The sequence below is a fragment of the Trichosurus vulpecula genome, chromosome 3 (genome assembly GCF_011100635.1).
Source record: "Trichosurus vulpecula isolate mTriVul1 chromosome 3, mTriVul1.pri, whole genome shotgun sequence".
NCBI lineage: Eukaryota > Metazoa > Chordata > Mammalia > Diprotodontia > Phalangeridae > Trichosurus > Trichosurus vulpecula.
Window position 1 is genome coordinate 167,825,804 of NC_050575.1, and position 261,067 is coordinate 168,086,870.

Consider the following 261,067-nt stretch of genomic DNA (forward strand, 5'->3'; position numbering starts at 1 on the left):
TGAGCTGCCAGGGAGCTGGGAGGCCTGGGAGAGAGCTAGCTGGAGACAAAGTGCTCAGTGTTCCAGCCAAACCAGGAGGAGGTTGGGGGGGGGCGGTGGGGGGAGAGAAGGGAGGGCTGAGAGGGGGTGGAAGGTGTGGGGGTCGGACAGCCTTAGGACATGTTCTCACCTACCTGCAGTCTCCTCCTGGTTTCATTGCCCTCAGCCCACCCCTAGGGTCTGTCCTTCTTCTTACAGCTCAGGAAATCTACCTGTCCTTGGAAATACCATCCATCCATCCCAGTAACATTTCTGCCTCAGGGCATGTGTGAGCTATCTCAGTTGCTTTTGTATGCCTCTGTGACTTTTGCCTCCCATTCCAGATTCTAAGGTTCTGGAGGGCTGGGAGGTTATTTTATGAGGATCATAGAAACAGAGACTTAGAGCTGGAGGGGATTTCAGAGGTCATGTAGTCCAACCTCCTTATTCTACAGAAGAGGAAACTGAGGCTCAGAGAACTTAAGTGATTGCTTAAGGTCACACAGGGCATAAGACCTGGGATTCATAACCTGGTCTTCTGACTCCTCTGGGATCACATAACTCTCTGGGACTCAGTTTCCTTATCTGTAAAATGAGCCAGTTGGACTAGATGGTCTCTAAGGTCTCTTCTAGCTCTAGGACAATGACTCCACATCCATAGTTCTTCCCAATACTCCTTGCGTTTAGTCTCTTTCCTGCCCTGAAAGCCCACCTTCAGGAGATATCACAAAATGGTCACTAATCCCAGGACAATCCTCTCCCAAGAAGTCTTCTTCTTGTTCTGAATCTCGAGTATTTTCTTGGCCTGGGGGTCAGAGGTTGTTACTACCTACAGAAATTCCAGGCTGAAGGACAGCTTTGGAAACCTCCCACCCAACGTCCCCATTCCCTCCCCTGAGGAGTCAGGGAATGCTGATTCTTGGTCCCCTTAAGAAACAGGGTAAGTTCTAGAATTTGCATTTTTTCCCCCTCTACCAGCATTTTTATTTGCTAGGTAATTGTCTTTATTTTTCCTTAACCTGGAGGCTGTGAGAGATAAACCCAGATGGCCCATAAGTCCTCTGTAATGTCTTCTGCCATACATCTGGGATGGGGCTGTTGGGTAAAGGTTGGAGAGAGAGTGATCAAGGTAGATGTGTGTGTGTGTGTGTGTGTAAGCCAAACATATATATGGAGCTCTTAATAGGCTCCTCCTTACCTTGTAAAGGATAGGACCCAGGAATATAAGAAGGGTTTGGGATGGTCAATGAAAAGGACAAGGGAGTGGAGATGAGGTGTGAAACGAGTCTGAGCTAAGTCGAAGCCTTCTAGGGCTGGAAAGATGGAGACTGAATGCAGAGGTGGTAGCTGTCTATAAACTTGGGAAGGGCTGGGAGAGGGAGGACATTGACAATCATTAGTTCCTAGTCCTACTGCCTTAAGAGAGATGAGCTGAAGACCAGAACACAGGCTGTCCTGGGGGGAGGAAATAGTTTCTCAGGAGAGGCAATAGGCTTCAAAAATTTTAAAAGAAGGTTTCAAAAGGGTTAGATTAGGCAAATTCTTGTAGAACAGAGTCCTAGGGGCAGGAGAGGGTTTGGAAATGTCTCCAAGCCTGGGAGGATTATGACAGGGAGAGATGTGATAGCTTTTCCAAATTACCTATGGTAGGATCCTGGGATCTTGGGACTGTGGAGTTGGGAAGAGGGGGAATGCTACTAAGCTGATGCTGCTGTTATGCAGAAGGAGCCATTCAGATTTGGAGCTATGCTTGCTAAATAGAGGTAAGGGGGAGCCTGACTGTGCAGTGCCCAGTTATTTCCAAGGGAGAGAATTATTTGGAAGAACTCAGAGACTTTTCAGTACTCACTCCCCATCCATTAGAGAGCTATGGGAAAAGATCTGGGCATGGGCAAAGGGAACAAGGGCTGTAGCTTCCAAATGAGTTGGACCCCAGGAGGGTGCCCTTGGTGCCCAGACACTTTCGTCATTAAACCACCCACCTCAGTGGATCTGGGAAAGGGATACTTGTCAACCCTAGGCTGGACACTAGGTATGGTGAGTTGGCATTGGGCTCCTGCAATCTTGGGAAAGAGCCTATGGCCTCCAACAGAGTTAGAGTGAAATAAATAAAATCATTTTGCTCCTACATCAATTCAGTCTGGAATTTCTCTCCTAGAAGCAGGGAACTCAGAGCTCATGGAACTCAGATGGAGGAAAGTACAGGGGCCAAGGGGCAGGGTTTGGGGTCAGGAGGTGGCTGCTGGAATTGACCAACCTGGTATTCCAACAGTGGCATTCTCTATTTGACTGTCCCCCCTTCCCTCCAAAGGGCTCATTCAGAGACCATGGGTACAGAAATAGATATCTTGCCAGGACCCATGGGAAAAGAGATATCTAAATAGGAGAGACTGCAGTTGACTTCAAAAAGGGAAAGGATTGCAACACAGGATAGTTGGTAGACTCTTCTTTGATGGGAAAAGTCTTGTCTGTCTAGGATGATTTGGGTACAGTCCTTCACAGAGGCAGAGGGCTTTGATTGGCTCTGGAGAGCCAATTCTTGGCTACTATGATTTTTAAAGATGAAGGCCTTGGAAGGAAAGGGGAAAAGCAACAGTTCTTCCACATGGTGCCTACGGCAGTACTAGGCTTACATTGACATCTTAAATACTTGTTGGCTTGACTGAGAGAAGAAAAGAGTATCTCTGTAGCTGAATGTGGTCACCTAGAGGTCTGGGGACAGTGGGGGGAAGTGCACAGTCAGAAGGGAATGGTCAGATGCAAGCACAGCAGAGAGTAGAACAGTCCAATTTGGCAGGAGTCCCAGCATTCCCAGCTTTCTTGTTCACCTTGGGCAGCAGCAAGACAAAGGACATAGCTAATGAACAGTGGTAGAAGCTGTGAACATAGGTGTGGTCCCACTCCTTCGAAGATCGGGAAAGAGAGAGGGAGGGAAAGAGGGAAAGAGAGTCAGTTAGCTGCCTCAGCCTGGCATTTAAAGAATTTCTTAATTTGTCCCTATTTTTCCCATCTTTTACCATTTATAATTTCCCACCTCCACACTTTTGCTCCTGCATTTATGCTGCTTGGAACACTCTTCTTCATAGCCATCTCTTCCTGTGTTACAACTTCCCCTATATGATAACTTCACATTCTTCCCTCTGTGTACTCTCTCTGTGACCTCTACCGTTCTAGGATTTAGTTTCTTGTCTTATAAAATATGGGCAACTAGATGGCACTGTGGGTAGAGTGTCAGGCCTAGAGTCAGGAAGACTCCTCTTCCTGAGTTGAAATCCATCTTCAGACACTTACTAGCTGTGTGACCCCGGGCAAGTCACATAACCTTGTTTGCCTCAGTTCCTCATATGTAAAATGAGCAAACCACTCCAGTATCTTTGCCAAGAAAACCCCAAATGGGGTCACGAGGAGTCAGACATGACTGAACAACAATCTGTAAAATGAAGGAATTGCCTGAATGGCCTGGTAATTCCCTTCCGGTTCTAAATCTATGCTCTACTGATATTAAGATAATCTCCTTATCCTTCTACGAAAATTTTATTATTCCAGTCGACAGTGATCTCCTCTTTGCTGAGTCCCACGGCATTAATCATACTAACTGTCTACATACTGAGCATTAATCACCCAGTGCCTTTGTGACATTATGAGTATTGCCTTTATGTACCATTGAATATCATATGTAACAACTCACTTGCTATTAATTACCAATGATGATTAATTGCTATGATCATTAATCTTTTACATCAAATGAAGCATAAAACAGAGCAGTGTAGGCTTGTCAAAAGTGTTGGCCACAGTCATGGAGGAGATCCAGTGCATGGTCTGAGTCAGAGGGGGTTCCTTAGAGATGAAGATCTTCCAGGTGACAACGTGCTTATTGCCTCAAGTCCTGTAACATTACAGAGTCTTCTGAAAGAGGTCCATAACCACTCAGAAGAGTTTGGCCTAACTATCCTCATAGGAAAAACCAAATAGATGAACAATATTTATTGTCCAGACTAAGTATCTTGGACAGACGCTGCCAATGGAGAATGAACTGGTCCCAAAATTGAACAGGAGAGCAGATTGAGTTGTCTTTGAGAAATTACAAAGTACTTTTGGTGACTCCAAGCTTTTCCTTGAAACTAGTGCCCGTGTTACATTAGTAAGTCATGGAACATTTGAGTCTTTGAAGAACTGAAATTGGGGATCAACCAAAGAGTGTCAGAGAGGCACATGGCAGGTGTGAACAGGCTGGGATACAGTAGAGATAAGGAATTATGTAAGAGAAGTGGTGAAAAAAAGATGTCATAGCAAAACAAATGTGTGATTGAAAAGGAGGATGAGGGGCAGCTAGGTGGTTCAATGAGTAGAACACTGGCCCTGGAGTCAGGAGGACCTGAGCTCAAATCTGGCCTAAGACACTCGACACATTTACTAGCTGTGTGACCTTGGGCAAGTCACTTAACCCCAAATGCCCTGCCAAAAAACAAAAACAAAAAAAAGAAGAAAAGGAGGATGAGTTGGTGAGGGGATAACTGATGGACGAGCTGCACATTCTGCTTGTATGCTCGGGCAGGAGACCTTGAGAAGGGCAACCAGTGTGTTGGTTGGCCTTTTGGTTAGGACGTGCACAAGATGAGTGACCACAGACACGATGTGACCAGCACCATTGGAGCATTGGAAGGAATGCTTATATTAGGGGATAATGACCTGTTTGTGTAGAGAGCTTAACCTGAAGGGTTAGGGAGGCAATGAAGGTGATTTTAATCCCCATTTTACGGATGTGGAAGCTGAAGATCAGAGAAGTCCATTTTAACATCCACACCCACACCCACACACATGCATGCACACAGTATACCTATATTTGTCTATCATGGATAAGCTGGGGAGATAGATGAACAATGAGTCGAGGTCAGAACCATGTAGAAGGTGAGGACATAAGGTTGGATCATATTTGAAAAACTTTCCAGCACTTATGATGTTCCCTGCTGCAGAAGCCTGTTCCTTGAACCCCAATATTCTCTCCATGATGTGAAGGGGCTGCAAAACTGTAAACCATTGCGATCTTAGAAGTGTTCAAACTATGGATCACTCCAAAAGCAATGGAATGATGGATGCTGGGTGTAAGTGCTTGCATCCCATTACTAACATTTTAAAGTGTTAGTAGCTTAAAACAGCACTAAGACTTTGGGGAGAGCTTGAATTAAAAGAAGCAGAGCATGATCGGATGATAAGCGGATCCAGAACTATAAGAGATCTTGGGAGTCTAGTCCCATCCTTCATTTTACAGAAGAGGAAACTGAGTCCCAGAATGGTTGAAGGGGCTTGTCCAAAATCACACAGGTAGTAAGAGGGCAGAGTGAGGAATCCAATGAAGATGGCCTCCATTGAAGTCAGTGGACCCTCTATGGAGGAGTTATGGAAAGCTATGGACCAAAACCCCACTGGATGAGAAGGCTTGGATGGGTTTGGAATCTCCACTACTAGAGGAAATATTCACCCCAGTGAAATCTCAGATCCATCCAACTGTATTAGACTTAGCCTCCTGAAGTGAAGAGCCTGGAAGAGTACTTGGAGACAAGTCCAGAGAAGGTAAATGACTTTCCCAAGTCACACAGGGGCTAGTTGGCAGCATAGTTTGGACTAGGACCCAAGGCTTGTGACTCTCAGGCTAATGCTCTTTCAGTCACGCTGTGATATCTTGTCTCCCCAGGATTACAGGTTTCCGGAGGACAGCAGCTGTGACTCTCCCCTATCTATATTCCCCCCATGGAACCTTGCACAGAGGGGCCTTACCTCAAAAAAGAAACGCAGCATCAGGGCTAATGCTCCAAAACAGAAACCAGGGCCTATCTGTTGGGTGTACACACTCTTGTCCGGGTACAGACCCTTCTTCTCCTTCATCTTTTGCAGCTGGAGAGAAAACACAGAAATCAGTGAAGAAGCGCTGGGTGGCCTGACTCAAAACCCATCCCTTCTGGGAAGCCTGTGGAATAAAGAGAGTCACTTTGCCAGACTCAACAAATACCACCTTGATGTGCCCCAAGGGGACAGCAGCCATCAGTTAAATAATAAACAAACCATTAGGTGAAAGAACAGACTTCTTTCAACTCTCTGACTCCAATCTTCTCACTCCTTTGTTCTGTGTCCCCATCCTATATTTAGATTAGGTAATGATAAATCACGTTTATATAATGGGTTTTTTTTTTTGTAATTTGCAAAGTGCTTTCTCCACAATTATCCTGTGAGGTAGGTAGTGCATGGATTATTATCCCCACTTTACAGATGAGCAAACCAAGGCCCAGAAAGGCTAAAGGACTTGCCCCCAAGTGACACAGATACTAAGTTTTGAGCTGAGATTCAAGCCCAGGTCTCCTGACTCCCAGTCCAATGCTTTTATTTCTAATCTATGTTTCTATGTTGTTAATTTCTTTTCTTTTCTTTTTTTCTTTTGGAGGGGGGAAGGCAGGGCAATTGGGGTTAAGTGACTTGCCCAAGGTCACATAGCTGGTAAGTGCGTCTGAGGCCGGATTTGAACTCTGGTCCTCCTGACTCCAGGGCCAGGGCTCTACTCACTGCACCACCTAGCTGCCCCTGTTAAGTTAATTTCTATGGCACATTGAGGTTTCCAGTGCTCTTTTCTTCCTGAGGGAGATAGAGCAGCTTACTGTCTCTATTTAACAGATGAGGAAACTATGTCTCAGAGAAGTGCTGTGGCTTGCCCAGCCTCACTCAGTTACTGTGTTTGTTCTTCCTCCCTGATACACTAACATTAGTGTTAACTCTTCCTGTCCTCCAGCTTCCAGGTTCCCGAAGGACATGGACAGAGTTCTTATTTGCTTTGCATTCTCTCACTGCATCTAAGGACGGGAGCTGCATACAGTGGAGGCAACTCTTTCCTTAGACAGAAATTTGTGTGTGGGCCAGGTGCGGGCAGGGAACTAGCTGCTTGTTTATAAATTTGGCCCCTGGAGAGATGGAGGCAAGTGGAATACTTCCTTATCTGCCTAAGTCAGGAAAACTTCCATTAAAAAAAACATCCAACATAGACAACACAACAAGTTTTGTCTTTTTCTGAGGAAGTGAGGCGTAGTGGTGCTCGAATGGACTCGGGTTTGAATTTTACTTCAGATTTACTAGTAGTTTGATCCTGGGCAGAGAGCCTTTCTGGGCCTTACATTCCTTACCTGTAAAATGAGGATAAGAAGAGTCCCTAGCTCACAGGGTTGTTGTGAGGATTAATAATAATAATAATAATAATTAACATTTATATAGAGCTTACTGTGTGCCAGGCACTGTGCTAAGAGCTTTACAATCATCATCTCATTTGATTTTCACAACAGCTCTGGGAGGTAGGTGCTATTATCATCCCCATTTTACAGATGAGAAAACTGAGGCAAATAGGTGTTAAGTGACTTTCCCAGGGTCACACAGCTAGTATGTGGCCAAGGCCGTATTTGAACTCAGGTTAGAAAGGATTAAAATTCAGGAGTAAAAGGAGATAGCATACATCATACTTTGCAAACCTTAAAGTGCTATATGAATGTTAGCCATTATTTTTATCTTCATCCTCATCGTCGTAGTCATCATCATCGTCATCACCAAGAGGTATGGGATAAAGTATGTAAAGTGTCAGGCAAGTCTTGAATCACCACATAAATACGAGAACTATTTTAGTATTCTGTAAATGTGAGCACTAAGCCTTTTCCATTTGGCAACCCCAAAGACAAGAGACAGGAGAAGCTGACCTCCCGACAGCCTCGTAGGAGGCAGCCTTCTCCTCTATAAGGCAATAGGTGAGAAGTCAATTTGGAATCACCCAATGAAAGAATTGCGAAGTCACAATCACGGAAATCTAAAATCCTAGCCACACAATTTTGCAACACTGGAACTCTAGAATCCTGGGACACAAAAGAAACTTCAAGAACCAGCAGTTTTAGGTTCCTGCCTTCAGACAGGTGACTGTCAAAACCTCTAGGGTAGTTCCGGTCCCAGAGAGGGAGGAGAGTCACTGTCTTCTTCCAGCACTTGGAGAGTCACTACTTGGAAAAGGGATTAGGCTGGTTCAGATCCGCTTCAGAGGGCAGGACTGGAGGAGCAGGGGGTGGAAGCAGAGACACAAGCTTTGACTCCATCTAAGGAAAAGCTTCCTAACAATTAAAGCTGTCCAAAAGTGGGCTGTCTGGGCTGATAGGGAGTTCCTTGTCACTGGAGGACTTCAGGCTGGGGCTGGATCACTATTTGTCTGAGATATATTGGAGTTCTGAAACACTGTTGGCTAGACGGCTTCTGGAGTCCCTTCCAAGCTGGAGATTTTGTGATCCTTTGGTTCATCTGAATGCTTCTATCTAGTGACTGGGACCCCATAATTTCCCTTGGTTACTCACGGCAATGCTTTTTTTCTTTACGATCAGACACCGGTTTGGAGAGCATAGAATATTCTTACCAGAATATTCTTTCCATTTTTCCCATGGCCTTAAAGGCAAGTAGAAGAGCTTCACTGAAAACTCACCAGTCTCAGTTTATGCCTTCCTTTCCATCTAATCTAAGTTCGCCCCCCCCCCCTTTTTGAAGCAATGGGGTTAAGTGACTTGCCCATGGTCACTCAGCTAGTAAGTGTCTGAGGTTCGATTTGAGTTCAGGTCCTCCTGACTTCACGGCAGTTTCTCTATCCACTGTGCCACCAAGTTTTATGTGAACCAAGTTCTAAGATTCTACACAATGTATATCCTTTTTGTTCTTCCATAATAACCTACTTCAAAGTTCTATTTAATGTAATCGATGACATAGGCTGTCTCTTATGCTTGGAGTATACTTCCTTCTCAACCTTGCCTCTTCAGAAACTTTCTCTCCTTTCAAGGCCCCTCTCAGGGGGTATCTTTTTCATGAATCTATTCTCTGGCCTTTACTGCATCCCATCCTCTCAACCTCCCAGTAGACTGTAAGTTCTTCAAAGTCAGGCATTTCATTTTCATCCTTACATCTCTAATGTCTAGCCCAGTGTCTTTGCATATAGTAAGCATTTAATAAATGCTAGTTAAATTGTGTATGCTGGTAATACCTCCCCCCCCAACAAGAGCCTCCCCAAAATCTTGTATAATTGAATTGAACAAAGGGATTGGTTTGTGTACTGCCTCCTCTCCCCATCCCTGCCCATCCTCCAATAGATAGATGAATGAGAATTGAGGTGCATTAAAGATGGACAGCTCAAATCTCACCTCTTCTGGGAAGCCCTCTCCAATCACTCCAGCCCACACTAACTGCAGGTGGAATTCTTGGAGCATTTGCTGTCTATCTCCCTCATTTAGTACTCTCTCTAGTTCTTCAGCCCTGACCTGGGGGATCAGGAGACATGAGTTTTAGTCTCGGTTTTATAAATGCTATTCAGAGTAATCTTGTAACAAGCCACTTGCCCTCTGTGGGCCTTAGTTTCCTCATCTGTAAAATGAAAAAATTGGACCAGATGACCTCTAAGTTCCCTTCCACCTCAGACATTCCGAGAGCTAGCTGACTTTTCTATGTGTGACAATAACCTTTAGATAAATGCTTTAAAGTTTGCAAAGCACTTTACATGCATTTCCTCATTTGAGCCTCACAACAACTCTGTGAGGTAGTATTGTTAATTCCATTTTACAGATGAGAAAGCCAAGGTTTGAAAAAGTTAAGTGATTTGCCCAGGGTCACACAGTTAAGTGTTACAGACAGGACTGGAACCTAAGCCTTCCTGCCATTGAGTCTATCATACACCTCTCTTCATGCCCATCAAAGGTGCTCTGGAGATATCTGTTGATAAATTGAAAGATGGAAAGATAGGTGGAAAGGTAAGAGAATCAAGGAGCTTGGGAGCTACCAGATTCATTCATTTACTTGCCCACTTAAGAAACATTTCCTAAGCACTCAATGGAGAGCAATGTCATAGATTCTAGTGGAGAGACAAAATTTAGCTAAGTTGATCCCCTCCTTCATGGTTTAGTAAGCATAACCCACATAACAATATTGTACAACAGTACAAGTTAAGTATACAAGAAGTATAGAACCAAGGGTAATCATTATATGAGGTCTGAAGGGAAAAGCCATGACCCAGAGGGGGATTAGGGAAGGTTTCATGCAGGTGCTGACTTTGAAGAAGGACTTTAAAGGACATGTAGGGACTCAAAAGGGAAAAAAATGGGAGGGAAGGCATCCCAGGCAGAGGTCACAATGTGAGCAAAGACACAGAGACAGAAAAATACAAGGGTGAGAGGTGCAGAAATTAATCTAGTTTGATTGAAGCATAGAGTACATGGACTAGAATGAGATGAAAGAAGATTCCAAAGGCTGGGACCTGGTATCAGGTTGTGGAGGGTCTTGAATGTCAGAAAAGGAATTTGAATTTTACTTGGGAGGCACTGAAGAATCCTGAGTAGAATAAGAAAGATTATTTTGGCAATGGTAATGTTGGTGCATTGGAGAAGGAAGAAGGCTTAGGAGGAGGTTAGAAGGCAGTAGGCCAGGTGGATGGCACAGGCTGGGGCCTATACTAGGAAGGTGGCAATGAGAACAGAGGAGAGGAGACAGATGTGACAGATGTCCCAGAGAGGCCTGGGAATGGACAGACCTTGGTAATACTGGATATGGGAAATGAGGGACAGAGAAGGGTCAACAATAACCCCAAGGTTAAAACAAATGTGGGACACTGGGCCTACCAATGGAAATCATGAACTTAGAAGGACAAGTAGGTTGAAGGGGACAGATAATTAGCTGTGTCCAACATGTGGATTTGGAAATGCAGGCAGGGCCAGAGGGCGGCATGGTGAGGTAGAGGTGAAACAAATAAATAAAATAAAAGAAATAAAGCATGGTGAAATAAACATTGGTGAAATAAAGAATGAGCTAACTGAGAAAGAGATCTAGGGTATGGCTAGGACATGGTCCAGCGGTGAGAGTATCAGACTACCCATATGAATGGAGGCAAGCCATTAGGCCCTCTTGGGCATCCATTTCCTCATCTGTAAGATAAGGGTGTTTACTTGACCTCTAAGGCCCTGTGCATCTCTAGATCTATGATCCTATGAATTCCTGGGCTCAATGTAACTCTCCAGTTACCTCTTATATTCTTAGTCTCAATTCCCCTAGGTGGTGTCGCTTCACCCTCTGAGATGGGGAGAAAGGGAAGCAGAAAAACTTTTACTTGCAATGGGCCTTAGAATTAATAGTAATAGGGGCAGCTAGGTGGCACAGAGGACCTGAGTTCAAATCCGGCCTCAGACACTTGACACTTACTAGCTGTGTGACCTTGGGCAAGTCATTTAACCCCAATTGCCTTGCCTTCCCCTCTCCAAAAAAACAAACAACAAAAAAAGAACTAATAATAATATTAGATATTTATACAGGATTTTAAGGTTTGTAAAATATTTAAGGTACATTATCTCATTTGATTTTCAAAATAACCTTTTGAAATAAGTGATGTTGGAGGTAGAGCCAAGATGGTGGCAGGAAAGCAGGGACTTGCTTAAGCTCCCCACCAGATCCCTCCAAACACCTGTAAAAATGGCTCTGAATGAATTCTAGAGCTGTGGAACCCACAAAATGGCAGAGGGAAACAGATCTCCAGCCCAGGAGAGCCTGGGTGGTCACCGGGAAGGGTCTATCACATGGTGCTGAGAGCAGAGGGCAGCCCAGCATGAGCCATGCTGGGACAGACCAGACCTGGAATCAGCCAGCTGGAACAGGCCTTGGGGCCATGAAACAGTGAGCTGTGGCAGTTACCAGACTTCTCAACCCACAAATGCCAAAAAGCAGGTTGGGGGAAACTGCGGGATCGAGTTCAGAGCGGTCCAGCTGCCAGCTCTGGAGGTCATGCAGCAGTGGCAGTAGCAGGAAGCTCCTGAGATTGCCTCCGGAGCGCCAGTGTCAGTGGCTTCCCAAGTCCCTGGCTCACACAGTGGGAGGAATCTGGCAGCAGATCAGAGCAAGAATGCAAGGAGCGCTTTGTGGGCACAAGGACAGATGCTCTTGCTATGCCTTGCTTGGATCTGAATTGTGGTCCTGGTTGGTGGTTCTTGGGGGAGGAGGAGTGCTGCTGTGACAGAGCCTGGGGTGATGGTGGAGTAGAAGTAGCTCTGAAAACAGCAGTGCTTGGACCCTAAAGCTTGGGACAAAGTACTCTCTATTCTATAAGCAGTCATATCCTGACAAAAAGCTCAAGGGTCAAATAGCTGGCTGGGAACATGAACAGGCAGCCAAAATGAACTCAGACTCAAACTCAAACTCTGGATTCTTTTTTTGGTGATAAAGAAGATCAAATCATACAGCCAGAAGAAGTCAACACAAAGAGCCTACATCAAAAGCCTCCAAGAAAGATATGAATTGGGCTCAGGCCCTGGAAGAGCTCAAAAAGCATTTGGAAAAGCAAGTAAGAGAAGTAGAGGAAAAATTGGGAAGAGAAATGAGGGTGATGCAAGAAAACCATGAAAAACAAGTCAATGACTTGCTAAAGGAGACCCAAAAAATACTGAAGAAAATAACACCTTAAAGAATAGACTAACCCAAATGCAAAAGAGCTCCAAAAAGCCAATGAGGAGAAGAATGCCTTGAAAGGCAGAATCAGCCAAATGGAAAAAGAGGTCCAAAAGACCACTGAAGAAAATACTACCTTAAAAATTAGATTGGAGCAAGTGGAAACTAGTGGCTTTATGAGAAACCAAGATATTATAAAACAGAACCAAAGGAATGAAAAAATGGAAGACAATGTGAAATATCTCATTGGAAAAACCACTGACCTGGAGAATAGATCCAGGAGAGATAATTTAAAAATTATTGGACTACCTGAAAGCCATGATCAAAAAAAGAGCCTAGACATCATCTTTCAAGAAATTATCAAGGAGAACTGCCCTGATATTCTAGAGCCAGAGGGTAAAATAGAAATTGAAAAAATCCACCGATCACCTCCTGAAAAAGATCCCCAAAAGTAAACTCCTAGGAATATTGTCGCCAAATTCCAGAGTTTCCAGGTCAAGGAGAAAATACTGCAAGTAGCCAGATAAAACAATTTGAATATTTTGAATATTGTGGAAACATAATCAGAATAATCCAAGATCTAGCAGCTTCTACATTAAGGGATCGAAGGGCTTGAAATATGATATTTCGGAGATCAAAAGAGTTAGGATTAAAACCAAGAATCACCTACCCAGCAAAACTGAGTATAGTGCTCCAAGGCAAAATATGGATTTTCAATAAAATAGAGGACTTTCAAGCTTTCTCAATGAAAAGACCAGAGCTGAATAGAAAATTTGACTTTCAAACACAAGAATCAAGAGAAACATGAAAAAGTAAACAAGAAAGAGAAATCATAAGGTACTTTCTAAAGTTGAACTGTTATGTTTACATTCATACATGGAAAGATGATGCAGGTAATTCAGGAGACCTCTCTCAGTATCAGGGGAGTTGAAGGGAATATAGACAGAGTGCACAGGATGAGCTGAATATGAAAGAATGATACCTAAAAAAATGAAATAAATTTAAGGGGTGAGAGAGGAATATATTGAGAGAGGGAGAAAAGGAGGGATAGAATGGGGTAAATTATCTCACATAAAAGTGGCAAGAAAAAGCAGTTCTGTTGGAAGGGAAGAGGGGACAGGTGAGGGGGAATGAGAGAATCTTACTCTCATCAGATTCAGCTTGAGGAGGGAATAACATACACACTCAATTGGGTATCTTACTCCACAGGAAAGTAAAGGGAAGGGGATAAAAAAAGGGAGGATGATAGAAGGGAGGGCAGATAGAGGGAGGAGGTAATCAAAAGCAAACACCTTTGAAAAGGGACAGGGTCAAGGGAGAAAATTGAATAAAGGGGGACAGGATAGGAAGGAGCAAAATATAGTTAGCCTTTCACAACATGAACATTGTGGAAGTGTTTTACATAATGATACACATGTGGCCTATGTTGAATTGCTTGCCTTCCTAGGGAGGGTGGGTGGGAAGGGAAGAGGGGAGAGAATTTGGAACTCAAAGTTTTAAAAGCAGATGCTTAAAAAAATTAAAAAAAATTTTTTTGCATGCAGCTGGGAAACAAGATATATAGAGAATGGGGCATAGAAATCTATACTGCCCTACAAGAAAGTAAGGGGAAAGAGGATGAGGGAGGGGAGTGGGTGAAAGAAAGGAGGGCTGACTGGGGAATGAGGCAATCACAATATATGCCATCTTGGAACGGGGGGGAGGGTAGAAATGGGGAGAAAATTTGTAACTCAAAATCTTGTGGAAATCAGTGATGAAAACTGAAATATTAAATAAAATACATACAGAAAAAAAGAAATAAGTGATGTTGTTATCATTCCCATTTTACAGATGAAGCAACTTAGGCTGAGAAAGAATGTGAGTTTCTCAGTTCACTAGTTATTAAGTATCAGGGGCAAGATTTAAACCCAGGCTCTCCTTAGTTGAAATCCAGTCCCCTTTCCATTACTCCATGTTGTCCCTCAGTAATTGCCATCTAACCTATCCCTGTGGTGCTTGCTGGTCCCAAGCCTCTAGTAACTGGGGGAATGGCCTTTAGAGAACAGTTAAGCCCTGGGGTCTGGTGTACTTACTCTAGAAACCAGCTCGCCTCCCAGCCAGCCCTAGATTGAATTCCCTCCTAAATGGGCTAGAAGGTGCTATTTAAACTAGGAGTGTGGCCAACTTGCTTTGGCCTTCCCCGAATGGGAACAGCTAGGTGGCACAGTGGATAGAGCACTGGGTCTGGAGCTGAAGTCGGGAAGAGTTCACTAGCCTGACACTTACTAGCTGTGTGACCTTGGCCATGCTTCAGTTTCCTCAATAATGAAATGGGGCTAAAAGCATCTACCTTGCAAGATTCTTACGATGATCAAATGAGATAGTATTTTAAAAGCACTTAGCACAGTGCCTGGCACATAGGCACTTAATGAATGCTTCTTCCTTTCTCTCCCTCCCTGCCCCCCTTCATTGCTATTGCTTAGTCCCCTTGCCCAGGGAGAGGAAAGTCTGTGTGGTATTCCACTCAGGCTATAATGAGTAAATACTGTTCTACCTAATTATAATTCAGAAGCAGATTCATACCAAGCCTCTCTGAGGATAATTACCCAATGTCTAGTTGGGGGAGTGAGGAGGGAAATCCACCCGGACTGAATCAGGAGAGAATTATCCCATTTCCGGCTTGGGGTGAACTGTTTTTATCATAAACAGAGACTTGGAATTCAGTGATTATCTCTGGAAGCCAGCATTGTTTATGCATTCCAGAATGTTAATTAATAAGGCATGCTATTGCATCACCCCAACAAGTCTCTCCTCCCCAAGGCAGGAAATTTAGAGGCACTGCCTTGGGTCACCCCGAGTAACATCAATTCAAATTGCTAAACTAGATCAAGAAAGAATAACCTCTTCCCCAGCCCTCCTCCTCTGGAAGAGCGTTTGAAAAAGTCAAGATGTTTGAATTCGACGTCTGGCTTTGCCACTATATTGCTGTGTGATTTTCTGCAAGTAGCTTCATTTCTCTGTGCCTCATCGGCCAAATAAGGAAAAGAAATCCTGACCCCTTTTACTGCATTGTCCATCGAGATAAAGTAGACTAATGTATTTTTAAACACCCACCACCCACATGTCATTCCTCTACCCCAGACCCTTGATTTGAGCAGTCTCTTGGGTTCCTGGCCCTCCTCTCAACACCCAAGCTCAAACTTCCCCTCTTCCAGAAAGCCTTCTAAGACGAACTCATTCCTCAAGATACTGCCATACCTCTGAGTCAGGGACTAAGGTGGGAAGTGGCCTCAGAAATAGCAATGAAATCACTGGACTTAGATAGAAGTTGTAACTACAATACCACACACAGCCATAGCCAGTGTCAGTCAGGAAAAAAAGTTAGAATCAGCATTGAAAGCCAGAGCCACAGGTCAAAGGAATCTTAGGACATTGTTTCTGAAAGGGACCTTGGAAGGAACATAGAAAGTCAGAGTTGGAAGGGACCTTAGAGCACTCAATATCAGAGCTGGAAGGGACTTTGCAACACAGAATGTCAGAGTTGGAAGAGACCTTGGAACACAGGATGTCAGAGCTGGAAGAGATTTTAGAACACAGAATGTCAGAGTTGGAAGGAACCTTAGATACTTTCAATTCCCATTTCAGAAAGGAGGAAACTGAGGGCCTGAGATTAAGAGACTCCCCAAAGTCAGACTGCTATTGAGTAATACAGTCCAGACTATATAATAGCCCAGGGTTTATTCCACAGCTACCTCTCAGGAAGACCCAGTTATTAGGACTTTTCAGAACAAGAAGGCAACTCAGAAAAACTGAGATAAAACTAGTTGGAATCTCAATTCTTCTCTGTCTGGTAAGGAAACAGGTGAGAGCCTAGATTGGCCTCCAAAGCCTGACACTTTCCCAATTAGCTTCTCTCTCTGTCAGTACTTCAAGGTGTCTTGTGTGTTGAAAAAAACGGACTCAAGTACACAAAATATCAGAATGGGAGGGAACCTTGGAAATCATCTACACCAACCCCCTGATTTTATAGGTAGGGAAACTGAAGTCGTGAGAAGGGCAGGCTCGAGGTCACAGAACTAGACAAGTATAGTTGTAATGACAATAGGTAGCATTTAACGTAGCACTTTAAGGTAGGAATGATCTCATTTTATCAGTTCTGATCACTCACCCACTTTGCTGTAATGATGAGGACAGCTGTGCCAATAGGCCCCGAGTACACCCCATAGCCCCACCGGTCTTGGTAGATCCTCACGGCAATGGTCAACACACCAAACATCACAAAGGTCGACCTTTTTGGTTCATCAAATTCTGCCAGTGCTGGAAAGGGAGGGAAGGGGACAGAAATCAAAGTTTATAGTTCGCCTGGACTCAAAGGAGATTTCTAATTTCATTATTGTCATCTTCAAAAAGCATTTCTTTGAGGAATCAGAATGTCAGAGCTGGAAGGGACCTTAGAACACAGAAAGTTGGAACTGGAATGGACCTTAGAAAATGGTATGTTATACCTAGAAGGGATCTTAGGACATGAAATATCAGAGCTAGAGGAGATTTTAGAACATAGAAGGTCAGAGCTAGAAAAGACCTTGGAACATATGATATTAGAGATGAAAAGAATCTTAGAATATAGAAGATTAGAGCTAGAAGAGACCTTAGGACACAACATGTCAGGAGCTAGAAGGGACCTTAGAACATGGAATGTCAGAGCTGGAAGGGACCTTATATTAGATGCAGAGGTGGAGAGGATCTTGAAATATAGAATATTAGAGCTGGAAGGACCTTTAGACATTTATTTATTTATTATCTATCTACCTATCTGTCTCTATCTATCTGTCTATCTGTCTGTGTCTATCTATCTGTCTATCATCTGTTCATTTGTTTATTATATAAAACCCACTTATTTTACGGAGCTGCTGAGGCCTATGAAGAAGAGACTTGACCAGAGTTAGCGGCAGTAAAGCCAGAACTATAGTGTTTTGCACTTATCTCTTCTTTGTATCATAGTTATTTGCTTACTTGTCCTTCCTCCCTTTGTGTTTCTTGATGGTAGAATCTGTGTGGTATCTTTGCATCCCCAGTGCCCGGACAGAGTTTTGCATATAGTAGATATTTATTTAAATAAGTGTTTATTGAATTGCTGACCTGAACTTCAATCTCCTAACTCCCAGTTTAGCTGTCTTTCTTCCATGGTTAGTAACCGGACTGAGGCTTAATTACTGAAGTGATATACACGCCAAGGAGGTGCTTTCTGATTGCTTGTTCTGAATTGCCACCTCATCAAGCACTTCGTTATGACTTCCTTAATTGTCTGATTTTTAGCGTACATACACACAGATATATCTATATGTCTAAATATATATTCATATATATACGATATATTCATACATGTATGCCCCTACATAATCAATTAGCACAATGCCTGGCCATAGTAAGTTTCTAATAAATGCTCTATCATATATGTAGATATAGACATATATACATACACACATACACAAATAAATGAGGGATGATCTACTATAGTGAACTGGCTTCATGCTGAAGTTAGGAAGACCCGAGTTCAAGTCTAGCCTCTGACATATACTAGCTGTGTGACTCTGGGAGATTTGCTTAATCTGTCACTGTCCCAGGCAACTCTTTAAAACTCTAAAGTGGAACAGTTGCAGATCTGCGTTAGTGGAAGGACTGTCCTCACTGGGAATTCCCTATAATAATGAAATCACAAATCGACACCAATGTATAGAAGTATATCGTTGTATCTGTATATCTTCGAAGAAAATCCATCCATTATGAATCAGTTCACATATCAACTTGAATTGGGTTAACAAAAATTTTTAGGGACTTGCTTTAATGAATTGGCATGAATAGATCTTTTTTTTAAATAATATTTTATCTTTTCCCAATTACGTGTAAAGACAATTTTTAACATTTTTTTTAAAGTAAGTTTTGAGTTCCAATGAATAGATATTTCTAAAGAGCTTGAAAACATTGTTAGCTAGGCTGTTAGGTGGTACGGTGGGTACAGAACTATACCTAAGGAAGTAAGGAAGGCCTGACTTCAGACCTAGCCTCAGAAGCTTAACTAGCTTTGTTCCTTTGGGCAAGTCACCTAACCTCTGGCTGCCTCGGTTTCTTTATCAACAAAATGGGGATAATAACAGGGCTTACCTCCCAGGATTGTTGTGTGGCTCAAATGTGAAATTTGATCTATAGCTATTATTAAATTATTATACTATATATATGTATATAACAAGAGCTAGCATTTAATAGTATAATAATAACTTTATTTTTATACTATTAAATGCCAGCTATTGTTATTATTATTTTAAAGAATGAATTAAACAGTATCTTTGCAATGAGGATGAAGATGCTCAAAGATGGGGAAAGAGGATGGAGTACATATATAACCTTTTCCTCTTCCTCTGTCAGGGAGATGGATTTTTCTAAAGTGCTTTAAAACTAATTTTCTAGTATGGATTAAGCTTTGCCTTTGTAATGGGAAGTGGGAATGGAAGGCAAGGAAGGCATGCATCAAGTTGAGAAAAGAGGATATCGTGTGGCCTTCCGTGCTCCCAGTAAGTCAGTAGGCTGACTCGCTCAGGAGTGGGTAGGCGGCCTTATGAACAGGGTCCTTGTTGACAGGGGTGGGATAAAGGAGGTTGGCACTCACCCATTAATGACACCCACATGCTCAATGCTGTCCCATAGATGCTGAAATACTCCAGTATGTCATAGCGCATGAAACATAGCACTGATAAGCCTGGCCCGTTACACGCATGGTATATCTAGCAGAAAACACAGCAAAAACATATTAAACAAAGGACTGACAGTGACTTGGGATGAGACAGCCTTTCCAGAATTGGCTTAGTCCGTTCTTAGGAGGCCAGTGAGCAGACGGAAGGAGTGTATTTTTGGTCAGGGTTTGCCTAAAATAATAATAAATAATCCTTTACTCATTCACAACACTTGACAGTTTCCAAAGAGCCTTCCCATCTATCAGATTCTTACAACAGCCCTGCAAGGAATGCCAGGCAGGGATTGTTCTCTCTATTTTACAGGTGAGAAAGATGAGGCAAAGAAGGAAGAGAAGGAAGATAGGGATAGAGCAGGGGTGGGGAACCTGCAGCTTTGAGGCCACATGGGACCTTCTAGGTCCTTGGGTGCAGCCTTTGGACTGAGTCCAAGTTTTACAGAATAAATCCTCTTATTAAGGGGGTTGGTTCTGTGAAGTTTGGATTCAGGCAAAGGACTGCACTTGAGGACTTAGAGGGCTACCTGTGGTCTTGAGGCCAAAAGTTGCCCGTCCCTGGGATAGAGAACTGTGTTTCCATTGATGTATTCCCAAGTATTCCCGTGCAGGTTGGCACCTCTTTTGCAGCCTACAGTCTTAGTTGCCTAGAGCACTGGGAAGTTAAGTTACTTGGCCAGGATCGTGTAGCCATTAAGTATCAGGGGAAAGACAAAGAAGGAAAGAAAGCAAGAGAAAGAAGGAAAAGAAGAAAGGAGGAAGGGAAGAAAAACAAAGAAAAACAAGTAAACCAATCTATTGAGCAAATCTACTGGTAATGGAGGCTAGGAGTTTTGGGAAAAAAGTGAGATGGGTGTGTCCTTTAACGCCAAAACACTCTTGTTCAAGGAGGACAGTTGCTTCTTTTACTCTGCAAATTGGGGTGGCAGAGATAAGAAGACTTGATACAGACCATGGCAGCAGCTGCTGGGGCCAGACCCCATCCCCTCCCCTCCCCCTCAGTGGCTTTGAGCCCAGGCTCTGAAAAGGAGCAGGGTGGGGAATCAGCTGTCCCCGGACTGCCGTCACCTTCACTAGGCTGTGCTTTAGCTCCTGGGGGTGACTGTGGGCAGGAGGGAGCCGGCAGTTCAATGGCATGAGTCCTCACTTAGTAATCAGGAGATCTAGATTTGGGTCCCAGTTTTGACCCTGCCATTTTGCTTCCAAGCAAAATGAGGCCCAGGACTGAATTTTTTTCAATCTGTCAAAGACAGGCATAAGAATCACTTGCTTTATCAACCTCCTGGGAAGTTTGTAAAGAGCTAATAGATGTGTTGGTCACAACACCATCAATGCAAATGTAAGGGATGAGGGTCATTGCTCCCTGTTTAAAACACTCTCTGAAACAGAGATTTTTAACCTAGGGTCTGTAGGATTGATGCTAAAAAAATTTAATAAATGCATGTCCCTGTAGCCTTTCTAATCCTATATATTTTATTTTATACGTTTAAAAAAATTCTGAGAATTGTTCCACAGCTCTCTCCAGCCTATCAAAGGGGCTGATAACACACCAAAAAGTTAAGAAATCCTGCTAAAAGCACTCAGGCCCAGACCCAGATGATTGAAATGAAGATTAGAGGACCACCCCTAAATCCTTCAGTCTAAGGAAGAGGAACAAAAGGTTAAGGGTCAGAAATTCCAGGAGAATTTGGCCCTCAAAAGAATTGGCGTATGCAAGGCAGTGACCCATAAAGTAAAATTGTATACATAGATACATTCACACATGGATTCATTGGCATCTGGTTTCAGGCACATATATGCAACACTCATATATGAGTGTCAGTGGGAATATAGACACATGTATATGTATGTAGGCATGTACACACATATAGACATATATATGTGTGTATATACATAGACACAATATACATATATACGCATGTGTGTATGTGTCCCTGCTGGTTGAATCTGAGTGTAACCTTTCCCTCTCCAAGACCAATGTCTCATGGAGAGTTTGCTTGTCACTGAAGGACAAGTTTGATGGTAGATGAGTACGGAAAAAAGTAGATGATTCAAAGACCTTTTACAAATCATGGGAAGCCCGTCGCAGAAGGAGAAATGGAAAGACTGACAAAGAGGTAGATGGGCCTAAATATACAAGAGAAAAAGAGCTTTGGACAGAAGTAAAGAAACTGAAAGACAACCTTAGATGGAGAAAGAGAAAGCCACACACACGCAGCGTGCACGCGCACGCGCGCGCTCACACACACACACACACACACACACACCCCTGAGGAAATCAGGCTCACAGAATATCAGAGATGAAAGGAATTGAAGAATTACTTAAGCTAACCACCTCATTTGACAGAGGGGAAGTATAAGGCTTTGAGAAGGGGAGTGGTTTGCTCAAGGTCACACAGTGAGTAAGTGGCCGAGCTGGGACCAGAGCTCAGATCTTCTAATTCCCAGGCTCAGGGCTCTTTCTATTCAACCACATACTGCCTCCAAATGATATATCCTTATTGCCTGCCAACCAGGTACTGCAAGGTAGGGAAAATAATACGAAAGAGGATTCCCTTCCCAATCCAACCTTACCGCTATGAAGAACATGGTAAAGAGGTAGACCATGGCTTCCATGTGGAACCTCCTCTTGGCAGCGATGCTGACGGTGGGAAGGAAGGCAAGGCTGCTGATCGTGGGGAGAAGCAGTTTGGTAACAAGGGTCCCCATGGTCCTGTGTTAGTGGGTGATGTTCAATTCAGTCAAAACCCTCTCTTCTACTTCCCAAAAAAAATTCAGGAAAGAGAGCAAGCAAGAAAGAAAGAGGCCAGAAGGGACAGCCGAAGGCTCTCAATTAGCTTGGTCCCTGAGAGAGCTGGGCTCACAGCTGTGATCAAAGACAATACATTCCCAAGTTTAAATGCCCAGGGAGGAGCCATGTCAATTCAGATGGCAGGCAACACATGGAGGGGGTTAACAGCTGATGGGTGGTGTGATTGGGGCGGGGGGGGGGCGGTATTTCCTTTTGCTTTTCTGGGAGAGGCCAGAGCTGAGGTTCAGAGACAGTCATCCTTCTGTTTCTCCCCAGTCTTGGTGCTCACTCATTTTCCGTCTTTTATCACTGTTCTTTCCTTTCCTTTTTCATTGTGGTCTATAGTTGGAAATCTATTTCCCTGCTTCATCCCAGAGATTTATAGCTTGGACCATTCACCCTTTGAGATCCCTTTTTACCTCCTAGATTCTCTGATTCTGTGTTTCTCTGGTCTCACCTCTATGTGGGTACCATGGGTACTATCCGATGTCAGTTCAGATGCTGCCTCTTTATGAAGTCTTCCCTCGTCTCTTAGGCAGAAGTTCCCTGTCCCTCCTCTGCATTCTGCTTATTTGTTGCTATTTTATTCTTCTTTTATGACCTTTACCACATTCTTCTTTGTATTATGGATATTAATGTCCGTATGATCTGTCCTCTACTAGCCTATATGTTTTTGAGTGTAGGGATAATGATATTCATTTTTATGTGCATAGACCCCTTTGTTCTTTGATACGATCATGTTACTCTTTAGTCTAAAACTTTCCACAGACTCTCTATTTAGCCTACTAAGCAAAGCTTCTCTTCCTGACATTCAGGACCCTCCACAATCTGGTGTCACCCTTTTCTACTTATATTTCATATTATCCTCTTCCATGTTCTCTATGTTCCAGCCAAACTGGATACTCTGAACTCATTGGAACATGGTTGGTCTTGCCCATCTCTGATTTTTTGTTCTTTATGCCCAGAATACCCTCCTCTCCTTCACTTGTTGAGTTCCTGCGATCCTTCAAAGTTCAATTCAAATGCCACCTTCTTTATTCAGCCTTCATTGACCTACCCTACCGCTGGTCAGTTAACGGCCTTCCCCCTCAGACTCCATAATCCACTTTGCTATATAAGTTTCTTTTAAAAAAATTAATCTTCTTTTTATTAGTACATTTTATTTTTATTCCACCTTAATTTCCAAATATATCTCTTCTTGTAGGCAGTGAGCTATCCTTCGTAGTAAAGATTTTTTAAAAGATGTGTGTGTGAGGAGTTCAGCCAAGTTGACATATCGACTGTATCTGACAGTACTTGTCGTATTCCACACCTATAACCCTCCATCTCTGCAAAGGAGAGAGGGAATTGTACTTTCTCAGCTGTTCTCCAGTGTCGGGCATGGTCATCATAATTACATAACATTCAGTTTTATTTTATTTTATTTTTTGTCCTTTACATTATTACAGTCATCATGTATATTGTTTTTTCTAGTTCTGCTTATTTCATTCCTAATCAGTTCGCATAAATATTCCCATGTTTTTCTGAGTTCTTCATATTCATAATTTTTTACTGTATGGAAATATTCCATTACTTTCATGTATCACAATTTATTTAGCCATTCTGTAATTGATGGGCATCTACTTTGTTTCCATTTCTTTGCTACTACAAAGACAAATGTTACTCTGAATGTTTTGGTGTATGTGAGATCTTGCTTTGTGTTTTATTTATTTGTTTGTTTACTTTTGTTTGTTTTTCTTTTTTATTTCTGCAGGATATATATCTAGTATTGAGATCCTTAGGTCAAAAGTGATGAACAATTTGAATATTTTTTGTTTACTGTAATTCCAAATTGTTTTACAATTGGTTCAACCATTTCACAACTCCACCAACATTGTATTAGTGGGCCTATCTTCCCATAGCCCTTTCCATACAGACCATTTCCATCTTTGGAATTTGATGAGTGTGAGGTGAAACCATGGTATTGTTTTGATGGGCATTTCTCTCATTATTTCTTATTTGTAGTAATTTTTCATATACTTATTAATAGTCTGGATTTTTCACAAGTTTTATCATTGACCAACTTTACAACTTTCTAATGCGCTTACTGTGTAATATAGTTTCCCGTGGTTATCTGAGTTATGGCTTCATTCCCCTCCTAGACAGCAAGCTCCCTGAGGCCAAGGAATGTGTCTTTTTTTAACCTTTCCATTTCCCTCAGAGCCCAGTATAGTGTTCTACATACAGGAGTTGCACACAGCGGGTAAATGTTTGTTCTATTGCTATATTATATTTCCCATAGCACTTAGCACAGGGCCCAGAAATGGTAGATGCTTAATAGATGTTTGTTTAGACGGATTAATGAATGGGAGTGGGGAATAGTCTAAAAACTCAGCTTCCTTCTTCCTTTTCTGCCTTTCTATCCCCAGGATCCAGTAGAGGCCATGAGGTCCAGTTTATGATTTCCTGTACTGTGGCTTCAAGGTTTAATTAGGGATTCATTCATTTGCATAATTATTGGATACCAACAGCAAGTCTAACACTGTGATTGGTATCATGGATGATACAAAAAAGATGAAATGAGAAAATGCACATGAAGTACTTTGCAAACTTTCAAGTGCTATATAAATCTCAGCTAGTATTATTATTATTAATGATCACATGATCCTTGCCCTCAGGGAGCTTACAATCGAAATGAAACATAAATACCAGAAAGAGAGAATAATACCAGACAATGTGTTAAGTTGATTTTAACCAAGTGCCAGAGTAAGGGACAAACACTAAATTCTATGGATGGTCAGGAAAGGTAGAGATTAGTTTCACTGGCTAGAAGGTTTCGTGCTACTGGACACTGAAGGGTAGGAGTTGGATAGATAGAGAGGAAGTGGTGGGGAGGGTGATCCAAGTGGGGGAAATAGTGTGGACAATACTATGGAGGTGTGAATAAAATTGTAGGTGCAAGGAATGGTGAAGAGGTCTGCTAGCCTGGGGCAGACGATAGGGGTAATAGGAAATTAGGAGAGGTGTACCTTTATTATCAGCATAAAGAGACAGTAGCAGGGTATTCATGGTTGCCTCTCTACCACCCCCTTCTTCAATCCTATGTAAGTAGTGGTGTGCTGCTCAAAGTTTAACAATTGTCTTTCTGGAAAGAAAGTGCCCATAATACACTATTCTCAAAAAAGTTCCCATAGTACACTTTGAACTTTAATCTGCATTATTAATGTTTTCTCCACCACTTTCTTAAGTCAGCTAATCAACAAAACGATAGACCAAACTGTGATTTGTGGTGTTTGCCAAATTCTAAAACAGATGTTCATAATGAATATTTAACAGTAGACTGCGGCATACTCCTGTATGTAAGCCAGTAACATTAAGGGCTCCCTATTAAAACCCTTCAAAATTTGGCTCTAACCTATCCCTTCCAGATCTATTATATATTACTAACTATCATGCAATCTAGATTTCACCAAACAGATATTCCCATCATAGGACATTCTATCTCCTATCTTCATGCCTTTACATTGTCTGTCTGCCATGTCTAGAACACCAAACCTCCTCATTTCTACCATTTCTTGGAACAACCAGTTCCCTTAAGGCTCAGCTCAGATGCTTTCTTCTGCAGGAAGCCTTTCTTGATTGCTTCTTTCTTGTTAAGTTGTTAGTTCTCCCTGCCCCTCTCAAATTACTTTGTTTTTATCTTGTATTTACTTGTGTAGAGAGCCCCACGTGTAGTGAGAGTCCACATATAGGTTTTCCCCCTATATGTAGGATGGGGGTTTTGTGTGACTCTAAGGGAGGCAGAATAGATACTTCTAGCCTCTTTTCTCTCCACTCTTCTCCAATGGAGACTTTAAGTCCTGCCAGAAGGGGAAACAGCAATTTGGGGCCAGAGGCCACTCTGCTCTCCTCAGTGTGAGGGTGTACCAGGCTAGAAGCATATCCATTTGCTCCCTTAAATATTGTTAGTCTAGGGGATATGATCTGGTTCAGTCTAAATGCTGATTGTTCTTTTTCATTATTGGAGGAAAAGGGACCCTACGCTCTGTATCCAAGGTTTGACCCCTTACCTACCTAATACCAATTCCACAAAGAATACACAAGAAATCCATTTATTCAAACCACAGCAAAACAGAAATCATAGAAGGTATATATAGGATAATATATACCAGAAAATATAGAGGGAAGGAGCTCTCCCATTGGGAAGGGGTGGGGGGAGGAAAAGAGAGAGAGAGAGAGAGAGAGAGAGAGAGAGAGAGAGAGAGAGAGAGAGAGAGAATCCTAGCTTTCACCCAAGGGGAAACTCCCCAAATCTCTAGCATAGCAAGTAAACTGGGATTAGGGTTATGGTGGAGACTGCTAGTTCCTCAAATGCCTTTCTAGTCTTTTCCTTCAGCAACTAGAAGTGTTGGGCTCTTCCATCTTCCCTCTTGAAGCTGGAAGCCAGAAGCACCTGAAGTGACTTCAGGGCCCCAGGTAACTGGAAATTTGAAGAATTCTGCAGAAGACTGAAGAAGCTGGAGCTCTTATGAAGGGCAGGGCATTCATCTCCACCAAAGAGTCCCATATCAATGGGCTCTGGGACTCATGTTACATTTATCTTCAACATCACTGGTTCTTTTTTTTAATATCACTTGTTCTTAAACTTTTTTTTGCTCATGGTGCAATATTCTTTGCTTTGAGGAATTGTAGTATATTGAATATTTAAGTTGGCAACACTACAGGACAATAGGGAGACTCACACATGTGCAGTTTTCTTATGTAAGAGCAGCTATTTTTGCTTGACTTCTTTTCAAGTTCAAGATCTAAGATGTTTTGATGTTAATGTATACATGTAAAAGGCACATTTTGTTTATTTTGCCAATATTATGCCTCCCATACTCTGTATGCTGGGTGAGTTACATTTATAATACATGAAATTATTTATACATTTCTTTTATTTACAATAACATAACGTCCAAAATTTCCTGGTACGCCTAGTGAAACTTTCCTTGGTACACTCTTTGAGAACCCTTGGTCTACATGTTATATCCCCTAGTAGAATGTAAGCCCCTTGAGGGCTGAGATTGTTTTATTTTTAATTTTATATTCTCGGTGCCTGGCACTCAGTAGGTGCTTAATAAATGCTTGTTGGATTGAATTAAATTGAATTAAAGGAAAAGCCTGGAGCAAAGACTGCTCTTGCCACATTCGCAGCAGAACTGTAACACTGCTGAACCACAACCTAACAGATGTTACCTCAGGTGACCCTAGGCCTGAAATGGTAATCTGTGTTGGGAGGGCTCCAAGTTAGAACTGACTTTGCCACAGATGGGCACAGTCAGGTTGATTGCTTATTATCTCTCAGGTCTGACACCTATTTCAAATGTACCAGGATGGGAGGAGAAGGAGATCGTGGAAATTCTAACAATTAAAGGCACTTCGTGGATAAGCAGACACAGCCTATCAGCATACCTGCCTTTCTTGGTCACCTGCTTCCTCCCAGAATTAGTCTTGCTAATCACATTGGCAAAAATGATACTTTTTCCTCCTTAGCTGCATTGTTTCAGTATTCTTTGCTACTTGGTTACATAGCTCTGGGCTTGGCAGATGCAGACAAGTGACAATTTCCAAATCTGCATTAAAGCCCAAAGGAAGCTGAAAGAGTAGCATACTTAGCACCAATTCTTAGCAGCACTAGCTTTGTCTGGAAAGCAAAGCAAAGCAAAGCAAAACAGAACAAAAAACCCCCAACCCAGAAAGCCAATGCCTGCATATCTTATTAAAAAGCTTGTGCCACTGGACGGGAGAAACCCTCGTGGCCTCATCAAGTTCAAGGCCAGCAGTTACTGCCCTGCCCCCTTTGTACCCCACCCCCTACCTCCAGGCTGTGCCCAGGGCCCAGCCACCCCCTTTAGCTTCCTGCAGGAGTGAGAATTGTGCTGTGAGGAAACTGGATTGGCCAACAGGCATTAGGACTGGCCAGCGGTGGAGAAATTTCTCTGGAGCTATAAAACACACTTGGGGCTCAGGAGCAAGAAAACATTCCATAGTTGGTTCTCTCTCTCTCTCTCTCTCTCTCTCTCTCTCTCTCTCTCTCTCTCTCTCTCTCTCTCTGTCTATACTCCATGTGTTTCTTCACAGCTGTAAACCCCAGGGCCTGGTGTGAGGTGGGAGCCAGCGCTGTAGGCTCAGGAAGGGAAAAAAGGGAGGAAAAAAATTCCAGATGCACATATGTTACAACGATTAGGAAGAACAGGGGTGGTGGAGAGCTAGGCCTAAGAAGGGGGGAGACAGGTGGCTAGCAACAGTGGTCTTAGCTTAGCTTCCAGATCTCCCATTTAAAGGTTCACAGGCAAACTGAGCCCAAGTGCTTGGAGACAATGCAGGGGAGTACAGAATGGGAGTGGAGAGAGGTAGGTGGGTGAGAACAGTTCAGTAGGGAGAAGCTGGGAAGGCTCTCTGAGGGCCAGCTGACTTGAGGGGTTTCTAGCTAGGATCTAGCCTCCTGGGGATGATCCCGGTAAGCTGTAGTAAAGGGTATAAGACAGTTATCTTTTCAATGAGAGAAAAATTTTGTCCTTCCTAATGTTATCAGAGTGGCCTGTACTATCTGGAAGCAAAGAACCATAGGATTTAGAGCTGAAAGGGGCCTTGGAGGATCAGATGTTTGAGCACAGAATAACAGTGCATGGGGAGGGCATATTAGTGATTATTTAGTCCAACTCCCTAATTTTGCATATGGAAAAATTGAAGCCCACGAAAGGGAAATGACTTGACCAGGGTCATGCAGGAGGTAAAAATAGATTATCTGGAACTTGAATGCAGGTTCCTTGACTACAGAGTCTATGATCTTTCCACTGTAGCAGAAGACTAGCTGGGGGTGGGGAGTGGATGATTGGAAGCAAAACTGATTAGAATTAGGCAGACAAGAGGACAGAAATCAGATTTGGGGGGGTACCAGTGGCCAATGGGACATACTAGCTCACAACATAGGAGGCTGAATGCCAGAGTCCAGCTGCGAAAACAAAGCCAGGACACAGCCTGCTGCCTTTGCTGTTGGGAACATCTTTCTTTAGATTCAATCACATCAGACCCCAGGGGAAGACCTATAAATCACTCTCCTATTCTGACCACCAGATGGCGCCTGGCCCAATGGGAATTTGCTTTGAGGAGAGCCCTTTAGTGCCTGGAAGTGGGGCAGGGCCGGGGAGGATGGTGAAGACTAATTGAACCTGCACCAGCAATCAGGAAGGATTCAGGAATGGCCCGCTCCAATTATGTATGCTGTTCCGCATTGAACTCTTTTGCTTCTTGGCTCCATCACTTGGTCTTTCCCTTCCAGTTTTTCCTTCTTCTTCCCCCTCTATATTTCCTCTTTTCCCTCCCTTCTTTTCTCACCCCATGTCCACCAATGGGTCCGGGGATGTGTTTTATGGAGGTATAGAAATGCTTGGAATTTCTCAAGCCTCGCTCCTGACTTTCAGGGCAGTTGTCTGTCTGCCTTTCCCATTTTTAGCCTGCACCAGCTGTTCCATCTGTTTTCTTGGAATTCGGAGCTTTAGTGTTCTAGTCCCCTCTGCTCTGGCCTTCACTGCCGTGTCTACATTGGGTGCATGGGGACCTGGAGAGTCCCAGTGGGATGCAGGTTTCCAGATGAGCTTCTGGATACCTTGACTGCCCATCAAGGGCTGCCTGGGTGGTGGTGAGCATGTATGCCTTGCTGTACTTTGGTCCCAAAGATAAATTAGAAGGAATTAGGGTAAGAGGGTTCATTTGCTGACATCTTAGGACTAGGATGAGAAGCACAGACTTATGGGATATCAGAGCCGGTGGAGATCTTGGGGTCTATCTAATGAGGGGTTCTAAACCCTTTTTTTGTGCCATGGACTTTCTTGGCGGTCTGGTGAAACCTGTGAACCCCTTTTCAGAATGTTGTTTTAAATGAATCAAATAAAATAGATAGGATTACAAAGGAAATGAAAGATTAGTGAAACTAAAGATGTATTTTTTTTTCTCATCCAAATTCAGAGACTTCCTGAAATCTATCCATAGATGCCCCAGAGGGATTGTTAAGAACCCTTGAGAATGCAATCCCCTCATCTGATAGATGAGAAAACTGAGGGCTGTCTGGAGACAAAGTTTCACAGCTAAGCTAATTAGTAGCAGTGAAGTTAATGATTATTACTGATAGTTACTAAAGATGACCTATTTCCTACTTTCTCTGCACAAATCACTTCCCATTTCTGGCCGTCAGTTTCTCCATCTGTAAAAGGAGGCAGCTGATTTCCTTAAGAAGATAGCATGATCAGAAAGACCTGGGTTCAGATCTTGTCTTTAACCTGAGTGAGTGAATGTAAATCTAGCTTTGGTTTCCTCTGTAGTAAATTGGGTAATAATAATTATAATGCCTACTTCTCAGGGTTTTGAGGCTCAGATTAGGTAATTTATGTAAGTACTTTATTAATGCTAGTTACTATTATTCAAAATCTAATTCTGATTTTTTTGTCTTTAAGTGAGGGACCAGGTATCTGAGGTACCAGGAGAGCTAGGCAAACCATTTGTAACTTCTTACACTTCACTGACAGACAGGTGGTACTTACTGCACAGGGCCTCTATCCAATTTCCTAGGAGAAAGATGCTAACTAGGAAGAGGAATCCTTTGGAACAGTAGAGAAAGGAGGGGAAGGGAGCCGCAGATATTTTCAAAAGTACCTGGGAGATGGTTTTTGCAAGCCCTCTGGGAAATCATTAACCTTTGCTTTTGTTATTGCAAGTGCCCGCCTGCCTCCCAGACAGCCTTGGGCCCTGCCAAACCACCTGCGGACCTTATAAAATCTCAATGATTGGCTGGGGAAAACAATCTCAGCCACAGTTGCTGCTGTGGAAAGCATGATCTTAGTGGCCTGTTGGCCTCCTGGGTAAGCACCTGCCAACCTAGGCTTTCTCTTCTGGACTTGGAGACCTCTGTTACTGTAGGAGTTCCAGAAGTTTTTTGGCTTTGGCTTTGACCCCATCCTATGCTTACTCCCATGGTGGAAGCTATGATGGAGAGAAAACTTTCTCCTGATTCAGACAGAGAATAGACCATCACCTATGTGTCATTTCAATAGATGCCCTTTTTCTAATTATCTCCATCTACTGAAAGGGCTTGACATTTTACTGTTAGGGCTTCATGCCTTTAGTGAAGGGTTTTTCCCTGTTAAAAATGTAATATCCCTGATAAGAGAGATACTCTAGCTGTTTTTAGTTATTTATTATCTCAAAGTAAATGAGTTGAAAACTCTGTGCTCATCTTGGAAGAATGTGTTAAGCCACCTTCTTCATCCTCACCCAAATAACGGGCACTTTGGAAGGACATTGGTTAAATGGAATGCATCAGGAGACGTTGATCAGAACTAGGAGCAACAGGTGTGAATTTCAGAGAGACCAATTTAGGCCTAATGTGAAGGAAACTTCAAAACAAATAGAATTATCTAAAAATTGGACCCGTTGTCTTGGTACGTCATGGTTCCCTGTCATTGGTGGTCTTCAAGTAGTTGCTAGATGATCAGTTGTGGGGAATGTCATAGATAGAATTCCTGATGGAGTATGGATTGGACTAGAGGACCCCCAAGATCCCTTCCAGCTTAGAGATTGGGTGAGGAGATTTCATTTAAAATGAATTAAAAACTCATAATAGTTTCAGAGCAGGAGGAGAAGATATTGGTGATTACTTGCACAAACTTTCTCATTTATGCTATGGGCACTAGAGAAGTGATGTGATCTGCTTAAGTCTTCACATCAAACTACTGGCAATTAATTCTAGGATACCCCAGGGGTTCCAGGGCTGGTCCTCCTGGGAATGACTTCACTCCTTGCTCATGTTCTCATGAGGACTGCATATCTGGCAGTATCTAGTCCACAGCCCAGAGGAAAATCAATGGCGGAAAGTTGGCTTGGGCAGAGGCTGGAAATTGTGAGTGTGAGCCAAACCGGATTTACAACCCATTTCTGTAAATACTCTGTTCGGGTGCCTGCTCCCGGATTTGGGCTGGCTGGTTTTTGGAGGCCTAGTCCCATGTCTCTTCATTGGGTTCTTTTGGCTTGTTTCTGCCCAAACTGGTAGAACACTCTCCCATATCTAGCTGGGCTTCTCTCTTAATGGCTAGGCCATGGGGATGATGTTCTCAGGACCCTTTTTACTTCCTCTCTCTGGTTTTCTCCTCCCTCACCCCACCCCAGGCATATACACAGCTCCTAGGCCACTGACTCTTGTTATATTTGGACAGTGATGTCACCCAGGACTCCAGCAAAACTTTCAGATCTCTTGGAGGGAAGTCCTCACTCTGGTCTCAGCCTAGGTCATTCATATACATTAATCAATCCCTTAGATTGTGTTCTCTATCCTCATGGTCTTACTTTTAAAGTCATAGAATTCTAGAGTTGGAAAGGATCTCAGATATGAAAAAAAAGATTTGGGAGTCTGATTGAATATAAAGTGCATGAGAGCAAGCAATGTTATTGAATGGCTAAAAATCTGATTCCTTCCTCTTTAATAGTAGAAGTCTTGAAATACCTTAGAAATACCTTAGGACTAGAACCTAGGTCTCTTATGCACACTCCTTCCTCTAGACTCCGTTGATTGTTCTGAGGTTTAAGCAATTAGAGAACAAGTCAGCACTAAACTGTGTAGTCTTGACCCTCAGCACTGAGAGGTCAGAGAGCAGGGCCAGGTTATTGTGGGCTTGCTGGGGGAAGTCTTCCTATTACTGCACCCAGCTTCAAAGGGCTACTTGGTCCATTGTCTCCATCTTGCTCCTTTTGGACCTGGCTATCCTAAGAGAGATGGGGGAATTCTGAGATCCACCTTTAGTGCTACCTGAATGGCCCAGCTCCCAGAGCACTCTGCCTGGAGCTTTCCTTCGCTTCTATCACATGCTATCCTGTATACTAAGCTTATTCCCCTTTTCAGACTGTAGACTTCTCAAGAAAAGACATCATATTCCTCCCCTTCTTTGTGTGACCCATGGCCCAGGCCAGTTTCCCCAGACTCGGTATAATCTTGGGGGGGTTTGACCAAAGAGAGTTAGTTTTTCTCTTTGGCTCATTGCCCCAACCTGGCATACTCCAGGAAAAAATTGTCTATAAATATATTCATGATATATCTCTGTCTAGATTTCCTCAACAGTGAGTAACAAGATCCCCAACTTTCACATAGCCACTCAAGGTATTAAAGACTGAGTTTATTCCACCAACTCCAGAAATGCATGATGGAAAAGATTTATAGGAGTCCATGATGAGATAGAGAAGCACCTAAGGCCTTTGCATATAACCCATAACACTCACCTTGGAGAACAAATATATACTCTCATTCATCTGGGGACTGGTGATCAAGTGGTCCCTTCCCATTAGACCTGCACTGGTCATGTCAGCTCATGTAAAAAAAGTGATAGATAGCAAGATCCAGATATTTTGGCCCCCTCATGATATGATGCTAGTCTTCCAGCTACAAGAGCCATGTTGGCAATCTCCCTTTTCCTTAACAGATACTCTGTTAGGGAAATCTCCCTTGAGAAGGCTAGCGTTAAGGTGCTTCCCTTGGCTCCCACTGCTTAAATGTGGGGCTGGCTACATTTCACCTCTTTTCAAGGCTCTCTGGAACCTTGAATAGGATTTAAGGGTCAAGCCTCTGCCATTGGCTCAAGCCCCCACTGATTGTGTTCCTACAATTTTAGGGATCCCCTGCACCCCAATTCCATTTACTCATTTAACAATCAGATTAGTTTTAGCAAAGGCTTAAGGTATAATAAGCTTTCAAGGTATAATAAGAACACATATACAAATATTCCTCTCCCTCCAACATGTGAGTACATAATCCCCTCTTACAAAACCTCAGTCTCTGCACAAGAGACAGGGATTATATTCACTTAGGTCCCAAACTCCCCTGGGCTTGTGTCCCCACACCCTAGCTTTTCAGGGCTTCACTGCTGGGCTGGCAGGAACATGTGGCCTGGAATCCTGCCTCCAATGTTGCCATAGCTTGGGGTCTTGGGTCCAGTGGCTCTAATGCTTGTGTCCAATCCCCAAGTCCATTTCTTGGGGCCCCTGGGCCTAAAAGAGCGAGGGCAAAGGTAGCCTTTCCCCTCTACTCAGCTCAGTGGAGGATGCTCTTGTTAAGAGTGAATAGCATCTTCACCTTGGCCCCTATTTCACCTCCTGAACGCTATTGGGAAGAAAGTGAGACTCTCCTAGTCTGGTAGTTTTAAGGATTCAGAGTCTTCCAGGCTACTCAGCCAATGCCTACCCACATGGTAGGGGAATACAGAATGTCCTCTCCCAGAAGCAGATCTCTGCTATCTTCCACATGAGGACCTCCATCTTATTTGATCTGGGCATGTGCAAGGCCCCATTACACTAGAATTTAGATTTATGCACCAGGTAATCCCTGAGGTTAGGGAAGTCTCCTCTTGGGGTCTTTCCCCTTAGGCTGCATGTAAGCATATGACTTCCTCTACCATGTGCTTCTTCAGTGACCTAGCTGCTACCATTTTATGGGGCAGGGAAAGTTGATTCTCAGACATTCTAATTTCTTAATTGTATCCATAAAAGGAACAAAAAATCAGAAAGCAGCCAGAAATTTGAGATCTCTGAGCTCCCCTCCTAGACCCCTTGGCAGTCAATCACATGTAATTCACTACATTTCTCCTGAAAGTCACCATTAACTGCTCATGGGGCAAGGAAGAGGAAAGGGAGATATTCTATCTTAGTCGCCCATTTTGTCTCATTCTGCAAGAAAGTGTAAGGAAAAAGCTCAAGGGGAAGTACTGAAAGGAGAGAGAGACCCCATTACTTTGTTTTATATAGACCACGAAGGATGGGGAGGCTCCTCTAACAAGTTCATTTCCTTTTCTCTCAATCACCTCAATTTAGAGGAAGCACCAATCACTGGGGACCAATCAATAAACATTTATTAAACACCTACTGTGTGCCAGGCACTGTGCTAAGTGATGGGGATACAAAAAGAGGCAAAAGACAGTCCCTGCCCTCAAGGAGATTACAAACTAATGGGGGAGACGACAAGCACACAAATAGATACAAAGCAAGTTATGTATGGGATGAATAAGAAAGAAATAACCAGGAAAGGAAAACCGTGGAATGAAGAGAGGAGTTTCCAGGGTCCTCTCAGTAGGGTGCCAGTGCTTGTGCCTGCCCTTATCAGGAAGTTCTCCTCAAGTGCCACCTAATAAAGATCTACTGCCTGAAATCTCATCACACTTATTGGGGAACTCACCAATACACGCCGCCTGTCCCTTGTATCTGTAGTACTGAGCATAGTGCCTCGCACACAGCAAATACTTTGTGACTCTTTGCCAAATTGGCCGATGCCCTTGAGATTTAGAAACACATCCCTGAGGATTTTCTTTCTTTCCTCTCCTTCCCCCCAACCCCCAACTCCGGTGGCTCAGGAGGTGCTCTTGTCTGATTCAGTTTGTTCTGCTGAGGAGATGAATCAAAGCCCGGCAATTAAGGGCTAGGGTGGCTAGGTGCAAAGTAGGTAGTTTGCCTGGCCTGGAGTCAGGAAGACTCATCTCCCTGAGTTCAAATCTGGCCTCAGATACTTACTAGCTGTGTGACCCTGGGCAAGTCACTTAATCTTGTTTGCCTCAGTTTCCTCATCTGTAAAATAAACTGAGAAGGAAATAGCAAATTACTCCAGTATCTTTGCCAAAGGGGGAAAAAAAACTCAAATGGAGTCACAGAGTCAGCCACAACTGAAAAAAAACAACAATAAAATTTATAAACTGGCAGATCTCTAGAAGGTAAGGCTAGGTTGATTGCTCAGGGGTCCCCCAAAGGGCCCACGGGCATAAGTAGGGTCTCAGTAAGAACTCTAGGTCTGGAGATTGGGGAGAGAGCTTACCCACCAGAATCACAGAATTGAAGTCCTCCTGGCCTGGCATCAGGGGACTGTACCTCTGACCAGATAAAGCTCTGCTGGGCTGTTCTGATGAGGGTCAGACCAGGTGACTGCACAACTATTTGGCAGTAGCCCCAGCACATGATGTGCAGAACAGGGCATCAGCCTTCTCGAGTTATGGCTTCTGGGTAGCATTACCACCTGGTTGGGGCGGGGCCTGCTGCGACTGGTCAGCCCATCTACTCCAGGCATTAATCCTTCCACAGACTTGTCCAGCTCCCAGCACCGAGCCCCCAGGGACTCACACACAGAGCACAGCTCCTTCCATTGCTTAATTGGCCATGTCCCTGTTGCTCTGTTCCTTCCCTCCTCCCACTGGGACTTTCCATTTTTAGTTAAGCCACCTCCTTGAATTTGACAGTTGGTCTTTCCTGGATATTTTTCTCCCACCTGGGTCATGCTAACCCCTTCTGCTACCCCCTTCTTTCTCCTATTTAAAGCCTGGTTTCTCTAGGGCAAAAACTTCAAATCTCCCCCCTAATATACCACACCTCTCATTTGCTATCTTTTTCTGGACTTCTTTCTCTTTTTCTTTCTCAAACTTTTGAGAAAGATTTACATTTCAATGTTATACTTGTTTAAAGAGACCCCCAGGTATGATGTTCTGGCCCTCTCATCTGACTGCCACAGTAGACAGATCATTGGGCCTGCAGTCTAGAAGACCTGAGTTCAAATCCATCTGTCAATGTCAGACAGACATTTCCTAGCTGTGGGACCTTGGGCAAGTCATTTAAACTCAGTTTCCTCAACTGTAAAATGGGGATAAGAAGAGTAATCACCTTTCAGTGTTGTTGTGAGAGTCAAAGGAGATCATATTTATAGAGCATTGCAAACACTTTATAAAGCACTTCCTGGCACTTGGCAGGTACCTAATGAATGAGTATTTCCTTCCTTAGGGAAAGAGCATCTCGCCCAGAACTCTGCGATGCGCCACTGTGCCCAGCCAGGCTGACCACTCGGAGTCTGAGAGAGGAGCTGGTCCCAAAGTCCTTGGTGAGGACAGGCTCTTGTGCGTGGAGACCCCTGCTCAATAAGGCGAGGGTGTAAAGGAGGTAGCAGAAGGCTGAGCCTATGGACCCCTCTGTTCTGTGCCTTGCCCCTTGGCACCACCTGCCCTTCTGGCTGGAGGGAGCTTTACCCTGTTGTTGGTACATGTGAATGAATTTCGTGCTCTTCACAGGAAGAACTGAAGGAAGAGCATCACATCGATCACTCCCCTGTGCCTGCCTAGTACCCCTGAGAGGAAGTTGGGGAAGGAATGTAGGCATTAATGGGAAGGACCATCTTGAAGAACGAGCCAAACTAATCTTTCTAAAGCCCTGCCTTACATGTGGCATTCTTTGTGCTCCTTGGATCAATTTCAATGACTCCCTATGGTTTAGCTCCAACCTTACCTCCTTTAAGAATTAGGGTTTAGCAATTAGGAATAGGTCCCCCTTTCCCCAACAACTTCAGCTGAAACTGATCGCTCTTGCTCTTCTGAAAATCTGGGGCATCTACTGTCTCTCCCACGTATTTGGTACTTAGCATAGATGGCCTTATTTCTCAGTTGTTTTCTCTTGTCTTTCCAGTAATGCTATAATAGTTAATTTCTGGAAGATAGGGATTTGTTCTACATTTTTGTATCCCCTGGGGTTCAGCAGAAGACCAGATATACAGCTGACACTTAGTAAATATTTATTGATTGGGTGACAGAAAAATTGGTTTCCTCTCTACTCTTGGGCTCCAGGATCATTCATGTTAGTAAGGCAACCAACCGATGGGGGGATCCTCCTTCTATCAACTCAAAGAACAAAGAGCCCTTAGTGGATGGGTCCATAGTACAAAGAGTCTTTGGCACACATACAAATGACCAAAGGTCCTATTAATAATGTGGGTGTGGGAATCCTTGGCCAAGAGAGTTCTGCTGGCCTGAGGGTTACCCAATGAAGTACTAGACTAAGCTGGGAAGATGTACTTCAAGGTCTGATTTCCAAGAGTTCTGGCTACCAGGCTATGCAATGTCCTTTTGGGAGCTGCAAAAAGACTCAAGGGCTGTCTTGATTCACCTGCCACCCAAGGAAATACATATTGAAGCGCATAGGCAAGGGAAAGTCAAGAGGGAGGACTCAAGCCTTGATCTAATGTTAAGGCTTAGTCCATGTAAATTGACTCAGGCCCCTGGTTTAATCCATGATATGTTATTTGCATTGGACTTTGAACTGGAAGTGACCTCAGAGACCATCTAGCTCAGGCCCTTCATTTTACAGATGAGGCCTAGGGAGATTAAGTGACTTGCCTAAGGCCAGCCAGTTTATAGGCATTTATGAAGTGGCTGCTACATGCTAGGCACTGTCCTAGGCACTGAGGATACAAAGAGATCACATGCTAGAGACAACATGTGAATAATCAGCATAAAAAAGATAGATACAGACCAGATGGAAGGCAATCTGAGAAAAACCTCCTGCAGAAGATAGAACTTCAGATGAATCTTGAGGGAAGTTAGGGAAATAAAGAGGAGGAAACTAAAGGGCAGACCAGGGATGAGGGACCTGAGGCCTCAAGGACACATATGGCCTTCTAGGTCCTTTTGACTGAGTCCAGGTTTTACAGAACAAATTCTTTTATTAAGGGGATTTGTTCTGTGAAGTTTGGATTCAGTCAAAGGGCTGAACTTGAGAACCTAAAGGGCCACAAGTGGCCTCGTGGCCACAGGTTCCCCACTCATGGGGCAGACCATTCCAGCCACAGGAAGTAGACTGTGAAAAAGCATGGTAATGGGAGATGGAGTGTTATGTTAGAGGAAATACCAAAACATCAGTGTATCTGGATTGTAGAGGGGAGCAGAGCAAAAGGAGTGGAGGAAGGGGCCAGGTTGTAAAGGGCTTTCAAAGCCAGAGGATTTTACATCTGATCCTAGAAGCAGTTGGATCCTGGGGCAACGCCCAACAGGGTTACAAAGAGTTGGACGCAACTGAAATGACCAAACAACAACAAACAACAGAAGCAGCAGGGAGCCATTATTGAGGGCAGGTGACAAGGCCAAACCTACATATTAGGAAAATCTCCTTGATGGCTGAGTGGAGGGTAGTTTGGAGGAGGAAGAAACTTAAGGCCAGGAGATCAATGAGTAAGTAAGTGTGGTGATGAGCGCTTGGACTAAGGTGTTGGCTTAGTTGTGAGTGGAGAGAAAGGCAGAGTGTAGAAGAGATCCCGGTGACTGAAAAGACAAGATTTGGTAACTTGATATGTGCGGTGAATGAGAGTCAGGAGATGAGGATGTCACTGAGGTTGTGAGCCTGAGACAGTGGGAGCATGGCAGCATCCTTGACAGTGATGGGGGGTTCAGAAGAGGGCAGGGTTTTTTGGGGGGATGATCATGAGGTTTACTTTGGATATATTGAATTTGAGATGTCCATGGGACACATCTAGTTCAAAATGTTCAAGAGGTAGTTGGCGATTCTTGACTAGATCAGGAGAACTATATATATGTGTGTGTATGTGTATGTACACATATATATATGTACATATATACATATATGTGTATGTAATATATATATTATATAAATCTGCATAGAGATGAAAATTGCATCCAAGGGAGTTGGTGAGGTCAACATGAGTAAGATCGTACAGAATGAACAGAGAACTCAGGAGAGAACCTTGGAGCACACCCATGGATAGTGGGCATGACACGGATAGAGAATCAACAGTGGAGACAGAGAAGGTTTTACTGGTAGTAAGATTCTGAGGAGGGATTTGAACTCAGAACCTCTGACTTCAGAGCCAGGGCTTTTCCACCATTCCATGTACAAGCTCACATAGGTACAAATGACAGAAATAGGATTTGAAAGCCAGGTCACTTGACTCTGAATCCAGCAATCTTCACTGCACTAAGCTATCAGTCTTGTTTATTTAGATTAACAGAGCATCTGGCACATAACACGAACTTAATAAATGCTTGTTGGCTTGGCTTTATTTCCTGGCTGATGGCATGAAAGGGCTCCAAGATCTTGAAGGACTTTTGGGTCCTTAGATTTCCTAATCTTTTTCTTGTATCCACTCTACTCTTAACTCTAAATCCTTAGAAATTACTCGTAGATTAAACAGCAAATGCCTTCTAGAAGGAATGGAGTGGGATTTGGGGATATTTAGCCTGGAGATGACTTGGGGGGGTCGTAAAAGCACTCTTCAGGTATTTGTTAATCATTTGGAAGAGGGATTAGTTTGTCTGTTTGGCCCCAAGAGGGAAGAACTAAAAGTGGAGGTAGATGTAAGCAAAGATGTCCCAAATATCATAGTCATTCTAAATAGAATGGGTTGTATTGGCAGATGGTGAGTCCCCTGTATATCTTGTACGTACTTTTTTATGTTGTGAATGTGAACTCTCTGGATCAGGGATTGTGTCTTTTTGCCTTTCTTTGGATCCCCAGCGCTTAGCACAGTGCTGGAACATCATTAGTGATTAACAAATGCTTCTTGACTGACTGACTGACTAACTGATTATCTATGGCAGTCTTCAAGCAGAGGTTGGACCACTCATGAAGAATGCTGTAGGGAGATTTCTTATTTGGGTGTGAGTTGTATTAGAAGACCCTGAAGGTCTGATATATTTTGGGAAGAATATTGGACTGGGAGAAAAGAGACCTGGAAGAATATTGGGCTGGTAGAAAAGAGACTGGAAGAAAAGAGTCCACTAATTTTAGCTGCATGACCTTGGGCAGGTCAGTTCCTTTCTCTGGGCCTTACTTTCTTTTTCTTTTGAATGAATGAGATAATCTACATAAGCTATATACTGAGTTAAAGAAGGTTATATACGAGTTATATGAGTAAGGTCTATTCTGGTTCTAAAATTTTGGTGTCTACGGTCACATAAATTTGTTTGCCTAGAAAAGCATCTTGATGTCTCCTCTGTCCCCTGATGTGCTATCAAAGGATCACAGTCATGGAAAGCCCTGGCTCACCAGAGAAGGTGAGTGCCTTGCTGAGTATCACACAGCTGGGACTGGGAAGAGAAGGCTCAAGGTCTGGTTCTCAGAAGGTCTGGTCCCCAGATTCTGTCCTGTCCTGAAGGGTAGAATAGACTGGTGATGTTTTAGTTGGTCAGCTTTGAGGCACCACCCAAGGGAATACATTAGTCACTAAACACGTGGGGGAGCTGTGGATCTCTAAGCCAAAAATAGTTGTGGGGCTCTGGGCCAGGGGTGGTGTGCAGGGCTCTGACTGACGCTGCTACAGGGAGAGAGGGTGGTGGGGGGAAGGTGATGCCCTTTAGTTGTTCTCATCCCAAATGCCCCAAATAAAGAGTGGATGAGGCGGGTAGTAGAAATATAAGAAGGAAATCCCACCTAGCTTAAATATCTGATCTTGTGGGAAGAGCACAAGATTTTCAGGCAGATGACATGGGTTCGAACCTCCGCTTTCTCATGGAATGAGGGGCTTGGATTAGGTGATCTTTAGGGATACTTTCTTTATGAGGCATCTAGATGGCTCATTGGATAGAGTCCTGGGCCTGGAGTCAGGAAGACCTGAGTTCAAATACAGCCTTAGATGCTTACTAGCTGTGTGACCCTGGGCAAGTCACTTAACCTCTGTTTACCTTAATCCACTGGAGAAGGAAATGGCAAACTACTCCAGTATCTTTGCCAAGAAAGTCCCATGGACAATCAATACTGCTGTGGTGCTATGGTCTGCAGGGTCACAAAGAGTCAGACATGACTGAATGAAGGATACTTTCAGCTTTAAATCCTAGGATCTCTGTGTTGCTCTCTACTGACTCCAGAATTTCCCAGAATTCTTCCCCCAGCAGTGACACCAGGCAGATCATCCCTACAGCACAAATTCTGTAATGACAGAATAATTAATAATGATGATAATAATACTAATTCTTATTTCTATAGTGCTTTAAGGTTTGCAAAGTGGTAAAAGGTGACATCAGATTAGGGGGGAGTATTTGAAGGAAGCTAGCTAGCTTAGGTGATCCCTTGTGTGGCAGCTAGTGGATCGATCAAATGATATTGGGAAGACTTCTTCACCTGCATCTGGATAAGTCTTGGATTGTCTGGTAGGTAAGCCAAGGTGCTTGAGTAGGGAACTGGCTCCCTGGGGTGGGGGTGGGGGTAGGAATTAGAGATCATTAAGAATGGAATCCAGTCTCCTGGGGGCTTTTAAGCCAGCCTTGCTCCTCAGCACAAACTCACCGTGAAAGTGTGTGTGTTTTATAAAGTCTGACTCAGAGACGAATAACAAAGAGCTGGCATCGAAGACTAGACTGTCCAGGGGCTGCCCGTCTGGCGTGAGCCCAGCACTGCCTCATCCAGGGCCAAGTTGGTGCTAAACATCTGCAGAGAATTCCTAATCTCCCCCCTGCCCCCACCCAGCCCTGTGTAATAACAGAGTCTGGACCAGCTGCCTTGAAAACATCTGTCCTACACCCAGAAGTCCTCACCTGGCCTCTTTCCCTCTGTCACTGGGGTGTAGGGCAGTACCCACACTTCTTCCATCACTTACTCTTACCCCCTAGCCCTGAGGACCCAGGGGAGGCTCCCTGATCACTTCCCAATTCATCCAAATTTTTTATTTGCTGCCTGCCCACAATTTTTCTTGTCAACCCTCTAGGAAACCCACAAATCTCCTATGACCACCCAGAGGCCTCATCTATACATCCATTCCTCTGCACTCAGTGCTCTCCCCACACATTCCCAGCCTTTCCTGCTCATGCCTGCCAGTGACCCAAGCAGACATAGATTCCCCTTCCCCAGAGGACTGAGTTTGAGTCTCATTCTCAAGGGAGGCCATAGGAGGTAGCAGGTAGAACAATGAAGAGACTTGGGTTCTGGTCTTTACTGTGTCACTAACTGGCTGTGTGATCTTGGATCAGTCACTCTCCTTGTCTTGGTCTCAGTTTTTCCATCTACAAAATGACGAGGTTGCACTAGATCTCCAGCGTCCTTTCTCTCACAGCATTGACATTCTGTAATTCTGTGATCCGCATTTCCTTTCCTCCCCCTTCCCCAGGTCTCTTTGGTGAGCCTGGGATTTTGAGGGGGGTATGCGATTGGAGGAGAATATGGGGAGACACAGATACATATGTTCCTCTCCACTCTGTCTTCTTGGCTACTCTAGTCAGCAGGCAGCTGTGGCTGGCCCTGGTCCAGAGGCGCAGAGTGGGTTAAAGCGTGAGCCAGGCGGAGGTGGGGGGGGAGCAGCAGGGTGAGAAGTGTGAGTTCCTCCCAGTCTGTCTGACAGCTATAAAGGCAGGGAAACTCAGCGAGAGAGCCACTGGGGCTGAATGCCTTTCCCTGGAAACCCCCACTCTCTTGGACGCCCATTGAAGTGGGAGAGGGAGGGAGGGAGAGAAGGAGGAAGGAGGTGAGAGAGAGAGAGAGAGAGAGAGCGAGCAGAGAGAGAGGGAGAGCACAGAGAGAGACAGAGAGAGAGAGAAAGAATAAGAGAGAGAGAGAGAGAGAGAGAGAGAGAGAGAGAGAGAGAGAGAGAGAGAGGACAATTCTTATTGCTTCTGCTGCCTCTTTCAGTCCCTTCTTCCCCCCACATACACAAGCTCGCACTGGTGTCTGGAACATCTCCTGCCTCTTCCCCCCCCTGATAACCTGCTGACACTTTTGCCTTTGGGCCAGGTATGGTTTTATTTCTCTTCTTCTCCCCTCTCTCTCCCTATCCCAAGGTCCCCATACCCCTACCAACTTTTCCTCTTCTCATTGAGAAACACACATTGGATTTCTCCTTAAGAAACTCACCCCCACCCTAACTCCTCTCAAAAAAAGTCCAGGAAGCCCTCCCCAGCAACAGGACATATGCAGAGGATACTCCTTAACGTGGATCTTGGGGTGGGAGGTGAGATTGGGGGAGAACTGTGCTCCCAGCCCCCACTTTGGAGGAAATGCAAAATCAAGAAATCATAGTGTGTATATGTGTGTGTGTGTGTGTGTGTGTGTGTGTGTGTATGTGTGTGTGTGTGTGTGTGTTTGAAGGCAGTTATATAACTCGAGGCATTAGGCTCAGGCCAAGAGGGGAATGTGGAGGTGGGGGGAGGATAAGGACCAAAATAACTCTCAGAACTGGATGCTAAGGTGCCTCCCCTCCCCCGATGCCACCAGGAGCCGGTGGGGCCCCGGGGTTTGTAGATTTGTGGCTTTCACTTTCATTTGAAACATTTCTGGTTGGTTTTTTTGGACCCCAAAAAGGGATGGATCCAGAGCGAGCCATTCTCTGGCTGGAGGCCAGCGGCGTCTGGAAGCCTTAATGAAAACCAAGTGTAAGCCCCGTCTCCGGCACCTGTCTCCAGGACAGCCAGCCAGGAGCAGTGGGCTCCAATTAGGCAATGAGTCCAGTGGCCTGGAGACCAGATTTTGGGGCAAGGAAGGATGGGGGTATGTGCAGATGCTGCCCTTGGTGGAGAAGGCTTACCAGATGTGGTGGGCAGCTTGGGTTGGGGGGAGTGGGGTGAGTCCCAAAGAGCCAGAAACTTCCCTAGAGATGAGGCTTCTTTGGGGAGCCTTCTCTGGAGTTGTGAAGTGGCTTGTGGGGTGCAATGAGGTTGGCTTTGGAAATTCTAAGGGTTTCTATTGTACAAAGCTATTAAAATTTAACTGGGAAGATGGGGAAGCAATTTTGGTACAGCAGAAAGAACGTTGGATTTAAAGCCTGAGGATCCTAGCTGGGCTACCTACTGCCAGTGTGACCTTGGGCAAGTCACTGTGCCTCAGTGGGTTTCAATTACTTCACACGTAAAATGAGGGGAGTGGATTAGATGACCTCTAGGGCTCCTTTCATCTTTAAATCCTCTACTGTTCAGAGCTGGGTGGTTTGGAGAGTGTCAGCTCTCAGGACGAGAGAGAACCTCTCAGCCCTTTCCTCTCCTGGATTGCCCGAAAGTACCCTTCATGACTATTTGTTCAGAGATATAGCATTGGCCAGGGATGAAAAGCACTTCCACCTCCTCCTTCCCAAGAAGCTCAACATTTCTCTGCCGCGTGAAATAGGTTTCCCCCACCTGCTGGGGCCAGGGTGGGTAGCTGAGAGCCTAGCTTGTGAAAAAGGAGGAGAGGAAATGGTGCCGGTCAGCATTGCCTTGAGCTCTTTGTGTCCTGGGGTAGGCTTTTCTCTCACCCAGCAACTGGCCACTTTCAAGTTGAAATGAAACCTGGGAAAATGAGCCGGCTCCTTGTCTGGAAACCTCCTGCCCTACTGGGATGGGCATAATGAAAGTCATTCACAGGCTGGGAACCAGCTTCTCAGGACGATTGAGGCTCAGTTCATCAGACTGTATACAATCCAACCTTTAGATACTTGGCTTTTCCCCCTCTGTGCCCCCCTCCCTACCCCGCTCTTTGCCTCATAATTGGTTCTTTGAGGAAGGGAGGGGAGGAGACATGATTCCATATGATTGTGTTTTTCCTAAGTCATCAACTCTGTTTATAGTAGGTTGGTTTGGTAGGGAATAGGGACAGATAAACAAGACTTAGCCCTTTTAATTCAAATGTCTGGATGATTATTCAGATTGCAGCTCAAGGCATCTTCTATCTTAGGGTAGGGAGCTCAGCTTCTGGATCCCCAGTAAGGATTTTGTGTTTTTTCTCCCTTGCGTACATCCCTGGTCAGTGGAAAACATAAGCAAATAGTGTCTTACTTAGTGTAATGTTGGTCTTGTTCTCTCTAGGATGGATGCTGGATGGCGCCATTCGGGTTGGGGCTTCTTGACCTGGTCTCCATTGAAGGGTCTATTGGCTGTGGTGCTGGTAGCTGGGAATGTCATGCTCGTTATTGCTAAGGTGAGAGGAGAAGCTTCCTGTATTGTTTTCAGAAGCCCCCATTTTGGAAAGCCATCAGACAGGGAAGGTATCTTTTGCAAGAAGCATAGGTAATACCCCTGACTCTAAGACATTGAGTCTATCCAGTAAAAAACAAAACTAACAAACAAATCTGGTTAATTATCCAGATATCAGATAGACCCACTGACTTTTTCACTGATTTTACTAATTTTTCAGGGTGGGTGGATTGATTGGTTTTGGTGGGGGTTATGTGTTCTTCTGGGATCTGACCCTCTGGCAGTGAAATGGTAGTAGCGGCGGAGGGATGGATGTAGGCATAGCCCCAACCTGTATGGTGTAGTAGAAAAGGCACAGGATTTAGCTTCAGAGTATCTGAACCCTGGCTCTCCTGCTCCATTACCCCTGTGATATGCGGGGCCCTTTAGGCTTCATTTTCTCTACTGGAACATGAAGGGAGCTAGACTATACAGTCAATGCCAACCAGCTCTAAATTGTCCAGGCCTGGCTCTACTAGACAGTCAAGTCCCCAGATCAGTCAATTGGGTGGGAAAATCAGTCAAATCCATTGTTAGACCAAACAATGGGTTGATTGGCTGAACTTTCCATTTTTCAAATGGTGTTGGAACCGGTCAGGATATGTATGAAGACAATTCATTCCTGGGCAGAAACCTGTCCAACAGAACTGAGATTCTATTCTAACTTGTGAGAAAGGAATCGAGAATGATTAAAAATGCAGCACAAATTACTTGTAGCCTCACTATGGGAGCAAGGGGCTTCCAATGGCCCCCTAATGAGGAAGTGTCCACCTTGAGCTGGGCCATCAGCTCCCCTTTTTGTTTCTTAGGCTCATTCATGTCATCGTTAATATTCTCTGCCAGGTAATAGTAACCAGACCGTTGTTGCCTTTCTGCTGCCAAGTCTTTAATTCCCGGCAGCAACAACAGTCCCACCCCGTCCCTTACATTAGCAGCTCTTAGTGGACAAGGGGTTAACTTGGCTTGAGGTTTTGCGTCAAGTGTCTGAGGAGGTAGGTTGTGGGGCCAGTGTGACCTGGGGAGGAGTAGGGTGGCTGGGGAATTCCAGAATGTTTCAGGTCACAGGTATAGGTCTCTTCAAAGCAGGCCCTGGACTTTCTCAGTGAAGAAGCAGAACAGTTTGAGTCTGGGTGAGAAGCCCTGTCAAGATCTAGGGTGTGCTGAGAAGGTTGACAGTGTTTTATGTCTTTGGTCTGGATTTCCAGTGAGTTGCAACTTAAAAGAGCACTGTGCCTGACTGTAGATCAGAAGGCAGCCTGCCTTTTTATCTCAGAGGCTTAGGGGGCACAGGGGTGAGGGGCATCTGCTGAGAACAGACAGGCGCAATTGTTTGTTTGACCTTCTGCTATGTCTATGAGTCCTTCTCTCCTGACAGGGGACTTGTTGGGGGGGGTGGTGGGTGCTGGGGACTCTTGCACAGGGTAATGCCCAGACCTCGAATAGCTTAGAAGAAGGAGCAGATGCCACGGCTTACTGGTGGGGAGAGTGGACCAAGTGGACAGCTTGCACCAGAACCTGTGGTGGAGGAGTGAAGTCTCAGGAGAGACACTGTCTTCGGCAGAGGTAGGGGGTTAAACTCTGGAGGGAAGGAAAAAAAGTACAGCTCCATAGCTTTGCTTTGGTTACAGCAGAGGCAACATTATGGCAGGGATTTCTATCCATGACTCCTGTCCTGTTGGTCACCAGTGTTCTATCCTTTCCCCCTCATTGGCTGACCCAGTTCTAGACAACTGCCTGAATCTGACCTGAGGAGTCAAATAGCTTAAGATTCACGGTAGAATGGTCTCCTCGGAGCCAGCCAGACTTTCCTCAGGAGGCCAGGCCACGGGGACAAACCAAAACAGGAGGCTCACTTTTAGGGAGAAGAGGAACAGCAGTGCCCATCCTGGTCCAGCTGGGAAAGCCATTTTGGCAAGTGGAAACATCCACAAATGATTGGGATGGGACCAACGGCCTCTTCTGAAATGGATTCATGGCCCACACATCCTTATAAAGCCACTGGTGAGAAGTCTTGTGACACCTGACATTTTGCTTCTCTGTTTAGGAGGAAGTCCGTCTCAGGACTTGGGAACAAGACCTGCACAGGCACCTCCAAGAGGCACCAGCTGTGCAAAGTACAGGTAAGGGTGGGCTGGTTTCTGCCTTACCTAATCTGTCTCCACTGACAGAGCAGGCCCAGGCCAGGCTCCAGGGGAGTATCTGAGGGCTCAGGCCCCTGCTTTTCTTCTGCCTCCTTCAAATATGGGGAGAGAATAACTCTGCCCTTCTCCCTTTCCCAGTCAGATCAATGCAAGCATTTACTCAAGGTTTCCTAAATCCATGGTCTTGCCCTCATGAAGCTTACTGTCTAGTAGAGGAGACATGTAGAAAATGAGACTGTGCATCATAAGGTTCTGAGTAAGTCATAGCTGGACAAGACTAATAACGTTCAAAGGAGGGAGAGGACAGTGAGGGATGTAGCAGTTGGGGAAATCAGTAAGGTCTTTTCCTTCTCTTGTTCAGATTCTGTGATTCTGCGACAGGGTAGGGCTTCACCTGGGCCTTGGGGGGTGGAGAGAAGGAGGAAAGGAGGGGAAGATATGAGATTGAATTCTATCTCAGGATTTACTAGCTATGTGACTTCGGGTCCCATACTCCCAGACTCAGTTTCTCTATCTGTAAAATGAGGGTAATGATAGTAACTACTTCATGAAGGTGGTGGGAGATCAAAAAGATAACCATAGTAAGTGCCTGCAAACTCTCATTAGAATGTCAGCTCCCTTTAAAAGAGAAAGGCTGCCTGCTCTGCTGCTTTCTTCGGGCTCTCTTTCTTTTGTGCTTGTCTATTTTTCTCACTGGGGCAGGTAGGTGGTGGTGCCATAGGCACAGAGCGCTGGACTGGAGTCAGGACAGACTCATCTTCATGAGTTCATATCTGGCCTCGCGACACTTTACTAGACCCTAAGCAAGTCACTTAGCCCTGTTTGCCTCAGTAAAATGAGTGGATGAGTGAGAAGTAAATAATGGCCCCAAAATGGGGTCATGAAGAGTTGGACATAACTGAAAAATGACCTAAACAAAAATATTTCTCACCAGGATGTGATTAACATGTCCTCTTTTAGGAGTGTCCTTCTGATGGAAGAAGCTTCAGGGAGGAGCAGTGTATATCCTTCAACTCCCATGTGTACAATGGAAGGACGTATCAATGGAAACCCTTATACCCGGGTAACAAGAGTCTCCTTGTCTCACATTGCTACTAAGTCCTCAGTTTTTCAGAGAGATGGGTCAGCTCATCCCACAAGCCCCCTCCTTGACCATATTGAATATGGGCTTCAGGTGTTCAGCCAAAAAGCTGCCATACTGGAGCCAATGTGGAATTTGGAATCTTCAGTGGGTTGATGGTCAGGGCACACACATCTCCAACAGCAAGAGTGTGACTTGGGCTGTTAGCATCTCCACTTTGCAACTGGAGAGTGATTTATACTTTTCAAAGAACTTTCACATGCATTTTCTTACTTGACCTTCTGAATAGTCCTATGATATCCCAAGGGCAGGGATTATTAAAGGAGCCCTGGCTGTAGAGTAAGAGGACCTGGGTTTAAGTCCCACTTCCGATGATTCCACGGCCTGTGAGACCTTGGGAAAGTCTCACTTTTCCCATCTAGGGGTCAGATTAGGATAGAGACTCTTATTTGTTTTTGTATCATGGACCATGTTGGCAGTCTGGTGAAGCCTACAGATTTCTTCTCAGAAAAATGTTTTTAAATACATAAAATACATAGGATTACAAAAACCCCAATTATATTGAAAATTAGTTATCAAAGTATTTAAAAATCTCCAAATTCATGGATCCTAGATGGCCTTTGACATCCCTGCTAACTCTAGATCTGGGCTCCTATGATCCATGACTTCTGCTTTATGATGAAGGAGCTGATGCCCAGAGACTCAGGAGATTTGCCCAGGGCCCTGCAGATCCAGATTCGAAGCCTAAGTTTCCTGGGTTCCTGTCCAGTGCCATTGCATCATTGAGCCTTACATCTGTTTTAATGATGCTGCTTCCCAGCCCTCAGCTATCTGTGCCAGTTAATGTGGAATTGAGAGAAGGGATGCAGGGACATGAAAAATAGAAGAAAAAGGGTAGTAATTAAACTAGATTTGGTTTCAGAATTCATACTGTGATTATTAGTGCCTTTCCTATGTTTTGGGGGAAGGCTCGGGGTGATTTTTCTTCCTTGTTATTTGTTACTTGGGCAGACGTTAAAGTAATTTTCCTGAACACATAGTGACGGATGGAAGGATGAATGTAGAAGGTGGTAGCCCATAGAGGTGGTAGGAGGTGGAGAATGAACCTGGAGATAATGGGTTCTAGTTTTTGCTCTGCTCCTTCATAGTCTCATGACCTTGGGCAAGTCACTTCCCCTTACTGGGCCTCAGTTCCTTCATTTGTAAAATGGAGAAGGGTGTTTAACCCAGTAGTGTCTAATTCTTGGAAGGCTGTGGTGAAGGTTAAATAACATAATGGATATAAAATGGATACTTTGTAAGTTGTAGAGTAGGGGACAGACTATCCAACGTGATGTTATAGGTGTGTGCTTTGGGTGTGTGTTAGGGGTGTGAAAGGTGGGGAATTCAGCTTGGGATCTGAAACTATAGGTAATTCACCAAGAAGACCACTGGGTATGATTCTCTCAGTTTGGTTTGTCCTTGTGTTTACCCCATCCCCCACCCTCCTGATTCTCTCTCAAGGAAAACATTACCTGGTACAGGCTACTGATGTCCCTGGAGCTGGAACCCCATGGACTGTGGTCCTTTGGAGGTCTCCCAGGGGCACTGATCTCTCTGGGGAAGCTTCTTTCTCTCTCCTGTTCCTTCTTGCTCCCTTTCCCAACCTCATGCATGGCTACTGGTGGACATTGATCCTGTGGGTCAATTTCTCCCTTTCCCACCAGATGACTATGTGCACATCTCAAGCAAGCCCTGTGACTTGCATTGCACAACCGTGGATGGCCAACGGCAGCTGATGGTACCAGCTCGTGATGGGACCTCCTGCAAATTCATTGACTTTCGAGGGGTTTGCGTGTCTGGAAAATGTGAGGTTGTTAAACATTATAGAAAAAATACTGTCAGTAACATTCAGGAAATTAGCCCTGATCCCACCCCTGGGACTGCACATCAATGCTTTTTTCTGTAACTTTTTCCAGCCCATTGGATGTGATGGGGTCCTCTTCTCCACCCACACTCTGGACAAGTGTGGGGTTTGTCAGGGTGATGGCAGCAGCTGCACACATGTGACAGGGAATTACAGGAAAGGGAATGCCCACTTGGGTAAGTAAGCTCATTTGGTTATCATCTTTGGCTATGGGGAAGGAGGGAGGCAAAGAGGGAAACATGGGGGCTTCAGCTCCAGTAATAATAATGATAATTATAGCACTTCAAATCTTTGATGGATCTGGGATCTCAGTGGTGATCTCAGTAGTCTTCCCTCTATACAGATCTCAATCTCTTATCCAGATCTTTCCATAATTCCTTGGTAAAAATCCATTCAATACACTGGATATCTTCTGGCACGTTTAACATTTTGTGGATAACTGGGAAGGCATCCCTAACTCTTGCTCCATGACTAGTCCCCCTTTTTTTCCAGTCATCACTTATGATGCATTGCATCTTATACACAAATTATTACTGGTAACATGCTATGACATACTTACACCCACTATGCATCTCTCCATTTCCCTTTGGGTCAAATGCCCAATGTTGATTCTTCTTGGGATAACAAGGTTGAGAGAGATAATGTGGTGTAGTGGATGGAGAGGGAGTCTTGGACTTGGGAAGACCTGGGTTCAGATCCTACCTCTGACACATACTGTGTGATGCTGGACAAGTTGATTAGCCTATCATTGCCTTGGGCAACTCTCTAAGACCGTGAGTTACAACATAGGTGCTGGTCTGCATTGGTAGAGGGACCCTTCTCACCCAAGAATTCCCTATAGCAATGAAATCATGGGTTCAGTCCAAAATAAAAACAAAACAAAAAAAGAATTCAGATCACTTCAGGCAAGGGGGACACTGTGAACAAAGACACAAAGATTGGAATAAGTCCATCAGGCATGTTGTGAAGGATGGGAGAAAGGTTGGCCTGGTTGGAATGAAGGCTTTATTGGGGAGTAATTAAAATCCTAGCTGTGGGGGAAAGCATAGAAGTAATAGCATAGTAAATTGTAATCTAGCTTCTGGTTTTTTTTTTCTGTCTACTATGATTTGCATGTGAGCACACATGCATATTGATGAAGGGCAGGATGACAGGGCTAGCACAACAGAGATAATGTGGTCACACAAGCTCTTATGGTATTTTCTTTTAAAAATTTTAATATTTATTTTTTCCAATTATAAGTAAAAACTTTTTTAACTTTTGTTTTTCACAATTCTAAGTTCCAAAATCTCCACCCTTCCTTTTCATAGAGAAGGCAATTTGATAAAGGTTATACAGGTACAGTCATGCAAAACATATTTCCATATTAGTCATGTTGTGAAAGAAAACAGTAAAAAAAAACCCCAAGGAAAGTAAAGAAAGTAAAATAACAGTATGCTTCAATTTGCACACAGATTCCATCAGCTCTGCTCTGGAGAGGGATAGGATTTTTTTGTCATAAGTCCTTCAGAATTTATTGTCTTGGATCTTTGTATATTGCTGAGAATAGCTAAGACTTTCACAACTGATCATTGTACAATGTTGCTCTTACTGTATACAATGTTTTCCTGGTTCTGTTCACTTCACTTTGCATTGGTTTCACGTAAGTCTTTCCAGGTTTTTCTAAAGCCTCCTGCTCAAAAGATGGTATTTTCAAAAGAGGGTACTATAGTTAGTCTATGCATGTGGCCACAGTGTGCCATGTTGGGGGACGGTTCCCCAGGGTATCTTTGGTCTAGAGCCCCTTGGGTGTGAGGCTGATTCAAAGGCAGCCAATTGAAGGGTTTAAAACTGGAAAAATCCCAGAAACCAAGGGCAATGAAGGCGAAAAAAGTTCCTCAGCCATCAAGAGACCTTCTATGCCCTCTTGTACTGTGTTATTATTGTTTGGTAGATATAGTATAAAGGTCAATGGATTTTTCAGTTAATTCACCAAAGTGATCTTAAGTTCATAGGATTATAGATTTCAAGCAGGAATGAACTTTGGGAATCATATCATCCAGTACCCTTTTTCTGTGGGTGAGGAAACTGAAGTTCAGAGAGAGTAAATGACTTGCCCAAGATCATGGGGTTAACAAATAGCAGAGCCAGGACTAGGAGCCAGCTACCTTTTTTTTTTTCCTACTGCTGCCCACCCCCTCAGCTTAGGATATGAAAACAAGAAATTTTACAAAACTAAGAAGTGGAACAGGTACCTATGAAGGCCAAGAATTCCCTTTTGAGGGAAAAGACAATTTCTGGGCTATTTCTGTATAAATAGATCCCCTAAATATATATCCTGGGCATATAAAATTTTAAGTAACTGGAAAGAGCAGGAAGACTTATAGATGAATCCAAGAATCCTCAGATGAAGAAGTTCACCCAAATGCCCCAATATGATTATAGCCTCTCCAGTTGGTCATTCAATAAATCTACTCAGTCAATCAATACATTACCAGTATAGTGTGGTAGAAAGAGCAATGGAATCAAAGGCAGGTCAAGTCCCAGTTCTAACACTTAACCATGTGACCATGGGAAGCTTCTCTGAGCCTCAGTTTCCTTAACTATGAAATGGGCATAATCATACAAATGTATACCATCTACCTGGGCAGCTAGGTGGTGTAGTGGATAGGGCACTGGGCTTGGAGTCAGAAAGACCTGAGTTCAAATCCAGCCTCAGAATCTTTCTAGCTGAGTGACCTTGGGCGAGTCACTTAACCTCTTTTGCCACTGGAGAAAGAAATGGCAAATCATTTCAAGGTCACAGAGTCAGACCTGACTGAAATGACTCAATACCACCTGCCTCAAAGGGTTTTTATGAATGAATAAATGCTTATTGAATGAATGAGGCAAAGGGCTTAAGAAATCTTAAAGCTGTATGGAAATAGGAGTTTGTTATTAATAACAATAAACAATCCATCAATATACACCTTCTATGTGATGGGCAGCTAGGTGGCACAGTGGATAGAGTACCAGGCCTGGAGTCTCTTCCTGAGTTTAAATCTGCTCTCAGACACTTACTAGCTGGACATGTCACTAAACCCTGTTTGCCTCAGTTTCCTTATCTGTAAAATGATTGGAGAAGAAAATGCCAAACCACTCCAATATTTCTACCAAAAAAAAACAAACCAAAACAAAACCCAAATGAGGTTACAAAGAATCAAACACTGTTGAAAACAATTGAACAACAAATGTGACTTTCCCTGAGCCCGATGAGGTAGAGTATACAAAAATAGGACTGAGGCGTAGTTCCTGTCCTCAATGTGGGCAGTCTAGTTGGGGAGACAGGTCACTGAGGTGGAAAGATAGAGAACATGACAATGTCACATATCATTGGGCAAAGGCCAAACATACAGGTTGTCTCTACTTTACCCAGGCATCTTGAAAATAGTCAGAGGTAGTGCCCTTTTTCCTGTTTGTTTTTTTTAAACTGACCGGAGAGTTGCCTGGTCATTAACGTATAGTTTCCCCACAGGCTATTCCCTGGTAACACACATTCCAGCTGGCGCCCGAGACATCCAGATTGTAGAACGGAAGAAGTCGGCAGACGTCTTAGGTGTGTATGGCCTTGGCGGCCAGCCTGGCAGTTTTTGTCCTTTCATCTGCCTGCTATCAGTGGGCAAAATTTATAGCTGAAGGGAAAAAAAAGGGAATTTCTGGTCATGTAGAAGAGGAAACAGATTTCAGTGTGGTTCCAGAACCAATGGATAAATGTTACAGGGAGACAGATTTTGGCTCAGTAAAGGGAAGAACTTTCTAACAATTAAAACTATCTGGAAGTGAAATGGGCTGTATCTCTGGAGGTAGTGAAGTCCCTGTTGGAGGTCAGGCGGAGACTAGGTGCCATACAGGAAGGCTGTGGAGGAGGTTTCTGTGGATGATGACGCTGAGAGGACCCCCAACATCTCTCCTCAAGCTAAGATTCTGATTTGATAAAAAGTGACAGAGGGAGCCCCGGGCCTTCAAATGTGGTCCCAAGCATGCCATTTGGACCAGTTGGTCCATAGGTCTTACTCAGTGACAATTTTTGATCGATGATTTCAGATTCTTTTTTCCCTTGTTTCTGGATGAGGGGAGCAAGAGCAGATTGATAGAAAGATTGAACAGCCTACGTATTTCCTTTCCTACTCATTCATTGTTAGCCAATGAGTATTTCAGTGCTTATTCTGTGCATTACACTGTGCTAGGCACTATGTGGCTGCAGAATGGTTCTTCTTAAGCAGGTGATCCCAAACATAGAGCTGTTCGTTGCTGTGGCCACTCTCCCAGACTGAGCAGACCCTAAACTACCTCAAAGGCAGGAGGTTTAGGGCTGGGTGGGGTCCTGATCTGGGGAGGGACCCACTTCAAAGCCAATTGGGCTTACTCCCAAGAGGCCCAGGCATGGGGCAGTGTTCTAAGCTCTGCGGCTGCTGCCCCCTTTCCCAGAACAATGTCGGCCAGGGCAGGATCTCATCCTCTGGGGCTCTCCCCTGAACTGCCCTCCAGGGACCGTCTGCCCTGGCCAAGGGCTTTTGGAGAAAGCAGCTTGGTGTAACTGTGGCTTTCAGCCAAGCCGGTTACTTTGTCCTCTTCGGTGGGAGGGACGGACAGTCCAGGAAACAGACTGTACTCTGGGCTGCCTCCCGAGCTTTCTTACTTGAAACAGACGCGTGGAAATACCAAGTTAAGACTCTGAGCATTAGGAAAGCCGCAGGAAGGAAGGCCATTATTGTCAGGAAACGGGTTTAACCCTTTGTGGACAGATAGGTTCTTGCTGGGGGTCTGTGGGTATGGCTTTAACTTGCTCTATGATTCTCTCTGGCTCAGAATTCGATTTTTTTTTCAAGCCTCCATTTTCTACTCATTCTGTTCATCTGATAATAAATTAACTGCACCAGACTCTCACTCCTTGAATTGCATCAGGAGCTTTGGAAGCAAAACTCCTACTCTCGAGCAGGCCATTCCAATTCCTGGAACAAACTTTTAAAGGACACGTTTTGGAAGACAAACTGTACCCAGGTCGTAATTCTGCCTTCTCGTCTTCTCCAGCTCCTGGCCTTCAGTGTAGAGGAAAGCGTGCTGGGGCTGTAGTCCAGAGATCTGGGTTTGAATCCTGACTTTGTCACCTTACCAGCTCAGCTGTGTGATAACTGGCCAGGTCATTTCTCTATGAGCCTCAGTTTACTTTGTGTATAAGAAAGCAGTTAACCAGGGGCAGCTAGAGGGCACAGTGAGTAGAGCACTGGCCTGGAGTCAGGAGGACCTGAGTTCAAATCCGACCTCAGATACTTGACACACTTACTAGCTGTGTGACCTTGGGCAAGTCACTTAACCCCAACTGCCCTGCTTTCCTCCCTCCAAAAAAAAAATGTTAAAAAAAAGAAAGCAGTTAATTAGATTGCCATTAAGGGCCCTTTCCAAATTTCGCATTCTGTGATTCTGTCCAGTCTCTGTATAAGTTCCTCTACAAGATGGTAATAGGGAGGATAGGAAGCCTCAGTTAGTTTAGTCCTCAAGCTAAGAAATGTGGACCTGGTTTTTTTTTTTTTTTGGCACTTTAAAACCTTCAGGAAAGCTGGAAAATTGAAGCTTTCAGCCGAATCTACAAGTTCAAAATCAGGTTCTCTCTTCTCACCTGGGTTTGAGTGCGTTGTCTGCAGGGAGCTGAGCAATCGCTGGATGCCTATCTCAAGTGTTTGGTGCCAAATAGAGGATGGGAGTGTGCCAGACCAAACCCACCCACTGTCTGTGTATGCTTCCAGTTCAGGACCTTGCTGCAGTTAGGGAGATCTTTGAAAGTTCTTTGAGATAAGGACTATGTAAGGAGATTGTTGTCCCCGACCTCATCAACTTGGAATAGCCTAGCTCAGAGATGGGTGTTTGGTAGGTGCCCAGTCAAAACTTGCTGATTGACAAAGCATTTCTTTTCAGCACAGACAATGGAACTTAATCCTTCCCAGACCAGAGTGAGAAAACTTTGGGCACTCTGTATACAGGGCCAGGGAGTAGTCACCAGCAATCCAAAAAGCTATTCTTTTTGTTTCTGGCTGGGAACAGCATCATGGATGTCATAAAACAGAGAGGATGCCAGAACTGGAAGGGACCTTAATATACAGAATTCCAGAGCTGGAAGGGACCTTAGGGAATGATCTACTAGATGGATCTTTATGTTACAGATGGAGAAACTGAGGCTCAGAGAATAAACAGTTAGAAAGGACTCTGGAGATAGATCACTGTTTTCAACTCTATTACTCTATTGAGTTGGATCTAGTGAATTTAAATGACTAGCTCAAGGTCATATAGGTGATAACAGAGTCAGGATTCAAACTCAGTCCTCTGAATCTGAATCCAGTCCTTTACTTTATAGTTGGGGAAACTGAGGATTAGTTTGGGAAAAGACTGGCCCATGGTTGCACGGTAAATGGAAGAACTGGGACTAGAACTGAGGGTAATTGAAGTGGGGGGGAACTGTAGAATCAACCTGTGACCCTTTCTTTGGCCAATGAATTAAGCACTTGGGGTCTGTTTCATTGGCTGTAGCAATGGCTAATCACCATGTAGCGACTCAAACCGTCCATCAAGACAGCCCAAATAGCAGCACCAAATGGGCCTCAAGCCAGTTATTTTCAATAGTCTAGACATGTCCTTTGTTGTTTATTTTAGGCTGATATTAAAACAGGAGTGCATTTCCTGAGCATGCACTGACTCGGGTTAGACTTTTGCCACGGACACAGGGTTTGACTCACCCACGTGGCAAAAGTCCTGAACTTGGAAGTATTTTTAGAAGCTGGGTGGGAGGGTGGGAGGGGTGTTGGGGGGGGAGGGGAAGGGAGCTGTAGTCTTCTGAGTCATAGAAGGTTAGTGCTGGAAAGGACTTTAGAGCATAGAACTTTAGAGCTAGAGAGGGGCCTTAGAGATCTCTGAGTCGAGACCCTTCATTTTACAGATGGGGAATTTGAGTATCAGAGGTCAATACACAAATTCACATGTAGAGTTCATGGTAGAGCCAAGTTGAGACCTCTGGAAGCCAGTGGCTTGGCTTCCCAGTAGTACACCTGGTTGGCTCCAGGCTTGTCTCCCAACCTGGCCATGGACGGTCCATTGAAAGAAAAATTCAGCCCAGGGATACTCATTTAATGCTAAGTAGAGGCTTTCTTCCTGGCTAATGACCTGTGCATGCTTTACTGTTCTAGCTCTTGCTGACGAAGCCGGCTACTATTTCTTTAATGGGAACTACAAAGTAGACAGTCCAAAGAACTTCAACATCGCTGGCACCATTGTCAAGTACCGACGGCCCATGGATGTGTATGAAACCGGCATCGAGTACATCGTAGCCCAGGGTCCCACCAACCAGGGTCTGAATGTCATGGTATGCTTAGCAAGAGAAAATGGCGAACTTATTATGTGTAAAGTATCCACCAGAGGGAACTGTTGAATGTCAGAGAAGTTTTATTGTCTCAAATGAATCAGGAAACAGGATATAATAATATTAACACCAGTAACATCACAGAAATAAGAACTGATATTGGCACTTGTAATGATATCATAGAAACAGGAAACAGTGTTATTGGTGCATGAGATGATATCACCATGCTTTGTTTTGATTAAGGTTGGAAAGACCAGAGGGCAGGATGAATGAATTTGGGTATATGGTACTGTTGGCTGGAATGGGTCTAATTATATCCCTCCCTCTTCTGTCCCTGAATGTGGGTGATAGGCCCAGATCATTACTTCTGCCAGTTCCCAAATGTATCTGTATCTTTTCTTTTCTTTTAGAGATTCCTTAGACTAGAAAGATTTTGAGTCTGTCTCTAACCCTATGCCATGAAGAAAGCAGCTGCCATGTGACCTTAGAATCCTACCAGGAAAATGATTCCATGGTCTCCCTTCATCAAACATTCCAGGGCCTCGGTTCTGGGAATCCAAGTTGTAGAGTGGAAGGAAAATTGAGAACGTTGTGTCAAATCCCTCACAGGGTGCTTCATAACCCTCGACATAGGAGGGATGTAGAAACTCCCACTGAGCTAATTTTCCAGGCACCACGACAAAAGAATGCGTTCTCAGGGTAGAACAGTTGAGAGAGCTGAATCTGGAATCAGAGGACTTGGATTCAAATCCTGCCTATGGCACTTATTTCCTGTGTGACCCTGGGCAAATTTGTTAGCTTCTCTGGACCTCAGTTTTCTCATCTGTAAAATGAGGCCATTGGACTAGATGTTCTTTAATTAAGGTTCCTTCCAGCTCTAAATCATTAAGACAACATGGTCAGGATAGGTTTTGGTGGTAAACCTCATATGCTGTTCATTGTTTACCCTATACACCGGGCATGGCTTGACAGTTACAAAAAATTTGGATTTCTGTGAATTAACTGAATGCTAAAGTTATATGGAAGAGAATTTGATCTTTGATGATCCAGAGTGCAATTATGCTTCTCACAGGACATGGTGGGTACCACACTAGTGTGATGTTTAATCACATTAGGTAAGAGAGACTGCTGGAAATTCCGAATGACATTTTGGTAGAGCCAGATTCCAATAGTTTTTTTTTCCTTCAAATCCATTTAAATATTCTGAGAATACTTTGATAAACAAAGACTAGAAGGACATAAGTGATTGGTACCCTCAGTTAATCCCAAAACTTAGAATGGGTAGTTCTTAAATTCTCCCTCATCCAGCCCTCAATCAGACTAGTTCCCTTGCTTGCTGCCTGATTAAAAAGTACCTAATAGTGAGCTCTGTGACCTTGGGTAAATCAACTTCTCCTCTCTGGGTCCTATCTGTGTAATGAATAAAGATAATCTCTTTTAGCTTTGATGTTTTATCTTCTAAGATCCCTTCCAGCTCTAATATACTGTGTTGTGATATTCTATTTCCTAAGGTTCCATCCAGCTCTAACATTCTGTGTTCTGAGGTCCCTTCCAGCTCTGATGTACTGTATTGTGACATTCTATTTTCTAAGGTTCTGTCCAGCTCTAACATCGTGTGTTCTAACCTTGTGTGTTCTAAGGTCCCTTCCAGCTCTGATGTACCGTATTGTGACATTCTATTTTCTAAGGTTCCATCCAGCTCTAACATTCTATGTTCCAACATTGTGTGTTCTAAGGTCCCTTCCAGCTCTGACATTCTATGATCTCTGATCTGAGAGAGAGGGGCTGAATGACCCACAGGAGGATAATTTATCTTTCCTCCAGGTGTGGAATCAAAATGGCAAGAGCCCTTCAATTACCTTTGAATACACTCTTCTCAGAAAGCCCCACTCCCAGAGCATCCAGCCTGTCTACTATACCTTCTCCGAAACTGCTTCAGAGAGTGCAGAGAGCCGGGAATTTGATGGTGAGGGGCTGGTGGGCTTTGTCCAGCACAACGGCAGCTACTATGGGAAATCGTCAAAGGAAAGGCTAGATCTAGAGAACCAGCTGTTTGGCCAGCAGGGCCCCTCGGAGGATCTCAACCTGAGCAAGGGCCAGGAGACCAATGAGGTGTACGAGAGGGCAGGAGGCACGGACTGCGAGGCTCCGCTGAGGGGCAAGGCCTTCCGAGGTAACGGGCTAGCAAGGGAAGTCCAGGGCAGAAGTGCCTTCCCCACTGTAGACGATGCCAGACCATAGACTTTTAGATCATTGTTGCTCCCTCTCATTGGCAAAAAGCTTCAAGGGAATTTTTTCCCACATGACCCTTCGACATAGGCCTATTTGACATTTGGTGCGAGGCCATAACCACATTGGGGAACTGGATTCATTCTCCCGTTTGGGTATGTCTGGGCTTCTGTCAGAAGTCTCTTACCTTCCCTCAGTTATATTCTTATACGCCTGAAAACGTTTTTCAGTCTTTTTTAGTACAAAGTTCTTACACATGGCTTTGATCAGGAGTAGCTATATAGAGTGTTAGCTGTTCATTCTGTACTGGCCAGCCCTACATACTGGAGCTGGGGCAGGTGCTCCCAGAAAGGAGAGGCCCCACCTTATGGAATAATCTTGACTTTGTGCAGTAGAAACATTAATAGGGACATTTATTCTCCAGGGGTCCCAGCTTTAATATTACAAGTTAGCTAGGCCCTTCTCATAGAAGGAGAGCCTGTCTTCAGCGAAAAGGTCCCTATTATATGCCTTTTTCTCCACTTTAAGCCACCCCAGCCCCAAGCCCGGAGCAAAGTCCTTTAATACTTTGATCCAGACTATCTTCCCCCTTCCCCCAGGACATTTGACCTAAGCTGATCCTGCAAGATGGCAATGCTTAAGCCAAAGGAATAAATAATAATAACCTATATTTGACCTATATTTTCATATATATTATTTCCTAGAACCTTACAACAACCCTATGAGGTAGGTACTACAGGTATTATCCCCACAGAAGAGGAAACTGAGGTTCAGAGAGTTGAAGCAGCTGGTAAACATCAGAAGTGGGCTTTGAACCTAGTTCTCCCCAACTCTAGCACCTTTTCTCCATGATGTTGTACTGCCTCTCAATCTACAATGATTCCTTTTCAGTTATGGTAGAGAAAGGATTTTGGGGTTCAAAAACTCTTTCGACTTTCCCCAGATCACTTACTTCATGCTGGTGTCTGTGCATGTCTAATGCTGCTATAAAGATCCCTTTGGCTTGATTCATAGCCAGAATAAGCCGAATATTTGAGCTGGAAATGACCTTAGAAATTCCCTAGTTCCGTGCCCTTATTTCACAGATGAGGAAAGTAAAGACCAGAGAGGGGAATCGCTTTGTTGCTGAAGATCACACAGCTAGAGAGTGGCACAGCTGGATTTCTCAACTTTCTGATTCAACATTCTTTCCATTTTGTTTCCCTCCTTTTGTTTTAAATATCAGATTCAAATACTACCCAGGTGGTTCATACGGGAGAGAAGGAGGATCAAGACACTGATGCTCACTTTGCCTCCCAGGAGTTCCTCTCAGAAAATGCCATCTCCGACCAGCTTTTGGGCAAGAGCTCTGACTCTAAGGAGTTTGTCCTGAATGTAACAGTGAACAGCATTTTTGCTCAAGGGGACCCCCATCACCCAGGGAGCTCCCCCATGGACAGCCTCTATTTGGACTATGAGGAAAATGAAGGAGCTTACATCCTCAATGGCACCTACTTGGAGCTGAGCAGCGATAGGATGGCCAATACATCCTCAGAGACACCGTTCCCCAATGCTAGTGCGACCCTACCTAGTTCACCGGGAAACAGGACACACAAAGCAAGGTAGGAGAGCTTTTCCCACATCCGTATCCTACGTCTTTTGACACCTAAGGGCTGTGCTCTATAGGGGGACAAGGAGCACGGGCTTTTCTTCACATTGACTGAGGTTCCACCACTTCTTCGGAAGATTCTTGCTAGGTGCAAATTTGGCAGGGAAATGTCAGTGGTTCATCAGGTGGGTAGGTTGAGGTAGACAGAGCTGTTTCTACTTATTCAAGGGATGTTGGGCAAGGCATTAAAAAAGGATGCCTTCTTTTTCTCTGGTTTCTAGCACAAGATCAAGAGTCTAAAAATCCACATTATTTTCCTTCTTATTGTGCTGATGAGCTAGATAAGTTAGAGCATCAGGTCCCTGGTCAGGATTGAAATTCATAGGATTGAAAAGTCCAGATTCCTCGATTTGCAGATGGGGAAACTGGGGCTTAGAAAGGTTAAAGAACTTGCCTTAGATCATGCAGATAACAAATGGAAAAGTCAGGAATCGAAACCAGGTCCTTTGGCTCTAAATCTACTTTTTATTTTTGTACAGTGCCATTAACCTCTGAATAGGGGCATCTAAGTGAGTGAGTGGACTTGTCGCTGTTGTTTTGTGGCATCTAACTCTAGTCAACCTTGACAAAGGGTATGAAACAGATTTTCCAGTTCCAGGATGCCACCAAACTCATATCCTACAAAATCACAGAGCTTGTCAAGATCACAGGATTCTCAGAGCTTCTTAGAGGTAGCTACATGGTGCAGTAGATAGAATGCTGGGCCAGGGGTCAGGAAGACCTGAGTTTAAATCTGGTCTCAGATATTAACTGTGTGAACTTGGGCAAGTCACTTAATCTTTGTTTGCCTCAGTTTCCTCAATTGACCAGAACAGGAATAATAAAATCACCTATCTTGCAGGGTTGTTGTGAAGATCAAATGATATAAGATCTAAAAAGCTCTTAGCACAGTGCCTGGCACATAATAAGTGCTATAGAAATGTTATAATAATAATAATTAGCTAAAAGAGACTTAAGAAGCACCTTTGATTAGCCTATGTTTGAACAGGAATATTTTCTATAACATCTCTGACCAGAGGACATTAAGGTTCCATCTGTAGTGCTCCAAGGAAGTGAAACATACAGCCTCCTAAGGCAGCCCTTTTCACTTTTATATACTTCTAATTACTCGAAAGTTTTTCTTCGATTAAGCCAAAATCTGCATTGTTGCAACTTTTCATCTATTCCACCCCTTTCCCCAGGGAAACAGGTGTCTGGAGCTGAGTGGAATTAATCTTATGGTCTGTCAGAATTATATCAAGAGACTGTAAGGCCAGAAGAAAGGTTGGGTCAGAAACAGGGAACCAGGGAGCACTAGACAGATTGGGTTTGCTGACCTCCCTGGACTCTTCCTAGTTGATTTAAGACAATTCCAGTTGTAGGCAGGTAGGTGGTACAGCGGACACAATGCAGTACTTGGAGTCTAGAAGACTTGAGTTTGAATCAGGCCTCACATACTAGCTATGAGATCCTGGGGAGGTCGTTTAACCACTCTCTGCCTTAGTTGCTTCATCTGTAAAGCGAGGTTAATAATAGCACCTATCTCCCAGCTACTTGTAAGAATCAGATGAGATGATATGTATAAATTGCTTCACAAGCCTTCAAGTACCATATACATTCCTGTCACAACTATGTCTGGGTTCTTGGAGTCTGGACAGGTTGGAACTAGTGTACTTAGATGGTCCAGGCATCAGGACAAAGATGGTTCAGCTGAGGGGACCAACAACAGGAATTCACATTGGGGTCCAAGTCATCAACAAACATTTGTTAAGTGCCTACCATGTGCTAAGTACTGGGGATACAAAAAAGGGCAAAAAACAGTCCCTATCCTCAAGGTACTCACAGTCTAATGGGTGAAATAACATGCAAAAGATGATGTACAAACAGGATATATAGAGGGTAAATCAAACACAATCTAATAAGGAAAGTAATTACTTATAGAAGGCCTTACACAGCCTTTCTCTTAATGGAGAAAATTCAAATTCAACAAAGTCAACCATCATTCAGTACCTGTGCCCAAGATCTTGGCTGGAAAATGAGAGGGTCCCTGTTCTTGAGCTGACTTTCTACTAGGGGATCTAAGGCATGTCTACAAACACCTATCCTATAAAGCCGAGTGTGCCGGTTGTTGTTGGTGGTCCTTTGTTCCTGAAGAGGACCACGAGTGCTTAAGAGGAACAAATTCCTGTGGGAGTGCACAAGATGGGGAGACTGTTTCTGGTGTGGGGATCAGGAGGAGGTGATCCTTGCCAGGCCTGTGCTGATGCGGATGTGGAAAATGTCAATGCTATTGTCAGCAAAGCATCTTTGTCTGGGACAATAGATTATTGACAAGGAACATGCCCTGGACCTAATCACATTTCTTGGCACCAGGTTTAGCATGAGCAAAGATGGGCATAGGCCAGCAGTTGAGGTTTACTATAGGTTTTGGGTGATAATCTACCAATATTATATCAGCTTTGAGAAAGGATTTTGGTGGTTTTTATTTTGCATTTTTGGTCAAGTGCAGGGGAGTGGTGAATTCTATGTGTGAAGGTTGGTTTCATTTGGGAAAATACTAGAGAACAGAACCACGTGGTAAGGAAACAAAGACAGACAAAGACAAAGACCAAACAATCCCTGAACTCGAGGGGATTACCTTCTATCGAGCATGCATACAGATTAGTAAATCCAAAGTATATGCAAAGTAATTCCAAGTCAGAAAGAGTACTAACAACCAGGAAAGGCTTACTGTAGGAGGTGGACCTTAATTTTTGAAGGATTTGAAGGATTCTAAGACTGAATGGAGACTTTATGCTTTATAATGGGAAGGGCCAGCACACCAGCTTGACTAGAATCAGCCAATAAGTATCTATTAGGCACCTACTGTGTGCCAGGTGGAGGCAGCTGGGTGGCACAGTGGATGGAGTGCTGGACCTGGAGTCAGGAAGACCTGAGTTCAAATCTGGACATAGATACTTACTAGCTGTGTGACCCTGGGCAAGTCACTTAACACCGTTTGCTTTAGTTTCCTCATCTGTAAAATGATCTGGAGAAGGAAATGGCAAACCACTAGAGTATCTTTGCCGAGAAAACCTCAAATGCGGTCATGAAGAGTTAGACACGACTGAATGAATAAACAATAACAATGACAAAAAGAAGCTGAGGGATCAGAAAGCCTTCATGGAGAAGAAGGTCATGCTTGAACTGGGAATTGAAGGGAACCGATTAATCAAAGAAGCAGAGGTGAGGAGGAAATGGATTTCAAGGCATGGGGGACAGCCAAAGATGGGAGATGGAGCTCTCTCTCTCTCTCTCTCTCTCTCTCTCTCTCTCTCTCTCTCTCTCTTTCTCTCTCTCTCTCTCTCTCTCTCTCACTCTCTCTCTCTCTCTCTCTCTCTCTCTCTCTCTCTCTCTCTCTCTCTGTTTCTCTCTGTCTCTGTCTGTCTGTCTGTCTCTCTCTGTGTCTCTCTCTGTGTGTCTCTGTCTGTATGTGTGTGTGTGGGCTGTAGAGAAGGCGGAAGAAGAATGGAAAAGTAGGAAGGGGCCAGAATGCCAAATAGAGGAGTTTATATTTGGTTCTAGAGGCAATAGGGAGGTTCTAGAGATAAAATGGAGTGATTAAGTTGGATGATGAAATAGTCAGACCTGGACTTTGGGAAAATTGCTTATGGAAGTTGGATGGAGTGGGGAGACTCTATTGTGACATAGAGGGAGGCAGGATGGTACAACAGAAAGAATGCTGGATCTGCAGTCAAAGAACCCATGTTCACATCATATTCCTGATACTTACTACCTGTGTGACCTTGGGCAAGTCACTTAACCTCCCTGGGGGCCTCAGTTTCCTAGAGTGTAAAACAAAGGGCTTGGACTTGATGGCTCTGAGTCCCAGTGGTCTAGGTCCATGAGGCTTGATGAAATAGGAGGATATTACAATAGTCCGAGAGAGATGATGAGGGCCTGAGGTAGGGTGGTGGCTCTGTGAATAGAGAGAAGGGGAGGCCTAGGGGAGAGATGCTATCGAGAAAGAAACAGCAAGATTTGGCAACTGGGAGAGTGAAGAACTGAGCATGGCACCGTGGTAGTCAGCTTGGGTGACTGAAAGGAAAATGAAAGAAGTCTTGAAAGGCAGGTAGGTGGGAGCCAGATTGAGAGGGCTTCAAATGCCTGGCATTTTAAACAGGGGCTTGCTCAGTGTTTCAAGTAGCAGTATTGGATGTTGAGGGTTTTAATACAAGGAAGAGTGCAAGGATTACAACTCATTTTGCTTCCTGCCCCATTACACATTTAAATCATTACATATTTAAGAGGATTAGTCATGTCAGGTCTCAGTCTCTGACTCTGAGACATTCTCCCAGAGGGGCAACTGAGGGCCTTGCAGATCACAATGCAAACAGATTGACCTTTCTCAGGACAATAAGCTTCAAGACAAAGTTACTGATGTTCTGTTTGTGCCATGCCCCCCACCATTCAGTTCCGTTTTCAGAATTGACACAAAGCCCAAGGGGAGGCAGGGAAGGAGGCTCCCCAAGCTTCTGTCTGGGCGGTTTTGCTTTCTACTACAATGTGTTGTACTCTCCTCTTTTGTAGTGGTTCACCTCACCTTATGATGTTACAGACAGCTCCTTGTTCTTGATGAAAAATGCCTTCATTTTGGGATGTTCGTGTGCATGTGCATGGTGGGGATGATGACGGTGCTAAAATTTATAGTGACCACTGAACTGAGCTAACTCCTTGATCAGCGGGGACATAAACTGTGAAGGGAAAAACAGGGTTTGGTGGGGTCTTGCTTTTTAGTTTTTTGAGAGAGCAGGAACATCAGAGGTGGTTTTGAGGACATTCAACAAACATTGAGGGTTTCCTATGTGCTAAGACTTCAGCTACTCAAGTAATTCCTTCTCCTGAATTTGCAGAGTTGAGCTAAATAGAGCAGTCCAGTCTCTTTTTCATTGTAATTTTATAGGATATTTGGTAGCCTTACAGATCCTTCAAGAGTATTAACATAATAATCATATAATTTGGACTTAAAAGGTCATTGACAAGTTGGAGAACATCCAAAACAAGGCAACCAGGATGGTGAAGCGGGGAATTCTTTCAATAATAAACAAGCATTTATTAAGCACCTATAATCTGTCAGGTACTACGCTAAGCGCTTCACGACAGTGAGATAGGGGCTTTTATTTTTCCCATTTTATAGTTGAGGAAAATGAGGCAGACAGAGGTTAAGTGACTTGCCCAGGGTCACATTGATGCTAAGTGTCTGAGAGGGGATTTGAATTCATCTTCCTCACTACAGGCCCGGCACTATCTGCTACCCCACTTAGCTACCCCAAGGTTATGACATGTGATGACGAGTTGAAGGAATTGAGGGAGGGTGTTAAAATGTGGAGAAGAGAACACATGGGGTTGAGGGCAAATGATAGCCATTTCTGGTATTTGAAAGGCTGTAATGTGAAAGAGGGTTCAGACTGGGTCCCAGAGGGCAGAGCTAGGAGCAATGAGAGGAATATGTAGAGGCAGATTTAGGTCTGATGTAAGGAAAAACTTGCTGATAATTAGAGCAATTCCAAACTGGGATGAATGAAATCAGGAAGTAGCTCTTTGCCCCTCACTAGTAATCTTTCCAAAAAGACTGGATGCCTGGCTGCTGGAAATGCTGCAGGGGAGATTCTAATTTAGACAGAGGTTGGAGTAACTGACCACCAAAGTTCCATCCAGTTCTTTTTCTTTTGTAAGGCAATCAGGGTTAAGACTTACCCAGGGTCACACAGCTAGTAAATGTCAAGTTTCTGAGGCTGAATTTGAACTCAGGTCCTCCTGACTCCTGGGTCAGTGCTCTGTCCACTTCACCACCTAGCTGCTCCCCATTCAGTTTTGATCCTGTGATTCTGGTACTGTCTTTGACCACTCCAGATTTGGATGTCCATCACAAATAAATTAAACCAAAAGATCCAGTCACAAGGATAGTAGGTGCTCAGTGATCAAACAACAGAATGAGAACAGGATGCAAGAGGGGCTGGTGATAACTTTTAGATGCAGAAAAGTTTTCAAAACTTTATCTGGCTAACAGATACACCTCTGTCAAGAAAATCTGTTTGGAAGAGTGTTTGGGGACTTCCTCCTTCTGAGTCCATATAAAGGAGGAAAACTATGGCGGTCCCCAAATTACTGCTTAACAGTATAGAGTCTGCCCCCAGAGAGTGTTTCTGATATATTTGTGGCAGGACAGGGTGGGAGAGACACTGTTTCCAAAGTGTGACTTGCATGACATGTGACTGGGTCGTAGTCATCTCTGGGACTCCTCTGTCCCCTGGCAACATCCACAGGACCCAAGTTCCTAGGGAAGTCACTTGTCTCCTTACTTTTCAGCTCCTCAGAGCATTAGGGGGCACGGATGGTTCTTCTGGGAGACTTTGTATTTTCCCTCGACCTCAGGACTTCAGGGAAATGCAGGCCTAGAAGGCTGAAGGGACCTTAAGTTTTTTGGGCGGATGATTAAGAAGACCCTGCCTTGACAGTAGGCAGCCAAGACAACAGACAGGCTGAGAATTTCTGCCAAAGGGAATAGATTGTTCTTACACTACCCTACCTCCCTCCTCTGACAAAGCTTTGCAAGATAGAGCCACCTAGATTGGCTCTAGTACCAGGCCATCTCAGACTAGGAACATGGAGAGAACATGCTTTATCTGTCTCCCTGCTCATATTTCTCTGTCTGTCTCTCTCTTTTTCTATCTCACTTTGTCTCTTTTTCTCTCTTTCCCTGTCTCTTTCTGTGTCTCTGTCTCTCTCCCCCTATGATAGAAGTTCTGTAATAGCTTACTGCTGTTTGTACTCAGATGACAAAGTAGAATAATGGCTATGTCTGCTCCTCCATGTGGTCCAGAGCCTAAATGTTTCCAGATGACAAGACATCTCAGTTATTTATAAGCCAGTGAAGGACAAGAGGGGACCAAATGCCTCGGTTCATTTAAAGACCACCCTCCAAGCTCTAAGGGACTTGGGAGGGGGTGTGGACAAAGAATGACTTCTGGGTCCCAAGGCAGGTCTCAGGGAGTTCTGGAGAGGGTTGGCTTTCTGATAGTCAGGATGTTAGAGATTATTTATCTAATTTAAATTGAGATGCTAACACATCCTTCTGGAGTAGCGGAGGTGTATTTAGTGGTGACGGATTGAACCTGACTTGGAAATAAAGTGACCCAGATTTCAGTCCTACCATGCTGTGTGACCTTAGTCAAGTTCTCTCCCCTCTCTGGACTTCAGTTTCCTCATATAGGTTAGGAGAGGGTTGGATTAAATGATCTTTTAGGTCCCTTTGAGTTTTAAGAATGTGATGATTCTATAAAACAGATCTAGATTTTTTTCCTGGAGCATGGATTTCAATTTTGAGTGAGTGAATGAATGAATGAGTAAGTGAATGAATGAATGTGTGAGTGAATGAATGAATGAGTGAATGAATGAATGTGTGAGTGAATGAATGAGTGAGTGAATGAATGATTGAATGAATGAATGAAAGAAAAACATTTACCAAATATTATTATGTGTCAGGTACCTTGTTAAGCTCAGAATAGAGATTCAACAGAGAGATTATCTCTGTCCTCAGGAAGTTTACATGTAGGGGAATGGTGGCCAGGGAAGGGTGTGAAGTCATGGAAAGCACCTCAGTAAAGCTGATCCCATCCTCCCTCTGAACCCATTGCTTCCTATGACCCTACCTTCTAAGGAGTTCCACTTCCTACTGGGATCCTTTAAGGCTCCTAGTGGGGGCTGCTTCTGCAATTTTTTTAGGATGCCACCCAGAAAGAGGCTCTGATTTGTATGTGTGTACAGTGGTGGGGCAGAGAGGAGGTTGTTTGTTCTGGGTGCATCCCAGAGAAAGGCAGCGTCTCCCGTTTTTGCTGGGGGTGCCAGATTTAGCGCTCTTCCCCCGGGCCAAGGAACCATCAGGAGATGAGGCGGGCACAGAGGCAAAGATGTTTAGGAGAGATAAAGCCCCTGGTGCAGTGAACTGAAAAGTGAGTAGGCTAAAATAGCCATGTCTCCCCTCAGTTCTAAACACAGGAAATTATGTCTGCCCAGTTGAAAGGTAAAGTCAGAGCGGGGTTTGGAGGTTGAAAAAGAACATGAAAAGAAATGCTATTTCTATTCTTCTATGTAACTGCTACAAACAGTTAAGGGAGGGGCCATTGGAATCAAATGTTCAAAACAAATGGTATCCTTTTTTTAAGCCTTGGGAATTAAAAGCAACAAGGACGGTCACAAAAAAACAAAACCACAAAACAAATCCTGAAAAACAGACCTTTTGGGGTTTATGCTTTGACATAGGCATTTCAGAGCTTCTCCTCTCTAGAAACAGTATAAGCTGCCTACCTCACTGGGCTAGAAACAGTTGAACAATAGTCCCAAGTACTGTGACGTAAGATTTTAAAACATCACAATTTTACAGTCTTGGTAAATCCTGAGCCTGGCAGTTAAGACATGATTACAGTCAAGGTGCGGTATTTTCCTAGGTGCTTCTTTCTGAGTTTGTATCTCTGAGGATTTCAGAGAAGGAAACCTGTTGGCATTGCTGTGCAAATAGATGAGATGTTTTCTCCCAAAGATGCGGAGTGTGATGTGGTAGAAATGAATGACACGTAGGCACTTGCTCATCAAAATACCTTTTGTTTCCAAAAAATCAAGAGCAGGTTTTGAACAGCACTTTTTACCTCCCCCAAAAATCAAGTGTGAGTCACTGTGCTGGGCTAAGTGCAGTCACACATAACCACCAGGAAAATGCAACTAGATAAAGATGGCACCATTTCCTTACTCTGGAGGGGTGTGGCTCATTTAATTTCTCCTAGATTGGGGAAAATGAAATGCTGTTGAAAAACAGAGCTCTACATGCTGCATGCAGTTATGGGTTTTTCAAATGAAGCAGCTTGGTACAGTGGACAGAGTACTGATTTGGGGTAGGAGGACCTGGCTGAAATATCACCTTTGCCAACTTATAGCCTGTGTGACCTAGGACAAGCTAAGCCCCTCTCTGGGATTCCTTATCTGTAAAATGTGTGGGTTGGTCATACCATTCTTTCCCTCCCACTCTCTCCTCTTCCATTCTTCCTTCCTTTTGCCTCCCCTCTCCTATTCTCTTCTTCCTCTTCTACTCTCATTTCTTCTCTTTCCTATGAGCTTCCTTTTGCTCTTTCCTCTTTTTTCATTCATCTCTTTCTTTCTCCCATCTCTCTTCCTCTTCCCCCCTACTTATTATTCTTCTTTCTCCTTTTCTCTCCTCCATTTCTCTTCTTTTCTTTCTCCCTCTTTTCTCCCTCCTGACTAAAATCCAGAACTGGGGTTGCCTCTAGTAAATGGGGAACAACTATGAACAAATTCATTAACTAGAGTCCTATTTGTAGGGAGAATTAAGGCCCCATGTTATCGTGAAGGGGCGACTTCTCTGGAAAAAGGAAGATGAGTATTATTCACACTTGCTTATGAAATCTGGACAGGAGTTCCCCATTTAAACTCACAGATGGCTTTAGTTGATAATAGCTATCTAAACACAATACTGCTTAATACCACTTACTATTCTGTAGTACTTTAGTTCACAAAGAACTTTCATTACAACAAACCCCTGGGGGAATTTCTACCCTTCCCAAAGTGGTCATGTGGCCAGTAAGGAAAATTAAGACTTGAATCCATGCCTTCTAAATCCAAGTTCAATGTCCTTTACATTATACCTATTGGTTATTGAATCTGCTAATAACCTGGGCCCTACTAAACCGACATGAACTGAAGCCAACTTTTAGCTTATGTCTCATGGCTCAAAGGGAAAGGGAATATATGATGAGAATATGGCTCAAGCCTTAAACTGGGGTTTGGGGCCCATGTTATCTGGTTCAGACCAATTATATAGGATCCTCACCATACTTCCCTTTGTATGAGCAGAGCTTGGGGTAATTCAGGCAAGAACTTTCCCTGAGGTCTGGCTAACACCTCCTCTGCTTTCCCAGAACATCCTAGCTTATTTGGGAGTGAAGCCCAAAAGTTAGAGTGGCTTGCTCCTATTGGTACAAGGCACAAATTTAGTTTCTAAATTGAACTTTTAGATTGTGTTTGTACTGCAAAACCAGATTAAGGAGATGAACACACCTGGCAGGGCTAGATTTAATCTAACAGTGTTATTTAAAAAAAAAAAAAGACTGAGTTAAAACTCACACTTAGCAATTGGTCCTTTTCAGCCTAAGTCACTGAATCGAACATTGCAATGAATACAGCGAAAAGACCAATGGATCTGGTCCTAACTCTACCACTAGCTATTTGACTTTGAACAAGTCACTTCCTTCCTCTGGACCTCAGTTTCTTCATCTGTAAAGTGAAGGGGTGGATTAGGTGGTCCTTTAGTTTCATTCCAGGTCTGAGATTCTATGTTCTGAGGTCCCTTCTTGCACAAACATTTTGTGTTCTAAGGTCCCTTCCAGCTCTATCGCTTCCATATAACTATAATTCCTCAGTACTCTCCTTTTAAAAAACAACTCCAAAAAGCCAGTTTGTGTGTGTAGACCCAGACCTGAGCTGAAATGTGAACAGGGGAGTCCAGAGGAGACTTGGCAGTGCAGAGAGCTGGGGCTGCGGTACTCACAGCTGACTTTTATGAGGCTTTGCCGGCCAAGTGGCTGGTGTCCACCATTCAATTAAACATCTCCAGCTGAGGAGGGGGAAGCAGCAAGAACTCAGATGTTTTCAGCCTAGGGATGCCTTTTCTGCAGCCCGAAAGGCCTATAGCTTAACCACCCCTGCTCAGCAAAAAGGAAAAGAGCTAAGAGTCAGGGTTTGAGAAGCTTACATCCCCAATGCTTACACTTTTGTAGGGAGTGCTGAGCTGGGCAGAGTGCCTGGGAGGACACTGAGCTCCTGACCCTTCACATCTTCTTCTTGAAGGAGATGCTATATCTTAATACCTGGGATGCTTAGGTTGAGATTTTGAGCTGGGAAGCAACACAACATCAAAAACCAAACATGTAGACATTTGTTCAGTTCTGAAATGTTTCTCCTTGTGGGTGCTTTTATCCCATTCTCCCTATTTCTAGAGAGTGGAAGCTCTAAATCTAACCAGGCTGGGCATTCTATTGGGGGAATCAGGACAGGTATGTTATTAAAAAAACAGAACAAAACAAAATAAAACAAAACCACACACTGAAAAAAACACAGACAAGCCCAAACTAACCCCTTTCTACAACACACCGCCAGAATCCAAGCCCCAGAATCAGCTGGAGGGTTCTGTGGGACAGGCTGGAGTTTTTCCTCGTCAATTTCTGTGGTTGGTTTTGTTTCTAGGACCAGGCCCAAGTCCAGGAAGCAAGGTGTGAGTCCTGCTGACATGTACAGGTGGAAGCTCTCTTCCCACGAGCCTTGTAGCTCCACCTGCACAACAGGTAGTTGTCATGCATGAGTTTTGATTTGCAGCCACCAATGAGCCCACATCCCAATGCATGAGTCATCATCATTACCCCACAATCACCCTCACCATCACGTCTCCATTATCATTGTCATCAACATCAACCAAACACTTCTAGTACCACAGAATGTCAGATCGTAGAGGGGCCTGAGAATGGGTAAATTATCAGAGCTGGAAGAAGCTCTTGAATGTAGAATGTTAGAGTAGAACAGGATCTTAAAGAAGTGAGGCTAGAGAAAAATCATGGTCAGAGCAGGAAAGAGACCTTTGGACATAAGATGTTAGATGTAGCATATAGAACCCTGGAGTTGGAAGGGACCACATTACTGAAAACTAACTTGTTCATCAGATCCTATACACTAGAGGTATCAAACTCTCGGCCCCTCGGCCACAAACTGGGCAAAACCAGATTAAAAATGGAATTGGGAAATATTTAACAAAATAAATAAAAATACAACATTCATTTTTACTTGAGTTTGACACCGCTGTGTACACAATAAGATCACAAAGTCACCCTCTAGAAGCTCACAATTTAGTTATGATCAACTTGTAATTATCTATGCTAATGAAGAATTGAAAAGAATAATCCAAAATCACATAGATTTGATTTTGCCACACATTTTCCTCCCAACAGTTTTTCCTTCCTAGTTGTGCTTTGATTGGGCAAATGTGTTATTTAAGAGAATTTGTTTTCCAGACTGAACATAAGTTGATGTGAGTGAGGTAAGGGTTGGAGGGGAGGGGAGGTATCTCAGAGACTCCCGGAGGTAGATGATCAGAAAAAAAAAGACTACCCTGGGATTAAATACTTGTCTTAGGAAAAGAACATGTGAATAATTGAGAGCTCATAGTGTAGATAGATGTGAAAGATACATGCTTAGAAACAATAAGATATTGAGAAAATATTTGCTAAAAAAATTGCTTTTGGGGGGAGCAGTGGAGTTAAGAGCTAGATAGTCTTTTGCTTATGTGGAGATTTTTTGGATTTGTGGGGAAGAGAAACTTCAGTTAAGGATGAGAGAGCCCAGGTGAGTTCTAGTTTCTGTTAAGACTAAGTCTAAAGCTTAACGATGTCCTAACATCAGCACTAGGGTACTTGCTTTGAGTCGTTTTTTCCAGTAATGGGTATGGGTATAAATGAACCAAGTAGATTCTGAATCCCGGTCCCCATTGGAAGCAAGGACAGATGTTTGCAGGAGGCATGCCTGGTGTCATGCCATCTATGGCCACAAAAGGAGGAAGTTAGCTGACCCACATGGGATTGAACCCACAAGCTTTACCTTATTAGCACTGTGTGTTGATTACTGAGTAGTCAACACCAAAGGAAGACTATCATGATATGATTGTCAGTGCTACCTTAAGTCTCTTAAAAATGAACCAACTTCTCTGATCTTGGCTCTATGCCAAATCTCTGATAGATTTGACTTGATCTTTCCATGCTAAGTACAAATTAACTCTCATTGACCACGCAGACAGAATTATGTAGCCAGCTTAGAAAGCCTAATTTATTACGTGACCTTGGTTGGGGAAGGTACTTCCCCTCCCTGGGTCTCAGGTTCCTCTTCCATACAATGAGAGAATTGGACCAGACTCCAAGGTCCCTTCCAACTCTAAGGTTCCAGGGCTCTATTTGGCAATGAACATACAAGTACTTTCTGAGACCAAATTTAAAGGAGATTGGCTTTGTGATGGAAAGATGGAAAGGGGAAAGAATTCCTTTGCTCAGAGTCAGAAGACTGTAGAATTCCAGCTCTGTCATCAGTTTGAAGAGGGATGCTATGCAAGTTATAGATCTGGGCTTTGACTGTCCTCATTCAGAAAATGGAAAGAGTACCAGCTAGCTATCTCCCCAAAAGTAGTTGTGAGGGTGAGGTGAAACAGTAGGTGGGAGAGGGCTCTGGGAAAAGTCTAAAGCATACTTCATCTCGCAAAGGCCTATCCATCGGAGTCATAATATTTGGGGACTGGGGTCAATTCATTATAGCACCCTAGACAAGCAGATGGCTCCCTGCTTCCCTGGGCTCCTGCTTGTGCCAAGAGAGCCAGGATACACAAATCAGCAGGAAACAGAAGCATTAAGTGACGGAGGCCTAGCAATCTTGGCATCCTACTCATTTTAGGAAGGAAAGCTATTGCTTCAGGAAGAGTATAATAATAGACTCATGTGTGTGGTAATGATAATGTGCCTAGAGCAATACGCAAAGACCTTTAGCCCTATCAGCCTTAACCTTCCTACCTTATAGCTCCTTCAGATCTTGTGTCCTAGAATGTTTAAAGTGGTGTAGATATTTTAAGCCTCCTCTCTCCCCGCATCCTCATATCCATATACGATAAGGATCTGATTTTTTGAATAGATGCTTCAAAGTGTATTTTTAATACTGAATGATCTGATTGGGTTGACACTGAGTCAGCAATGGTGTTGAGATCTCCATCTATTGGAGTATGTTGTTGTAAGGGAGAACAAGAATGTTTATTTGTGGTACAGTGGAAAGGCTCTGAAGTCAGAAGACATGGGTTCAAATGCTACCTCTGATACTGCCTGTGTAAACTGAAGGCAAGTCACTTGTACCTCTTTGATCTTGAGTACCTTCATCTGTAAAATGAAGAGATAGGATTAGAAGGCCCCTGAGTTCCCTTTAAGTTCTGTCTCTGCGAGACAAAGGAAGTAATCTGGTTCCTCATTGCTACTGAATTAGCCCCCAGAAATGTCCTCATGGATGGCACCATTAGAATGTTTGAGAGGGATTCTCACAGCTGTTGAAGGTCTAGTGGACTTCCAGAATCTGTAGTGATTTACGGGTCAGCTCCGTAGTTCCTGGGGCCTGTGGGATATTCAAATCAGATTATTTAGGAAAAAGTCCTCTCCCCAAGGCTGAAGATGATAAAGCCTATCTTTGGAAGGAAAGAAAACAGTATCTTTTGTCGGGCTATGCTTTCTTTTTTTGCAGATGGGGGGGGGCAGATGGGGAGGGGGAAAGCCCATATGTTCTCTCTTAAGGCAGTTTGGTGTGTCTAACTTGAAGTTTTAGGAGATGGCAGTAGACGGGTGGTGGTGTGAGGGTGGGATTGTTTTATTTTTTCCTAATGTGTGTTGCCGTGGAGTTTATTTGTATTGGTGATAGTCCATATCGCTGGGGAGAATACCCATATCGATAAGATCATAGGTGCAGTGGGATATCAGAGGGTATTGTCATTAGGAAAAATTTGGGTGTCTTTGATTGATGGGGAAATTGATGTCCTCACAAGAACCAACCTCGGTCATTTAATCTTAGCTTCATACCGTTAAGTCTTAGAAATCATCTATACCATCCCCTCCATTTTACAGGTGAGAAATCTGAAATGCAGGTGAAATAGCCTGTCCAAAGTCACACGGGAACCACTAAGAGCTGGTATTCCAACCTAGGCTCTCTGACTCCAGATCCCAGGTTCTTTCCACTTTATCACAAGGTCTGGCCAGCTCTAGTGCCTATGCTTATTATAACTCCTTCTGCATTCTTCAGCCTCTTTAATTCCCAGCCATCCTTTAAAGCCCAGTTTGCCTTCTCCAGGGAGACCTCCATGAGGTCTCCAGCCAGCAACGGCTTTTCCCTCACATTGAAATTGGTTTGCATCTTTTGGATTCATTTATGATATAGTTCTAGTGCATCACAGTTATTTGTGTTTTATCCCCTTAATAGAGTGCTTTACCAACACCCCATTCCCCTTCTCCACTCCCTTGCTGGCTCTCAGGGTCCTCATTTGTAACATGGGAGAATTGAACTAGATGGTTTTGAAAGGCCCATCTGGCTCTGATATTCTGTAGTCTATGCTCTTGCATTCCATGTTTAAGGTCCCTTCCAGCACTCACATTCTCTATTCTAAGGTCCCTACCAGCTTGACAATCTATGTCCTGTGTTCTTATATTCCATGTTCAAAGTCCCTTCCAGCTTTGGCAAAATCATATTCAATATCCTGTTGAGCTTTAAAAGTCTATGTTTGGTGTCCCTTCCAGCACTGATAATCTTAAGGTCTAACATTTGCGTTCTGATGTTCTGTGTTTTATGTCCTAACATTCCATGTTCTAAGGTCCATTCCACTCTGACAGTCTATATTCTTTAGTCCCTCCCAGTCCTAATGCTCCAAGTTCAGGGGCCCTTCTAGTGCTGATATTCTATGTTCTAACATTCCATGTTGAAGGTCCCTTCCAGCTCTGACATTCCATGTTCTACGGTCCCTTTCAGCTCTAACAGTCTATACTCCACAGTACCTCCTAGCTCTAACTTTCTATGTTCAGGGGCCCTTCTAGCACTGACATTCTATGTTCTAACATTCCAACTCTGATATTTTATGTTTTGAGAAGGTAGCCTTGGAAAACCAATCTTCCACCTGTTTTCCCCATACACTCCCAAGCAGAAAACACTACCCCTTTCTTCCCAATATTCATACTAACCTGACTGTATATAACTCTGTCTCTTTTTAAGGGTCTGTTGATTTTAGTCCAATTCCATTTGAGCCCAGCAAAGTGTTAGATGGTGTTGAGAGACAGCGACAAGAGAAGTAAATGAGATCCCTGATTTCTAGGGTTGCACAGGCTAGTTGGGAAGATGAGTCTGGCAGCCAGGCCAGGAATGTGCCATGGGCAACCCAAGGAGGGATTAAACCACTTTCATGGCATCCCAGGTCAGAGCATTGGAGCTGAAGGGTACCTGAGAGACCTTCTCAGCTCCACCCTCTTATTTTTACAAAAGAGAGAAACTGAAGCTTAGAGAGGGAGAAAGGCCCTGGGGTCTTTGGCAGTGAGTCAGTGGCAGGGCCAGAACTCAAAGCCAGGTTTCTGGACAAAGAGTGTGATGTTCTTTCCATTAGACCAAGCTCCTGCCCTACTTCTCTCCTACCTTCCATCCAGTATTAATTCTTACTCCTCCAATTGCTGGTATTCAGAGAAATCAGTGTCATTTTCAAAATCACTTTCACCATTTAGGATTTCTCATTGGGTTTAAAAATTCAATGCTCTCCCCAGGACTAATAAATATTTATAGCTAGGGAAGATTTTTTCCATTTGAAGACACCCAGGAAACATGAGTCTAGCCTAGTAGCTAGAAAGTCAACCATTTCATATTTAGATCTGAATGAATTTTATTATGCAATTTTAAAAAATATAAATAAGCTTTAGAACTTTAAGTTATAAAGTTGTCTTAACTTTAAGGCAGGATACCTTTTGACACCTAGCCTGGGGGTTGGGAGTGGGGAGCAGGTGAAGGAGTCACCTTAAATAATCCCACCTCTCTCTCTCTAAATATAACTTTTCAACTTCAACTCCCTGAGAAACATTCATCTACCCTTCCCCACCCACCTCCCTCCCACCCCTAACCCATTCCAGCCTCTTCCTTTAAGTCTCTGCTGTCCTTCCTCAGAAGAAATATGGGAAGAGGGCATAACAATGGCCTACTTTTCACTTTGCCCCATGCTTGGCTGGCAGTCCAGACTTGGTTCAGGGCCTTCCTCTTCCTCATAGGGCTCAGAGAGGAACGTCAAGGGATAGAAGTGAAGGTGAAGCTCAATGGTATTTTGTACCACTAGCCTCTCAGGAATGCAACCTTGGCTGGTGAGAGTTGAGTGAAATCTGCATCTTGTGCTTTTTTGATCCATAAGAGCCTCTGAGTATTAGCATCTTCATTACACCAAAAGGAAAATTGAGGCACATTGTGCAGAACTGTTGAGAAGCAGCATGGCTAGGGGAAAGAGCGCTGGATTGGGAATTAGGAGGTGGGACCTGGGTTCTAATTCTGGCTCCACCATTAACTTGCTATGTGGCCTTGTGCATTCACTTGCTCCCCTTCTCTGAGTCTCACTTATCTGCAAATTGGGGGAGCTGCAATAGAAGGTCTTTAGGGTTCCTTGTAGCTCTGACATTCTGTGGTTCGGATGACTCCTAGTTCATAGAGCGGAAAAAAGGACGCAATACGCTCCTACTCTGGGCTTTTCACCGTCTCTGGAGTCAGCTAGCTAATTCAGTCACCCTGGGCTCTGACTGCCAGTCACCCTGAGCAGCTTCCCTTTGGCCTCAGAATAGGGCTACAGGAGAGTCAGGGAAAAACAGGTCAGAAATTCTTCCAGGAGACAGGCAAAGGAGAGCTGATACGGCGCTTATACCTCCATTGGAAAGTAGTTCCCTTTCCATGGAGGGCTGGGGAAGATGATCTCCCAGGGGACAATAGAACACATGCCCAAGAACCTAGGAGAGGGGGTAGCCTGTCCTGTATGTCACTTCCCAGGGAGTGGAGGTTGGTGTGAGGCCTTGGAGTCCATCACCCAGCCTTCCTTTAAGGATGGTTTCTGTCTGCTTTCAGGGAGGCAATTACCACCTTGTATTGGGGTATTAGGCCATTGTCTCATGGCAAGAAGCTCTTGGAACCCACCAAGACAGAGATGGTGGAGGGTTCTGCTATGTATTACCGACCCCTGCAACTCTCTGAAAGAGCTGACCTTTCTCTACCTCAGATGGACCTGGGGGGAAAGGAGAGGATAGAGGCAACCTCCATAGTCCTCATGCTGCCTCCCCTGGAGGGTCTTTAAATCTCAATCTTGGATCTTTTTTGATTTGGTGGTAGAGGTCCAGTTTTGCCTGGGGGGAGAGTCATTGGGCTTGGGTTTATGGTAAGCTGTAGTGTACCAATGGAAAAGGTGCTGGCAAAATGAGTTGGGGAGTAGGAAGCAGCCTTCTATGGTAGAAAGGATTTGGAGTCAGATGAGCTGGGTTCAAATCTTGACTTTGCCACTTACTATCTATGTGAGTTTGGGGAAGCTATGTAACCTTTCTGGGCCTTACTTTCTGCATCCATAAAGTGCAGGAGTTGGGTTAGATGATCTCTAAGGCTCTTTTCAGCTCCTAGTCTAGTCTCTGAGTATCCCAACCTATCTGTTTGATAGCCTCAGCAAACTGGTTGGCCAACATTGCTTAATGCAACAACCCAGGAAAATGGCTCTAGATGCCACCTGGATTTTGAGCCACTGGCTTGGCAGATTTGTGATGAGCAGCGCTTCCAGGATCCTGTTTGCTTGATCCATGTTCAGACCCACTGAACATGTCAGGAAGGAACAGGTTTTTCACAGTCCCAATGCACTTGTTTTCCTCTGCCTTGAAACTAGGGGTCATGTCAACGTATGCCATGTGTGTCCGTTATGATGGGATTGAGGTCGATGACAGTTACTGCGATGCCCTGACCCGCCCGGAGCCTGTCCACGAGTTCTGTGCTGGGAGGGAATGCCAGCCAAGGTAACATCTCCAGCCCTTCTCTCCACGATCTCCTCTGTGGCCAGAACTCAAGGGCTTCAGGATTAAAATCTTCTCTTGAGGAGAGGCAGTCAGATGCAGCTCTGTGGGCTCTTGCTTGCAGGAGGTGTGAGGGAATCCTGGGGAGGACAGAGTGGCACCACTGCCCTCATGATGTTGTAGGGAATGAGGGAGCAAATGCAGTTTAAGTTCAGTTCCCTGAACAGAACTGCTGACATGATATCTGGGGACTTGGAGGATGTAGGTAGTAGTGGTGGTAGTGGTGTATATGTGTGTATGTGTGTGTGTATGTGTGTGTGTGTGTGTGTGTGTGTGTGTGTGTCTAGTGTTTTCTAATTCCACTTTCCATGTGATTTTCAGGGATTTGGGATCAATCTATAATATGGACTCCTTTCTCCTTTTCATTTGCTTTGAATTTTTTTTGAACAAGCTATTGGAAATGATCCCTATGCATCTAAGCCAGCTCTGTTTGTCCTACATTGTCTAAGTAGTTCTGACCCTACGAAAGATTCCTGGCCAGTTAGTTCTCTTTGTTCTAGTGATGATGAGATGAGGTTCTTCATCCCTATATAGCCACTAAGCTTGTTGTATTAGGGTGTGTGTGTGTGTGTGTGTGTGTGTACAAGCACGTGCACATGTGTATAAATCAAGCATTACTGACTGTGCAGCCAAATTCACCTCTTTCTTATTCCTTCCCCCCAACTCTTCCAAGCCTCTTATTTGCCCAAAGTAGAACGCTCTCTCCTCCCAAAAGCAGGCTGAGCCTCAGTTAACCTCTTCTCCCCAAAGACTAATCAGAGAAGAATGTGCTTATGAATGTTTGAGAAATGCTAGAGGGAAATAGGCCACCCTCATTTGCCAAAGGGGAAAGGGTAGGATAGGCAGAGAGCTCCCGGTGGACTGCCAGGCATTTCCAAGCCCCTGTGTAGGCTCTTAACAGACTCTTGTTTCTGCTTGGACATGTGGTCAGGACTAAAGCATAGGCACTTTGAGACCGAGGCGTTGGGGTGGGGTGGGGTGGGGAGGGAAGGTCACGGAGGATAGGGCATCCCAAGTTCTGAGTGTAGAATGCTTGGCAGGGGAAAGTGCCTGCCCTTTCTGCTCTCTCAGGGTCTGGACCAGCAGTTGGCTGGGCTGGACACCCTGTCCTGAGGCCTGGCTGGCCTTAGAACTCTATTCTTCCAAAGAATATTCGCTCCCTTGCCCTACTAGCAGAAATTCTAGCCATTTAATTTTGACGCATTGTAGGTTCATAGCTCTAGAGGTAAAAGGGATCTGAAAGATCATCTTAGTCCAACTTCTCATTTTACAGATGAGAAATCTGAGGCCCAGAGAGGTCATTAGTGACCATCAGAATTTAAACCCAGGACCTCTGAGGCCAGAGGAAGGATTTATTAAGTTCCTACTATGCGCTAGGCACTGTAATAAGTGCTTTTTACAAATATGGTTTCATTTGATCTTCACAAGAACCCTGGGAGGTAGGTGCTATGTATGATCCCCATTTTACAGTTGAGGAAACTGAGGTGGGCAGAAGTCAAGTGACTCACCCAGGGTCACACAGTTAGCGAGTGTCTGAGGCTTCAAACTTTGGTCTTCTTGACTGCACTGCGCCACTCATGAATCTGGGGCATATGGGGTATTCAAGGAACACCAGCACCTCTGGTGTGAGGGCTCGCCAAGCCCTCTTCAGGGCTGCTCATCCACTTTTGGTGCCCACCTGGCACTCCACTCTTACCTGTGGCTCTAAGAAGCTGTAGCTCGTGCAGCACCACAGCGTGGTGAACCGTCTCAGCCGACAAACTAAACCAGGTTAAGGGTGACTGATGGGTCTCCAACCCATCAGTGGGTCAGGTGGATATCTACCCCAAGCATGTGAAGACTTCCCCTGGTCGAATGGGTGGATGAAAACAATTTGTTCCAATGGCCATGAAGGTGGCTGAAGTAGGTGCTGGGGAGAGCTTAGAGTTTGGTCAGACGTCAAAGACACCAAGGTCATCTGCTGCATCCCAGGCCACGGCCAATCTTTTTGACTTTTGTGTTGCCACCGGACTTCGATGACTAGAAGAGAAAATAAGGCTGATGACTTTGTGCAACTCTGCCTCCTTTCCATTCAATTCACACACAAGCCAAGACGGCACTCTGTGATGTCACTGATCCTCTTCAAAAGGAAGGACAAAGAACCACACCACATAGGAATCTGGGAGGAGCACTAGAGGGGCCGACCCTCTCTCAGGCCTACCTTCTTTAATTCTCCACCCCTAGGTCCTTCAAAGCACCAGATTCTCCAAGTTGGAACCTCACAGACTATCTCTACTTGAACATAAATCTCAGACAAAATAGCAAAGAGGCGCCTAGTATGGCCTTGGCTTACTAGCCTGTTCCACTTTTTGGAGAACATTATTTATTGGGAATATGGTTCTTCGATCAAGTCTAATTTTGCTACTTTCTCCCACTTCTCTAAATCTGCCCTCTTTGGCCAAGCAGAACTGGTTGAATGCTTGCTCATTCCTTTCTTTTTGCCTCACAGGTGGGAGACCAGCAGCTGGAGCGAGTGTTCTCGAACCTGTGGGGAGGGTTATCAGTTCCGCATTGTTCGTTGCTGGAAGATGATCTCACCCGGCTTTGACAGCTCTGTGTACAGTGACTTGTGTGAGTCAGCAGATATCACCCGGCCGGATGAGCGAAAGACGTGTAAGAACCCAGCGTGTGGGCCCCAGTGGGAGATGTCAGAATGGTCAGAGGTGAGGACAAAGTGTGTGTGTGTGTGTGTGTGTGTGTGTGAGAGAGAGAGAGAGAGAGATTGATTGATTGATTGTGCCCTTGACTGTCACTGTAAATAGGGTGTTTTTTGAATATGTGGCCCTATAACCTTAGTAGAGCAGCTCACTGGGCCTGGAATCAGGAAGACTCATCTTCATGAGTTCAAATCCAGTCTCGGATACTTACTAGCTGTGTGACCCTGGGCAAGTCACTTATCCCTGTTTGCCTCAGTTTCCTCATCTATAAAATGAACTGGAGAAGGAAATGGCAAATCACTCTAGTATTTTTGCCAAGAAAACCCCAAATGGGGTCACGAAGACTCAGACATGACTGAAAAACAACTAAACAACAAAATAACCACAAAATCAGAGAATGACACAGCTGGAAAAGACCTTAGAGGCCATAAAATCTCTGACAGCTTCTGTTGAATAAATCCATCGGCAGACTGCTCACTACCTCACTTGACAACACATTCTATTTTGGACAGTTCTGGTTATTAGAAAATTCTCCCTTCCCCCTTCCTCTAATTTTCCCTTGTGTTGTGTTCTTAGACTGACAAAGGGACCGGCTCTGAGGAAGTCAGTGTTGCTACAGAGCTCAGGGTTTGAGCGATGGGTAGGGATTCTCCAAGGAGCCAGTCTCCCAGGGGAAATTGTTATGTTTTGTTTGGAGGGAGGGATCTGTTATGGCCCAAACCTCCAGATACTCTGCTTGGTAGCCCAGCCTCCAGGGGACAGATCCAGCCAGTTCTGAGGAGAGGTTTCTACCCTGAATACTGGGACGGGTGTTCCCATTACAGTGATCTTGACGGATCAGTCCAAATTCTTCTATTTTCCTGAAGTTTGGCCACTTGGACTCTGGTTAGAGATGAATGGACTCATGGCTTAGGAAATTGTTCAGCTGTTGTGGTTGCTCAGTCTCTTGAGAAGCTGGAAAGCCTAGTTTGGTCACTTGGTGTGATCTCACCCCCACTCTTGGCTTGAAGGCCATGGCCTCCTGAGGGAAGGCTTCGCATATGAAAGACAGTATGTTCAGCACAGCAGTCAATGGCTATTTTTCATGCAGACCCACTGGGAAGATGGGTGGAACTACTGATCTATTCTGGGTCCTCAGGCTTTTCATTTCTAATAAACAGTTACTGATCTGGGCCCTGTTCTCAGCACCAGGGAGATACAAATAGACATTAGACATGGTTCTTGTCCTCAGGGAGCTTACGGTCCTATAGAGGGGGTAAGACACAGATGCAAATAACAGCCATACAAGATGGGACAAAAGTGAAAATGTGAGGTGCACACAAAGGGGTGTGGAGATTCCCAGGAGCAGAGAACACTCTCTGGAAAGGCGGGTCTGAGGTTATTGTCTGAGACACAAGAAAGACAGGGGTGGGTAGGGTAGGGCTGCTGTTATTGTTCACTTGTGTCTGACTCCATGTCATGCCATGAACTTTTGGCCATGGGGTTTCTTGGCAAAGATGCTGGAGGGGTTTGCCATTTCCTTCTCCATTGTGCACCCATTCTACAGATGAGGAGCTGAGGCAGATAGGGGTTATGGGACTTGCCAGGATCACACAGCTAGCAAGTGTCTGAGGTCAGATTTGAACTCAGTTCTTCCTGATTCCAGGCCAGGGGCTCTATCTACTGCTCCACACAGCTGCTCTCAGAGTAGGGCTGGGACACAGCAAAACTGGGAAGTCAATGAAGTTAGGATCGACTCCCTTTTGACAATCTCATCTATCCAATCTTCTCTACTCTATCCCCTAAATAGAGACATCCAGAGTCTTTTTATTTAAGGGTCTCTCATAACTGAGAGAAAAATAAGGTATTCATTCTAAGGTATTAGGCATTTGATATGCTACTTCCCAGAGGTATGTACACTTTTTAAAGTTCAAAAAAGGGAAAAATTTGACCCAAAGGAATGAATCACTAATGGTAGAATTTTCAGACATCAGAAATATTTGGACTGGGGTGGTGGGGTCCTTCCTAGTGTTCCTCAAATTATATCTGTGAATGAGGCCAGTTCTGTTGCCAGGTAAATAAATGCTTCTGGTTTGGGAAAAAGTTGCTGGATACAGACTTAATGACCCCCTCTGTTCTTTGCCTGATCTTCAGTGTGCGGCCAGGTGTGGGGAGAGGAGTGTGGTGACCCGGGACATCCGATGCTCTGAGGATGAGAAGCTTTGTGATGCTAACACCAGGCCTGTGGCAGAGAAGAACTGCACAGGCCCCCCCTGTGACCGACAATGGACTGTCTCAGACTGGGGACCGGTGAGTGGCTCCCCTTCTCCTAAGGCACCAAGCGCAAGGAACAGAGGACAGGTATTTCTCTGGGCTGGGCATGGGGAGCAAGAGAACAGGAAAAGTGAGTTTGGAAAAGAACCCTATGGTGATTGGTGATTCCTAGGCCTTTTCTCTATCTTTTTGGATTCTGGCATTCTCTGAAAATAAGCTGTCACCATGGTAACTCCCTTCACCTGAGGCCTAAAGCACCTTCTTTTTTGGGAGGGAGCCAAGGGCAGTGATGGCTAAGCAATCATCCACTTGGGCTTCAAATTTACCTTCCTTCCCCAAGTTTTTATGATTTGAAACCTTCTAACATAGGGTGTTTTCTCTCCATACCTCCTTCTTTTTGTCTCCCTTTTTATACCACTGCCTCATTCCTCTTTTCCTCTCTATCCTTCCCCTTATCTACCTCCCTCCCTTCTCCACACTTCCCTTCTGACATCTTTTTTTCTTCCTCTGTCCATCTCTTCCCCCGACTGTTTCCTCATTCTCTTGCTGCCCTCTTCTTTTTCCTGCCTTCTCTTCTCTCTCTCTCTTTCTTTCTCTCTCTCTCTGTGTTTTTCTTCTCTTGCCCTTTTCCTCTTTCTCTCCTGTTACCCCTCCCCTTGCAGTGCAGTGGAAGCTGCGGCCAGGGGAGGATGATCCGACATGTCTACTGCAAGACCAGTGATGGACGGGTTGTGCCTGAGTCCCAGTGTAATGTGGAAGCCAAACCTCTGGCCATCCACCCCTGTGGGGACAAGAACTGCCCCGCTCATTGGCTGGCTCAGGATTGGGAGCGGGTGAGTGACCTTGCTACCATGGGAAGCCAGCTGGAATGTGACCCTGAAGCTCCTTCCTCCTCTTCACCAGGGCTGACCTTGTCTGTTTACCTCTCCTCCCCAGTGCAATACCACTTGTGGGCGTGGGGTGAAGAAGAGGATTGTGCTGTGTCTGGAGTTGGCTAACGGGAAACTGAAGACGAAGAGCCCCTCTGACTGCGACATCAGCAAGAAGCCCACGGAGGAGAGTACCTGCTTTGAGAGGCCATGCTTCAAGTGGTACACCACACCGTGGTCTGAGGTGAGCAGGCTGGGCTCTCCCACCCGCCTCGTGAAGGGCTCTACTGGGGCCTGCTCAAGGAGCAGGTCCAGGGCAGGTGTTGGGGCATCTTCAGGTTCTCTCACTGATGCCCATCATCATGGGTCTCCCTACCATGGAAGAGGAAGACACAGAGATGGTCCCTGGGATCAAGTTACTCTTAATTACAACTCTGAGTAATCACAAGTTGGGATTTGAACCCATCTCTTGACTCTGATGACCTTTCCTCTACTCTGTGTGGGATCCAAGAGGACCCTTTCCCCTTCTCCTTCTTTCTTCTCAATTGGCCTGGGAGAGCACAAATGTTCTCTTTGTTGTTCCTGTCCCCCACCATCTCCTGCCTAGTGCCATCTATCTCTGGTCCAGGGCTCAGGGTTAAAGGGGAGGGAGGGAGGAAAAGAGGGAGGAGAAGATAAAATTAGAGCTGTCCCAAGGCCATTCTCAGGGCTTGGAAACAGACCCATTTCTGTCCTATGGATTTAATCAGGTGAAATGAGGTCAGTGGGATGACAAGGAAGGGCAGCCTGAGGGAGAGAAAATGGAGCAGCTCCTACCTCTCTGTCTCAGAAATGATGGGGGATTTTGGACAATCTGCATTTTGGCATTCAGAGCTACTAGCTACATCCTTGAACCATGGTCCGGTGGACTGGTGTAGGCCATTTCCACTCCCAAAGCACAGCACCTCAATTTCCTGTAGCCCAGACACACAGCTGGGCCACTAGGGGCAATTGAGAACAAGCTGCTACATGGAGTAAAATGTCTTGCATTTGGCCTAAGAAGGCCCAGGCTGTCCCCCGAGACTCCTTCAGGGTGATCACCAGAGGCTGATTAGAGTCTCTTTGGCTAAGGATGCCAAGCTGGCTGTGTATATCCTCCAAGGCTCTCCCAACCAAGCCCTAATCAGGACTTGCACCAGATAAACAGCTTGGAGGCCTCAGACTTGGCTGTGTAATGCGGGGTCGCCTGTACTGGGGCAGGAAAGAGCCCAGAAAGAGGGGGGGCTGTGTCTGCTGTCTGTGGGATCTTGGCAAGGAGTGAGGCAGGGTCAGCAGACGTCTTCACTGCTCTGTCCCATGAAGTGGGGTTTTCCAAGGGTAACATCTGCACAGGGAGCCCTGGGGAAGGATTGATTTAATTGGAAAACAAAACAAGACTTTTATTGGAGTGGGAAAAAAAATTCCAGCTCCCCCATCTCTACTCAAATGTTAGAATATGTAACAATTTGTATTGCGCTTTAGAATTTGCATATCTTTTATTTCACTTAATTCTCACAAGAGCCCTGTGTAAAGGATTAAGAGACTAAGAGACCCTCTAGTTATAGCAGCTCTTTTTGTGGTGGCAGAGAATTGGAGAATGCCTGAAGAAGTTAAGATATACAAATGCAACGGAATACTATTGTGCTGTAAGAAACGATGAAGGAGATAGTTTCAGAGAAACCTGGGAAGACTTGTAGGAACGGATGCAGACTAAAGTGAGCAGAACCAGAACGGTTTATACAATAACAACAATATTGTAAAGACAAACAACTTTGAAAGACCTGGGGACTCTCATCTATCCAGTGACCGACCACAGTACCAGAGAACTCATGATGAAACTTGCTAGTCACCTCCTGAAATGGACTCAGGGTGCAGATGCTTTTTTTTTAACCTGGCCAATGGGAGAATTTGTTTTGCGTCATTATACATGTTTGTAATGTGTTTTGCATTTCTTTCATGGGGAGACAATGTGGACCTGAAAATAAAATAAAATAAAATAAAATAAAATAAAATAAAATATTAAAGACTAATTTGATGGATGAAGGAAATTGCCATCGTGTGAGATATCTTGTCCAAAGTCATATGGCCAGTATTTATCAATGTATACTGTCTCAGTTCCCATCTCAGAGGCTGTCTGGGATTGGACCAGGCTAACCCGCACATGTGTCTTGCTTGGCAAACTGCTCTGTTTGGCTTGAGGTGGGAGGAGCTTTGCCTAATGAAGAGCCATCTCTGCTCTCTTTAGTGCACCAAAACCTGTGGAGTAGGTGTGAGAATGCGTGATGTGAAATGCTATCAAGGGACAGACATTGTTCGGGGCTGTGACCCACTGGTGAAGCCTGTTGCCAAACAGACCTGTGACCTGCAGCCATGCCCTACAGAACCTCCAGGTAAGAAGGGCTGAAAGGTGGGAGGGTCAAGGCTGGAGATATGGTGGGGAGAGAGCAGTTGTGGTCAGAGCCCTGGGATCCTCTGCCTCCTGGACTAGCCTCCTGGGGATTGGTCTGGCAGGTTCAGCAGGAACATTGGCAGATTTCTCCATCAAAGACAATGGTCTGTCCAGTCTATTCTGTTCTCCTAAATAAGCCCTCCACTCTGGTCATTTTGGTTTTTTCACCATCTTATAGAGTTTCTCCCACTTCACCTAGCATTGCCAACTTCTCTAATTGTCTAAATGTTCTGAGTTAGACTGAAAGTTCCTTGATGACAGGGAAGGTATCTAATAATTGTTTTATATCCCCTGAAGTGCCTTTCACAGAACCCATAGTAGGGGCTTTGTAAATACTTGCTGATTAACTGTCTGTTAGAAATGGTCCCAATGTCCCCAGTCACACCACTCTATTCACCCCAGTGTGAAATCAGATAGCGTACTCCCCCAAAGGTATATCTGGCACCACTTCAAATTTCTTCAATGTTTTTCTTTTGCACAAATGAAACCTCTCTATAGGCAGTAGGTAACTTCCTCTGACTGTGACTGACAGATAGGGAAAGGAAAGGAGGGTACTAAATAGGAATATCTCCATTTTACAGATGAGGAAGCTAAGGCTCAGAAGAAGCCTAAGTGCTCATGACTGATCTGGGGTTAGAGCTCAGGTTTTAGTTCACACTATAGTTTGAGGACCCTTTATTCCAGGAATTATGGACTAGTTAACTCAGGGGGAAATCAAAGAAATGGGTAGCATATTTCCTATGTGCCTGTGGCCTTCCCTCTAGGTATCAGTGAGAGAGCTTCATGCTAGCTTTGCAAACAGCAAGCTCACATGGGGATGGAGAGAGCTAAAGGGATGTCAGCTAAATTCAAGGAAGGGGAGCTTAGGGGTAGGCATTGCCCTATGATCGTGCTGGTTTTGTTTTTGGTATCATACTTCATTATGCTTACCTGATTTTTTTTCCCTCCAGATGACAGCTGCCAGGATCAGCCAGGGACCAATTGTGCTCTGGCCATCAAGGTCAACCTTTGTAGCCACTGGTACTACAGCAAAGCCTGTTGTCGTTCTTGTAGACCCACCCACTCCTAGGCTCCTTGGAGGAGAGACATCCCCTTTCACCCTGGCCTGGACTGCCATACTAAGAGACTGAAGGACTGGGGGGTGGCCCTGTGGAAGAGGAGCTCCCCATCCCTTCTTTTAATTGAAGCGCTTCCCGGTAGCTGGGAGCACAAGCCTGTGAAAAATGAACATTGGCCTTCTGCTTATAGAGAAGGGACTTTGACCACACTCTGCCAAACCTCTTCTCCCTCACCCGATCTCAAGGGAGAGAGATCCACTGATCACCTGCATTGGGTTTCAAGGCTGGGAACCCTAATCCATGATTCCTCACTACTATATGTTGGTAGTGTCTGGATAGATGGAAGGATGTACATAGGATCTTGTATATTTGTTTCTATATTAGATCGAAATCCTTGTGGGGGTTTCTCCTCCAACCCTTGACCTTTGGTCGCCTGCCTCTATGCCCAACTTCTTGTTTGCTCTTACAAAAGTCCAGAGGGAGGGAAGAATCAGAGTAGCATGTCTGGCAACCAAAGCATCTTGGAAGGCGAATGCCCATCCTGTTGATTTTAGAAGTTGCCTCAGAATGAAATCCTTTTGTCCCCTGATGTTTTTCTGGGCCCTAGGGTGAGGGGTACCACAGGAGAAGAGAACAGAAGACTGTAAAAGTAGGTGTATACTTTTCAGAGAATTTTATCTCATAACCAAATGTCAGTTTCATAGTCCTTATAAAAGATCATTGCTGACAGAAGTGTATATAATGAAACGTACCTGCACTTTATATCACAAAAGACGCATTTGTTTCTTAATATATTTGTTTACAAACAGTGGATTTTATCCCTATAATCATTAATCAGTACTCATCTGTGTATGTTAATAAAGTTGTTGTATTTATGATTGCATCTGGTTTAATTTATTTGAGATGTTGGTTATTAGATGCTTTGGGTGGGGTGAGGGAACCTGGGAGGAGATGGGGAAAGATAGTTGATTCAGTGGTTAGAGCACCAGGCCTGGAGAGACACTAACTAGTTGTGTGACCCTGGACAAGTCATTCACCTGCTCTTTGCCTCAGTTTCCTCATCCGTGAGATGGGGATAATAATAGCACGTACCTCCCAGGGTTGTTGTGAAGCTCAAATGAAATAATGATTGTGAAGTGCTTACCACAGTGCCAGGCACACAGTGAGTGCTACATAAATGCTAGCTATTATTAAAAAGCACCAGGAGCTTTGGGGGAGAGCTCTGGACTTTTGCCCTCATTGGAGCAGCAGTAACACAAACCTCATGTTGAAAAGGCCAGAAGAGTCTGTCCCAGGCCTTGATGACAACCAGGCCAAGGCAGTTTTGTAAACGTACCCACGAGCTTGCTTTGTACCAGCCAACTTAAAAAAAAACCTTAGACATGTCAGAGCTGGAAGGGACTTCAGAATATAAATTGTTAGAGCTTAGAACATGGAATGTCAGAACTAGGAGGGATCTTTGAACAGGTTCAGAACTGGGAAGAACCTCGGAAGATGGAATAGCAGAGCCGGAAGGGGTCTTAAGACATACAGTGTCAGAACATCATATGTCAGAGCTGGAAGGGACTTTACAGACTCTCTGTATGCCGCACCCAGCGTTGTACAGATGTGAAAGCTGGGGCTTAGGGATTGTTGTTGTTCAGCCACTTTTCAGTCATGTCTGACTCTCAGTGACCCAATTTTGGGGTTTTCTTGGCAAAGATAGTGGAGCAATTTGCCATTTCCTTCTCCAGATCATTTGACAGATGGGGGAAACTGAGGCAAATAGGGTTAAGTGACTTGCCTAGGGTCACACAGTTAGTATCTGTGGGGCTGATTGGGCCTCAGAGCTGTCAATCATCTGTCTGCAGCTTCTAGGGGTGGGGGGAAGGTGACTGGTCATTCAGCAAGTGATTCTGGCTTCCGTGGGGACAGGGCCAGTCCTTTCCTGAAGCAGGCGTTCCAAACATACCTTTCCATAAACACTGAGAGAAGCACTTTAGAGCCGGGCCCACCAAGGCACAGATGAGGAAAGAGGTCCAGAAAGGAAAAGAGTTGCTCCAAGTCAAGCAGCGCCTTGGTGGTGATGACCCAGACTTCTCTAAGTTATCGCTAACTTGCTATCTTTGCCTTGCACCGATGCCCATTAAGCATCATGGCTTTTTTGTACTGGTTTGTTTCATAAGATCATGGATTTAGAGTTGGGAGAGACCTCAGACATCATCCAGTTCAATTCCCTTGTTTTAGAGACAAGGAAACTGAGACCTATGGAAGTTAAGTGACTTGTCTAAAGTCATCTAGATTATAAATGGCAAAGGTGGGCTTTGAACCCGAGTCCTTTGATCCCAGAATCAGTGCTCTCTTATGAATTTGTTTCGTCATCAGGGTGGCTTTCTCCTTTTCCCGGAGTTCTGTAATGAGAAAGTTCCCTTACGGTGGGAAGATGCTGACTTACTTCCAGTATTCAGGATTTATGAGGACTGGGTGACAAAATGAGGACATCCACGGGGCTAATCATAGGATCATAGCTTTAGAGCTAGAAGAGGCTTTAGGAAGGCAATCTAATCTGAACCCTCTTCAATTCACAGATGAGGAAACTGAGGCCCAAAGAGCTTAAATGACTTGCCCAAGATCAGCCAACTAGCGTCAGAGACCAAGTGGCTGAGTAGATGCCTGCCTCATTTTAGCCATGCTGAAGCTTTCTTCTTTGACCCTTGCATTCAAGTAGTCAATTCTGGCAAACTGAGAAGTCAGACAAAACTGTCTTTGGGGCCTTCCCCTCCCTCTCAACTCTCACTCCATATTTCATTCTTTTTCTTGTTTAGCTAATCACTACTAAGGGGCTCATTGATAATTAGTGTGCCAGCTAGTAACAAAGATTGCTCTGCCCAGGAATATTTGCATTTAAAAGGGGGTTCTTTAAGACTCAAAGGAATAAAGGCAATAGGGCTGCCTTTATTCTGGTGCTGGATACTTGCGTCCTTTTGGATTATTCTGTAGGCACCATCCTACCTGTGAAGTCTGTTCTGCTTCCACTCATGTCCTCTAAATGTGGCTCCTTTCACTATTCTAAGGCTCACTCTGGCGGGGGGGGGGGGCGGGAAATCCCTCATGTTTTCAGGTGGGCTTTATGGCAGCCACTCTCCTGCCCACAGTCAGATGACTGTAATAGTTGCAAGTCTTAGCCTTTCATTTTCAAAACCATACCATACACCAATTATATGTCTGGGCTATGGCCCTGACCTCACTCACCAGATACTTCCTTCTAAAGTCAGACTTGTGTACAATGTCATCGGCGGCTGGCATGACCTCTCGTCCCTAAACCACTATAAAGAGTGGTCTGGAAATGCGGATAGATTAAAGAGCCTCTTCTCCATAGTAATGTCAAAGATAAGGTTTATTTCCTTTTTTTTTTTTTCCAGCAGGCCCAAGAGTCAGTCCTATTCAGCAGTCCACCTCTGTGAAGTTAAGCTGCCTGTCTCTTGTTTCAATTCAAAGCTATATATGTATATATGTTTTATAGTTATGTATAAGATAGGAAAAGGAAACAGGAAAATAGAAAGACAACAGCCACAAGAAATTACCCCCCCACCTCTCCCTCCACCCCCCCAAAGTAAAATGCAACAGAACCAACTTCAGATAAGAATTGTACAAAGTAAGAGTTCGTTCAAGCTTCTGTTATGACATCGGACCACTGAGAACGCCATCCCTGGCAAAGATATTCACACCAAAGCTTCACTGACTACTTGCCCCATTCAGGGATGGATTAATTGGGCAACTCAGATGTGCTATAATCCAAGGCGGAAGAAGGAGAAGAAGAAAGAAAATCCAGAATACCAAAAGTGGCGAATCTTTCATGTACTTTAAAACCTCTTCTGTGGAATTAAAAGCCTTCTGGGAAAGAGAGGAAAACATCTTGTCACAGTGCACACAATATTTATAAACCAACCACAACTCTTAAAACGACAGCTTGCCCTTTGCCAAGAGCATGTCTTCTAAGTAGAAGTTTTAATAGAGAGTTCGGTGAGAAGTGCCTTTTCTGGTTGTGAGCAGGCCGTCTCATAAGGACTATTCTTCCCCAAATCCCATTCAGTGTAGTCTTGAAGGGGAAATCCCCAAAGACAGAACTGGGGGCATTCAGAGAGAAGCTCAGGGGACACGGATTTTCCAGGCAGTCTAATTTCCTGTATCTTTTTAAAAATATAGTTTAACAAACTGCCACCAAAGAGTAAGTATTGCCTTTTCCTAAATAGAAAATGATTGGAGACATACAAATGGCTGCTTTCATTGGAGGTTTAGTGACTTGCCCATCATTAGGATTAGAGGATTTCTCTAATCAGTATGTTAGATATTGTTAAAACCAATTTATCTCTTCCCCTAGACCTGGAGGATGTTGGTGTTGGTGGGCTGTGTGTTGAGGTTAAAATACTTGGGGAGGAAATTGTTGGAACTGGGGATCTGTCGAGAGACAATTTGGAGTTGATTCTGTTATTTATGCCTGCAGATCAGTGTTCAATGTGGAGGGTGGGTGGAAGGCAGAATGGGCCAAACTGTTTCTGGCATCTGGGACAATGACTCGAACTCCAAAGGACTGTTCTAGCAGACAGGTGGCTATGTCAAACATCAAAAGCCCATCTCATTTCCCCCAAGGAGGGGTGTGTGTGTGTGTGTGTGTGTGTGTGTGTGTGTGTGTGTGTGTGTGTGAGTGCATGCCTGACTTAGGAAGTCTCCAGGCAAATTTGGGGAACTTTTTATTTAGCACTATTTTTTTGTGTGTCCGTGTATGTGGAGGCAGGACAAAAGTCATACTCCATTATTATTGATTACAAATTAGGTGGTGTTTTAATATCCTTATCCTCATTCTCTCCTTCCTCCTGCACCCTGCTCCCTTTCCACCGATGGGGTCACCTTTCACCACTTTGGATCCAAAGGGATCTAGGGTCCCAAGAAGATGGGGAGATAATGAAAAGAGGAATACCTTCATGCCCATTGGGGGCTGGAGGAGGCTGTGTGTTTCTACTCTCCAGTACCAAGTCCTTCCAACCTCAGGCAACTACTTGATATGTGAGACAAGCCACCCGGTGTGGTGACACTCAGGACAGTCCTGGGAGCCTGAGATAGTCAGGTACCAAAATTTCTTTAATAAAATGGAGGCAATGGCTTAAACTACCTTAATTCTTGGGTTCCTCCCTCCTCCACTCCCATACTCCATAGCTACTCTCACTCTATGACTGTCATCTCTTAGCTGAAATTTAACCACTTTTGTTTCTGAGGCTCATCCTTAAACAATGACCTTCCCTGCCTGATTGTCCCACATCACGGGGACCTTTCCCTTGTCTTATTTTCCTACAGTTTATACTCCTCATTGGGTATTAAACTCAGACTAGACTGCCTGCTTCTGTTAGTTATGTCGTCATGTGCCCTGCCTCCCCAACTTCTGGAAGGCAGAGAATGTGTTTTCATGTGTGTGCCTTCTATAAGGCCTAATGCAGAGCTGGCCACACAGTAGGGGCTCAGGAAATAGTTTGCCGATTGACTGAATGACTTGCTCTTTTGCTGGATCGGTGAACTACTAAAATACATTCATCATCTCAGAAACTCTCTCAGTCAGACCCCCTGGTGGATTCCCCGGTGGCCAAACTGTTGTTCAATGTCTGGAGGATGGACTGAAGGCTCCCAAGTCAAAGAATGATGGAGCTGAAAGGAACCTTAGAGACCATCTGCTCAAAGCCCCTGATTTTGGAGGTGAAGAGACTGTGGCCACAACACGCCAAAAGTCACATGCCTAGAACGCAGGTCTCAATCCCCAGTCCAGCGCTCCTTTCCCTGGGCCAGTTCCAGGGGGTTAGAAAGGGGCTCAGACATCAGTGCTGATGCTACGGCTTCGGGAGAAGGCTTCCCGCATGGCAGACAGGCGGTTGGGGTTGAGGGCCTGAAGTCCGCCAAAAGTCACCGGCAGCTCTATGTCTTCCTGACTGATGCTTTTATAGTTGATGCGTTCTCCTCCATTTCGAACTTCCTCTGGTTCCTGAAGGAAGAAGGTTGGTGGTTCATAGTGGGAGCAGCTTGGGCAGACGGTGTGGCACTGGGGAGATTTCTGGTTGAACGACGAGGAGGAGGATGGGTAGAGTGAGGGCCCGTTCGTCAGTACAATGTTTCGGTTGGAGTGGAGTGGTGGGACGTGGGAGTGGACGGCGAAGTCAGGCTCTTCCTCATCCTCTTCTGACTCATCTTTCTTGCAACAGTAATACTGGATGCAGGAGGAGAAATAACACTTAGTGTTTTTAATACTGCCAAAATACTTGCACATTCACCATCATATCTGACTCTCAAAACATCCCAGTGAGGTGGGCAGGTGCGCTATCGTGCCCATTTATAGGAAACACACATGGTGAGACAGCAGCCAAGCTGGGTGGGCATCAGGCTGGGACTGCCTGTCTAGTACAGTCTTTGAGGGCTGAGCTTCCCTTTCCCAGCTTCTTTTTTGGATTCTAATAGGGGACCCTTCTCTAGAAGCTGGGAGTGAACAGAGCTGGGGAACGTAGCCTCCCCCAACCCAATGCAATCTAACCCAGTCCAAGAAGCATCTGTTATTACTCTACCTGAAGCCTACAGTAACATAGGACTGCGATGATGCATAGCAAAATTACTGTTGCTAATATTCCGCCTGTGATGACCACAGTCCCGGCTGTCATTCGCCCGCTTCTCCATTAACTGCCTGGAAGACACAAGCAAGGTTTGAAATGCACAGAAAGAAGGTACTGAGGTGGGGAGGCCTGGGTTGGGGGGAGCAGAGAACATGTGTACTAACCAAAGCCTCTCTAGGGCTCTACAAGCCAGAAGAAAAATGCCCAGAAACCAGACAGGACTTTGGGGGCCCTAAACAGCCAGGCCCCCAGGAAGGCAGCTAGTGAGGGAGGAAAAGGGTTAACTTGATAGGATTTAGAGTTGAAAGAGGCTCAAAGGTTCAATTCTTTCATTTTTCAGTAGAGGAAACTGAGGTGAAATCCCATGCCAAAGATCACACAGCTAGTCAATAGCTCATTTGAACCCAGGTTTTCTGATTCCAAATCTACCATTCCTAACCATTACATTAGGCTGCTTAAAAAAAAAAAAAAGATTTGAAGTTCACATAGATCCAGTCATTAAAAGGCAAAGTAGGTCCTTCCCTCAAGCTCTCCTTTGAAAGGAAGGAAATAAGTATTTATTAAGTACCTACTATATGCCAGGCACATGCTAAGTGCTTTACAAATATCACCTCATTTGATCCTCATGACAACCCTGGGAGGTAGGGCCTATTATTAATCCCATTTCACAACTGAGGAAACTGAGACAGAAAGAGGTTAACTGATTTGCTCAGGGTCACCCTGCTAGTAAGTTTCTGAGGCTAAATTTTAACCTCTGGGCTTCCACTGTGTCACCTAGGTTCCTCTAGCCCTTAGGCACTCTTCTTTCAAGAGTGTTCTTATTCATTTTAACCTGGACAAATTTTGAGGGGACTGGGGAAAAGGGTCAGGAGCTCACAGGGATTCAGTTCCTACATGTCTCTGACTGACCTATATCTTGGTAATTGTAGAGGAGGACGGTGTAAACTAACGGCTGACCGAGAGCCAAAGGCTTATTTTACTTAAAGTGTTTGTATGTTTGTTTTTTAAAGGGGAGTGGTGATGGATGTTTGGATCCAGGAAAATTCCTTGGTGCATTCATTCCCAAATCTGGGAGATCCGGATAATAAATCATCTGTGCCTTCCTACCTCACAAGGAATGATGAGGCCAAGTGAGGGAATTCATGTGAAAGCATATTCAGAACCAAGTCACTAAGGCAATCTACTATTACCTTTGGTCAAAATGAGTAAAATTGGGGAATCCAATGGTTAATTTCACCTCTGATTCAAATAGTTCTTTATCCACTTAAAGTATTTCCATATTCATTATCTTATTCAGTCCTCACTACAGCTTTGTGAGGGAGGCAGGGCAGGGATTATTAATCCCATTTTAAAGAGCCCAGAGAAATTAGGTGATTTGCTCAAGGTCATTCAACTAGGAAATGACAGAATTAGGCCAGAATTTGGGTATCACGATAGAGCTGTCTCTCTAGCTCCTGAAGCCTCCTATTTGCAGCTGTTTATCTGGATCTCTTCTTTTTCTCTATCACACTCTCCCCTCTTTCCTTTAACTTATAAACTCTTTGAAGGCTGGGATGGATGTTGAAAGAGTACTGGATTTGAAAGGAGGACCTGGATTCTAATCCTGGATCAGATACCTACCAGTTGTATGACCCCAGGTAAGTCACTCCGTCTTTGTGAACCTTGGTGTCTTGTTCTGTAAAATGGTTATGATAATAATATTTATATGCTATTAACCTCAAGGGGTGGCAGGGAAAGCTCTTTTTGTAAATCTTAAAAAATGATCTAGAAATGTGAGGTTGTTAAGCACTGATGTTTTTCATTTCTAGATTCCCAGAGGCCAGCACCAGGCTTAGGACATTGTAGGTGCCCAATAAATATTGTTGAATTCCTTGCTGAGTGTGAGAGTTCAGGCTTCAGGACTTTCCTAGCCAGTGAGTGGCAGGAAATGGCAGTCCCAGATAGAGAGGTACCACCTTGCCCCAAATACCTATAGGCAGCAATTTTTGTAGCAACAAAGAACTGGAAAAAAAGTAGATTCCTCCCCTTGATTTGGGAAACGCTAAAGAAGTTGTGATACATGAATATATTGAGTATTACTGCGCTATGAGAAATAATAAATATGAGGAATTCAGAGAATCATGGGAAAATCTATATAAATTGATGAGACTGAAGTAGCAGAGTCAGGAGTAAAGCATACATAATGACTACAAGGTAAATGGAAAGCATGAGGACAGTGAAAGAAAGAGAAAAAAAGAAAAAGAAAGAAAAAGAAAAAACCTCAGTGCTTCGAAATTATGATAACCAAGCTTGGCTCCAGTGGAGAGATATGTGAATGTGTCTTCCTCCCTTCTTTGTCGAGGTAGGGGCCCATGGATGTTGAACACTCTATCTATCTATCTATCTACCTATCTGTCTGTCTGTCCGTCTGTCTGTCTATCTATCTATCTGTCTGTCTATGTGATAGATAGGCTCACATATTGGTTAGTTTTGCTGAACCATTTCCACCCACCCCCGACCTTCTTTTCATTCTGTGCTATAGTTCCTACAATATCGGAGATGACTCTAGGGAAGGGGGAAGGGGCAGGAATATATTGAGAAACAAAGGTGATGTAAAAATAAAAGATATCAATAAAAATTTAAATAGAAAAAAATAGGTCTCCCGGGTTGGTTCTGTCAAGCCAGTAGCTCTGCCCTTGAGAGTTAGAATCTAAAACTCTCCACAGCCATTCAGTCCTCTCTGATGGGTCAATGGGTCTGATGTGGAGAGTGACCTTCTTAAGTCCTGTCCCCTGCCCTGATGACAGATTGGGATGTCAATTCTGCAGGCCCCACAGGTTGCAAAAACAGTTTCCCTCCATCTCCACAGCTTTCCTTGGATTTTTACCAAAAAAGACCTTGAATAATTTCAGCTCTGATACTTACAGCAACTCCCAATGAGGGGACTGGACCAGATCAGAGCTTCTTAACCTATGATCTGTAAACTTGTTTTTAAAAACTTCTGATAAATGTATTTCAATATAATTGGTTTCCTTTGTAGTCCTATATATTTTATTTTGCGCATTTAAAAATGTTGTTCTGAGAAGGGGTACATAGGTTTCACCAGACTGTCAAAGGGGTCCATGATACAAAAAAGGTTAAGAACTTCTTCACCAGATGATCATTGGGGTTTCTTCTAGTTATAAATCCTAGGTTGGATCCCACAGAGAAGGAAGAATCCTATCTGTTTCGGAAATACATTCAGTAGTCTGGAGTAAATGAGTTTCTGGGTGACTATGGACTCTTGCATAATCATTGAATATCAGAGCTGGAATCTTTTAATTTTACAGACGAGAAAACTGAGGCTTACTGAGGTTGTAACTTGCCCAAGTTCATACAGCCAGTAATAGAGCCAGGATTTGAATCCTAGGTCCCTTATCCAAAACAATATTCTTTCTGCGATACCACTGAGATAAGGAAATGGAGGCCCTCTCTGGGCAATTACTGGGGAAAAAAATTTGCTGAAGGTCACGCAGCTGTTTAATGCTGGAGCTGGGACTAGAACTTAGGTTTCTTGATGCCCGGTTTAGGGATAAACTAAAACTTTTGCTGCCTCTCTTGGAGGATATGCCCCTGGCAAGGGAAAGGGGGAGTTTTCAAAATCCCTTTGGGGCCATTAGGGTTTTTCAGGCTCCTAGTCCCCAGCCCTGGGGTGAGGAAGGGCCTAGCAAGTGGGGATACACACACACACACACACACACACACTCACACCAGCTCTTGCAAAGCTCAACAGACAGTCTTGGCCTGGCTGGTTGCCAGAGTCAGGATTGAGCCAGCTGGCCCTGCCTGGGCCCTGCTGACTACAAGAGTAAGACAAGCACAGGATCCAAGTACATGGTGTGTGTAGAGAGGGAGGGGTGGAGGTTGGCGGGGCAGGTGGAGGTGGGGGTGTGAATCTTGATGGCTGAGATGGGGGTCTTATGTCCAGACAAGGCTCACGCTCCTCCTGATGCCCAGTGGGGTGGGGAGAAATAAATCAGGCAGCGGTTCTCAGAGTGGGAGGAAGAGTTTTTAAATTGCATGCTTCCACCACCCTCCCTCCTTCTTGGTTAATGTGGAGACTTAGCTCTGAGCAAAACCAGCTGTGTTTTGGTTTAGCCTTTCCCCGACTCACCAGGTAAAGCAAGTGCCACAATAATCCCTTCTACTCATATACAGCCGTATGCTTTCCAAAGTGCTTTTCCATCCATTATCTTCTTTGATCCTTATACCAACCCTGTGAGGGAAGTAGGGCTTAGATTATCACCCCCACTTTATAGTTGAAGGAATTGAGGCCCCAGAGAGAACAACTGTATTGTTCAATGGTCACACAAGGAGTGAGTGGCAGAGTAGAACGGGAATGCAAGACTCTTTGACTCCCAAATTCAATGTCTTTGTATAAAAGCTATTACCTTTACTTTAGGGATTCATAGGAGATTATTGAATGTCACAGTTTGAAGGACTTTAAGGTTCATCTTATCTCGTCATTTTAGAGGCAGCAAGGTGGCGCAGTAGAGATAGCGCTGGGAGTCAAGAAGACCTAAATTCAAATCCAGTCATACACTTACTAGATGTGTGACCCTGGGCAAGTCACTTACTCTCTGCTTGCCTCAGTTTCCTCACCTGTAAAATGAGAACAATCATAGGACCTATCTCCCAGGGTTGTTATAAGGATCAAATGAGATAATATTTGTAAAGCGCTTACTTAGCACAGTGTCTGATACGTGGTGGGCACTATGTAAATGTCGGCTGTTATGACTGTTACTTTTATGTTACAGAGGAGGAATCTCAATTCCAGAGAAGGAAGAGATTTGGCCAAGGCCATGTAGCCAGAACCTGGACTAATGGAAGACCTATTAGAATATAAGCTTCTTGAGGGCAGGGACTGTCTTTTTGCTTATATTTTTATTCCCGGCATTTGGTACAGTGCCTGGCACACAGTAAGCGTTTAATAAATGAATGCTGACTTGATTTGAAGTAGAGTTTTAAAAGTGCAAATAATAGAGCACATCCAGCCACAGCCATGAGGCAGGGAGGTGGCGCAGAGGACAGAGCACAGGACCTGGAGTCGGGAAGGACTGAGTTCAAATCCTATTCTCAGACACTACTTAGCTGTGTGGCTTTGTGCAAGTTGTTTAACATATCTTGGCCTCAGTATCCCCATCTGTAAAGTGAGGTTAATAATAGCACTGACCTTTAAAAGGCTGCGATGAGGATCAAATTAAATAACATAGGGAAAGCACTGTGCAATCCTCAAGTGTTATGCATATGCTTTGTTGGTAATCAGCTGTTTCAGTTGTTTCTGACTCTTTGTGATCCCATCTGTGTTTTTTTTTGGCCAAGATACTAGGGTGGTTTGCCATTACCTTCTCCAGCTCATTTTACAGATGATGGAATTGAGGTTGAGTTAAGTGACTTGCCCAGGGCCACACAGCTAGTAAGTGTCTAAGGCCAGATTTGAACTTGGGGAGAGAGGAGCCTGCATGACTCCAGACCAGAACTCTATCCACTGCACCACCTAGCTGCCATATATACTATTATTGATTATGGAGTTTCAGGTCAAGCAAAAACAAAAACAGAAAACAAAACAAAACAAAACAAAAACAAACCCATTTATTGGGAAGATTCTACGTTTCCCATCTTATGCCAGGTTCTGAGGTGAATAGGACAGAAATAGAAAACACCCTTTCTGACCGAAAGTAGCTTAAATTTAGTTTAGGAAATAAGAGTTTCATGAAATAGTATAGAAAAAAAAATATCATTAAATGCAAGGATGATTTGGGAGAAACCACAACTGATAGAGGGATTTAGACCTCTAGAACAAGGCATCTATAGAGAAATTTCCAGTAGCAACTTCACCATTCCCTTATTGACCAAACAAATATTTACTGAGTTCCTGCTACAGACAAGGAAGGCCCTGTGCTAGGTACTATGGATGACACAAGGAATAACACTGTCCCTGACCTCAAGAAGTTTAAAATCTAGTAGAGGCAGGGCTAAGGAGTACAACATATGAGTACATAGTCAAGTCAGGTCGAGAAGCATTTATGAAGAACATACTATGTGCCAGGCATTGTGCTAAGTTCTGGGAATACAAAGAAAGGCAAAAACAGTCACTAACCTCAAGCAGTTCAAATTCTAATGGGAGAGACAACATGAAAAAAAACTACAAATACAATCCATACGGGATAAATTGGAGATCATCTGTATTGTTAGTGTATTTTTTTGCTTGATGGGAAGATCTTTCCCATCCATTAATAGATCCATGTAACCTTCTTAAGTCACATGAGCCTGGGTCACTAAAGTTATGATGCCCTCCAACACTGAGGAAGTGTATATATACTCGGAGGTTAGCATTTTGCTTTGGGGCTCACTCATGGGAAGGGTGTTCATGTGATTTAGCCAGATAAGACTCTGGGTAGCCGTTAAGGAGCCCCTCACCCTGGCTTTGAAAACCCAGATGTTGGTGATTCTCTCTCTGGTAACTATGTATATATTGCTTTCAGTCAGACAGTTAGAAGACCTATCTGTTGATTTGTGTTATTTTCTCTGTTTGTAATTTAAACTTGTAATTTCTGTTTGTATTTCCTCTGAAGTTCAGGTTGCTTACCTTTCCCCTGAACTAAGTGAATGGTATATATGTTTGATTAAAATAATATTGTTGACCCCTTTTAAGTTGCTGTCCTTTAGAAAAGCAGATCAAAGAACCTGTGCTACCAGCCTTCCTGCGTGCTGGTGTTATTAGTCTTACATCTGCACAGCAGCTGTAAGCAACATTGCTGTTACATCATCTCAGAGGGAAGGCAGTGGCATTAAGGGGGAACAGGAAAGGCTTCTGGAAGAAGGTGGGATTTCAGCTGAGATTTGAAAGATTAGATTGTAAGCTCCTTGAAGCCAAGGACCATCTCTTGCCTCTTTGTGTATTTCCAGTGCTTAGCATAGTGCCTGGCACATGGTTATTATTGTTGTTTAGTTGTTTTCAGTCATGTTCAATTTTTTGTGACTCTATTTTGAGGTTTTCTTGGCAAAGATACTGGAGTGGTTTGCCATTTCCTTTTCCAGATCATTTTACAGATGAGGAAACTGAGGCAATCAGTGTGAAATGACCTGGAATCCTCTCCTTCCTCATCACTGCCTCCTGGCTACTTGGTTCCTACTAGGCCCTTAATACATGTTTATTAATTGATTGAAGAAAGCCAGGAGGCAGTGATGAGAAAGGAGAGAATCCAAGGTATAGAGGATAGCCATTAAAAATGCACAGAGTCAGGGGCAGCTAGGTGGCCCTGGAGTCAGGAGGACCTGAGTTTAAGTTCAGCCTCAGACACTCGACACACTTACTAGCTGTGTGACCTCGGACAAGTCACTTAACTCCAATTGTCCTGCCTTCCCCCCTACAAAAAAAAAAAAAAACAGAAAATGCACAGAGTCAAGAGATGGAGTTTTGGGCAAAAAACAGCCAGGAGGCCAATGTCACTGGGTTGTAGAGTAAATGGAAGGGAGGAAGGTGTAAGAAGACTGGAAAGGTCAGAAGGAGCCAAGTTATGAAGGGCTTTGAATGCCAAACAGAGGATTTTATGTTATCCCATAGGTGTTAGGGAGCCTTTGGAGTTGACTGAGGGAGGGGGTTGACATGGTAGGACCTGAGCTATAGGAAGCTCACTTTGGTGCCTGAGTAGAGGATGGGACCAGAGTGGGGAGAGACGTGAGGCACGGAGATGCACCAGCATTCCTGATATAAGGAGCTGAGCCCCTGCCCTGGGTGGGAGGGCAGGGAGCCTATTTGAGAGATCTTATTAAGATAAAATCAACAGGATTTGACAACTGATTAGATAGAAGGGGTGATAGAGTCCAGGATGACAGTTAGTTTATGAACCTGGGTGCCTGGGAGTGTAGTGGTTCACTCTCACAATGGGAAGACAGTGAAGATTTTGGAGCAAGGGTGTGTCAGGAGGAAATGTATGTTTTTGGAAGACTGAACCTGGCAGCGGGCTGTGGGATGGACTGGGGGGATGGGGAGTGACGAGAAAGACCAGATTGTTGCCTTAACTGCACGTCTGTCCAAAAGAGAGCCTATTGTGGATGCTTTTGCCATCACCCTTTTCCTTTCTTGTTCATTTGAAACTATCCATTTGGGGTTGGGGTAGGATTTGGGCAGGGAATCCTTTGGGGAAGTGCTAGTATCAGTTTTGGAAATGCCAGGGACTTTGCCTGCAAAATGAAGAGTTTGAACTAAGCTCTAATATCCCACCTAGGTCTGTGTTCTATGTCCTAAGGTTCTTTCCAGCTCTGACGTTCTATGTTCTAAGGTCCCTTCCAGTTCTGATCTAATGCCTTGACTCTAAGACCACCACACCCCTACTCATAGTAAGTGTTAAGGAGTCAGATGATTGTCATGATCACTGCTAAGGCCATTTGGAGATCTATGAGCCATTCCCAGAACAGTCTGGCTTTTTTGCTGTCCCTCATGCCACCTTCCCAAATAGCTGTTGGAAGTTCATCTAAGCCCACTGTCATCTGAGCCTCTCTCCCCATGAGAACAGAGTTGGAGGGGTCCTGATCTTTGCAGCCACTGCCTGACTCTCTGAACAGCTTGGAAGGAGAGAGCAACCTGGTGGTGTGATGGGGAACTTTGTCCAGCCCTCTGTACTTGGCCCATAGAAGACTCCCAGCCCAACCCCAACGGCTGTCAGCAGCTATCTCTATGACACCTGTACTTGTGCCAGCTGGAGCACACTGTAGGGGGATCTGATCCCAGGCTTTATAGATATGCTGAGGAACAGAAATGCTTCAGATGAATGCCAGGGCCAGAGAGGCCAAGTCCCCAGTCCATGCACACACAATGACAGCTCAGCCCCCTGGCAGGAGGCCAGCTTCACTTTTAACTGTGACCAGTCTCCAGTGCCCCAGGCTCCCTCCTTCCTCTTTCCATGCTTTTGTTCATTCTCCTGTCCAAAGCTAAATCAATTTTTATATCCCAACTTAAGTTCTAAGGCTTTGGGGAGGCCTCCCCTGACTCCTCCAGCCTTATTTCTCCTTTCTCTCACCTCCTAGAGCACTTATAGTCAGAACAGTGCCACTCAAGCATTGTTTATAAAGGGGATATAACTATTCAGAAATCTAGCTTTTAACAAAGTCAGACTGGTTGAAGAGGGCGTTGGAGAAGCTCTGGTCTCCTTGGTTGGGAAAGCAGAAGAGGTGGAGCTATTCTCAGGTAGAAGCCTCTTGGGGGCAAGAAAAAGACTGCAATTCTTGAGCCTCCATTGTTCAGGGGAGTGGGGGAGGTCGTTGTTGTCATCCTCCTCCTCCTCCTCCTCCTCCTCCTCATCCTCATCCTCCTCCCATCATCATCATCACTGTTATTGCTAGTCCTTCGTTTCTGAAGAGGATCAGTGACATCATGGGTGATGCCCAGACTTGCATTTAAGTGAAGCAGAGCTGTGCAAAGCTGTCAGACCTTGCTGCCTGGTGGGGAAGGGAACAAGTATTTATTAAGCATCTACTATGTGCCAGGCACTGTGTAATTGCTTTACCAATATTACCTCATTTGATCCTCACAACAACTCTGGCAGGGAGGTGCTATTATTATCCCCATTTATAGCTGGAGAAACTGAGGCAGATAGAGATTAAGTGGATTAGCCAGGGTCATGCATCTATTAAGTGTCTGTGGCTAAATTTGAACTCAGTCTTCCTGACTCCATGGGCTCAGAGCACTATCTACTGCTACCTCTAGCTCGTAGGGAATGGAGATCCTTCAGTCTGTGGCAGAGAAATCTTTATTGCTCTTCTTCAAGTGAGGAAACAGGGTTGTAGGCTCTGGCATCATTGAATTTAGAGTTTAAAAGGATGACTTAGAGATCACCAAGTCTAATTCTCTTAATTTATGGATGAAGAAATTGAGCTTCAGCTCAGTCGAGTGACTAGCTCAAAGTTACATGGGTAGTAAGCAACAGTGATAGGATTCGAATCCGGATCTGCTGATTCCAGATTCAGTGCTTGCTCTGTTCTATCATGGTGCCTCTCCCACTAGAAATGGGTTCTAGAACTGCCTCTTTCACTACATCACTGAGTGACTTTAGGCAAGTCACTTCTCTTTCAGCCTGTTAATTCCTCATCTAAATGAGAAATTCGAAATAGACAATCTCTGTGGTTCCCTCTAGCGAGGGATGTTCCGGAGCTAGCTTTGAGCCAGCTTTGACCAGCTCTCAATGGTTACCTTTGCAATGTAAGCATTTACATCTCTTGATTTCCACTACAAATCAGGGCTCATTTTATTGTTTTGTCGATTGTTTACTCTAGACTTATTAAAGTGACTGAGAAAATATTAATAAAACTCATTAAACTTACAAGTATGTTGTGTGTACATTTTCCCCCTCAGCCAATTGTTAAACATTTATCAGCACGTACCTGCCTCTAACTCTAAAAAAAACCACATTTTCTGAATGCTTTAAGATTTGCAAAGCACTTTCCTCATGGCAATCCTCTAAGGCAGGTAGTTCGAGTGTTATCATCTCTAATTTTCCAGAGAAGTAAACTGAGGCACAAGAGGTTAAGAAACCTGCCACAGACAGTGAGTGTTCAAAGCAGGATTTGAAGCACCCCCAGGTCTCCTGCCTACAAGTCCAACGCTCTCTTCATCCACCATTGCCTACGACCTAAATTGCTACTATTTAAGTCAAACCATTTTTACTTGCTCTGATAAGCTATGCCTTAGCCCAGGTGAGAAGTGAAAACCTTTCATTTTAACTGCAAGGACTAACTACGACAACAAGAATTAGTATGATGCTATGATAATGAGAACCACAATAATAGTGCTTGCCATTTGAAGCACTTTAAGGTTTACAAAACAATTTACAGGCACGCATCTGCTCATCTGATCCCTACAACAAGCTGGTGAGACACTGCAAATATTGCTGGAATCCTTCAGGGTACTCTATTGTCATCCCAGGTAGAACTCAAACCCCTCTGCCCTCAGATTATGATACCACCCCACCTTTCAAGTTTTTTTTAAAATGTGGCTCCCCTCTATGTTAACTGCCCTCCAAACACCTCATGTGTGTCCTTTTGTCTTCCTCCTCCCTGTCCCTGAAAAGTCCTCCTGGTTTCTATTCACCTGCTGAATTCCTACCATTACTTTGAAGCACATGTCAAATATCACCTTCTCAAGGAAGCCTTCTCTGATCCCCCAGAGATTTCACACATAATTTTGTTTTGTACCTTTCTGAGGTACTTACCATGTGATACTGTGTATTATAGTTATCTGTGTTTGTGTCTTACCTGCCTATAACTTTTAAGTTTCATTAGAGTATGAACTTGTCTTTTTGTTGCCTGTTTTAACTGATGTATTTTGCTTTTTACGTCACCAAAATTTCCCCCATATCCCTCCCTCCCTCTTTCCCTGAGAGCCATCCTATATAAAAATAATATTTTTAAGAACAGAAAAAGAGAAAAAATCATTAAAAACGTCTGAAAATATTGGCAATGTATCACACACTTGTGAACCTCCCATCTTTTTAAGTAGGTGGGGTAGGCTTATTTCTTAATTGAATTATTAATCTCTCTTGGTGTTCATTACAGTGCTGCACACAGCAGGTGCATAATAAATGTATGTTGAATGGATGAATGCATGAATATGGTGACAAAGTTCAGTGTTCTTGTAGTGAGCTAGATGGAGTCAGGAGACTTGGTAGAAAATGCTTGGGTGATTTGGAAGAACAGGGACGGTCTTAACTCTTGCGGAAAGGCCACCCCAGTTCCTGTTTGGAGTAAAGGAGCAATCTGTCAGTTTTAAAAATTCTCTTTTCTCTGATGGTTTACTGAAATATCAGAACCACTAGCCAAGACAATTTGGCAAGCATCTCACTGAGCTGTTAATCTGTCCCTCTGGACCACAAACTGTTTAAAGCTTTATAAACTTCTTCTCCCCACATTTACAAGAACAGAATGTGAGGTAGGAGTTGCACCCCCTTAATTGTGACCCTAATTTTCCACCTGGTGGGTAGGACCCTTTCTGGTATCCCCCCATGCCTGCTCTCAGAAACCAGGAGAACGAAACACTTTCATAAACTCTAGCTATGAGTCTCCTGCTTTGCTGGGGGTTACCAACCGGGGAGGGGGGCGATGATTACCCTAGAAGGGGATTCAAGTAGCTTTGTTCCCCAAATGAGAAGCCATTTTCCATGGAGTCCTTCCTGACTGATCTGACCACATCTCTACAGTCATCTCATCTTTCCATTCTCTGAATCCCTAGATATAAAGAAGCCTTGATCTGGGGGAGGCTTCAGAGACCACCTAGTACCTGTCTAGAGCTGGAAGGGACCTGGTTGTTCAGTCGTCGTGACCCCATTTAGGGTTTTCTTGACAAAGATACTGGAGTGGTTTGCTATTTCCTTCTCTAGCTCATTTTACAGATGAGGAAGCCAAGGCAAACAGGGATAAGTGACTTGCTCAGGGCCACACAGCTAGGAAGTGTCTGAGGCCGAATTTGAACTCAAAAAGATGAGTCTGCCTGACTCCACACCCGGCTCTCTATCCATTGTGCCACCTAGCTGTCCTTGGAAGGGAAGGGAGCTTAGAAGTCAGTTAGTCCAATTCCCTCATTTTATATGTGGGCAAACTGAGGCCCAGAGAAATTAGGTTACTACCCCAAAGTCACAAAGTAAGTGACAAGATCCAGAATGGGAATTCAGACCCTCTGGTGCCTAATTCTGTGCTCATTACCCTGTACCATTCTATGTCTCAAACCCCATCACATCCCTGAACAAGAATCCGCTCTACCACATAGTTGACAAGTGGTCATCCAGTCTTTGTTTGCAGACCTTCAGTGATGGGACCACTAATTCCTGAGTCAGTCCATTCCACTTAAACTCAGAAACTTGAGATGTTAAGGACCTCAGAGATTACCTAGGCTAAGCTGTGTGTGAAGAGAAATCCTTAATACAAGAATACTAACTATTGGTTATTCAGCCTCCACTTGAAGATGTCCAGTGATACAAACCTCCTAAGCACCCACTTCCCTATCTGACACTTTTGATTGGGACATTTTCCCTTATATTGAGTTGAAATCTACTCCCCTTGCAAAATCTATCCATTGCTAAGAATTGGGCAACTAAGTAGTGTAATGCCTAGAGCGCTAGAGTCAAGAAGACTTGAGTTCAGATTTGGCCTCTCATACTTATCAGCTATGTGACCCTGGGTAAGTCATTTAATGTCAATTTTGCTTTAGTTTCCTCAACTGTAAAATGAAATATTAATAGCACCCACCTCAAGGAACTGTTGTGAGGGTCCAATGAAATCATATTTGTAAAGTGCCCGGCACATAAGAGCTTCTTAACAAATACTTATTTCCTTTCTTGCTTCTAGTTTTTCCCTTTGAAGCCAAGCAGGACAAATATAATTCCTCTTCTACATGATGGCCTTTCAAGTCCTAACAACCAGCTATCATGATCCCTTAAAGATTTTAAAAAATTATTTTTTTCCATAAGCAAAAATCTAGTTATTCTCTCTTCTACCTTTCCTCTTTGCACGTCGCCCCCGCACTGAGAAGAAAGAAAGACAAAACCCTTGTAACAAGTATGAAGAGCCAAGCCAAAAAACATTCTCCATTGGCCGTGTCCTAATTCTGCACCAAGAATCCATCATGGGCCCCTCAGGATGTGGGGGTCTGGTTCTCCAGAATCACTGTCCCTCACTGCATTGATTAGAGTTCTTATAGCTTTCAAAGTTATCTTTATAATATGGCTGATTTTGTTGTTGTTCAGTCATATCTCTTTGTGACAAGAGTCTGGGGTTTTCTGGGGAAGGATACTAGAACGGTTTGTCATTTCCTTCTCCAGTGTGCTTCCATTTTACAGATGAGGAATTGAGGCAAATAGGGGTTAAGTGGGTGTGCCTTGGGTGGCATGGTTATTAAGTGTCTGAGGCTGTATTTGAACTCAGATCTTCCTGATTCCAAGCCTGGTGCTCTATACACTGCACCACCTACCTGCCTCATACAATTATTCCCCTGGTTCTGGCTACTTCACTCTGTATCTTACAAGTCTTCCCAGGTTTGTTTTTAACCATCTGTTTTGTTATTTTTGAATTCCAAAGTCTTCTCTTTTTGAGACTAGGTAGTCTCCATTCCTTGACCTAAGTCTTATGGTCTCTAAGCCTCTAACCACTCTGGTCACTGTCCTTTGGATCTGCCCCAGCTTATCAATATTCTTCCTAAAATGTGGTACCCAGAACTAAGCACAATATGCTAGATTGGATTTGATTAGAACAGAGTACAAGATTCAACTCAACAACTGAATGTTTAAGTACCTACTATGTGTAAAGCTTTGAACACCCTTCAGAATCTAGCTACCTCCTACCTTTCAACCTTTCTTACATCTTCCTCTCCACTACTTTTCTTCTATCCAGTGATGCTGGCCTCCCTGCTGTTCAGTGCACGCCCGTCTCTTGGCTCTGGGCATTTTCTCTGGCTGTCCCCTATGTCTGGAATATCTCTCTCCTTACTACTTTCCCTGGATTCCTTTAAGTCCCAATTAAGATCCTCTCTTCTACAGAAAGCCTTTCTTAACCCCTCTTAATGCTATGCCTTCCCTCTGTTAATTATTTCCTACTTATCACATATCTATACATGTATTGCATATACACATATATTTCCTATTTATCTTGATTAGCCTATTTGTACACATTTGTTTGCTTGCTGTTTCCCCGCATTAGATTGTGAGCTCCTTGAGGGCAAGGATTGTCTTTTGCCTCTTTTGGTATCCCCAGCACAGTGCCAGGCACATGGTAGGCCCTTAATAAATATTTATTGACTGTTTGACTGCTAGGTGCTGGAATTTAAAGAGCAAAAATAAACCAAAACCAAACCTCCGAAAAAAACCCCAAAGGAGTTTGTTTACCTTTTGGTTGGGGGATACAATACATAAACAGATCAGTAAATACAAGGCAATTTAACAAGGGCGTGGCCTCTAATAACTGGGGAGATCAGAAAAGGCTTAGGGTGGAGGGTGGCAGTGGAGCTGAACCCTGAAGGAAACTGAGGCTTCTATCAGGCTCAGGTAAGGAGGAAGTGCATTCCATCCAGGGCAGGGCAGCCTGTGTAATGCGGTAGAGAGCTAAGGGAATGGCAAGGAGGTCAATTTGGGATATAGAGTCATCTATTTTATTGTACTATGTTATGGAAATGCTTGTTTCATTTCATAAATTAAAAAAAAATCAAAATTTAAACAAAGGGCTGTGCCTTAGGAAGACTACTTGGTAGACAGATTGGAGAGAGGAGGCTGGAAGCAGACCAACAAGTTAGAGCACTGCAGTGATTTAGGTGAGAGGTAAGGAGGGCCTGTAGCTGTGGGAATGGAAAGAGAACAGATACGAGAGAATTTTTAACGGAAGAAGCATTGATAAAACCTGGCTATCAGTTAGGGTTTGAGGAGGGGGAGGGAAAGAGAGGGGAGAGTCTGGGATGATTCTAAGGTTTTTGAATTTGAGTGACTGGAAGGATAGTGGTGCCCTCAACAGAAATGGAAGTTTAGAAGCGGACTGGGTCATTTAGGAGGAAGTTCTGTTTCGGACATGTTGAGTTGGAGATGCCTGTGGGACATCCAGGTGGAAAATTCATGCAGGCAGTTGATGATCTGGGACTGGAACTCTGGATCAAGATTAGGATTGGATGTTTAATTTTGAGAACTATTTGGGTAGAGACAATTTAATCCAGAAGAAGTTTGATTAAATCACCAAAGGAAAAGGTATCCAGAGAGAAGACAGCCTCGGGCAGAGCCTTGGGGCAAGAGATGGATACTGATCCAGCAGAGATGACCACCTAAAAAGTGCCCATATCTCTTCCATCCTCAAAAATCCCTCAGCTGATCCAGCCATACCTGCTAGCTATTGTCTTATACCTCTTTTCTGGCTAAACTCCTAGAGAAAGCTGCCTCCAATCACTGCCTGCAGTTCCTTCCTCTTTGTTTCTTACCTCTCTGCAGTCTGACTTCTGACCTCATCATTCAACCAAAGCGTCCTTCTCCAAAGTTATCACGATCTCATTAATTGCCAACTCTAGTGGTCTCTTCTCCACCCATGTCCTTCTGGATCTCCCTTCAGTCTTTGATACTATTTAGTTATCCTTTTCTCTTAGATAAATGATTCTTTCTAGGTTTTTTAGGACACTTCTCTCTCCTGGTTCCCTTCCTACCTGCTGTTGGACTGTTCCTCCTTAGTCTCCTTTGCTACATCTTCATCCAGGTCGTGTCTGTAAACTGTGGGCTACCCTCTCATTTTACAGATGAGGAAATAAGCCCAGAGAGCTTAAGTAATTCGTCCAATAGCACACAGCTGTTAAGTGGCAGAGTGGAGATCTGAACTTGGGTCCTCGGACTCCAAGTCCAGTACTTTCTGCTGGACCATAGAATACCTTCTATTGTTCTCCAGTTGTTTCAGATATGAACAGGACATCATAGATCAAAGGCTGAAAGGAAACTCAGCTTTCTAGCTATACTGTAATTTAAGAATAGTCAGTTTCTTCCTTTGTATTATGTACGTCCCCCATCCCTGCCTCCTGATTAGCACTCGTATTACCATAATCCCACGGGTTAACTTTTAGAGACATTTTTCATGGAATGTCAGAGCTGAAAGGAATCTTGGAGACCATTTAGACCAGAGGTTCCTAACTTGGTGTTTGCCCCCAAGTGTTCATGGATAGATTTCAGGGGGATTTGTGAACTTGGGAGAGGAAAAAAATGACATCTTCATTTTCACTGACCTTTTGTTTCATTTGTCATTATACGTGATTAATTTTATGCATTTAAAAATATTATCCTGAGAAGGGGGTCATAGGTTTCACCGGACTGCCAAAGGGGGTTATGGCACATGAAAAAAAGTTGGGAACCTGGTGTCACTTCACAAATGGGGAGGCTGAGCCCTGGTGAGGGGGAAGTGACCTGCCCAAGGTCACAATACTAGTAGTAAGATGGAAAGCAGGGGTTTTTCCTCTTCCCCAAGTTGCCTCACACTCAGAAACAATGGAGACTTCAGCCTTTTCCTTACAAACACATTTGTCTTGTTAAAAAGTTCTTTCTACCTGGAAGCTTTAAAGTCTCTAGTGAGTAGAAAAGTATATAGCATATGAAGGAGGCCCATAAGCCAAACAGTTCCTGTCTAGACCTCCTTTACATTTGTTCCTAATTTCATGCTCCACAGGCCCCTGGATTCTTATATTTAGTAATAAATATATGGGGAAGTGTTTTGCAGTGCTGCTGTGGTCTCAGAGAAATTATCCAGAACCCTGGTACAGGGAGGGTAAGACCCAGACAGAGAGAAGATACCATTCATAATGGGGCTTTATATGTCTCGATAACAATGTGTGAATCCTCATATTTTATTCTTTTCAAATTTTTTTAAAAAGATGGCCACTTTTGGGGGGAGGGGAGCAAGGGATCCTGAAACTACTCCATTAGACTTTAAGTTCCTTTCTTTCTTTGTATCCACAGCACTCAGGACAGTGACTAGCACATAGTAGGTGCTTAAGGAATGCTTGGTGACTAACTAATTGAAGCAGCATAGTAAGGAGAAAAGAGTGCTTGGTTTGGAATCAGAGGTCCTGTGTTTGAATCCCACCTCTGCCACAACTATTTATGTGACCCCGGATAAATCACTTACACTCTTTGGGCCCCAGTTTTTCTTATGTGTAAAACTGAAGGTGTATCTTCCAGCTCTATTATCTATGATCCAATGAAATTATGCTTCCTGAGCTAGTATTCTAGGATTTGGGGGAATAGGCCCATTTTTCCTTTCTCAGTTCCTCTGGCTCTTACCCCTCCTCCTTCTATTTTTTCTGACGAGAATCTTCATTTCTAAGCTCTGGTCAAGCTTTTCTCTCTAGCTCAGTGACCCCTGTTGTTTGAGGTGCAGAGGGCCCATCAAAACAACTCCCTGCTCTCAGCTTCAGGCTCACCACTCTTCCTTCCTTCACCACCTTGGGCCTTTACACAAGAAACCAAGATGATAAATACCTAATCATGCAAACCAGTCCACGCTAATGTACTAACGGGAGAGGAACTAAGTTGATTTCTGTTGTTTGTCCTTGTTTTTGAAGAGGACCAATGACATCATGGGGTGATATGTTGACTCAATGCAGAGCTGCACTGAGTTGTTAGCCTCATCCTCTCTTCTGGAGTCATCATAGTCCAGTGATAACACAAAAGTCAAGAAGACTGGCGACGGCCTAGGATGCAGGGGATGATGGTGGCATCTTCAAAGCTCTAAGAGCTCCACAACACCTGTTTCAGTCACTTTCATGGCCACTGGAACAAGTTGTTCTCATCAGCCCATTCTACCAGGGGAGGTATTCGCATGCTTGGGGTAGACATCTCCCTAACTCATTGTTAGGTTTGAGGCCTGTTGGCTACCTTCAACCTGGTTTAGCTCATCTACTGAGATGGTTTTACTGGGGTGTGGCTGCTGTGCATGCTGTAGCTTTCTGGAGCCACAGGTGAGAGTTGGGTGGATGAGCAGCCCTGAGAAGGTCTAGGCATGTCTTCACACCAGAGGTTCTAGTCCTCCCTGATCAACCCACACACCCACCCCAAGTTGATCTCTAAGGTCCTTTCAAGTTCTGACCTTCTATATTCTAATATTCTATAGTCCAAGGTCACATGTAGCTCTCATATTCTAGGATTCTAATGAATTGAACTGAGAACAGTGACAGAAACAGACGGCTAGATTTCCATCTGCCTCCAATCACCATAGCTTCTGTTAAACTGGCTACCACAAGTTGTTATTCAAGGTGTAGAATTCCTCTTCATAAACTCAGGAAAACAGGCATATTTGTCAGGTTTGGCTTGCTCAAATTCAGATGGGGAAAAGGAAATATGGGGTTTCTAATTAGCTTTGCTGGTCTGCTCCCTGAAGCAGACAACAGGAATGACCCCACTCAACTCTGAGTTGAAGCTAGGTGTCATGACATCTCACACTGAAAAGCACAGAAGCAGCCCAGACCCAGAGGAAAGGAGACAGGAGCAGAAGAGAATCTTAGGCTAGACTCAGAACTTGAAGCTTTAAAAATCATGGCATGTCAGGTCCGAAAGGAACTTTCAGACACAAACCATCAGAGAAGGAAAGGACCTCGAAACATAAAATATGACAATAAGAGACATAGAGTTATGAGGAAAACAACACCAGATTTGGAGACGGTGTGGACTGTAATTCCAGTGCCGCTACCAACTGGTTGTGTAACCTGGGGTGATCCACTTAACTTTGGGGGCCTTAGTTTCTTCATCTGTAAAATGAGGGAGTTGGATTAAATGGTCTCCAAGGTCCCTTCCGGCTTGAAATCCTTAGAACAGTGGTTCTCAAAGCGTGGTCCCCAGACGGCTGGAGATCTCTGAGGCTCTTGGGGGGGGGGGTCTGAGAGATCAAAATAATTTTAATAATAATATGATATTTGCCTATAAATACTACTCCTTTTTCCAACTACATAACTGTGAGGTCAAATTATTTTCATACACTTTAACCAAAACGACTTATCACAACATATTGCAGAAGGTTGATATGAGAATATAGCTGTCTTCTATTGTCATATATCAAAATGATCTGCAAAAATATCTAAAACATTGCAACTCTTCTTAATTTTTTGAAATTTTGCTACAGTTATTTTTCATAGAATGTTATTTATGTTAACAAATAATAGGTTTATTATTATTATTTTAAAATGAGTTAATAAACATTTAATTTTTATTAATTTTAATTTCTAACATGGTAATTATAAACAAAAGTATTTTGGCATCTTCATAATTTCTAAGAGAGTAAGGGGACCCTGCAATCAAAAAGTTAGAGAACTGCCATACAATGTTTGAGTGAAAAGTCTTCTTTGGTAGTCATAATGTCCAAACCCTCACTTTTTATAGAGAAAAACCCCTACAACTTGACTCTTTTATCTACCTCCATCCCTGCCAGACAACCTATTATTTCAGATCGGCGCACTTTCTACAATATTCCTCACACCCTGCCATTTACCACGAATTCTTTGCAGACAAAGTGTCACCAGAGCGAGTTTCTGCTGTGGTCAGAGCTAGGCTCCTGAAGCTGAGAAGGCTCAGGGCCTTCCCCTCCTGGTTGTCTCTGCCTCCCTCTAATGGTCCAGAAGGTGCTCTCCCAGGCTGTACAGTTTATTTGATGCTTTGCTGGAGAAACATTTGAAGGCTGATGCTTCAAGATACTCTGTAACAGTCATCCTGAAACCAGTCATCAATAAACACCCCAACCGCTTATTAAGCAGCTCCAGGGAGGCTTAGAGGCTGAGGAGGTCCCCGAATATTAATGGATGCTAATTACAGTGACCCAGCTTTAATGCAGGAAGGGGAGGTTATGATTCCATAATGGCAAAAAGCTAAGAATGAAGGCCAAATTGGTCAAGGATGGGGCGCCAACCCTACCCCACTCACTGAGCTAATTATATGGGACTCTTAAAATGCCTGGCTTCCTTCAGGGCTTGACGCATGCACCACCTCCTATGGGAAACCTTTTCTCATCTCCCTAATTGTTCATTTTCTCTTCCCTTTTCTCATAGTATTTAAACTTATCATTGACACTTAAGTATGTATATATACATATACACATACATACATATACACAAACTGTATCCTCTTCTCCTTGAGGCAAGGGTTTGTTTTTAATTCATCTTTGTCTGTTTATCATGATGCTTAACATAATGCCTTGAATTATCTCTGACTCCACAGGACTTTCTCTATCATGCCCTCTCTTTTTTAATTATTTCCTATTTTTCCTTATATAGCCTGTTTGTATATATTTGTTTGCTCGGTGTTTCTCCCACTTCTTGAGGGCAGGGGCTGTCTTTTGCCACTTTTTGTATCCATAGCACTTAACACAGTGCCTAGCACACAGTAGGTGCTTAATAAGTGTTTATTGAATTTAATCGATATCAGGTGGACAAGGAAGCATGAGGTAGGCTCTGGGTTTAAAACCTGCCTCCGACACATACTAGTTGTGTGAATCCATGGATAAGTAACTTAACCTTTCGGTGTCTTTGGCAATTTTCTAAGACCATAAATTACAAATGAATGGCTAATCTGCATTGGGAGAGGGAGTGCCTTGCACCAAAGAAATCAGACATCTGGAAAATGAACATAAATGACCAATACACCCTTTATAGACTCATCCCCTTTGCTTTCACCCCTGCTGGGATCATTCTCCTTGGCTGGAACATCTACTCCCCCATCCTAGGACATCCAGCTGAAGTCCCACCTCCTTTCTTAGGTCTTTCCCCATCAACTGCTCCAGTTCACCATGATCTCTGTCCTCTGACTCCCATGGATGGAGAGGTTGGAAGAAAATGGAGACAGGGAGATCAACTAAACTGAGCTGACTGAGGCAGCCAGCATGGAAATGGAAAAGAAGGGGCAGAAAAACCCAACAGAAGGCAGTGCAGCTTAGTGGCTAGAGCACTGTGCCTGAAATCGGGAAAAACCTGCATTCAAATTCCACCTTAGACAATTATTAGCTGTGTGACCCATGGTAAATCACTTAACATTTCTGTGCCTCAGTTTCCTCATTTGTAAAATGAGAGAATTGTATGTCAAAGATCTCTTTCTGGGCAGCTAGGTGGTGCAGTGAGTAGAGCACCGGCCCTGGAGTCAGGAGGACCTGAGTTCAAATCTGGCCTCAGACACTTGACACATGTACTAGCTATGTGACCTTGGGCAAGTCACTTAACCCCAATTGCCCTGCCAAAAACAAAAAAAAAAGGAAAGATCTCTTTCCGCTTTAAATCTATGACTAGGATGATATAACTAATTGAATTTTGTGAATCAATATCTCCTCTAAAGTATGTGAGATAAAATACCTCTGTGCATAATTTATATTTGTCCACATGTGTAGAAAGGATTCAAAAGAGAATTCCCCAGTTTGGAGAAGGGGTGAATGGTCACATATATAAATATACATCTATCTATCTATATCTATGTATCTATGTATCTATCTATGTATCTATCTATCCATATATATACATATATATACATATATATACATACACACACACACACACACACACACACACACACACACACACACACACATATATATATATATATTTGAGTTGTTGAATCACTCTTTGTGACCCATTTTGGGGATTTCTTGGTAAAGATACTGGAGTGGTTTGCTATTTCCTTATCCAGCTCATTTTTTTTATAGATGAGGAACTGAAGCAAATAGGGTTAAGTGACTTGCCCAGGGTCATACAATAGTAAATGTCTGAGGCCAGATTTGAACCATGAAGATGAGTCTTCAGGATTCCAATCCCAGTGCTCTATCCACTGGGCCACCTTGCTGCCCAAGATATGTATAGAGGGAAATGGAATTTTCTTTTAGGTTCTGGGTGTATGTGAGGGGCCCACGCCACAATGTGCTCTCAAGCTGAGGTCTTCTGGGGAACTCCTAGGGGTGCTGGCTTTGCTGTCTTCTGCAAGGATCACCACAATATCTAGGTTCTCCAACTTTAGCTAGAAGGTCCGTTGTAGTGTGGCCACTAGTCATGGAAAGCCCTCCAGAAGACTCCACAAACAGCCATCTAGTCATAAGCCAGCAACTGCCCTTTGTGCTGGTGGGAAATAGGACGAACAATCACACCTTTCCACCACAAGCTCACCTTATGGTCTGCAAAGCTATACCTTCCATATCCTATAAGGTCCCTACAAAGTCCTGGGGTCAAACCCAGCAGAGCAGAGAGCTATAGTATTGCCAGAGCTGGAAAATGCCATTACACCTTCCTCAGTCTGATAATCTGACTCATTTTCTGGTACCTTAAGAAAACCCACTTCCCTCCCCGACCTTTGACTTTCTCAGCCAGGGGTACAGGTAGATGCTGAATAGGAAGAGTGAGAACTTCCTACCATCCTGAATCAAGGCAGCTTGTTTAACCAATAGTGAGAGAAGAGAGAAGGGGACTAGAGTCTTCACTTGCTAAATGTTTGCTGTTCTTGCCTAGGTTGCTCCTCTGGGAGCCATCTGGGTCTCAGTTGGGCAATGTCAGGAAGTGGTTCCCCAGCGTTCTGATTTTTTTTTTTTATAATTAAAGCCTTTCCCCAGGACTGTATGCATCTGTCATTCTGTTTATATTTTAATCACAGTGTTTTCCCTGAAGGCTTCTTCTGGGTTAGGCTTTTTAGTTGTTCATTATTTTGAGGCCTGGTCTTCCCTGTGAAAGTGTGGGGGCGGGACTAAGGAGGTGCCCAGTAGAGAGGGGGAAGCTAGAGCAGCCCTGGTTTGGGCAGGGACCAGTGCAAAGAAGCTTTGCCTGGAAAAGGAGGAAGAGGGATAGAATGGGGGTGGGTAAGAGAAAACATGCGAGAAAAGATGCATCCAAAAGGTTTTCTCCTTGTTGCTATTCACAAAGATAATAGATTCAGCTCACTATGGGGGTGGGACTGTGATTCACAGACTGGTTATTTTGGTTTGAATTGCTTATTCAAGGCAGATTCGGAGTTTAATGCTTCCACTAGTTAGCTGGAATGGATCTCACCACCCTATTTCTGAGATCTATCCAAATTCCTTGCCCTGAATGAGCTGACCCTTATCTCAAACTAGGGCAATCACAAGGATTGAAGACATTCTCTTGAAGCCTCTACCACAGCAGAAAGACAAAGAAAGAGAAGAGAGGGAAAGGGAGGGATAGAGGAGAGAGAAGGAAGAACAGAAGAGGAAAGGGCGGGAGAGAGAAGTAAGAGGAGAGTGCAGGAAGGGGGGAAGAGAATATGTAAAAGGGGAGAATAGAAGAAAAAAGGCATAAAGAAGAGGAGGACAAAGAAGAGGGAGAAAAGAAACAGAGATATCTGAGGCTAAGGGGAAAATGAAAGAGAGAAAAAAGCAAGAAAAAAGGATAAATGAGAGTGAGGCTCAGTGGAAGCTAATCTGGTTTAATTTAGTTAATTATTTATTGATAAAACTGTATCACATTTCCCATAGGGATAGATTGGTTATGTGTAGGCGTAGTGAGGCCCCAGAACCCCTTGTTCCTGGTCTAAATCCGAAGTTTTAAGACCACATGCCCAGTATTGCAGGGGGGAAGGGAAGAGAATAAGCAATCATACAGCACCTAGTACTCGCCAAGCGCTTTTTGTAAGTATTATCTCATTTATGGCAGCTGCTATTATCATTTCCTGTTGCAGTTGAGGAAACTGAGGTTAAATGACTTGCCCAGGTCGCTTAATTGTAAGTATGTAAGGCTGGATTTGAATTGAGGTCTTCCTGACTCTAGGTCCAGTGTTTTATCCACCCTGCTCTCAGCTAGTGTGATAGTCTAAGATTTAGAAAGATCTGGGTTCAAATTTTGTCTCTGATATTTAATAGCTGTACGACCATTGGCAGGTCAGGACCCATTCTTCCTGGTGAGATTGGAGGGCAGGATTCGTTTTACTTTTGTAATAGCTTTCATAAAAATAGCTAGCATTTATATAGTACCGTAAGGCTTGCAAAGAGCTTTACAAATATCCTCTCATTTGACCCTTACAACGACCCAGGGAGATAGTGGCTATTATGATCTCCATTTTACAGATGAGGAAACTGAGGCAGACAGAAGGCAAGTGATTTGACCAGGACTATAGGTCCAGTGCCCTATCCACCGCAGGATGTAGCTGCCTAGAGTATTGTTATCAACAATGCTCCAGACCACTGAAAGTAGACAGGTCCAGAGGCCTTTCAGATTCGTATCTTTGATTCCTAAAGGAATGAATGCACTTCATGGGAGCTAATAGGAATTCTTGTTACTTTTTTCCTCTGGTCAGATTAGGCCCAACATTTTTTAAAAAAAGGTAATATGTGCATGTATTTGTGTGTGTATATTTTATATCTATCTATAGATTACAGCTATAGATTATAGATACATATATATATATAGATTGTATCTATCTATAGCTATAGATCTGCGCACACACACACATATATAATATATATATATTTGTTGTTGTTGAATCATGTCCAACTCTTCATAACCCTATAGACCATACTGTTTGTGAAGTTTTCTTAGCAAAAATACTGGACTGATTTGTCATTTCCTTCTTCAGCAGATTAAGGCAACCAGAGATAAGTGACTTGCCTAGTGTCACACAGCTAGTAAGTATCTGAGACTGGATTTAAATTCAGCTCTGCCTTATTCAGCTCAATCCACCGTGCCATCTAGCTGTGCCACTAGCTGTCTCATCTATTCTCTTTCTTCTCTTCCTTTTTCTTCTTCTCCTCCTCTTCCTTCTTTCTTTTCCTTCTCCTCCTCCTTCTTTTTCTTCATCCTCTTCTTCTCTCTCTCTTTCTCTCTCTCTCCCTCTCTCTTTCTCTCCCCCCCCCCCATCTATCTATATACACAATAAGCTGATTAATTTTTTGGCACTCCAACATTATACAAAAAGGGTCCTGGGCTACATTAAGAAGAAAACCCCCACTGAGGCGTGTGATTCTCTTCGCAAATCAAAACAAATGAGTCATATCAGAGTACAGGGAAATGATGGCGTCTTTCACATCCTCACTGCTGCAGTAAACTTACGTCTCTGTACCAGGATAAGTGACCAGTGATCAAGAGATAATCGAAGCAGTCAACCAGACTAGGGCCTCACAGACTGATGCAACGTCAGAGCTGGAAGGGACATCAAAGGCGATTTAGTCCAAAGGACTCATTTCTCAAATGGGGAAATAGACTCAGAGAAGCAAAGATAAAACTTGTCTTAAACTTATTTAAAAAACAAAACAAAACGATTCCTATTCCAATATAAGCTAGCTCCGGGTTGCATTTCAATGCACAGAAGAGAGCTGATATCTGAATAAAGGTAGGAAATTTTTTTGGGGGTGAATATAGGCACAAGGGGCTAGCTGAAGGCAGTGACCAGTTCACAGCTTTCCTAGCTTTTCAGTTCTTCCTCAGCGAGCTAAGGTTTTAAGGTAATGATTCTCCTCTTTAATCTTTGTGGCCGTCCTGCCATGGAGCTGGTCATTTGAAAGGAAAAAGAAACTACAGAACAATCACTGACTTGCTGCCTGTGCTTGCCACCTTATTGTGATTCACCTTATTGTGACTTCTGGGATCCGCGTTAGAGCTTTAAAGATGGATGTAATGTAAGTGATCTGATGTTCAGTTTCAGGGATGAGAGAGAAGTAATAGATTATGTCACAGTATTTAGGGAAAAAGTTCCCATGCTTTCCCTAGGAACTTAGGTCAATGAGCAACAATATGGTCCATCTGCCAAAAGATGGAGGAATGGGGAGGGGGAAGAGGAACCTTATGGTGCAGTGGAAAAAAACACTGGATCTGGACTCAGAGACCTCTGGTTCAAATATTGCCTCTGATGCTTATTACCTATGTAACCTTGGGCAAGTCACAATCTCCCTGGGCCTCAGTGCCACCATCTGTAAAATGAGAGGGTTGATTAGATGCTCATCTCTGGGTTTATGATCGTATCATCATAGTTCTGGAGAAAACCAGAACCTAACAGGTCTAGGCATCCTATTCACATATTAATCCTTCTTTAAGCCTCAAGTCAAGGCCCTTCTCTTCCATGACTATTCTAAACCATATTGAACTTTCCTTTCTGTGAATGCATATAGCACCCATTGTCTGTATTGGCTGCTCTTGCACTGTCCTCTTTCATTGTTTCCTGGCAATGGACTTTGGCCAAAAGGATTAAAGTTGAATTGTGTTGCATAATCATCCTGTCTACCCCAAGTGAGTGTAAACTTCATGTGGGAAGGGGCCATATCCTATGTTGGTTTTGGAGCCACTACGGTAATAGGCATCGTGTTCAAAGATGCTTGATACAAGGACAAAAATAAAACAATCCCTCCCCTCAAGAAGTGCCAGACACATAACGGGCATCAATAAATACTCACTGATTGACTGATTAGGTTGGTCTTCCTGGAGGAGGAAACAGAATTTTCCTTGAAAGGCCTTGGGTGCCTTTTACCAATGATGCAGACCCCAGGCTTTCTGGCAGCTCTCTGAGGTAATTGAAAAGTTAATGAAATTTATAAATTCAAGGAGAGAATAATATTCCGCCTCTGTCAGACTGATGGTATTTTTCCTCCCCTCTTTTTCTTTTTAATCTGGGATCTCACTCTGACTGAGCTACTGAATTTCCGGCATGATTCCCTAGGCTGTCTTCAAAGGGAGACACTGCACTATGAGGAGTTTGGACAGGCATATTTTAGGAGGAAGCACACATTTCCCAACACTGAGGAAGTTATGACACTTAAGAGGACCTAGTGACTTTTAGTGGGTAATCTCCTTCCCCCTGAACAAAACTCATATATGCATATACATACACACATATACATATATGCACACATGTGCACACATATACAGAGAGAGAGATAGATGGCAGAATTCCTAAAGACTATAAGGTTGTTGCCAGCTCCAGATGGGAGGAATTAATGACCTAGGGTTCCTATACTAAGTAGATGAAGGTTTCTTGTAGGAGAAATATAGGAAAAAAATATGGGTTAGGTTAAGGCTGTTGGGTTCTTCCCAAAACAGATGGGATTAACTTGCCTCATTTGGCAACCAATGGTTTAAGCAGAAACAAGCAAACAAATGCTGGATTTGGAATGAAAGGACTAGAGTTCAAATCCCCCCTCGGCCACTTCCGATTTCTGCTGTCCTTGGGCAAATCATTTCACCAACCTCTATGAGCCTCAGTTTCCTCATTTAGGAAATAGGAATACCTGCCTTAGCACTGTTATGAGGATAAAATAAAATAATGGGTGCCAAGTACCTTATATGTTTTAAAGCACTATAGCAATGATTGTGAATAAGTATTTATTAAGCACTTATTAGATGCTACACAGTGAACTAAGCACTAAGGATACAAAGAAAGGGAAACAGTCCCTGCCCTCAAAGAGTTTTCGTTCTACTAGGGGAGACAACATGTAAATAAACAAGAGACAGGATAAACTAGAGATAATCTCAGAGGAAGGCACTAGCCATGAGAGGAATCAGGAAAGGCTTCTAGGAGAAGATGAGATTTTGCTGCTGTTCAGTCATGTTCAACTCTCCGTGATCCTATTTGGGGCCTGGCAAAGATACTGGAGTGGTTTGCCATTTCCTTCTCTAGCTCCCTTTACAGATGGAAACTGAGGCAAAGATGGTTAAGTGATTTGCCCAGGGTCTGAGGCCAGCTTTGAACTCAGGAAGAGGACTGTCTTCCTGACTCCAGGGCCAGCACTCTAGACACTGTGCCACTCAGCTGCACAGATTTTAGCTGAGACTTAAAGGAAGCCAGAGTAGCCAAGAGGCGGAGATAGGGGGAGGGGAGCACTCCAGGCATGGGGACCAGCCAGTGAAAATACAGAGAGCTGAGAAACGGAGCAAGGAATAGCAAGGAGACCAGTGCCACTGGGTTGTAGGGTACCTGCATATATAAGAAAGGTAGAATACATAGAGGTATAAGGTATAAGAAGAAAGGTAGGAAGGGACCAACTTATAAAGAAGCCAAACAGGATTTTGTATTTTATCCTGGAGGTGACAAGGAGCCATCAGAGGGGACTGATGGGGGGGAAGGTAACATGATCAGACTTACATTTTAGGAAAATCATTTTGACAGCAGAGTGGAGGATGAACTGGAGGGGGGAGATTTGTGGCAAAGAAAGTAACCAGAAGGCTACTGCAATTATCTGATATGAAGTGATGGGGGCGGGGGGGGGGGGTGTTATGATGACGGCAGTGTGTGTTGGTAAGCAAAATGGGCTCTTAGCACGCAGTTCAACCAAGTGCCCTTGAAGAGTTTGGCTTTTGTTTCCTTTGATTAATTCAGTGTATTTCACTGAGTCTTACTAGGTGCTAAGCCCCAGGCCCAAACCCCTATTAGGTGCTAAGCCTATGTGGCTGTGAAGCTCCCAGGATACTAAGGGGAGGTGCTAACTCAAGAGCCAATCATAGGAGCCTAAGTTCTGGTCATTCAGATGATGTCTGAAACGGTATATGAAGACAGAGCTATTTGCTCAGGGCTCTCACTCTTGGTGGTGCACACTGATGTGGAGACTCCAGGCAGCTATAGCTAAGAGCCCTCCAGCTCGTAAACCTGGATGTTGGGACTTTGTTAAACTCTGGTAACTATGTACTGGGATTTGAATCAGACAAGGCCTGTCTGTCGATGTTTGTACTTTGTATTTTGCTCTGAAGTTCAGGGTGCTGGCTTTTTCCCCTGAACTAAGTGAGTGATATTTGTATGCTGAATTAAAATAAGCTTGTTAACCCCTTAACGTTGCTTTCCTTAGTAAAGCAGATCAAAAGAACCTGGGCTTTTGCAGCATGCTGGCAGCGTTCTTGTTGTTGGGCTTGTGTTGGTCTTTCACCCCCACAACAGCTGCTAGCTGGATTGTTGAAACATAGTGTCAGAGAATGGGGCATATATGAGAGATGTTATGAAGGTAGGATTGACAGGACTTGGCAACAGACGGGGTGGGGTGGGAGGGTGAGAGAATGAGGAGTCAGAAAAGACAGCTCAGTTTTGAGCCTAGGTACCTGGGAGCACAATGTTGCTATTGACAGCAGTAGGGAAGTAAGGAGTGGGGGAGGGTTGGGGAAAAGATAATGGCTTCTGTTTTGGACATGCTGAATTTAAGATGTCTATGGGACATCCAGTTGGAGACGTCAGGCAACTGGAAATGTGAGACTGGAGGTCAGAAAAGAGGTCAGGGATGGGTAAGTAGATCTGAGAATCATCTCCATAGAGATAATGATTGAATCAGAGATAATAATTGAATGAAATAGAATAGAAGAAGAGAAGAGAGCCTGGGACAGAAACTAGGGAAAAATGTACATGATTAGTTGTTAGTGGGCATGAGCAGGATGAAGAGCGAGCAAAGCAGACAGAAGCGAGTCTGTCTCAAGCTGGTAGGAGAACTAGGAGAGACCAACGTCATGAAAACCTAGAGAGAAGAAAGATCCAGGAGACAAAGGTGATCAACAGTGTCCTGAGACTGCAGAAAGGTCAAGAAGAATGAGGAATGAGAAGAGGCCGCTGGATTTGGCAGTTCAGAGATTTGCCTTTGATAAGTGTGGCGAAAGCAGTTTCAGCTGAATGATGAGGTCAGAAGTCAGACTGCAGAGAGTTAAAAAGAGCCAGAGGAAAGAAGAGGTGGGACTGGACCACTTTCTTGAGGAGTTTAGTTAGGAAAGGAATGATAATAGCAAGCAACAATGGACAGATCAAGTGAGGGTTTTTTAAGGATGGGGAGACATGGATGTGTTTGTAGGCAGCAGGAAAGTAGTGAATAGATAGGGAGAGACTGAAGATATGTGAAAGAGTGGGGATGATAGAGGGAGCAATCTGGGGGGGAAGAGAGAATGGAACGGGATCATATGATATGAAAGGGTTTGCTTTGTCAAGAGAGGCCTTCGCTTCTTCATGAGAGATGGGAGTGAAGGAGGAAATAGTGGGAGAAGGCATTTCAGTGGTGTTAGAAGAGGAAAAGGAAGGAGAAGAGGAAGCTCTGGAAGAATGGCCTCAAACTATTAATAGTCTGCAAGAATAAAATGCAAGAAGCAGATAGGATCTTTTCCCTCAAGGAGCTTATAATCTAATTGGTAAGAAAACAAACACATCTGAAACAATAATGCTTTCTTAGTATAGCAAAGAAGCAAATGTATGGAACTTGTCCTTAGAAATGGTATATAATGGAAATAAAATGATGGATTTATAGAAAGACAGAACCTCAGAGCTGGAAGAGACCTTAGAAGTCATTTAATCCAGGCTCCTATTTCTGTACAACATCGACAGCAGATGTCTATTCAACCCCTGCTTGAAGACAGATTTAAGAAAGAACTAGATAAGTTTATGAATGATGAAAACCATAATAGTTAAGGTGGAAGTTGCAGATGTTGGGAGACCCCCCTCCTTGACCGGTAAAGTTGGCATTTTAGACAAAAACCATAACCTTTCCTGAAGCCCCTATCAGATGTAGGATCCTGGCTAGGATCACTCACCTGGCTAGATTCAATTGCTGATGAGGTTTAGGTGGTGAAGTTCTACAAAATCAAGATGTAGGAGATTTTCTAGGACCTGAATGAGACCAGATTTTCCCTCATACTTGATTGGATATCCCTAAAACACTTGGGGACTGTGAGTCAAGCCTGTTCACTGACAGCCACTGCTGCCTCTGTACCTTGAAGCACGTTGATTAGGTAGTGGCAATTGTCACGAGTGTCGGTCAGCTAGTCTAGGTGGGCACTGTGTAACTGGGTGAGCTCTCTTAACCCATTATGACTTTTTTTGGGGGGGCAGCCCCTTCCTCAATGCACCGCAGGGGATGAAGAGCAGTGGAGAGGACTGCAGGTTTCCAAAATCCCATCTCTGCCTCCTAAAATTAGATGCCAATCTGTTCTTGGAGAGTACAGCACCCACTCACCAGGCTGCTCAGTGGGCATTAGATGATTCTGAATAAGGACAGTGAGTTAGCTCTCTTAGGGTGGTGATGGTAGGATCATAGACATTACAGTATATCCAAGGTCCAGTAAAGAAGAGAATGTTGGCACCATCCATGGGATTTTAACAATCTCTCCTCCACTCATGGGAACCAAACAAGAGATAAATTAAGTCCCTGAATAAAGCCAACAGCCTGAGTTATGAGACAAAATATAAGCACCGCAGCATTGGAAACACTGTGTAATTAACAGTACAATCACCCAGAAGACAAGTTTGTTCTTTAGCACCAAGTCCTCACAGAAGGGAGCTGGTCAAATGAATCAGTTAATGATAGTATAGAGCCTTGAAAACAGCAAACACAGAATGCCAGGGACCAGTGCCCCCATTGTACCTCACTGGCCTATAAGAACTTCTGCACTGATCTATTCCTTTGCTCCTCCCTCCTTCCCTTTTTCCATCTCTCCCTTCTGCCCTTCAATCTCTCCCCTCACTTCCTTTCCTACTTTCTTCCCTGCCTCCTTCTGTCTCTTTCTTCCTACCCTCTTTTCTCCCTCCTTCCTTTCTTCCTGCCTCCCTCCCTTTCCTTCCTCCTCTCCTTTATTCTTCCTTTCTTATTTTCCTTTCTTCCTCTCTTTCTTCCTGCCTCCTTTCCTTTCTTTCCTCCTCTTCCTCCCTCCCTCCTCACCTTCTTTCCTTTCCTCTTCTCCTTTCCTTCATTCCTCCTCTCTTACCTTCCTTCCTACTGCCCCTCCCTTCTTCCTTCTTTCCTTGACAATGTATGAGTAAACATAATGTGGTATGTGTATGTGCTGGAAAGGTTCAAAGTCAGGAAAAGATCAGCATGGGAGAGAGTTAATAAGATGGGACTTCTGCTGGGCTGTGATGGGCAGGCAGGACTGGGGTCAGCCAAGAGGAGAAGGAAAAATGCAAAGGCCTTGATATTTGCCAGCATGTCCTGGGTACCATTATGCATCCAACCTCTCTGCCTTGTTCCCCTCACTTCTCAGGTCTAATTATTTACCAAAGGAAGTCCTGTTGATTCCATCCCTGCAACATCTCTCAAACCTGCTCCCTCCAACCTCCTCTTATCTCTATTCCCATAGCTAGCACCTAGAATAGGCTCAGTGCTACCTGCCTGATGACTGTAACCTTCCTGCCTCCACTCTCCACCCTCCTCCATCTCATCTTTCACGCTGCTCCAAGAATAATCTTTCTTATACAAAGATTTGGTCATGCCATTCTCCTGTTCAAAAAATATTCAGTAGTTTCCTAAAACCCACTGGTGAATGTCAGTCACACACCCAGTGGCGATTCCTGGCTTTAAGATCTTTTTAAGTAAAGAATCCTTTTATTTGAAAGGAAAATTCCATTTTTATCTGCCATTCAAAGCCATTCACAATCTGCAGGCACCCTGTGTTATCTCATATATTGTTCCCCTTTCCACTCTCCAGGCATTAGCCAAACTAGATGCATACATGTTGTCTGACGAGATAGAATATAAGCTCTAAGGGCAGTGATTGTAAAAATTTTTGTTTTTGTATTTCTGAGAGCATAGCATGATGTTTGGTTCACAGCAGGCACTTAATAAATGCTTGCTGACTGACTGAACCTCTTTTGAACATGTCCTATACAATCTTGACTCCTTATTTTTATTTATGCTATTCCTTATGTCTGGAATGTTCTCTCTCCCCCTTGCCTGTTGAATTCCTACCCATTCTCTAGAGACCATCTCAAATATAATTTCTACTGGGAAGCTTTCCTCAATCCACCCCTGAATAGTAATGACTTTCTCATCAAACCTTACAAAGCATTTTGCTTGCATCTCTCTAATGAACTTATCATGAAATGTTATATGTTAGACATACCTAAGTATGACTCTTATTCTCTCATTTGACAGTAAACTCCATGAGGTTAGGGTCAGCGTCATTTAATTCTTAAAAAAATCTTCCCTAGCACCCAGTACAGTGTTTCATTATGTAAATGTTGGTGCTTAATGGATGTTGTTGCTTTAAGGAATAGGAGGCATGTCTAGCAAACGGAATTTTGCTTGGAAGAACTTAAGACTAGGAATTACCATTGAGCATATTTGGAGTGTAGTATCAAGAACCACCTACCCAAGCCTCAAATGAGATCATCAGCAGTAAACTTAGCAGTGAAATGACTAAGAAGTCTGTTTTCCCCACACATTCCCTTCTACCCACTCCAGTTCAGCACATTCTAGAACTCTTCCCACATTCCTTGGGTTCTGCTCCATTTGTCCTGTTGCTAAATGGTGCTTCCCCAAGGACCTGTGGGCATACGTCTGTTGAGTCACTCTGAGCCATGCTCAGAGGAGGTTATGCAACAGACTTCACAGAATTTCCAAGTAGGAGCAAACCTCAAAGGTCAGCTAATTCTATCTACCTGAATAAAAACAATCTCTATAGTGTCCCTCTCAAGGGGCCCACTTATCTTGAATACCTTCTATGATGGGGAAACCATTACCTTCTAAGAGATCCCATCCCACCTTTGGACAATTCTAATTCTTATCAAGTTTTTCACATTTAAGCCAAAATCTGACTCCATAGCTTTGATCTATTGATATGAGTTTTGTTCTTTGATGACCCTTTATGCCCTGACACTTATAATCCCTTGCTTCTTTTCTCTAGATCAATCAACCCTGACCCCTTCAACTATCCTTCACATGGCATAATCTCCTGCTCTCTTATTTTCCTGGTTCCCTTCATCTAGATAGATTCCAGCTTGTCAATATCCTTCTCAAAATGTGGTACCCCAAACCCCACATAATACTCCAAATGTGGTGTGACCAGGGCAGAATACAGAGGAGGTATCGCTGGACCCTGTGCTTGATGAAGTCTAAGACTGCCTTTCTGGTTTAGGTTTTCTGGTTGCCATGTCACATTGTTACGCTTTCAGTCCAAAAATTCCTGTATACTTTCTCCACAAATGGCTGTCTAGTCACATCTACCCTATCTTGGACATGAGAAGTTGATTTTTTGAATCCAAGTGCAGAGATTTACACTTCTCCCTATAAAATTCCAGTTTATTAGGCTCAGCCCAACGTCTTACTCTGCCAAAAATTCTTTGGATGCTGACTTTGTCTTCCAAAGTGCTAGCTTTCCCTCCCAGTCTTCTTATATCTGAAAATCTGGTAGTGAGTCCTTTATCAAGTGACTGATTAAATCTGTTAGATAGCATAGGGACAAACACAGATCCCTCGGGGACTCCAGTAGAGTCAGCATTCCAAGATAACATTGAACCATTAATGACAACTCATTGTGTCTGTTCATTCAAGTAGACACTCCAGATCCACCTATGAGTATACTGCAATGTAGCACACATTTCTCCATCGTGTCCACAAGTCCGTTATCTGAGAGTTTCAAATACTTGGTGGAGATCCCAGCACACTATGTCTACATACTATTTCTGTGATTGACCTCTGTAAAAAAGGAAGCAATGTTATTCTGGCATGACCAGATCTTGCTGAAGCCATCCTAGCTCTTAGTGATCACTTGGTTCCATTTCTAGATCCTTACAAAACATCCCTTTAATTAGCCACTTTAGAGTTTTGCCAGGTATTAAAGTCAAGTTCACTGGCCTATAGTTTTCAGACTTTATTTTCTGAGAAAGTTTTAGATGTTCTTGCACTAAAGTAAGTGAAATGATAGCCTGGTACATTAGATGAGAACAAATCTCAGTCAATCAATCTCAACCATTGATTGAGTTTCAACAAATCAATAAATCATAGACTTTAGACCAAGTTATTGGAAAAAGTTCTGGAAAAGTAGCATTGAACAGTTTTTGTTTTGGGATTGGCTGAGAACACTTAAGTCAAGCTCTAAGAGTCATCTGTAAAAGAACAAATTTGGTTAAGACTGGGAAGTTATTAGAGTGAATGAAGCGAGTGTGCTGTTCCCGTGAAACTGCTGAGGTGGAGCCACTTTGGCTTCAGCCTAGGTCTCTTTCTCTTGTATGTTGGGAAAAAAAAGCCAGGCGTGGAGTCAGGGAAGATCTGGGTTTGAATCCTGACTACTGCATTTACTAGCTGTTACCACGAATAAGTCACTTAAACTGCTCTCAGCTTCAGTTTCTCATCTATAAATTGGAGAAAATGATAACTATACAGCATCTCCCTCACAGGGCTGTTGTGAAGTTCAAATGGAGTAATGCATGTAAAGTGTTCTGTAAACCTTTAAAAAAATCTATGTGGCCATCACTATTTTTAGGTATTATGGAGAGAGGGGTGGGCTTTGAGTCAAGAAATTGTTGTTCAGTCGTGTCTGATTCTTTGTCACCCCATTTGGGATTTTCTTGGCAAAGATACTGGAGTGGTTTGCTATTTCCTTCTCCAGCTCATTTTACACAGGAAGAAATTGAAGCAAACAGGGTTAAGTGACTTGCCCAGGGCCACACAGCTAATATGTCTCTGAGGCTAGATTTGAACTCAGGTTTTTCTGATTACAGGCCCGGTGCTCTATTCGCTGCACCAATAAAGACCTGAATTCAAATACTGCCTCAGACATTTAACCTCTCTCAGTCTCAGGGTCCTCATCTGTAAAATGGAGAAAATTATAACTATAGCACCTACCTCACAGGGTCAAATGTGGTAACATGAAAAGGGCTTTGCAAATCTTAAATTTATCTTAAATCTTAAAGTATGTAAAAGTGATAGTGGTGATGAAGATGATGACGTCTCGTGGTATAGGACTGGTCTTGGAATTAGAAAATATATGTTTGAGTCTTGACCTTGACATTCAGAGGTGTGCTTACCTTGGGCAAGTCGCAGCCTCCCTGAACTTTGGTTTCTTTATTTGTAAAATAAGAGAAATGAGAACTCACTACCTACCTCACAGGGTCAGTGTGAAGAATGAGCTTTTGTAAGTTTTGAAGTACTATAGAAAAAGGAATTATTATTGTTACAAGTCTGCCATTCCCTTGTCACAAGCTCTCTTCTGCTAAAGGACTGTTAACTCTACTTTTACAGAAACACATCTTTGAAATATCCATGGCTCATTCCCCCAAGTCTCTGCAGGAGCGGTTTAGAGAAGGGAGGAAAAGACAAGGCTCGGGGTACCTCTCCAGACCTGGGAGAAGTAGGAGGGAGACTCTGACCCAGCCAGGCCTAAGGTGTTAGAACATCTCCAGGGGAACAATGTCGAACTTCCTGGGTTGTCTGTCATTCAAACGCACAAGAGCTCAAGACTCTTTATTTAAGGTGCCTGTTTTCATTGTAATAAGATAGTACTTCTCCCCTCAACTGTCTCTGCTTCTTGTTTCTATAGCTTAGCATTATCAGGCAAAGGGAAAAAACTGCTTCGTGGTGCACTCACAGGCAGCTACTATGACTCTCACTGTGCAAAGTACCCGGATGAAATGATCAATCAACAAGCAAATTCATTAATCAGCATTGTGGTGGGGATACAATCAGTGCTGAGGATACAAACCCTCAAATTTAACAATCCCTGCCCTCAAGGAGGTTACATTTTATAAGGGGAAACAAGTTTACATTTCAAAAAATACAAATTATAAACAAAGTAATTACAAGGTAATTTTTGGAGGACAAGGGAGACAACAGGAGCTAGGAGGAATAGGGAAGGCCACATACAGTAGACCAAGCTTTTAAGGAAACTGAAGATTCTAACTGGAATCCACTGGAGAAAGAAGTGGTAAACCACTCCAGTATCTTTGCCAAAAAAAACCTCACAGACAGTATTAAAATGCTAAAGGATATGATGTTGGAAGATGAGCCCCTCAGGTTGGAAGGTGTCCAACACGTTACTGGGGAAGAGTGACCTTGGAGACACTTGGGGACCAGAGGGCCCCGGCATGCTATGGCTGGTCCATGGGGTCACCAAGAGTCAGATGCAACTGAATGACTCAACACCACCACCACCACCAACAACAACAAAGATTCCAGGGGGCAAAGGTGAAAAGGAAGTGCATTCCAGGCACAGGAGGCAGTTCGTTACAAAGCACAGAGGCGAAAGCTGGGGTGTCATGTGTGAGGAACAGCAAGGTCAGTACCTGTATAGAGAGTACAGGAATGGGATAAAACTGGGAAGGCAGGTTGGAGCCAGGTCACAAAGGGCTTTAAATGACAAATGGAAGAGTCTGTCTAGAGGCATCAGAGGGTCACTGGAGTTCATGGAACAGGGAAGTGATGTGTTTCCACTTGAACTTTAGGTCGTGCATGTCCCTTTGGCAGCTGTGTAGAAGATGGGGTGGGGTTGGGGGTGGGGGTGGTTGAGACTGGAGGCAAAAGTCCAGGTATGAGGTGATGAGGGCCTGAATGCGACTAAAGGCCACGTGAGTGGAGACAAAGGGACAGATGCTGGAGATGCTATGGCAGTAAAATAGAAAAAACATGGCAACTGATTAGCTTCTGTAGTTTGAGGGAGACCCAAGAGTCCAGGATGATCCCTAGCTTATGGACCTGAGGGACCGGAAGGGTAAGGGTACCCTGAACAAAAATCTAGAATGTAAAGAAAGAGTGTCCTCTCCCCTCACAGAGCCGATACTTAGAGAGACCTTTAACATGCTTGAAACAGCTAGAGAAAAGCAAAGCACTGGATTATGTGGTATAGACTTAAAAGTCCTTCGGGAGATCAGAGATAGAGACAGTGAAATTACTGTGGGCTGAAATGTCAGAGAAAAATCCTGGCAGGAGCAGGGGCTTGGGATGGACCTCAAAGGATGAGGAAGTTTTAGATAGGTGTATTCCTTGCAGACCTTTTTAATAAAAATATTTGTTAAATTGTTAAAATTGCATATATATTTGGGGAGGTGGGACGAAGTTCCAGATAGAGGACATGGGAGTTTTATTCTGGGAAGACATGAGATGCCTCTTGTGTTTTCTTCTGTCCCTTAGAAGAATTTACCAGCTGGTCTATAAATTCCTTGAGAACAGTGACCACATCTTCTTCTTTCTATACCCTGCAGGGCTAGCCCATGTCTTGCACACAGTAGGTCCTCAGCAATGTTTGTGGATGAATAAATGAATGTGCCTAAACTCTCATTACCTGCCTATAGGTGGAGGGGATGGTATTTTAGATGGGCAATACCAAGATTTCAAAAAGCCAATGACTACAAAAGTTACTGGTGGCACCTAGAGTCCTGGCTTTGCCAGCATAGCATGAAAATTCTTTGATTGAATTCTCCCATTGTCCCAACCCCCGAAAGCCAGAATAGAATGGAAGGCTTCTATAGTTTTCAAAGTTGTATGTACATTTGGAGAAGACAGGGAGCAATGAAATAATAAAAGGTTTCAGTCACCTGTGGATAGAAGGACTCCACAGATTTTAAGTTCTCCCTTTTTGAGGCTGTTTAATTAATGAATTAAATGAGCTACAACCCCACTGGTGCCCTTGAACATAGCTGTACCGCCCCACGAGGCTACAGCTAGAAGGTACCTCCTGTCACATCTGATGGCTCAGTTGAAATGCATACCTCCTCCCTCCTTGACTTCCGCTCATCTCTGTTTTGCTGACCCAGCAGCCCAGCCAGTGACATCTGCAAGCACACCAGAGACACAGATAGACAAATGCTACAACAGAAGCTGTAGCCTCTCGAGCATTTACCAGAAGCTTGAGAAAATGGGTTGGTGCTGAAAATAACAACAATACTTTCTTAAAGAGGAGATAATGTGGGAAAACACAACAGAGGTTTGGGGGAATGTGATCCAATTTTGAAAATTGGAAAACAGAGCTGGCCACCTTTGAATACTTCACCTTGACTCTAAGATGAATCCAGTTTCAATCTTCCTTTCTACCTTTCTCTCCTATTAGACCCCTGAATGGCTCTCTAGCCAAACTGGACTATGCCCTGTGCCCTGAAACACTCCTTGTATCTTCCTGCCTCCATGGTTCTATTATTCTCTTTGGTGGTGAGTTCTGCACTTTCCCCCTTCCCCATCCAGTCTCTACCTACTGAAATCCTACTCCTAGCCCTCAAATGCCATCTCTTCCAGGAAGTCTTCCCTGATCATGCTAACTCATAAAGATGTATCCTTCCTCTGAACTCTTATTGTGTGGACCATTCATGTGGCATTTATTCCGTGCTGCCTCTCATTGCAGGTATTTGTGTCTATGTCTAATCTCCACTTAAGCTCTTGGAAGAGGAAATAACCTTGTGCAAATCTGTATTTCTCACATAGTAGGTGCTCAATAGATACGTGTTGAACAATGAATAAATCTGTCTCAGAGGATATATGCCTTCAGCCTCACAACAGTATTTGGCCCATCACAGGAATGAATAGTCAGGGCCTGGGTGGTGTGCCTCAAGAACACTGCAGATGAAATGACAGATTATAAAGAAACCCTGAGAGGCAGTTCGAGGGTACAATGGATAGAGTGCTGGGTTTGGATCTGGCCTCAGACACCAGCTGTGTGACCTTGGGCAAGTCGCTTAACCCTGTTTGCCTCAGTTTCCTCATCTGTAAAATGAACTGGAGAAGGAAGTGGCAAACCACTCCAGTATCTTTGCCAAGAAAACCTCAAATGGAGTCATGGAGAGTTGGACGCTATTGAACAACAAAAAAAGCCCTGAACTGGGAGACAGGAAAACTGAGTTTTAGTTCTTGTTCTTCTGTCTTAACTATTTGTGTGACCCTAGGAATCTCTGGGCTGCATAAGATGTTTTTTTCTCTATACTTTTCCTATCAGGGGAAAGAGAAAGACTTGTGCTTGGCACCATAGGGAAGAACAAAGAGAGGAATGGGGAAAGGGGAAAAGGGGTACAGAGGGATTACAGGGAGACAACTTTGGGTTCAGTGTAAGGAAATGAGGGTGTTAGATTAGATAATCTGTAAGGTCCTTTTCAGTTTCAAAATAGTACATATTAATGCTATTAATTAGAAAAACACACACAAAAACTTTTTCTTTTCTTTTAAAAAAAATCTCTGATTCTACAAATTCTAGCTAGGCTCCTTCTGCTCATTTGGAGACCTGGTTGTTGCCCTGTCTTGGGAAAGAAACAGTTAGAATGTGAAGGAACTTTAAAGTTTATCTAGTCCAATTCTTTTCCCAAAGCATTATCCTCCCCTACAATGTCCCTAGCAGATGGCAGGCGAATCAGTCTCTGCTTTAACACCTCCAGTGACAGGGAGCTCACTGCCTCAGGAGACAGTCCATTTGTGGATATCTCTAATAATCTTGCTTTTCCTAGTGCTGAACACAAATCTGTCTCTCTTTAATCTCCTTCTCCTCCCTCCCCCTTCCTTTCTATGTTGTGCCCTTTGGGGCTAAGCAGAATAAATTGGCTCTCTCTTTTCTGGGATAGGAAAAGGGTAGCAAAAACAGCATGGGAAGCTTGGCAGCTCAAGTGGATAGAGAGCACTGGGCTTAGAACCAGGAAGACTCATTTCCATGGGTTCAAATATGGCCTCAGGCATTTACTAGCCCTGTGACTCTGGGCCAGTCACTTAATCCTGTTTGCCTCAGTTTCCTCATCTGAAAAATGAGCTAGAAATGGCAAACCACTCTAGCATCTTTGCCAAGAAAACCCTAAAATGGGGTCATGAAGAATCTGAAGTGACTCAAGAACAAAGAAAGCAGCTGGCTCAGCCTAGGCTCTTGAATTAAACTTGATAGGCTTGGGGAGAGGCAAAAGCCAACTGAAGAATTTCTTTGCCATCTGCAGCCCCAATTCCTTTCAAAGGTAAGCCTGAGGTTCATTTAGAGTATATATATACGCGATGCTTTCTCCACACCTCCTAAATAAAAGGCACATTGAATGACTGATCAGGGATTATCATGTATACAATTTTTATTCTGCAGGGTTAATAACTGGGATTTCGTGCATGAGAGAAATTCCAGTGACTTCTTTTTAACAACCAAAAAAAACCCCAAACCAAAACAAAAAACCCAATTCCAAACCCACTTCGTAAGGTTGCAGGGAGTTTCCATAGCTACAGCTTTATGCTGTTCTTATGGGCACACAGGCTCAGCTTTCACTAACGCAAACAGATCTGGGTTCTTTATTTATTCCACTCTTGGAACAAGCACATCTGGCTGCCCATCATGTGGCACAAGGGATGGAGTGGGGCTTGTCTCCAGGCAAGGCTGCCCCATGCTTCCTGCCTCACTTCCCTCGAGCATCTAAGTGCTCAGACCTGTTTAGGTTCAGGACATCACCATTTTCAAAGCACTTTCATCATCATTGGCTCCTCAAGATAAACACTGGGGGGGTTAGGCAAGGGAGAATGTATGCCCATTTTACAGAGGAGAAAGACTGAGGCACTTAGAGATGGAGGAATGTGTCCAGGGACATAGGGAGTTGGCAGCAGAACTGGACTAGAATCTAGGTCTCCTGACTCCTTGTCCAAAATTCTTCCCTGTCATCCTTGCCTCCTACTTGCTCAGGAATTGACTTATTTATGGTACTTATGGCAAGGAAGACCATAATTGTCTTCCCCTTGAAGAAGTGGAGAATCTAGCAGCAGGTCTACCTCAGTATCCTAAACAGTGAGTAAGCTGGCCAAATGATTCAGAATATTTTAGTCTCCTCTTTAGGACTTTTTCTGCCCTTCTTCATTAGTACCGTTTCCCCTTTCCTAAAACCTGCTGCCCTACCCCAGTTAGTGTGAACAGCCTAAGAGTAGCACAGGATTTAGAGCCGGAAGGAACATTAGGACGACCTAGTCCAGTGCCCCCATTTTACCAAATGGGATGGTAACTTCCACCTGTGATGTTACAAAAAGTGGTAGAGTCATCATCCTGTCTTCTCCCGTCTCAGTGCCTTTGATTCACAAGGTTCCCTACACGCAAAATGGGCTCCACTCATTTTTATTGGATGAAGTCTCTCTCTTCCTCTAAGGCCTAACTCGTGGGTCACTTCCTCCATGAAGCTTTCCTGGAAGGGAAATGGTCCCTGTCATCAAGGAGAATAAATTGCTTTCATAGTCAATCATAAGCAGTGGCCAGGGTGTCCAGTTCCCAAATATTTGTCCTTTCAGAGGTACAGTGCCTTGTTTCACCCTCATCTGATCTTTCTTGATCTCTTTTAGCAATGCTGACTTCCACAAATGCAGTGGACAGCAGATAAATGTTGTCATTTGAATAATGCTATGGTCTAGAGAAGAGATAATCCAAGGGCCAAAAGGTAGAAAAAGCAATGCTATGCTTCTTAGTGAATCTTAAAATCATAGACTATCAGAGCTAGAAGGCGCAACAGAACACAAAATGTTCAAATGCCAGCCCTGGAAGGGACCTTAGGACATGGAATGTAAACAAATGGAAAGGCCTTTGTAGAGATCAGCTAGTCCAACCCCCTCATTTTACAAACAAGGGAACTGAGGCTTTCAATATTGTCCATAATAGGAGCATAGATTAATCACCCTAATGTGGGCTGGAGTAGTGTCTTCAGTGGAGAAAGGAGAAATAAGGAACACTGTAGTTGCTTCAGGGAACTGCTCTTTCTGTAGAGGATTATAAACATAAAAATAAACTGGATGTCTTAAAAGAGACTAAGGCTGCACAGAACAGCAATGGAACTATGGCAACAGTCTTGCCCATGGCCAGAAGCGTGGGTCTCTGACCACAAGTATTTGTCTGCCATTCTTTTGAAGATATCTTCCCTTTCACCCGACAGCCCTCTTGGCTGATAAACAACCAAAGGATATAGGAGCCCTAGGAAAACAAGAAAAAAGAAATACATGTGGCCTCCTTCCAATATTAATTCAGTTGAACTCAACAGAAGTTTATTGATCACCTACTCTGTGCAAAGTATTGTGCTAGATACTGGGGGAGATATGTTTTAGATAAGAAACCATCCCTACCTTCACGGAGCTCCCAGTCTATCAGGGGTCACAATCTTACAATGACCACATTGCTACATCAGTCAAATCTGGGCTTTTGGTTGGTTTCTGGAGTGGATTTGGGGTGAACTGAGCTCTCTCCACTTTCTCATCCAGCTTCCCTTGTGACCAACTGCATTCATTTGTTCATTCGCTCATAGGATCATACATAGATCTGAAACTGGAAGACAAGGAAGGGCCCTAGAGGTCATCTAGTCCATGCCCCCACTTTACAGAAGGGAAAAACTGAGGATGAGAAAGGCTAAGGGGTTTGCCCGAGGTCACATAGATAATAAATCATAGATCCCTGATTCAAACTCAGGTCCTCTGACTTAAAAAGCAATGACAACAACACATCACTCCCTTGTAACACAATGTACCTAGTGTGCAATGCAACTCGCAGCATGCATTTATGAGAACCTGACCAGGATTAGGAGTGCGAGCCTGCAGCTAGGAGACCAATTTTTCTCTTTGTGAAGATATTTATCCCAAATAGAGACTGATACCTTCACTGGGGGTACCAGGGAACTAACTACTGAGCACCATAAGACAACCAGTATTGACATCATGTCAGGGCAGGATAATGGGGTCAGAAGATGTGATCTATCTACTATCAAAGATAAATTTCTTAAAACCCAGACTCAGTGATCAGCTTTTCCAAGTGGGCTAACACACCTTCACAGTTCACTGTGCCTCCTGGAATGCCTGGGAGATGTGTGAGACTTGGAATGAATGTCATCTCCCTTCTGTATTACCAAATTCTTTCCTCTGAGAAACCTCAGCTAAAATAGTGGAATTTATAGATATTTCCAGGCATGAGCAGGTGGGAAGGGAAGGAGGGTTCATTTTGCTGCTCAGTCTGCAGCAGAAGAGTTGCTAAAACTTTTTTTCACTTTATCACTACAACAGGAGCTACATAAAAACTGACTGTATGGGGAATGGGTAAGAAGATCTTGGTCTGGACTGAGAAGACGATAAAGGATCAGGCCTTCGAAGACACCTCCCTATTGAAAGTGTGGGTAACCCCATTAACAAGTCAAGATGACTAATGACGTTTCCTCCATGGAATATACAGAGGCACTTTAGTCTGAGTATTTACTGACCTTCTGACACACTGATGAAGTTGACTGAGTTTGACTGGGTCAGGGCTACCATAGAACTGAGTCACCTTGTGGGGTTCAGGATTATAAAAAGGGTGCAAAGTCATTTGGCAGGAAGGTCAGAGGTCCAGAGAGAACATAGTTTAGACAGAGATCACAGAAAGGACTTTGATCACTGGGGGGAAGGCTCTTGGTGCCATCATAGCAACTACAGGAGGCAAGAAAAGTATCCAAGAGAACTGTTGGACCCAGCCTCCTGTACAGAAGGGAAGGTCCACTTGAGTTCCTGCATCCAGGCTCCTGAAGAAAGGAGAAAGATTTGTTCTGCATGGTTCCTGGACTCAGTCTTTTGAAGAGAAGTGTCATTTATGTTCTGGAACCAAGTCTTCTGGAGAGAAGAGAAACAACCAGAATTTTAGGAGCAAGCTCATGTAGACTGTGCAGGGTCCATGAGAAGGAAGTTGGTTTTCTAGGAACTCAAGTACAAACTTTTCATTTAGGGGAGTTTCAACTCTTAGGGTAGGACTATAATAAACCTGGAGAACTAAATGGTTCCTTATGGGAGAGTGGGCATGTAGGAGGATGTAGGATTGTTTCTTTATAGCCCTAAGTACCTTACCCTTCCATCTGAGTCCCAGTTATTGGATGGTACTAGAGTGCTACAGGAAGGTGGGACTTATCAGAAAGGGAAAGAGAGCAGTCTTGACTATTTTGGGCTCCTACGAATCCTTTGTGGGTTTTCTGGGAGGGGGGCATTCTTTTTGTGCAGCAAAATAAAGGTTGTTCTGTATCTAATGTCTAGTTAGGGTGCTAGTAGGGGAGCTGAGCCTCATTTTAGCCCACATCTGAGGTGATTTAGAGATAAAATATACTCTAATATTTTCAGAGGAGATGCTAGATGAGGGCAAAATGAGCCAAATTCTGAGGTTCCCAGGGGAAAAGCCAGGGAGAGACACGAACCACAGAATGATATGTGAGAAGTACTTCTCAAAATTGAACTCAGTCCCTGTAAACCTAGACCTAATATTCTGGTCCATAGGTTTCACTGGGGTCACCATGAGAGAACATCTTCCCAAAGAGTTAGGTCCTGCCTATGGTTAAAGAATTGGCTGTCTCTGTGACATCAAAGCCAGATTGTTGTGAACCTGTTGATTCTGTCAACTGTCAAGTTAAGTTCTATAACTGGGCACCTTTGCCAACAGAGGGAGAAGAAAGATGGACAACACATTTCAAGGATGTCAACAAAATGTCTAGAAAAAGGCAAACGCAATACCAAATAGATCTACAAACCATCATGTTAGGAATGGTTGAAAGAACAGAGGACTTTTTTTTGGGAAAAGGGGAAACATTAGTAGAATATGAAAATGCTTGGTTAACTGTACATTATTAAAGTGAATCTGACCCAAGATGGTACAATGTTAGAGCCAGAAGGGACTTTTAAGCCTTAGAGGTCATATAATCCAATTTCTCACCCAACACAGGTTAAAGGAATTGAATTTCTTTTGTTCTAGAAATAAGTACCCTACCCAAGGTACTTACAGATGTTTGTTTAGTAATCTAGCCTCCGAATCTGGTCATTTTTCTTTTGAGAAAGTGATACCAAAAGGCTTCTGGCCTTTTATTTCTTCCAAGGATAATCCCCAGTCTTTAGCTGAGTACAAATAAAGACTGGTTACAACAATGCTACACCCAACAGCAAAATCCATAGCTCTCATTCACAATGGTCAGACCTAGCATGTTGCTCTGAGGTTTTGAACTTTCATGGGTGAACAGTAGAGGTCTTACTGGCCTGGTCTTCCAGAGACCCTTCCCTTTATTCTAGGCAGGTCTCTGTTGTGGTGAGTGACTCAGCAGTTCTATTATAAACTTCTGTGTGCAACTTATCTGCCTGGGGCAGTCTTTTGTGGTGGACGTTGAAGCAAAGTTCCTGGCTGGAGCAATTTTTACTTTATCAATTTTCCCTTTAAAAAAAAAAGTGAGCTCAGCCATTTTTGAATGTGTGTGGGTGTGTTGTTAAAAGGGTCCATCCTGCAGATGAAATGATTAAAAAAAAAAGAAAGCAGCAGTCATTAAATATTCAGAGACGCTTTCCCCAAGAATGGCGGCATTAACCCCTGAGACCTGGCTAAATTAGAATCTAGCAATGGAAATACAAACTGATTATTTAAATTCCTCTCCACTGCTGGTCTAAGAGCTGCGGATGCAGCACCGTGGAAGCACAATACACAATTCTACTGGCATAGCTCACATTTCTATAGCACTCTGAGGTTTACAAAAGGTTTTCTTTACTGCCTTGTAAATTAGGCATTGCGAGTGTGATCAACCTAAAATTTCAGGTGAGTAAATTTAGACTAACTTATGGCCACCCAGACAGTGAGGGTCAGCTAGGCTTTGGACATGACCTCATTAGAAGTAGAAGGCAAAGATTTTCCAGGGTGGGGGGGTATAAGACACAGGTGCAAGGGATTAGGAAGGCATGAAATGCACATTTACAAACACTGTTCACTCAAGAACAATGCCCATGTTCAATAGATATCCTTCATCCCAAACGCAGATCCTATCATACACGTAGAAAAACATCACTGTCCACTAAAGGACTCCACGGTACAACCACAGCACACCTCCCCAAACCACAGTCCTCTCTCCTTGTTTCAATCTGTTACGTTGGTGAAATGTCTTGAACCCTTTGGAGGAAGGATGCTTTGGAAATACAAGAGATGATTCATTGCTGAGATAAAGTACAACAGATAATTCAAGAGGACGCATTATTGTACTTATATATATTAGCTGAAATGAAAACCCGTTCAGCAATTAGTGGGTAAACTTATGATGGGGAGTTCCATGATGATAAAATTAAAGTTGACTATTTTTAGTTTTGCAAATGGTGTCTCATCAACACAGAAGCTCTTTGCATAATGAACGTTTTTTTAACTAAACAAATTCTAAACACAGGTAAATAACAGAAGCTTTCAAAACTGTATTATAAGCACGAAGCTGTGATTTTTCTTGCAAAATACCAGCTTTTTCTTTGCCTTCAAGGACTCCTTTCCAGTTCAAATTGAGTCTCTATCCCTATTCTTATATTTTAAATTTTGCAAATGTTGTCTAATCAAGATGCAAGCTCTTTACATAATGATTTTTTAAAAACTAGGTTAACAATAAGCACAGGTAAACAACAGAAGCTTTTAAATCTATATAATTTTTAGAACATACTGTATTATAACCACTGAAGCTGTTATTTTTTTTCTTGCAGAATACCAGTCCATCCCCACCCCCACTCTCAATCCTTTGAAGCCACCTCTGCAGTCCAAACTGAAGCACAATACCGATACCAACCTTAAACCAAGATAAAGTTTTTACTTGAAATATATGAAGGCAAGAACCTGAAGAAGAAATAAATGCAGGCAGCATTCAAAATCTGATATCCCTCTTTAAGAAGCATCAGCTTGCCTTTCCCTAGTTCTCCTAGCAGTATAAAAGTCTACAGGAGACAGATATCTCACTGCCCTGCATAAAGAGAGTGCAGTGTATGAAGTGAGTGCCTGCTTTGAACTTGGGGGGGAAAAAGGTATATGTTTATTCTGCCTCAAGAAAGCTCCTTAACGGCCCTTCAGAACCTCTTAGTGTAGCTGGTGAAATTACATTGTAAACTTTTAACTGCAAATACCAAGCAAAGGAAATTGGAAAACATGATGTAAATATGACATTTCAAACAACTGTTAGGTGAGGCCCTTGACAAATGTTAAAAAGCTACTAATAACATTTTCCAAGGGCTGCTGCTAGTATTCACTGTCTTTTATTGGTATTTGGTAAACATCTTCCCCCGATACTCTCTCTCTTCCCCCTCACCCCCGACTGCCAGTTTTACTATAATGTCATGTTTGGCAAAATAGTAAGATGGAACACTAGGAGGATGTGTTGATTTTAGCTGTGTTCTTGCTGCTGGTGCGATAAGGGAGATGCCTAAGTATGTTAATGATTGAATCCCTCAATAGCTGCTTTTCAGCATCTGGAACTCCTCTATGTCAAAATCTCCTTGCTCCTAGGAAGAACAAATCACTCTGCATATGTTGGGTATATATAGCCCCTGTGAAGTCTTTATACATGATACATGAGAAATATTCTGTGATGCATGAGTTAAAAAAAATCTGCCTTAAATATGAGCATATACCAGACACCTATTCATATCAGTGTGCAAATCTGGCTATATGATCATCTATGGATTACCCAAATAGCCTTCTCTCCCATGTCCCAAGGGCAGCTAGGTGGCACAGTGGATCAAGTGCCTGGCATCAGGAATACTCATCTTCCTGAGTTCAAATCCAGCCTTAGACACATGCTAGTTGTATGACCCTGGGCATTTCACTTAACCCTGTTTACTTCAGTTTCCTCATCTGTAAAATGAACCGGAGAAGGAAATGGCAAACTGCTGCAGTATCTTTGCAAAAAAAAAAAAATAAAAAGCCCAAAACCCCAAAACAAAAAACCAAATGGAGTCACGACTGAAAAACGAATCAACCCATCTCTAAATTTGGGTCTGTCTTCTCACTCCTAAGATTCAAACAGATGAAAGAATCCACTATCTAAATTCTCGTTATGTAACATTGTAGATGAGGTGTTGGGGGCAAACTTCAGCCAAGTTTGGTTGCATTCTGGTTATCAGATAGCTACTGACCATCGACTAACACATCATTGACACTGCTGCTTTCACATCTTTGCCTTTGCTCATGCTTCCGGTCATGTCTCTTTCTCAGTCTGGTGTGCCCTCTCCATTCCCCTACTAAAAGCCCAAGCCTACAGTCCTCCAAAGTCCAGCGCTTGTTCCAAGCCTTCCACAAAGACTCTCCTGACCACCGCAGGGCATAGGTCTTCTCCTCTCTTGTAACACTGTTTCTATGACTACATTCTGTGATGTCCCTTGTGGTTCCATTTGATTGTTCATGTGAGTTTTCTCTCCCCAAGTAAATTAGAAGCTTTTCAAGGGCAGGGGCCATGTCCTATGTTTCTTTATATCCTTCCTGTGTCTACTATACTTGCTGAGACCATGACAAGTGTCTAGTAAATGCCTGTCAAACAAATGAATGCATTTGTCCTACAAGGTTTTAGGACAAGGAGGCTTCACTCAGAGATGTAGTTCCCCCTTTCCTTATCATATCATGTGGTTAGTATTTGAAATATACCTGATGCAATCTTTTTAAACTTGGAGATTTTAAAAAACGTATTAAATCATGTTGAATTCCATAGTATTCATTTTCACAGAAAAAAATTTGCTTCCAGGAGGAATTATCTTTTTATCATTGTCAGCTTTTTTCAGAGATTAACTGGGGGGCGTGGATTGTATGTGTTCTCTTAAGGCTTTCTTTTCTATTTTTGATAGCCGTTTCAATATTCTAGTGTTCTGGTAACCTTAGGTTTATTCAAAAGTACATGTATGTTGGAGGGAAAGATGAATCTGAGCTTAAACACAGAAAGAAAAGTCAGGGAGACAAGTTCTGAGCCAAAGAATTACTAATGAGAAAATTGCGACTGTCCTCAGAGGTAATGTGAATTGTAGGGTGCTGGGTCTAGAGTCAGAAAGACCTGAGTTCAAATCTAGCCCCAGACATTTACTAGCTGTGTGATCCCCAGGGAAGTCACTTAACCCAGTCTGCCTCAGTTTCCTCCTCTGTAAAATGATCTGGAGGAGGAAATGGCAAACCACTCCAATATCTTTGTCTAGAAAACCCCAAGTGGGGTCACGAAGAGTCTGACACAAGTGAAACAACTGAACAACAACAAACAGCACCTCTCTCCCAGGGTTATTGTGAGGATCAAATGAGATAATATTTGTAACGCACTTGGCATAGTGCCTGCACACAGTAGGTGTTATGCCCTTATTATTAGAGTTACTCTTCTTGAATGCCTTTAGCTCTCTGGAAAGCAACGATTTACACATCCCTTATTCCTAGCACCAGCAATAACCAACCGACATGTATTAAGCACCTACTATGTGCTGCCCTAGTCTCACCACAAAGAGCCAATCTAACTGTGAAAAGTTCAATAAAAATACAGGGCAAAGACTGTTTGATTCAACAATGCTAAAGAAATGTTTGGGATGAATTAGAGCTCAACGCAGCACTGGAGAAAGAACACTGGACTAAGAGTTATGAGCCCTGGGTCTGAGTCCTGGTTTTGTTACTAGCTGGCTGTGTGACCTGCAACAAGTCATTTCCCTCCTCTGGGCCTCAGTTCCCCCATCTGTACAATGAGGAGAAGATCCTTTAAAGTCCATACCAACTCTGACATTCTGCAATTCTATGAAAGGCCCAGTTATTAAGTGCTATGAGAGGGTGAAAGATCTCGAGACAGCCGGTAGCAGGATTGAATAGAAGGGTTGGACTTTCTAAGTCAGGAAGACCTGAGTTCAAACTCAAACCTCAGATACTTACTGGCTGAGTGACTCTGGGTAAGTCAAATCTAATCTCTGCCTCAGTTTCCTTAGTTGTATAATAGGGATGATAATACCCTAACTCCCAGGGTCGTCAGGAGGATCAAATGAGATAGTATTTGTAAAAAAAACACTTAGCACAGTGACTGGCATTTAGTAGGCTCCTGATAAATGCTTGTTTCCTTCTTTCTATCTGTACACCAGAGAGGTCAGGGAAAACTTCACAGGAAAGGCTGGGTTTCATTCATTCATTCATTTATTCATTCATCCTTGAAGGGTGAATAGGATTTGCATAAGTAGAGAAGGTGGCAGAGGGTATTCTGAGCTCTGAAAATTATATCTATAAACTAGAGATGAAGAGATGTTTTTCTTCTGAGTGGAACACTACCTCTTCTCCCTTGCCTACTCCCTCCTCAGTCCAGGCAAGAGTGAACCCGTTATTGTCACGGCCTTTGTACTGCTCCTCTGGCTGAACTGCAGGGGCTAACAAATGGCTCTCTCCGGATCTTTCCTACAGGGAAAAATGCTATATCATTCTCTCAACGTAAGAGAAGATCTTGGCTTTGTGGGATACTAAAGCAGACAGTGATACAGTGACAAATTTTATCTATCAACGCCTTTTTGTTTTGTCTATGAGACACCCAGCAGATAGCTTGACTGTTTTTTTTTTAACTTCCTTAATTCAGCACCCAAATGAAGCATCTAACTGTTTTGATGCTATGTAAACAGAGCCTTTATAAGCTAATACAGCCTTGTAAGAAAGCTCGATATTGAAGCATGTTCAAAGGAGGGTGGTCATGATGGTGAAGAAACTAAAGACCATGCTGTATGAGGATCAACTGAAGGCATTGAGGGTACCATGCTCAGAAAAGAGAAGAACTGGGGAGAGGAATGGGGATTTGATCACCATCTTCAAATATTTAAAGGACTGTTATGAGAAAGAAGGATTAGGGTTATTCTTGACTCTAAAGGGTAGAATTAGGGGAAATGTGGAAGTTGCAGAGAGGCAGATTTGAATGAGCAACTTAGAGAGAGGGTTGAACTTGGATTTAGGAGACCTGGGTTTAAATCCTGACTCAGATATTACTAAGTTATCTGACCAGGGGCAGATAATTTAAAACTTCCCAGAATCTCAGTTTCTTTACATAAAATAGAGATAATAATCCTCATACTATTTACCTCACTTGGTTGCTTGGTCCAGGAAAGTTCCTTGTAAAACTTCAAGTGCTACATAGATGTAAGTTATTATAAAGTAGATAAGTCAGTCATATGGCAAAAACAAGAGGTGAGGTAGACAGCATAGATGATGAGTTAGTTCCCAGAAGTTGAGATGTAAAGGATGCCCTTTTGCAGGGCTCCTTATGAGAAGACGTGGGCAAGAGTCACAAAGGATGTAGCTACAAACTGCACCACTGCAGGGAATAAGTACGGTGATGAGAGATCACAAGCCCTTAGCAGTATTTTTTTGGGAGAGGGGTCCAGATCTGTAATTTCATGGGAGAAGAGAACTCCCAGTGGGAATACTCCTCCTACCAATGCAGATCAGCTGCTGTGCTATAAAGTCTAAGAGATTTATTTGGGGTATTGAGAGACTGTCAGTCAGTCAACTGACTGAGAAGCATTTCTAAAGGGATTTGTCCAGGATCACGTAGCCGGTATGTGCCAGAGGCAGGATTAACATCTAAGTCTCCCTAATTTTGAGGCAGGCTCTCTCTCCACTTGGCCATATTGCCTCTCTTGAAGGACCACTACCGTCATTATAATACCATCCTACCAAAGTACCACCAAAAGTTAGAACTGTCCAAAAGTGGAATGGGTTACCATTGACAGGTAGTGAGTCCCCCATCAGTGGAGGTCCCCTGAGGCTGGATGACCAGTTGTTGGGGAATTACAACCTCTGATGATCCTTCCAGCTTTGACTTTCCAAGTCTTTACTAGGAAAGTTCCATGTTTCAGGCTTATGCTAAGTGCTATGGAATTGATAATCAGAAGGGAATGCATAGTGCCTGCTAATAGTCTAGTTAGGAAGACAAGCTGTATACCCACTAAAAGGTGAATAAAGTAGTATGCAGATACTCTTAATAAAGTTATGCAGAACAATTAGGGGGAAAAGTATTCTAGTTGGTCTGTTAGTTAACTAATAACAGGTGTCCATTGTTTTTAAGTTGGTCCAAGAAAGTGTTAGATAAATTCAGAGAGAATATGTCTATAAGGGGTCAAAAAGGACAGGTTTAAGTTGTCTGGGGAAGTTCCCAACCTATAAAGTGACATCTAAGACCCTGACCTTGACCAAGCTGCCCTTGGTAATGTCCTTCCATTTCCCCTGTCTTTGTCCCCCTCCAATCTTTCCAGTCATCTTCCACCTTACTCCCCAACATGTACTCTTCAATCTAATGACACTGGCCTCCTGGCTATTCCATGAACAAAATCTCCATCTCTCAGCTCTGGGTATTTTCTCTGGCTGTCTCCCATGCGTCAGAGGCAGGATTCCAACCCAAGTCTTCCTGATTTTGAGACCATCTCTCTTGAACGCTTTCTCTCTTCCCCTCCAACTACTGACCTCCCTGACTCCCTTTAAGTCCGAGCCTTCTCTAACTCTCTTAATTCCAATGCTTTCCCTTTTCTAATTATTTTCTATTTAACTTGGACATAGCTTTACACACACACACACACACACACACACACACACACACACACACAGGTTTGCATGTTGTTGCCCCCACTAGATCATAAGCTCCTTGAGGGCAGGGGCTGTCTTTGTCTCTTTTTGTATCTTCGGTGCTTAGCACAGAGCCTGGCACATAGTAGAACTTAATACATGTTTATTGAATTGAATCCTTCTAACCAGTAGAATACAGAGATAACACTTGTCTTCAGGATTGTTATTTCCTATTCAGCTGGTGAAGCAAAGCAGCTTTAACCATCCCTTACTAGATACCTGCAGTGGTTATTGTTATAGTTCCTTATTTCAGTCATGCCCAACTTTTCATTACCCCTTTTGGGTTTTTCTTGGCAGAGGTGCTGGAATGATTTGCCATTTTCTTCTCCAGCTCATTTTACAGATGAGGAAACTGAGGCAAACAGGGTTAAGTGACTTGCCCAGGGTCACACAGCTAGTAAAGGTCTAAGGCCAGATTGGAACTCAGGAAGATGAGTCTTCTTGACTCCATGATGGTACTCTATCCACTGTGCCACCTGGCTGCCACCTAGGGGCCCCCTAGCTGCAGTGGTTTAGGACTCCCTGTTTACGGAGCATTCCTGACTCTAACAATGACAAAACCAGACACTTGTAAGCAGTACTGCTGGTTTTGAGGAACACACCAAGGACAAATTAATTGGCCAGTGATCCAATATTGTCACAGTGAAAATGTAACAAGATTCAGTCTCTTTGATAACAGCCCTGGAGCAAGGGACAAGTCAATTCCTCATGTGCCAGTGGATTTATGTTGAATTAGGAAATGGAGGCCCTTTTCTGGGGGGTGTGCCAGGATACTAATTCTCTCATGGGCCTTACTACTTCTACATCAGGAGAGGGCACTGAATGGTTAAACCTGGTGTGGACCTCACAGGGGAGATAAAGAAAACAAAAACACTCCTTCAGGGCAGTCTGAGAGGCAGGTATGCCCAGCTGGTCAGAGTGTGCCTACCAACGAGTCCTGTGAGCTCAGTCTCCACTGAGATTTGTTCTGTTGTGGGACTATGGGTACCACCCTCAGCCAGAGCAGGGGGAGAGCACTTTGATTATCAAGTATGCCCTCGTAGAGGAGCGGAAACTTGACCCAGGCCTTGAAAGATGTGTAGTATTTCAATAATGGGAAATAGGAAGTAAGGCATCCCAGGTGGAAGGAAACCATGAGCAAAGATGTAGAGGGAGGAAATTACTGAGTATGTCTGAGGGAGGGAGAATAGTCCATTGTGGCCAGAGAAAAAGAGTTTATTATAAAGGAATAGTTGGAGATTGGGGCAGAAATGTTGATTGTGGATGATGGTCAACCTCAGGCTGATCAACTGTTAGACCTGGACAGGATCCTAGAGATCATAAAATCTAGAGCTTCTTCTTAACCTGATGTCTGAGAACTTGTTTTTATAAAGAAAACCAATGTCATTGGTTTCCTTTGTAATCCTGTGTGTTTTGTTTTGTGCATTTAAAAACATTATTCTGAGGGGTCCATTGTTTGTTGTTCATCCTTTGTTCTTGAAGATGACCAATGCTATCATGATATCTTGACTTGCTAGTGGACTGGATTTAAGTGAGGCAGAGCAGCACAAAGCCATCAGCCTCACTCTTTCCTCTGAGTCATCTAAGCCTAGGGACTATGAATGTCACCAGCGAGCCAGAGGGGTCCATGACACAAAAAAGGTGAAGAACCCCTGGTCTAGTCCAGTTCCGTCCTATTTTTTGGCTGCATAAACTGAGACCCAGCAAGAGGAAGTGTTAGGTGGTGAGTGTCAGACCTGGGATTTAAACTGGCTGAAAGTTCAGTGTGCTCTTTCTTTGAAACCTCATGATGCTTCTTCATAAATTCTTCTGCTTTATTGAGTATTCCTGATGGCAGATTAATGCCAAAAGATCAGGGAAGGTCATGTGAGTAAGCCCTATTCTATAGCCTATTCCAAGACTCCTGGGTCATCCTTGTGAAGCAAATAGGAAAAACAGAAAGAATGAGAAGAGGAAAATGGTAAGGGATTAAAAAAATAATGATGCCAGCTCCTTAAACTTGGTTGATGCTTTTATGGTTTAAAAAGTTCTTTTGTGAAAGAGTTTATACTTTTTATCTTTCTAGCAATTACATTGTGGAATCTCTATAAGCTATCCTAGAATACATGTCATGAAACCATCTTATTGGGAAAACTGTTATAAAAGGTTGTTGTTTTATGTTTTGTTTTTGTAGTGAACATGGTAAATTAAGGGCCTTTGAGCAGATTCAAGGTAGAACTGCCTTACCAGGAATTCCATACCCTTTCAATTACTCCTAAAATTTTCAATAATGCTTAAACCTTAAGGAAGTTTGCAAACTGAGATAGCCATATGGAGACATTCAGGAATTTTTCCATCAATCAATTAAATGCCTTAACTTCAAAAGAGAAATGTCACATGCATTGAGCCCACAAGATTTGTCCGAAGTTCTACTACAGCCAACTCTATTGAATCATTTGCTTTGAGGAAAAACAGAAGAAAGGGAGACAAATTAGTTCTAACAGTAAACAAATGTCATATGATATCTGTCTTCTGGTTCTCCCCAACAAGATCTTGTTTCACATACCTAGCACATTCAGAATCCTTGGTTCAATTGAATGCAATAAGCAGGCATGGAATGCCTACTATGTACATGGCACTGTGCCCGGTTGAAATGCAGAGATGAAAAGCAGAAGAATCCCTACTCCAAGGAGCTTAAAGTCTAATAGGAGAGACAATATGTTGCAAGTAAGTATGATCCAAGGCAGCATGTGGTCAATAAGAAATTCTAACAAAGTGCCTGAAAAAATTTGGAGCCCTCAAGGTACCTGTCTTGTAACATTCCGAGGACAGCTTAAATGTGGCTTGGCTTCAACTCTCTGCCAGGTACCCCCCTCCCACATGATTCCTGCCATATTCACCTGGAGTGTATGCTGTGTGATATCTTCCACACTTTGCCTGCTTTTGCGTGAGCACTGGGGAAAGTACCCAAGTATCGAGGGATTAGGAATGCTTGAAACTAGCTGCAAATCTCCTCCCAGACTAAACCAAACTGACTAAAGACACATCAACCTCATATCCATCTCACCTTCCCCAACTGGCATCCAAGAAGAGTTCAGTATAAAGTTTTGTGGCAAAGGTTATCTTCTCCTTTGAATGTGGGGAACACCCTGGTCTTGGGCCAGTCAGGAGACCTGTTTGTGGTCTGGGTTCAGCCACCAAGTATGTGACTGAACAAATTTATATTTGTAGTGAGAGGCAATGTATGGATAAAGAGCAGGCCTCAAAATCAGGAAGACCTGGGTTGGAGTCCTGCATCTGATTCATCTGGCTGTGTGATCCTTAAGTAAGTCAATTAATGTTGTCTAAGACATTCAATTGAAAAGAAGGTGCCAATCTATACGGGTACAGCGGGTTTCCTAAACCAGGAAGGCTCCCTATATCAAAGAAATCACAGGTCTGGTTCCTATTTCTATTTTCAAAATATCTCTTGTTTTTTGGGATCACTTTTCTCATCTATAAAATGAAAGGGATGGACTAGACGATCTTTAGGGTCTTCCAGTTTTAACATTCTATGTTCTAAAGCTCCTTGGAGATCTGGCACTCTATGTTAGGTCACTGGTCCCTTCTAGCCCTCATGAGTTCTATGACCTCTTCTCTCTGCTCTGTTTTTGGCAATAAAATACAGGATGTGAGGCTATGGGACTTGGGGACTGCCTGGTATTCAAACCAGTCTCCCCAACCACATGGGAGATAGGTCTCCTAGACCAGACAATGACAGTTTTAATACCAACATGCCCAACACAATGCAGTAAGCCAAATGCCCGTATTGGTGTTTCATGTTTTCAGGCTGTTGTTTTCTTCCTTGCATTAACCAATTCCTCCTCCCCTCCTATTTCAATTACTCTGCCTCAAATCTCCCCTTCCCTTGCAGGAACAAGGGACAGATATTTTGGAAACAGGCAAATCAGTAAGCTGCATTCCCAGACAGGGAAATAACAGGAGATGAGGGCACAGTTGTTTTTCCCATTTCCCTCCTGCCCCTAGAGTTTTAAAGTCAGATGTAATTTACTGAGATGTAATAAATCACTCTTAGTAATTCTGCGCCCCCCTTTTACCCTCCTGAGCACAGTAATTACTGCTCACTAGGCTCTCCAATGCCATTGTTCTAGTGCTGAAGCCCAGCATGCCTGAGCTCAGAGCTCTAATTATAGGAGCTGATCCCAATGCCTTTCACAATCAGTAGCACCAGAAAACAAGCTGGTGGCACTTCTCTAAGGGCTCTGAAGGCCCCTCTGGGGGGCCTGAGGCTGAGCTGTCTGAGGCTAGTTGCCTTAGCCCTATGGTTCTAGGATACGTGAAAGAGGCCCAAAGACCAAGGCTCAAGGAGGCTGAAAAGTGGAGGGAGGAAGTAGTTTGCCAACTGGTACGAATAGAGCCCTGAGGCTCATAGATCCTACCACCAAGCTCTAATTCACTCCCTAACTGTTCCCTAAAACAAAGAAGTAGGACTACCCTCTCCTCCTAATTCTTTGATTCCATATATCCTTAAAAGCTGCACTTAACAGTTGTGGTATATGCGTTGTAGTGGAGGGGCATCCCTTAGGAAACTTCCTGCTGGAAGACTGTAGTTGATCCTCCCATCCCTCCAAGTGTCATTTGTTCTTCTTGGCTCTTGAGAAAAAGCCCCTGGGCCCAGCACAGTGTCTTCCCTGCAGAAGGCACAGAATAAACCCTTTTTGATTTGAACTAAAGAAACTACCATTGCCAACAGACCATCAAACACCCAGTTCCGGGAGGGGTTCTTCACCTTTTTTTGTGTCCTGGGCTCCTCTGGCAATCTGGTGAAGCCTATGGACTCCTTTTTAGAATAATGGTTTTAAATGCATAAAATTAAACCTAAGAATTACAAAGAGAGCCAGTATATTGGAATAATTATTAAAATGTTAAAAATTCAAATTCACACCCATTCCCAAGAAATCTATCCGTGGACCCCAGATTAATAATCCCCTACTTAGAGGCTGAGTTCTCTTGGATTTGGCTAATAGGGAAGGGCTCATCCTAAAAGTCTCCCACCTCCCAGCTCTATAGGAACACAGCACTCGAGAGACCCAAGAAAATAGCCTGTTTTCATATGCTGGTTTTCTAGTCTCATTCTCAGTTCAGGTCGGAAAGCACTTGGATCTATCTTTAGAGGCATTTTCCTGTCAGCTAATTAATTTTTCTGCCATTGAATCTGCTTGGTCAGTAGACAAGCTTTAGGAAGCAAACTGTACCTGCAGCCCCAATCACAATTCAATCGGCTAGGTGAGACCAGTTTCTTCAATATGTTTGGGCCCAGTTATAAAAGGGTTAAAATCACCATCACTCTAGTCTTAAGGGAGGACTCTTTGCCCAAGGCCTGAAGGTCTACCCTCCACCTCCTGCTCTGCACTTTTCATGCATTCAATCTCAGATGCTTTAAGGAGCTTATCTTTAATTATAAAAAACAAGAAGGTGGAAAAGACTCAAAGTCAACTCCTTTCCAGGCAGCCAAAACTTTTCTCCAGCTTGAATCCCTCCCACTGCCTGGGAGCTTCCTGGTCTGGCAATGTTAGCCCAAAGGGTGCTGGGGATTGGGGCAGTGTGATTGGGACAGGTCTCCCATGGAGAAGGATGCCCAATGGAGATCTGATTTTATTGGTTCCACTTTCCTTTGGGAAGGGAGGAGGAGGAAGCCATTTCCAGTGAGGTTGCCGGTAAAATAGTGCCAAGACCTTTGGAAATGCCTCCACCTCTCCTTGAAACTGGATCTGACCTTGCATACTTAAATATTTTGTCCTATGTCAGCAGCGTATAGCGATCTGATCCTGTTTGTGGAAGTACACAAAGATCACCTTTGAGGGATGGCTTTTCTCTGTAAGGGAAAGGAGGGGGAATCTTGGGGATGGTAGGGGATAATCAAGACCTATAAACTCTCTTCTGGCTTCTGGTAGTCTGAGGGTTTGCTCTTCACAGCTCGGAAAAAAGCGAAATGCTTTTTCATGGCCCTGATGCTTCTCAGGGTGGTCGTACGGGGGGCATCACAGAACGGAGGCATCAGGAAAAGCTCCTGGCTCTAGACAAGGAGCAGCCTTCCACTGTCACCACCTTGGGAAACTTTTCCTGCCTTCCCATCAGTCTGTTGTTCGGGGGGAATGTGGCGTAGGAGGCGGCGTGGCCCGCATGCAAACCTTTCACCCTCCTGTGCCTCCTCCCCTCTCCTCCCCTCCCTGGGGCTGCCAGCCTCTGCAGCATCTGCTCTAGATCCCCGAGCGCGCGCCGGCCGGGGCTCCGAGGTCACCCCGGACTGGCGGCCACCTCGGCCTCAGGCCCAGGTGGGCCGGGGAGCGGGCGCAGCCGGGCCGGACTCTGCAGCAGACTGGCCAGCAAAGGGAGAGTGCGGGACACGCCGAGCGTGGAGCGGGGGGCCCAGGCTCAAAGGAGCTCCTAGGGCGTTCTGACCTCCCAGTTCGCCAGCCCCATCGCCTCCTTCCCCAGTGCATGCACTCTTGCCAGCTCCAAGTCCGCTGCACGGGCCCCTCACATCCCCAGCCCAAGCGCCCGAAGCGCCTACCTTTCACCATGGGAACGGCCACTGCCCTCAGGGGAGGACCCGGGCTCTCCACGTCCCCTACTAGCAGAGCCTCGGCGCGTCCGAGGCGGCTGCACGTGATGGGCCCGGCTGGCCTGGGGCCGCTTCGCGCCGTCCCGCCGGTCGCTAGGAGCTGCCGCTCCCGCCAAGACCAGTCTGGTTGCAGCTAAGGGGCATTGCGGGAACACGCAGGGTTAGTTGGGGCGCCTACTCCAAGAAAGCGGGCTGCCTCCAAAGACAGTTAACCCCTAGTCCCACGTCCCACGTCCCGCCGCCCCAGGGACCCACAAGCCGTTGCAGGCACTGCTTCCCGGATTCTCTCCCGCCTCCTGCCCCCCCCTCCCCCTTTGCAGGTCCCTGCAGCGGCTGCTGCTTCTGCTCTTTCCGAGGCTTGCCCGGGCTCCAGGCGAGCTAACGAGCGGCACGCGCGCGGCGCGAGCCCAGTCCCAGTCCCGGGCGAGGAGCGCGCGCAGCAGCCGCTGCCGTCTGCTCCAGCCTGAGAGTTTGTGGGGAGGGGCGCGTGCCCAGTGCTAGGAGAAGGGGGGCAGAGGGGGAAGAGAGGCGCGCGCGTATGCTCGGGACCTGGGCGCGCTCCCTAGGGAACAATCCGCCGCCTGGGGAAGTTGCTCTGTACGCAGAGGCTTTTTGCGCCGCAGGTGTTGGCTTGCAAAGAACCTGGGCTGAAGGATGTGGGAAAGGGGCTGGGGTGAAGGCCACCTCGGCTTAATACACCTGCCGGGCAGATGAGCCCAGAAGGTCCCTTGAGCTTTGCCCTGCTGCCTCTACATGTACAGATCTTCCTGTGTGTGGTTGTGGAGCCACTTTATAAGGGCTCCAGGCTCTGTCCATGAAGCTTCTGGCTACATTGCTCCGTTCCCCAGGCCCAGGTTGCCATCTGCTCCGCAGCGCTCCCTCCCCCAAGCCCACATAACCCATTAGAGCCCTGCGACTAACCCTGCGTCAGCTCTGAAGACTAGGAGGTGGTGGCGGCTGGACAGAGTCTTGGTCTCTTTCCTCCAAGTGCTAATTCTCTAAGCACTCACTGTTCTAGAGCACTGGCCCCTCATGTTGCTTTGCAACCGAGGAATCGTAGCACTGGAGATTTCCAGCCCAGAGGAGAATCGGGGTTGTCGTGTGGAAGAAATAGTAAGCTTTTTCTGTGAGAGTTCAGAGGACATAACTAAGAACATGGGTTTGAAGTTTCAGGGAAGCAGATTTTGGCTCCCTATAGCGAAAAACTTCCTAGCAATTAGACGTCCTAGCAATAGGATCGTGTTGCCTGGATAGGGAGGGCCTATGCAGTCGCTGGACTTGTTCAAGCAAATGTCAGTGAGTCTGTAAAGGGATATTTCTGCTTCAAATAGGGGCTAGACCATATGTCTTCTAAAGTCCCGTCCAATTTTGAGATTCCAGATCACGGTATCGTGGAAAGCATGGCCAGTATAATCAATCCTCCCATTCTGTATATGGGGAAATTGAGTGCCAGAGGAAAGTAATTCCACCAATGTCATACAGCAGGAATGTAGAGAGAAATGGTTAAAAATTAAGCTTGCCTCTCCTCCCCACTCAAATATGTAGCCAAGTACTTTACCATTGTGTCCCTATGCCAGGCACCTGACATGTTTAGAAAAGGAAGAAATTATTTTAAAGGACAAGTATGATATCATCAAGCACAGGCTATGTCTGAATAAGCTCTTTATTTCCTCTCTCTCTCTCTCTCTCTCTCTCTCTCTCTCTCTCTCTCTCTTCCTTCCTTCCTTCTCTCTCTTCCCTCCCCCCTCCCTGCTCTCTTCCTTCCTTCTTTTTCTATCTTTTCTTTCTTTCCTTCTCTTTCTTCCTTCCTTCCTTCCTTCCTTCCTTCCTTCCTTCCTTCCTTCCTTTCTTTCTTTCTTTCTTTCTGTCTGTCTTTCTTTCTTTCTTTCTTTCTTCCTTCCTTCCTTCCTTCCTTTCTCTCTTTCTTTCTTTCTTTCTTTCTTTCTTTCTTTCTTTCTGTCTGTCTGTCTTTCTTTCTTCCTTCCTTCCTTTCTTTCTTTTTCTTTCTTTCTTTCTTTCTTTCTTTCTTTCTTTCTTTCTTTCTTTCTTTCTTTCTTTCTTTCTTTCTTTCTTTCTTTCTTTCTTTCTTTTTTTCTTCCCTCCTTCCTTCTTTTCTCCCTAGACCAGTAAGTCCTAAGAATGTTGTAGACAAAGTTTACCCAGCTTTTAGCAAAGTATTTGACAAAGCGATGCTATTCCTATGGACCAGAAGCAAAGACATGACCTAAACAATAATGCATTTAGGTAGATTAGAGAGCTAGTTGATTGGTTGGACCAGGAGAGTAATAAGAATGGTTCATTGTCAAATTGGAAGGTGGTCAGTGAAGTGCCTCAGAGAATCTGTATTTGGCCCTGTAGTATTTAATGTTTTTATCAGTGCTTTGTGGAAGAAGCGTGCTGAAGTCCATAGAGAGCTGACCTCTTAGGGAGGAAGAGCTGGGTCTGACCCTGGACAGTCACTTGATCTCACATTGTTGCAGGAAACACTCTAATAGAAAGAGCTAATCTGCACTGGTACAGCGTCCTCATCCAGAAATTCCTAGTTCAGTGAAATGAAAGATCCATTCCCTATCCTATCAATACTTTGCATAAAGCATTTTTTATGTCATGTTTATCAAATTTATAGATGACACAAAGGTGGGTGGGAGAGCTAAAACTTTGGATATCAGAGTCAGGATTTTAATAAGATCTAGACTAGAACAGTTGAGAACATTGGGCTGAATCTAATAAGATGAAATTCAGAAGGAATAAAATGAATAGAAATTATATGAAGCATCATTTTTACCACCAAATCACTGTTAGATGACCCTATAAAATAATATATGTAAAGTATTTTTAATGACATAAACTAGGCGATCTATCTAGTAGATAGAGTTCTGGTCTTGGAGTCAGGACGACCTGAATTCAAGCCTCAGATATTTAACTGTGTGACCTTTGACAAGTCACTTAATGTCTCTCAGCCTCAGTTTCCTCATCTGTAAACTGGGAATATTAATAGCACCTGCCTCACAGGGTTCTTCTGAGGCTCAAATGAGAGAATATGTAAAGTGCTCTACAAGCCTTAAAGCACTCTACAAAGGCTAGTTGTTACTATAAACTGTTAAACATTTGTGATGCATTACTATAATTGTTTCAAAAGGGGCGTTAGAGCCACCCTATTTTTTAACAGCTCAAAGGCCTTATAATTTTTTGTTATTTTTAAGTTGGCTAGTATGGCAGAGAGGATAGTAAAACAATGTTATCGTGAGGCTCAAATAACATTATGAAGAAATGTCATCAATGCCCTTGGAAAGGCAGTATACCCTAGTGGTTAGGGTGTTGAATCCAGGAAGAACTGGATTCAAAGCCCACCTCTGACAGTTATTAGCTGAGTAACCATGGGCAAATTACTTAATTTCTCTGAGGAGTTTTATTTTTCTTATTCGTAAATGATCATACTCATGTGTATGATGTGGTTATAGAGAGTGAATGAGATGATTCACTGATAAAAGCTTATGCTGATAGTTTGTCCCTAGCATCACAAATTATTGGAGCCATGGGACATTAGATCCAAAAGGACTCTTAGAACACAGCATTCAGTACTAGAAGGGACCTTAAAAACTTGAACGTTAGAATATTGGATCATATAATGTTAGAACACTACCCAATTTTAGTCAAAACCTCCTTGAGCTAATATTACCTCCAGCAGCTGCATTGTGGGGTTGTTGCTAGGAATGACATGTTGTTGATGTTGAGTCATTTCCAGTAGTGTCCAACTCTTCATTACCCCATTTGGGGTTTTCTGGGCAGGATCACTGCAAGTGGTTTGTCATTTCCTTCTCTAGTTCATTTTACAGATGATAAGGAAACTGAGGCAAACAGGGTTTAGTAACTTGCCCAGGGCCACACAGCTAGTAAGTATCTGAGGCCAGATTTGAACTCAGGGAGATGAGTCTTCCTGGCTTTCTGGCACCTACCTGCCCCCAAGGAATGACATAATATATGTCAAATCCATTATACTACATAAATGTCAGTTATTTTATTATTTTTTTTTGAGCTTTACAAAATTTCTTAGCCATGCGTATATTCCTGAGAATCTGTAATTATCTGCAGGCCTGATGCTGGTTTGAATTCTTGGTCCATGAAATAACTGGTTTCTCTTGCGCACTTGATAGAGCATAGATGGATATGGAAGCAGATCCATCAAGCCTGAATTTTGAACTGCAGTTTAGGCCAGCAAGCATTAAACATCTACAATGAAGAAGGTATTGTGCTAGGTACTAGGGATTCAAAGGCAGAACAAAAAACACCACCTGCCTGAGGGTGGGGTGTTTGGTGGGGGAGGGGTGGGATTCCACTGGGGGAAGATTCACCATCTCAAGCAGATATATGTGTATATGTATATGTATATGTATATGTATATGTATATGTATGTATGTGACAATCTGAAGAGGGAGAGAGCATCAGTAACTATGGGGATGGACTAAGGCTTCTTTGAAGAGGTGGTAGCATGTGGAGCAAGCTTTGGAGGATGTACCAAAAAGAATCTCTTCTCCCTTCCCAAATCCGTGTTTTTCTGACTTCCCTATTTTTTGTTGAGGTTACCATTGTCCTTCCAGTCACCCAGATTCACAACCCAGGGTCATCCTCAACTCTTCACAACACCCTCCTCCATATCCAACACTTTAACAGTGTTGGTTCTACCTCCATAAAATCTTTCAACATCTCTTGCATCCACCTCTACCCCTTTCTCTCCACTCATATAACCACTACTCTAATTTAGGCCCTTATCACCTCTCACCTGGACCACTCTAAAAGTGTCCTACCTGGTCTCTCTGCCTATATCCTCTCCCTTCTCCAATCCATCCTTCACACAGTTGCCAAGTTAGTACTATATCACTGTCTTGCTCAAGAAGAGTCAGTGATTCCCAAATGCTTCTAGGATAAAATATGAAGTATTCTGTTTGGCATTGAAGGTCCCTCACAATTTGGCTTCAGCTTATTTTTTCCAGGCTTATTCTAAATTAGTCCCCTACATGTATTCTATGGATCAGCCAAACAAGCCTACTTGTTGATCTTCAAAGATGAATTCTATCTCCCACTTTTGTACCCTTGTCTAGGCTGCTTCCCACTCCTAGAGCGCTCCCCCCTTAAACAGCAATGATCACCTAACTTTTATATAGTGCTTTAAGGTTTGCAAAGCATTACCTCATGTGATCCTTACAACAGCCTTGACAGGTACATGCTATTATTATCTCCATTCTGTAGATGAAGAAGCTGAAATTGAGAGAGGTTAAATGATTTGGCTAGTTTTACACAGCTAATGAATGTCTGAGACCAGATTTGAACTCAGATCTTCCTGACTCCAGGTCCAAAACTATCTACTATGTCACCTAGGTGCCTCTAGGAGCTCTACCTTTCCTCAAGGAACAACTCAGGACTACAGGAGGCCTTTTCTGATGCCCCAAGTTGTTAGTGTCTCCTCCCAAATTGCTTTGTATTTGCTCTGTGTATATATTTTCTATATATTTTTTTGTGTATATATTATTCCCCTCCATCCCTCAATTCCATGTATGCACCTTGATAACTGGGACTGTTTTGTTTTTTTTTTCTTTGTATCACTACAGCCTAGCATATGGTAGGTCCCCACCAACCCCACCAAAAAAAGGCAAGAATGCTAGGAAATGGAGACCAGGAAATTCCAGGCTGTGTAGAGGATGGGTTGAAGGGGGTAGCAGGGGTGGGGAACCTGTGGTGTGGAGGCCACATATGACCCACTAGGTCCTCAAGTGCAGCCCTTTGACTGAATCCAAACTTCACAGAATAAATCTCCTTAATGAAAAGATTTGTTCTGTAAAACTTGGACTCAGCCAAAAGGCTGCACCCAGGGACCTAGAAGGCCACATGTGGCCTCAAGGCTGCAGGTTCCCCATCCCTGATAGAGATTATAAGATGTAGGTCCAATTAGGAAGCTACTGTAGAAGTCTAGGGGAGAGGTGGTTAGGATCTGAACTAGGGTGGTGGCTGTGTGAATGAATAGATGTGGATGAATGAGAGAGATGTTATGAAGGATGGATCGACTGAGACATGAGTGGGTACCCACTTCCATAAAAAGAAGCTCTCGGTGAGAGGTTAATGATATTGTTTAGGATAATAATCCCCTTTCCCATTTTCAGCTTCCTTTTTACTTAATGGTCTCCCTCATAAAACGTAAGCCCTTTGAAGACAGGGACTGTGTTTCTTCTTGCATTTGCCTTCCCAGTGCTTAGCACATAGTAAGGGTTTAATAAATGCTTGCTTATTTGACCTCAGCTACTCTCAAACTGGGCCAGATTTTAGACACTGAATGATACCAATTTATTTCACTTGTGAGTGTACCTCACTTAAAGTATACATTATATAGGAAAAATCTGTATTTGCACAAATATCTGTATGGGAAAGGGATCATTTTTCTTCATATTATAAGGCATTCACCTTTGCATTCCTTTAAATAGCAAGTGAACATGTGAAAGAGGATTTGCTCTATAAACAACTCTCTCAGGATTGGCTTAAGGCTAGACCATGCTGGGGAGGTAGACCTGCATCTAGCCAGCCTGTTCCTTCCTCTACAATACACTTCAGTTGCATGGCAACTTCATGGGATGGCAGCCACTTTGTCCCCACTGCCAACATCTTTCCATAGCACACTTCTTCACTGGACATGTCCCAAAAGCAAACAGATGGCCAAGCTGGTTGAAAAAATCCCAAATACCATTGAAATATGTGAGACAATGAAGTGGTGATATTTTCCCAGGGCAAATGGAGTCTCTAAGGTGTTACCTTGTCTATTATTGCTTAGCTGGATGCTAAACTGGTGACAATTTCATTTACACATATTAATCTCAGGTAACTGCCTGTATCTTAGCTTCTTAGTTAAATGGGTACCTCTCCTTAATGCTAGAGACAACCTTTTTTATTTCCTCTTTGCAATGTGGCAGCTAGCACAGTACACAGTAGGTGCACAAGAAATGTTTACCAACTGATTAAAGAAAAATGAAACTGATGATTTGTTGGGGAGCCATTGACTTCCTAGACTTATGTGTTTAGACATATGTGTGATATGATTGTAGAGAGCGAATAAGCTGATTCTGGAAAAGATCATACTGATAGTTTATACTTAGAATCACAGATTATTGGAACCATGGAATGTTAGAATGGAAAGGAAATCCTAGAACATAGCATTCAGGGATGGAAGAGACCTTAAAACTTTGAATGTTAGAATATAGAATCGTATGTTAGAGGCCCACTTAATTTTAGTCAAAATCCCCTCATCTTCCAAGTGAGGAAACTGATAGCCATAGTATGTCAGTGGTAGGAGAGACCTTAGAACAGAGAACTGGAATATAAACACAGACTGTGAGAGCTAGAAGGGACCTTGGAACATAGGATGACTATGGGATGTCAGAGCCGAACAGGTTCTTAGAACAGTGACTAGTAGATGGTGTCTGTTCTATCTAAGTCATCACAGAGTCGAACGACAGAAGGACTTTACGAAGACCCCATATGGTAGAGATCCAAATATAGGCCTTCCTTTTCTCTCAAATCTGGCTCGTATTATTCCCCAGTGTGGTCTATTATTTTCCAGTGTAAGCCTTTATGGTTTATTTTCCCCTTTCGGTCCCATTTTAGGGTTTTGATCTCATTTTAGAGATATGCCCACAGCCAGCCTATGGTCAGACAAATGATTTCAACTACATATTTCTATTCTAAGCCCTAGGAGGGCAAGAACATCATCCTTTCATGTTTGCATCTCCAACACTTAACATGGGACTTTGCACAGAGTAAGTGCTTAGTGAATGCTTGCCAAATTGAATCAGAACTTAGAATACAGAACGTTAGAACTGTGGGGAAGGGAGAGATAAGCATTTACATAGCACCTACTATGTTCCAGGCACCGTGACAAGTGCTTTACAAATATTATCTCACTTGATTCTCAGGACAAGCCTGCAGAGCCATTTTATAACCGAGGAAACTAAAACACAGAGCGGTTAAGTGATTCGCTACTTGGGAGGGACTTTAAAGACTGCTTAGCCTAACCACTTCTAACCATGACTCTGATCCTGCAGTGAAGCAGGAGGAACAAAATACTCTGTAGTGGGTGGGGTGGGGAGAGAAGGTATTTTGACTTGTAAGGAGAAATTATCTCTTTGGGGGCCACCTCCTCCTGGGAAGATTTCTGATGTTAGATAATTAAGGTTAATGGTTTCTCCAATGCCTCAGTGACTCTGTGGACAAAGGGACGAAATAAGACCTCCAAATAAGAAGTCCAGTTCAATTCAGTATATTCAGAGAAAGAATCAATCTAACCGGGTTAAAGAAAATGACATCTGGTTGATAGCCTTAACTTTTCACTGTTGGTAGTACAGTGCAGACATAGATTATCAGAGCTCCAGTTCATGAATAGCCTGTTTTTTTGGAGCTGGTATTTTTCCTGTTATAAACAACACCAGAAAGATAGAGAGAGAGAGAGAGAGAGAGAGAGAGAGAGAGAGAGAGAGAGAGAGAGAGAGAGAGAGAAGAGAGAGAGAGACAGAGACAGAGAGACAGAGGCAGAGACAGACAGAGACAGAGAGAGGAGGGAAGTAGGAGGGGATGCACATGTGAAGAAAGCAAGCAAACAGCCTGTGAGCATGTGTGACTATCCATGTGGCAGGCAGTGTATTTCCATACCCATACCCTCTGTTGAACAGACAGCCTTTTCAGTCTGAAAAGAAATTATTGGTAGTTTTTAATTACTTCAACATTTTAAAACATTGTGACAAATGCATGTGAAATGTTCATCTTTTGAAGTCATAGCAGATGATAGATGTGGAAAACTGTGTTGTATCGTACCCTAGTGAATCAATGAAGGGTCTCTCAGGACTTTTAGGGATTATCTTAACAAATTCTGCTAGTGGAAAGAGAAGAGGAAAGAAATAGAAGTGAGATAGAGAAGTTCTGAGGGATTTATTGTTTGAGGACCTTTCTTCCATTCCAGGAATTCCATCCTTCATACAAATATTAGTAGAGTTACTTTCATCTTTCTGCCCCCTCCTTTTTATTTTTGAGAGTGGGTCTCTCTCTCTGGTATGGGTAGAAGAATAGCAGCCTCTCATGACTGATGGCTGATCCCACTGCTAATCAGCTTAAAAGTTTTAACCTGTTCCATTTCTGACATAGGCTTTCTGAGGCAGCCTGGTGGTCCCCTGCTCCCAGACACTCATGTTGGTGTTGGCCTTAGTGTAGACAACCCAACTGGGTTCCAGCCCAACAGTAGCTCAGAACATCTAAACTCAAACAATCCACCTACCCCAGCCTCCTCAGGAGCAGAAATTATAGGCCTACCTGTCCTGATTTTTTAATAGGCAAATCAGTTCTCCCTAGCTTGATTACATTTGGGCCTTATAGTCAAATGGTAAATGTATTAATTTATATCCCTGCCACATGTGTCATAGTACCTAATATACAGTATGATGTGTACCCAATGACAAATTAAAACAGTTCCTGCTCTTGAGGAGCTCATTGTCTATCATGAGACTATGCCTTTCAGCCTGGGTTTGAACCCTGATCTGCTCTCCAAGAAAGTAATTTCTTATCTATGTGACTCAATTGTTCCATCTGTAAAATGGGATAATAATACCTGAACTATCTGCCTCACAGGCCTGTGGGGAAATTTTTTTTGTAAACATGAAAACCCTATATAAAAATGAGCTATCACTATTGCTGGGGTGTGGATTTGAGTCTATTTGTCTACAAATTGGATTAAAAGTAATTACAGATCATATTTTAATGACCATCTTGTTGTTAAGAAATATTAAGGAGTCCCCTGAACTCACCTTTTTGAGTTTCCATATTTTACAGAAACACCGGACCCAGAGTATGCAAGAGGCCTTGAGTGTGTCAAGGACAAAGCCCCCCTAAGCTGATATGATTTGTTGTTTGCATCACAACCTGAACTCTCTGTGTGTCCTTGGGAGTCAAGATAGGTGCCTGTCAGTCTGCACTAGGCTGAGAAACTGCTTGTGCATCTGGGACCCTTGCAGATAAGCAGACCCTCCCATCTTCATGGCCTGGCTGTTCCCAAGGGAAAAGAGGCGCTTTGCCATCGCCTTGTTCCTCCCCTTCGGGAGGAATTTTGTTGCATCTTCCCCTTTTCATGACACCTCTCCTTTAGGAGGAGCTTTCAGCTTTCCTTCCTTGTTGTACTGTCATAAATATGCAAACTTCTGTATGGATTGTGAACTCTTTGCTCTGGCTTTGGGTTCCACATGCATGCTCATTTCTCTTGTAATAAATCTAGCTGCAATGCAATGTCTCATGGACTTGTGATACTGTTTTTGATTAATACTGGTCACAGCCCTCCAAGAGCTTTCAGTCTAACTGGTAGAACATAACATGAGCACAAATGAGTAAATACAAGTATGTGTAACCAAAGTTGGACAAAGTGATTTCCAGAGGGAGAAAGTGCTAACAACTTGGAGAGCTTGGTGCATAGTGTGACATGTTAGTCTATACCTAGTTTCTGCCAGACTGCTTTCCAGTTTTCCCAACAGTTTGTTGAGTAGTAAGTTCTTGCCTCAATTAGGTTCTTTGGGTTTATCAAACACTAGACTGCTGTGCTTATTTGCTTCTGTATATCATGTGTCTGATCTATTCCACTGTTCAACCTTCTCTATTAACAGATTGTTTTGATAATAACTACTTTGTAGTACAATTTGAGATCAGGTACGGACCTCTTTATTCCCACTATTTTTCATTATCTCCCTTGAAATTCTTGGCCTTTTCCCCTTTCCAGATGAATTTTGTTATTTTCTAGCTCCGCAAAGTAATCCTTTGATAGTTTGATTGGCATGGCACTTAATAAGTAAACTTAGATTTTGTCACATTTATTATGTTGGCTCTGCTAATCATAAGCAACTAACATTTCTCTAATTATTTAGATATGTTCTTTCCGTGTAAAAAGTGTTTCGTAGATGCGTTTGTATAGTTTCTGTGTATCTTGGAAGGTAGACTGTTTTATATTTTCTATAGTTATTTTACATGGGATTTCTCGTTCTATCTTTTCCTATTGGATATAGAAATGTAGATGATTTGTGTGAATTTATTTCATATACTGTAACTTTTTTGAAGTTCATTAATTGTTTCAAATACTGTTTTTCTTGACTTTTAGGCTTTCCTAAGTGAACCATCATATTAGCTACAAAAAAGTAATAATTTTGTTTCTTCTTTCCCTATACTTATTCCCTCAATTTCTTTTTCTTGTCTTGTTGCTATAGCATTTCTAGCACCCTGGTGCAGTGGTGATAATGGGCATCCTTGCTTTATGTCTGTTCTTATTGGAAAGCTCTTCTTGGTTTTAGACAGGCAATACTTATATTAAGGAAAGATCCATTTATCCTATTCTTTATAATGTTTTTTAAAAGTAGGAATAGGTATTGCGTCTTGTCAAAAGCTTTTTCAGCATCTATAGATACGATTTGGTTTTTTTTGTCATTCTTGCTATTAATATGGTCGATTATGTTTATGGTTTTCCAAATATTAAACAAGCCCTCCATTCCTGATATAAGTCCAACCTGACTATAATGTATAATCTTTGTGATGTATTGCTATAATCACCTTACTGATATTTTATTTAAAAACTTTGTGTCGATATTCATTAGGGATATTGGACTATAGTGTTATATCTCTGTTTTGACTCTTCCTTATTTAAGTATCAAGACCAGATTTATGTTATAAAAAGAATTTGGCAAGACCCCTTCTTTTCCTATTTTTTCAAACATTTTATGTAATACTAGAATTAATGGTTCTTTAACTGTTTAATAGAATTTATTGTAAACTATCTGGTCATGGGTTTTATTATTCGAGAGTTCATTTAGGCTTATTCAATTTCTTTTTTGGAAATTGGGTTATTTAAGAACTCTATCACTTGTTCTGTTTATTAATCTGAACAATTTATATTTTTATAAATATTCTTCTATTTCACTTAGATTGTCAGTTGTATTGACATGTAATTGGATAGAAGGCCTCTTTTCTTGGGAACATAGGAGTCAGGGTCCCCTGCTGAGAGGGTAGGGAGAGGAGAGTAGTAAGTAGAGAAAGGAAGTAGTATGCAAGGTCTGAAGAGAGGAGGAGAAGGTTTTGGAATAGCTGTTTTACAAGATGTGATAGAAAATCAATCAGAAAAAATATAAAAATTGCCATGTACTAGTGAGGACCCAAGTGAGATTAGATCCCATAGTAATGAACCCTACCTGGAGAGCTGTGTGCCTTTCCCTGGAATCATCATTATCTTTCCCTTCAAACCCTTCCCTCTTCCAACTTTCTTATTATTGTTGAAAGCATCATCTTTCTCCTTACTACCCAGGTTCTCCACTCAGTGTCATCTTTGACACCTTACTCACTGTACGTATCAAATTATTGTCAAATTTGGTCATTTCTAGATGCAAAGTGAAATTAGCAGAACCAGGAGAAACATTGTACATAGTAACGACAATACCATATGATGATCTGAATAGCTTAACTATTTTCATCAATGCAATGATCCAAGACAATTTTGAAGGACTTATGATGAAGGTACTGTCCATCTCCAGAGAAGGAAATGGTGGAGCCTGAGTGCAGATTGAAGATACTTTTTCTTTACTTTTTCTTGGTATTTTTTTTTTTTGGTCTGTGTTTTCTTTCACAGCATGACTTACATGGAAATGTGTTTGTATGACTACACATGTATAACCTATGTCAAATTACTTGCTTTCTCAATGGGGCAGGGAGGGAGAGAAAGAATTTCCAACTCAAATTTGAAAAAAGAATGTTAAAATTGTTTTTACATGTAATTGAGGAAAATAAAATATTAAATTAAAAATAAATAAAACAACAGAGTTAGAAATTTTTTGGGGTCATTTGTACCTTTGCAACTTGATTTTATCCTCTTTTCCCTATTCACACAGTCACCACCCTAGTATAGGCCTTCATCATCTTTTGCCATAATTATTGCAATAGTCTTCTAATTGGGCGACCTGCTTCAGGTCTCTCCCTACTCCAATTCGGCCACCACTCAACTATCAAACTGAGTTTCCTAAAGTGCAAGTTTGTCTATCAATAAACTCAAATGGCTCCTCTTTACCTCTAGGATCAAATGTGAAAGTCCCCAGTTTGGCATTTAAAGCCCTTCAGAGCCTGAACCCTTCCTACCTTTCTAGTCTTCTTATACTTTATTACCCTTACCTTCACATTTCAAAAAAGCCAACTGGCTTAGTTGCTGCTCTTCGTATATGACTTTCCAAAGGACTGTGTTTTTACACTGTCTGAACCCTATGTTTGGAGTTCTCTTCCTCTTTACTTACTTCCTAGCTTCCCTGACTTGTTTCAAGACTCAATTCAAATTACACCTTTTGCAAGAGGCCTTTTCCTGCACTACTAATGCCTTCTTTCTGATATTAATTCATTTATACTTGGCAGGATTCTAATTTGTTTATGTCTGAAGCTCCAGTATGTGCGTAGTTTTAATTTTTTTTTCTAATTTTAAAAGCATTTTAAAGTTTTGAGTTACAAATTCTATCCTTCCCTCCTTCCTTCCCATGCCTCCTCCGAGACAGTAAACAATCAGATATAGTTTATACATGTCCAATATGTATAAAGCATTTCCCATATTAGTCATTTTGAACAAGAAGATTTGAATAAAAGAAAAATAAAGAGAGAAAGAAAGAAAGAAAATTAAAAATATCATGTGTCAGTCTGTATTCAATCAATATCAGCTTTTTCTCTAGAGGCAGATAGTGTGCTTCATCATTAGTCTTTTGGGATTGTCTTAGATCATTGGATTGCTGAAGATACCTAAGTCATTCACAGTTCTTCATTGAACAATATTGCTGTTACTGTGTACAACATTCTCCTAGTTCTGTTCACTTCATTATGCATCAGTTCATGTAAGTCTTTCCAGGTTTTTCTGAAATCATTCTGTTTGTCATTTCTTATAGCACAAATAATATTCCATTACAATCATATACCACAGCTTCTTTAGACATTCCCCAATTGATGGGCATCCCTTTGATTTCCAATTCTTAGCCACCACAAAGAGTTACTATAAATATTTTTGCACAAATAAGTCCTTTCCCTTTTTTGGGGATGTCTTTGGGATATAGACCGAATAGTGGTATTGCCGGATCAAAGGGTACACACAGTTTTATAGCCCTTTGGGCATAGTTCCAAATTGCTCTCCACAATGGTTGGATCAGTTCACAACTCCACCAACAGTGAATTGGTGTCCCAGTTTTCCCACATCCCCTCCAACATCCAACATTCTCCTTTTTTTGTCATATTAGTCATTCTGATAGGTGTGAAGTGGTACCTCAGAGTTGTTTTAATTTGCATTTCTCTGATTAATGGTAATTTAGAGCATTTTAAATATGACTATAGATAGCTTTGATTTCTTTGTGTGAAAACTGCCTGTTCATATCCTTTGACTATTTATCATTTGGGGAATGACTTATATTTTTATAAATAACTCAGTTCTCTAAATATTTGAGAAATGAAACCTTTATCAGATAATATTTGTTGCAAAACTTCCCCCCAGTTTTCTGCTTTCCTTATAATTTTGGTTGCATTAGTTTATGCAAAAATGTTTAAATTTTATATGATCAAAATGGTCTATTTTACATTTTGTAATGTTTTCTCTGTCTTCTTAGATCCTAAATTCTTCCCTTATCCATAAAATCTAACATATAAACTATTCCATGCTCTCTTGCTTATGGTATCACTCTTTATGTGTAAATCATGCACCCATTTTGACCTTATCTTGGTATACCATGTGAGATATTGGTCTATACCTAGTTTCTGCCATTCTGTTTTCCAGTTTTCCCAGCAGGTTTTGTCAAATAATGAGTTTTTATTTCAAAAGCTTGGATCTCTGAATTTATCATATACTAGATAACTATGGTCATTTACTGTAATGTAATTTGTACCTAACCTATTCCACTGATTCATCACTCTATTTCTTAGCCAGTACCAAATTGTTTTGATATTTACTACTTTATAATACAGTTGAGATCTGGGATGGCTAGACCACCTTCTTTCACATTTTTTTCATTGATTCCCTGGATATCCTTGAGCTTTTATTTTTCCATATGAGTTTTGTTATTATTTTTTCGAGCTCTATAAACAATTTTGATAGTTTGATTGGTATGGCACTGATAAATAGATTAGGTAAAATTGTCATTTTTATTATATTGGCTTAGCCTGCCCCTGAGCAATCGATGTTTTTCCCATTATTTAGGTCTGACTTTATTTGTGTGAAAAGTGTTTTATAGTGGTGTTCATATAGTTCCTGGGTTTGTCTTGGCAGGTGACTCCCAAGTATTTTATATTGTCTGCAGTTATTTTAAATGGCATTTTTCTATGTCTTCCTGCTGTTTTTTTTGGGCAATATGTAGAAATGCTGATGATTTATGTGGGTTTATTTTGTACCTTGCAACTTTACTAAAGTTGTTAATAATTTCAAGTGATTTTTCAGTTGATTCTCTAGGATTTTCTAAGTATAGCATCATATCTGTGCAAAGACTGATAGGTTTGTTTCCTCATTGCCTATTCTGATTCCTTTAATTTCTTTACTCTTATTGCTAAAACTAACATTTCTAATACAATATTAAGTAATAGAGGTGATAATAGGCATCCTTGTTGGGAAGGTTTCTAGCTTATCCCCATTACAGATAATTCTTGCTAATGGTTTTAGATAAATATTATTTGTCACTTTAAGGTAAGCTTCATTTATTCCTATGTTCTCTAGTGTTTTTAATAGGAATGGGTGCTGTATTTTGTCAAAGGCTTTTTCTACATGTATTGAGATAATCATATGATTTCTGTTGGTTTTGCAGGATTCTATTCTAGGCCTTCTTCTCTCATTACACTCTCAGTGATCTCATCAACTCTGTGAGTTCAATTATTATCTTCATGCGGATGACTCAGATCTATACATCTAGCCTTCATATGCTTGCAATGCCACATCACCAACTGCCGAATTGTTGCAGCTTCTCTTTAGGTCATTATAGAATTCTCTATGGTCTTCATATTTACTGGAAGGGATGTTCTCAGTCTTTTGTTGTTCCTGCTTGTAGCTCCCCAGAGGATTACTGAGGTAACCTGCTGATAAAGATTTTCAGTTTGAGTTATCAGTCTCTGTCTCATATTGTTAGCACCCTGACAGCTCACCCATTTTAATTTCCTTTGTTTTCCTGACCTCTTACCTTGTCTTCCTTCTTCTTCAGTTCAAGCTGTCCTCCTTCTGCTCTTGTCTGTCTGTCCATCTACCTACACATATATTATCTACCCCATTAGAATGTAAGCTTCTTGAGGGCTAGGACTGTTTTTTCTTTTCCTCTGCATTCCTAGCACTTAGCATAGTGCCTAGCAAATATTAATAAAAAGAATAGCTAGCATTTATATAGCACTTTAAGGTTTGCAAAGTGTCTTATATATTATCTCATTTGATCCTCACAACAACCCTGGGAGATAGATACTATGATTATTGATTAGTATTATTACTGAAGCCAAAGGTTAAGTGACTCGTCTAGGGTCACCCAGCTAAATAATTAAGCGAGATAGGATTTGAACTCAGTTCTTCCTGTCTCCAAGTCAAGCAGTTTATCCACGGGATCACCTGTATGCCTAATGAGCACTAATAAATGCTTGTTGGTTCTATTTACTTCTTTTTGTTCCCACTTTTGCTCCTTCTAAAGTCCTTTAGTTCTAGTCTTTCTCTTCCTTCAGCAGCAGCAGCAGCAGCAACTCCCAAAAATTTCTCTTCCCTAAATTCAAATGTGTATTTTCCACAGTTCAAAATTTCCTTAACAGATTCTTTTCTTCTTTCAGCTCAAGACCTTCTTCACCTTTTCCCAAGGAAGCTGGAAGTAGAATAGCCTCTGTCAGATAAAAAATGTTTGTCTTGCTGGACCATGGAGAGATGTGATCAAGATAATCTTCCTTTTTCTATTAGCACAGAGTAATCAGAATAAGTACTGATTGTTGTGAGTTTTAATAATACTTAGAAAGTAAAGCACATTCCATAAACACCCTAACACTTCATTACATTAAGAGAAAAGAGACATTAGGGCTTTGGGCCTTTTCGTTAAGCAAGAAGAAAGTTCATTATTGTAAACTTTGTCTGGAGGGGAAAGTGCCATGGCCTGTAGATCCAAATACAAGCAGAGACATGTTCTCCTCTGGAGAGAAAAATAAGAAAGAATTCTAGTTTCGATTCTTTAGCTCCTCCTTGGTCAGAAATCCTGAACTGCTTCTTGGTGTTCCTTGCTTGCCTCCAGTTCTGTGAGGTGGTGATTCTGGACATGAAAAGGTGGGGAAAGGAAAGGTGAAGAGGTTATTCCCCTGGAGCAAAGAGAAATGGGTTATAGGATTGTATCTTTGAACGTGGAAGGGATTTTGAAGATTATCTGGTCCAACTCCCTCATTTTACAAAGGAGAAAATTGAGATCTGTAGAGATAAAGTGACATACTTTTGGGCAGGGACAATGAGAACCTGGGTGTTCCTAGAGGAGAGTAGGAAATTCAGCCATTGAGCTATGGTCAGGGAGACATGCTTGGCAGATGAAACCTTGTAATGTTACCCAAGTTTTAGCATTAGTGGTCATGATAGATCATCCATCCTTGGGGGTACAAGGGGAAAAGGCTAAAAATCAAGGAAGGATCTCAGGTAAGGACAAGAGCCTGCTCTTTATTTCTTGGCTATTTTTTATCTCATTGCCATGACCCTGAGTGAGCCTAGAGACAATCAAAAAGCTCTAAGACTTTGGGGGTGGGGTGATAGAGGGTAACCTTTTCAGCTCCAGGGTAAGTGGTCAAGGCAGTGAGCCTCTGGCAAGGCATAGGCGGGGATAGGGCTAGGACTGGAGAAGGTTTTTACCCCCTAGCCTGTGATTAAGTTGCTCTCTTTTTCATTCAAGTTTCCCAATCTTTAATTTGCTTAAATCAAGCTTATATACCACTCCCTCTAGTCCAGAATGAATGGAGGAGCCCTTAGTTTCAAATGGGTTCAGACTATACCCTGCCCCTCCCCACTCTACCTTTTCCTTTATGCCAAAGCACTGGTGTTAGGTGTCAGGAATACAATTTTAGGTATAGATACCAGGAGTGTCTGGGTGGGTGTGGGGGGAGAACAATAATTCTCTTTCCATCTGTCATGAGGTGGTGATTGTAAGTGGGTCTTCATTCCTAGCCCTATCCAAGAGCTGCAGCGCTTGAGGAAGGGGTAAAATTTTAGAGGCTTTAGGTTCCCAGAATCCCTTTTCCTTGGAGGGGAAGGTCACCAGCTCAGGACCTAAAGCCCAGTTAGTAAATTGGCCATCCTAGGGTTTTGTCCATGGTGCTGAAATGAGCAGTTTGGGTCCTCTTGTTTTACTGGGTCTTTAAAGTGGAGAGAATATGGAGCCTGGATCAGCAGTGCTTTTTTTTTTTAACCTAAAATGAAACAAAAAATTAATAATCACTCTCATTTTCAAATATATCTCATCCCTTTCTCCTACAAAGAGAGCCTATTTATTCTATAATCTTTTTTAAAGAAAACAAAAGACAAAAAAACCCCAGTAAAATAAACATCAATCAAATTTAGCAGTATGTGCAATGTTTCACATCCATAGTCCCTCACCTCTTTGAAAAAGGGAGGTATGTGCATTTTCTCATCTCTTTTGAAGGGGTCAAGTTTGGTCTTTATAATTATACAGCATTTGGTTTTGTTGTGTTTCTTTCCATTTACACTGTTGTAGTCATTGTGTATATTATTTTCCTGGCTTTGCTTCAAATTGAATCAGTTTCTATCTTCTTGCAATTTTCTTTATTCTTCACATTCATCACTTCTCATGGCATAGTAATTTTCTATTTTGTTGATATACCACAATTTGTTTACCCCTTCCCCAATAGAGAGACATTTATTTTGTTTCCTGCAAACCTTTACATAGAAACTCCTGGATCAGGGGCTGGCATGATTATGTTGTAGCAAACAAGTTGTAGGACCAACTCCCTCTTTTTTACGGAAATCAGAAGAGTGTTTGGTCAGCATTGTTTCCCAGCACAAAGGGGATGTGGAACCTAGAGCTGCAAGCTCTTTGCAAAGAGTTTATAGTTTATAGGCAATGTAATCAATTCTATATTAAGCAAGGTATAGGGTCAGCTCTGGGGGAAGCACCCCATTATAGGATGCAAATAAGAGTCTATTTAGCTTTGCCTTCTTATATCAGAGGAGTTACAAGGCCTAAAGCTTCAGATTCTGAAGCCAGGAGCTAGTGGCTTAGGGATTCTGAAAGCTGAAGCTTGGGGATTCAAATCCCCATTGTGTCCTTGTCTGACTATGTCATCTCCCCCACCACCACCCTAATCAATAAACGCCAGTGGTTCCATATGACCTCCAGAACTAAGTATAAAGTCCTTTGTTTGGCATCTAAAACTCTTTACAACCTTGTCCCTTCCTACATTCCTGATCTCTTTATATTTTATTTACCTCTATGCATGCTAGGATCCAACCATACTGACCTACTTACTGCTTCTCTAGTGCTACCCTCCATCTCCCATCTCAGTTTCTTTGTACTAGTTCCTTATGCTTAGAATGCTCTCCCTCATCACCTCCTTCTTTTAGAGTGCCTGATTTCCTTCAATACTCAGGTAAAATGTTAAGTTTTGTAGGAAATCTTTCCTGTTTTCCCAAATTGCTAGATGCTTCCATGAAAAGACTACCTTTCATCTATTTTGTATGTAACTATTAATATACATGTTCTCTCTACCATTAGAATGTATGGCCCTTGAGGCAAGGACTGGTTTTGTACCCTTTTATGTTATCTCCAGTATTTAGAATAGTGCCTGAGACATAGTAAGTGCTTAATATGTGCTTATTGATTGAGAGTGATACAAAAGGAAACAAGTTTTTTTCTGTTGTGTGTAGGGAGAGGCTGTGTGGTCCTGTCTCAGACATGGCCTAGGGATAGGATTGTTGCCCCAAGATTTTTTTCTCTATGCTGTTTTAAATTCTTTTTTTTCCTGTTTTTTTAATTTATTTAATATATTAGTTTTCAGCATTGATTTTCACAAAAGTTTGAATTACAAATTTTTTCCCCATTTCTACCCTCCCCCCCACTCCAAGATGGCATATATTCTGGTTGCCCTGTTCCCCAGTAAGCCCTCCCATCTGTTACCCCACTCCCCTCCCATCCCCTTTCCCTTCTTCTCTTGTAGGGCAAGATAAATTTCTATGCCCCATTGCCTGTGTATCGTATTTCCTAGTTGCATGCAGAAACTTTTTTTTTGTTGTTGTTTTTGAACGTCTGTTTTTAAAAACTTTGAGTTCCAAATTCTCTCCCCTCTTCCCTCCCCACCCACCCTCCCTAAGAAGGCAAGCAATTCAACATAGGCCACATGCGTATCATTATGTAGACCCTTCCACAATACTCATGTTGTGAAAGATTAACTATGTTTTGCTCTTCCTAACCTATCCCCTTATTGAATTTTCTCCCTTGACCCTGTCCCTTTTTGAAAGTGTTTGTTTTGATTACCTCCTCCCCCCGTCTGCCCTCCCTCTATCATCCCTCCTTTTTTATATTCTTCCTCTTCTTTCCCGTGGGGTAAGATACCCAATTAAGTGTCTATGGTATTCCCTCCTCAGGTCAAATCCAATGAGAGCAAGATTTACTCATTCCCCCTCACCTGCCCCCTCTTCCCTTCCTACAGAACCACTTTTTCTTGCCACTTTTATGTGAGATAATTACCCCATTCTATCTCTCCCTTTCTCCCTCTCTCAATATATTCCTCTTTTATCCCTTAAATTGATTTTATTTTTTTTAGATATCATCCCTTCATATTCAACTCACCCTGTGCCCTTTGTGTGTGTGTATATATATATATATACATATTATATATATATCTACATATATACATACATAGACACACACATATGTATATCTATGTATACACATATATGCATATTCCTTTCAGCTACTATGATATTGAGGTCTCATGAATCATACACATCATCATTCTATGTAAGAATGTAAACAAAACAGTTTAACTTTAGTAAGTCCCTTATGATTTCTCTTTCTTGTTTACCTTTTCATGTTTCTCTTGATTGTTGTGTTTGAAAGTCAAATTTTCTATTCAGCTCTGGTCTTTTCACTGAGAAAGCTTGAAAGTCCTCTATTTTATTGAAAATCCATATTTAACCTTGGAGCATGATACTCAGTTTTGCTGGGTAGGTGATTCTTGGTTTTAATCCTAGCTCCATTGACCTCCAGAATATCTTATTCCAAGCCCTTCAGTCCCTTAATGTGGAAGCTGCCAGATCCTGTATTATCCTGATTGTTTTTCCACCATATTCAAATTGTTTGTTTCTGGCTGCTTGCAGTATTTTCTCCTTGACCTGGGAGCTCTGGAATTTGGTGACAATGTTCCTAGGAGTTTTCTTTTTGGGATCTATTTGAGGAGGTGATCTGTGGATTCTTTCAATTTCTATTTTACCCTCTGGCTCTAGAATATCAGGGCAATTATCCTTGATAATTTCTTGAAAGATGATATCTAGGCTTTTTTTTTGATCATGGCTTTCAGGTAGTCCAATAATTTTTAAATTATCTCTCCTGGATCTATTTTCTAGGTCAGTGGTTTTTCCAGTGAGATATTTGACATTGTCTTCCATTCTTTCATTCCTTTGGTTCTGTTTTATAATATCTTGATTTCTCATCAGTCACTAGCTTCCACTTGCTCCAATCTCATTTTTAAGGTAGTATTTTCTTCAGTGGTCTTTTGGACCTCCTTTTCCATTTGGCTAATTGCCTTTCAAGGCATTCTTCTCCTCATTGGCTTTTTGGAGCTCTTTTGCCATTTGAGTTAGTCTATTTTTTAAAGTGTTGTTTTCTTCAATATTTTTTTCAGTATTTTTTGGGTCTCATTTAGCAAGTCATTGACTTGTTTTTCATAGTTTTCTTGCATCGTTCTCATTTCTCGTCCCAATTTTTACTCTACTGCTCTAACTTGCTTTTCCAACTCCTTTTTGAGCTCTTCCATGGCCTTAGACCAGTTCATGTTTTTCTTGGAGGCTTTTGGTGTAGGCTCTTGCAGTTTGTTGACTTCTTCAGGCCGTATGTTTTGGTCTTCTTTGTCACCAAAGAAGGATTCCAAAGTCTGAGACTGAATCTGGGTGCGTTTTCACTGCCTGGCCATGTTCCCAGCCAACTTACTTGACCCTTGAGTTTTTCGTCGGGGTATGACTGCTTGTAGAGCAAAGAGTACTTTGTTCCAAGCTTGAGGGGATGCACCATTGATTTCAGAGCTATTTCTATATAGCCAGCTCTTCTACCCCAGCACTCCTCCTTCCTCAAGAACCACCAACCCGGACCTGACGCAAATCTTCAGCAGGCTCTTCACTCCTGCTCTGATCCACCACTTAATTCCTCCCACCAGGTGGGCCTGGGGCCGGAAGTAACTGCAGCTGTAGTTCTGTAGCTGTACCTCCCCCGCTGCCCCTGGGGTGGTGGCCGAACCACGAACTCTGTCGTCCCCCCCCCAAGCTTTTCCCACTAACCTTCTCTGTTGTCTTTGGTGTTTGTGGGTGGAGAAGTCTGGTAACTGCCACAGCTCACTGATTCAGGGTGCTAGGGCCTGTTCTGCCCGGCTCCTGGTCTGGCTGGTCCTGCTGCCTCCCACGCTAACCTCCGCTGCCCTCCACCCCGTGCACAATAGACCTCATCCAGAGACCATCCAGGCTGTCCTGGGCTGGATCCCTGCTTCCATCTGCTATTTTGTGGGTTCTGCAGTTCTAGAATTTGTTCAGAGCCATTTTTTATAGGTTTTTGGAGGGATGTGGTGGGGAGCTTACACAAGCCCCTGCTTTCCAGCCGCCATCTTGGCTCCACCCCCAGAAGTCGATGTTTTAAATTCTTGAACTGGAAAGAGTACAATTGGTGAATATGTAAGAGATAGACCAGATAAGTTTAGTAAATGGAAGCTTCCATGAAGGAGATAAAGGAGCAGAAGAGGAAGAAAGCTGGATAATTTTTTTCTCCCTTCTAGGTTTTTTTTGTCTTAGAGGCAAGAAGGAAAAAAATCATCGAGCTAATTGACCCCTTTTCATTTCTTCTTAATTCTAACTTTCTTTCCTGTTCTCTCTTTTCTAGTGGAGAGGAATCTCTACCCAACCATCACCCCAAATCTCACTTCCCAACCCAATTTAGCTCATAATCTGCATACTCTCCAAGTGCTCAGGAATTTGAACTTATAGGCATCAGTGTTCTCATCTATAAAATGGAGATAATGATACTTATGCTACCTACTTCACAGGGTTGTTATGAGTAAAATGCTTTGTCCATTTTAGTGTGGTATAGAAATGGAAACTATTATTTGTAGTTGTTCAGTTGTTTTCAGTCATGTCTGACTCTTCCTGATCCCATTTGGGTTTTTTTTTTTTTTGGCAAAGATACTGGAGTGGTTTGCCATTCCCTTCTCCAGCTCATTTTACAGACGAGGAAACTGAGGCAAACAGAGTTAAGTGACCTACCCAGTGACATATAGCTAGTAAGTGTCTGAGGTCAGATTTGAACTCAGGAAGATGAGTCTTCCTGACTTCAGGCCCAACACTATCTGACACCTAGCTGCCCCAAACTACTATTACTATCATTATTGTGTGGCATCTTGTGAAGGGGGGAAGGGGACACAAATGCACAGTTGTTCTTTATTTGGTGAGGGTGGAGAGAAGAAAAGCTGTATCCCCATACTTGAATTCATCAGGGAATGCACTCACCACCTGTTGCCTCCTTGTGACTGCAATTAGATTTTAAAAACTTCCTCCTCTCCGCAGGCACCCCTGCCCCAACCCGCTAGCTGACCAGGTGCTGATGTCTTGTAGACATGAATAGGAGTGCTTTAGCTCTGAATTCTGCTCCTGCCATCAGCACGAGGTTCTCAGCAACTCCATCTAGGGGCCTGCTAGTGTCTCTAGAGCAGGAGGACTGTCCTCTCCTGGTCAGGCAGAGTAACAGTTGGGGAGTGTGAGAAGCTTAAACTTGTGCTGCTTTTAATCCTTTGCTCTGTTGGAATGGAACAGGAGAAGACATCAGCTTCATCTTCTGAGTTCTGTGTACAGACCTATCTATGCCATCCTGACTCAGTGAGAAGCTGTCTTGTCCTTGAAACCTTTGGAGCAAGAAGGGAAAGGGAGGAGGCAATAAGCATTTGTATAGCACCAACTGTATGCTGGGCATTATGATAAGCTTTTTACAAATATTACCTCATTCGATCTTCACAACAACCGTGTGAGGTGGCTGCTACTATTATCCCTATTTTACAGTTGAGGAAACTGAGGCAGAGAAAGGTTAAATACCTTGTCCAGCATCACTCAGCTGGTAAGTGTCTGAGGCCAGATTTGAACTCAGGTCTTCCTGCCTCCAGGGCCAGCCCTCTATTCACTGTATCTGCTAGCTTCAAGAAACCTCTATTTTATCATCTAACAGCCTTCTCTTTCAGAAATTTCTTTTCATATTAAATCCAGATTGCCCAAGTTGAATCTCAAGTGAATTTCCCCTTATTTGGCCTTCAGGTAGACTTTCCCCCTCTAACTCTCAATAATCATCCCCCACTCCATGATCTCTTTCATTGTCATTCCTTCTTTGTCCTCAAACTCGCCTGGAGAAAAAATAGGCCTTTGTTGAGAATAAATATCACCCCACAGCTTCAAAGCCTATGTGACCTTTCACCCTCCTCCTATCCCCTTCTGGCACTCTCTTTAGTAAGGGGTCTCACCTAGATGGGACTTCACCAGTAGTGGAAAATGTACAGCAGCCCTTGCTGTCCATTCCTTGTCCCAGAATCTTATTTCACTATTTCAATTTGTAGTGCAGCTAGGTGATGCAGTGCAAAGAGAGCCTGGTCCAGAGTCAGGAAGACTCATCTTCCTGAATTCAAATCTGGCCTCAGTCACATCCTAACTGTGTGACCCTGGGCAAGTCACTTAAATCTGCTTGCCTCAGTTTCCTCATCTGTAAAATGAGCTGGAGAAGGAAATGGCAAACCACTCTAGTATCTTTGGGATAACAAAAAATCAGGCATGACTGAAACCACTGAATGACAATTTCCATCCCTAGACAGGAAGCATGGCTTAGTGGATAAGGCCCTGGACCTAAAGTCAGGAAGACCTTGGGTCCAAATCAGGCCTCTGGTGCTTAAAAGCTGTGTAACTTTGGGCAAAAAGATTTAAATCTCTTAGTTTCTTCAACTAGAAAATGGAGAGGAAAATACCTGTAGTGCTGATCCTACAGGGCTGTCGTGAAGCTCCCAGGAGGTAATGCATATAAAGTGCTTTGAAACCCTTAAAGCATGATGCAAATGTCAGTTATTGTTATCTGTCTCATTTCCTTCTCTTTTTACCTATCCTTGTCTTCATTCTCCTCCTCTGTACTCTTGTCTGTCTCTGTCCTCGTCTCCCTCCTCCATCCCTCTTCCTAACTTTGTCCTCACTCCCTTCTCCACGTAAGGAACAGCACATGGAAAGGGAAGGAGTTAGGGAAGGATACGATGTGCTCAGGAGTCAGTCCTGTTTGACTGGGGCATAATGTGCATGAGAAATCTAGAGTAATTCTATGTAGTGGAGGGTCTTGAATGCCCGGAAAAGAATCTGGAACTTTCCCTGGTAGGCATTAGAGAGTCACAGAGAAATTGCAAGCAAGGAATGATATGACCAGATCATCGCAGAGGCTTCTTCGGGAAGAAAATTAGTCTGGGCTCAGCCACAGTGATGTTGGGAGAAGCTGCCGTTGCCCTAATTACCAGGTAGGGGTACAGCTGTGCTGAAAAAGACGGAGAATGTTCAAAGTTATTGATCCTCACTTCCAGAAGGAGCCTTGTGCTTTGACAAGCCAAATCACTTAGCAACATTTATTTTTAGAGTCTGTGTTGGTTCTTTGATAATGTTGGAAAAGAGGAGGGGGGGGTTGGTCTGTTTTATTCTCCAAGCTATGGGCAAATTGGAAGGAGACTTAGGTTCTAGTCCTCGCTCTGAAACTTCCTGGGGGACCTTGGACCAGTCACTTGCCTTGGATAAACCTTAGTTTTTTCATTGAGAAATTGAATGTTCAAATTAGATGGTTACTGAGGTTTCTCCAGCTGACATTCTATTCTAATATTGTGCCCATTTTGGGCAGCTGGGTAGCGCAGTGGACAAAGCCCTGGGGCTGGAGTCAGGAAGACCTGAGTTAAAATCCGACCTCAGATACTTACTAGCTGTGTGACTCTGGATGGACAAGTCACTTAACCCTGTTTGCCTCAGTTTACTCATCTGTAAAATGAGCTGGAGAAGGAAATGGGAAACCACTCCAGTGTCTTTGCCAAGGAAACACCAGATACGGTCATGAAGAGTCTGACATGACTGAAACAACTGAACAATAACAGAAAAGGCCTATTTCACATTAGAAAGCCAATGAAGCTGAGTATATAGTTTCGATGTCACTGAACTTTAGAGGAAGCTTGACATAGTGGATAGAATGCTGGACCTGGATTCAAATCTTACCTCTGACCTTTACTAGTTGTGTGACTATGGGAAAGTCGTTTAATGTCCGAGAGCCTCAGTTTTCACATCTGTGAGATGGAGCACAAGAATACCTATTGGAAAATAGATAGATTATTTGGGACATCTTTCCTAACCTACCCAACTTAACAGAGCCTTCTCCCTCTTCTCTCAAAGCATTTACTATAGCCAACTCATTGAGTACCAATCATACATTTCCTGTCCTGTAGTTTTTCTCCTTTCTTCCCTTCCTCCCTTCCCCTTCTCCCTCCCTTCTCTTCCTTCCTCTCCTTCCTCCCCTTCCCTCTTCCTTCCTTCCTTCCTTCCTCCTTCCTTCCTTTTCCTTTCTTCTTTCTCTTTCTTTCTTTCTTCTTTCTTTCTTCTTTCTTTTTCTTTCTTTCTTTTTCTTTCTTTCTTTCTTCTTTCTTTTTCTCCTTCCTTCCTCTCTCTCTCTCTCTCTTTTCTCTCTCTCTCTCTCTCTCTCGCTCTTGCTCTCTCTGTCTTTCTTCACTCTTTCCTTTCCTTCTTTCTTTCCCCCCAGCTCTGTGGTTGTTATTGGCTCCCAGAGAGGAACTTCTTTTATCAATGTAGATTGACACTTTTCCTGAAACTTCTAATCAGACAGAGTTTCTGGGAACCTTGAAAGTTTAAGTGACTTGCCAGGGTCATACAGTCAGTATCGAGCAGAATCAGGATTTGAACTCAGGTCTTCCTAACTCATGGTCTAGTGAAGAGGCCAGGCTATCTCTTTATTAGTTACCTTTTAAGGTCCATGTTTTGTTTGGACTATAAACTCTTCCAGGACAGGGACCATTCTACATCATTCACAACAGTTCCAGGCACATAGTACACTCTTAGTAAATGTTCCAGAACTGAAATGACCAACTTCATTAATTAACACCTATATTAATCTAGGACAGTAAGGGTTATACTTTTCCTTCAATGCTGGCCTTATAGTCACACCATAACGTTTCAATTAGAGAATTCAATTAAAAAACATTTATTGAGGGTCTACTGTGTGCCAGGCTCTGTGCTAATTGCTGGGGACATAAAAAGAGCCAGAAGACAATCCTTCCTCTAAGGAGTTACAGTCTAATGGAGAGGACAACATATAAACAAATATATACAAAGCAAGATATATAGAATAAATGGAAGATAATTAAAAGAGGGAAAGCATTGTGGTTGCATCTTTAAACTCCATTTAACTATGAATTCCAGAAGAGATTAAAGTAATCCAAACACTTGTTTCTGCTTCTTAGCATACTTTTACAATGCAGGTATAGGGAGGGCAGGGATTACTATCTCCCTTTGACAGAAGAGAAAACAGAGGCCCTCAGAGTTAGCTGCTTCATTCAGGTGCTGAATTAAGTGAAATAACAAATTGTTATGTCAAAAAAAAATGAATCTCTCATTCTGTAATTTCCACAGTCAGGTGAGCTGGTGGGAGATGTGTCATAGGATCATAGATTTAGAGCTGGAGGGACCTTTTAGGTCATGTCTTATCTGGCAGAAGAAGAAACTGAGGCCCAGAGAAGAAAATTGACATGCCCAAGGTCATACACACAGTAAGTAACTGAGGCAGGATTGAACCAGAGCTCTATCCACTATCCCATGCTTCCCGTCATGTTGCCGTCCCCCACGTGTGAAGGCCTGGATTTCTTGGGTGAAACCACTCCTAGGGTAGATCCACAGAAGTACATAGCAGAGGTGGAAGGTCCATGAGGGTGGCAACTTGCACATATTTTCAGACTTTTTGATGTATCAATCAGTTTTGTGATTTTTTTCTCTTTTCCTATTTTGTCTTTAAAAAGTATCTGTTTATGGGATGGCTCTCTGGGATGGACAGAGATATTGCGGAAATTTTTGATGTTAAAAAAACATCAATAAAAATTTATTTAAAAAAAAGAAAGCAGATTTTTTTGATAAGGGGAAAGATTCCGCCTACTATCAAAGCATGGAAAGAACGTAGATCCGGAATAGACCTTCCCCCTCCTCCTTTGTCATCACTTCACTATCTTCCCAAGCCCCTACTTCATCCTGGCAATGTGAAAAGACCTCCTCAGCTCTCAGCTATTCAGTGAAATGTCAGTGAAAATGCAGCTCAACACCATTCCTCCTTCAGCCCCAAATACCTTTTTCTCCAGCCTTGTGAATTCTGAAATTGCACAAGCTGCTGCAGGAGGCTGGGAGCTTAGAGCCCAGCTGAGCTCTTACCCCTGCCAAGGCATCGAAGCTCTCCTAGGGACAAAGGAAGGCCACTCGAAGGGATCTTGGAGGCTCAAAAGTGAAAAAGATAAATGTAGAACTGCCACTTCCTATATCACTCGGATCAATGCCTAGAAATAGCTCTGTCCTTGGCATTTAGATCAGTGCCAATGAAAAGAATGCTAGTCTTCCCTCAAAGAGAGACCTTATTCATAGGCAGAGATGCATCTTTGTGCTTCCATGGGAAGGCAAATCTTACCATGAAGCTGACTCTCTAGAACTCTTTACCATGCACATTGTGGTTCCCCAGCCTCCTACTCAGTACAGGCATCCAGGAATTCTCCACTATTTGCAAGTGGTTTATCTGCTTTGTCAGTTAACCAGGTCTCCTTTCTCTTATCCCCACATAGGTCCCAGAACTAAGTCAGGTTGGGGCTAGATACAGAAGGGATTAATGTGTGTGTGTGTGGGGGGGGGTCTGGGTCTGGGTCTGTGTGTGCAAGCGTGCATACTCACACACTTGAATCTCATGTGCCTGTGGTGTTTTGTGTTTGTGTGTGTGGGATGTGTGTGGGATGTGTGTGGGATGTGTGTGGATGGAGAGACGAGGACGAGACAGAGGACAGAGAGAGACGACAGAGAGAGAGGACAGAGAGAGAGAAGAGGGAGACAGAGAGAGGAGGGAGAAGAAGGGAGACGGGAGAGGAGAGAGAAAGGACAAGAAGGGAAGGAGGGAGGAAGGAAAGGGGGAAGGAGAGAGAGAAAGAGAGAAAAGAGGGAGAGAGGTGGGAGGAAGAAAGTGGAGGAGAGAAAGAGAGAGAATCCTACTGTATCTGACAACTTTTAAAAGCTAAGTATGGCTGACTTTTGGATTACACATGGTTTTCAGAAATCTACGGTTACTGCTCTGCATTCATTAGTTTCGGGAGTTGAGAGCTGCCATATCTGTCTAATATTTCCATTTAAATATCCTGTCACTGAGTTATTGCACATTGAGCACAATTTTCCTTTATACAGAGATAGGGGAGGCCTGGATGATCTTTCTGAAGCAACATTAAGGATAAATCTTAACATCATGAAATTTAGGGCCATCATTGCCACCATAATCAAGGAAGCAGAGTCAGTGAGGCTATGTAGTAGGTAAGAAGACAGCTTTGCTATGTTCAGTCATTCAGTCACGTCTGACTCTTTGTGACCCATTCAGGGTTTTCTTAACAAAGACCCGGAGTAGTTTGCCATTCCTCTTCCAGATCATTTATAGATGAGAAGAAACTGAGGCAAACAAGGTTAAATGATTTGCCTAGGGTTTGAGGTTGGATTTGAACTCCCGACTCCAGGCCCAGCACTCTATGCACAGGCCACCTAGGCAGGCACCAGAAGACGTAGCTGCTGGCAATAGGCCCATTGAGGGCACCAGCCTTTCCCCCATGCTAGAAAGTTGTCTGAAGCCAAGGTTCCAAGAGGAATGGTGGGGAGGCTTCTTGGTTCGTATCTTATGTTACTGCTTATATCATTGGTTGTCCTTGAAGGAAAGAAACCAAGAGGGTCCAGTGAAACTTCCTATGTGACAGAGTAGTATAGCTGTGGCAGTGTGAGTGCCTTCCCCTTCGTGTTCCCTATGTTGTGTAAGTCTCTGCAGAAATCTTGTGTTCAGATCATACTTAAAGCTGCTTGCAATATTGGATATAGAGAATAAGAAAAGGTTTGATGGTCACAAATGTTACGAGGTCACGGTGTCTTTGGGTGTGCCTGGGTTAAAGACTATAGAATCTTGGCAGCCCCTAATGAGTGCTTGGTCAGACATAGATCAAGCAGCTGTGATAGAGTGCCAGACCTGGAGTAAGACTCATCTCTTGAGTACAAATCTGGCCTCAGGCACTTACTAGCTGTGTGACCCTGAGCAAGTCACTTCACCCTGTTTGCCTCAGTCTTCTCATCTGTAAAATGAGCGGAGAAGAAATGACAAACCACTCCAATATCTGCCAAGAAAATCCCATATCAGGTCATGAAGAATCAGACAAACTAAAATGACCCAGCAACAACAACAAAACATGGACCAGATGTCAGTGGAGCATTCTGCTAGAAAACAGACTGGGGAAAGTGGTCTATTTACAATCAGAAGCCACAGGTTCTACTCAAAACTACCATGATTGCTGTGTGACTGTGGATGTTACTTCCCCTCTTTGGGACTCTGTTTCCTTTATATGTAAAATGAAGGGATTGAGTAAGGTCATTTCTAGTTCTACCACTCTATGATTAGCACAGGGCCTGGGACGTAGTAGGCATTTAATAATGCTTATTGACTGGATAACTGACTTTTGCTCAGAAGAGCTCCAGTCAGGTTCCTTTCAATCCTTCCTCATGGAAGGATCTTTGTTCAGAATATTGATCTCATTGCAGCAAAGGGCTCCAAACAATGGAGATGTCACCGAACAATAATATGTGCATCAGCACCTATCCCTTGGCAATCTTTACTCCTTCACAATAACTCTACCCTCCTCACCAAGATTATAACTTAACAAAGGCTAGGTTAGAATGCTGCTGTAACAATGGGGGAAATTTGTTTTGCTTTCATATGTATGTTTGTTACAAGGTATGTTTTCTTTTCTTTTTAAAGGGGATACAGGAAGTAGAAGGTGTAATATCAATCAAGTTGGGACTTTCTTACTGTTTTAAAATGATTAATTGTCTTTGATTGAGTCTTACTAGGTGCAAAGCCCCAGGCCCAAACCGCTATTAGCTGCTAAGCCTATGTGGGTGTGAATTAGTAACTAAGGTGAGGCTCCAGGTGGGGCCAGTGAAGGGAGGTGCTAACACCAGAGCCAATCGAAGGAGCCTAAGTTCTGGTTTGATGACATCTGAAACTGCTAAAAAGGGAAGACAGAGCTATTTGCTCAAGGCTCTCACTCTTGGTGGCAGAGACTCCGGGCAGCTGTAGCTAAGAGCCCTGCACTAACCCAGATGTTAGGACTTTGTTAAACTCTGGTAACTATGTATTGGGATTTGAATCAGACAAGGTCTGTCTGTTGATGTTTGTAATTTGTTTGTATTCGCTCTGAAGTTTAGGGGCTGGCTTTCTCCCCTGAACTAAGTGAATGACATTTGTATGTTGGATTAAAGTAAATTGTTAACCCTTTAATGTTGCTTTCCTTAGTAAAGCAGATCAAAAGAACCTGGGCTTGCAGCGTACTGTGAGCTGGTTGTTGTTGGTTTACACCCCCACAGCAGCTGCTAGCTGAATTGTTGAATATGGGATGGGAAAGGAGAGAAAATAAATTTTTGTTAATAAAAATATAAAATCCTCTTTTGGTGTTCAAAGCTATTCATAGCTTGCCCCTCCCCTAGCTTTCCAGTCTTCCTCCACTTTATATCTCCCATTACTTTGTGATCTAATGACATTAACTTCCTTGATGTTCCTTCAACAAAACACTCCATCTCCTAACACTGGGCATTTTCTCTGGTTGTCTGTCATGCCTAGAATGCTCTCCTTCCATGTCTCTGCCTCCTGCTTGCCTGGTTTCCTTCAAGTCCCAGCTAAAATCCAACCTTCTATGGGAAGCCTTTTCTGATTCCTTTTAATCTAGTGTCTTCCCTCTATTGGTTATTTCCAATTTATCCCATATCTAGCTTGCTTGCACATAGTTGTTTACCTGTAGTCTCCATTAAGAGATTTCATTTATTTTTCTTTGTAACTGCAGTACTTAGCACTATGCCTGGCACATAGCAGGCACTTAATAAATGTTGATTGACTGACTGGTAAGAAAGTTAATGTAATTTTAAAAGGAAAAAAAAGAAGGCTATTATAACACTGGAGATGATGGCTGCCATTATAACCCAAGATTTAAACTGGATGACCTTTAATATTCTAATACCCAAATTAACTGTAAAGGACATATGAAGAAAGTTCATTATCTGCATCTAGAAAAAGAACTGATAGACAGAAGTATGCACAGAATAATTTACATTAATCTATATATATATTTATATATTTGTGTCTAATGGTAGCCATCTCTATGATGGAGGGGAGGAAAAAAGAAATTGACATGATAACTTTATAATATATTTAAAAGAAATAGAAAGTTGTACATAATAGATTTTCAGTTTCATGTGCAATCTTCCTTTTTTTATTATACTATGTTATGGATATGCTTGTTTTGTTCCATAAATTAAAAAAAGAAAAATTAAATTGGAAAAAACTTAAAAACCCAGTCTATCTTCTAAATACATCTCACTGAACATTTTATGACGCTATAATGCAATCATCCAACAAGCATTGATTGAACACCTACTGTATGCTAGGCACTGTGCTAGATCTGGGGACGATGAAAACAAAATGGTCCCTCAAGGATTTTATACTTATTGGGAGAAACAATGTGTAAAATATAAGACACAAATATAAATAAAGTAAATACAAAGTAATTGTTTTTGGCAGGGAGGGTGCTAGGGAACCTCATGTGAGCATCAGGAAAGGCCTCATAGAAAGTGACTCAAAGGAGACTAGATATTCTAAGAAGCAAAAGTTGAGAAGGGTGTTCATTTCAGGTACGAGGGACAACAGCCTGTGCAGTCTCAGAGGTGGGAGTGGGTGGCCATGTGTGGGACAGCAAGTAGGTTAATTTGACTCTAGAGTATGTGAAGAAACATTGAATAAATCTGAAAAGGTGACAACATCAGGTGGTGAAGCTCTTTAAATGCTAAACAGAGGATTTTGTATTTGATCCTACAGTAATGGGGAGCCACTGGAGGTTTTGAAGAAAAAAGTGACACGTTTGGATCAGTGTTTTAGGAGTATTAACTTGTCAGCGGGGTGAAGGATAGATGGGAAAGGCTATAGGCAAGGGAGAATCTATTTCAATATTCTGGGTAAGTGATGATCAGAGCCTGAATTAGGATTACATCTGTGTGAATGGAAAGAAGGAAGTGGATATGGGAGATGTGGAGAAAAGATCAAGACTTGACAACTGATTGGAAATGGAGGAGAGTAGGGGAGGGAGGGAGGGAAAGTCAAGAGGTAAAGATGCCTCTTAGATTTAGAACTGGATGACCAGAAGGATGGTAGCCAAGTCATCAGAAATAGGAAAGTGAATCAAAGGGATACTTTATTTAACTAGGAAAATAATAAAACTCATTCAGAGGAAAAATAAGCTTAACTATCAGGGGGGGGGGGAGGAATTAAGGGAGAATACTACTTCTAGAATTCAAATTATATTAAAAGGAGTAAATCATCAGAACTATTTGCTATGGTTAAAAAATAAGAAACAGATCAATGGAACAGACTGGACATAGAGAATCAAAAGTAATTAATTCAACAACCTACATAAACCCCAAACAGAACTTAGATAGAGATTTCTCTATGTTAGAAGAATTGCTGGGAAAATGAAAACAGCTTTGTAGAAATTGTATTTAGACCAACATCTTATACTGTAAACGTTAATAAACTTAACATGGAAATGTGACCTGAATATTAAAAGTCATACTACAAATAAATTAAAAGGAAAACAGATCAAATATTCACAGGTTTGGTAAGGGGGTGAATTCTTAAATAAACAAGGGACAGAGGCAGTTACAGAAGATAAAACAGATAATTCTGGTGACATGAAAATCTCTTGCGCAAACAAAATTAATGCAACTAGGATAGAAGGGAAATGTTTTAGGGAAAACACTTTGTATCAAATATCTCTGATAAGTGCCTGATATCCATATATATATATAGACAGCAAAAAGAATCTATAAGACCAAAAACGATATGTGGTCAAAGGAGATGAATAAATAATTCTCCACAGAAGAGTTTCAAGCTATTAACAAACTATGAAAGATTTCTCCAAATCACTAATATAAGAGAATGCAAATTAAACAATTCTGAGATTTTGTGTCACATTCAGACACAGGGCAAAGCTGACAAAAGTGAGGAATTGTTAAAGTTGGAAGAATTGTGGACAGGCATACTAATAATCTACTCAGTGCATTATTAGTTTTGTCAGTGGACTTGTGAATTGGTCCAACCATTTTGGAAAGATATTTAGAATTTGTGAAGAAAATGATTAAAATATCCATTCCTTTTGACCCAGAGAATCTAATGCTAGGCCTTCGTTAACCAAGGAGGTAAATAAAAAAGAAAAGGCCCCATGTACACCAACATACTATGGCAACACTCTTTGTAGTAGCAAAGAAGTGATAAAATAGATGAAATAATGCCGAGTAAAGTAAGTAGAACCAAGAAAACAATGTACAGAATAACTACAACAATGCAACAGAAACAGCAAGAACAAAACAATTTAAACTGAATATTGTGAAAATCTGATGGCTAAGCTTTGTCCCAAAGAAGAGAAAATAGAATGTAAATATCTCTCTTCTTTGCGAGATGGGGACTATGGGCATGAAATATTAGAAATAATGTCAAATATCTTCAATGTGTTGATCAGTTTTTCTGAATTTGTTTTTTTAATCATTTTTTATTCTTTATTATAGGAGTTGGCTCTCTGGGTGGTGGGAAGAGGAAAGAATATATTGGAAGCAGTAGAATGATTTAAAAATCAATTAAAATTTATTTTCTAAGAACAAAGCAAGAGGGGTAGGTTTAGCAGATAATGTGTTCAGTTTGGGATGTATAAAGTTTGAGATGACATCCATTTGGACATGGATAATTTATTTAGTGATGTAGGATCAGAGCTTGGAAGAGATAGGGGCTGGACATGTAGATTGGGAGTCATATGCATGACTCTCAAATTAAACCTTTGGGAGTAGATGAGATCTTTAAGAGAGAGTGTTGAAAAAAAAGATAAAAGGTTCAGGACAATGCCTATAGCTTTCTTTGGGCTAGAGTAAGGGAATGAACTTCTGTATCTTTTGTATTTCATTCTGCATTGTTGGCTTTAACTTTCTCAGTGTCTTTCAGCAAGTCCTCTTTTTTATGGACCTCAGTTTTCATACCTTTAAAAAAAGGAGGGGTGGTGTTTGAATTTGCTGATCTTGAAGATTTTGTCTAGGAATTTATGACAAAGTAATCACAATCATGTACTGGTTGGAAAGGGCCAACAGGCCACCCACGGGTTATTTTAACTGGGATGTGGAGCTGCTTATAGATGCTTGTTGACTGATTTATTGGCGACAATGCACCCGCCCTTGTATAATCCATTAATGATTCCAATAATAATAATTTCTGACAAGAAGGGAGGGTGGCTCTGAGTCTAGATGAGTACAGTGCCCCCTAAATTTAGAACACATAATGACAACCTCCTTTCCAAGCCTGGGGCCCCAGCTGTGCTCAACCGGTAATGGAAATGTTTTCTGGGATGTATTCTATGGGCAGCTAGAGAGACCCCCCCCCAAGTTTGTGTTTGAGACAGAATCTGTGTTTTGTGTAGATTTGCCAGTTTGAAATCAATCCTAATATCTGAAGGGCTTTGGGAAATGAGAGCTTTCAGTCACTGAGTGTTCACCAACCAGTAGCAAAACTCCCCATATGGAACGAACACTTTCTTACAGGTAAGTAGGTTTAAGCCCTGTTGATGCACTAAATTAAGTATTGGAACAGGCAGTGCCCCTTCCAGCTACAATCAGATGCATCCCACACATAAAAGCAAATCCAATAATCCCCAAAGCTCCCCATCTGCTTCCCTAAAGATGAGGCCTTGGAAATGAGCAGGTCTTGGTGCCTGAGGGCCTCTGACATTTATCCTGTCGGCACAATGCAAGGTGGTGGCCTGTGCTTTGCGCATCCTGATCCAATTTGGTCCACTGCTGATTGAGTTATGTAGAGACTAAGTCAGATAAGGCATCACAAAAAGGTGAATTAAAACTGCAAAAAGAGACATAGGCAGCACGTACGAAGAGAGAAGGGGGCTGAATGTAGTGGGGACTGAAGCAATAGGACTGATGGGAAAGTCTTTCTGGTAGGTTTGGGGTCAGAACTCAGATGCCAGGACCTAGACAAGGATGGGATGCTTTGAGAGAGCAGTCTCTCTGTCAAAAGGAAGAACTTTGTAATCCTCATCTGGTTTTGTTATAAGATGTACTCAAAGACTGACCCCTGGCAAGGTCAGGTCAGGAACAGTTCCAGGAGTTCTGTTGAAGTAAGTTTAGAAAAAGCAGGCATTTCCATTTCAGTACATCCCTGTTAACTTTAATATAAATGTTTATCAATACCTTTTGTTTTTATATCGTAATCATTTCTGAACATATACACCTTCCCATCATTACTTGAAAATTAATTCTCCTGTTACCAAAGAAAAATAGTTTAAAAAAACTGATAATAACCAATTCTGGCAATTTATGCAACATTCTGCCCTGATTGTCTCTTGGGACTATTTTTCTTAATCTCTTCTTACAGAGTTTTCTTGGCTTTTCAATGAAGACTTGACTTCATTTTATTGTATTGTTGTCTATATTGTTCTTTTGGTTCTGTTTGTTTTCACTATTGTTTCATACCAATCTTTCTTTTGTTTCTCTGATTGCCTCATAGTCATCATTTCTTATTGCACAGAAATATTCTATTATATTCATACATCATAGTTTATTCAGCTATTCTACAGTCAGTGAGCACTCATTTTGCTTCCAAGTTTTGCTACCACAAAAAGTGCTTACAATATTTTAGTATATATAGGATCTTCCTTCTTCTTCTTTTTTCTTTTTGGAGTATGTAGCCAGCAGTGGCATCCCTATGTCCAATGGTATGATATCAGTCACTTTTATCTCATAATTCTCCTTTTCCCCCCTTCAAACCATTTGGATCCATCCACATTCCACCAAAAATATTTTATTGCCTTTGTTTTCTCACAGTCAACAATCAGTAAACAGTTATTAAGTACCTATTATGTGCTAGTCACTGCTCTGTGCACTGGAAATAAAATAAAGGTATAAGTAATTTCTTGACCTCAAGGAGCTAACAGTTTCACAGGGTAAGAGATTAAAAGAAACTGAAAATGAGAGGGAAGGTTATTATGATGATAAGGGGCGTGATAAAGTCCAGTAGCCAGGGTGGGAAATGACCCCAAAAGGTGTGAATTTCAGAGTTGATTTCAGCTTGCAGAATGATAAGTTTTTGGAGACTGTGGAATCTAGGAAGTTAGCAGGGTGGGAAATGGAGAGGTGAATTCTCTAAGTGCCTTCCTTAGATGCCCTCCACAGATCCTCCAATGTTGACTGTTTCTAGTTTGGCAGTGGGTGGAGCTCATCTTGCCAATTTTTAGGATGTGGGTGAAATATCAAAGTTGTTTTAATTTGCATTTCTCTTTTAATTAGTTATTAGAGAAAGTTTCATATGATCATTGGCAGTTAGCCATTCTTTTGAAACTTGTTTATATCCATTGACCATTTATAGAGCTTAGATATTAGACTTTTGGTTTTTCCCACAAGACATTTTTTCCTATCTTCATTAATCTTGTTCATGCAAAAGGTTTCAAAATGTTATGTAGTTGACATTGTTCATTTTGTCTTTTACGATTGTCTATTTCTTGTTTAGTTAAGATTTCTCCCCCTAGCCATAGCTGTGAAAGGTAGCTCCTTCCATTATCCTATAATTTTTGTTATAATGTGACCATTTACATTCAGGTCACATATCCAGTTGGAGCTTATTATGGTATATGTTGTAAGATACTGCGCCCATCTACTTTCCAGTTTTCCCTGTTGAATAAAGAGTTCTTCCATCCATCCATCCATCATCCATCCATCCATCCATCAATAAACATTTATTAAGCACCATCTATTCCAAGAATTGTGATCAGCCCTGGGGATACAAAGAATAAAAGTAGAAGCAGCCCTCTTCTCAAAGAACTTTACCTGGGGGTGACACTGTGCATAGATAAATATATGCAAAATAGATAACATGGTGGTTTGAAGAGAAAGGCACTAGCAGCTGGGGATCATGTACAAGGTGATGGTTGAGCTAAATCTTAAAGGCAACTAGGAATTCTGGGAGATGTAGATGAGTAGGAAATGTGTTCTAGACCTAGAGACAATTAGTACAAAGGCACTGAAGGTGGGTGATAGAGAGTTGTACATGAAGAACAGAAGGAATGCTTGTTATTCATGGGAAGCACTCATAGGAAGAGCATTAGGTGTGATAAGGCTAGAAAGTCAGTTTGGGGCCAGGTTGGGGAGAGCTTTAAATGCCAGACAGAATATTTTATATTTGATTCTAGAGGTAAAGAAGAATCACTGCAGTTTATTAAGCAGGAAAACAATATGGTCAAATTTATACTTAGGATTATCACTTTCAAGGCTGTGTGCAGATTAGATTTGAATGGGGAGAAAATTGAGGCAGAGACATCAGTTAGAAAGCTATTATATAAATAGCCCATGTGAAAGGTGGTAAGGGATTGAACTGGGATAGTGGTTGTGAGATGAGGTGATACAAGAGATGTTGCAGAGGTAGGAATGACAATGTTTGGCAACCATGGGTCAAATCAACTCACCTTAATACTTGGGGTGAGCTGAGGATGACACAATACTGTTGATACTTTTCTCTAGTAATTTATGGTCTTGGGTTTATCAAACCCAGGCTGCTTTTTTTTAAACTACTGTTCTCATTGATCTACTCTGTTCCACTGACAAACTTCACAATTTTTTTAACCCAGTGCCAAATAGCTTCTTTTTTATATTCTAAACGTGGCAAAAACCAAAACCATGAGCATTTCCATCTACAAAAGAGAACAGAAAAAAAATAGGATTGCATATGAAACTGCAAATCTCCATTCATATCAAATCATTTGATGATTTATGTCTGCTAAGCTTTAAGTGAGACACACAGCATCTATTGGGCTCAATGTCAGTTATGTAAAGGGGGCTGGGGCTTAGGATTTGCTGTGATTTCTATGGGATTATGAGGCTGTTGAAAATACCAATTTTAGTTCTTCCTAGCAAAGGAAGAAAGATGTAATGGCTGCTAACGTTAACTAATTCAATGGTTTGGACCACAACCTCCTATTCTTCCATCTTTTCCTCTGACTCACTCTTCTTAGACATATTCTTTGTCCTCACCATAATTTACAATCAATCTGGACCTCACTGTTCTCTCATTTCATCAGCCCTGCTCTGGCCCCATTTTCCTGAGTGGTGGAGATAATGAGTTCTGTTTTAGGCATAATAAAATTGAGATGCTTGTGGGACATTCAGGTGGAGATGTCTAGCAAGTTGCTGAGCACATAGTACTAGAGTTTCAGAGAGAAGAAAGTTCTTGAAAAATATATTTTAAAACGATCTGCACAGAGTTGATAATCTAACCCAGAATAATCTAATTTGACAATTTAGTTGATAGTCTAACCTAGAATAGAATCTGATGAGATCACTAAGGGAGAGGGTATAGGATGAGGGGTAAGTGAAGGGAAGGGAAAGGAAGGGAAGGGAATGGAAGAAGGCCTAGGTCAGAGGATTAGGAGATATCCATAGTTAGGGGTCAAGACCTGGATAATGATCCAGAAAGAAGATTAAAGAGTGATCGGATAGACAGGAGGAGAATCAAAAGAGAAAGCTGAAATAAAAGCCAAGGGAGGAGAGATTTTACAGAAAAAAAGGGGGTTTCCACTCATCTCCCAACTCTACTTTTGACTTTCCAGACTTCCACCATGCACCAACAGCCTTCTCACCCTGGAAGATCCCTCCATCTCTGTGGCCCCTTCCTCTGACTTGTCAGTTACTCCTGAAACCTCCACAGGCCAACTGTGTTCATTCCTTCTCTACTCTCCTGGCTCCGCTTCTGATTCTTCTGATTTTCTTTCTCCCTCATGCCCCAACATGGGTACCTTCTTCCCTTCCTTGACCTACCCACCACTTTCAGATTCCTTTTATGTATTATCTTCTTTCATTAGAATGTGAATTCCTTGAGGGGTGTGGATTGTCTTTCTTTATTATTTTTATTCCCAAATCTTAGTACAACACCTGGCACATAATAGTAATTATTTAATATTATTTAAAATATCTAAAAAATAATAATTAATTAATATTTGTTGAATTGTTGGTCAGTGTTAAGAGCTTCAGAAACCAAGAAGGATGAAGACTGAGAGAAGGCCTTCAGGTTTAAGAATGAAGAGATCATTGATAACCTAGGAGAGGGCATGTTCCAGTTGAATAGAGAAGTCTCAACCTAATTGATAAGGTTTTAGCAGTTAGTGAGTGGTGAAAAAGTGTAGGTATCAAGAGTAACTGGCTTTTCTAAGAGTTTGGCCATGAAAGGGAGGAAGAGATATGGGACCATAGCTTGGGGGAGTAGAGAGTGAGGTAAGGATTTGTTTTTGCCATCATTATGTTTTGTGGAGCTGGGTGACCTGAACATGTTTCCAGGCAGCCAAGAAGGAGTCAGTAGATACATTGGGTATTGAAGATGAGAGGCAGGGAGAGGGAGGGACTGGGTGGGGAGAATGATTAAAGGGACAAACTTCCAGTAGACATAGGAGGAGTGAAGGGGACTGAGGATTCAAGATTGGCCTTGGCAAAGAGAAAAGCTACCACTTTGTTAGAGACTGGAGAAATGGAGGAGAAAACGGAGGAGGTGTAATATAGAAGAGTTTTTGTCCTAAAGAGCTCTATTCATAGTCGCTGTGACATCCATGACCACAAACAACCCTCCCTGGCTACCACTCTCCTATTTGATTTGTCTTCCCGTATTAGAATATAAGCAGAGATTGCCTTGCTTATTGTATTCATATTCCAGTACTTAGGAGAGTGTCCTGGCATATAGTAAATGCTTAATAAGTACCTTTTCATTCATTTATCCATTTATCCATTCATAGTGGAATAGATGAGGGACTTCATGACAGATGGCCTTTATTTTCTTAGGAAAGTAGGAGGCAAATTCTTCTGGTAGGAGGGAATGGGGAGGAGATGGTGTAGGAATCTTGACAGATAAAATGTTTAGCACAGACCCAGTGGGGAATGGGAGTAATTCTCTATCATGGAAGAATATAAGGATTGCCTTACAAGAGTAGGGGCCCAGTGAGTCTATTACAATTCATAATGAAACCAGTCTTCTTCTTGAGCGGAGTTCAGTAGTCCAGAGTAAGAGTGGAGAAGAATGCCATGGAGTAACCTCCGCTATTCTGGTAAGTGTTTAACAACTCTGGTGTTGTGTTTGGGGGGTGGGCAGTAATGTATGCATGACACACTTTTATGTTTAATCTGAATTATTACCATTTTCTCTATCACTTTCTTGAGTCTAGATCATCAGTAAAATAGTCAAGAAAGAGCTGATTTGTAGCTTTTGCTGATTCTAAGGTGTAAATGCTGAGGAGAAGTTTTAAAGAGAGCCCGTACTAGCTGGTTCCCGCACACCACCGGGAGTAACCTGATGTTAGGGTCTGGAAGTCACGATCAAAGAGAAGGAGAAGACAGTGATAACAATAGTAACAACTAACATGCAGAGCACGTGGCTTTATAAATGCTTTGTAAACGCTTCTCCTTTGAGCGTTGCAATTTGGAGGCCTTTATTATCATCTCTGTTTCATACTAGGAAAGCATGTGAGAGAGTGAGTACTTGGCCATGGTCCAAAGCTAGTCATGTTGGGGGAGGCTTGGAGCCCACATCCTCCTGAATCCTTGGACAGCTCCTCTCCACTATGCTGTTGCTGGGGAGAGGGCAGTTTTTACTTGAACTTGAAATCTCTATCTGAATGTCCCATAAGCACCTCAAATTCAATATATCTAAAACAGAATTTATAATCTTTCCCCCAACACACACACAACCCACAACCCCCCCCCCCCCAAAAAAACAAAATCTTGACTTTCTTCCAAACTTTCTTATTTCTGTTAAAGGCACAACAATCCATCTAATCACTCAGGTTTTCAGTCACCCTTGAATTATCACTTTCTCTCATCTTCCTTACACCTTTTCCATAGACAGTCAATTGTGCTGATTCTACCCCTTTAGCATCTTTTGCATCTGTTTTCTTCTCCCTTCCCACAGTGACTCATAAACACTCAGCACCTCTTACCTGGTTTGTTCTAACAGTCTTCTGATTGTTCCCACTTCCATTCTCCCCTCTCCAATTCATCTTCTTCCATACAGCTGACAAAACAATCTTTCTTCCTTATACACAACTCTAACCATGGCACTCCCCTGCTCAAGAATATTCAGCAACTCCCTATTTCTTCTGGGAAAAAATAAAAACTCTCTCCTTTGTAATTTGAAGCCACTCATAATCTGATTTGTGCCTACTTTTCAGGACTTATTTCATATTACTTTCTTTCACCTCTTCTCTTTTAATAAAAGTTTGAGAACTGACTGGCATTCTGGAATTTGTAGTACAGAGCAACAAGCATTTCTCTCAACCCTCGGGGTGAGTTAGGACTACTATCATCTTTGAGCCAAAAGGCAGACTTGAGTCACAGTCAGGAGTCCTTAAAGGGACACACAGCTTGTGAGAGAGCAGATGGAGAGAATGGAGCAGGAACTACAAGAGCTGAGAAGTAGCAACAGCCATGGGAAGATTTCCCAGGCCCACTCTGGACTTAATGAGATGAGATGTAAAGAATAAGAGGTATAAGGGCACCAGGTGAAAAGAGAGGCTGAGAGGAGGGTGGTACTGAGGCAGAGAAGGGAAAGACTGTGGTTGGCCATCAGGCCCGAAAAGCATCTGACAATATAGGACTAGAACAGAAACTATTGGTGCAGGATGCACCCTATAAAGGTCTACTCCTTATCCTCCCAGTGCTCCACTTGCTTTTTTTACCTAAACATTTCCTGTATCTTCATATTGGTTTTGAATGAAGAGGCCAAAATTTAGCTAAAGACAGATAAAGATTTTAATTGGTAGAGAGAGCTAAATCATTGTCTAAATGTTGGGAATTTTCATAATGGGACCTCCTAGATATTGTAATTGTATTAGTTTATATATATATATATGTATATATATATGTATGTATATATATATGTATGTATGTATATATATATACATATATACATATATATATATGTATGTATATATATATGTATGTATGTATATATACACACACCATACAATGGAGAAAGGGACCATGGACCTGAGGGTCACTTCGTTGCCCCTAGGATAAAAAGAAAGCTAAATGTTGGCAGCTAGGTGACTCAGTGGATAGAGCACTGGGCTTGGAATCAGGAAAACTTCATCTTCCTGAGTTCAAATCTGGCCTTAGATGCTTATTAGCTGGGTGATCCTGGGCAAGTCACTTAACCCTGTTTACCTCAGTTTCATCATTTGTAAAATGAGCTGAAGAAGGAAATATCAAACTGCTCCAGTATATTTGCCAAGAAAACCCCAAATAGGGTCATGAAGAATTGGTCACAACTGAACAACAAAAATTTCCTTCTCAGTGTGATCACAAAGTATAGCCTTCTGGCCTGAGATAGGAAGTTTTTTTGTTTTAGCAGCACTAGACTTGAAGGTTGCCTTGCAACTCCTTCTAACAATCTCTAATCATTTCTCCTCTTCAAGAAATGTTTCTTTGCAACTTCCTCTCATGGCCTCTGGTTCTGCCCTTTGGGGCCAAACTCTTCAAATATTTGAACACTTATGGCCCTTGAGTCCTCTTCTCCACACCAAATACACCCAGTTCCTTCCATTGATCCTCCTGACTTGGACTCAAGGCTCTTGGATGCTCTCAAGCTTATCAATGTCCTCCTTAGACTGAACATAAGACTCCAAATGTTGCCTGACCATGGCAGAGGACAGAGAGAAAAACACATCTTGTTCTTGGGTGCTATGTCTCTGTTAATGTAGTCCATGATCGCATTAGCTTTTGGGGCTGCTGCGTCATACTGGTGACTCATGTTAAGCTTAAAGTCCATTAAATTCTCAAAATGTTTTTTGCAGACAAACTGCTGTCTAATCATGCCTCTCTTATTCCGTACTTGTGAGGTTGATTTTTAGAGCTCAATTTTGTATTTATCCTCATCGAATTTCATCTTATTAGATTTAGCCCAGGCTAGGATCTAGCCTGTCAAAATGCTAAAGCCTGCCTCCATCATTCAAAGTATTCACTATCCCTCTCAGGCTTATGTCACCTGTAAATTTGATGCACATGTCATCCATGCCTTTACTGAAGTCATTGATGGAAATGGGAAACAGGCAAAGCCAAGCACAGACCCCTGGGATACTTCACCAGAGACCTTCTGCCAAACTGTCATTGAACTATTCACAACTACTCTTTGAGCTAGACCCTTCAGTCAGCTCTGAATCCAGCTCAGTGCATTATCATCTAATCTATATATAATTGTCTTTCACTTGAGAATAGTATGGGATAGTTTATCAAATACAATAAAATTTACCAAGATCTAGATAAACTTTTTCTGTACCTAATCTACTGGTTTACTAACCCTATCAAAAGACCAAAATAAGCTTAGTTCTACATGAACTGTCCCTGATGAACTCATACTGGCTCATTACCTTCTTTGCTAGGTGTTCACTAACCCTCTCTATAATGAGCTAGGATTTTCTCTGGAATTCTGCATAGTGAATAGGGCACTAGATTGGGCCTGGATTCAAATTCTGCTTTAGACATTTATTAACTGTGTGACCCATGACAAGTGACTTAAACTCTCTGGGCCTTAGTTTCCTCACCTGTAAAATGAAGGGTTTGGATGCAGGAATCTCAAAAGTCTCTTCCAGCTCTAAATTATCCTGTGACCTAACTACCTGTAGCTCAAAAAAATGATTTCCCCCCCCGGGAAGCTTTTCATAAGTAAAAGCACAATGGTGTGTTGGAAAGGGTATCAGAAAGAGACTAGGACACTTGGGTTCTTCCACACTAGATTTTAGCCAAGTCATGCTGTCTCCTCTGTGCACTTCTGTGCCTTGCCTTGCCTCGCCTTGTCTTCTCTCCCCTTCCTCTCCCTTTTCTCTCAAATGTTCTAACATTCAGGGTCCAATGCAGCTCTCATGTTCCATAATTTTGACTTGTAGGATTTTCTTCCTCTCCTCTCATTTCTAAGGACCTGTAACAGTCTGCATCTGTGAACTGTAGCCCAGCCATTTCCTTCTCAACCAGCTCACACCAACCCTGGACTGATGATGACTCAGCAGAGAAAGGCATAGATAAAAAGAAAATAATATGGAGCAATTTGGGTATTAAGGTTCTTTTCCTTTTTTCCCTGACTCTGAAATTTTTTTCTTCCTTCAAAATTTGTTGCCTCTTTTTGTGAAATTGCTTAGGAGAGCAGAGACAGCAGAGACCATGCAGGAAGCAGCGAATATCAATTGGACATGGGTTGAAAGCATCCTTGCTGGGTATTGGACCTTATATGGAGGCATCTCTCAGGAAGCCTGTTCTGCATATCAATGTGCTCTACAGATGTTGTCCCCAAAACTTGCCTAATCCCATCTCCCTGTTCTTGGCTGAGGCATTAACTTTACTAAGAAAGTGACTCCACATGCAGTTTGGCTTGTGCCTCAGTTATGTAAAAATGAGACGTCTTCCTCAAGAACTAAAAAGAAAGCAAGAACAGAAGCAGTGATGGTAGAGGGACTTTGCCCACCAGATAACTGAATTAATGTGCATTTTGCAGTGAGAGCATGGAGTTAAAATGGAACTCAATGCAAAAGGTTTCTAACCGGTGGAATTCATACTTGTAGGAAGGCAGGGTATCCTATCGATTTTCTATAGATGAAATCGATGACTTCCATACCTTACTGGATGGTGGCAACTTACTCTCCACTTCCAGGCTTCCAGTCTGAGATAAGAGTTCTGGGCTAGAGTTTCTTCAGCTGAATGGCATTCAGAAACAAAAATTCCCTGTTGACAGAGCACACTCCCTTTTTATGACATGTAAGACCACACTTGGAGCCTCTGAAGAAAACTCTACATTTTCATCTGAAGCAGTAAAAAATACTATACTGTATGATGTTGGGTCAGTCTTTTTTTTCTTTCTAGGCCTTAGTTTTCATCGCTGTAAAATGAGGAGGCTGGAATGCATAGTCTTTAAGGTCCGATTCCTGTGGTACAATTGTCAATGATAATGTAGAGGAGTGAAGGGAACAAATCAAAACCGAGGGTTAAACATGTCTGTAGGCAGTGATGGAATACTGGTATGGAAGGAAGCATCTGTTTTCAGACATGGCTTATCTATCCAGCACTTAACATGATGCCTAGCACATAGTAGGCACTTAATAAATGTTCCTTAATTGATATATTGATTTTGTCTGACTGCACTTATTTTTGGACTTGGGAGTCAGGAAGGCCTGGGTTCAAGCCTTACTTGGGACACTTGCTCAATCACCTTGGTCATCACTTAACCTCTGTGGCCCTCAGTTTCCTCCTCTGTAAAATGAGGGAGTTGGATTCAATAGCTTTTAAGGTCCCTCCTAGCTCACTCTATGATTTTATGGATACTGATTATAAGGGAGAGAGCTCTGTTTGGTAGTGAGCATCAGTGGAGAATCTTTGGGAAGTGAAAGTGGTGTTTTTAAAAGCAGCAATTAAACATTCAAAAAAGCAAACCTGAGGGGCAGATAATTCTAAACATATAATAAAAATAAGCTCTACTCCCCTTCTTCTTAAAAAGGAAAAAAAATCTATTTGATTTACATTTGTTCAATTTTGTTTCTCATTTAATTAAAAAAAATTTCTCCTAATTATGTTTTGTTTAGCCTGAGCTCAAAATTAGTTTATATTCCCTGAGCACATACAAAATGTCAGCAGGTGTTGGTGGCAGGGGATTAACAATTTCATCATCACCGTCAGCCAGAAGCAACTGTGCTGAGGTCTGCTGGACACATTGAATTAAATAGAACCATAAATGGAACATAAAGTATATGGAATACTGTCCAAAGCTGGGCACTTCCCCAAGGAAGAAGGATATAGTGAAGGTGACCAAGAAGGTGAAGGGACTCAAGACATTGTTATACAAGAGTTATTGAAATACTGGATTTGTTTAGCCTACTGAAGACTTGGGGTAGGTGCAGGGGTGGCTGGGTCACTTTCTCAAGATAATCTGTGGGGATGGCATGTAGAGGAAAGAAATAGTATTATTTTGCTCAGTCCAAGGGGGCAGGACTAGCTAGGCAGAAGTTACTAGGGGTAGATTTTTTGGCTGAATAAAAGAAAAACTTTCCTAACCATTAGAGATGCCTAAAAATGGAATGGCTTGCTTCAGGGGAATTCATTACTTTCCATTGCTAGAGGTCCTTAGCAGAGGCAGGGTGATCTGTCTGACATGTTTTAGAGGCAATTATTGCTTCAGTTAAGGGCTGGATGAGATGAACTCTGAGGTTCTTTTCAATTCTATTATGATTCTAGAACTCTTAGAGTTCTGGTAGTTCCGAATTGGGACCATCAAGTTTCTTCTACCAGCCTTCCTGACATTCCCTGAGTGACCTTTTTGCTATACCTCATTATGGTGCGGAAGGAACACAAGTCCTCAAGGGCTATCCCAATTGAACTCAAGCTCTGGGAGGTCCTAGAAAATTGGAGGGGGGAGGCTATGTACAAATGTGGACCCAGCAATAACTCTTGACTTAGGGACAGCTTAGAAACATTCATGGAGAATTGACCAGAAGATTGGCCATGAGATGATGGACTTAAATGCATTCATTCATTCATTTGTTCATTTATTTATTTATAGCAATAGCAGTTCATGAAATGGTCCACTAAGTCATGAAGGGGATATGGTCTATACCTGTGGAGAGAGAACCCACACCAGGAGCAACAAAACTATTAGAACTGGAACAGATTTGAGAAATCATTTAACCCAACCCAACCTTTTTCTCCCCTTCCCAAACCCTGCCACTGACTCCCATTTTACAGATGAGAAAACTGAGCCCAGAGAATAAATGAAAGGTTGGGATTGAAAAAACGAATTTAAGTATTGAAGAAACTTTGTCCTATCCTTTGCTACTGTTTACAAATAGGTATGGATAAGAACTAGTCCCAACAAGTTACCAAGTGGGTAACATAGTGTAACAACAATGCTGCTAGCAGCTACTGTGGGGGTGTAAGACTAATAACACCAGTATTCAGGAGAGCTGCTAGCACAGGTTCTTTGATCTGCTTTTCTAAGGAAAGCAACTTTAAGGGGTTTAAAATCTCACTTAAATTAAACATACATGCATCATTCACTTAGTTCAGGGGTAAAAGTCAGCACCCTGAACTTCAGAGCAAATACAAACAGAAATTACAAGCAGAAATTATATAAACAGAGCAGATAACAAAAGTCAACAGATAGGCTTCTAGCTGTCTGACCAAGACAATACATACATACCAGAGAGAGAGAAGCACCAACATCTGGTTTTTTCAAACCTGAGGGGCTCCAATGGCTACTCAGAGTCTCATCTGGTCAAATCACATAACAGTCTTCCAGTGAGTGAGCCCCCAAAACAAAACCTCTCCTCCCACAGTTCTGAGAGTTCTAGCTTAACAGCTACCCTCAGAGTGTATATACCCTTTTTCAGGGCTTGAGGGCTTCGCACCTCTCGTGACCTAATTAGCAAAAAGGTGTGGGCCTTTCTACAAACAAAGGCAGCACTCAATCAAAGGCACTTGATTTCCTTGGTGTTGAGAAGTACTCCAAAAGAAAAAAAAAGTAAAAAGTCACACTTGGCTTGCCCTTACCCATAAATGAAAATTCACTATACTTGGTACTAGGGGCAGGACACAGATTTAATTCAGTAGATGTTTATTAAATGTCTACTGTATGTAAGATATTGTGTTAGATGCTAAGGATAAAAAGGCAAAATAATATTCATTTAATAAACATTTATTAAGTGCCTACTGTGTACAAGACATTGTTTTAGATGCTAGAGATACAAGGACAAAATGATATTCATTTAATAAACATCAGTGTCTATTATATGTGATGCACTGTGCTAGGCCCTCAGGGATAGAAAGACAAAAACCAAAAAAATCAAACCCTACTCCAGACAGTTCTTGCCTTTAAGGAACTTACATCCTACTGACAGTCAGGGGGTATATCCACAGATAATATAAATCAAGGTTGAGAATGATGGGGATAAAAGGAGAAATCTAGATAAGAGTGTTCTAGAAAAATCCAAGAAGGGAGAGATGACTGTCAGCTAGAGGCATTGGTTGAAGTGGACCAGACGGTAGCATCTTAGCTCAGTTTTGTTGAAGAGAAGGATTTTGCCAGGTAGAAACGAAAAGGGAATGCATTTGAGGGATGGGGAATGGCCTGTGTGAGTACATGGAAGGAAGAGATAGCTCGTTTGGTCCAGGGAACTGCTGTAATGTCCTAACCCATAATATATCAGGGCTCAGCTCAGCACTTAGCTGCTCTCACCCTCGGGATGGTTTTGCAACAGTCCAATAAGTAAGTATTGTAGACATAGTCTGGGTCTTGCACTCAGATGGTTATGGGAGCAAAATTAAATATGTAAAAGAGATTGGAGTCAAAGAAGGGATTAAAAAAGAGAGAGAAACTAGGAAAGCAAAAGGGCCCTGAGTTAGCCTATTAAAATATTAAAATTGATTTTAAATGAGGTTTCCCCTCCCCCCACCAAAGTCTCTTGCCTAGTAGAATTGAAAACAGTGTTTGCTTTTAGATATTGCAGCTGCCAGACGGGCCTAGCTCTGCTGCCTTTGAAAGTAATATTCACTGAAATATGGACTGAAATAGGAGAGAACTGGGCTTTGAGGGCAGAAGAAGGGAAGCTAGGGGAATTTGGGGGCTGCTGGTTTCCCTCGGCTGTGCTTCGACGTCAGCTTGAAAGGTCAGGGAGAGGTTGGTATCAAGAACACAGCTTGGTGAGCAGGGCACTTTGGCGTATACAGATGGGTGCTTTGGAAAGACCAGGGGTCCGAATTGGAACCATCAAGGTCAGTAACAGCTACTTAATACTATTATTTAGACCCGAGGGTTCAGACCTTGCTTCTTTAAAAATGTAGACACCAAAATCCAGCAAGGAAGTCTAATTAGCTCACTCTTCTAATCTCCTCTGTCTTTTGGGCCACTGGGCTGTTCCCTTCCCCTCCTCCATTACAGGATTTGATGCAGTCCATTTTTTAAATACCATTCACTCCTTAGGGCATTCATCCAATAAACATTTATTAAGCACCTGGTTTCAAATCCTGGGCAAGCTTTGTCCTGTCCTGGCAGCTAGTTGCAAATAGGTCTGGATAAGAATTAGTCCCAATCAAGTCACCAAGTGGGTGACCTATATGAAGACAAATGAGAATCCACTCCATTTGGTAAACATCTCGTGGCCTCAGTTTCCCCATTTGTAAAATGAGATTATTGGACTAGATGGCCTCTAAGGTCCCTTTCAGCTTTAAATCTATGATCCTATGACCTTTTATGTGTAATGCTCTGTCCTGAACCCTGGGAATGTTACCAAGTTCAATGAACCACTTTCCCCAGTCCAGTCCTACATCTGGGGGTATGTGGGGGAGTGCTTCCCTCTATCAATTTTTCTATAGAACTTGGAAATCAGCTGAATCATTCTACTCATGCTTCCAGCCTCCAGCTACTTAATCCTTGCAGGGAAGGAACACTGTGTTCTGTAGTCCAGAAGGGAGATGGGAGAAAGGCAAGCAGGACTAGGGTACCTGCTGAAGCTGATTATGGCCAGAGTAGGATGAGGGTGTGCTGCCTTCTCTTCTAGCTCCTCACTTCTGTCATTGCTGAAAAGTCAGAGAAAGAAACCTGAAGGCATAATCAGAGGCTCACCATTGCTGCTGCTAGGCAATGTGTGTCTTTTGTTTTCTAGTTGGAGTGAAGTGGGCAGGCTCTGGGACTGATTGGGTACCTAACAAGTGCTTGTGTGTTGTTGGTACACAGCAAATATTATGATTATGGTTGTGATCGTTAACCACGAGCAACCATGCTACCCTTTTCTCTATTGGGGGAGCAACTGAACAATGCACATCGTTCCAAACAGCGTCAGGCAGCATTCCACATGCATTTTTTAAAAGAGAACTGGATAAAAGGAAATAAAACATGGAACAAAAGGCAGCGGCTTTCTCTTATGTATGGTACAATCTTATTTAGAATTCTCCCCCTTCACTTAGTTTCCATTCTAGTCAAATTGACCTGCTGGTACTTGGTGTTCCAATGCTTTTGCATGGGTTGGTCCCCCACCACATCTAGTATATACTCCCTCTTCACCTCTTCCTCTCTGAATTGCTAGCTTCCTTCAAAACATTGATTGGGTACCATGTCCCATGGGAGGCCTTTCCTCATCCCTCCAATTATTAGCACTGTGTTTCCCTCTATTTTTTAAAAATAATATTTTATTTTTCCTCCATTACATGTAAGGATAATTTTTTAACATTCATTTAAAAAATTTGTCTTTATTTTTTAAAAAGTACTGATGTCTTTGGTTTTGTATCTAAAGTAATTTCAAGATAATCTTGTATTACTTGTCTGTATATAAATTGTACCCTACTAGTGAAATATAAGCTCAAATTCAAATCCGGCCTCAGACACTTGATACATGTACTAGCTGTGTGACCTTGGGCAAGTCACTTAACCCCAATTGCCTTGCCAAAAAGCAAAAAAAAAAAAAAGAAAAAGAAATATAAGCTCGATGAGACCACTAGCTCTTTTTTTCTGTCTTTGTGTCCCCAGAACCTAGCACAGTGTCCAGAACACAGTAGGCACTTATTAAATGTTTATTGCCTTGAACTGGAATGGATCAAGTCCCTTCTGTGTGCACTGGAGCGGACTTGATTTGTATCATGAGCCTGATAGTTAAATTTTCAGCATGAGCCTTTACAACTCAGAAATTGTAAATGTTACAAATTAGGGCTTAATTTATTGTTTTGTTGATTGTCTAGACTGAAGAAAGTCATGGAGAAAATGCAGATTAAACTTTAAAGTGTGTTATGGGTATATTTGTTTTTTCCTGGAGAGTTGGTTGTTAAATATTTATTTACACAGTGCTGGCAAGGCACAGATCAATCACTTAAACAATTAATCGACAAGTGTTTATTAAACATGTGCTATGTTCCAGGCTGTGCTAGGTACAGGGGATACAAAGAAAGCAAAAACACAAAAAACATTCTCTACCAACATTTGGCTAACCTAGACATTAATCACAAATATATTAGATGTTCTCCTTTCTTGGTCCATTGTTAACTTCTTTGAGTTAAATCCATATGACAAGGGTCGTTGGGCTACTTTAGAGTATTTTAATAAATCATTAATATAAAAAAATTAAATTGCTGTTTAGCCCAGGTTGTACTGTATGCTGATGTATGAAATGAGCCAAATTTAGTATTGTGTTAGGCCAATCTAGGAATGGATGGTGATTTTTATAGGATATTGGCTGGCTAGGTGGTTGTTGTTCAGTCGAATCCAATTCTTCATGACCCTATTTGGGGTTTCGTTAGCAGAGTGGCTTGCCATTTCCTTCCCTAACCCATTTTACAGATGAGGAACTGAGGCAAACAGGGTTAAGTGACTTGCCCAGGGTCACACAGCTACTAAGTGTCTTTGGCTGTATTTAAACACAGGTTTTTCTGACTTCAGGCCCAGCACTCTATCTACTGTGCCACTTAGTTGCCCTTTGGGCTAGGTTAGAAATTTGATTCCCAGGCTCCATTGTGTAGCTGCAGGTGGCAACATCCCTCCCCATCTCCCCAAAACTGACCAATTCACTTAAATGGGTGGCTACTGATTTCAAGCAGAATCAGTTGAGAGAATGTGGAATGCTGTCCATCCCCATTATTGGAGACATGACTTTGAAGCCATGCTTTACACGTGGTAGGTTGGTAATGCCATTTACGTGCTTTCAACCATTATCTGTTGGATATTTACCACATGCAACATACTGGGATTGTGCCAAGATAAAGGCTCAATCCCAACCTTCAAAGAGTTTATAGCCTAATAGAGGTGCAAAGATGGTACCTAGATAAATAAGTGAATTTGGGACTTGGAACGTATGGATATGTACTTGGTTTCCAAGATAGAAGATTAAGAAGGAAGTTTTGGGATGTGGTCATTAACCCACCTCAAAGGCCTACTTAGTTTTAGGGCAAAGTTCAGTTGGGGAAATTTGCTTCTGTCCTCACAAAGGATTCAATGACTCACTAACGCAGAAGGGAGAGAACTGCAAAATTAGCTGTTGTCTAATTTTGAGACTAGTAAGTTCAAAAGGAGGAAGGAGAATCCATCCAGAAATGACTTTTAATGTAAAAAAAGACGTTAATAAAACCTATTTTTAAACGAGAGAGAATGTTAATAACCAGGGAGATCAGAAAAGACCTCACAAGGGAGGTGACACCCAAGCTTTCCTTTGAAGGAAGCTAAGGGGCCTAGGAGGTATTAGTGAAGAGAGAATGAATTCCAGATATGGGGGACCCATTTGTGTAAAAGACACTAACTTTTGTAGCTCCCTCCCTTCCTTCTCTCTCTCTCCCTTCTCTAGTCATGAGCTATAGAACCTAGGAAAAAAACAGAGATAAGTCATAGCTCTAGAATGGGAAGGGTCCTTAGAAGCCAGCTAGTCCAATACCCATATGTTACAGTTGAAGAAACTGAGGCATGGGGAATTTAAGTGATGTGCAGAAGTAGTAAATACCAGGGGTGATATCTGAACCTGGGTCTGGAGGCTCTAGAATCTGTGATCTTTCCACTGTACCACAGAGACCCTCCTACCTGTTCTTTTGCCTAAAATTGAATTGGTCTTTGGGCCCTTGGAAATGCCTAAGCTTACTCAATCTTCATGATCACACAGAAGACACAATTGTTCCATTTTCTTAGAAATAGACTTCAAGGCAAACCAATTCCCCAGTACCACTTGCTCAAAGCCAGCTCTCTCCCCTAGGGGGCTTGTCAAGTGACGGTGCACCAGTCCGTGAAATTAACATTTTTTTTATTTCTTTAAAGACAAACTCCTTGAGTCTAGACTAACTTGGCCCTCTGTAATCGCTGATGTTTGATGTCATCTCAGGAGAGGTGGCAGGAAAAGAGATTTATAGAAGGCATGGATCTCTATGCCAAAGATCAAGTCTTAGATGACTGTGACTCAGCTTTCTCATAGAGTTTCTTAACCATTTTTTGGACCCTTTTGACAATCTGGTGAAACCCAATGTCTTTAATTGCATAAAACAAAATATAGAGGAAATCAATTATACTGAAAAACAGTGACTGAAATATTTTTTAAAAGCAAAACAAGTTCATGAATCCCAGGTTAAGAACCCTTGTGAACCAAAGAATGAGAAGGTGAGATCCAGTGAAAAACTGGTCTATAAGCCCTTGCTCAGGCATGTCCAAGTCTTTGCGACTCCATTTGGAGTTTTCTTGGCAGAGATACGGGAGTCATTTGCCATTTCCTTCTCCAGCTCATTTTACAGATGAGGAAACTGAGGCAAGGGGGACTAAGTGATTTGCCTGGGGTCACACAGCTAGGAAGTGTCTAAGGTCAGATTTGAACTCAGGAAGATGAATCTTACTGACTCCAGGCCCTAGCACTCTATGCACTAGTTGCTCCCCCATAAGTACTTATTGTATTCAATTTTCCTCCCTCACACATCCACATTTTTTCTACCTCTGTACCCTTGTTCCCACTGTTCCCTAGTCTAGACTGCTGTCCCTGCCCATTTTTAGTGCCCTGACCAAGCCAGCCCCATCTGTGAACACCTTCTCCCCTATGCGTAATCATCTTTGTTACCTCAACTCACATAACACTTTAGTTCTATTGCTCCTTAATGCACGTCTCATTGGATGATAGGTATCACAGTCATGCCTGGTTACATCTGATCTCTTTCTCAGACTGTGAACTCCATGCTGCAGGGATTGTGTCTTATGTAAACTTTGCCTCTTCCTTAGGGCCTAGCAAGGTGTGCTCTGTACATAGCAGGTGCTTAATAAATGGTGATTCTCTTGTTGGTATTTGTGATCTTGGCCCCCTGCCAGGTACTGAGGGGGAGAGAAAGTAAATATGAAACTGTTACAATATCATGAAACTAGCTAGAAAGAGAGGACTTTGCATGTGATCCCTGGCCTTGAGATGTTTACAGTGGCAGCAAGGAGACAAGACTAAACCATACAACGATGACTCAAAATGCAAATTAGTGTAGGGATATGTGATCACCTGATTACAAGTACACCCCAAACCCCAAAATGTTTTCATTTGATAGGCATGTATTAATTAATAGTTAGCATGAAGGGAGCTCTTTAACATTTACAAGGTTCTCTCTGCATCAGTTGATCATCCCATCTCTGGGAGGGAAGGAGTATTATTATTTATTCCCATTTTACAGATGAGGAAACTGAGGCAGATAGACGTTAAGTGACTTCCTGCTATGCATCTGTGACAGTCTTTGAACTCAGGTCTGCCTGCCTAAAAGTCCAGCCCTCTACCACTATATCCCTACTAGTTGCCTCCATAAATACTTGCTTTGTTTGGAACACTGTTTTCAATGCTGGGTATATAAAGACAAAATGGAAAACAATTTCTGTCCTTGAGGAACCTACATTTTATTGGGAGAAACAACACATAAACTGGGGAAATTTATGCTGAGCAAATAGAGTGGATGGGGGTGGGGTAGGGAAGTACTAATAACAGGAGAGATATGGAAAGGCATCTTTTTAAAAAAATTATTTGTTTAATTCTAAATTTAGCAAACACCAAAACCCCCAACATTTCCACATAAAAAGTAGAATAGAAAAAGCAGATGATATGTGAGACTATGAGTTTCTATTATATATAACTTACTTTTTCAAAAAGATTATGTAATAAATTCGGCATATTACTTTTCAAAGCAGTCTTGATGGTTTGTATTTCCCTCTGAACTTCCCCCATTCTCTTCTAGACATTAAAAAATGCTTCAATGACCCTCTTTTTTTTCTTTTTTGTTTTGACAACACTATCACTAGCTCCCTTCTCCATCCTCCCAAACAAACAAACAAAAAACCCCATAATACCTTCTACCAAATAAACACAGTCAGGCAGAACAAATTGCCATATTGGACCATGTTCAAAAATATGTTTCATTCTACACTGAAAGACCGTCACCTCTTGGTTGGGAGGTGGGTATCAAACTTCCTTATCAGTCTGCTGGAGTCCTGGTCGCCCACTTCCTCAAGCAAAGAAAGGCCTCTTAAAAGCTGACAAGATCACCAGGAGAGAATAGAGAGAGAAAATCCCATATTCAAGGTATTCAGCATGTCCCCTAACAATTCTAACAAGGTGAGGATGAGGAAGAATTCTAGGTGGGAAGGTGATGGGAGGGAGGAGGTTGGTGCTCTAGGACTTCAGAGGGGAGAGAGATCAGGAAGGACTGGAATGGTCAAGCAAGACTTCATGAAAGAGGAAGGACTTTATAGGTACACTTGAGGCAGGCAGAGGGAACAAGTGATGTTTCAGGGGTGTATTTGTTGACATGATAAAGCGAGACAGTCCAACTAGGAGGGAAGCTGAATAGTGGGAACTACCAGTATCTGACACCAGCTACTCAGGTAGCTAGAAAAGATGTTAGAGGTCAGCTATAGCACTTGATGTCTTTTCTTTGATGCTCATGACGTCCCTATAGGCTGGTGCCACTATTACCCCCATTTTAAAGATGAGAAAACAGAGGAAAGAAATTAAGTGACTTGCCCAGGGTGCTGCTTCCCAACTAGTTTAACCCCCCATTTTACAAGTGAGGAAACTGAGGCCCAAAGAAGTGACTTCCCCAGGATCCCAAGTAGTAAGTAGAAGAGCTAGGATTTGAAACTCATCTCTTTGATTCCAGATTCAGTATGCTTCCCACTGTAGTATAATTGTCTTAACGAGGTGTGAATTTGTACTCCAAAGATCAGACCTCAGAAAGCTCTGCCTCAGGGATTCAGCAACAAATAGCCAGACCCCTACTGAGACTGGCTAGTAGAGAAGTGGGGGAACCAGATTTTGAGGGCCTCCAGAGACCAAGGTTTAGAAGCAATGGAGCACAGAATGTGCAGTGGCAAGCACCTAATAATTAAGGTTCTTTAAAGTTCAGTGTGTCCACATCTGGAGCCAAATGGAGCCTTAAAGGAAACAGGAAAGATAATAGCCAGAAATAGTATAAGCCAACTATGGACCACAGAGCATGGCCCTACCTGAGCCTTTACTAGGTCCTGAGTTACAGAGAGCTTAGCTTGAAGACCAAAGGAGGGAGTGAAGAAGAGAGGGTTGGAGACAGAGAACACATATGGAGACAGAGAACACATGTGGAGACAAAGAGATGAAGAGGCAGAGACAGAGAGATAGAGATGGAGAGAGATTATCCGAAATTAGGATGTCAGGGGGTAAAGTTATGTACAACTCATAGCTTTTAGACTTCAAAAGAAGCCCAGTTTGAAGGTAAGTAAGCAGTTTCCTGGTCTAGCCATTCAAGGATATTTAAGAGACAATGAAATCAATTCAGTCTAGTTTAATTCCCTCTGATGATGTCCATGCACCATTATAGTCAATTAAAGAGGGGTAGAGAATGAAAAGCGTTTCGCCTGGGGCAGGGTAATGGGGAGGGGGGGGTCACCATGACAATTAAATTTCCCAGCAGGCAAATGTAATTATAAGACCCAACTTCCCCTTTCCCCCTCATAGGACTAAGGCATAAATGGCCACTGAGAGTCAGAGTTTATGCACCAGAATCATGCAAGCCCCTGGCAGCCACCACAGAAGAGCTTGGTGTCCCAGCTTCAAACTCCGAGAGGTGGCATCCATGTACTGCACCATGGTGGCCATTTTCTTCATCATCCTGGTGGCAGCTTTGCAGGGCACAGCTCCTCGAGAGAATCATTTCCCTTACAAGGTCCCCCTGGACCCCGAGGGCATCTTGGAGTTGTCCTGGAATATCAGCTATACAGAGGAGGTGATTTACTTCCAACTCCTAATCAAGGAGCTAAAATATGGGGTGATTTTTGGGATGTCCGACCGGGGTGAGTTTGACAATGCCGATCTAGTCGTGCTCTGGAGTAATGGAGAAAATTCCTATTTTGGGGTAAGTCTTGTCTTTCTAAGCTTTTCCCCTTTCAGGTGTCCAGTGATCCGCCCCTTCCTCTGTTTAGTCTCCCCTTCGTTGTAACAGAATCATATTAAAAGCGATAGAATGATTTGCTCACAGCCCTTCTTTTAGCTTCTCAAGTCAGTCTGGTGAAAAAGTTTATCACTTTTTTTTTGACGGTTGCTATTTTTACAGACTTTGGCTCATCAGCAAAATGGTGATGGAGAAAAAAATAAGAAGTATGCACACCTAAAAACCCATCCCTGCTAATTCATGGGCAACACATATACATTTAATCTGATATATGCACCCAATAGGTGGCATAAGAATTATAATTCCCACTTTACAGATGAGGAAAATAAGTCTCCAGGGGTCAAAGTGATTCATCCAGTGGTGGTCCAACAGTGCCATAGGAGGATCAACTGAAGGAGATGTTTAGTTTGGGAAATAGTGGGAAATGTGCGGTGGAGGAATAGCCATGAAAGCTGTCTTCAAGTATGTCAAGGGTGCTGTGTAGAAAGGATTAGACTTGACTGCTTGGCCCCAGAGGGCAGAAATAGGTGGAAGCTGCAGAGGCAGATTTCATCTTGATAGAAAGAAAAGTCTTCTAAGCATTAGAACTGTCCGAAAATGAAATGGGCTGCCTTCTAAGGGAATAAGTTCCCCTTTGTTCTAGGTCTTCAAGTATAGGCTGAGTGATCCTTTGTCTGGTATGTTAGTGGGATTCCTTTGTCAGGTGTGAGTTGGATGAGAGAACTCCTAAGTTTCCTTCTGTGGCTGTAATTCTTTCAACAGACACAATATAAAGCACCCCAAATTTAACAAATACATACATACGGACACACACAATGAACGATACACTCTAAACCCAACACAGATGAATGATCTGTAATACCTCAGATGAGCATATGTACACCCAATTACATAGCATATCCCAACTCCAACACACACACACACACACACACACACACACACACAAATGCAAGCAGTTCAGGAACATCTGGATAATCCATATATGTATATACATACACATACATATACATATATATATAAAATACACATGCACACACAAACAGGGTCAGAAAGAATTGAGTCCAAATCCTGTTTCAGAGACTAGCTGTATGATCCTGGGCAAGGCCCTTAACCCTTTCTCAGCCTCAGTCTCCTAATGGCACCTACCTCACAGATTTGTTGTAAGAATCAAATGACATAACGAATGTAAAGCACTTTATAAGCCTTCAAGACTGTGTAAGAACTCTCTATCGTCATTGTTGTTGTTCAGCTGTGTCTGACTCTGTGATCCTGTGGACCAAATTTCTCTGGGGTTTTCTTGGCAAACATACTAGAGTGATTTGTCATTTCCTTCTCCAGTTTTATATAGTCAGGGATTAAGTGACTTGCCCAGGGTCAGACAGCTAGTTAGTGTCTGGGGTCAGACTTGAATACTGGTCTTTTTGACTCCAGGCCCAGCATTATCTCCATTGCACCATCTAGCTGCCCTATCACACACACACACACACACACACACACACACACACACACAAGCACATTTCAAACTCAACACAGGGTGTACATTGTGGACACTGTGTATTGAGATATACAACTTATGTATTGAGATATACATCTCAAAGACAAATGAAGCCTAAATATCATCCATACTCTTGCCACTTATAAACCAACAAGGGGCCTGGACAGTCTAGATCAGGAATATTTGAAAGTCACCCAAACTTAAGCTAAAGAGCAGAGAACAGTGCAGAAATTCCCTTCCAGGTGAGTCATCCCTTCAACAAGTGTGGCCAAAGTTCCAGGAAGCTTCCACAGGTCACCTGCCCTATTTAACTGGTCCTTGCAGCTTCATGTAAGTATTTCTTGTCCCCTACCAGGCAAATGAATAAGCAAAAGCAGTGGCTTTCCGTGGTTTGGAAGCCATCTCTTTCCATGGAAACACACCAGGGGAGTGTTAAAACAAACCAGAGACAACTTTCCTTAGGAGAGAGCTGAGGATAACATTGACATTAACCACTTTTCTAATGGCAGCTTGGAAGGGTCGGTGTGAAACCTTGGGTCAGAGCAGGACAGGGCAATGCAGGGCAGGGCAGCTGTGGAGAGGGACTATGTGGCTGGTGCAGGTGGAAACTAATGCCCCTTGCCCCTCCCACCCCCAAAGCAGCAGGAACCTTGACTGCCCCTCAGCCTGATGCTCTTTCAAATGGCTCAGTGGGGATGTTACAGAACTATGACAAGATTACTGTTCCTTTCCTGGCAGCTTTTCCTCTGCTTGTCTCTTTCTGCTACAGTTAAAAGAGCCAAATCCACTTAACCTTTCTGCACACTCAGAGATTAATTTGCACAACAATTTCCTATTAAAACAAATGTCAGGCCTTTTATTTCCTCCTTTAACAATAAATTCTGCAGAGGCATTCTAGATTTTTTCTAAAGACTTTTTTTGCCTTTATTTAAAGTTAATCTTTTTGCATCTCAGCAACCCGTCCTTGTGAAATTATGAAAAAAAGAAAAGTTTTGTTTCCCTCTTTAAAACAAGAAAATATGTTTTGGCCCTTGGATGTGTGATTTAAAAGCAAAACTGAAAGCTGTGCCTGGGATATTTCTAGATGAGTATGGTTTCCTCTGAATGTGAAAGGCTCTGGTTTTTGGCATGGGGTTTTTATGCTACACTTTCTCTGCACTCTGGGGCAGTTGATAGCAATTGCCAACACATCGATGGGGGCCTTAGCTCAATATTCATGCTTGAACTAGGGATGTATGGAAAGAGGGCCTTGGCATTACTCTAAATGAGCATTAGAAATCATTGGAAGATTGAAATCATTACTGAGCACAATGCTTTGGCATACCCTAAGAGCAGAAATAGCATTTTAGCTTCAGAATGAACAAAACAGGAATCCTCCTGAGCAAAGCTCCCTGATATAGACCCTTAGAATTCTGTTCCTATAACCAGAGCCAGACCTCAGTAGGAATAGCAATCCCTCCTATTTGCCTGACACTTCATATATACTATCTCCTTCCCATCTTCTCTCATTCTCCTCCCCGGCTGCACTGTACTACCCTCCATTTCTCATTCTCCTCCAGCCCTCTCTCATCTCTTGGTCTTTGATCGCTTGGTCCCCTTGTTCTGAAATCCCACCTCCCACACTGTAAGCTGAAGTGCTTATCTTCCTTCAAGGCCTAATTCTAAACAACCAAGTTGCTGTCTCCTCTGTGGAGGCTTCCCTTCTGAGTTCCCCCTGCCTTACCTTAGGTGATGGGGAGACGTCCCTCCATTCTCAAATTTCTCATACTTCTTTGCCTGAGTCTTTCTCTCTCCCTCCCCATGCCCATCCCACCTCACCCCAAATGGATCGTGAGCTTCTTGGAAGCTTTGTGTCAGACCTAGCTTTGTATCTCCTGCATGGGAGTGGCTAGGCGATACAGTGGACAGAGCACCGGCCCTAGAGTCAGGAAGAACTGAGTCCAAATCCAACCTCAGATATTTAATAGCTGTGTGACTCTGGGCAAGTCACTGAACCTGTTTGCCTCAGTTTCCTCATCTGTAAAATGAGCTGGAGAAGGAAAGGGCAAACCACTCTAGTATTTTTGCCAAGAAAACCCTAAATAAGATCATGAAGAGTCAGACCCGATTGAACAACAATTTCCTGCATGCTGTCTTGCACATAGTAGGATCATTAATCTGAAGCTGGAAGGACCCTCAGAGGATACCAAGTCAGAGGCCCTCTACTGGGGATTCCTTTTGTATCTGGACTCAGCTAGATGGTTCAACTCTCCAATTCTGTTCAATTCCAATCCCATTACTACCCCTCTTGTTTTACAGACAAGGAAAACAAAGTCTAGGGAGATTAGGGGTTTTGCTAAAGGTTGCCCAGGTAGTAAGTGTAAATGATGGGCTTTGAACCCAGGCCTGCTGATTTCAGAGCCATCACACCATACTTGTAATGGTCAGTTTAATTGCATTGAGATGAAATGAAGGCTGACAAAGAAAGTCTCTTTAATGATGGAGTGTCAGGACTTAGGGAGACATTTTCAGCCAAGGAGAGTTTTCAGGGCCCCCTCCAATAATACCACACAAGCAGCCCTCTAACAACAACATGAATAGGGATTTGTGATTTCATTGTTACGGATAATCTCCAGAGGAGAAAATGTCTTCTGTGAATGCAGGTCAACTTAGTCTCTGCATCTTATAGTGGTGAGAGCTGCCTAGATTAGAAGTGGTAAACGTGCTTCCCTTCCCATTGCAGATCAGAGTAAGATGCATCTGGGAAATATTGAACAAAATAAACGGAAAAGTCATGAAACGTAGATAATAATAATATGTGGTTTTCTTTTTTTAAAAATTTATTGTAGACTTAAACACCAGAACACAAATACAGAATAAAAGAAGAAACAGAGAAAAGAAACAAAAACATAAGATAAACTTAAATATTGGAACTTAAATAGAAAGTAAAAAAGAAAAAAAAGCACGTCATGTGCATAGCAGAACATGAGAGGCTTCAAAATATGTAACAAATTTTCATTTCAAGAAAGCCTGTATGATAAATAATATCTGTTGTATTGAAAACTGTCCATGTTTTCTTTGCTCTCTTGTAAGGTTTCTTTTATTCTCTGCTGTGAACTTTTTTACTTTGTTCTTTTTTTCCCGCTCCCCCAGCATGTGGTTTTCTAAATCAAAATGCAGCCCACGAGGTCCTTATGTACTGTTTAGTCACTTCCATTGGAATCCAATATGCTGGCCTAGAACACGGAGAGATGATATGACTTGTCCAGGGTCACACAGCTAGTAAGTGTCTGGGGCTGGATTTGAACTCACGAAGATGAGTCTTTTTGGCTCCAGGCCTGATGTTCTATCTGCTGAGTCATCAAACTGCCCAATAATGTACATATCGAATGGCATAATAGAGAACTGGTATTGGAGGCAGGAAGACCCAGGTTCAAGTTCTGCCCTGACACATACTGCCTGCGTGACCCTGGACAAGTCATATGATCTTTCAGCACTCTAGGACAGTGTCTCTATTATATATAAATATATATGTGTGTATGCATATACATATATACACACATTTATTTAAACTTTAAATAAAGACAGAAAAAGAATCTTTAGAGATTTCAGCTAAAAAAATCTAGAATGCCTTTGCTGAATTTGTTGTTAAAGGAGGAAATAAATAGCCTGGATCTGACATTTGTTTTAATAGGAAATTTTTGAGCAAATTAATTTTATAGCATATTCATATATACACATATTTATAAATGTGTGTATGCATATGCAAACATATACATGCATGTGTGTGTGTATATAAATATACATCTATGCACACATATACATGTGTATATACATATATGAACACACGTTTATACATTTCCCAAAGTCTTGGTGCAATTTAGACTTTAATAAGCTTAAAATTGCACTAAGAACTTTGGTACGCTCTTTAACCTTCGTGAAGAACTTTACATCCATCCTCTCATTTGAGACTCATAAAAATAGCCCTTTGAGACAGATATTACAATCCCCATTTCATAGATGAGAGAACCGATGCTCAGAACAGTTAAATGACTTCTCTGTGGCCACAAAACTATTAAGGACCATGGTTGAGAATAAAATCGAGGTTTTCTTGGCTTCAGATCCTACCTTCTCTTCACTACAACACTGCCCCGCTGAGGATGCTGCTGGAATCAGGACACTGGGGTTCTAGCCCTGCTTCTGCCATAGACTCCCTCTGTGAGACATGAGACAGACAAATCACTTCTCTCTGGGTCTCAGTTTCTTCATCTGTAAAATGGAGGAATTGAATCTGTTGATATCTAAGGCCCCCTTAGTAAGCAGACACTTACTAGCTGTGTGACCCTGGTCAAGTCACTTATCCCTGTTTACCTCAGGTTCCTCATCTGTAAAATGAGCTAGAGAAGGAAATGGCAAACCACTCCAGGAACTCTGCCAAGAAAACCCCAAATGGGGTCATGAAGAGTCTGACGTGACTGAAACGACTGAACAACAACAACAAAAAGGCTGCTTTTAAGTACTAAAATGCTCAGGCTCCATACTTGTGAGGCTAGCTAGAATAATAATCATGACAGCCCTTGAAAGTTTGCATTTTTTGTAAATATTGCCTCTTACAACAACCCTGGGAGGCAGGTGCCATTATCCCCACTTTTTAATTCAGGAAACTGAGACAGACAGAGGTTCGGAGTCTTGCTCAGGCTCACACAGCTAGCCAATGTCCGAGGCTGGTTTGAATGCATGTCTTCCTGCCTCCAGGTCCAGCACTACCTAGCTGCCTCTTATTTTCAAGGTAGCTCCTGTTTTCTGACTGTGTTTCTTTTGGCAGGATGCATGGAGTGATGCAAAGGGGCAGATCCATCTTGATTCCCAACAGGATTACCAGCTTTTCAAAGCTCAGAAGACTTCTAGAGGACTCTTCCTTCTTCTTAAGAGGCCCTTCAGCACCTGTGACCCTAGAGATTATCTCATTGAGGTGAGCTAAGGCCTTTCTCTGCAGAGGAAAGATGTGGCTGGGCATGAAAGCCTGAGCCACAGCGAACACCTTTACCCCTGCCTCAGAAGGATGATTAGGCCTGGCTGCCTATTCAAAGTATTGTTGCCAGTGGAGTTTTCATTAGCTCTCTTCCTGGGCAGGTGAGAAGTTGGCTGCAGATTTGAGGAAACCTCCTGGGGAACCTCCCCTCCAAAGATGACAGCTCAGAGACAATGTGGAGGGGTGAGAGGTGGCCCAGAGAGAGTTCATCAATTTAATAGGGTTAGAGGACATTTTCTTAGAAAAAGCAACATTGACTCCTAACATTGGTCACTGTGGCAGAGAAGGTCCTTAACTAGAGGTCTTTTAATCCATGCCCATGTAATCTCAATTGCTTACAGAGCAAGGTTCTAGAGCAGGGGTGGGGAACCTGCAGCCTCGAGGCCACATGTGGACCTCTAGGTCCTCAAGTGTGGCCCTTTGAATCCAAACTTCACAGAACAAATCCCCTTAATAAAAGGATTTGTTCAATAAAACTTGGACTCAGTCAAAAGGCTGCACTTGAGGACCTAGAAGACCACAAGTGGCCCTGAGGCTGCAGGTTCCCCACCCCTGTTCTAGAGCCTTTGCTTGAGCTTCAATCAACCCTATTTCATTTTCCTGCCCTCCATATGTTTTGTTCTCCAATCGAATTGTTCTTCACTCTGACCCCCTGAACACCACCCCAAGCTTTCTCACCTGCATGCAGGCTGTGGCCATGTGCTAGGAATGCTTTCCCTCCCCCTCTATAACTATTGAATACGCATCCTTTAAATCGCAGTTCCAGCAGTGCCTCTTTCACAAACGCTTCCCCCATTCCCTGGCTTGATAATGGCCTTCTCCTGGACCTCACATAACACTCCATGCTCCTCTCCACCCCTTGTCAGGTAATACTGGCTATTGCAATCATCTGAGTTTCTCTCTTAGCTCCATATGAGACTCTAAGTTTCACGAGGTCAGGGATCTTGTCTTATCTAAATTTCATACTTAATCCAAGGCCCAATCCAGTGCTGTGCACACAATGCAGGTTTAACAAATGTCCATTGAATGAATACATGTGATCACCGAAGTGGTTTGTCTTCTCCGTCTCCTTCCATCCTCCCCCTGTTCTCAAAACACCCTCAGTCATAGGGGAGGAACATGTCCATCTAGTTTTCATAGGATGTTAGGATAATAGATTTAGAGATGGAAGGGACTTCAGAGGTCCAGTACAACCTCCTCATTTTGCAGATGTGGAAACTGAGACCCTGAGAGGTTAAATGACTTGACCAAAGAGACCCAGTAGGTGACAGGGGCAGGATTTGAACCCAGGTCCTTTGACTTCAAATGTGGTGTTCTTTCCATTATATCGTAATTTAATTCAACATTATTGAACTCTATCTCTTAATACACATAGTAGGAAGTGATCTTTTCCCCTCCTCCCCTCTCCTCTCTTCTCCTCTCCTTTCCTCCCCTCCCCTTTCTTCCCCTCTCCTCTCTTCCCCTCTCCTCTCCTCTATTTTCCTCCCCTCCCCTCTCCTCTACTCCTTTCCTTTGTTTGAAAGCACTTGTTATCTCTTTAAGATAACTGTTCTATCCTATCCCCTATTATCCTATCCCAACCTAGCCTATCCCATCCCTTCCTATCCTGTGTATTTTTAGATTCTACACTGTAGGCAGCAGTGTGGCAGATAGAGTGTTATTGACTTGGAATCAGGAATTCAATTCGTTTCAATAAGCACTTATTAAGAACCTACAGCATGCCATGGCAAGAGACACAAAGACAAAACCAAAATATTTTCTGCCCTTAAGAAGCTTACGGATTCTATTGGGGAGAACGAGATAAACATAGATAATTAAACCCAAAACATATAAGAAGTAAATACAAAGTAATGATGGAGGACAGGAAGAGCTGGGTTCAAATCCTCCTCTGACATTTATTGGCTATATGACATCTGTGTGACTCAAGTGACTCCATAGAACTTAGCCTCTAACTGACAAGCTGCAGTCTGTATGGCTGGAAGGAGCTCTTGACAATGACCAGTCAATCAATCAATCTTTAGGAAGCACCTACTGTGTGCCAGGCATTGTGTGAGGTGTGGAGGATACAAGTGCAGAGAATGAAACAACCCTTACCCCAAATCAGCTTGCCTTCTCTTCATGATGGAATCACTAATCCTTTGGATATTTACATATATTCCATATTGCATTCCAGTCCTCATATATGTATGTGTTGTATGCCTCTGGGCAGATTGAAAGAGCCACTCAGGCAAGGCCTGTCTTAGTCGCTTTCATAAATCTTGCAGTGTCCAGAAAAAGGCTCTGCACATAACAGACATTGAGTAAGTGGTTGTTGAAGAAATGAATGGATGAGCACCTACTACGAGTAGGCATCTGTGACAGGGACACGGAGAGAAATAAGACATGCCCCTGATTTCAAAGACCTCGAAGTGCAGTAGGGAGATAAGGAACACACCCCAAATGATGAGGATACGAAGCAGGAACAAAATGCCACTGAAGCTCAGATGAAGGAGATATCACTTCCCAAAAGTGAGGGATCAGGGAGGGCAGCACAGAACCTTCATGGAAAGGGGACCCTTTGAACTTGAAGGGGAGGTAGGATTTGAACAGGTGGAGTCTGACTGGGTGGGGAGGGAGGGCATTCTCACTATGGGAAATAGTGTTAGCTAAGCTACTTGCTCTTGTTCAGTTGTGTGTGACTCTCTGTGACCCCATTTGAGGTTTTCTTGCAAAGATATTGGAATGGTTTGCAATTTCCTTCTCCGGCTTATTTTACACATGAGGAAACTGAGGCAAACAGGGTTAAGTGACTTGTCCAGGGTCACATAGCTAGTCTGAGGACACATTTGAACTCAGGAAGGTGAATCTTCCTGATTCCAGGCCTCGTGCTCTATCCACTGCACCACCCAGCTGCCTGTAGCTGAACCACAGTGGTAGCCAAATGCAGTATGAGTTCAGGGAACTGTGAGTAATCCATTTTTCTTGGGGACTAAAGTATGTGAAAGGAAATAATAGGAGATAAAGTAGATAGAAACTGAAATATATTGATGTAATTTCTAAGCAATGCCTTAAATATAATAACCCTACTTTTAATATACTCAGCAAAATGATAAAAATTGATCTTCAATTCTCACTCTGGCTGAGCTTCAGTGTCTGTCTCTTTCTCTACCTCTCCATCTTTGTCTCTCTATCTCTCTTTTTTCTCTTCTACCCCAGTAGCCCAGACAGTTGTTCAAAGGCTACAAAAGTAAGATGTTGAAGATTTTAAAAAAGCTCATAGGCTCATCCCTCTGGAACCGAAAGGGACCTCAGAATTCATCTAATCCAATCCCCACCCTTAGAGATGAGGAAACTGAGGCCCAGAGAAGCAGGCTTAATGACTTGCCCAAAGTCCTACAAATAGTGAGCATCAGAGGTGTGACTTGAACCCAGACCCTCTGAGTCCAGGGCCAATTCTCTTTCCAATGTACTTTCAGTTCAATCAAATATTTATTGCATTTTTTCTACATGCTATAATACACTGACACACAAGAAAATGATAAGACCCAGTCACTGCCCTTTGGGAGATTACCAGTCAATAACTCACTCTGGGACCTATTTCTGTCCTCATCTGGTTCTTTGTTTACCATAACATAAAATGAAAAGGGTCTGATTAAGTGATCTGTAAGATCTATTTCATTCGGTGAGCTGATATAGTTGGGGAGATAAGATTTACTCACATAAAACAATTGGAGGTCTGCACAGAGACAGACTATCCTGTATTTTTGGCACAGACAGCCAATGTTAGAGGAAAGGATGTCAGCCCAGGCTTTGCTCATGCTAGACCATTCAGATTGGCATCTACTTCTTTAGAAAGCCAGGAACCATGAATGTTCCAAGAAGGTCAAATTAGGGGTGTAAGATAGTTGTGGGGTGGTGAGGACCAGAAACATCATTCAGTCACACAGGTAGACAGAATAGCCAACCAAGGTCATTAAACATTAAGTGCCTACTATGTGCCAGGCTCTGCATTAAGTGATGAGATTATAAATACAAAAAAGAGAGTCTTTGCCCTTGAAGAACTTACAATCTAATAAAGACAATACACAAAAGGAAGAGGGGAGTTTGGGGAGGAAGAAGAAAGGGAAGAAGAAGACATGATGGAGACTTCTGGAGGAGTGCAGTGGGATGAGAAATGAAGGGACAGCTGGACTGGGTGCCATGTTTAAATAAAGGTTCTGGGAGGGACTCTCCATTCTCCTCAAGTCTGAGGGAAAGATCCTAAGGGTAGGGTACTGATGGGGTATGAAATCCAGGGCTGAAATGATGAGTGTATCTGTGACACTGGCATTCTGTGTTTCTATGGCAGGATGGCACCATACACTTGGTGTATGGGTTTCTTGATGAGCCATTCCCTTCCCTGGAGGCCATCAACACATCTGCCATTCAGAAGGGGCTTCAACGAGTACAGCTTCTAAAGCCTAACATCTCCATCCCTGAAATGCCTCCTGATGTGAACACCATGGAAATAACAGCCCCAAATGTCACCATTCCCAACCAAGAAACAACGTACTGGTGCTACATAAAAGAACTCCCAGATGACTTTTCTCGGCATCATATTGTCATGGTAAGGAAGGGAAGGCAAACGGTGCCCTCAGCAATTGTCCATTGGACTCCGAGATAGGCGTCCATGGTCTTTGCCCTGAATCTGCTCATGCCCAGCCCCAACCCCACCCCATGATCTACTAAAGGAAGATAGATGAGTTATCTTGTCCCCCTAGACCTCATCTTCTAGGGATTGAGGGCCAACCAGGGTAGTCTTGAACTCAGATGTCCAGTGATGACACCCCTGTTTTGGAGCTGTTTAGAGTCCTAAGGCAAGTTACTTCATTTAAAGTCCATTTTCTGGTCACAGGACTCATTTCATCTTCTTCACCTGTGCCTTACTTCCTGTCTTGAACTATACTGACCTGCCCTTAATAGGCTTAACCCCTGCAGTCCAACAACTACTATATTACAGATGATCCATCCATTTTAATCTATCTATTCTCTTGGAGAATCACAAAATGTTAGAACTGGTAGTGACCTTAGAGATCCTTTAGTCTACTCCCTTCGTTTTACCAGTAAGAATTTCTGCTCAGAGGGAGTAAGGTCCAAGGGGCAATTTCTTGCCCAAAGTCCCACAGGGAGTCAGTGACAGAGCAGGGACTAGCACCCAAGCCTGAGGACTCTCAGCTTGTTGTGGTTGTTGTTAGACTTTTGTTTTCAAAGAGGACCAATGATGTCAAGGGTGATGTCTTGACCTGTGCATGAATTGAATTTAAGTGAGGCAGAGTCGCATAAAGTTTTTGCAGTGTTTCTCTTATCGACTTTTCCTGGGCAAGATAAAGGAAGACACAGCGATGCCAGGGGTGACACTTGTCTAAGAGATCTTTATTCTCCAGGGAAGGCAAAAAAGGGGCTCAGGTCAAGGGTGGAGGAGGGTCAGGAATAGTGAGGTTACTCTGTGACTCATTGTGTCTGTCCTCTGAGTGATCTCTGCAGTACGAGCCCATCATTACCAAGGGCAATGAAGCCCTCGTCCACCACATGGAGGTCTTTCAATGTGCTGCGGAGTTTGAGACCTTCCCACACTTCAATGGGCCCTGTGATTCAAAGATGAAACCTGAACGGCTGAACTACTGCAGACACGTGTTGGCTGCCTGGGCCTTAGGAGCCAAGGTGCGTGAGGAGATTGGTTATAATAATGAACCACTCTTGCTTAAGGTTTCTTTCCCTCTCCCCCATTAATTCTATAATTAATTTTATAATTAGTATATGGTATAAACACCAATTAGTAAAAACACCGATTCTATAATTTTCTCACCAATAATCATAACAACAACAATAATATGGCAGCTTCCATCTGCATGACACTTTTAGGTTTGTAGAACTCTGCACGTGTATCATCTGATTTAGTCCTTGGAGTGTTGTTGCAAGGAAGATATTGCAGGGATCATGGTTCTTGCTGTTGCTGCTGTTCCTGTTATCCCCATGAATGAATGAATAAATGAATGAACGAATGAAAAAGTCTTTATTAAGCAGTCACCATATGCAAAGCACCATGTGAAGTGCTTATTAAGCTGAAATGTTTTTTTTTTCATTCCTTTATGAATTCTACAGATGAGCAATCTAAGACACAGAGAGACCTAGGGTACTTGAGGACAGAACTAAAAGGGACCTTGGGAGTAATTTTATTTTATTTTTATTTTATTGGCGAGGAAATCAAATCCCAGAGATCTTTAATGGTTTTCCGAAGGTGACACCGGTAGTAAATGCACGTGATGGGATTTGAACCCAATTCTCCTCTGACTTCAAATCCAATGACTAATCTGTGATCACTCAGTTACTAAGAGGCAGAGGCAGAATCTGAACTCAGGTCTTTTTTTTTTTTTTTTACTTCAAATAAGGGAGATAGTAGGTCCGACAAGCAAGAGACAGGGGAGGCCTAATAAGTAAAGGAGAAGGTTGGCCCAGTGATGAAGGAGAGAGTAGGCCCAACGAACAAGGGAGAGGGAAGGCCCAACAAAATAGAGGGAGAGCAAATAGTAACAGGTGGTTTCAATCAATAAGCATTTTTTAAACTCCTACTCTTTCTGGAGGCAATGTGTTAGGTGCTTGGAATAAAAATACAAAGGATGAAACAGTATGTGCTCTCAAGGAGATTACATTTTAGGAGGAGAGGAGAAGAGGAGGAAGACTGGAAGAAGTTTGGAAGGTATCATAAGGTCCTCCCGTCTGTTTCACTAGGTTGTGTACCTCTAACTTCACCATTCCTTTGGTTCATGGAGCCCTTTTGGTCTTCAAGGGTCTCTTAAAAATGCTTTCTTTTTTGCTAACTTTACAATTTCTTGTGTATTAGTCTCATCTCCTCAGTATGGGGATAGGGACCCTGTTTTATATGTGTTTATATTCCACTTTAGTGCCTAGTACAGTGCTAAGCATGTTGGTGCTTGTTGGCTGAATGAATAGGAAAAACAGATTATGGGGAACCTGAGGACAGAGACCGTGCTGTCTTTGTATACTCTCCATAATACTGTAGATTGTAGTGCCTTATACATGGTAGCCCAGCCACACATATGAGACTAAATGGGAGAAGTAACAGCTGTCTACTTTGCAACTTAGCCGAAGGCTGCCCTGGATAGGGGCGTGGGAGGGTGTACTTGGGGAGGGAAGGCTCATTATGGTCTTTATGTTCCTATGTCTAAGTTTCTATCTATGCATGATATGGGCAATAGAACTGTTGTTCAATGTGGGTAGAAATCACCCTATTTTCAGACGACTCCCTCAGTTCTCACCTCCTCCTGTGCCTTTGGACTCCCATAGACTTGAGAGAGCTAAATAGAGTGGGATGGCTCACGGACCAAATTCTGAAGCTTTTTGTAATTACGTGTGAGTCTATTTTCTTCATCTTTTGGTGGTATATTCATTCTCCGCTCAATATTACAGGCATTTTACTACCCGGAGGAAGCTGGTCTTGTTTTTGGAGGCCCAGGATCTTCAAAATATCTCCGCCTGGAGGTTCACTATCACAACCCTCTTGAGATAAAAGGTCAGTGTTTGGGTCGATGCTATTTACAGAACTTGTGCCTTTCCAGGATCCAGTTTTCTTATTCTCAAATGTCATCCTTCAACTTTCTCTTAGTTAAGCAGGTTGAAGCAGTGTATTTTCTCCCTCACTTTGTCTTATAGATGGGTGATGGGAGAAGTCAGAGCTGATCTGGAACTGACCATTTCAACTCAAATCAATCCCATCCCTTAATTGTACCCTTAGAAGTTTGATCCACACTAAAAACAAAGTCAGCCCCCAACACTTTCCCCCCTTTTTCACTTTATGGTGTCAACTGTCACTCTAAGCTATCTTTAGGTTGTTATTTGTAAAGAAGTTCAAAAAATGCTCAGAAAGGCACCAAACATCTGTGATACAACAGGATTGCAGTATAAACTGTCAACACTAGAAGACCAGTTTTGAAGGGGGATGTTAGTCCTAACAGAACAGTGGACTTCGGCAGCACCAACTGTGTTTTTCCTATAAACGCCCACTTGCTATAGCTCAATTATACCCATATATAGATGATGGAGAAATGTGGTGCTCTCAGAGATGATGCAATACCAGGGCCAGACAGTGGTCATAGCCAACAGCAGAATGTGTGCAATCCCTGCTAAGTATCTTGCTCTAACCATGGCAAACAACACCTCCAAATCAGGCATCCATGGTTTTGGGAAAAAAAAATGCCTAGGTACACCACCTCCTTCTCTCCTCATCCATAGATCCAAAGGACCCTGGAGCTGGAAGGGACAATTAATCTAACATCCTGATTTTATAGACGTGGAAGCTCAGTTCCAGTCTGTCTTGCACATAGATCGTGTTACTCCCTTGCTCAAAGACCTTCAATGACTTCTATTGCTGACAGCATAAAATTCAAACTGTCAAACTGACATTTAAGGCTCTCTACAATCGGACTCTAATTTGTTTTTTCCAGCCTTATCTGCTGCTTTGAATTACTATATTATCTCCTGCTGTTTCCCTGTTTAGACTCTGTTGTTTTTTCGATCGTGTTTGACTCTTTGTGACCCCATTTGGGGTTTTCTTGGTGGCGCATTTTCTTCTCCAGTTTATTTTACTGATGAGGAAACTGAGGCAAACAGGTTGTTATTTGTAAAGAAGTTCAAAAAGTGCTCAGAAAGGCACCAAACATCTGTGATACAACAGGATTGCAGTAGTGATACAAGCAGGACTTGCCCAGGGTCATACAGCTAGTAAGTGTCTAAGGCCAGACTTGAACTGAGGAAGAGGTGTCTTTCTGACTCCAGGCCTGGTCCTCTATCCACTGCACCACCTCATTGCTTCCAGCCAAACCAAACTATTGGTTATCCCCCAAACATGCTCCATACTTTCCTACTTCCACATCTTTACTCATGACATCCCTTCTGCTTAGAATGATTTCCTTCTGCCTCTGCACTTGATGAAATCTTACCCATTACTTCAAGAACCAATCTAAATAACAGCTTATCCATGAAGCTTACGTTGATCTTTCCCGCCTCCTTCTATAACTGAATGGGATCTTTCTCTTTATCACATTCTTGTCTCATGACATTCATCACAATCTGTCTAGTATTCTCATTATATTTGTATATCAGTCATCCTTCTACTGGACTTTAAACTCCTTAAGGACAGTGGCTGATCTAATTTACCTCTGTTTCCCTCTCCAATCTTTATGCTTCAACTGAATTCAACAAATGCTTGTTAAACGCCTGCTATGTGCTAGGTAGGCACTGAGCTTAGCTCTGGGAAACAAAGATTTTTTTAACAGTCTTTGCTTTCAAAGAGGTCACAATTTAATAGAAGGATATGACACATACACATATGAAGAGGATACAGGGAAGAATGTGATAGTACAAAGAAGAGATTAAAAAAGGTGACTGTACTAAAGAAATCTCCCTAAGGAGCTTGCTGGTACCACCAAGTTTGGTACATGATACAGCCCTTAGGGTCTCTCCTAGAGGTATCTGTATTGTAATAGTGGGTGCTGGGAAGCCAAAAGCCTTCAAGATCCAAAGCAATCAATTGCTAAGAGTGGGAATTTCATGCAGTTAGGCAGTAGAAGAGATAACAAAATGGGGAAGGGACCTTTGACTCTAGGACACCAGGCCTACAATGTGCATGGAATGTCAGAGCTGGAAGGGGCCCTAGAACAGGGCATGTAAGGGTTAGAAAGGGCCTCTTAGAACATAGAATGTTCACTTTAGAAAGTATTCTAGATATTGCCTGACTCACACCACTCATTTTACGGAGAAGAAAACTGAGATCAAGAGAGGCAAATGACTTGTCTAATGTTTGACAGGGATTAAATGGCAGAACTGTGATTTTTGTGCTGATTTGGTGTTTCTCCAACTTTCTGTCCATTTCCCAGGCCTGTTGGTGTTTGTGTTGTCTTCCTCACATTAGGCACCTTGTCTGTGGAACTTGTTTTGTAGGGAGGTGTGACATGGGCCGTTATGGGCGCCTGGAGACTTCCCCCTCTCCTCTTCAAGCCATTATCGATGACACAATTCTAAGCAATGGAGGGCTTGGGGGAGGGCGGTTGATACAGAGACTAATAAGAAATAATCCTAACCTCCAAGAGACCATAGCCCAAGAGGAAGAGGGGACAAGAGTATTAATCACTGATACAAGGTTGAATATATGAATACAATATCCTTTTTCCATCTGTATTTGCCTGACATTAACAACAATCTTACATCCCCCAAGTAGACAGTGAGCCAATTTGGCCAATAAAACGATACTGTGCATCTTGCTCAATTAAAATCAAAAGGAAAAGATGCTTTTTAAAAATTCCCAGCTCCTTAGGTCTACAGGGAAGCCTGCTTCTTCATAATATCTAGGTGTATTTATGGATCCATTGCCACATATAGGGAAGATCATGTCATTTCGCGAATCTCAAAATGTGCTACTTTGCTATAAATATCGAGATCTAGCAATTATTTCATTATTTAATTCTCTTCTGAATTTTAACCAATTACATCTTTTTTATTATTATCCAGCTGATGTAATCAGCATGGAGATACTGGAGATGGTTGAATTTGGACTTTTTTTTTTTTAATTAAGGGATTTGAGTCATGGGAGGGGAGGAAAGTGTGAGTTTCTTTTTTCTCTGAGGTGTACCTAGAGTTTGCCCTAGGGATGTCCTGGTGGGGGCAGGGAAAGGGTGATTTGGTGGGGGGCCACCAAATGAGGATACACCCACTCCAACATAGCCTTTCCCATTTTAGCAAGTCAGTAGGGGTGAGTTGGCCAAATGAACTAGCTGTCAACTTTGATCCTTAAAGGGGACAAACTACAAGGCAGGACTTGGTCAGCAACCCTTACTCTGCTTTCAGCCAGCTATTCAACCTTGGATTTCAGTTTACTCCCCTGTAAAATGAGCAGGTTGGATGATATGATCTCTATGGTCCCTTTCAGCTTCAAAATGCTCTGCCTTTACTTCAGTTTCTGGTGGGAAGGTGGCTTGGGGACAGGGTTATCAGCAGCAGCTGTACATATGCCTTCACCACTACCATCCAATCCCCAACTTTCCTCCTAGTTCGTGTAGATTAATTTTTAAAAAATTATTGATATCTTTTGACTTTCCATTGCCTTCATTTCTGAATATACTCCCTCTCTTCCTTGGGGAATCATCCTTGTAACAAAGAATGAAAAAGAAAGAGAATTTTAAAAAGCAGTTCAAGCAAAACCAAGCAATGCATCAATCAAGCCTGATGTATATGGAATGTTCTACCCCCATCATCCCCCATCTCTGCTGAGAAGCAAAGTGGTGCATTTTCTCATCTCTCCTCTGGGTCCTGGCTTAGTCAATTCATTACACAGCCAAATGGATCTATGATTCCATTAGTTTGGTAGTTATATACATACAGATGAATCTTAAGTCCAGGGGATATAAGAATTGTGCTTTTCTTGCTTTGTCTCTTACATCTCTCTCCTAGGTACTGGGATATACTTAGGAGGCAAAGAAGGTAGCCTGTGTCCTTGGCACTTATTATTATAGTGTCTCACTATGGGAAGAACTCTGGGCTTGGAGTCAGAAGGGACTTGGGTTTGAATCCTGCCTCTGATGCTCATCAATTGTGTGATCTTAGGGTAGTCACTTAGCCTCATTGAGCCTTAGATTTCACATCTATGAAATGGAGATGATAATACCTATAATCCTTATTTTATAGGGTTGTTTCAAGGTTCAAAAGAGATAATATATTCAAGGAACTTTGGAATTATTAAAGTCCTAAAAAATGCACATATACATGATAGTTAATCTTATCCTTTGGGGGCTCAGCTCAAGTCTCACATCCTCTATGGATTTGCCTCAAGAAAGACCCAAATTCATCATTTTTTTTTAGCCAAAAAAAGAGATTGGTTTTCTCTACATATCTTACTCAGCTGGCCTTGTTCCAGACCTAGAAATACTGTGAGGCTGATGAATTTTGTTTTTGGAGAGTCCAGGCCCCATGATGGGACAGTGTACGCTTCCCTCAGGGAAAGGAAGAAATAAGCATTTATTAAATGCCTACTATATTCAAGGTACTGTACTAAGCACTTTATAAATATTATCTCATCAGAGCCCCAGGTGCACTATGCCTTCAGATTGTCCCTGGCAGCAGGGCTGGAACTAGGAATTTTTGATCCTATGGTAAGAGGCAAGAAAGATACCTTCTATTGAGTTAAGGATTTGGGGATGGGGGTGGGGAAACAGAAATGTCAGGACACTGGTGAGTGAGAGACTGAGGAATTGGGGGAGGGAGGGGCTTATCCTAGCAGACTATCTGACCATCTGCTAGTTTCCTAATTTAACTAATGATTTTGTTTGTGGGTTGGCAGAACTATGATCGATTTTCTTGGAAGAATCTCCTGAATTGATGAGATCACAAACCCTTTTGAAAATTTGGATATTCTTGCTAACTGGGTATCAGGTGGGCATCCTGTGGCTGCTCCAGGAATTCTGAGAATGAGAGGGAAGGTCTGATATCCTTCTCTATTCACCCTCCTCTCTCCTCTACTACTACTGGCCTGGTCTATGGACACCCATTTCCCCCTCTTAACATTGAGGGCTAGTGAGACTTTGTCCTAGACAGGGAAGGGCAGAGATCCAGAACCCTCCAGAAGTCCTCAACAGTGGGAGCTTACTGAAGTGTCCCTGATCCCCCAGGGTAGACATGCTCCTGCATGGTCTCAAATTGACCATGTGAATGGAGGAGCAAGTTGTTACTGGCCTATTGGTGGTAAAGGAAGGGAGAGGGAGTGAACCCCCAGAGCCCTCCACAACTTTTTGGTGAGTCCCAGGTCCTTGTTTCCTTCTGTTCTTTAGGGAGGCTTGGCCACAGAGGGAAAGGACTGAGACCCTAGTGAACTAGGGGTGGTAAGAGCCTACAGTAATGATGCACGGTTGTGGTCAGCTGGATGTCCCTTCTTCCCAGAAGCCCAATGTCTCCTGTGTAGAGGTTTAAATAGTTAAGGGCCATATGCTATTCTCAACTCTGTGACCTTTCCCTAGCCAGGGCATTGATGTGTGGAATAGGCCCATAAAAAGAGAACACACCTAGCTCTGACTCCCCCAGCCCTGGGTGAAAGATGAGTGAATTGTATTTGCCAAAGGGGTTCCCCATTGCTGAGGGTGTTGGCACAGTGGGTGGAAAAGGGGTTATGGCCATGTTTGGAGATGACATTGCAATTCCAATCTCTTGTCATTCCTGTCATCAGGTATGGACCCCTAGCCACTTCCACTCGATGCTCAATAGGGAATTGGCATTTGGCACAAACCCTCTAAATTCAATGCTCTCTAAATTCAGTGTCTTGGGAAAAAAACCCTAGGTGCTCCATCCTAGTTACATCTCCCAATATCCCAATCCAGACCTGCTCAGCCACATCATTGCTCAGTACCTCTTCTTACCTTTTGTTCCTGGTTCTCTCTCTGATAAACTCACCCCTATCAGTATAACCCCTGCCCCTTCCATCCCATCTCAGATAATACTTTTACATTTCCATGGGGCCCTTTGGGAGACCACACCTTAAACCCCCTTGAGCTATCATTTAAAGTTCTTCACAACCTAACCCCAAGCTACCTTTCCAGCTTTATCTCCTGAACCCTCTTCTCCAGCCAGGATGGATTTTTCACTATTCCTGCCTTTGTTGTCCCCATTCCTCATTTCTTAGCATCTCCCACAGTACCTGAAATGCCTTTCCTGGAGCCGACAAACATTATAATTCTACCCACTTGTCATGGCATTATAGCCTCTGTAAAGCCCTTCTTGACTACTGAGATCTCAGAGCACTGACTGTCTGTACTACTGGCTTAGCCCTTGGCCCTCTAAGGCCCCAAGGCCCCTTCCACTCTAAAATCTCTATGATCCTAGTATCTTCAGATCCTTGACAATAAGACTGCTGCTCACAGCCATTTGCTTCTGTTTGTTACAGCTAGGGAACATAAGAGGATTTAGAAGTAATAAAGTGTGTATAGAGAAGAAAAACTCAGTCAACCTGCAAATAAAAAAATTGAGCTATTTCCTTGACATGAAGAGCTAGGCAGTTTATTTATTTTTTTATGTCTTTCGCTTCCCTGCATGGTGCTTGATTCTTCTGAAGTTTTAAACTAGGATGTGTTTCCCTCCCTATCTTAGGCCGCCGTGACTCCTCAGGCCTCCGCTTGTATTACACACCTACCCTGAGGCCATTCGATGCTGGGATCATGGAGCTGGGCCTCGTATACACCCCTGTGATGGCTATCCCACCCAAAGAGACTGACTTCGTCTTGACTGGCTATTGCACTGATAAATGTACTCAACTGGTGAGTATTTCTGGTTTCTTGCCTTTTGACCCTGGCTCTCACAGGCTGGTTTGGGCATGGGCAAGGTATGACCAAAACATAGTTAAGCTTGGGTTTGAATCTTGTAAGTGTCTGCTGAGTTGGCTACATTTACTCAACTCAACTAAGTGGGAGACAGAAAGTAGACCAGTTTGTCTAGAGCATAGAATGTATAATGGGGAGTAATGTGTAATGAGCTTAGATAAGGCAGACTGGAGCTTGATTATGAAGGGCTCTAATTGCCAAATAGAGGAGTTTGCATCTTATTTGTTAGGCAATAGGGAGCCATTGAAGCTTCTTAAGTTGGGGAGTAATATCATCAGGCTTTAAGAAGACCAATTTGGCTTCTCTGTGGTGGTTAGATTGGAAAGGGCAGAGGAAGGAGGTGGAGAGTACAATAGGAGGTTATTACAATAGTACAGGCAAGAGGTGGTTAGGGGCCTGAACTAGGGGCTGGCTGTGATAAAGAGGAGAGGGATGGGAGAGATATTAAAGACAGAAAAATTGACAAAGTTTGGCAATCGATTGAATATGGGGCAGGAATGACTGAGAGTAAAGAGTTGAGAAGGTCTCAAAGGTTGAAATCTAGGGGACTAGAAGATGGTGATGCCCTCAACATAAATAGGGAAGTTAGAAGGCAAAATAGGTTTAGGGAGAAGAACAACAAATTTGATTGTGGACAGGTTGAGGTTGAGACACCTATAGGACATTCAGATGGAGATGTCTGAAAGGTAATTAGAAGGGGGTATAAAGCTCAGGAGAGGAATGAGGGCTGGATATATAGGTGTGAGAATCATCTGGGGGGTGGGGGAGTAGGGAAAGAGAGAGAGAGAGAGAGAGAGAGAGAGAGAGAGAGAGAGAGAGAGAGAGAGAGAGAGAGAGAGAGGGAGAGAGAGGAAGAGAAGAAAAGAGGATCCAGGGTAGAGTCCTAGCAACACACAGGGGGCAGGATACAAGTGCAATCCAGAAAGGAATTCCTCAGAAGGAAAAGGTAGGAGGGAGAGAGGGAGAAAGAGACAGACAGACAGATACAGACAAAAAGACAGAGAGAGAGAGAGAGTAGTGCCATGAAAACCCAGGGAGGACAAAGTATCCAGAAGGAGGAGGTGATCAACAGTGTTAAAAGTGGCAGAGAGGTCATTGAGGCACTTTTAGAGAACCCATTCAGGGGAAGAGAAACAAATGAACAAATGAACAAATGGAAGAAAGCAGGAACTGTTTAGGGTAGGGATTCACAATTTTTTTTGTCCTCATATCCCTTGCCTTTCCATAGACCTTCCCATGCCCCTTATTAAGTATGAAAAGAAATAAATTCTATAGTTTAACATAGTGTAGAGTTTAATATAGTTATTTATCAAATATTCCCTTAAGAAGTTTCTGGCACCCTCAGGATGAAAATCTCTAACTTCAAGGAAATGACCCCGGGGGTTATAGTTCTTCCTATTCCTTGGGACAGTAGATGAAATAACATTATGAATAAACATCTATATGGTGCTTTAAGAATTGCAAAGTGCTTTCCTTGTAACAATGCTGAGAGGTATATAGTATACTATATAGTATCATTGTGTCTAGTTTACAGATGAGAACATTAAGGCACAGAGAAGTAAGGTGACTGGTACAACATCAAACCCAGATCTTCTGACTTCAGATCTATGCTTTTCACATGCAATCATAGTTGCCTGGGGAAGCCTGGCTTTCTAGAGGAGCAGGCTGGTGAATGCAATTTTAGGTATCCACAGAATGATGAAGACCCAAAGGCATAATTACCTGTATCTCCCAGCAAAATAATACAGTTGGTACAAATTCATGTGTGCTGTACCAAACCTTTTTATGACTCCCTGACCAATCCTCTTGCTTGAAAGACCACTTCAGGGACAAACAAGCATTTGTTTTGCTTGTTTAAGACTAGCAGAGAGAATTTTAGAACTACTGACACTACTTAAAATTCCTTCCATCCATATCTTGCCACTGGACCCAGATGGCACCAGAGGAGAAAGTGAGGCTGGCGACTTTGCATAGCCCTCCCTCCCTTAAATCAATTCACTTGGATGTCATGGCATCACCTCCCTGATGTCATGGTCCTCTTTGAGAATGAAGGACAAACAGCAGCAGCAGGATCCAACCTGTTCATTTTAATCTGCCTTCCTTTTCTTTTGTCTTTAGTGGACAAGGTAATCACTAATCTCCTTCTTTCCACACTCAAGCCTGGCTATAAATCCATGCTCTGGGGTTGATAACTGAGACTATTTCATGAACAAAGTCATTTGGACTTTTAGGAGCAAACTTTCTTCTGATGGAACAAATATTTATAAGGAATTCAGCTCTAAGATGAATGTGGCAATCTCTGAATGTGGTCTCCCAGGGTTTCTCATCTCTGTCTGGTAGGCAGGCAAGTCAGTGGAAAGTTTCCATATGTGAGAGACAAGGAATGTTTTTAGAACAGAGGGGTCTAACATGCAGCCTCAGGCAGCATTGCTATCGGCAACACTCCCCAATGTGCCTGAATCAGATTAAAATGTAACCAGCAAACATTTAGGAAAGTAAATACAAATATAGTAGAACATAGATAATGTTAATATATGGTTTTCTAAGTCATTATGGGTCCTGCAGGCATCCTTATGTATGTAGGATTTAGTGGTCACTGTTTCTGTTTGAGTTTGACACCCCTGTTTAAGAGTACTCTGGTCAAAGGCTCCTTCAGTTAGTAAGCCAGATCCCACTGGCTGAGACCACCAGTTTGATATTGTTGAAAAGGCATGAATTACAGAATATTAGAGCCAGAAGAGATTTTATAACATAGAACACAATGTCAGTCAGGAGGGATTTTGGAACCTAGAACACAGTCTGTCAGTGCTAAAAAGGACCTTAGATATAGAAGATGGAATGTGACAGCTGGAAGGTCCCTTAGAAACCAATGAGTCATTTTGAAGGTGGGGAAATTGAGGCACAGGCTGTTCAAGGTCACACAGCAAGTTGGTATCAGAGGCAGGACTAGAATCCAACTGTCTTAACTCTCTGTCTAATTCTTTCCCCTGAAGTGATATGCTTCAGTTATCTGGAACTTACTTGTGGGGCACAATGATACTGGATAAATGGGATATGCTCATACACCCCCAGAACAAGTCTCTTGCTGATCTCTGTAGAGTACCCCATTATTATTACAAAAGGTCCCTGTGTCAGCTGAGTGAGAAAAAGGCCTCTTAGGGTAGCTGCCAGTGGCACCATTGAAGGAAAAAAACCCCCACAACTGAATCATCCAGTCTGGGATAGAAAGAGAAAACAAATTCTATTTCCTGGATGTTCTGGAAAATGCTGCAGCCATTGGGGAGCCAATTCCCTTTGCTACTCATCTGCCGTATCTACTGCCTTGAAATGCCTTTCACCATTCGCTTGTATGAAACTGCTGCCGCCATTCTCATGCCAAACTCTTAAAATAGATGTGAGCTGTCTTTTAGCAGCATAGTAACAACAAGGATCGAATTTACTCTTATTTCCTATTCAAATGGGGAATTCTTGTTAAAAACGGTAATGGTGTAGCATGCATGTTCTGAGCCCCCCACACAGTCTGGTCACCCCATTGAAAAGCCCAGTAAGTGCTATGAAAATTGTATTAACAATGTTTGCTTGATCCAAATGTCCCTGATGAAACAAAGGAGAAGAAAGCCCACTATTCTGAAGCCAAGAACAGCAACACCCCACTTAGCTAGATGTCAGAGTTCCTGGAATCCTTTAGAACACAGCTTTGAACCAACAACAACTTATTAAAAAGTTCATTTCCCCAGCTGAACCCTTTTGTCTTTCTACTGTGATTTTCTAGGCTTTGCCAGAGTCTGGGATCCACATCTTTGCTTCCCAGCTCCACACTCATCTCACAGGGAGGAAGGTGATCACGGTCATAGCTCGAGAAGGAATAGTGACAGAGATTGTGAATAGGGATGACCACTACAGCCCCCATTTCCAGGTATGAATGCTTGGTCCAAACCCTGACCTTCTCATAGTTGGCAAAGTCACAAAACAAGGACAGGTGCTCTTTGGTTTCTCTTTCTACTTTGTAACAAGGCACCCATGATCTGTGTTCTGCTATTTTGGGAATTCCTCCCTCCTTGATGGAATATTCCCCTATGCTTACCCCTACTATTTCAGGTTTTCTGTTGCTCCTCATCCCTCTTTCCTACCTTAGAGACCTCCTTATCCTACAGTCTATCCTGAATACCCAAAATAACAGATAAACTGACAAAATCATTCAGCAAACATTTATTAAGTGCTTGTCATATATAAGGAACTCAGATGGGTGCTGGTGATCCAAACATAAAACCCAAAGTGGTCCCTACCCTCAAGGGTCTTACATCCTACTAGGTATGGTAATAGGAGAGGCCTGGAAGCAACATGCATGTTTGCATAAGAGATTTCTAGAAGCAATGATGCAGTCCTTATCAGGTGAACCCAAGAAGTGGTGGGAATTACAGCTTGTGTTAGGCTGGGAAGGTGGGGGTGGGGCAGGGATTGGGGGAGGGATACCTTTTGTATTGGGGCATGAGGGCGAGAGAAAGTACCTTTCAATACATACTTCCCACTTTGGGCTACAGCTTCTTCTACAGACCCTCTTCCTTAAATAGTTTAAAGACCATATTCATTCCCCTCCCTTCCTGATGCTGGAACATTGCCAGGTCTCTGGAACTTAGCTCTTAAGAATCTGTTGGTCAATCGGTCCATTCAATATTTACTAAGCACCTACTATGTGCCAGACTCTGTGCTAGGCAATGGAGATACAAAGAAAGGCAAAACACAGTCCCTGTTCTCCAGGAGCTCACAATCTAATAGGGGAGACAGGACGAAAACAACTATGTACAAACAAGATAAAGACAGGATATATTGGAGATGATCAGCAGAGGAAAGGCACTAGCATTAAAGTCTCTTTTAGAGGAAATAAAAAATAAAACAAGACTAAGGAGAAAAGGAGACCTCGGGTCATCTTATCTGTGTCCATCTCACCCGTTATCCTTCCCTGTGTCCCCCAAGAGGCCCCAGAATGAAATTTGGGAGCCTTTATAAGTAAGACCCAAGGTTTTCTTTCTTTTTGAAAAACAATGATTATACTTTATTTTAGCATTCATTTTTTAAAAAAAAATTGACTTCCAAACTTTCTCCCTACCTAAATCCCCTCCCCAACTCACTGAGAAGGCAAACAATATGATACCAATTATGCTTGTGAAGTCATGCAAAATATATTTCCATATTTGTCATATTGCCAAAAAAGTGAAAAGAGTATGCTTTGATCTGCACTCAGAGTTCATTAGTTCTCTCTCTGGAGGTGGATAGCATTTTTTTTATCACAGGTTCTTTGGAACTGTCTTAGATCATTATATTGGTTAGAGTAGCTAAGTCTTTCACAGTTAACAGATCACTGTTATAATACTGCTCTTACTGTGTACGACAGTCTTCTGGTTCCGCTCTCTTCACTTTGCATAAATCCATATAAGTCTTTCCAGGTTTTTCTGAAACTACCCCCCCCCATATCATGTCTTATAACACAATAGTATTCCATCACAATTATATACCACAACTTGTTCAGCTGTTCCCCAATTGATGGGTATCCCCTCAATTTTCAATTCTTTGTGCCACCATAAAAAGAGTTGCTTATATTTGAAGGTCCCTTTTCTTTTTCTTTGATCTCTGAGATACAGACCTAGTAGTGATATTGTTGGGTCAAAGGATATGCACAGTTTTATAGTCCTTTGAGTATAGCTCCAAATTGTTATCCAAAATGGTGGTCCAAGGATTTCTTGGACAGCTTCTTTCATCATTTCCCCTTCCCTTTTCTTCTCTTTCTTTTTTTCTAGGAAATCCGAATGTTAAAGAAAATTGTGTCTGTTCTCCCGGTGAGTATCAAGTGAGAAAACTAGCAAATTGCAGCATGGTCCAGCTAAGTCAATTAAGACCTTGCTTTCCCTATGGTATCATTTTGTCTCATTTCCATATGCTAACCATGTAGGTAGGTGTGAGTGATAAATCTCTCAGTGGAAGGAGATGGGGAGGAAAGGCGACACAGGGCAACTGGAGTTGAGAGTCTCATCAAATACCTTAAGATGTTGTAGTTTGACCTCAGATACCATTTTCAGATTATCTGATAGAGTTATACCTGATAATGAGTGGGTACTGTAGCTTGACTCTGTAGTGATCTTTCGCTTACTACCCCACATATCAAGTGGTAGAATGTATAATAATAGAATCATAGATTTTTATAGGTATAAGAGACCTAAGAACATAGAATGTTAGATTATAGAACATAGAATGTTAGAATATAGAATATTGGAGCTGGAAGGAACCTCAGCAAATAGAATGTAAAATAAAGATAGAATGTTAGAGTTGATCAGAATTTTACAATTAAAGAATGTTAGGCCATCAAACATTGAGGGTTAGAGCTGGAAGTGGCTTTAGAACATAGAATGTCAGAGCTGGAAAAGCACCTCAAAATATTGCACATTATACCATGGTTTTGTCCTCTATAGAATGAGGAAATTGGACTAGATGGTCTCCAAGATTCTATGGTTTGAGACCCAGACTGGGGAAATGACTTGTCCAAAGTTATTCAACTAGTCAGTGGCAGAATTGTATAATCCAAGTCTCCTGGCTCAGTCCAATGCTCTATTTACCACACCATTTGCTGGTGGATGCCCATTATTTTTAGATTACTGAGGGAGTTGTGTTCATCACTTCCTGCCCATATGCATCAGCCCCAGGACACATATATTAATAAATGTGACTATTTCCTTGGTTACACAGGGTGATGTGCTCATTACTTCTTGCACATACAACACAGAATCCAGAGAGCGGGCAACTGTGGTAAGTTAACATGGATAGGATCTCTCTCTTCTCTCCCTTTCTCTGTTTCTCCCTCCCTCCCTCCCTCCCTCTCTCCCTCTGTATCTCTCTCCTTCTCTCTCTCCCTCCCTCCCTCCCTCCTTCCCTGTCCTTCCTTCCCCACCCCCCCCCTTCTTCTCTCTCCTCAACTTTGGAAACTTCACCACATTCAATAAAGTACTTAATGATATAAAGTTTTGACTAGGTCTCTGATTGTTTCATATGTCTGAGTGTAGTCTCCCCACCTCATGTCTGAGTTGCTTGAGGGAAGATTTCTGTCTTCTGATGATGTTGTCCTCCAAAATGCCTGGTAGGAGACAGCAAAAGTTTGTTGCCCTAAAGTCTTTATGTCCCTTGAGGTTAGTGTGAACCAAAGCACCACTGACTGTTAGGACCGCAAGTGACCTTTGTGACCATTTCGCCCAATATGACCTTCCTGTAAATGAGATTTCTAACTTGTAAAGTTGAAATAAAGTACCTGCTCTGTCTACCTCACAGGGTTATTTTTGAAGACCAAATGAAATAACATTTGTGAAACTGCTTTGCAAATCTAAGATTACCATGCACACATATGGAGTTATAATTATTAGGTTTTTTTTTTAACCTTCCAGGGTGGGTTTAGCATCACAGAAGAAATGTGTGTGAATTACGTGCACTACTACCCACAGACGCAGCTGGAATTATGTAAGAGTGCTGTGGACCTTGGCTACTTACAGAAGTATTTTCACCTTGTCAACAGGTAACTCCTCCTCCTCTCCCCACCCCAAAAGAATGTTCGTATCACGTTAGAATTTGTCTGAATTTCACCCTAGTATGATAGCTAGCAAATCTTCAAAGTCTCCAGTGGTGGGGGTGGAAATATTCCAACGTGCATGCATATACATTGCCTGCCCATTTTACAGATGTGGAAAATTGAGAAAGGCAGGGCAAGTAACTGGCTGAGAGAGCAGGGTGAGTTGCTTACTCGAGGTGGGAATCTGTGGTGGTTGGGGGCAGGGCACACTTCTCTCCCCTCTTTGATATCATCTGTTAAGTTAATACTACATAAGTAAACGTACAATTCTGTTCCAATTCGGAATGGTCATTTAAAGGGACAGCCAGCTGAGAATTTCAACACAGAGAGGATCTGGGTGGGTCAAACAGAAACATTTATTTCTGGAGAAACTTGTGGACTATTACGATACTAATTAGAATTTCCCTTACACTGTCACATACATCATCTCCCCTGGTCCTCCCATACCCCTGTGAGGGAATCAAGATAGGATATTCCCACCTCTACCTCTCCCCACACCAGATGAGGAAACAGGCTCAGAAAAGTTTAATAACTTGCTTCAAATTACACAACTAGTAAAAGCAGTGTCCGCACTCAAAGCCAGCTCTTCTGACTCTTACTCTAGTGCTCTTCCCACTACATACCATTTGCTCTGGGAATAATAAAAAAGATGTTCTATCTTGGGGGAGCCACTTCATGGGAAAGGATTCAATGTTGTTATTCAATTATTTCAGTCATGCCTGACTCTTCATTCTGGAATGATTTGCTATTTCCTTCTCCAATTTATTTTTTTATAGCTGAGGAAAGTGAGGCAAACAGAAGTTAAGTGACTTGCCTAGGGTCACACAAGCTAGTAAGTGCCTGAGGCTGGATTTGAACTTGGGTCTTCCTGACTCCAAGCCCAGTGCTCTAACCACTGCACCACCTAGCTGCCCTCGGATTCAGTGTACCTATTTCTGAATCATCTCTGACTTTCATCAAAGACACACAGCAAAGCCTAACCCCCATTCTCAATGACCTGTTCTACAAGGCAAGATTAGGTAGCTGTTTCCCCTTCTCCCTGTAGTGAGAAGGAGTCCAAATATTGTAATTTGACAGCAATTTCTTCCCCTCTCCCTCCCCCCAGGTTTAACAATGAAGATATCTGTACCTGCCCCAAGTCTTCTGTCCAAGAGCAATTTGCTTCAGTCCCTTGGAACTCATTCAACCGGGATGTGCTCAAGTCCCTGTATGACTTTGCCCCCATTTCCATGCACTGCAACAAATCCTCGGCCGTCCGGTTCCCAGTAAGTCTCAGGAAGGGCGGGATCCAAATGGAATAAGCAGAGAAACTTCAGAAAAGTCCATTCTTTAGCTTAGTCCCTAATCCAAGGGCAAGAAAGGGTGTTGCTCTGTCCAACCACCGGGGAAATTATACTCAAGAGAAACAGACTCTTAAAAGGAAGGAACTGGTAGAAGATGAAAAAGTAGGGCAAAAAGCATATGACTTCTCACTTCCCCAACCCCAGGGCATGGTGATTGTTGTAGTCAGGTTTTGGTCTGAGGAGGTTGCATCAGGGATCATGCACAGTTTGAGGAGGACAATGTGTTAGGGACAATAGCCATGGTGAGACTATGAGGGTGAGGGTATGTACATAGGGGAAAGGAATACCCTGTTCCCTTAAAATCCTGGCAGTAACTGATTAATAAGGCCTCTGAAGACATCCTCCTCTCCTTCCCACTCCCACAAAGCTAAGAACCCCACAAGGACTTGTCTTGGAGTCTTGGGATGAGTCTCAAGGCCATGATCAGTACTCACTAGCCAATGTGTGTCTTGTCCTTGTACTTCACAGATAGTCCAGTGTTATTTTATGAGTGCTGTAATAGCACACTTTGTGTCCAGTGTTATAAAAAGCACTTTTTTAGTCTTAACTATGTAACTATGAGGTAGGGTTGTAGAGTAGATAGAGAGATAGCCTTTGAATCAAGAAGACCGGGTTGGAGTCTTACCTCTGCCACATCCTGGCTGGGAGAACCATGCCAAGTGTCCTTAGGCAACTCACTAGAATGATAAGTTATAGAATTGATGCCAGTTTTCATCGGTAGAGGGAATTACCTTACTGGGAGCTCCTTATACCAGTAGAGATACAAGCCTGGTCCAAAAAAAATGAGTTGTTATAGACTCATACACCACCAGAAGTGGAGGGGATACTAGAGCTCATCTAGTCCAGCTCTTCTATTTGACAAATGAGGAAACTGAGGCCCAGAGAGGAACCTCCTATACAACATTTCCTTTGCCCAGGATGTCCCCCATGCCTGGAGTGTACTTTCTCCTCCCCTCTGCTTCTAACAATCCATAACTCCCTTAGAGAATTGCTTGACTGTCACCTGCTGCATGAAGTTCATCCTGGTCTCCTCTGGTTGCTGGTGCCCCTCACCCAGAAATTACTCTGTAGGTGTTTTGCATTTATTTATTTGTGTCTGTGTTGTTTCTCCCAGTAGAGGGTAAGCTCCTTGAGGGCTGTTTTGTCTTTGTCCTCACAACCCTAGTGTACTAGAGTACAGTTCCTGGAACACAGTAAATGCTTACTAAATGCTTGTTGAATTGGGCAAATAACTTGTCTAAGGTCATACAGAAAGGGAATGGCCTGGGTCCAATCTAGAACCTTTCTTTTGTGAAGACCAAGCCTAACCTAGTGTAACATAGTTCAGCTTTCCCAGCATTTGGTTGATGGTCCTTAATTTATCTCTAGAGTTCTAAGGATCTCAAGATTCTAATCAATTGCTCTTATTCACATTTGATCAAGATAAAAGCAGGAGTTAGGGGCATAGTGGTTACTATTTGGTGATAGACATGCAGGGCAAGAAGTTCTGATCCCATATTTCTTGGTAAATCTAAGCCACAAAATTGCAAGTCCTAAAGGTTTGCATGGAGACTGTCCCAATCTCCATGCATCGCAACAAATCCTGGGCAGTCCGGCTTCCAGTAGGTCTTGGGAAGGGTGAGACCCTGCTCTTGAAAGCACGGTGCATCCTCTAGCTATTGTTTCCAGTTCATGTTAACAAGTTCTATCAGGTACCTCTTCTACTTTGTACCTGGTCACCAAGGAGTACTCAGCAAAAGTGTGAGATGAGGATTCTGTCCTAAGAGTCTACATGGATAACGCATATGCAACAATAAGAAAGTTGTGCCCAGATGACTCTAAGTACAACAGAATGTGCTACAGAGGAATAGAAGTGAAGCTTAACATTGTCCCTAGGGGAGGAGATGCTACAATCTCCCCTGTTCACATTTTCCCATGTCTCACAACCCACAACAACTCAAAATCATCGTCAGTTCCTAAGAAACTCATATGGTATGAGCTGAGCTCCTAAACACTTCCCTCAGAGACTAAAAATAAGGATGGGGAGTTGGGGAAGGGGGGAGAGAGGAGGGAGAAGAAAGAAGGAAAAACTCTTCTGAAAGTGGATGCCTTAGTTTGCTTCTCTCCCCACTCCCCAACCCCCCAGCCATTGGAGACCAAATGAGATTTAGAGACATTTAATGCATCCACCAGCCAAATCCCAATCCAGCCTGTCAAGAAAATGGAGCTTAGTTCTTATTAGTCACATAGATTTTTATAGCCTGGTGATTCTAAAGCTTGCTACTTTCCCTGAAGCATTCTGTGAGCTCAGCTATTTAATGCTAAATCCGAAGTTTTCAGCTTGGAGGCATTGCTTTCGTGCTGGACAGCCTCAGGTGACCTGTGCTGATGTCAGATGTTGGGGAGGATGGGGAACTTAATGTCAGGGTGGGGGAGGCTGCTAAAAAAGGGACATGTTTACTGTGGGAGAGCTTATTCCAAACATTGAGGCCGATCTTGTGTTTTGTAGTGGAAAGTACACTGGGAGACAGGGGTCCAAAGTCCAACACTAAGGGACTGTGTGAGCTTGGACATCTCCCTCCCTTGGAATGCATCTTCTTCATTTGTCCTGCCATGGAAGACATGATCAGAATTTGGTTCAGTTCAATACATATTTTTAAAGTTCATAAGACAGAAGGAGGTTGAGGCTACACACAAAGACCATGGGCTTGTTTGAAGGGAGCCCTTGGAGGCTTGCAAAAATTAAGCAATAGAATCAGAAAATATCAGAGTTAGAAGAGACTGTAGAACACAAAATGGCAGAAATAGAAGGGGTCATAGAATAAAGAATGTTAGAGGTAGAAGGGACCTTAGAGATCATGTAACCCAATCCATCCATTTTGCAGAGAAGGAAACTGAGGCCCGTAAAGATGAAATGAATTAGTGACAGAACTCTTTGCTGAGTGTTCTTTTCACTACATACTCTTTCTCAAACCCAATCCCAAGATTCATAGGGGAATTCCTCAAGAGCATCTAGTAAATTCACTGAATTAAATGAACTGGTAAGAGAATGTCTTATCAACTTATTTCCCTGGGTCTCATTTTTTTCTCTCTTTCTCTTCAGGGTGAATGGGAAAGGCAGCTTTTACCGGAGATCAAGGCTGGACTAGAAGAGGTTACTCCACGATGCCAGGCCACTCCAGGACTGTCACCTGCTTCCCCTGCACTGGTCAACATTGAAGGGAAAAAAGGCTAGAGGAGAATCCTTCCCCTCTTGGCCTAGTTCAACTCTCTCCTGAACTTCTTACCTCTGAGCCAGAGAAAATGCAGACCCAGTCCTCTTTGGTTACCCTTGCCCTCCCTTGCTGTATGGCCCAATGTTGATCTTATGGCTAGTTTGCTCCCCTAGCTCGGGACAGAACTGAGAACCTCCCAGAGAAATATTCCAGCTAGTAAGATGCTCCTTGAGGTTTGGAAGACAGCTGTCTTATGCATGTAAAATCAGCCTTTTGGGAAGCCTTCACATTGACAGAAGTAACCATGAGCTAAAATAGAAATACTTCCAAGTAATGTTGAATGTATATGGAGCATCTACAAGCCAGTATTCCATGTTTCTTTGCTTTCTAGAGCTTCCCTTGGGGCATGAGACAAACCCACCCAAGTCTTTTGCATTTTGACCCTGATCCCCATATATGCAAGACCTTTGGCCTAGCTGCCTCAGGAGTTTATTCATCAGAGTGCCCCAGTGGGTGAGTCAGTGCTAACTTATCTTCTAGGAAAGCAATCTTCCCTGTCCTCCCATTGTGTTGGTGTGTCCTAATATCAAGAGATGGATACAAGCATTACTTAAACTTTTTCTGTCTGAATGGCTGATTTATGGTAGTAGGTTTTTTTCTCTTCCCCATCAAAGGCAAGAGGAGGCACTTAACCAGTTAGAGATTTCCCATGCCAAATTGCTCTGATGCAAAGATAAATCCACATTTTCACCCAGTTAAAAAAAGAAACCCTAACACCACCACCCACCAGAAACCCAAATGAAAAGACCCAAGATCAAAACTAAAGGCAAACTGTTAGGGGAAAATGATGAGTGTTGGCTTTCTTCCCTCCTTCCACATTCTAGAGTCAGCTTCCAAACAGTGGGGAAAAGTGAGAAAAGAAGGTTTTGGTTAAGAAGGAGGTTATTTGTCCCCTATGTGGTAATAGTTGTACATATAACATCAGATAGAGCCTTTCCTCCTCCCCATTGGGAGGCTAACCAACCTTCTGCTGATGAAGCTACTATTGAAAATTGAGACGGAAAAACAAAACACTGAGCAAATCCCATAGGATTATATTCCACTTTCCAATGAACACTAGGTGTCCTTGTCCCATGAAGCCTCCTTTCACCCCCCATTTAAGCTGATAAGGATAAGGCTAACCTAGTGATTTTACTGGTCTAGGGAACCCCTAGGTGAGGAAACTCAGTTTACCAATGCAAGTAAACGCCTTCTCTGAAACATATATATCCCTAGAGAGCTGCCTAGAGCATTGAGATGTTAAGTGACCTGCCCTGAGTCTCAGACAGCAGGCTTCAGACACAAGATCTGTTTTCATGCTGCCATCTTGGCTCTGTCCCCACTTCAGAAGCAAGATCTGAACTCAGGTGTTGTTTTATCCATTTCTCTACTCATGCTGCCTCTTGGATGAAATTACTAACTGGTCCCTAAATTCCATTTAGAAAAGGGACCAACATTCAGGCATTGAGTTCCCAGATCTCTGAAAGCAAAGATGCCAAATCTGAGTCCAAGGAACTCCGAAAACACAAAGGTGAAACCAGCCCGTTCATAGTACACTCGTGTGGACAGTTCCTCACAGGAGCAGGAAATGTCCCAGAGACTCATAATATCTCCTTTGCCTTGGACTCAAGAGTCTCTCTCTGTGCCCCTCACCCTAAATATGGATTAGTCCCACTCACTCACTGAACAGATGATGTGCTCAGTTTAGGGGGCTGACCTTGTTTTGTTTTTGGTCTTGTTTTTCTCATCCTCACTAAACAAAAATTCATCTATTTGCTGATGCCAGATGATTACCACTTCACTGGAAGAGCTTGAGGTTGTATGTTGGGGATGGTGGGGTTGGTGAGTAAGATTTTGGCATGGGTTAGGGCTCCTTAAGAGACAGTGTCTGGCACCTTTGTTGAGTCTTCCTTTGATACCAGCACACAGGGCTTCTAGTGGGAGCCGAACATCCAGCTCTGTCAGGCCAGGGCTAGAGAATGTCCTGTCACTGCATAGGGAGTGAGCCAATGATGGATGGAGCCTCAACAAACCCCCACGAGCCTGCTGAATATCTCTGCCTCAGTGCCACACTTCATTACAGACTGTAATGAACGGGTGGGAGACAATCTGCATTGCCGCTTTATAAATCAGGGCTTCGCACAGCTCGTAGATCACAAGGAATCATTGCGGGGAAAATGCCAAATCCCGGGATGGAGACAGAAGGCAGGCTTAGCTTAAATCATCTTTACAGCAGTGGAATGACACCCGGATCTGAACCGTGCTGGGGGAGAGTGGGCACTCAGTCCTTAGGCAGAACCCAGCCATTGACCAGGCTGAAACCTCAGCTGATTCCCTCGGAAGTAAAGACCTAGTCTTCCTTAATGCTTTTACCCACTTACTCCAGGCTTCTTCAGTCCCTATCCCCTCCCCCATTACAATAAGGGTCCCTTAAAAAGACCCGACCAGCTCTTGAGTCTCAAAGAAAAGAAAAATTCTACTTAGGTAGGAAAATTGATGTCTTGAGAGTACTCTCTAAAAGGAGAATCTTCTGTTAGGACATTATTTGCCTTTTAACCTTTTGGAATTAGCTTTGTCCTGGGTGGGAAGCCCGTGCTAAGCCCTGGATGTGTCATCTTTGACATATCACTTCTAACATGCTGCCCGACCACATAAGGGTCATTGCCTGTGAAATGGGCTGCCATCTTTGCCCGTGTCTTCCAAGTCATATGTAACCCATTGCTATTACATTGCATAGTGTGGTAGAGAGATCCAGGGGTCAGGAGGAGCTGAGTTCTAATCCCAGCTTCATCACTAACTTCCCTTGTGACCCTGGGCACACCTCTGCAGGCCTCAGTTTCCTTATCTGCTCAATAAACAATACTGCTTAGCAGTGCAGTGGTGGCACACGCAGACAGATCCTGCTAAACATTTCCCTTCTGCTTGTCCCCTTTCAGAGGAAGCATTAAGGGCTGATGCTGCAAATGGCATTGAGTATGGATGAGTCTTCATGAAGAAGACAGTCACTTCTCAGCCTTTTGAACTATAAGCAGCTGATTCCTCTTTGAAAGCAAAGACAACATTATCTTAGGAGGCACACAGCCAATCTTTGGCTCTAGACTTAAACCGTACAGACAGAGACATACACATCAATCAGTCTTCCTATTTATAATGGCAGAGGAGAAGGCTTGTTGCTAAACAGAGAGCGGACCTGAGATGTAAATGATGAAAAGGGCAAATTCGCCTGGAGTCATAGATTTGAAAGGTGAAAGAGGTCTTCAGCAATTGAGTCCAACCCCTTCATTTTACAGATGAGGTAACAGGGCCATAAGAAGTTAAGTGACTTGCCCAGGGTCACACAGCTGGTAAGTGTCTGAGATCACATTCAAACCCAAGTCTTCCTGACTCTGACTCTATCTACTGGACCATACTGTCTCTCCCTCCAGGAATGAGGAATAAGACTGGTAGGGAATGAGAAGGAAGGGGGAAACATATAAAGACAGAAGGCAGAGAAATTTCCTCCCTTTGTGCCTTCTATAAACATCTTGATCAGAGCTGTTCCTGTTTTACCTGGACATCAGGCACCTCCAAGGATTGGTTCAGAGGTTCAACTTTTTGTTGCTCCATTAGGCTCATAGGATAATCATTTTAGAACTAGATTTGCCTATGGTTGGTTGTTGTTGTCGTTCAGTTGTTTCAGTGGTGTCTGACTCTTCATGAGCCCATTTGGGGTTTTCTTGGCAAAGATACTGGAGTTTGCCATTTCCTTCTCCAGCTCCTTTTACAGGTGAGGAAACTGAGGCAAACACGGTTAAGTGACTTGCCCGGCATCATACAGTTAGTAAGTGTCTGAGGCCAGATTTGAACTCAGGAAGATGGCACTCTATCCAGCCAGCTGTTCCTTAAATGGTTGGTTACACAGTTCCTAGTGTCTAAGGGAGAATTCAAGACTGGGCTTCCTGAATCCAAAGTCATGATTCTAGTCTGTGATTCCAAGAGAAGAATCATAGGATTTAATTAGAGTTGGCCAACATCTAGTCCAATTCCCTTTTTTTCCAATTGAGGATATTGACACCAAAAGAAAGTGATTTGCTGAGATAGTACATGAAGAACAGCTAGGATTTGAACCAGGTCCTCTACCTCCAAATTCAGTGCTGTTGTCACCACACTAATACTGCTCAAAGGGAAGTTACATAAACATGGAGACTATTGTCCTGAGGGAGACTATGGGCTCTCTAACCCAGGAAGACCTTTAAAAATGGGGCAAATATCCTTGTTACAAGTTTAATTACATCATAGCCCTGCCTGGAGGTCTCTTCTAGTCAGAGATTCAATTACCAGCCATTTAGATAATCCCACTTCTGAAGCTCTGACTTTGGTTCTCATTTCCATCTTGCCTTCCTTGAAATTAAATTGTTCATTAGGATGGGGTACAGCAACCAATGAATCAATCGATAAACATTTATTAAGTGCCTTCTATGTGCCAGGCACTGTGCTAAGCATGCGGGACACAAAAGAGGCAAAAGACAGTCTTTGCCCTCAAGGAGCTTACAATCTAATAAGGGAGACATCATGCAAACAAATGTGTACAAACAAGGTATATGGAGGATGAATAGGAAAGAAATTGACAGAGAGAAGGCACTAGAAGGTTAGTAGTTGGCATCAAAGACGGAGAGCATTTCAGGCATGAGGGACAGCCAGAGAAAATGCCAAGAGCCAAGAGCTAGAGTGTCTTATTTGTGGAGCACCTAGGAGTAAGATGTAAGAAGAATGGAAATAGAGGAGGGGACTAATTTATGAAGGGCTTTGAATGCCAAATGGAGCATTTCATATTTGATCATGGCAAAAGGAAGCCACTGGAGTTTGTTGAGTGGTGGGGTAGTGGTGATATGATTGAACCTGTACTTTAAGAATATCACTGTAGTGGTGGAATGCAGTGGGGAGAGACTTGAGGCAGGCAGACCCACCAGCAGGCTAATGCAGTAATCAAGGTGTGAGGTGATGAGGGCCTGCCCCAGAGTAGGGGCAGTGTCAGAGGAGAGAAGGGGGTGTATTCAAGAGATGCTGCAAAGGTGAAATCGATCAGCCTTGGCAACAGCTTGGGTATGGGAGTGCGGAGGGATTTGAGAGTGAGGAATCCAGAGTGACTCCTAGCTTGCAAGCTTAGGTCACCAGTATATACTTTACGATTTTAAACTGAAGTGTTTTAGTTTTTTTCTCTCTCATCCTTTGAAAAAAAACAATCTTGAAAGGAACCAGCTTCTGCTAAGGGAGAGGTAGAGTTACTTAGGTCTGAGCAGTTGCTAGGAAATCTATTCTAGGCAATCACCACTGGAGGAAAGGAGCCCCCAGCTTTCTTCCAGAAAGAACTGGGTTTTCAAAATGCAGGGAGAGAGGCAATTACCACCAGAAACGATGGGCATCAGAATCTGCTAGTTGGGCTGCGGTGGGGAGGTGGGGGCTGCTTGGGCACATTCGGAGAAGAATAGAATGAGGGAGCTGGTATTTTAAAGGATTAGTATGATGGCAAAGGAAAAAAGCATTTTGAAACCTTAATTTTGGGGAGCATTTAAAAATAAAGCTGGAAGGGGGACAAAGAAGACTTGGTCATGAAGAGCTGAGTGATTTCCGGTGGTAACCAAGCAGTGTGACTGAGCTCCTCCTGAGAGGACAATTAGGCCAGAGGCAGAAATGAGCAGGGCCTGAAGGGAATCAGACTGAGTCCAAAGAAATTAGGCAGTGAGCCAAGTGAGACTTTCATTGGTCGATTAAAAAAGCTAACCCAGAGCTAATGCTATCTCTTTCTCATCTGCTGTATAACACCTGTCATCTGGACCTCCCCTGGGAGCAGGTGGCAGCCACATGATTTAGGGAACCTGGGAACTCGGTGCGGAAAGAATTTTAGAAATCACCTTCATTCCACAGATGAGAAAGTCTTGCCCAAAGTCATGAAGTTAGTTATCTTGCCCAAAGTCATGAAGTTAGTAAGTAACAGTAGTGATTCAGGCCTGCCTTAGGAGGTAGTTTGTTTCGCTGCAAGGATCACAGGTTTCGGAGTCGGAGGTTCTGGGTTCAAATCCTAACTCTGATGCCTGCTACCTGTGTGACCTATACAGTGAGAGGATTGGATTAGATAGCATCTGAGCTGTCATCTAGCTCTAAATCTATGATCTTATGAACCCAGGCCCTTGAACTCCAAAACCCATATTCTGTCTACTCTATGACACTTGAATTTTGAGCTGGAAGGCACCTTAAAATTCATCCAACCCCCTGATCTTATACATGAGGAACCGTATACATGAGGAACCTTATACATGGGGAACCTTATACGGGAGGCCCCAAGAAGTGATGTGATTTGTTTAAGGTCACACAGCCAGTAAAGGGCAAAACTAAGAGTCAAACTCAGGACTTGGCCCCTTGTGGAATGGCCATCTTTTCCACTCTACCACACTGTCCCTGACCATCCCCTCCAAACACTCACCCAACAACTCATTCTACCACAGCCTGGACATTTTTGAAAGTTTAGTCATTCTCTGGGGCAAGGTAGTATCTTCAAGAACTCTCTATTAAAATACATACCTTTTGGCTGAGAAGGGCAACATGTGAACACACCCATACACTAGGGACTTTCAAAATCACCTGCTTGCTTTACACAGTGAGGCTGGGAACCTGGAACTAACTTGCCTGAGGTCACACATCAAGTCACTGGGAGCAGAGTGGTGGGAATAAGATGCCTTCTTATGTCTCGGGGCATATCAGTACAGTTTGGTTTCTCCCTGTTATCCTCTCCTCAGTGCCTTCATTGTGGCAAGTGTTTCTTTCTCTCTGCTCTTACCAGCTATTTCAAAGGGACCCAACTTCAAGGAGGAGAACTAGAATCTCAGTGATTGAGAGAGGACAGGAATGGATGCACAATCAATACGCTTTCTATCTGGCCTCTCTGTTGATTATCGAGCAGCCTGGCACTTCCTCATTTTGGCTGGGCTCTTACTCATATATCAAGGGAAGACCGCAGTGATGCCATTTGTTTAATTAGGTCCATGGCAGCTGTGATATTACAAATTCCTCTGCCTAGAAATGTCAGGCAACTGCAGGCAACATTATTTATAACAATGGGGAGGTGCAGAAAGCTGAAGTGGGGATTAGTTGGAGGCTGTTGCGGTTGAGAAGGGGAGAAGCTTTCGGACTAGGGTGAGTGGTGTCTTCCAGAAGAGAGACGGCCCCTCCCCCCATCACATACACCTCTCACCAGGCTCCAGGCTAGCAATTTAGGAGGCTCTGTGTTTGGATAGCTGAATGCAGTGGCAGCTGTGGTCTCTTCTGCCTGGACTGGAGTAGATTAGTAGACACCTGTTGGGTTGGGTTGGCTTGAATTAATTTAGTGAAGAGGCATCCCAGGTGTTCTGTGGGAATCCATGGAGGGGCCAAAAAGGGTTGTCTTGGTCCAGCATTTAGTAAAGCTCCAGGGGAGTCAGACGCTTGGGCGGGACAAAGGAGCATAAACTTAAGGAAGCTGGTGTCTGACTAAACTGGAAACAAAATGGCCTACTAGTTCCCTAGAGGCATCTAGATAGCATAGGGGATAGAACACAGACCCTGGAGTCAGGAAGACCTGTGTTCCAATCCAATCCCAGATGCTTCCTAGCTATGTGATCTTGGGCCAGTCATTTAACCTCTGTCTGCCTTGATTTCGGTGACTGTAAAATAGGGATAATAATAACCCTTACCTCCCAGGGTTGTTGTGAGGATTAAATGAGGTGATACTTGTAAAGCCCTCGGCCCAAGGTACTGAACAAATATGTATTTCCTTCTTTCCTGTTTTTACTGAAGAGTGAACCCAAGAAAATTGCCAGAAATTTCTGACAAATGGAAATGGTAAGCACTGCATGGGTTGTCAGAGGGCTCAGGGAAATTTCTTTTCCTGGAAATAAAAACAGATGGAACTGGACCTATAATTTTGTTGGCGTAGGCAACTCCTGATGAGCAGGTGTTACCTGCCTGTGCTGAACTATACCTTCTCTGCAATTTACAGTTTAGGAGAATTGCCTTGGAAACTGAGAAATCAAGTAACTTGCCCTGGGCTGCTCAGCCACTATGTGTCAGGAGCTGAACTTGAATTCAGGACTCCCCGACTCTGGTTCTCCATCCACCATATTGCACCACTAACAGCTGAAAGCTTTATACAAGGGCAGCTACTATAGTGCTTTGAGGTTTACAAAACACTTTACACATGCTAACTCATCTAATCCTGGGAAGTAGGTACAATTCTTATTCCCACTTTACAGATGTGGAAACCAAGGCTGAGAAAGGTCAAATGACTTGCCCAGGGTCACACAGCTAAATAAGAGTCTGGGACAGGACTTAAACTTAGGTCTTCCTGATTCCAACTTCAAGACTCTATCAACTATGCCACCTAATTTTCTCATTATATGACGCTTTCTACTGTGTAAAATGTTTTGTGTGCATTATGTCATCTGACCCTCTCAACTATCTTATGAGGTAAGTACTACACATATTATCCCCATTTTACAGATGAGAAAACAAGCAAGGTTAAGTGACTCTGTAAAGTTCATTCAGCTAATAAGTGATTGAGTCAAGATTCAAAGCCAGGTCTTCCAGACTCCAAGTTGAACGTTCTGTCCACTACATCATGTTGCCGCTAAACAGAGAGATTCTTCAACAGGATAGATTTAGGGCCTGGTGATGGACTGTAGTCTGAGGACCAGCCCAAGTCAATATGGAGAAGCTCATCAGTGAAAAGTTGATCACCCAGAAATTAATTTTTTGGCCAGAGGAATTCAAAGCCTTGCCAGTTTGGTAGGACTTGCTAGACCTTGTGCTCTGCTGACATGGCCTTTGAGCAGGCTGGGTTCCCGCTTTGCCACAGTAAAGCTGCTCAGAAGGGCTCTTACAAAGGGACATCCTGTTAGGAAGCATTAATAGAAACAGCAGGATGACCCAAAATGAAGGGAGTAATAGTGCCATGGCTCTCAAGGAAACATAGAAATGGAGGATTGGAAGGGAACTTGGCAGCCATCCAATTCGACCCATATAGGAAAAGAACCCCCTACTACAACCCAACTGGTAGGTGCTCTAGGCCTGATTGCAGACCTCCATGGAGGTGAGAACCCACCACTTCTCTTGAGGCAGCTCCTTCCACTTTTGCTCTTAATTGTTATAATTTCTTTCTGACATTGAGCCTGAGATGATGTCTTTCCAGTTTCTACTCATTGCTCCACATGATAGCCATTCAAAGACTTGAAGACATCTACCACTTCCTATCCTGAGTTTTCTCTCCTCCAAATTAAACATGCCCAGTTCTTTCAGCCTGTCTTCCTATGACATGAACTCAAGGCCCTTCACTTTCCTGGTTGCCCTCCTTAGGATTGTTCAGTTGTATCTGACTCTTTGTGAGCCCATGGATCATAGCATGCCAATACGGTCCATGGGGTTTTCTTAGCAAAGATATTAGAGTGGTTTGCCATTTCCTACTCTAGTGGATTAAGGCAAACAGAGGTTAAGTGACTTGCCCAGGGTCACACAGCTAGTAAGTGTTTGAGGCCAGATTTGAACTCAGGTCTTCCTGACTTCAGGCCCACCTCTCTATCCACTGAGCCACCTAGCTACCTCTCTCCTTTGGATACTCCCTAGCTTATCACTATCCCTTTTATGTTGTGGCACCAGGACTGAACACAATATTCGAGATGATGTCTGGCAAGGGCAGAATGTAGTAATCACTTCTCTGTTCCTGGAATTCTCAATTCTATTCTAATTTAGCTCAAGATTGTATTAGCTTTTTTGGCTGCCATACTATACTGCTGACTCACGGAGCTTGTGGACCTTAACAACTTCCAATTCTTTTTGTTGACTGAACTGCTTTTAACTATGCCGCCTTCATCTTATCATTGGGATGATTTTTATATACAATGGGAGACTTTACATTTATCCCTTCTGACTAACCTTGTTAGATTCAGCCCACCGCCCTAGCATGTCAAATTCCTTGTATATGGTCCCTGTTTCCATCATCTAAGCTTAAATCTCACTTCCTGAAAGAGGCCTTTTCTGGGTTCCCCTGTACCCCACTACTCATGTCTTCACTTTGGTTTTTTTTTTGGAGGGGAGCTAAATGACTTGCCCAAGGTCACACAGCCAGTAAGTACATCAAAGGGTCTGAGGCTGGATTTGAACTCAGGTCCTCCTGACTCCAGGGCCAGTGCTCTACTCACTGGGTCAAGAATTTGCCCTCATGTCTTCACCTTGGCATTATCTCTATATATACCATTTAGTCTCTATATATCTAGTACGTAAATAAATGTTTACATGTTGTTTCTCCCATTAGAATGTGAGCTTCCTGAGGGCAGGCACCTTGTTTTTGTCTTTCTCTGTATTCCTGGTCCTTAGCACAGCTAGCAATGTAGCTAGCACTTAAAAAATATCGATTGGTAGTTCAGTTATTCTCTTTGAGTCTGGCCATACAACCAGATCTGTTTTCACTTTTAACCCACATTTCTCCATATTCATATAAGAATAGCATGAACACAATGAAATATTACTGTGCTGTAAGAAACAGTGAATATGATGAATACAGAAAAGCATGGGAAGACTTAAGTGAAGTGATACAAAGTGATGTAACCAGAGCCAAGAAAACAATATATACAACGGCTACAATGTAAATGAGAACAACCTCCACAAAACATTTGAAAGTGAACACTGAAAATTAGAAAGAACAAGCTGGACTCCAAAGAAGAGAGATGGGAAGATATCTCCCTTCACTCTTTTACAGAGGTGGGAGGTCCATGGGTATTGAACATTGTGTATGTTTTTAGATTTTTGGATGTATCGTTTGGTTTTACTACTTGTTTTTTTTTCTATTTCTTTTTCTTTAAAAATATTCTTTGTTGTGTGGCATGAGTTTCTGGGAAGTGCAAAGGGAAAGATATTGAGAAAAATTTAGGTGATGTAGAAATAATTTATTATTAATATATAATAATATATTATATTAATATAATATATAATAATATATTATTATTAATGAAAATTTGTTTTAGAAAAGAATATAGTAAGACGCTTTATCAATAGCTTTGCTATAATTTGGGCAAACTATATTTACAACATTTCTATCATCTACTAGTTTAATAATCTTGTCAAAAAATGAAATGAGCTTAGTCTGACACGAGCTGTTCTTCACGAAATCACATTGGCTCTTTGTAATCACTGCTTCCTTATCTAGAAGTTCATGAACCATCCCTTTAATGATTCGTTCCAGAGGTTTTTCCAGGAGCTGAAGTGAATCTCACTGGCTTTTAGTTTACCTACTGTGTTCACTTCCCTTTTTGGAAAAACGTTCTTAACATCCTTCAACAGCTTCAGCTTATTTTAAGCTTTAGCATCACGGATGTGGTGTTTACAAGATGATGCCATACTTTCATGTTCATCCTTTATTACCCAGCCTCGCTTCCATCTTCTGTCTATCTATTTCTTTTCAAAATCTGTGTTGAGGTTTATAAGTTCTCTCTACTTCCCTAGGGATCAAATCCCATGGTTCTTCCTTACTGGAACTGTTTCCCCTTGTGTCTTTAGAATTTCATTCTCGAGCCTCTCCTATCCTTCCTGGGCTCACTTCCCCTTGTAGAACTTCAGTTCATGATCAGACCACATGTCCTGTTCTGAGTGCCACATTTTATGAAAGACATTGACAAGCTGAAGTATGTCTACAGAACAATGAATGGGGATTTAAACCACCTCACCTGGCTCTGAAGTCAGAGTGCCTGCGTTCAAATTCTACCTCCAATGATTATGACCTGAGGGACCTAACACAAAATCACTCAACCTCTCTTGGCCTTTGGTTTCCTTATCTGTAAAATGAGGGGGTTAGACTAGATACTTATCAGTGCTGTGAGTCATGCCCTGTGAGAATTCATCAAAAGATCTGGGATATTTAGCCTGGAAAAAATATTTAGGAGAGCCTTGAGAGCAAGCACATAATTTTTTTAAAGTTCTTTCATAAAAAAATAGGATTTGGATTTGTTTTACTCAGTTCCGTAGGGTAAGAACTAGGCAGATATTGGCTTTATATGAAGAAATATACTTAACAATCAGAACTACCCAAAGTGAAATGGGCTGCTTCAAGAAGTAGTGAGTTCCCCATCACTGGTGGTCTTTAAGTGGATGTTCGAGGATGACTTGTCAAGATTTCTAGAAGGGATTCCTATTTGTATGCGGGATAGACTAGATTACCTCTGAGGCCTCTTCCAATTCTCAAATTCTATGTGCAAAGGGATCGATCAACCAACAAGCATTTTATGTGCCAGTCACCATTTTAGGTGCTGGGGGTATAAAGATAAAAATAAAACAAAGGCTGTTCTCAAGGAACTCACATGAATTACATGGCATGATTCCATGACGGCATGCTTTACTTTAATGATGCCTGAGTACTTCTTAACTGAGCAAAGGTTTCACATTTTTGTGCTTCTTCACTGGCTGTTCCTCATGGCTGGTGCCATCATTTCTCTTTATCTCTGCCTCTCCTCCTTCAAGATCAAATGCTGCCTTCTGTGCAGATCCTTTCCTGATCCCCCCATTGCTAGCACCTTCCTTCCCT

The 261,067-nt window shown here is 42.9% G+C and overlaps 4 protein-coding genes across 6 annotated transcripts; 2 read left to right on the forward strand and 2 right to left on the reverse strand.

Moving 5' to 3' along the window:
* Window positions 1–971: 971 nt before the first annotated feature.
* MYMK (myomaker, myoblast fusion factor) lies at window positions 972–36,060 on the reverse strand. The gene is given in 7 exon segments (XM_036752969.1): window positions 972–2,921; window positions 5,794–5,910; window positions 16,643–16,791; window positions 19,139–19,253; window positions 21,791–21,929; window positions 35,869–36,017; window positions 36,019–36,060. Coding segments are annotated over 7 exon segments (861 nt in total). The 3' UTR covers window positions 972–2,771.
* Window positions 36,061–44,282: 8,222 nt separating this feature from the next.
* On the forward strand, window positions 44,283–91,028 carry ADAMTSL2 (ADAMTS like 2). 2 transcript variants are annotated; one of them, XM_036753112.1, is made up of 19 exons: window positions 44,283–44,291; window positions 45,581–45,692; window positions 47,148–47,290; window positions 47,772–47,847; window positions 48,829–48,931; window positions 50,656–50,801; window positions 50,908–51,031; window positions 54,349–54,429; window positions 58,049–58,224; window positions 60,046–60,394; window positions 61,676–62,051; window positions 73,370–73,467; window positions 80,619–80,745; window positions 83,291–83,504; window positions 85,632–85,787; window positions 86,414–86,584; window positions 86,688–86,864; window positions 88,884–89,028; window positions 90,038–91,028. In XM_036753112.1, exons 2-19 carry the CDS (start codon window positions 45,582–45,584, stop codon window positions 90,154–90,156), a joined length of 2,892 nt encoding a protein of 963 aa, XP_036609007.1. In that variant the 5' UTR covers window positions 44,283–44,291; window position 45,581; the 3' UTR covers window positions 90,157–91,028. The 2 variants fall into 2 exon arrangements, with proteins under 2 accessions (XP_036609007.1, XP_036609008.1); XM_036753113.1 differs by lacking the exons at window positions 44,283–44,291; window positions 45,581–45,692; window positions 47,148–47,290; window positions 47,772–47,847; window positions 48,829–48,931 and having other exon boundaries at window positions 50,666–50,796.
* Window positions 91,029–93,503: 2,475 nt separating this feature from the next.
* On the reverse strand, window positions 93,504–157,287 carry FAM163B (family with sequence similarity 163 member B). Of its 2 annotated transcripts, none has more exons than XM_036748098.1 (3): window positions 156,762–157,287; window positions 96,727–96,842; window positions 93,504–96,374 (listed from the first exon to the last, which is right to left on the reverse strand). In XM_036748098.1, exons 2-3 carry the CDS (start codon window positions 96,817–96,819, stop codon window positions 95,982–95,984), a joined length of 486 nt encoding a protein of 161 aa, XP_036603993.1. In that variant the 5' UTR covers window positions 96,820–96,842; window positions 156,762–157,287; the 3' UTR covers window positions 93,504–95,981. The 2 variants fall into 2 exon arrangements, with proteins under 2 accessions (XP_036603993.1, XP_036603992.1); XM_036748097.1 differs by lacking the exon at window positions 156,762–157,287 and adding an exon at window positions 100,904–101,001.
* A 49,929-nt stretch (window positions 157,288–207,216) lies between these two features.
* On the forward strand, window positions 207,217–248,468 carry DBH (dopamine beta-hydroxylase). Its single transcript, XM_036752479.1, has 13 exons — window positions 207,217–207,276; window positions 214,971–215,367; window positions 221,703–221,849; window positions 226,237–226,494; window positions 227,412–227,588; window positions 229,356–229,458; window positions 236,073–236,239; window positions 240,075–240,218; window positions 242,098–242,136; window positions 243,041–243,100; window positions 243,730–243,857; window positions 245,017–245,176; window positions 248,337–248,468. Exons 2-13 carry the CDS (start codon window positions 214,984–214,986, stop codon window positions 248,466–248,468), a joined length of 1,899 nt encoding a protein of 632 aa, XP_036608374.1. The 5' UTR covers window positions 207,217–207,276; window positions 214,971–214,983.
* The last annotated feature ends 12,599 nt before the right edge of the window (window positions 248,469–261,067 follow it).

Bases quoted from the DNA above. Each gene is read 5' to 3' on its own strand.
- DBH (XM_036752479.1), top strand. From the start codon at position 214,984: ATGGCCACTGAGAGTCAGAGTTTATGCACCAGAATCATGCAAGCCCCT. The intron at 226,495-227,411 runs GTAAGGAAGGGA...TGATCTCTGCAG, and splicing joins CTCGGCATCATATTGTCATG to TACGAGCCCATCATTACCAA. The intron at 243,858-245,016 runs GTAACTCCTCCT...CCCTCCCCCCAG, and splicing joins TATTTTCACCTTGTCAACAG to GTTTAACAATGAAGATATCT.
- ADAMTSL2 (XM_036753112.1), top strand. From the start codon at position 45,582: ATGGATGCTGGATGGCGCCATTCGGGTTGGGGCTTCTTGACCTGGTCT. The intron at 47,291-47,771 runs GTAGGGGGTTAA...TTCTCTGTTTAG, and splicing joins AGACACTGTCTTCGGCAGAG to GAGGAAGTCCGTCTCAGGAC. The intron at 73,468-80,618 runs GTAGTTGTCATG...CCTTGAAACTAG, and splicing joins TAGCTCCACCTGCACAACAG to GGGTCATGTCAACGTATGCC.
- FAM163B (XM_036748098.1), bottom strand. From the start codon at position 96,819: ATGACAGCCGGGACTGTGGTCATCACAGGCGGAATATTAGCAACAGTA. The intron at 96,375-96,726 runs GTAGAGTAATAA...TCCTGCATCCAG, and splicing joins TATGTTACTGTAGGCTTCAG to TATTACTGTTGCAAGAAAGA.